At 35.5% G+C, this 256,922-nt stretch overlaps 15 protein-coding genes, 4 long non-coding RNA genes and 2 other non-coding genes across 23 annotated transcripts; 10 read left to right on the top strand and 11 right to left on the bottom strand.

The window, feature by feature from the left end:
- Nucleotides 1-19,029: 19,029 nt before the first annotated feature.
- On the bottom strand, nt 19,030-19,750 carry LOC6644278 (dynein axonemal light chain 1). Its single transcript, XM_002066954.4, has one exon. The coding sequence runs from the start codon at nt 19,642-19,644 to the stop codon at nt 19,093-19,095; it is 552 nt and encodes a 183-aa protein (XP_002066990.1). The 5' UTR covers nt 19,645-19,750; the 3' UTR covers nt 19,030-19,092.
- A 1,113-nt stretch (nt 19,751-20,863) lies between these two features.
- Nucleotides 20,864-21,328, bottom strand: LOC124460256. The gene is made up of 2 exons (XR_006954183.1): nt 21,091-21,328; nt 20,864-21,030 (listed from the first exon to the last, which is right to left on the bottom strand). It is a non-coding gene; the product is annotated as an uncharacterized LOC124460256 (long non-coding RNA).
- A 22,963-nt stretch (nt 21,329-44,291) lies between these two features.
- LOC6644273 (cell adhesion molecule 3) lies at nt 44,292-122,647 on the top strand. The gene is made up of 7 exons (XM_023176704.2): nt 44,292-44,932; nt 68,616-69,169; nt 118,712-118,923; nt 120,807-120,942; nt 121,009-121,265; nt 121,333-121,504; nt 122,135-122,647. Exons 2-7 carry the CDS (start codon nt 69,100-69,102, stop codon nt 122,200-122,202), a joined length of 915 nt encoding a protein of 304 aa, XP_023032472.2. The 5' UTR covers nt 44,292-44,932; nt 68,616-69,099; the 3' UTR covers nt 122,203-122,647.
- On the bottom strand, nt 54,825-55,826 carry LOC124460316. Its single transcript, XR_006954249.1, has 3 exons — nt 55,515-55,826; nt 55,050-55,316; nt 54,825-54,949 (listed from the first exon to the last, which is right to left on the bottom strand). It is a non-coding gene; the product is annotated as an uncharacterized LOC124460316 (long non-coding RNA).
- On the bottom strand, nt 65,721-67,560 carry LOC26529793. Its single transcript, XM_015178106.3, has 5 exons — nt 67,378-67,560; nt 66,917-67,315; nt 66,557-66,858; nt 66,063-66,499; nt 65,721-66,005 (listed from the first exon to the last, which is right to left on the bottom strand). The coding sequence occupies exons 1-4, from the start codon at nt 67,455-67,457 to the stop codon at nt 66,261-66,263; spliced, it is 1,020 nt and encodes a 339-aa protein (XP_015033592.2). The 5' UTR covers nt 67,458-67,560; the 3' UTR covers nt 65,721-66,005; nt 66,063-66,260.
- On the bottom strand, nt 74,866-83,889 carry LOC124460315. The gene is made up of 2 exons (XM_047010853.1): nt 83,663-83,889; nt 74,866-75,839 (listed from the first exon to the last, which is right to left on the bottom strand). The coding sequence occupies exon 2, from the start codon at nt 75,803-75,805 to the stop codon at nt 74,939-74,941; it is 867 nt and encodes a 288-aa protein (XP_046866809.1). The 5' UTR covers nt 75,806-75,839; nt 83,663-83,889; the 3' UTR covers nt 74,866-74,938.
- Nucleotides 106,993-108,054, top strand: LOC111518831 (serine protease 55-like). Its single transcript, XM_023176735.2, has 2 exons — nt 106,993-107,153; nt 107,211-108,054. The coding sequence occupies exons 1-2, from the start codon at nt 107,070-107,072 to the stop codon at nt 108,003-108,005; spliced, it is 879 nt and encodes a 292-aa protein (XP_023032503.1). The 5' UTR covers nt 106,993-107,069; the 3' UTR covers nt 108,006-108,054.
- On the bottom strand, nt 108,597-109,955 carry LOC111518832. 2 transcript variants are annotated; one of them, XR_002724104.2, is made up of 4 exons: nt 109,735-109,955; nt 108,866-108,951; nt 108,724-108,798; nt 108,597-108,667 (listed from the first exon to the last, which is right to left on the bottom strand). It is a non-coding gene; the product is annotated as an uncharacterized LOC111518832 (long non-coding RNA). The 2 variants fall into 2 exon arrangements; XR_002724103.2 differs by lacking the exon at nt 109,735-109,955 and adding an exon at nt 109,013-109,227.
- Nucleotides 120,184-120,257, top strand: Trnai-aau. Its single transcript has one exon. It is a non-coding gene; the product is annotated as a tRNA-Ile (tRNA).
- Trnai-aau lies at nt 120,517-120,590 on the bottom strand. Its single transcript has one exon. It is a non-coding gene; the product is annotated as a tRNA-Ile (tRNA).
- Nucleotides 122,648-125,731: 3,084 nt separating the features above from the next.
- LOC26528952 (retinoid-inducible serine carboxypeptidase) lies at nt 125,732-127,137 on the top strand. Its single transcript, XM_015178066.2, has 2 exons — nt 125,732-126,674; nt 126,735-127,137. The coding sequence occupies exons 1-2, from the start codon at nt 125,732-125,734 to the stop codon at nt 127,031-127,033; spliced, it is 1,242 nt and encodes a 413-aa protein (XP_015033552.1). The 3' UTR covers nt 127,034-127,137.
- A 1,276-nt stretch (nt 127,138-128,413) lies between these two features.
- On the top strand, nt 128,414-129,802 carry LOC6644272 (retinoid-inducible serine carboxypeptidase). The gene is made up of 2 exons (XM_002066950.3): nt 128,414-129,383; nt 129,441-129,802. Exons 1-2 carry the CDS (start codon nt 128,414-128,416, stop codon nt 129,755-129,757), a joined length of 1,287 nt encoding a protein of 428 aa, XP_002066986.1. The 3' UTR covers nt 129,758-129,802.
- Nucleotides 129,803-130,584: 782 nt separating this feature from the next.
- Nucleotides 130,585-132,098, top strand: LOC6644271 (retinoid-inducible serine carboxypeptidase). The gene is made up of 3 exons (XM_002066949.4): nt 130,585-130,717; nt 130,769-131,689; nt 131,756-132,098. The coding sequence occupies exons 1-3, from the start codon at nt 130,654-130,656 to the stop codon at nt 132,049-132,051; spliced, it is 1,281 nt and encodes a 426-aa protein (XP_002066985.1). The 5' UTR covers nt 130,585-130,653; the 3' UTR covers nt 132,052-132,098.
- A 5,984-nt stretch (nt 132,099-138,082) lies between these two features.
- Nucleotides 138,083-139,912, bottom strand: LOC6644142. Its single transcript, XM_023176707.2, has 5 exons — nt 139,720-139,912; nt 139,590-139,646; nt 138,902-139,300; nt 138,537-138,844; nt 138,083-138,472 (listed from the first exon to the last, which is right to left on the bottom strand). The coding sequence occupies exons 1-5, from the start codon at nt 139,794-139,796 to the stop codon at nt 138,216-138,218; spliced, it is 1,098 nt and encodes a 365-aa protein (XP_023032475.1). The 5' UTR covers nt 139,797-139,912; the 3' UTR covers nt 138,083-138,215.
- Nucleotides 139,913-143,005: 3,093 nt separating this feature from the next.
- On the bottom strand, nt 143,006-144,214 carry LOC111518823 (phenoloxidase-activating factor 2-like). Its single transcript, XM_023176703.2, has 2 exons — nt 143,945-144,214; nt 143,006-143,889 (listed from the first exon to the last, which is right to left on the bottom strand). Exons 1-2 carry the CDS (start codon nt 144,212-144,214, stop codon nt 143,032-143,034), a joined length of 1,128 nt encoding a protein of 375 aa, XP_023032471.1. The 3' UTR covers nt 143,006-143,031.
- A 390-nt stretch (nt 144,215-144,604) lies between these two features.
- On the top strand, nt 144,605-147,762 carry LOC6644140 (phenoloxidase-activating factor 2). Its single transcript, XM_002066946.4, has 5 exons — nt 144,605-144,820; nt 144,887-144,934; nt 146,463-146,549; nt 146,637-146,738; nt 146,864-147,762. Exons 1-5 carry the CDS (start codon nt 144,617-144,619, stop codon nt 147,704-147,706), a joined length of 1,284 nt encoding a protein of 427 aa, XP_002066982.4. The 5' UTR covers nt 144,605-144,616; the 3' UTR covers nt 147,707-147,762.
- Nucleotides 147,763-155,482: 7,720 nt separating this feature from the next.
- LOC124460212 lies at nt 155,483-155,803 on the bottom strand. The gene is made up of 2 exons (XR_006954148.1): nt 155,742-155,803; nt 155,483-155,664 (listed from the first exon to the last, which is right to left on the bottom strand). It is a non-coding gene; the product is annotated as an uncharacterized LOC124460212 (long non-coding RNA).
- On the top strand, nt 155,574-158,467 carry LOC6644139 (aminopeptidase Q). 2 transcript variants are annotated; one of them, XM_023176641.2, is made up of 4 exons: nt 155,574-156,076; nt 156,130-156,285; nt 156,340-157,711; nt 157,783-158,467. In XM_023176641.2, the coding sequence occupies exons 1-4, from the start codon at nt 155,574-155,576 to the stop codon at nt 157,885-157,887; spliced, it is 2,136 nt and encodes a 711-aa protein (XP_023032409.1). In that variant the 3' UTR covers nt 157,888-158,467. The 2 variants fall into 2 exon arrangements, with proteins under 2 accessions (XP_023032409.1, XP_023032408.1); XM_023176640.2 differs by having other exon boundaries at nt 156,337-157,711.
- A 12,750-nt stretch (nt 158,468-171,217) lies between these two features.
- Nucleotides 171,218-173,777, top strand: LOC6644138 (aminopeptidase N). The gene is made up of 4 exons (XM_023176678.2): nt 171,218-171,701; nt 171,757-171,912; nt 171,974-173,318; nt 173,380-173,777. The coding sequence occupies exons 1-4, from the start codon at nt 171,235-171,237 to the stop codon at nt 173,707-173,709; spliced, it is 2,298 nt and encodes a 765-aa protein (XP_023032446.2). The 5' UTR covers nt 171,218-171,234; the 3' UTR covers nt 173,710-173,777.
- A 19,083-nt stretch (nt 173,778-192,860) lies between these two features.
- On the top strand, nt 192,861-194,963 carry LOC6644137 (tektin-4). Its single transcript, XM_002066943.4, has 3 exons — nt 192,861-193,301; nt 193,364-193,638; nt 193,699-194,963. The coding sequence occupies exons 1-3, from the start codon at nt 192,951-192,953 to the stop codon at nt 194,819-194,821; spliced, it is 1,749 nt and encodes a 582-aa protein (XP_002066979.1). The 5' UTR covers nt 192,861-192,950; the 3' UTR covers nt 194,822-194,963.
- A 913-nt stretch (nt 194,964-195,876) lies between these two features.
- Nucleotides 195,877-197,312, bottom strand: LOC6644136 (ciliogenesis-associated TTC17-interacting protein). Its single transcript, XM_002066942.4, has 2 exons — nt 197,227-197,312; nt 195,877-197,167 (listed from the first exon to the last, which is right to left on the bottom strand). The coding sequence occupies exons 1-2, from the start codon at nt 197,228-197,230 to the stop codon at nt 195,930-195,932; spliced, it is 1,242 nt and encodes a 413-aa protein (XP_002066978.1). The 5' UTR covers nt 197,231-197,312; the 3' UTR covers nt 195,877-195,929.
- Nucleotides 197,313-256,922: the final 59,610 nt, after the last annotated feature.

The following is a 256,922-nucleotide window of genomic DNA, read 5'->3' as shown; positions in this document are numbered from 1 at the left end:
GCTTCAATATCCCAGGAGAGTCTTGCACACAGATAGCGGAGAATGAATATTAGTTAGAAGAAACATTGCGGACTCTAAAGTCAAGTTGACGTTGTGACAGAGCTAGTGAATATTGAGCGTTTTTTTCTTACTCTCAAAATCAGAGTGGAATCGACAAAAGTAAAAATATGTGATCTTACTCTGAACAGCAGATTAATTTCTTACTTTGTCTAAATTTTTACTTGAAATTTTTACTCAAACAACAAATCTTTAAAGACGTTGAGTCGAGTCGTTGAATCTGACTATATGAAAGGTAAGTAAGTGGGTGAGTGACTGAAAAAGTTAATTCAAAATGTCTTGTAAACACTCCTCACATTAATTTGCCATGTTGACAAAAGAAAAGAAGCAAATTTTCTACGAGATTCTTCAGTAGATGAGTAATAAAGCCAAACGGACAACGAGGATCTGGCGTCGACTCCCAGGTCAGTGTCTGATTATGCTTCCAATCTAGACCTCGAAGAGCAAAGATTGCTTTAATTTTAAAAATTCAAGTTCGAATTTGAATGTCAACCAAATTTTTACTAAAGTATTCACTATAAAATTTTAAAATTTTCAAATCAATTTTGGAATACTACCTTTTGCCAGTTGCATTTAGTCCAGTCATTTTAAGACAATCAACCAAAATTTTTAACTTGTAATAAACCATTTGACTGTTTTGCTTATATAGAAAGCAGATTCTTTGTTGTTTTTCGAATAATTTTGCATAATTTTTTTCAGTGCATCATTTGCTATGATATATTCCCTAAACCACCGCCAAAAAGTCAGCAACACGTTGCCTCTAATGATATGACTAACGTTGACAGCCTCCTTCATAGAGTGAACAGTTTGAGTCTGTGATGAGAGTGCGTGTGTGTGTGGGATTGTGTGGGTGTGCATTCTATTTGGGGAATAAATTGTTAATTATTATTTGAAAAGAGTTACAGCAGCGCAAAGCGATAATGATGATGTTAATGATGTTGATGATGATGATTATAATGCCTGCTAGCTTGGTCGAGAGGCTTTACTGGGAAAGCCGCCTGCTTCCTCGTCTAACCAAGCGGCACCGGCGTCAGGGCTTTTGTGTGATAACCCGAGCCGAATTGCCGACCTCTTCTACCGTGCAGTCAACGCATCATTCTGCATAGTTTTGCGGTTGGTTTGGTTAGGACAACTCACTATCTCTCTCTCTCTCGCTCTCTATCTATCCCCAGGCTCTCAGACCCCTTCTGGTCTCTCTTGCATGCACATTTGAATCTGCATTTCTGTTTTTGGAGGAGGCATCTAAATTAACATTCGCGCTTGGAATTCGTTCTGTCAATGTATGTATGTGAGTGCCTTTGTATGGGTGTGTGTGTGTGTGTGTGTGTATTAATGTGGCCTCAATTCTTATGCGTGTGCTCATTTCGAATGCGCATTACAACAACGACAAGGCAAAAGACTTTTTTTCCCTGCCGTTTGCCATGTCAATTGAAATGCAGCCCAACCCAAAGTCTAGTTTAGTAGTTGTTCTCTCATCTGTTTGCCGCGTTGAAATTAAAATAAAAAATAAAAATGTGTAACATGGCGTATGTGTAATATTTTTATTTCACTTGCCTTCTAATTAGGCAAGTCAGCTGTCAGTTTGTCATTGCTCAATCCCTCCTTCCCCCCTTTCTCTCTCTCTCTTTCCATTTCTCTGTCGCCCACATGTTTTCTATCCCTTTCTCTCTAGTTTAACTAATTTCTTCTCTGCTGATTAATGCGCTGTGCATTTGGGCCATATGCCAGCCTTGATGACAAATATTAACAAGAAAATTTTACTTAAATATGGCAAATATTAACAAGGGAATGTGGTCGAAATAAACTAGGCTGAAGAAGATAAATTGGGGTTAGTCAATGTGGAACACAAATGCGAGTAAATCTTAACAAATAATTAGGGCATGGTTTGTTAGCAAGAAGGTTATTTACTCATAGTTAGTCACTTTCGCCTTATACCTCCATGGGGATTGAGCAAAAACTAAGGCAATAATGTGAAAATATGCAAATGCAAAGATTTATAAGCTTGAAAGAATAATAGAAAAGTGCTAACCTCACCTTTAGATAGTTGCCAAACCAAGAATATAATACATTAAATTAATTCAGTATAACAACATTGATATTTTAAGTTATCAGCTTCTTAATCCATATATTTGTATGAAACTGAATTAAAAGTACATCAGATTAAAGGTCGTTGTGAAATACCTATATAGGGGAAGAGAAGAGAAAACTTATTGTTGTGAAAATGTAAAGCTTCTCAGTCTTGACAGATAAAGTCATTGGAGTCAATTCATTCCAGTTTTAATTGTTACCAATTATTTTCTCAGTATTATTTACCAAATATTTGTATTTTAGTTTTCAATATATTAAGAATATTTTAAGCCATTGGTAGATAACAGAGTTATTGTTAGGAGCAAATCATAAATGTAATCGAAATGGAGGTGACCTGTTCTTGTTTTTGAACTTAACCGAAATGCTTATGCCACTTCTTATTGTGGCCAATAAAATTCATAAATAAATTAATATGCTAAATTTATTGAAATTAATTGATTAATTTATTTTATGAGTAAATGTTAAATTTATTTGTCAGGACTACAATAAAACTAGTTTAAAAAGCATTAACAAATTAAATACGGGTTCTTATTATTAGGATTTGCACCGAAAAGAAAATTATATCTAATTATAAAGCTCGACAACCCAAGACCAAAAATGGGTTGAAAATTTCTTTAAATTGAGAACAGCTGTGAAATTGCTGTCGGTTCACGATTAAACACGACTTCGAAACGAGACTAGACGATTAGTAGAATCAAAAAGAAATCGCAATTATTAAAATAGCAATATAGTCACCTGTATAACTTTTTCTAAGCACTCGAATAGTGTATCTCACTTTTCGATATGTATGTGCTTCCTCTTTCTTCTGCGTTTCGTCTTTATCTTTGATAAAAATCAAAAAACCATTAAACTGTTTCTCAAAAGAACTTAACGTTATTGTAAATTGCGCTTAATTCGTAAGTTGGCTCTAACCGTAAAGCTTTAAACTAGTTTATTACAGATTAGTAAACTTATAGTTATATTTTCAGGCTAGGATATGGATATAAGTAAGTGGGATTGCTGATTTTGCAAGCCTGTACGGTTAATACCCTACCCCAACCCTTTGTATATGGTAAATAAACTATATTGTCTGTTTATCTTAATAGCAACGCAGTAATGGCCAAATATCCAGAAATATGATATTCAACAAGCAGGAATCAACAAAATACGTGACACGTGACGTTGTATATCAGGAAACGAATGCATTGTTTGTGCTTAGCATTATGTGAAAAAACCTTGGCACTTGTCAATTTTTTGTATTGTAAAATATACGACACACTAAAAAAATGCTGTAACTGATGTAATTTATTCATAATGACAGCTGAAATGGTGGTGACGAACATTGTTGATGCACTGGTGCAAGTTTATGTAATACAATCACCCTTTGCAATGACAAAGCAATGTAAGCATCATCTAATAATTCTACCCCAAAGTAATATAACCCTTTTTTTCTCTCTATATAAAAACTGAAAAATATGGAGCTTAAAGTAACAAATTTGAAAAACTAAATTTAAAGCTTGAGCTGGGTAACAGTTGTTGAATTACGAGAATTATTTGTTTAACAACCTTTTTATGTTCATAAAACTGAATATTTGTATCATTTCAATTATTTTTGACTCACCGAATTAGGAATACTTTTGTAAGAAACATATCATTATCAACATGTACCCACAAATCAGCTAATTTCTGTTTGCCGTGTGTTAAACATTAGTGAATTGCCACATTTTCATCCTTTAGTTAGATTGGTGGCTGAGCATAGTAAATAAAGTTGGATTTTCTTATACAACTGAATGCTGGTAATGCAATTTGGTGGAATTTTCTTACCCCCTTACAACCATTACCATTTAACTTAAGTTAAACATTCTCGCCGAAAATCGATCTCAATTCAATTTGTTTGATTGCTGTGGTATTTTAGATCAAACGAACTAAATGCCAACCACGTTCCAAACATACCAAAACATACACTAATACAGACACACTGAAACACACACAAACACACTTATACAATCAAACAAAATGGTCGAGCAATAATTGCGCGTGTCGTTTGCTTCAAATCGGGAAAGACTCCACCTCACCTTTTGCAGTTTTGACTCCTCTATGTGTTCTACCTGGCTACCTGTTTCACATGCGAAATTAGCTTAAAATGGTTAACGCTAATGTGCAAACAGGCCCCTGACACGACTCCACGACTCCCCCCTTCACCTAACCCTTAACCAATGTGTAATGGTGCCCCCTCCCGAAACCCATCAAAGGCCATGCATTAATGCCTTTTGATCTGCCATGGCAAAAGTTTTCAGCATGTACGTGATGTGGCATTGCTTTAAATTAAAGCTTCACATGAAGCAAAATGGGCGACAATAGCTGTTCCCCTAGCAGTGTAAGTGTATGTGTGTGTCTCCTTAAATCGCATGTTTTTTTTTTTACTTCTCAAAGGTTCGAAAGTTTCAATTTGGCGCCGCACGCACAACAAGTGAATTTTTAGCCAGTAAAGTCCTGTAAAGGCTCCATCCAACTAGAGGAGGTGCAAACAAGAACTGAAATCAATCGAAAAACTTCGTTTTGGATACTCTTACCAAGCAAGTTATGTTCCTTAGACAATGTTTTAGTTAGAAGTTCGAAATTCTTCTTTGGGAATTTGCAATAAAATTATTGTTTATTATCAAAAAAATTTAAAAGAATGTCGAGTAGTTTTTTCTTTTGGGAACCATAACATTAAGGAAAATAAAATTAACTATACAAAACTCAAAATTGTACAAAAGAATGTTGATTTAAATGCTAAAATAAATCCTTATGATAGTAATGGACACAGAAAACAAAGGCGGATACATTTTTAGTATAGTTTTAAAATTTAAACTATTTTCTTTTTGCCCAAATTGATTTAAGAAAAGAAAGAAGTGACAAAGAATTGCTATCCGATTATCGAAAAGAAATTCCATTTAAGGTTAAACTTAAATTTCTCATATGATCTTACAGTTTAAAAATGTTCTTTTGGTGAGTTTTGTTCATATTAAGCAGGAAACAAAGTTCTCGCAATATCTCTCCTTTGTTTTTCCTAAAAAGAGTATATTGATTGGTCGAATATGAAAAAAATATTGACCTAGCAGACGAAAATATCTTTTGCTATCTCCGTGAGTTTTTATTGCGAAGCGCCAGCTTTATTATTGCCGTTTAGCGATTTTTTATGGCCAGGACTTTGGCTCATGTAGGCATCGTTGGCCAATGGTATGTCCCGTTTTTTTTTTTTATTGCATTGCATATCGTGTGAATAGGTTAGACCGAGAGAGGGGGTATTCTAGCAGTGCCATCATACAGGGTCATTTGTTGGGGTCTGTTGGCTTTTTGAAAGCCATAAAAATCGAATGGTGCGGCATTGGCGAGGCAAAACAAATCGATTTGCTAAATTGCAGTGCAAAGTACAAAAGCGTTCACACACATACATACACACTCACACACACGCATGCACTGATACAGTTGGTAAGGTGGGTAGGAGAATATGCAGCCACACATGTCCTGTCATTTATTTGAATGTCCTGCTGTTGCACCGTGCTGTGGTCCGTTTGCTTTGCAGCGGTTGCACTTAGCGGTCGCATGGCCCAACAATTGCTAAATGCTTTTCAAGAACAAAACTAAAAATAACCGTAGAATATTTATATATGGATATTTAAATATTTGCATTTTTGGCCATTAATTAACTAAAAGCAGAGAACGAGACAAAAAGTGGGACAGGACAGGGCAGACTTATTTTGGGGTTTTATCTAAGAATTTTTACGCACTTGTAGTTTGCTTTAAAAAACTTTTAATTGCACTTTGTTTTCTATGTTGGCGAAATTTATCATTAAAATAGTTTCGGCTTGTTTAGAAGTTGCTGCTGAAAGGAAAGTGTTCTGCATACTTTTTGGTGGATAAATTGATGTCGAATTAGTGAATAGCAGCCAGGAAACTGAGAAGAAACGTTGCAGGCAACAAAATTTTATGGTAATTAAGGTGAAGGTTTTTGTTTTCTTTTTCAAAAAGAAAATTTTAATGAAATGCTCTTTAAATATTATGGTTGTAGTGTAAAATGTGATACAACTTTTTATTTGAATCTGCACATAGCGCAAGAAAAATTATTTACAGGATACCATAACTATTATTATGTAGTTAATCGATTTATAATAATAATAAATAAATAAAGAAATATAACCCTCAAAAGTCGAAGTAAGAGGATTTTTGTTCAAGGATCAAAATCCAAAAGAATGAAACATTGCTTGCGCCGAAGTTTATGTACCTTTGTAATGTGAACTATTTTAATATCTTTAATTAATTCAACAAATTTCCCTTAAAAAGTTCAGTTTTCCAAAATATTTGTAATTTTCATATAATTTTTGTATATTATAAGATACTTTGAACAAGCATACTCTAAAGATATCTTGCTATATTTCTAAAATTAAATTATTACTATTAAATTTTATTATATATTAAGATATTTATCTATATAGAAGCTTTTCGCTCGATTGTTTCTATGGCAGCTTTACATTACGTTGGTCTGATCTAATGAATAGTCATTCTTAATCTCAATTGAGGAAAGTTTCATTCAAATTGGTGTCGTAAAGTTCATTCGCCCAGTCTATACATTTTATAAAGAAGGAAATGTCTCCTTGGCGTTACAAACATCTGATTTGTTTTAAATGGAAAAAGGAAATATCTAACTTTGTGCATAAGAAGGGATATTTTTTGTTTTGTCTTTCAGAAACCAAAATTTTGTATATGAAGAGCAAAGAAAGTAAATTAAACCCGCGAGACGAGTCGGATCAAATAATATAATAAAAGAAGTTTCTATAACTATTGAGACTTTTAGCGACTAAGCCAAAAATGATTGTCGTTTTCACGTTATGTAAATCAACGATCAAGTTTACTTGATTACTAGGGATAACCCTTCGCGAAAAAAAGGTTTGTCTACAGATACAATCAACTGGGTTTATTTCTGAACTTCTAGTTAACGTATTATCAGTAAAAAATAAAATTGTCCATGAAAATCCGTACCCATTTATTGTTACTTGTCTTAAAACTTTCAAAAATCCATACTTAGATCATCTCAATTTTCAGTTTATCTCAATGGATAAACTGAGACAAATACAAATTGTCTGTATACTTCTCTGATCTTATAAAATTTAAGAGTTTAACCACAAAATAAAATCTCAAACCCAACTAAATACCTTTACAATTTTCACTTTTCATCTTCAGATTTTGTTCTTTTGTTGCCCTTCGGTTTCTCTGACATTCCACTTTAGCCAGAATTCAACAAACAGCTGTCAGATTCAAGTTATCAGCCCCGCTGGGTCGTCTCTCCTTGAAATCAGCATATTTCCTTCAATCCAACCAACCACAAAAACCATCTCATTTAGCCATGGAAATCTTAGCAGAAGCAGAAGCAGAACAGAAAAAAATACAACAAACTGAGAGATGAAGAAGAGACGAAAGCAAAAAACGAGTGAAAAAAATAAGGACGAAACTGAGCCGTATCCTTTTCATTTTCAACCGACCACAAAACACATTTCACTTTCATTTCATTTTGAGAAAATGCAACTAATTCCTGACGGCTTATGGTTTATTATATGCTGTGACCCGTCTTTGTAATCTCTCTGTCTCCCTCCATCTAACCTGGCGGATGCTCTGGTTTCTTTCTTCTTCTTCATAATTTTGATTTTGATTTTAACCTTCAACGTCATTTAATTTTTGTGGTTAAGCTCTTGGCATAAATCTGAGGAAAGGATAAAAAGGTGAACAGAGACAGGTAAACGTAAGTTTGAAATGCTGAAAGGAGCTTAGAAGCATTTAAGTTTAAAGGTTTAGGTTAAATGTGGTGTTTAATTAGTTGTAGAAGCAACAAGTTAGACTAGAACTGTTCACCCTAACACACCTTTATACACACACACAAACAAATACACACTCATTTAACCCGACAAAAGACTTTCTAAACCAAAAATGTTGTATGTCAGGCAAAGCAAATGCCATTCAAACTGCATAAATCAGCATCCAAATTAGAAATTAGTCCAACACTCCAGAGACAGAGATAGAAATAGAGATATATAGACAGTGCTGGGCAAGCACTTGAGAACGATTGCCGAACTACCTTGCTCCTCTTTTAGCTGTCTCGTCCTCAAACCTTATGATGGTAGCTAAAACACTCATCTATCCACTCAGAGCACTCGTCAGCACACTCATTATTAGGCTCAAGTGCAAATTAGTGTGTTTGTTAGTGGGTTATTAAGTTGGCCTGCCCACTTTTGCACACCCTTCTGGCCATGGCCATCAGAATAGAATAGAACCAGACTCCGTTTTGCTCCTTTTGTTATGCTAACTAACTAAATGAGAGTTTGTTATGGCCTAGCAAAATTTTATTCGTTCTGCAGTAAAACTTGAGCATACAAATTTCATTTCATTGTTTTTCGAGTGCCCAAAACACTTTTGCGTGTGTGTGTGTATTAGTGTGAATGTATGTGGTTGTGTATGTGTGTGTGGGCAAGTGGGTATATTTTGGGTGGGTGTTGTTTTACGCCCACTTCCTGAATAGTTTTTGTGTTGCCCCACAAAGAACAAAAAAAAAAAAAAAATCACAAAAAAAGTTTCGCAATTACCGAAACAACTTAATAGGCGGCTGCTGCTCAACAAAAATTTACGCCTCAGGCCAAGACCAAAACACAACAAAAAAAATAAACAAAGACAACAACAACAAAACGAAAAAACAAACCAAAATCATAAAAAATTAATTAAAAACAATTAATGCAGAACGAAAAGAACGAACAAAAACAGAAAAAATACGCATAAAATCACCAAATTATGTTTTACATCCGCTAAACAAAACGCAAAAACGAAAAAAAAAAATTTCAAAAACCAAAGCAAAAGCATCATAAAAATTCAATCAGGCCGCAAAGGAAGCTTCGAACAAACCAAGCAAAAAAACAAAAGGGAAAATTAAAAAAAAAAAAGATTGTAGGATAAAAAAGACAGAAAAAGGAAACAGCAAAAAAGAAAGGAAAATCTCGCGCCCGAAATGACATTAATTTACACATCAACGAAGCGCGAAAGAAAGAAGAGGCAAAAGCCGAATGGACGGGGGCTGAGCGGAGCGGAGGGCAGCAGCGGAAACAGGAAGATGCACAACATGGTGGCAACAAGCGAACGGGCCAAAAGGATACCAAATCTTTGACCAGATGACAAAAGACCATAATAAAAAACAATCAAACGAGAGAAAGCGACAGAAAAAAAACCGAAAGGGGAACAGACCAAGGAAAAATAATTTGTTAAGTGCCTGGAAAACGGAAGAAACAGAGGAAGAGAAGAGAAAGCTACAGATTGGGAAGAAATATATCATTGAAGTACTACTGAAATGGGGAAACTCTTTGAGTAAAATTCATTCAATCCTCTATGATCTATTTGCATGTATTGTCAATAACTGTCTAATGTCTTTCTTAAGATCTAGAAACGACTAGCCAAGCTAAGATATATTGGGTCTCAATATTTCTTATAAGCATTTATTTAAAAAATTTAAGTTTGTCCAAGTATAAAGTTGGGAAGAGTCACCGGTGGTGGGTTGGGGTCAAGACGGGTGTCGCCCAATTTATTGGGATATACTTCTCAATTTTTTTAGACTGAAAGTTGGCATTCAAGAAAACATTTATTGCAATACATTCAAATAAAGTTTATATTTTATCGCCAAAAGTTCTTTGAATTTTTCAGAGATTGTGTGACTTTTGACTGATTCTCAGGCACCTTTTGTTTTGATTTTAAGAACAAAAAATTTATTTTTTGGTATATTGCATAACAATCCAAACGTTAACGAAATGCTGTGAAAGATAAATGACAATTTAGACAAAAAAGCAGCTTTGACAAAGCCAAAATGTAGAAAAATGTACAAATTATTTTCTTGTGACTTTAAGGTGGTTAATTATTTTAAAATTCATAATTTTATTTTTGAGGAAAAGGCTTATAAAGGATGACAACTTTTATAACTTCATTTGTGACGTATTGTTTCAGATAATACTTTTTTATTTTGCAAAAAGGATCTTAACAAAGTGCGACATATAATATCATCAGATTAATATTGATTGCTTGATTTGTAAACAAGTCGTATAATGAAACTAAATAACACAAGGCAATGATGGAGTTTTATTGGCAACTGATAATTGTAAAGTCTTAACAGAACCTGGCCCACAAGCAACCATTCTCCCCTCATATATTGATTACACAACTTCTATTTCTTGAAATCAAAACCGATTTGTTATTTTTGAAGTATTTCTAAGACACTTCTACTCTACTGGAAGCACAGAAAATGTTGATAAATATTGAATAAACATAAAGAATCAATTGGATTAGACAATTTGAAAATTGCATAATTAATGTATTTTCATCTTTATCAAACTGCTTATGGCTTAAAGTCTACTTACTGCTACTTACTGTGTATCAATCATGTAAATTCCATTAAATAACATTTGAAACATTTGCCAAGCTAAGAAAACTAATACCATCTTTTGGCCAACAGCAAAGCATAGGATAAGAATATAGCTAAGCAGGACTCATGAGTCTCGGTGGGTAAGCAAATCAAACTACATTTGCCCACTAATCACAAAGGCTAGCCGCAAGGCAAAAACAAGAACAAAAGCAAACAAAATTCTATCCCATATGGGTATCACGTGTTCTGGGCTATATGCATAATTGAATTTTATAACCCAAAAGATTGTTATTGCTAGAGATTTGTGTGTGGTAAGTAGTTGCAGCAAATTCTGAATTCTCAAGCAGATGCTTCACTTTCATCTCTGTTTTTGGACCGATATACTTGTCTACGTCTCGTTTCCTTTGCATCTTTAAGCTTTATTTATTTTAATGCCAACAAAAATAATAATAACAACAACAGCAGCAGCAGCAGCACCAGAAACTTAAGAAAAGAAAGCCAAACACAAATATTGCCTAAGTCTTTTCCGGAATATCAAAATTGACACAGGCTAAAGGATATTCACTCCTTCCATTTACCATTCGTCTCTCCACCACGTTTATTTGGGTGTGTGTGTGTGTGTCTCCCCCTCTCTATCAGCTCGATGACAGTTTGTTGTCAGTGGAAATAAATTGTCTTTTCTTGGACTTAAAATTATCCACATCACACAATTAATCATATGGCATTAATAATAATGGGTTGTGGGTGAAATCTTTTAGCAAATTAATGTGCAAATTTTTGAGAAATTATTTGAAGCTACTAGGCGTATACGCAGTGCCGGAAATTAAACATACGCTATGGCAAAGGGCATGAAGGGTAAACTTCAACTTAAAGCGGAAGTTAATTGTTATGCAGAAAATGTGCAAAATATATATAGAGTCAGCAAAAGGAGTGGAAGTGAGTTGGGCAAGCAGTATATAACCAAAACGATGAAGACGAAGAAGAAGAAGTAAAAGTCTGCTACGAGACGAGGAAAAACATTTTTGCGTGCATACAAAATTTTTTGTATAATGTTTAAATATGAAAACCCATTTCTGTAAAGAGAAACACACACAACTTACATAAGTTCTTGGCTCAGCATAAAACTAAGCAAACAAGAAACGAATTGAAGAGAGCAAAAATTATATGATATTGGGATAAGTTACCTTGTGGAATACTCTAACAAAGCTATAAATTAAAATCCTTCAAATTATAGGAGCAACTAAAATATTTAATCCTTTTTTGATATCAACTTTTACCATTTACTTATAAGTCTTGAGTGATTTGCTTGATTCACTTAATACAATTCAGAATAAAATTGATTACAATAATCTTTTTAATATTTTGTATTTGATTAGTTTTTACTGATTGTTTTTATTGTTATGTTTAATACATATTTTCATATATACAATATGTATATTTAATACTTCACAGAGCAACCTAATTCCAAGTGAAGTCTCAGTCTAGTTAATATTACTTCCATTCATTCTGCTGGCCCTTTAATTGGTTGAATTATGTCTTCACTTCTGCTTTAAACAAAAGTTTCTTAAATTATACATATGTGGGAAATATTTTTAAGCTGAGTTTTAGAATTAAGTACGGAGATTAAGCTAAAACTATGAGCATTCATAGGCACGATGTGCCTAGGATGATTAACGATAAAAGTTTAAAATAGTCATGATTTAATTATGCATGTTTTATTTTAAATATATATGAAGATATATATATATATGTATAATACATGTATCTCAGATTTTAAACTAAAAACAGAATATTACTCAAATTTGTTGGATTAATTATAATAATAAGTTTTTGATCGCTCATTTATTTTCATTTGTTGTTGAGTAACCTCTTCTCTATTGCTTAAATTATCTCAATAGAATCTATTTATCGTTTTAAGACTTTAAATAGGTTTAAGGATAATATAATTTAATACTCTTTCCTCCAGCTTTATGCCAACTTCATTTTGCATGTTGCGCTGCACTTACTTTTTGCGTTCGTCAACACTTAAAGCTTTCCCGTTTCTGTTTTGCTTTCTTTTTTTTTTGTTGTGTTTGTTGTATTTTGTTCGCGTTGTGTAAATTTTAATTTATACATTTTGCAGCTGGTTGTGTGTGTGTATGAGTTTGACTGTGTGCGTGTGACTTCCTGTTGCAAAATGGAGTTTTATGTGTAGAAGTTTGCACAACTTGTTTATGATTTCGCATGTCAAATACGTGGGCACAGTCAGTCAGTCAGGGAGCTAGCCAGCTAGCCAGTCTATGGGCATGAGGGGGCGTAGCCGGCAGATGCAGTGCAAAATTGTTAGAAGTATTACAACAAGTTCAGAAGAGCGGCCCAGCCTCTATTTGGCACTCGAAAACTTTTTGATTTACTATCTATCTATGTGTGTGTGCGTGTGTGTTTGTGTACATGTTGTTTGCCATGTGCCATCTTGTATTGCATGCTTTAAGGCGCCGGAAGTAAAGTTTATGTTGGCATTTTCAACTTAAGAAATAAGAGAAAGCTTGTATCTTTATATGCCTAAACTATAACTTTTTAGGTATTTGTGTAAAAAAAAATAATACGACCACACAGCTGAAAGTAAAATCGATTCTCTGAATTTAAAGGCCATAAATTTTCATATTTTGCAAATTTCCATAAATAAATTGAATTCGCCTTTTTAAAAGTCTAGACATTTTTGCAATAATACTTTGAATATATATTGAATATATATATTTCATTAATATATTATTTAAAGAGTTGTTTGCCCTATTGGCAGTTGCAGACAGACCGACGCCACCACATAATAACTTCAACTGGAAAAAAGAAAACTTTTTTTCTGCATAAAATGCATTTAATGAAAATAAAATGTATACACGAGAAGAGAAAAAAAAGTAATACAGAGAAATCTTTTTATGCGCCTGAAAGCACGCTTCACTATAATTTGCGGTTATGTTCATTGATCTCCTGGGAAGCATTAAAATTTAATGATTTATATTTTAAGAGAGACAGAGTGAGAGAGAGAGGGAAAAAAGAAGGGGTAAACTGCGAAGATGCGCTGTTGAAATGAATTTATGTGATGTCTAGCCGGGTTAAAAGGTCGCCATTTGAATATTCGTGAAATTAACAACAATTTGAGGCAGGAATGGCCGTGGTAAATGCCACAAAAACGAGACAAAAAGTATGCTAAACAGCCAAGCAGAAGTCATAACTCAGCCGGGGTTGGCAAGTACCAGGGCATGAGAGAGGCAAAAGTAACTTGGCGAAAGGTAGCCAAGAAATGTGTGTGGGCTGCAACTATTAATCAGGCTTTAATTGTTTTTGTGTGTGTTTGTATGTGTGTGATTGTGTATGTGTGTGTTGGTTACTTTTGCGGCAGATAGACACACTCGCTTGCTCTCATTCTCTCTCGCTGTCTCTCATTGTCTGGGTTTTTCTCTCAGTTGAGGCCCATGCATCATGTGGCCGAAATCTTTTTGTAATCTCTGGCATTTGTCTGGATTTTTCGTAAAGACTTTGAATAGATTTATGCTCCTTTGACAGGCACAAGATGTGAATGTGAATTCTGAATGCGATGTATGTGAAAGCCCATATACATATGTTATACCACTGTGTGTGCCTGTATGTGTGTGTGTGTGTGAGCTTAAAGTATCTTAAAGATATAACACTGCCAAAAACAAAAGTAGTTAGCTAGCTAAAATGTCTAAAAGTTACGAAAGAGCAAAGTTCAAAGGGATAGAGAATCTTACAAATATCTTACTTTAAAGAAAACTTTAACTTGGAAACGTTTATCTTAAAAAATGAAGGGCACGAGTTTAAGGAGACTACATTGATTTCGGGAAATTTTACTATCCAATTAAAATGCAGTTTCATCAAGAATTTTCAAGCACAATTAAATGCATTTCGCTAAAAATACTATTAAATATTTCGTTTTAGTGAATTTTACTTCATTTAAACATTTTTTATTTTTATACCCTTGCAAAAAGGGTATATTAATTTTGGTCAGAAGTGTGCAACGCATAGAAGGAAGCATCTCCGACCATATAAAGTATATATATTCTTGATCAGCACGACGAGACGAGTTCGAATAGCCATGTCCGTCCGTCCGTCCGTCCGTCCGTCCGTCCGTCCGTCCGTCCGTCCGTCCGTCCGTCCGTCCGTCCGTCCGTCCGTCCGTCCGTCCGTCCGTCTGGATCAACGCAAACTCCTCCTAGACCGTTAGCACTACAGAGCTGAAATTTTGCATGTAGGCTTGTATATACTGCAGGCGTTGTATATCTCGGATTCAGCCGGATCGGATCACTATATCACATAGCTCCCATACAAATGCCAAAGTCACGAACAGTGACTTTTCTTAATAACTTCGTTATTTTCTGAGCTATTGTCATGAAATTTAATATTGGTGAGTTAATTACACATATAAACGACTATGCCAAATTTGATCAAAATCGGGTGACTATATCATATAGCTCCTATAGGAACGATCTTTCAAAAACAGTGACTTTTGTCAATAACTTCGTTACTTTTGCGGCGATTGCTTTCAAATTAAACATTTGTTGGTTTAATATATCTATTAATGACTGTGCCGAATTTGATAAATATCGGGTGACTATATCATATAGCTCCCATAGGAACGATCAGTAGAAAACAGTGACTTTGATCAATATCTTCGTTATTTCCTATGCTAAGTTTGTAGGCCGTTCTTTCGGACACATTAGCCCTTTCAGCTTAAACATTTTTGGCTATAGGTAAGGAAAAAGTTACCAAAAAAGTTGCAAGGGTATACAAACTTTGACGCGGTCGAAGTTAGCCCCGGCCCTCTGGTTTATATTGCTACCTGTGAATATCTCTTTTTCACTTTGCTGCTTTTGGGTTTTCATTTTTATTTTTCCCTTTTTGGCTACGCTTATCATCGTTGAGGCATAAATCACGCGTTTAGTTTGCCAAGTGGTTTTGGTTTTATTTTTTCTTGCACTTTTTTGTTTTTAGAACGTTTTGCGTTTAACTGTCCTTTTGGCCACTTCTAACTGTGCGGATATCTTCTTCCACCCACCTAGCAGTTCAGCCTGCCAGCTGACCAACATATTTAGAATATATGGCAACACTTTGGCTATACCAAACACAACCCCTTGACCACAGCATGGTCAGACATAGAAAAGGAGTACAACAACAGCAACAACGATTGCGATATCAAGAGAAATGGAAGTGGAACCAAAGTACAAACACAGACGATTGCGCAACCACAGTGCAAAAACCACTTCAACTTGCACCAACACACAAACACATAGAGGGAACACATACATAGATATTTAGAGAAGTGTTGTCAGGAGCAGAGTTGCCAACAACAAGAACAACAAGAAACTTGTAACGTAAATTTTCTATAAGCTTTTTCACCCACACACACACGAAATTCATTTTGGCATTTGGCATTTGGATTTGTGCAATAATTTTGAAAAACCAACAGATATAAAGGCAAGTACCAATAATCAAGGGCATTTTCAAACTAGAAAACTAAGCAAAGATCTCTTTTTTTTCAAACCTCTTCTATTTCAACACAAAAAAAACAAAAGACATGATCTTAAAATATTTTCTTGAGAACCATTGGTATGCTTCTTTTTCCACATTTTTGTGCTTCTAATATCGCAGATTGATCACAAAGGACCCCATGGTCGAGAGAAAATACCCTAGTCATAACTTCTCCTAATGAGTTAAATATTATCCTTTTGCTTAAATTAATATTGACTGTTCTTAGATCACCATTCTACTATTTGTTATTATACTTAATAGCAATCAGATTTTAAGGATATGAAGGAGTCATTTTTTTGTGTTTTTTGATCAAGTATGAAAATAAACATTTCCTAGTCGTTGGTATTTAACTGAAAGGTCGAAACATCTTTGCGATTTCGGATTTTCATATGTTGTGTGTGTTGCTTTTGGAATAAAATTTTTTACATATTCGCCACACTGCTGCTAAGACCTTTAACTATTTAATATTTTTATAAAGTTTATAATAGAATTGCACAATTTCAGAATGGTTAATAATAATTATAATTATACATAACACATTATTATTATTATAACACAGGTCGACAAATCGAAGTCAAAAATTTGTTTGACCAAGTAAAATTTCTTAACCAACCTCTGTCTATACAACTGGGAGTTTTGGGGGGGAAATTTACCCTTTTTCACCTCCCGTAGATCCGCTACTGCTTACCAATTGTTTATTAGTTATATATGGAAACAAGAGCTTACACAGGATATTTTGAAATCTGCTAAAAAATACTTTTTAAACTTTCTATAGCATACTTTTGGGTGCTTATTTTCCGTGATGGTCGAAAACCAAGTGTGCAGTCAAAATCAGGGTACCCGAGTTAGTTAAGAACACCTCTCAAGTTAACGTCACCAAAAATCATGTCGGCCTTATATTATTTATCATTAAATTAACAATTGAATAACTAATATTGTTTTTTGCTTCACTGAATTTCGGAAAACAATTATCAAACAAATCCTTAAAAACAAAATCTTTATATTGTTCTCTTAATCATCTCATATTTTTAATTTAACTAATTTGTTCGTATAAGTGCGGTGTTCAATAGTAAATCTATATATGAAAATAGCATTTTCAGTAACAGATTAAGATTTAACTATCCCAAAGTTTGTGTTAATATTTTTTTAGATGACCTTTATTTAGCCTTTTACTGACGGTTTAAGTAAAACAAATTATAGTTAGTTTAATACAAAACTGTGATTTATCCAAAGCTAAACTTAATGGCACAATAATTCATTCTTTTACCTCTATTCATGCATACGATTTTGGTTGCGAGTCGCATATTTATTTGTTTTCTGTGCATTGAATTGTAACTACTGTTGACTCGTTTTTCGTTTCTTTGTGTTTGCCAAAAAGTGTCAAACTATTTCTATGGCCATGTTTACATTAATATTATTATTGATTAAATAACAACAATAACACCAACAACAACAGTAGCAGGAGCGGGAGCAGCAGTAATGGCAATGACATCTCCAGAGATTTTGTGAATTTGCAGTTAAATCGAAAATACATAAAAAGTATCATTAAACTTTGGTGTCTGGCAATTTTTCTGTTCTCTCTCTTTTTATGATTTTATTTAACGTTTTTATCTACGGCCTTTTTCTGTTCATAGTATGTTATGAATATATATGTACATATAAACAAATATATATATACTATGTATATTTTTTGTATATTTGTTTGCCAAGTTTTCTCCCTTCACGTTTTTTCCCTTTTTTTGCCTTTAGCTTTTCGATTATTTATGCCCAACCAAAACAAATAAGAAACGAATTTTTGTATTTGGTCATAACTAGGCAGACGACTTATCAGTTTTTATGGCACTCTCATTCTGTTTGCCAGTTTTCTGATTCTGATTTTGACTCTGACTCATTGCCAATGTCTTTCAATTGTTTTTCACTTTTCCTGTTATGTGTTTGGCTATCAAATTTAAGCAAGCACTTCTGACAACAGAAATTTTCTGTCTTCTATATACATTGAAGATGAAAAAGAAAATTACTGAGGAAGCTACAGCAAAATAGGCTTAGATTTAAACAATTTTATTTTCCTATCTTTTGTCAACTTTATAGTCAATTTCTAATTCGTTTTCTTTAGCTCAAACTACTTGTCGTTCATTATTTGGTAATGCATTGTCACAAGATTTATTAGTCCTTCTTCATTTTAATCAAATATTATTCCAATCGCATCTTTATTAAATCTATTATTTTAGAAAAATTATTAGTTGAAATTGAAACTTTATTCAAAGAAAATTTGTTGTCAAACTTTGTTTATATCATTGTATTGACGCTATTTAGTAAAATGTTCTAGCCTTTGCTAATAATGTTCCATTCATTCAGTTGTTTAACCACAATTTTCCAATTAGGAATACCTCCTAGAAAGAGGACGAATAGCCTTTGCAGTCTTTTCACCTTTGGGGTTTTAATCAAAATTTCACACAAAATAGGCCTTACCCTGATCATGCCACGCCCACTTTTAAGTGCAGGCTCATTACTTGTTCAACTGGAGTTGAAGACACAAAAAATATGCAAACAATGCCAGAGACATGAAAATTCAAACTGGTGCTGGGACTTTGTCGTCGTTTTGGTCCCAAGAACAGAATAAAAACTGGGCGAAAGAAAAAGCACATGGAAAGGAAACCTTTCACCTGCAAGTGCTTCTGCTGATTGAGAGAAAGATATGAGGGCGGAAAAGGCGAGAGAGGAATTGTGGCAGAAACAGGGAGACAGAGATCCAGTGGGTATGGAAAACAATAGCACTCATCAGCAGAAAGGCAATGAAAATTGGAAAATTCATTTCCAATGCAAAAATAGAAATAATGGAAAATATGTTTGCACATCAAGAATTAGGTAGATAGGCAAAGGGAGCAAGTGAGAGGATGTTATGGGCGTGCTATGGGCGTGACAAAGCCTTTGAGAACTTACGACACATATACAGGACACCCATTCCTTTTATTCTTTATTTCAATTACACAGCATGTTCAACATTTTCTGTTTTAACGTATAATAGGTTCCCCATCGAGTTTCTTAAGATTGGGCAGACGACGCATGACCTCCGAAAGAAAAGCTGGGGGCTCCATATTCTCCGAAAGTATGTTGCCCGTAAAGGTAATTTCCACCAAATTTGGCGGCACTGCCATGCGATTAAATTCAGCCCAATCTTTAATCATATTCTGTGATACATAGAATACCTTTAATACCTTCATCGATTCCAGTGGTTTGATCTTCTCAATGTTATTATAGCTAACCCAGAGTTCTTCTAATGTATCAGCGAGGGATTCAATGCCACTGATATTTTTGAGATTATTTCTAGCCAAACTCAGAACTCTGAGATTCTTCATGGCCGCTATTCCACTTATCTTCTCAATCATGTTTGAAGATAGGCTGAGTTTTTGACACTCCACCAGAGTGCCAAGTGTGGAATCCATTTTCTCAATTGGCGGATATTGGAATTGTAAACCAATTTCCGTGGCCTTAATAGCTTCAGTTGGCTTGTTCTTCTCCTCCCAGCGAGCTAGAGCATCTTTAATGGTTGTTGGCTTGGCCATTCTGGAAAGAAGAAAAGTTGTAATAGAACCCAACGAATTAAGTGTGGGATATGTTTTAGGATCGTCAGCAATATAGCCATAAAAGCATGGCCTGCTTAAATATATTTTCCAATGAAATTTTTAATTAAAAGTTTTTCAGCCAACGGCTACTCTATGATTGGATGATCCACAAGGAAAAAATTTTTCCAAAATTTTTGCAAAAGAAAATTCTACCCACTGAAGTTCTCAATCGGTTTAGTTTTTAATTTGAGATTTTTCTAAGAAAAAATTTGACACTTTGAAAAATTTCATCGCTTTAGGTCACAACTTAAAGTTCTTTTTTTATTCATATATTAAACTTTCTATAATTCTGCTATTTTTCTGTATTAATGTAAAACACTAAAACCCCATCTCATATGATTGTCTAGATAAATATCCCAAACCCCATTCCTGAATAATTTATGCATATCTGTATTGTTTACACAATTTCTGGCTATTCCCAATGCTCTGTGTCTGTCATGATAACTTCATTGGCATTGGTTTTTTTTTGTCTGCTGGTATTGGATGGGGTAGGAGGAGTCTGGAACATGCGACTTGTGTCTGCTCGGTTTTTTTTTGTTCCGCACACGGTTCACGACCTCACGGGACTTTATTACACACATATTTGAGGTGATAATACAGTTTCATTTTGCCCTACGGCAACTCCCTATGTCAAATAAGTACATTTCCTTTTTTTTGCGTTTTAAAAAAATTTATTTGCCCTTTAAATTTTTCAGCGTTTTGTTTAAATATTTGCTGCAGCTGTTATCGCAAAGCATGTGCACAAATATTTTATGGTACTAGTAATAAATTACGGCAGGAAAAAAAAATGAAAGTAGGGTAGCAATTCTTGATAATCGTCCAGAAATTGGTCAAAACATATTTGATTTTTTGTAATTCGAATAATCAAAAAAAAAATGTATTTTTTTCTGCTTTTCCCTCATAAATTGTGTGCTCAATGCGGCAGAACACACTTACAGACCGATTCTGATGGAGGAGAAGAAGGTTCCGAATGCACGCAAAGTCTAATTTATGAATGGCGAATGTGGAGACGCCAACGGAAATGGTGGCGAATAGAAGATGCCAGTTGGTAGAGGGCACAGCCAGATGTCAAAATACTGAAATTTGGGTCAAACTTTTGTAGAGCACTTTGCAGAGGTTTTTAAATTTGGTTTTGGACTTTTAGTGAAAGACAGTAATATTAGTTGTTTAGTATCAAAATATATATTTTTTTCTAGTATCAAAATATAAGTACTATTTCTAGCTCTTCTACTTCGCTTCGCTCTATGTGAACGTTTTTGATTTCCATTGTTTGTGTATAATGCAGTCTCTACCTGGATAAAGAAGTCTCTGGAACTGGATAAAGAACTGGATAAAGAAATATCATGGTTATAAGGTTATTAATACAAATGGCAATAATTAACAAACCTGCCAATTTCGATGATGGATGATTTCTCCGGCTAAAGGTGTCGTCCTCCCGATTGCCTCAGTGTGAGATTTTTTTATTTTTCTATAAAAGTACAAAAAATTACTTTTTACTTAGCCTAAGAATAACGGAACAAAAATTAAGCCTAGGAATAACGGAACAAAAATTAAGCCAAATTGTTTAAGGAATTTAGAATTCAGTTTTTTTTTTGTTTTTTGCTTTTAAAATTTTTTTTTTGGTTTTTTGCTTTTAAAAATTTTTTTTTTGGTTTTTGGCTTTTACAAATTTTTTTTTGGTTTTTTGCTTTTGAAAATTTTTTTTTGGTTTTTTGCTTTTAAAAATTTTTTTTGGGTTTTTTAATTTTATACTTTTTTTGTTTTTTTTTTTTATTTTTATAATTTTTTTAGGTTTTTCTGAATTTTTATTTTTTTTTTATTTTTATTTTTTTTTTGTGGTGCTCGTACGGTGTCTTCAATAAACTGATGATTTTCAGCTCTGAGTTTTGGGTACTTGAATTTTGAAATGACATTTAGAGTAACCCGGCTACTATGTTTATTTCAAGAAAACGCTTTTCTTTCCTATTTATTTGATAACTTTGAAGTTTTTCTTATACACATGTGATTAGAATTATGAGATCGTCTTTTGAACAGTGAGTAATTTTTTATTGTCAGTGAAATTTTATATAATAGCCCACAAAAAACTTCTTCGAAAATCAGAAAACAAATGTAAACAATTTAATATTTATTTATTAAAATATTTAAAACATAAAAATAATTTTAAATAGGCAAAATGAAAGAACTAGAACTATGCATATGGAAGGCATAAGGAAATTCTTGTTCTTTTTAGAATAGTTTGTCATAGATAGGTACAGGTATAAATTATTTAGTGTTAAATTATAAATACAATCACATTATAAATTTAAATATGAAAAGAGCATGTATAGCGATAGCTTGAGAACTTCCACTACTATTGTAGTTTTCTTTAATACTAAAACTAGTTGGGAATTGTAACTAAACAAAGCAAAAGAAGCAAAGCATTGTAAAGAATTTAAATATGCATTTCATTTATAAGTATATCGGTTTATCTTTATTACATTCTTTCCGAATAATTAAAGCAAACACTCGGTTCGGGTTGAACAGAACTTTTTGGAAAGCTATCCTAATATTATATGTGATACTGATTTTCTGATCAAGACATCAAGATTCCAAGCGTTCATGCTACTTGGTAGATACTTCAAATGACTGGAATTCTGGATTCATGCAACGGGACTCACCTGTAAAATGCATTGGAACAATTAAGCGAACCGTGCCATGTATTCAACAAAGAGCAGAACAAAGTGTGCTCGTCCAGCGTCTGACCATATGGACGTACGCATTATCACTCACATGGAACAAACATACGAGACCAAGCACACACACGCAAACAGCCAGGGACAGAGGGGGACAGAGGGAATGGGTGTGCATGGGTGTGTGGTATTCCGAGTAGCCACAACATGTCCTGTCATGCAGCGCTGGAGCAGGACGACATGCGGTAAATGTTACAGTTGTTGACAGCCCTGTTTGTACTGTTTAGTTTCAGTTAACAAGCGGGACCAAAAGACCAAAAGGAAGTCTGCACACCAGACCAGGACCCAACTGTCATTTAATTTTTTCTCCCATGTATGTACATACATACATATATACTTATTTATATCGCTTGTTTTAAACATTTGAAGCTAGAAGAAATTAAAGTTTTAGTGTTGCATAATGCAAAATGCAGCAAATATTTACCATTAACACGCGTTGCACTTTCTCCCTTTCAGCATCCATAAAGTTGGCAACATTGCGTACACATTTCCCCTTTTAAGTAACTCCCCTGCATAAGTCACAAAAAATACTTCGAAGGACACACACACACACATACATAGTTGTTGTTGCAGTTGTCGTAAAACTTTTATGTATAAAAATATTTTGCTACATAAAACACCTGGAACGATGAAGAAGTTGTGCCAGTTGAAGAAAAAAAAAAAGTGGCGCAACCATAACGTTTGCATATTGAAAACTTTCACATTGGACAAACAACATGAAAGTGAATTGTCTGATAACAAGAAAGACAGCCAAAAGAATAGAAAAATACACAGATCATGTGACGATGCGCGATTTAAAGTTCAAAACACTTTTCGGGCATAAAGGAAGAAATGTTTTGTAGCTTTTTAATTTGTTAAATAAAATATTCAACATTAACATTTAATGGATGGCCAGTCCTATGGTTAGCTATTGAATACATCATTAATTAATTTAATTTTAGTATTAATTATCAATAGGAATTCGAACTTGCTTAAGTGTTTATCGGAAGTCAAAAAATTGCACGACTTAATTCATTTTATTGATGTTGTGACGAAATTTCTATCATCTGTTATTTTATGAAAGAACTTACATAGCGACCATGTTTTTCACCATTCAACCGGATATTCCCAAATTCTGGAAAAAATTCTGTTTATTTATAAGCGAAAAGAACTGTTGGAAACAAAAGCCAAAAAAGGTATTAATTTCCTCTACATTTTTATCGGAATGGAAAAAGAAAAACGACCTGAATGCTTTAAATTTTAAAGAATTTTTGGTTCATTAGGATTGGTAAATTCCATCACAATATTTTTTAAAATAATAGGTAACAACTATGAAAAACAGTTTTGATCAAAGGGGTATGATATAATGCCCTTAGGGTAGATTGGAACTCGAGTAACAGAACTTCTTAGTAAACAATAAACATTACCTTGACAAACTATTAAATTATATTGAGTAAGTATACTCTGTTGTCCTAATATTCATATACCCATTATTGGATAAGCATAGAAGATTGCTTAGCTTTTATACAAAATTTCTTTTTTAGAGATGGCTAGAATATATACATAGCAGGATCAAAAGTCAAGCCGTGTATGAAGATGAATTTGGTCTCATTTATATAACTTTAATTTCATTTACTTTAACTAAGTGTCAAGAAAATGTAACTAATAAAACACTTCTCTGATCAAGTTGCAAAAAACCTATTAACCTTAATATTTTTCTTAATCATTCATCATTTGCTTGTTAATATAAACATATTGAATTAAATTATTTTCACTAATATTTATATTAATTTCCTTTCCATTAACTCCACATTTAATATATATTTTAAATTTCTAAAATGTTTGTGTAAATTAGTAAAATAATTAAAGCTTAATTATAAACCATGAGTAAATTATTGTGGAAGTACAGGTTCAAAGCATTCGATATATCGAGAATTCCAAATAATGTAGAACAACACAATTCAAAAATTGTTGCAATAATTTAATGGGATTCAGTAAGACAGTGCAAAATTTAGCCAACTCTGTTTCTGGGAATGTTTGTGTGCAATAGGACAATAGACAAATATTGCACATCGTAATTATCAATTTCAAGTGCAGTCGTCGTAGCTTTTGTTTGAAGCAATCATAAACGTCAGACAATTCTCAGACAAGGAGAAGGAGAATGTTTGTCCATTGGTTTTCCCCTAACATGAGAATTTCTGCTCCTGGCCCACAATCGCCCATCCTCGACTCATATGTTGCTTGGTTGCCTGTCTGCCTGTTTTGCGGTTGTGTAACTAAAACTCCATTGCACTGAAATTGGGCTTCTCTTGCCCTCTTGCACATTATATCGATTTGATGTGGGAAGGAAGTGAAAATTTGAGCTTGAGAATTGACTACCAACAGACAGTAAATATGAAAAAGACAGACAGAGGAATGAGAGGCGGAGGGATGGTGGCAGTCAGTGGTTGAGCGAATGGAGGCGAAAGCGTTATGCATGCAGATTTGTGCCTTTAATTAGAAGTGGAATCTTGTTTACCATTGCTGCATTTCATATATGCACATATGTTTGTCCTTGCATGCTTACATCTAATTGAAGACAAATTGCATCTTCAAAGGACTTAGCTAGATGGACTATCGTAGACGGTAACAGTGGTTACGAAATGAAGCAGAGAATTGCAATTGCAACAACAAAACGCTATAGACTAAGGACCTCAAAACATGAAATATTTGACAACATTACATTCAATTAAACAATCAATCTAATCAATGATGTAGAAAAAAATATTAAGAAAGCTATCAATATAAATGGGGTGTCAGAGAGTTTTGATAAATGCCATCAAAAGTCTAGGGAAGAGATTTTAAAAGTTGATGTTTATATACTAAATTTTCGTATATTGATCACTTTTCGAAGGGAAAGGAATTTTTCTTTTGCATGAAGAAAAGGACAGGTGAGGTAGAAAATTGGTTTGGAAACCGTGGGAGGTTTTGAAAACTGATTTAGATAATTGCCAAACGTATTGGTCTAACTATTGGTATGAAATAGTGAGTCCAGTTTTATTAGGCATGCCTTACTTTATATGAACTTGTTATATATTTTAACGCAAAAGAGATTCAACAAGCAGTTTATCTTGATGGGTGACCTTAAACCTTTCATTTTCTTCGCTTTTTTATAATATTTCGTCGTTAGTATTCAAAACTAAATGTATCAATTTTGATTTGTTTTTATACAGTAGTATGCCAAAGATAGAGGTATACACTATACGTGTATTTGTTGAGCATGTGACAAACTGGACTAAAAAACAAGTCAAGTTTATGTTATTTTCTGGATTATAGTTTTATCTCAAAATGCTTTGAGCGCAATATTTTTGGAGTCTAGTCCAAACAAAATGTTTAGAAAAAGTCGAGGATAAATAATGTCTAAAAAATTTTCACAAAGTTTATTTATCGAGCGATGACAGTCACAACAATTTAAAGTTAATATATTCTCGTAGATTCCCGTGTCTAATGAATGGCCCCCTTAACCAAAACCTTTCTTACCACTTGAGCACATCTTAAAAGATCTTTACGCAAATCGCTTGATAATTACTTAAAATAATCTACAGACAAGTTAACCGCAAGCGAAATGCACTCGAGAAGACCACGCCCTCACAGATAAAATCAGGGTAACAAGTACAACACCAACCGAAATGAAGGCAGAATGTAAAACAGAAAAACCAGAATCAAGATGAGGCTAAAATCCCTTTTCAATTTGAGAAGTGGGGGGATATATCCCAACTCTTGCTGCTTTTTTTACTTTTGTGTCTTTGTGTGCGTGTAGGAACTCGAAAAACAATTAAGCGACAAGTGTCTCAATTTCAACGTCACTTACAAACATTTTATGCACCGCTCTCTGAACTGATGATAGAGTGTAAAGGCGGGGTGGCAGAGGGTATCGGGTGGAGGCCATAAAATGCAAAAAGTTTTTACCCATTCGAAAGTTACGTGTCGAGTAGCAGAGACATCCAGTTCCAACTCCACCCAAAACAAAAAAAAAAATAAAAAAAAGTTAGAGAAAAAACTTAATTATTTGTGTGCTCTGTCCTTCTCTTTCGTCCTTCTATAGTTGTGGCAAAGGGAGAAAACCCTTGATGGAAATGTGTATATCTGTGTGTAAATGTGAATGTGCGCATAAAAGTATGCAACGCATTTTAATCGAAAAGTGTCTACATAAAATGTGGCAACATCATGACAAAAAGAAGTGAGAAGTATATTTTTACTTGATGAAAGGACCAAGGGAGATAGAGAAATATAAATGAAATGTTTTTGCTCTGTCTATCTAATGGCAATTTGAATAAATCTCTAAGAATTCGCCCTATCCTAAATACTTTTTATAGCAAAATATCTGTGTGTTATCTGTCCCCCACCAATACGTTTATTTTAGAATGTTCTTGTCATATAATTTAGACATATATTCGGCAAAATTCAGTTATTCCGGACAAAGACAACGAACTTAAAATTCCACGTAATGGATTATCTTTGACCATCGTAGCCAGTCTGAGCTAGAACTGGTCCACTCAACAAAAGTTGCAACCGCAAGGTTCTGCTTAAAATTTGCCCTTTTAGATCTGTTCTGGTAAACAAGGGCCAATTGGACTACAGGGTAGTCTATATGAGATGCAGCAGTAGCCCAGCAGTTTACCCATTTTATAGGGTCCAAAAAGGAATGACAGCAAAAACGTTGTGAAAAAGAGAAAGTTACAAACAATTAGAGGGTAATGTTGGCAAAACTAACGATCTATGGACAGTTAAGCTCACCTAAACACACAACGACACATCTAATAGAAAACGTGTTTGTTGGTTTTGTCTTGCAGAGTGACTGGAATCTATTTCATTTGTAGACAGCTGTTCGTTGCCTACGATATGCCTACTAGCTCTGCACTTTTGGCCTATGTTGTATAACTTATTACAACCATAATTAACACAAAATTCCCCTGCGAAATGGCAAACGAAACGGACAAGTGTCATCTGCAATATCATTTGTGCGGTGCGGTAAGACGTAAGACCAAGCTTGAGAGGAAAGTCACTTGCAGAATGACAGCTGCTCCCTGTCATGTTGCCCAGACTTGCTTGCACATAGGAGAACGGGACAATTTCGCATTCCCTTACCTCCCTCCCTCCCTCCCTCCCTCACTGACCCAACTGCAGCTGACTTATGGTCGACCATTATAAAATGTTGGCCCTGCAAAAGTTATCCTGCAGGCGCCTAAAGTCTAATGCATGTGTGTGTCCTTATTGCATTGCGACAAACAGTCATCAGGTCCATCATCCACATTGTCCTGGACCATGTGCTGTGTGCATTAGTTTTCTACGCCATTCTCCTAATCAAATTAGCAATGGCTAAAAGTCTAAAAATTATACCCCTAAAGAATTGAGGTCACATTACTGCAGATGTTATCAGAAGAGCAGTCATACGTTAAGAATGTATATTTGAATCACACATAAGTCAAAATCTAAAAGTTTGTTTATTTACGAGGGTTATAACTAAACTTTTTTTGAAAATTCTGATTATCCTGATCGTCTGTCAATCAAATGAGTTGCTTAAGTTACACTTTAAATACCCTGAGCCTTTAGTTGCAAAAATTTCTTTTATAATTTTGTTAAAAATAACATATTAACAATTAGTGGAAAAGTGTCCTCAGTTTGATCTATTCTTCTTTTTTTGAGGAATAGAAATTCGTGAATCATTTTAACCAGATAATTTAGAATGAAGAAATAGTCCACTTCCATTCCATATTACAATTAACACCGATCAGTAGGAGTAACATTTTAAATGCCCCTCGCTAGCTCATCAAAGAAAAAGGAAACTTAGCACTGCTTTATACTCATTAACCGAAGCAATTCCCAGAAATTTATTGCTGACCACAGTAGACATAAATAAATATAAGTTTTGCCAATTTTTATTTTAATCCCCCGCCCCGAAAAACGAAACTTTTGACAACAAGAAAAGTTATTCGTATTCTCTTCTACGTAGAACCGCTGTCAATAATAAAACGATACTTTGATAAATGTTTAGAAAATTTACGCAAAAATATATATATATATATTCATACGGTATACGGTGTGTGTGTGTGTGTGTGTGTGTGTGAATAAGAAAAGTATATTTGTTATATGTATTTTATATGCGAATTAATGCAATAAATTTTGATGTCCAGCACAACATTTGTGATTTATTTGCTTGAACATTTAACAAATTGCCCACGAAATATATATATATATGTATATTTATACTTTATATATATTTATTTTATGCGACTGGCCAAAGACTTTTCATTCCATCGCATCTCCTCTAGCGCATTCTCTCTGAGCCTCCGAGTCCGCCTCTGTTTTCGTTTTTGTTGTGTAAATAACTTGATTAAAAAACCGCAAAAACCTATTCGAAGGTCCCAAATGACCACAGCAGCAACTGGAACAGGAAGCCTGCTTTTCCCTTCACCGATTCACTTCCTCCTGCTTTAGCATCGTTTGCGTTTCCTCCTCTTCATCTTTCTGTTGGCCACAATGTTATGGCCGCCGCAATCCGATTCAATGTGTAATTTAACACGAAATGGAAAACGATTGGCAGGGACTATGATGCTGGGCGTGTGCCTGTGTGTGTGTGTTCGTTGGTTGACCAGGTGGACCGCACACCTTGGATTGGGCCAAGGGAACGTGGGTTCAGGGCTTTGTGGGCTTTCATGTATTCTGGGTGTGGCCCGAAACATTTCTAGGTCAGTTTATTGATGTAGTTGGGATTTATGGGCCAAAATGCTATAATCCTTTGGGATTTGACTTAGACCAAGAGGAGAAGGAGCGAGAATTTTGTGTGTGTTTGAGTCGGCATTAAGATGTAAGCGAAGGCAAGTCATGTTTCCAAAACGACAAAAATTAGTTCTAACAAATTAATTCTATAAATAGAAGTCAAAAATATTAAAAAAGAAACATAATTGAAATGGAATTGTTATTTTTGCACGGTCACAGTAAAACTTTTCCTATAAATAAGGAGATTAAGCTATAAACTGACTAAGACTAGAAAAGAGATATCGTCTACCAAGACTAAAAATACATCCATACATATTTCTACTCAATGGTATATTTAGTCCAAAATTTTATAAGAAATCAATATGTCACAGTCTTCTAAATTAAATATTTGATATTAAATATTTAATTAGTTTACCACAACTGTTTAAACTATTTGTTATTTATTTATAGTTTTCACTTGTTCTCTTTATTCTATTTATGGAATATTTGAAATTTCATATTTGATTTGTTTCAACCCACAAAATTTCTGAAAAACTATCAATTTCATAAACACAAACTGCAAGACCATAAAAATTCAAACGCAGTGGCATACACTCTCTTCTTTTCCTGGTCCTTTCACTCAATAAATTCTTGTTGGGGTACAAAAATGTTGCTGAACAAATTGAAAATTCCAAAAATCGCTGAAGCATACGAGTAGAAAATGATAGAATCTACAATGAAATGCACAAAAAAGAGGATACTCTAACCCGCTCGCTTGCACACACATACACACAGAGACACACATCAACTGCATAAAGGTCATGCGTATGGTGGGCAAGAGCAGAAGGAGGTGAAGGCAGTGAGGGCATCAGCAGGCAATAGGACTTAAAGGAGGATGAGTACATGACACATTTGGCGTGGCTTTGGCATCAAAGCCAAGTGATGGAGCCAGTACGAGAGGCGAACAAAAGTCACTTGGGAAAATATTTTGTCATGTCATCAGCGGCATCAGGCTACGACTTCGGGTTTAGCTGCTGGTACTGCCCCTCTTGCTCCTCCTACTGCTGCTATTGCTCTTGGATTCTCGGCCTCTCGTAACTGTTGCAGCCAGTAGGAGCAGAGGTCGTTCTCTCTGATGTCGCCGCCAAATGTGGTTACAATAATTTATGCACTTGTAATGACAGACAACAAAAACCCGTTAAAGAACACAGTCAAGAGTCGGGAGCCAAAAACCAGCCAACTCAAATTCCGAACTCCAAACTCCCCACTACCCAGAACGCTCTCTTTTTAACCCTTCCCTTCGGAACTCAACCCTTTTGTTCCCTTGTCAGTTGCGGCGACTGACGCGAGCAATAAAATGCGTGTCATGTATGCGAGTGAGTATGCACACCGACATCATCTCTTCTCTCAACCATCCTCCCTCATGTCACACGGTCGCCATATTCGGTTGGGAGCATTTCTGCCTGCACTTCAAAATTAATTTAAAATTTATAGTTGGCGCTATTGCGTTAAATGACTCTGCGGGTAGGACGAACATTTGTCCTTATGTCCTTCCATCAACACGGCAGACACAGGCACAGGCCCAGGCCCAGGCCCGGGCACACATCTATCATGCCGTTGAGTGATTTGCGAGCATCAAAGGAGTTGCATTTCGAGTTAAAGTCGGTGTCTGTAGTCTTCACGTCGACGGCGGTGTGCTTTGCGTCACATTCGATTTATGTTAATACGCATTCCAAACGGCTACCACAAAGCATTGCGGTTCGAGTACTTAACCCACTGTCTGTATAACGAGAGCAACTGGTGATGGCGACAAAAAACGTGTTTCACTGACAGTTCAATCATGTCGGTTTTGAGATCAAACATTTGTACGGAAATTCCACCAAACATTTTTGGTTTGACATTAACCAGATGATATATAATTTGTTTTATCAGTTAGTCGGAAGGTTGTCTCTATACATTAAGTGATTGCGTACATAATAGAATTTGTTGATTTTTTTCGTCAATGAATATTTAACTCTTTTCAATATGGTTTATTTTCCATTTTCAAAAACCTTTTCTTGGTTTTAATAAAGCAGAAATATTGTAAACTAGATGAAAGCTAGAAAAATTGACAAATTTTAAATAAAGAGATTTTTTTTTGATAGAGCACTATGTAATTGATTTATTGATCGATTCGAAAAATTTGCTTAAACAACTAAAGTTTTACGAAAAATTAAGAGATCAAATAAGAGTTATTATTTTTTATATTATATGTGCATCTAGAGCTGTGGTAATGGGGTCCCCAAAAAGTACACAAAAATCTGAAAAAGTTCTCATTGTTTTCAATAATCCTTTTCGTATGCTTTGTAAATAAAAAATGTTTTAAGAATAATATTTGCTTGAAGGATTTTTTGTTTTAACCACCAACATGCATTTTTTTTGGTTTTTCAAAAGCCAATTTTTAAACATATTTTTGCTTTGCTTGGAACAAATTTCGCCCTATTTACAGCCCTATTCATTATATATTATACATATACATGTTTGGGTCCTGTGGTTGACCTTTTTCTGGAGATGCCTATATTTATCTTAAAGGTTAGTATTTAATTGTAAACAAATAAAAAATTTCTACATTTGCTTTTGGGTTGGTTTTAGATTGATATCGCTTTCTGTGACACCCCTGTATGAATAATTTTGTTCTCAACAAAGATGAGATAGATGTATATAGAAGTCTACATGCGAATTTCAGCTCTTTAGCTCTTATGGTCTAGGAGGAGTTTGCGCTGATCCAAACGGACGGACGGACGGATAGACGAAAGTACAGACAGACGGACGGACATGGCTATTTGAACTCTTCTCGTCGTGCTGATCAAGAAAGAACCCTTTTTATACCATACACCTATAGGGTGAAATGGTATATTAAAGTCGCCAAAATGTATGTAACAGGCAGAAGGAAGCATCTCCGACCCCACAAAGTATATATATTATTGATCAGGATCAACAACCGAGTCGATCTAGCCATGTCCGTCTGTCCGTCCGTCTGTCCGTCCGTCCGTCTGTCCGTCTGTCCGTATGAACACCTAGATCTCGGAGACTGTAAGAGCTAGAGCCACCAAATTTGGTATGTAGACTCGTGTAGTATGTAGAGTGATCAAGTTTATTTCAAATTTTTGCCACGCCCCTTTCCGCCCCCGCAATTTCAAAAAAGCGTTTATCTCAAAAACTATTCCAGCTAGAGACACCATATTTGGTATGTATATTCGCTTAGTAAATGCACACATTTTGTTTATATAAAAATTTTGCCACGCCCTTTTCCGCCCCCGTAATTTTAAACACTTGATTATCTCCCGTATTTTTTAACCTTATGCAATCAAATTTGGCACACGTAAATATAATACTAATATCTAGCAAAATACCAAATTTGATCAAAATCGGACAGAAAACAGTCGAGTTATGCATATAAACGTTTTTCCATAAGGCCGGAGTTGGCCGTTGGTTGGTGGGGGCGCTAGGGTGCTCGTATGATTGAGTGAGCGAGATACTAAGATATGCTTGTAAAAAGCATGTGAAAATGCATTTGTTTAATAAAGTTGAAATATTTGCTTTACTGGTGTATGGTATACCTAAGTCGGCGAGACGACTTACTTACTTCATTTCAAGAGTATAGTTACTTTCTTGACATTACTGCTGCAAAAGACTACGTAATGGTCTGTTGAATTTGATGCTTGTGCAAAAAATATTCAAAATGGCCTTCTTATATTATTTTATGTATTTCTTTCGTTAATTCGCTTACTCATGCTAAGTAAATTATTAATTAGCACTAGTTACATATTGTTGCATCCGGCTTTTATCCTTGACACTGTTTATCGCCTTAAAGACGTCAGTGTAAACATATACTTGAAGGTAGTCGCATCATCAGCTCGTTTCGTCAACACAGTAAGTGGGGTAATTCTTAATGTAAACGCCAACACGCCTACAGCAGCTGCTTTGAATTTCTCTGCACCGACGGAACCCTTTCTCTTTCTACTTTGTGTATTCTATTGCCAAGTTCTAGGCAACTGAAGAAACTTTGTGTAGGCGAAGACGCCGATAGGCCTCTCGGGTGTGGCTCACTCATTTGCATTGTGTGTGTGTCGCGCTCGGCAATTGCATTTTAAATGGAAGCGCCAAGTTACGCCCCTTTGCTTGCTACAGTGTTAAGTGGGCGCTATGCAGCATGTTTGTCGTTGTCTTGTAAAATTGAGCAACGTTTTTACAGTGCCAACAAACAGTCTGCTCTCCTCTCTCTCTGCCTCTCTTTCTATCTCTTTCTCTTTGTCCCTGTGTTTCTCTTCGAGTCTTGGCTCTTCTCATATCTCCTGCTAATATGCAAAAATTCAGTTTGTCCCCCTGTAGGTCGCTTAGAGTTTATTTCTTTTCATTTTTCATTTAGTTTTTTTTTCTGTTTGTTTTTTTGTGCCCTCAAACTTCAAACTAAGCATAAAGTGTTGCCTAATGGGTTTTGAGTGTTTTCGACGACTCCGACTGCAGCCCTGCAATGTATGCTATGCATTTTTTCCTTGTTGTTTGGCAAAAGTTGGTCATTAGCGTTGTTTTCTGCCATGTTGCTACTACTACAGCCCGGGAGGCAGAGCAAGAAAAAAAGAAAACGCAGAAAAATAAATAACAATTAAAACAATTTTTGTACAATGCAAACATCTCCTAATGACTCAAGTTGGTTTATTTCTGCACTGAGGTCAAGGATAAGAGTTTAGTAACTGACTATCTTATGGCCAAATTGTTGCATATTTGTGAATATTGAAAAGAGATTAATGAATCAAACTGCGGTCATTAGTAAGCGGAAACTCTAAAGTTTTATATTAAAAGTGCTTCAAATTAAAAAGTTCGAAATGGAATAATGAATTCAAATCTGTTGCAGTTCTTTATGGAAATGTAAAATATTGATTTGTAGGAATATTAATAATAAGGAACACATTCATCTTGGCACTGTTCACATAAAAGAGTTCTAAAATGTAACCTTGTTTTAAATTTATAAAATTATATATTTTGATTATTTTTATCTAAGTGAAAATTACCTTAGTATTTTATCTTTTATTTAATTAGTATTTCGTCATGAGTTAAAAAGTCACATATTTGCTTGGATCTAAAAATAGACTACAACAAAGTTTTAATAGCCCTAAAAGATTTTGAGCCGATGGACATATTTAATAGTTTGTATATATATCTCAAGATTCTACAACTAAGTAATTATTTGAATATTAAAACTGCCAGACCGTTACACATTATTTATAGGCTCCTAGTTATTTTACTCCCTCTTAATCATAATTTAACAAAACCAAGTTCTCTCATTTGAATGGGCAAATCCCAAGAAACCTTGGCTCGCACCCGTACCCAAATATAAATTTTGGAATTTCACCTTTTTTTTTGGGCCAAGATATGCATATACATAAATCTATTATAATCACTTCAACGCCACAACAAATTATGATTGAGAATGTCCCCCGCAAACAGAAATATAAATCTCCGGAGACTGACAAAAAAGGACCAAGCGTCAGAGGGAAAGATCTAAAGGATATGGACAAAAATCAAGCAAAATAAATCATTTAAATGATTACAGCTTAACTTTTGACGCTTTTTAAGCGAAATTAAATGAAGGATATGCGAAAGCGACAGACAGTCATACCACAGAGGAGCAGCACATGGAGCTGGGCGAGGCAGGGATCATAAAAAAATTATTTATTTGCTTTGAAGAAATACCAAAAATAGAAGAAGAAAAAAAAATACGAAGAGAAAATATTTCAGAAAAGGCAAAGGAGAAATGTAACCCAAATCTATGTAAGTGAATCAAGAGAAATCACTTAAGTATATTTTTATGCTGGACATGCTGCCAGGAATTACAAATACAGGGCGGCACGCACGCACGCACACAGGACATAGGACAAAGATGATGAGGGGGCATTCAAGTAGGAGAACTTGGAAAGGGACGATGGTCGCTTGGCGGTTTGTGCCACTCATTTTGCCCGGGAGGCTTTTGGGGTACTGAAAAAAAATAAGAATACGAGGCAGTAGGAGAGTGATACTGCTATAGAGATAGAGAGAGGGAGAGAGAGAGAGAGAGAAGTGCCATCAAAAGGACATCAACACGTAGCAAATAAAGGACATGCCACAAGGATATGCGAGGCGGCTGAAGCTTCTTCTGATGCTCTTTTGCCATTGCTACATTGCAAAATTATTATGATTTATATAGCCTTTGGGAATGCGCACTAGAACAGATACACATACACAAGCATTCAGACACACAAACACACAACACACAAAGGACATGGACATGATACTTGGAGAGTTGTCCCCGTCGTCGTTGTCGCATTGGCCACAAAACTTTTGCCCGCTGCGACAAAATAGAAAACTTTCTTGGCATAATTCTTTCTATTTTCCTTCTCTATATATATTATCTATATACACACGCATACATACATACGCACACACACACACTCACTCACATACAAATACATACATGTATATGTTCTTTTTTTCTACTTACTTTTGTGTTCTATCCTGTCGACGTCTAAGTTTTTTCTTTTTTGCCTCGACTACGTATCCGAAATTAGGTTAACACTGACGAATTAAGGACATTAGCGTCATAAAGAAATAAGTAATAAGAAACGGGCAGCAAGTTGAGCACTGAGTGCGTAATGCAGACAGTTATACAGGACGAACACTGAAGTTTTCCATCTTTTGTAAAATATATCATCACAACCCCAATTCAGTCCTTTCAATTCTTTTCTTTATGCTGGAAACTTGTTAACAAACTATCTCCTTATAGTGATAACTAAGCAATATTATAATATTTTTTCATAAGCAGTAATTGAAGAGCGAAGCTCAGAAGAATGATCCAACTTTTTATAAGTATTAAATAAATAACAAACGAAAGCAAAACAATTTTAATAAAAAAGGAACCTTCTCGAATCTACGAACTAGAGAAATTTGTTTACTAATAATTTAGCTAGATTTTAATAACTGTTGTATTAGTAACATTCTTTTTAGTTCAATATCAGATGAAAACTATTAAACAACTTTGCGTTTAAGCTGGCTCGAGGTCAATCTTCTGAAGAAGATTCAGGAGCGGATCTAGAGGGAGATTTTTGTCATCTGTATTTTTGCGCCTTTCTTATAAATTTATCGTTGAAATCTCTTTAGTTTAAAAATTGTATTTCCAGTCGAATCAAAGTGGAAAATCCTGAGTTTTCTTTAATTTGTTCTGATTTCATGCTATATACATTCATATTATATATCAGTTCTATATATTTTATTGTTTGAATAAGTGGTAAGTGGATAATTTATATTTAATATATAGATCAAAATGTTTGCAATTGAATAATGTGTAGATATTGTAATTCACCAAAATGGTTTGTAGATATTTAACATATTTAAAAATTATGGCAAATCGAAAGGCAAACATGTTTTTCTGTGCAGTTTTGATCGTTAAATTCAAATCTGTTGCCCGTTTCCCATCAGGTCAGGTTTCTGAGTTCTTTGATGTGAAACAAAGTGACACCTAGAGGCAAATCATCGTCATTATTAATTATTGCTTCACTATTGACTTCAAAATATTGACCTAATCAGAAAAAACGGATTGCTGATTCGTGTTCAGCACGATAAATAATTCACATGGTCATAAGGAAAAAAATAAGTTTTTGACAGTTTTCAATTATTTCTAGCATCGGTCGACAGATATAAATATGCTGGATTTTCAAATATTTTTTAATCAATATTATAGAATAATTAAAGGTTATATAAAATTTTAATTGATAAATTATTATTTGCTGACAATTGTTGCCATGGTATGAAGCACTAGCAAACGATATTTTCGTCTGTTCATTATGTACCATCAACTTTTCACATGGCATGTCAATATTTTGCCAATTTTTTACTTTACTTATTTCAGGCATAAGTTCTGGCCATTTCCACATTTCATTCTCTTTGCTTTCGACCCCGTCTGTCCTTTGGTAAAGTGCTTTTTAAAATCTCGCCTTAAGCATTTTGTTTGTCTGTTTGGTTGCTGGCCTCCGATTTGGGTTTCCTGGGTCCAGAAGCGTGAAATGTATGGAGTGTCATGGAGGGGGCCAAATCGGAGAGGGGTTAAGTAACCGCACAACTTTAAATTTGTTTGCCAGCCCTTCGACAAGAAACTACCAAGAGAGGGCACTGGTGTTAGTGTGGTAGCCATGGAAAGCTTTGTTTGTTTCACTCAATAAAGCATCTTTGACGTATGTTTTATGCCCTCTACCCAAACCGATTCCAGACACTCGATAAAAATATGAACGAGCAAACCAGCAGCAACCAGGCCAAAAGGACGTAACTGGTGCTAGAGATGACAGCTTGTCACTAAACAGAATCACGAGAAAAGATTAAGCGACTGTCATTTAAGCGACTTTTCAGAGTTTCTTTGTATAATACGATTATTACATAAAACTACTTGATTGACAAGTTTTGGTCAACAAAAATATGCTACATACGTTCGAATGTAGTAAACCAGACTGGTTCGAATAGAACTATATATTTTTAGAATATAAACAAATAAAAGGCTTCGGTATAGCTTCTAATATTAGTTAATGCAAGAAAATAACTTTAAATTAGTTTCCACACTCACATCTCTAAAGTGTCATATCATATTGGGATTCATCGCACTCTCTTTCTCGTTCTTCGTCTTTATCTTCAGGGCAACTGTCTTTTACACTGTTTATTGATGCCTTTGTTGGTCCTTGTTCTTGTTTTTTTTTTGTTGTCCTTTCTTACTGCTGTAGTAGACATTTGCTGACGTCTTTTATGCCTTTTTATAGAATTTTCTTGGGTTTTCAACAACTCGATTGAAAGAGAGGGAACGATAGTGTATTGTGGGTGTGGAAAGAGTTCAAGTTTGGCAGCGGGTGTGGGTGCTGGTTGTGGGTTGGTTTTAGTTTACAACATTGTCTTGCTGCGGTTTGTGCTGCATGCAAAATGGTTTTATGCAAAATTTTACCAACAAAGAGTTTTTCCTTATTTTTGTTGGCATTTCTGGATTTTTTTTTTTTGTTTTGGTCTGGAGGAGGTTAATATTTCTCAAAAGGGTTAGAACTTTTGGACGCCATTTTTGGAACAATTGTTTGGTTGTTGAACTTGAATTCCAAGATGTTGGAAAATTATGAGCAATTCATATTTAATAAGTAAACCAGACTGGTCGAAGTTCTACACCGCCAAATACGCTCATTTTTGGCAATCAGACCAATTGAAGTTACTTTTTTTTCTTAAAGTCCATAGTCTGTTTTGTAATCAAAGTTTTACCACAGTTTTTTTTGATTTTTATACGAATGGAATGTTTTTTAGTTTCTCGTTCATTGGAATTATCTAAGCAGATTGGAAAAAAAGACTACTAAAAAGTTTATGTAGATCTTGCAAAACAAACGACGCTCCTCATGCTGATCGTGAAATGGACGGAAGTGTTTTGGTCCCCAGCCATTAGAGAAACTAATAGGATTCATTTCCATCTCTTTTTATCTGCTTTACTTTCGATTCATCTATTAATTTGACACTGAAAAAGAAAGAAGCACAACGGCAAACTGCTTCACTGGAAAGAAAGTTTTGAAAACACAAAGGCAATGCATCATTTTTATGCCGAAAACTTTACAACTGCCTAGTCGTAGCAGTTTACTGCTTGTGCTTAATGTGCCCAGAGCTCACAAAAACTCACTCGCATTGGCACTCGCACACGCAGAGTTGCCAGGCTTCTCTCTCACAGCACCCCAAAGGATATTAACAATAATCTAACCAAATTAACCCAAAGCACTAAAGTGTAAGTGACATTAAGTTAATTTTCGTGTGCGAAGCACAGAAGGGAGAAGAGCTGCTAACAAAAAAAAAAACAAAAAAAAGCAACAATACCAAAGACAAAAGCGTACAAGAAGAAACAGCTGAAGAAGTAACAACAAGGACAGCAAAAGCAAAGAATCCAAAAAAAAAAAAGAGCACAAAGTTGCTTTTTATTTTGTTGTTATTGTTGTTGTTGTTGGTTGGTTCGTTGGTTGGTTGCAACAACTGTGCAAAATTTCCCACGAGATCAATCAGCCACAGGCAAGGAATAGCAGAAGGGAAAACTGCGACTCCTAGTCCTTGTTGCTGCTGTTGCCTGTTATTACTACTTTTTGCAACTTTTTTTGTTTTGTTTTTTTTTTTTTCTTCTGCTTTTTGTCTTCTCTTTTGTGTAACTTTGACCTGCTCTTCCTTATATTTTTTTCACTCTTCTTCTTCCTTCGCATCTTTATATTGTTATATTGTCTATGAGTAGCAGGAGCAGCTTCTCATATTTTTTCTTCCAACTTTTCTTCTTGTTTCATTTTTTTCCTTGTGTTCCTTTTGTTTTGCACCTTTTGGCATTGGCCTTTGGAGAAGTGTGTGGCTAATGAACCGAGAGTTGATGATGAGACCGAAAAACAGGGGCGCCTTCAATGTATTTTCTGTTTACATAAAAGGATGAGCATAAACTATTAAGTGAGACTAACGAAAAGTCAAAACAAAATGGCAATATTTTCTATCAAACGCACTTTTCAAGCTGTAGAGCTCTAAAAAATGAATTCAATTAAGAACATTTTGCTTGCAGTCTTGTCTAAAATAAATCTTCTGACCTTAAATACTTACATTTTTAACAATTTCCAACTATTTGATAAGAAAACAAAAAGAATTCAAGTTTTGAATTCCTTAGAGATTACATTAAGAAATTAAATTATTTAACACACTCAGATTTCTATATTTTTATGTAAGCAAATTAATAATATTTCCCTATCAAACGAGTTTCTCTTAATACTTGACTAGACTGCCTAAAAAAATTTGCTTATTGAAGGTTTACAAGAAGTTTATTGACCTTTTTTAATAATTTAATTTGGCCGAACCAAATATCTAATGCATCCCTTAAAATCGTTTTCTTTGCAGGGTGTCACTGCTTTTAATCTGTACATGCCTTCAATTTCTTCCTAATAATTTGTTTCGCCTAAAAAAGTGCCAGCAAGTGATGAGCGAAACCAATCTCGATGCCTCGTCTTGTTCTCCATGGGCCCTCATCTCATTAAACGGAGGGGGGAAAAAAAAATACTTCAAAGCTACGCATATGCCATTGAACTGAGTGCTAATTGTCTTAGTCTAAGCCCAAAACGCTGGCAATCGCTCTGCATTGCCCCATGGAAACGACGCCTTACACACACACACACACACACATACACACAAACACACACTTGATTGATTAATGGCTGTCAAGTAGCAACGCCAGCATCAGCGAAGGTGACAAGTGGGCAAGTCAAGTTGTACAGGGATTTGTGCCGTAGGCTTTTGGCTTTCGCTTTGGCAAAGGCAGAGGCTACTACTAAATGGTGTGCCAAATTACAACCAAAAGTGGTATGGGCTGGTGGTCAGGGAGGAACTGCTTAGTGCCAAGAAGTATGCAATAAAATGTCAAAATGGCGCCCGGCAAATGACAAGAATATTGTTTGAAGTTTTGTATTTCTTTTGTGTTTTTGTTTTCCGGTTTTTTCCTTTTTCGGTTTTATTTTATGTATACGGAAATATTTAATATCAAGCCTCGAAATTGAGAAAAAAAAGCAAGTTCTTTTTTGCCCAACTTGCAGTTCCGTCTACTTTTGCATTTCCGTTTGCTTCCTTCACAGGAGTTTCAGGGTCCATTGCGGATGTCCGCGTGGCAATTTTAATGCAATTTTTATGCGCCCGCTTTTTGGCTTCCTATTATATATTCGGTTTTCTTTTTTATTGTTTTGTATGTTTTTCTACCATTTGCTTTTTATCGTGTGCTATAATAGTAGTTGGTTTCTTCCTATCTCACCCCCTTTCTCTTTGGTTCTTGTATTTTCGGACAGGAAAAGCGGGGTGGTGGTTCTTATAAAAGGAAATGTGTGTGTCTGTGCTTGGGTATAAAGAACTGTTGAACGGATGTGCAGGTAGAGTTCGAATTGCTACACTTTTACTATATTTGCTAAAAAGAGTAGTTTGTATCATAAAAAATTTGAAAAGATTTTTAAGGTATTTGAATTAAATGTACTCAATGAATGTTTTATCTAATACAAATTCTGTCAGATTTCCTAAAGGGTTTTGGCTTTTACTTTTATAGTTTTAGTTATTAATTAAATAATAGGTTCTATTCAGAAAAAATTGTTTAGAAATACATTTTTAAGAAAAGATTTGTTTCTTTGAGACTTCAATACTTAAAATAAATTATAACTTACCCCAATAACAGACTCTTATGTCTTTTTGACATTTTTCAACTCTCTTTACGTTTAACCAGTTGAGCCTTTGTAGTTGTCAGTTATTTATGATAAATACCTACGACTATAAATCAATTTTTTTTTGTGGTGAGATCTTGAAGTTTTCTTCTCCTTCCAAAAATATGGTCAATATCTTTCCAAGTTTTTGAGCAACTAACTTTATAAGTCGAAACTAATTAATTATTTACCGATATATCGGCTTATCGGTTTATTTAACTATATATTTGACTATACATTTTTATGCAAGTCGAATTAAATGTGCTTAGATAAAAAAATTACTTTGAAGCTCCCGAAAACTAACTTGGGCGGATGAATTTGTATTTTTTTAATTGGTCAACTTAACTATTTTAACGTGTCTATGAAATGGAACATTGAACCCTCTAAATATTTATGTTACTTGTTTAAATGTTTGTTGCATTTCCATTAAAAAAAATCTTCAATTCAGAAACTGAAGCTCCAAGGCAGTAAAAGATAATAGGACTTAAGTATGGCTATATTACAAAGACGATGAAAACATTTTTTAATGGAAATAAACCAGGATCATGGGGAACTTTGAAAAGATATATTCACACGGGAAACTCGCCAAATTAGCTAAAATTGTTTAAAGCCTCAAATTTATTTGAAATTAAAGTATATATTTATACATTTCAGCATTATATTGAAGTTTTAAATCTGCATCACCGACTCACACATTCAAACTATCTTTAAAAGGTTTAAAAAATCTAGTTGTTAATAATTATATCCCTCTCAATTAAAGTCTTAAGTAAATCTTTAATTAATTGCCATTAATTGGATATTATCCATTTAGAGTGTTGAGCGAAGAAATTATTATAATAAGCCAATGTTTAACCATATGAAAGATTTTCTCTGAGCCAACATACAGACAAAATCACCCACACAGACGCATACTTAAAATGCTAAAAATCTTTTATGACACGTTATTAGTTGGCAATATGTGTGTATGGTGTCTGCGTGTGTGTGTGTGGGTTAACAAGGGCAAGATGGAGAAGAAGGATAACAGCGACAACGAGCTTTAATATGCTTAATGTAATTATGGTTCGCCTGCCACACACCCTGACATTGCGCCTCTTTTTGCTTCCTGGTGTCATCTGCATACAAATGAAATTATAATTCAGCAACGAAGATTTTGTTGTTACTCCTGTTTTCGTTTTGGTTTTTTTTTTCGTTTCGTGTGCTACCTGTCATAAAAATGCTTCCTTTTTATTGTTCCCGAAATATGCATTTTGAATTGCTCAATGGAGGATTTTCAAGTTGCTCACTAAAAATTAATAATTTCAAAATTTTAACATTTTCTATGCCTACTTTTCGGCTTATGTGCGCACGTGTGCGTTTGGCTCCAGTCCCTATTCATAAGTCAATTGAAATTTATTACTGCAAACTTAACACATGCCGTAGATGCTTTCCAGCCAACAGGTCCACCGCAGAGTTTGTTTATTCAGAATATATTTTTACATACATATATTTGTGTCTATAATGCTTACCGTCCCACCACGTCTCCAAATCTAATGCCGAGCCAAAGTCTCCTGCATCACCCATCGCCCATATTTGTGTTGTGTCTTGGCCATAATAATTTACAAAGTATTTTACGCTTCGCTTCGCCCGCCATCTGCATTAGCCGCAAAGTCACTTTCACAGCGACTTTTTTTCGAAAACAATATACAAAAACAAGAACCACAACAAAAAGAGAAAAACAAAATAAAGAAAAAATAATGTTCGCATAATATAAATATAAAATAAGCGCCCTTGATCTATGGTCTATGATGCAGGCGTGTCCTTCCGGAGATAATAATGTTCAGGTATTTAGTATTTGCTGAGGGGAAAAATGGTGTCAGTTATTTTATGAAATTGGTGGCTCATTGTTTGACAAATGGCCCATTATGATGGACATATTCCTCTTGTTGGCATTTGGATGACTTCTTGGGTAAATGTTTGCCAATCCAATAGAATTTTTAAAATATAAAACTTACGAGTTCTATGCCACATAAGGGAATGCCGAAAAACAGTTGTGTATAAGTAATAATGATATTTAAGATATGAATGTAATTCCAGTTTACAATTTCGAACCGATTCTGGACTATTTTGTTCTTCCTAAATAATGTGGTTTGATTCCTTACTGTTGAGAATTAAGATCTTTTGAAAACTTGAAGAGGTCTTACTATACTCTTAATGAACTTAATCTAAATCGAACCTTGTAGACCAAGAAAGCTAATTTGTTAATAACTTTTCAACCTCTGTCTTTAAATCCACTCCTTCTTATGTATAAAATTTTTTATTAATTCAAATAACATTCTCATTCTAAATATTTCGAACATTCAAGTGTAGTTATAAATTATGTTGAAGAAAATAAAATTCCCATTATTTTTACATTTTTGGGACAGCAGAAAATATAAACCTAAAGTTAGTACTTTGGGATACCAAGCTAGTAAAAAATGTCAAGACTGTATTTATATTTATGCAATTAGGGAACAGAGAAAATTTGAATAAAATAAATTTAATTTATATAATATAGTTTTGTATAAAATAGACTTAACATATCTTTTTGAAATTTTATGACCGTTAAAAGTCCTTTAGACAAATTTTGGAATTGCAAAATGTCCTTTTATGTTTCGTTAAGTAGAGAGTGAACTCTCTCTCTCAGTTTCTCTCTGTCTCTCTTGCTTTTGCTCTCTCGTTTGGTAGTCTCTTGGTGGCCAAAACGAATGCGCACGAGAGAGTTTCGGCTACCAGGCCCAAAAAACAAAAAACGATGCAAAGACGAAACTGTGAGCAGTGAAAATTCCTTTCTGGGGCGATGCTTACGACGATGACGAGAAAAATCAGCAGTTTCATTGATAACGCGCAACGAATTGGGTCTCAAGGTAGAACGAACGAACATTTCTCGGCATTTCAATTCAGTTGCCGTGAAAAATACAAAAATACCAACAAGAAAAACAACACAAAAAGTAAAGAACAAACTGAAGCTCTAGCTGTGCGGCATATGCGGCGTATGAGTGATGCTCCAGTTCATGAATTTTTCATAAAATTCGGTTACCACCTCTCGTTTCAACTCGCTTCTCGTCTCAATTCATCTTAATCTCATCCCAATTCATCTCATACCATCGCATCTGACGTTCGTTGGCACTCGGAACGCGTGTGCTTAATTATATAGCCCGCATCCTATAAGGAGGAAAGAAAAACACAAAAACAAACTGCAAATTAAATTAAACTGGTTTATTTCTGTTATATTTTTTGTGGGTCTGGTGGCCCCCTGCAATTTGCATTCATCTGCATCCATTTGGCCATCGGGTAGAGTCAACAATCTGTTTCGTTTGCCTCCTTTCAGCTACATCTGTCTCTAATTAGCTTGATGGCAAAATTGTGTGTACGGGATAATTGAAAAATTGTTTTTCCAGTGAATCTGCTTAATTCTAATACTACGAAATAAAATGTTCAGACTTTGAAATAAAATATAACCAAAGAAATGAAATCCAGTACTGAAATAAGGTAAGCGTGATTGTTTCATAATCTTACACAAGTAACACACGTTTCCTAGAAACATTTGAATGTGTTTTTTCAGCTAGAAAACAATTAAATGTAAAAGTAATTTCATTGCCAAGAAGAAAGATTTATTTCTATTCAGCGAATTCCTTGAACAATCTTGGGTTTAATACTCGACAGTCGGCACAACAGTTTTGTTAAAAATAACTTTTCCTGGCTGCCATACCTAAATAAGGATAGCTAAGTAGCCACCCACGGCACAATGGAACTTTTAAAGTAACTAAACAATTGTTTAAAAAAAAAAAAAAAACCAGAGTCGTTTAAATGAACCGTTTGACACTTAATTATATCTGAACCTAAGCTGAAGAATAGTAGGGCGTTTTGCCAGGTCTTGGCACATATAACTTTGTACACAAAGAAGAAACAAAGACATCTGCAATTTAATAAAACCGTCAACAAGTTTAATGGAAAAGTCTTAAAATCGATTTAAACCTTATATTGCTTAGGTTGCGGTTAGTTATTAAGTTAACAACAATACTTGTCTTTATTAATGCAAAATTCCTGATACCTCTGTAAGGCTTAACATTATATATTTCCATTGTTAGCATATACAACAAACACTTGATAGTTTAGATACATGTGAGTCCTTATTTATTAGAATGTATGCTTTTCTACTTAGTTCTTAAACTACTTAGCCATTGTTGTCAATTACTTACTTTGGCCATCTTCATAATTAATATTTATTAATAATAAATTCTGTATACTCTCCTAGTAGCATGCGAGAATTCCTTTGCTTTCGCATGTATTTCAATTAAATTCATATTAAAATTTCATTAAACAAAAACGCCCACAAAATGGCCACTAATTAGTTTCACCCCCTGCACTTGGCCCACCACAAGTCCATGACCTTTGGGTTCAGAATAAAAATGAAAATGTTTGCAGACAATTTCTTATATAGGCCAGAGAAAAAAAAAAAATGAAAAAAACAGGCACTCATAAAGAGAAAATACCAGACGACCTAATTAAACTTGAGGCCAAACAGGGAGAAGGTCCTGATTTTTGTTTTCATTTTCATTTTTTTTTTTATTTTGATAAAAACCTTTTTCAACAAATATTTCTTGTTTAGCTACACCCCAAATCATAATTTACATGGGGCCAAATATTTTATTTCAGTTTTGTTTTCGCAAAAGGGAGAACTTTGAGACCTCTCTCTCTGTGTTTGTGTGTGTGTGTTGTAGTCCAGTTGGCGTCACATAAATTTTTATACATTTTCCGCTAGCTTTTTGTCCATTTCATCTTTCGTCCTCTTCTCTCTCTCTGACAGTGACTTAATGAGCTGCGGAAGTTAATGTGCAAGTTTTTTTCTTCGCTTGGTAGAAAATTTATTTGCATATTTGGGTTAATTTTATTTTTCTTTCTGCCTTCATCCCATGACTGGCATTTTATTTTTAACGCCCGCTTGTTTTTCTTATTTTGTATTTTGCGTTGTTTTTTATTCTTGTTGTTGTTTTTTTTTTTTTGCTGACCTACTTTAGGCTTAATTAACATGTTCTATCATTTGTCATTTTCGAGATTGAATTTAAGGTTGAGAAGACTAGATTTAAGTTACCACAACCAATGGCTTTAAAGAGCAAACCAAACTGAGGTTTTAGCATTACTTCGTTTAAGCTAAAACGACAGCTGTTTGTATGAAGATTGGAACATTTTTGGTTTAGTTCAACATAAAGATGGCTAGGCAGGTTACAGGGCTTTATTCCCGATCTATTCTGAGAGTAAATATATGGAAAAGGGGGTTGTTGCTTTCTTTGTTTTACCTTTTTAGAGCTACTGGGATAATATGTACCATCAAATTTCGAACTTCTTCATTTTTATCATAACTATCCCAAACGGACTGGACATATTTGCTGGGTTCATAAATGTATACCAATTATATGGAGTCGATATCGGTATTTTGAAGCATGCAATAAAATATTGTTTACTGAATGGTAAATAGATACTCTGAAGAGAATATCTAGAATAATTTCTTCGATGTCACTTGAACGACTTCACATTTGTCTCTTCGCTTAACAGCCATTTGATCTATGAAAATGTTATTTAAAAGGAAAAATGTTTCTAAACTATTAGATTCTTTGTTTATTGCAAAGTTACGCTTTGAAACTAAGTTAGGTATAGGGCAATAGACTTTGGAGTTGTAAGCTATGCTTGCCTTTTTTCGCTTCGTACAGTTACAATTCCCAAGTGGTTCTAGTGTTAAAAGAGTGGCGTTGCAATTTTAGAGTGGTTAGAAAACTAAAAATTTTTTCTCTGTTGCTGAGAAAACGTTGGTAATTCTTGAAATATCGCTGTAGAGACAACCTACTCATTTTCTGTTTTCTCGAAAGTGAACTCTGCTTATTCCAAAGATTGATATAATATCGGTCTCCCAAGTAAACGTCATAGAGAAATAATTTAAAGCTTTTTTGAAGTTTAGAATTTCGTTAATAACTTTCAACTTCAAAAATTTCAATGCTATGAACTAATGAAATATCGGGGAACTTTAGTTTTCAGAACTTATCAAAAAGAATTTCAATGATGTTGACTTATTAACTCATGAGAAAAATATCCATATCACTGATTGAATGTAGATATAACTCATCCTTGGCCATGAGAAGGCAACCTCGTAGCATTTACCTCGTCATTTTTTGGAATCTTTCACTAAAGTCCCCACTTTCCTTCTCTAACTCAAACTGATTCATAGACAAACATAGTCGTTGAATATATAAAAAAAGAATTGGGAAAACTGTGGAAATATCAAACGAACTGTTGACTTTTGTGGCCATACAATAGGGCAGCCCACACATCCACACACACACACTCAAACACACACACACACACATGTCATGTGTAAATACTTTTACACACACAATCAATAGCATGAAATTTTTTGTGTAAACACGTTCGGTACTTTTTGCCCCCTGTGGTCGTCCCATCATCCGCCACATGCAACTATTCACTCTGCCAATTTTCGTTTAGTTCGTGGAAACTCTTTAATCAAAGCCAACGACAACGATTCTTTTGGGAAAATTATTTTGCGTTCTTTTTTGCTTCGACGTTTTGTTCTTGGCCATTTTTGTATGCTCAAGTTCATTAGCGTCAGTTGGTAAATATTTACCAATTTTGCCTTGCTCTTGTTTCTTTGTTCTTATTTTGTTTTATGTTTTCTTTTTTTTTTCTGGCTACTTTGTTTTGGCTGTAAGCAACAAACATCATTAAATTTAATTTGTTGCCAATATTGAATTTATTTATTGGAAGAGAGAAAGAGAGCATGTCTGGGGAGATACTGAGCTGCATGTGAATGGAAAATTTTCAGTGCATTGACCGTTCTCGAGTGGATGAATTTGGCAAAAAAAAAATCTATAAACAAGTTCTTGTTACAGTATAAGTATATAATAATACATGTGAGTATGTTTATGCTTGTTCAAACGGTAAAGGAAACTGTAAGGATATAAAGTTTAGAAAAATAATTGACCTAAAACTCCATTTGAAATAAATATCTCTGTGGAAACTATAAGATCCAATTTATATAGCACAGGTATATGTTACAGAATTTCTAAGAAGAATATCGTACTAAAAATTGAAATAGAAGTTAGAGGTATTTGTAGGGAAATATCTATGACAGTGTGTAAGTGTTGTCATGTGTAACAACATAATTTATATTTCACTTGAAGCATCCTTAAAGTTTTTATCTCACGGTTGGACATTTGCTTCTTTTAACGAACAACTGTGTTAAGTCACTTGAGCAGTCGAATGTATTTGTCAGGTGTAAATTAAATTGCGTGCATTTCGAATAAAATCCTTGCCTTACCTGCTTGTGTCTTAACGCCACACCACGTCCCCTTTTGACTCTTTGGGAGTTGTGAGTTTAATTCATTTTTAATGCCCGGCCCGAGACTCGTCGAATCCTTCGAAGGCGCAACTTTTTGCTACTCGATGGCAGCATTATGCAATTGCAGTGAATGCTCAAAGGGGTTTTGGTGACACGGCGTCGGTGCGGGGGTCCGAGGAGTCGGAAATCAAAAGTTAAAATAAACTACGTAGTCGTTGGCGGCGTCTGTTGTCCTTTGTTGGTCCTCCGCCTTGGTTCGTTCGACTCTGTTGCTACTGTTGCTTATAAAGTTTCCGGATATCCGGTTCTTGTCTTCGACGCTCATTTTTCGTCCTTATGCACGCTCTCTCACTCGGTCTCCCTCTTTGTTTCTTCGTCTCTTTTCTTGCCTCTACTTTTTGGTGTTTAATGTTTCATTTTGTTTGTATTTGTGCCTGGTCGAAGGCACGAACGTACTCTGAGAGGACTTTCCTGTATTGCATTGTACTTGGCTGTTCGCTGTTTTTACTATTTGACGCTTGTTTACTCATTTCCGGTTGCAACTTTTCCAACAGGACAAAGGACATCGCTTTGCATTGCGTAATGTTCTCGAAGACAGCTGGGTGCCTGCTCTGTCTGGCACTTAATATAGCACACTTTAGTTCTACAATGAAATGTTTAAGTTAGATGAAAAAATTCAACTGGAGAAGTTCAGTGCAATTGAACAATTGATTTTCAAGTTTTTCGTAGAAAAGAAAACATTTTAATTTCTGTATTGTATCTTATATTTGTTTTAAATACAATTTTTGAGAATTACCCTAATATAGGAAAGAACTAAATTAAAGTTTTCTATTACTCTTATTCTCATATGCTCTAAATTCAATCCCAATTTCAAAGTATTTCCATTTTGATGACCTCATTAGGACCATGAGCTTTTTGGGCAGAATAGGCGAGGGATTGAGGAGAAATATACACACAAAACTAAATCTCAACTCAAGGCTAAACTTTCTCTGCTCTTTCTCTTGCCATTCCACTCCGACAATAACAGAAACTTTTTTGTGATGCGGTTTGAGTTTCTAATTTGGCTTCAAGGCAAAAGCAATCAATCAATATTCATCAAAATGCTATTTAATTTGAATGCAAACGTTTCCAGGCACCTTAACACTGTCACGCCTTCGCAACATCGTATCCTGCCCCCAAGACTCGGCCCCCCCAAATGCCTTGCAGAAAGCACGCAACTTTCATTACTCACAAAACTTGGCGACAACGCGAACTTTGAAGTGTGGCAGACGACGAAGACGAAAAGTGCCACAGTAAACTAACGAACGTACGATCGAACGTGCGACAGTTTCAAGTGCCCTGAACCCGCCTCCCAACCAAACCCCCCTACCAACCCATCCACTATCTCAGGCCATAGCTCAATTTTCAATTTATCAAACTGCAAAACTTTCCCATCTCAGTCCTCCGCACCGCATCGTCTACCTCATCACTGCTCTGTGTAGTTATTTTCATTCTTTTGCTCCGACAGACAAAACCGTTTGTGTTAGTCGAGATGCAGTATTCATTTTTGATTCGTATCCATTCTCTGCATGCTTGATGTATGCTAATTGTATGAATACTAAAAAAAATGTTTCCCATCTTTTGATATTCCGTTTGCTTTCTCCCCCAATTTCCATTTCTGACACCATTCACAAGCAGTTCAATTGCTTCTCTCGTTAACCTGATTTTTAAGATTAAACAATATGTGAAACAATGAGAGACAAATGATGAGTCGGTGTTTACAGAGAGAATATAAACCATTGCGAAAATCTTTTGGCTTTTAAAGGGCATAAATTTGTGGGGTCATTGATTATCAAACGAACTAAAATGCAAATTTTCACAAATTAGTTTATAAATTTGCGATACATTTGAAAACGCGATACGTAGAAAGGAATAAGTATTTTTGATGTAAAATAGGTATTTTCACTCTTGTTCGAAAGGCAGAAAATATATCAAATAACTCACAAAATTTGAATGGGAAGCCACAACAATTGGTCTTGAAAACTTTTTCCTATTTATGTACATTTTTTTATCTAATCATTTTGGCGAATCAAGCTGATTTTGCCAATATTCAAGTAGTTTAAATGAAGTAGTTTAAATTTTGTTGTTAAAACCAGTTCTGAAGAATCCAAAATTGAAAGAAACCCTTGGCAATGACAATGAAATTTTTAAATCGGATTGGTTACATTTTCATTGTCAATCCTGAATTTATAAAGTTCTGCACTCGATGGCACTCCTTTCTCACACATTGTGAACTATCAGAACTTTGGTCAATTTCCAAAATGTTTTAATACATGCAAAATGTACTTACCCATCTTACAGATTTCACATTACTTCCGGCGATTTTATTGCAAAATTTGTTTATTTAAAATTGTGTACCTACTAAATGGAAGCCACAGGAGACTTCAGCTGCAGGGTAAGCTTTGTGTGGCTAGTTTTTTGCCTGAAACCAGACAATTGAAAGCACAACAAAACTGATGTTGCTGCTTCTTCAAATACTTGGCATAATAGTGGGTACCATGTACTTTTGTCTCGCTGTCTGGCAAGCTGTCTTTAACACACATCAAAAGCATTATTAACACCATATCCTGTACACAAACAGCATTCGCTTACTAAATGATGCCTTCAAGCAGGCTCAGTGGCCCCCGAAAGCCCACAAAACATGTGTCGCTCGGTGTGTGTGTGTGTATGTGTATTTGTGTGAGAGTATGAGTTTCGAGTGAATGTATGTACATACATATTTATGAATCTTACTATATTCCCATATACATACATATGTATGTGTATGTACGCATTCGTATATAAACTGCTTTTGGCGTGCATTAAGTGGTCTTAACTTGCCACACAAGGACATGCTTTTTGTGGTCTTTAAATTTTCCCTCCCGAATCAAGGAGATGGACGGAATTGTGAGGCGTGTGGAGTAAGTGCTGACTGTGCCATCTATAAAATTTATATTAGTCTGGCAGGCACAATGATAATAAAAACAATTTCGGAAACTTTTAAACTTAAACCTGCCAAAAGCGACAAACACGAAAATCGTTACTTAAATTCTGCAAAAAAATTTCCTGTTACTCTAAGCAGCTTATGAAAAATATTGAGTCCTTTACATCCTTAAGTTAAACTACATAGAAAGTTAATACACCTATATTTAATTTTGTTGCTGTTAAATGTCAAATAGTCAGATCCGAAGAAAAGACTAGCATTTTATTTAAAATGCATTACCGCAGAAAATCGTTTAGATTTTTCTATTTTGAAAAGTTAGTTTTTCAGTATTAATTTTTTGAGGTTGTGAGCTTCAAATATGACATTTATTTTTTTCTTCCATTTTTTAAACTTTTTCTCTTTAAATAATATCGCTTAATAGGCATTTCACAAATGTAACATACAAAATCAATATCAAACATCTTTATTTTATAACGCTAAATTCGAAATGTTAAACTGAAAAACATGTTTTCGTTGTGTCCACATTATTGTCGTTACATTGAAAAATGAAATCAGTTTTTAATTCAATCTCTTAGACACTCTAAAATAAAATACATTGGAAACCATTTTGATTAATTTGTGATGCGCCTCTTGAGATATATGCTTATTTTAATCTGTTGATAGTAATGTGAAAGGCGCAAACTTTGTCCGAAAATAGAAATACATTAGCCGAAAATACAAAGCTATTTGTCCCACAGAAATATTAAATATATCGAAGCATTAAATATATTAAAATACCGTTCATGGCCGTTCCCTAATGACAAATTGCTTAGCGTGCAAAATGGTTCATCGCTTTAAAAGATATAACTATCCCTTTACATATTTAGATATTTTTAATACCAACTGAGGTTAATACCTACACTGAATCTTTTATTTGAAGTTCGACGCAGTCGTGAATTCTATTTTCATATGGTATTTGTCCATAAAAAAATCATAAAAAATCTTTAAACTAAAATACTAAAACCTGCCTTATATAAGACAAAAGCAATACTTTTCAATCTTTTTACTCTAAATTAGTAATTATAGAATGCTATTAACAGACTTTTCGTGTCAACTACTAAACCCCCTTCTTGTGAAATGAACCTCATGAATTTGCAGTGCATTTTTGTTTATTTCTATTCTAGTAAATGTGTTAATTAATATTATTTTAACTATTTTTTTGTTTGTTGGTTGAGTTCCAATAAAACGTAAAATGACTTCACTATAAGTTTTGGTTCTGACAGATGAGAAATTGTGTTGTGGTGATTAACCATCATCCATTAAGGTGAAAAATGTAAAGTTTAACAAACATCCAAAACATAGTTTGTTAACCAATTTCCATTTATATTAGACTTTTTGCATTGACATCGAATTGGAAAATATGAATGAACTATGAATTTTTTTATTTTTGTTAAGATTCTTCCAGATTTATTAAAAAATTAGATTTAGATGTACAAAATTATCATAGTTAGAACTAAACTGTGACCTTTGCAATTTGCTCTCGTTCCTGACCTGCAGCACACAACCTATCTGAGCCCACTTATATCTAATCTATCAACCTTTTATCCATCATCCTTTCATAATTTTCTCCCCCCACACTTCAAGATATAACACTTGAGTGAACTTATCCAGAGCAGTCACACTCTCATTTTCACAGAAAGGGGCGCTGTCATTTCCCCTCCCACACACACACACTCTGACACACACCAACACCAGTAGCGACGCCCACACTCACAATCATCATCAGGAGCTTCCCTCTTTGGCGGCTTTAACCAGTTAACCCACTTGGCTTAAGTGTTTGCTCACTTTGCGGGTTTGCTTTTCTCGTTGCCATACCCTGGGTTACCGTTTTTTGGTTTGTGGCTTCTTCCACTTGCCCTTCTTTCCCATCGTTGTCTTTTTTTGTGCCTCCTTTTTTTTGCATATGTTTTGACACGCCTTTTTTGTCCTTATGTTTTTGTTTTCTGCTGTTGTTTTCTTGCGCTCGCCTTCTTCTCGTTTTTATCTATTGTCTGTTGTCTTTCACTCACTTTATTTGTACTCATGCATCATAAGGGTTTAATGGATTTGCTGGAGCAGTGAGATCTTAGACCTTTCCCAAGTGTGCGTGGGGAAGGTCGAGAGCCCCTTCTGTTTTGCACAATTTCTCATACGCCAGCGGGGGCACACCCACTTTTCACACGCCCCACTCTGTCTCTCTCTGACTTGTGTGTGCGTTTGTGTGCCCTCGCAATGATTATCATATTACGGCCATTGTGTCTTCCTCCCATCCATTCTGCCTTGACTCCTCTTTATGACTTTATTTTCGCCTTCTCTGCTTTGCCAGTCGACAGTTAATACATTTTTATAGACTTACTAAACTACTTTACCTTCCGCAAGATCTCCCCATTCCCTTCACCTCCAACTAAGTGTTCTTCTTGTGGCTTCAAGGTCTATTTTCTCTATTAGCTTTTCGCGTGCTTTGTCATTGCTGTTAATAGACTTACATTTTCCCTCTTATTGTTGTTGTTGCCGTAAAGGCCATTAAGACCACAGACTGTCCACCTGCCCAGGCGAAGGCAATGAAAGAAACAGTGTCTCAAGTGAATGTGGATGGTCATAAAACCAAAAAAAAAAAACAAAAAGAGCAACGTTGCGTATGCGTAATATGATGAAATAAAAATTAATTTATGTATGCGTTTGACTACCTTGAAATCTATCAAAAGTTTTTCCAAGTTTCTTAAAGTTTGTCGTTTAAGAATGTCAGAATTTCTATTGATTTCTTTAATAAAAATCCTTTTTAAAGACTTTGTGCAATTCGCAGTAGACTTTATACGCGACAATTATTAATTTTTATTATTTTTTGACTGAGGTGGACAAATTTGTGTCTTGAGTATATTAACTTTAATAAGCAAACTACGATAATAAATAATGTACCCTAAACGCTGTCATCTGATCTAATTAGAAGAAGATATCACGAACATTTTCTTAGTTTTACAAAATTCGATAGACAACAAAATAGATTATGTAATCTGCAAAAAAAAGCAAAGTTTAGTTAAAGAAAGAAGCAAAAGTTTACATAGTCAAATTCTTTAATCATCATTTCAATAGGGGAGATTATAATTATTATAAGAGGATTTCAGCCTTTGGATTATATAGCTCTTCGTCTTTTACTGAACACTTAACATTTCATGAACAGCTACGAGGCAAAAATGATAAAGAGTCATTTAAAACATTTTTAAAGAAATTTCTACAATTTTTTCATAGAGATTTCGCTATTGTTTTTTCTTGTTTCTTACCTGATGAAAACTTTTCTTTAAACATTTGAACTGGTGACATTATTTTTTTTTTTTCTCATCATCTTCAACTCCCCGCTGAGCGGCTGCTGCTGCTTCTGTTGCCGCTGTTGTTGTTATTATTATTCAGTTACGCTGTTTATACTCGGCGAGATATTCATACATTCATGAATATATATAAAGCACGTATCTTTCCCTTTTTGGCGGTGGCCCAACACGAATGTGTGGGACCCAACAGCCCACTGGGGCGAGAATTTGCATAAACACCAACTACAACAATAATAACAACAAAAAAAAAAAAATATAAGGAAGATGATGATTCAGGCAAAGTGTGGTGGTGGGGAATAACCATACGCAGATAGCGCGATGCGACTTGGTTTACTTTTAAATTTGTATTATATGCATATAGTATACATGTACAATATAGCTACTATATATGTATGTACATGTACACACACACATACTTACGTTCGTATCGTACCTCCTTCTTCTCCTGGGTCCTTATGTGCATGTTTATAAAATTGTCTAAATTCCCACAAGTTGATTTAAACTTTCTTTGCTTACCCAAAAACCTCACAAAAAAAAAGAAAAACAGAAATAAGAAAAAACAAGTTGCGCCTGGCTGAAGCTTTTGTTAGTTGCGCCAGGACTCTCGTGTAAGTCGCCATGTAAAACTCAACTCTCGTTGGTCTTCTGCCTTCTTTTGTATCCTTTTAAGTGGGTATATTGGCTTGAGAATCTATAAAAATGTTCATAATATTTAGAATACACATACATATGTATATCGCCTACTTGTTTAGTCTTATATAAAATGATCTGATATATATCTGATCAATTAGATCTGATAATAAGAATTTAGCACAGTTAATAACGAACTCTATTCATACATCACGCATCAAGTAGTTTTTTGTTTTTGAATTCGAAAAATAAAATATATAGCCATTATATAAATCTTTACTTTGGGCTGAATTAAAATGGTTGGAGTCTTGTGTTATTTATTTTAAATCGAACTGATCAGCTTGATAGACTTAGAAATGGCCTTAGATCGAAACCAAAAACTATTCTATTTTATGTTATTATTTACACATTTGACCAATTATTTGATTTGTTCAGATATTAACTTATGTATAGACACATTTGCAAGAGTATTGGAAAGTCGTTTTAAAAAGTTCAAGCCCCATTGTCTGGTATTATGTGCTGTTGATATTTTCTTTAGTTTTGTTTTTTTTTTCGGATGCCACATCGCGTATACGTTATGCTTTTTACACAATTCTTGTTGTTTTGTACTGAAAAATTCCTGTTTTCTCTTGCACACGAGTATCATATTATATTGTTTTGGTGCTATATGCACGATATACTTACCTTTTGGGCGTGGCAGGAAATGCTAAAAATGCACTCAGGTATTGAAATCTGAAACGTGGCCCAGCTTTTCCATTCCAGCATCTTTTTTCTTGTTTTTTTTCTTCCTTTCTTTACTTTTTTTCAGGTATAGGATGTTGCTGTGGCCACGGGGTTTGTTGTGGTCTCTCTTCTTGTGGTTTATTTATGCGATTCAGGCTAAAGAGGGCGCAGGTGGATAGTGCCATGATGGGATGTAGGATGATAACACGGCAAACTGAAAGCGAAGATACAATATTTTTTCGTATTTTCATTCTTTCTTCTCTCTCTCTTTCTCTCTTTTTCTCTATCTGTTGTTATCAAATTGAATGCAGGTGGCATTGAAAGGGAAAATGTCCTTTGTTGGTTATAAAATAAAATGAACTACCAAAAAAGAAAACGAAATATTAACGTTAGCCAAAAATGTGTCAAATCTATGTAAAAACATGTAGGTCAGGCAAAAGTGAAAAGAACGTGGAAAAATTATACAAATTTGCTGTTTTTAAAATTTATGTATGCAGGACGAAAGTCTCTCCAAAAATATTCTTAATTAATACTAATAGTATAACTATTTTACCATCTAGCCAATGGTTGGATGCAAATGATTGCAGTGTATTAGATGTGGTGTATATATTAAATGCACTTTAAATGCAGTTTGAAGAAAAGTTATGAAAACCAATTGCAAATAATATTGGATTCAAATTGGTTTAAAATTATGCTTTAATAGGCAGATTTATAACTTAACCGAATACAATTTAATGAAAGAGTACATAACAAATTTTAAATGGAGAGAGTTGAATGTTTCTACTTCTTCCAGAATTCTGTCTGAATAAAATCAAAGTTCTTAGAAAGAACGTTCTTCGAACTATGTCGGAAACATAGATAGTTCTTAGAAAGTACGTTTTTCGAACTTTGATTTTATTCAGACAAATTTCTGGAAGAAGTGGAAACATTCAACTCTCTCCATTTATTACTTATTTGTGTTATAGTTATAAATTAAAGAAGACTAAGCACAAGTTTAGTTGTTAAATAAAGTTGTGTAAAAACTTCAATGACTCTAGTTTGTTTTTCCATTCCTCAGAGTTTTTTAATGTCGCCAGAGCATATTGAACTTTTAATTTTCTAATTCATTTGATCAAATCTAACTAACAGGTCGGATGCCTTATGTACATACATCTGTTTGTATATATACACAGAAATATGGTTCGCCATTTTTCGCACAACTAACTGCACTGCCATTCTGTTGCACATTGAAGCGTGAAACTTGGTGCACTTGTCACAAAAAATGCTTCCTGTCAGATTTCGTTTTGTTCGTTTCGAGGAAATGGAGGAAGAGAGTTGACCACATAAATTACAAAAAGCAACGAATCGAGTTACACAACAACAAACCGATTGCATGCCACCTCTTACTTGGTTTCCTCCATGCACTCTAGAGGGGCAGACCTTTCATTTAAAGTTTCCCATCTTGGCATCTCCCTCACTGACTCCATTTCTCTATCACTCGATCTCTTTCTTTCTGCATATCTTGCATTAGCATTTTCTCCACTTCGCCAGCGGAATCTGTTGCCACTTGTCTCATTTTGGATGTTGTCAACCTGAGCAGAGCAAAAGTAAATGCACAACGTTGTCGCCATCTTGTGGCTGCTCTCCTTCCTGCTTCCCCATGACCCAAGCAGCAGTTCTCACATCTAACTGATGACGGCATCCTTTGGGTAAACGGAACCGAGTCCAAAGACCAAGTTGCCACTTGGATGATATTGCTCTATTTTCTTCTTTAAAAGTGATTTCTGTTTTGCCAGTTGCTTTTGTTTTCTAATTAATTATGCGTAGCACAGTGGAGCGAAATAATTAAAATAGTTACAGTAAGAGGTTTAAAGAATATAAGACCAAAAATAAATATTTCATAAATAATTTGAAAATACATAAGGCTCTGTGAATTTTTTTCAGTTTCCCTTGTTTTTTTTTAAACGATTTTTCAAATTTGGTATTTTTTTTTGTATATGTTGGCATGAAAGTTTAAGCTACAAAATTTTGCATTTTTTTTCTAATTAGGTAACTTAGACTGGTCTAATGACCCATTGAGGGAATTGGTCTTATAGATTAGTTTATTTAAAAAGAATTAATGCTTTAATATTCAGCTCGCAGATTTAGTACATAGAATACAATTTAATACGTTTTTGCAATAGTTTTTAACCACTGCAGTCTCCCAACTACTGCTGCTGGCTATTGTTTTCCTTATTTTGTTTTGTCTGTTTGTCCTTTGCTATTTTCATAGTTCATTAGTGCAGCTTTTCTACCACTCTTCGCCTCTTTTGCTGCGCTTATCCAGCCTCCTCTATCTCTTTTCGGTCCTTCTCGGGATTTTTTTGCAAGCATTTAACAGCTGCTGTCAGACATTAGAAAAATATTTGCACTTTGTTTTTATTTTTATAATTTCTTCACATTGTCTGGGAGAGGCTTTCAACTTGACAGCATTGCATTTTGTTAGCTTTAGTTTGTATTCAGTTCTCCCTTCGCTCAAGTTTCTCTTTTCATCTCTTCGCTTTTGTTTTTTAAGTTTTTCTACCAACACACTGTTGGGCAACGCTGTGAACTTTGTGCCAGAGTTTGACATTGATTTTTTTTAAAGGCGGCCAACTTTAGTTTAGACGATGAGGCTAATGACTTTAAATGTATATAAAGATAAGCAGCAGGACATGCAAAAAGGGAGTAGCAGCAGCAACAGAAGCCACTTGACTGCCTGACTGCCTGCCACAACGACAAGTGAAATTTGTTTTTGCGCATGGAGTTCTCTTTGAAGCAGCTGGGGGTCTTGCTTCTGGTTCCCAAGTTGCTTGCAGTTTGTTTTTGCCTCCTCTGGCACCGGCGACGGCTGCATGTGTAAAATAAACGACAGCTAATAATGCGCACAACAAGCCATGAGTAAGGTGCGGGATGGGGAATGGGAATGGGAATCCGAATGGAGCTGGGACATAAGCTGGGGCTGCGGCCGACGACCAAGTGGCAAAGAAGAAAGCTACTTGGTCATGCTCTTTTGCTGGCAAAGGATATCAAGGAATTGCCATTTAGTTGGTCATGGCTAGGTAAGAAAAATGTAATACTTCACAGATCAATTGACAACCTGTCGCTGAACTAGAAAATTCCCAAGGGCAATCGTGTGCCATTTAATATGAGTAGTAAGTTAAACTTTAACAAAATAGGAATTTACTTACTTTGTGCAGTTTCTTTCGATTTTGCTTATATGACAAAGTAGTTAGTATTTCTATTTAGCAATGTGGAGCCACACTTTATGTTGGCTACTTCTAAAAACTTAATGCGTGAGGATAATTTAAGGCAGTGTATTTCAAAAGTCAGCTAGTTGTAATTATTAAAAATTTCCATCCCCCCCTTTGAAGTGTATAAGTACTTTCGGGTGTTTGGCATGGGCGTGTCTTCGACTTTAATTGGCACACATGACACAAATGCGCGCGTGACACACTTGCCACTATTCGAAGGGAAGGGAAGGGGGCGAAGATGTAAGGGAGACAGCCCTACCATAGCCCAAACGGAGGATAAAGTTTCTCTCTCATATGCATAGACACATTTCGCATGTCGCGGGTCTTGTTTGGGAGGAAGAAAATGGCTCCCCCGTTGATCTTTTGCCTGGCCTAACGTCCTCCTTATGCAAATTACTTGAATGTGCGACAAAAGATGTGTGTAACAGAGAGAGAGAGAGAGAGATAGAAGGCATGAAACCAAAAGCAACAATAGCTAAAGCTCAAGTGTTAAGGGTCGCAGCTTAAGTTTAATTAGACGCTGGTCTAGTGATTTATTTGATTGTCACAAGGTCCCGGACCCGTGCAATAGTTGAGAATGGTTTTTGTTTTACGGGGCCTACATAACTTTGCGAATTGTCAAAAGTTTCAAATCAATAAATTTAAAGACTTGTGAGTGTATACCCTTAGAAAGTATGACATAATTAGTTGAAGGCTTAATAAAATATACAAACCCATAAATTAAATGAAGCATATCGATTGAGATAGACTTTAAGAACTAGCTTTCCTTTCGTTGCGCTGAACTTTTTTAAAAATCTTCTTGACTCATTACTTTTCTATACACTCAATTGCTGTTATTTCTTTTAAGAAAAATGTTCATAATTACATTGAACTTTCAACTGTACACAATACATTTGCCTTTTATGCGTTATCAAACCCCAGTGGTAGATGAACCTAACCCACCTAGAAGCATTCTATAGTCTCGATTCTCATTCACATGGCAAGAAAATTCACTGAACTTTTATTTCCCTATGGTAACCGCAGACTCTGTTGAAATTATGCGCATATCGTTGATATGTTTCTCTTTTGTCTCTCTCTCTCTTTCTCCATTCCTTACTTATTCTTTTCCTTCTCATATATTTTGCACGATTTTCAATTCAAATGTGTTTTTTCGATTTTAAGCTTAAGGATGTGGGATTTGTGGGGCGTTTTTTTCGGGTGTCTGTGGCATGGCAACGAAAACTTTTCGCATAAAATAAGGGCAAGACAGATAAATTGTTAATGGGTCTGTGGGGAAGCGATTAGCGGTTTATGTTCTTCGAACTGGCTAAATGTGAATTTGGAAAATTTTAAAGCATAAAACCGGAAATACTATATGTAAATGTTAACAAAAACTTATCTTCAATTCATATATGTAAGTAGTTTTTCATCATCAATTGCCAATGTCTGACTGGCGGGTGGTAACAAACTAAAAGTGAAGCATACATGGGAAGTAGAAGAGGGAAAAAAACTGAATGTCTGAGTTGAAGTTATCCTTTCGCATGGCAATGGCAATTTATTTGCTGTTTGCCAAGGATTCTGGTCTCTCTAGCTCAAGGTATTGGTACTCGAGAAAGCATTCAGGTGTGCAATTGGCAAATGCAACTCGGCATTTGCTGTGTAGTTCATGATAAATCGTTATTTATAATTTGTATTGTAAACGAGGGAAATTTATATTTTATTTAGTTATTTTTTTCTTCCATACGAGTGGCAATAGTTGAGTGGCAATCAATTGGCAAATATACGTTCTGTATGAGATTGCTGCAGACTTTTCGAGTGGAATTTAAGTTGAATAAGAAAATATATGAAACTATAGAAAAGCATGCCAAGAGTCGCAGCTCTATTTCATCTTGAGACTTATGTGTGTGTGTGTGTGTGAATTCCTTATTGACATTATGCTGAAGAATGCCTAATGAGAGAATTACTTATTCTAACTAATTTATGTTAGTTAGTCCAGTGCATTACGTAATGAAAAATGTTAGGTAACGGCGCATAAATAATAATATCTGTCAGCCAAGTTGGTACAGACATTCTTTCCTTTCATCTGGCAACTTTTTGTGCTTGATTCGTTACGCACAAGCTACTGAGGCGGTTGCAAGTGCGGCTTAGCTTAGGTAATTTCTCAGTTGGGAGTCAGTCGAGTGCAGCAAAGTATGCAACAGTTTCTGCCAGCCACTGAGGACCTAAATAAAATGGTACACTCACTCACACACACACACACACACAAACACTCTCACAATGCTGAAGGTTGAGTTGACCTCCATCTTTGTCCTTTTCGGTCTTTCCATTTCCCTTTACTCCTGCTGCTGCTGCTGCTTCTGTCACTTGCAATGCAGTCGCTGACAGTTGGCGTGTAGCTTTCAAGCTTTCAGTTCAGCTCCTTTTTGCTCTTTTTCCTTCTTCTGGTGGCTGCTGCTTCTTCCTTTCCTAACTAGTTACTGCCACTGACAGTTGCATTTATTTATGCCAGGACATAGAGTCCTGCTTTACTGCCAGTTTAACTTTCTAGCTGCCAAAACAAAAAAAAAAAAGTGAAAAACTTTAACAAACATTTTTCATTAATATCAAATATGTTTATGTTTATATGAAAATATTTCTCTTTTCATTTTAAATACCTTTCTCTCTATCTGTTTCGTGTGTGTGTGTTTGTTAGCCCAAATATGTAATTATCCATAAATTAAATTTTGCTTTTAAATTAGCTTGCTGGACATGTTCTATCCCTTCACACACCTCCGACTTTAACCAACATCTCGACCCTTTGGCAAGTTAACAAATTTGTACATATTTGGCCAAAATTTACGTTGGTAATAATTATTTTCTGCTTTTCATTATATGAGCTTGTATGTATGCTTTTGGAAAGTTATATCCACAAAAGCAAGAGAAGAGAATTTGGTTTTTTGCTTGTATAATTTTTAATTCTTTGATTAAATTTTTGTAAAATTTCTCAACTTTTATTCCTATTTAGGATGAAAGATAGAGTTTTCGAAATAATTGACATAACCCTAGCAATTTTAACATTTAAAATTGTTGCAAATTTATGTTGAAACTCAAAACATTTCTTTTCAATTTATAGTCCAATCATACTTAATATTTAGAATATAGAAAATTTGTGTAAGTCTATCGAATATCATAAAATCGAATTGTTGAATTAATATCATGAATGGGCCTTTTAACTAAACTAATCACATGACCTTTTCCTTACAAAGACTCTTCTAATTTGATTCACTTAACTAGCAATTTCGAAACTGACCCCTTCACATAATCACCATCCATTTCAATTAAAGGTCAACCCGTAAGCCTAAACGCTTCAAAACTTCAACACCCGCCCATTTCCTCTTGTATGCTGCTTAACCCTATGCTTAATTATGCACAAGAAAGCAAGCCATGTGATGAAAATGACGAAAATTAAACCCAAAACTGACCAGAACTTGAAGATGAACCCCGAAAGAACTTAACAATAAACTAAACACAAAATGCTTGGGTCATCAAAATGAAAAAGGCAGCTGCTGGCCCCATGCAAATTTCAAACTTAATCATGCCAAATTATATTACCCTTTCTACAGCAGTTTCTCCAATGCCATCCTATGGATTGTCAAAGCCATTGCCTCACCGCCGCCCGCAGAACAATGTTCATTTATCAAATTGAAGGCGCAGCATTAGCTACAACAGCTGTTCAGTGAAAATAGTTTTCAGTTTGGTCCATTCATTCCGTTCGTTTCGGTTCTGTTCATGGCTGTCAAATGAGATTAAAATAAGCTTTTTCGTCAATCGACTTCGAATGCGCTTCAGCTTCAGAGTTCTGGGCATGGTTATCCCTTCTAACTCCCACACACACACACACACACACGTACACAACAGGCACACACACGACATGACAATAGAGGGGCCCGGGTCTTGTTGGGCACCCTTTCCCAGGCGAATTTATAGCAATTGTGCACTAAAAGGGTTTTATCCACGCACAACAGCTTGACCAATAAAGCAACTAAGCGCATTTGTGCGCCACTTCAAAGAAGAGGGTGGACAGAGGGGGGTCTCCTAAATAAAGGGAGCCCATGCCTGAGGTCCCGGCTTTCAGTTCAGGATCGTGCCTCATCTCCTCTCTCCTTATAGAGTAGCAGTAGATAGAATATGGCATGAGCTTTTTATTGCCAAATTGAGTTCTGAGTTCTGCAAAAGAGTGACAAAGGGAGACATCGAGGGATGCAGAAGATGACTGCTTTGTGTGTCTCCCAGTGTGTTTGTGTGTGTCAACAACAGCTGCACAATTGAGATAAACTTCAATTTTCGTAAATTGTTTAGTTTATTGAAAAATCTGCGACATGTGAAGATGGCGCAAGGGTGCCTAAGCAGTAAAGGGAGGAGAGCGAGAGAGAGAGAGGGAGGGGTCAGTCACATTAAGCGCTCTGAATTTTAATTCAATTTAACTTTCGTTTTTTTTTTTTCTCGCATGTGAGAAGAGACAGCAATTTATTGGCACATTCTATTCGTACGAATTTATGGGATTTGATTTCAAAGTTTTCCTGCAAATGGCAGATGTGGTAAATTGAATCAACAACGTCAATTTTATATGGATTCAGTTTGAAATGGCCAACTAAAAGCTCCAGTGTGAATGATTTGTATTTTGCGGCTTAAACAATATCCCCTTAAATAACTAAAGTGATTAAGAGAAACTAAGAGTTCCGTCTAAGAGTCTTCGTCTATGGTTTAACTCTAAAATAAAATTATAATTATATTCAAATACTATGAACATCATTTGAATTAGTTTACTACTTAAGCGATTATACTTCCTTAAATTGTACTCCATTTTCTAATAATATTCTTTTTACAATCACCATAAGTCAGCATCCTTGATCATATCATATCATTTGGCACATAAGTTAAGGTTCCAAACAAATGGGATTGGCATTTAAATGCAAAGGTAAATGTGTTTTAGTATTGGCTTATCTCGTCCTCCTATAGCCCTAAGCGCTCTTGTTCAATCCGTAATAAACCACATTTCATTCCTTTGACCAATCAACATTCACTCCCCGTCCATCCATCAGAAAATTGTACGAGTTTCCCCCACACATAAAACATATTTTGTGTCCGCACAAAAAACAAAAAAAGCGCTTAAACTTTCTTAATGCCAGAAAGTAGAAAGATTTCTTGCTGTTTTCTCTTTTTTTTACAATTTATTTGCAAACATTTATTATAGTTACTTTTGTTTTATTCGCTTAAAGTACTTTTGCTTGTTATATGCGAATTGTGAAGGGCGAATTGAGCGGTGTGGTGAAGAGGGAAGGGGAACTTTTAATGCTGCATTGTTTTATGGACGCATCTCGTGGTTGGTAATGAAAATGCCCCAAATAAAACACAAGCTTGATAAAAAAATACACAAAAAAAAAACAGCAAGAGAAATTTATATATAAGACAAAACAAAGACTTTTGTTTTTGGGGCAACTGGCTGTGGAATCTAGGGAAACAAATTAGTTTAAAGATAAGTAGGTTACACAATTTGATGTGGGTCTTGATTAGCCTTGACTGAGACTGAGAGGACACCATCTGAGAGAAAGAGAGAGAAGGAAGAAAACGAAGAAAAGCAGATAGAAATGATGCAAACACAATCAGGCAACTGAGACGGAGAGTAGACTTCACGTGAAAATCCTTAAACAGCTGCCGATTGAATGGAGAGTTTCAAGGCAAATACTCAATACTCCATCTCTCTGGGGGTAAGGATTGTAAGCAGCCATAGCCTAGGTGGTCTGTAATGCGCCTTTGGACGAGTGCACTGTAAATACCAAAGCAATTTCCACTGGAAAATTAACAAGCGCCAAACCGCACAAGTGGCCAGAGTGGCATCTTCAGGAGCTGGATGGGATATGTGTGTGTATGTGTGTGTGCTTGTATGTTAGTAACATTGAGAGTAGCTTCAAGCCCCTTGCAGAGGCGTAAAAGACATAATGAATTTTCCCAGCCTTTCCACATGTTTCTCTCTCTTTGTTTATTTGCCTTAAAAAAATTTCTTTTGGCCCCCTCACAGACGAATGCAATTAAGGTTCGACTGCCTTAAACTGTTTTCCCAAAAAAGGAAAACAAGACAAAGAGCACAACAAAAACCAATGTTGCATGAGTGGAGAGCAAAATGAAATTCACAGAGTTCCTTTTCTCTAGTCGATTGCATATCATCAATGGCCATTTTGCAGACATTTGATATACCCTTTCCAAGGGAATCTTGCAAATATGAGTTTAAATCTGTAAATTTTTTGGATAAACCGAAATGTCTTATAATAAATCTACAAATTTTTGTTGTCTGAAAGGTTATTGGATCAGTAACTATTGACTGTTATGAAAATAAAATTATACTTACAGCCCTCAGAAAGGTCATACAAAGGATCAACATTGGAAAGAGCCTGCAATGATAAACCTTTGTACGTAGATGCAAATTTTAAATTGATTTTTCTTTCCTTTTCTTTTATTGTCAAGTGCATTTGGTGAAAATTTGTTGTTTGTTGCAAATTTCGTTTCTATCTAAGCCAATGCCTGCTAAGCAACTTTGAAAAATTATCTAATTACATAAATTGTTCTCTGACAATTGGGGTTTACAATAACAATTGGGCGAACTATCCATTGAGGCCTCATCTAATGCCTCCAAGAGGTTTGTAATGGTCCGCGGTTTTGTTTCCCAGATATCCTCAGGAAGGATATCATTTAGTTTATTCCAACGTAATAATCTCTTAAAAATATCATTGCAAAATTTTTGTTGCCTACGTATTTCCATGTCTCGTCCTAATTGAAGTTTTCGTTCTATGGAGTAAACCAAAAGAATTAATAAGAGTTATATTGCTATATATATTAGCTTACTGAGCGTTGCTGCTCTACGGTTTTTCTGTATTGTCAAATCTCGACGCGCTTCCTCAAACAAGGTGACGACACGTGCCATATACACATCCATCTCTTTGTTACTCTGTGAGGCAACAAAATCGGTGCCATCGTGGTCACATAGTAGGCCACGGAATGGAACAAAGGTCCAGTATATCGAGTTCCTAAATTCCTTGCGAGCATTTAAGAGATTATCACGACGCTCTGCATTTTTGCCATGCGCTCGACCATTCAGAAAGCGAAGTAATAAAGTACCTAAAAGCTCCTCCACTTTTATTTGGCAGCTACAAAGAAGAAACCAAAAATTTGGTTACAACTAATTTATATACGTTCTGATCTTACTCTGTTGCTCGTAACGAATATACTCCAGGTAATTTCTGCTCTCGCAGTAAGGTATGCAACTGATAGGCAATGCAGTTAATAACATCTTGGGCGGCATTCAATTGCATCCTGGTCAGAGCACGAACATCGTGTATAAAGAGACGATTGCGCCAACCTCTATAGAATGCCTGAATTTTGATAGCATAGTGATTATAGTATGCCAAAACAGTTGCTTGTAAATCTTCTTGTGTGGCAAAAAAGCGCTTTTTGCTACAAATATATCCACGAAACCATCGGGAAATAGTTGTGACTGCAGCTCTTTGCTTAAGGAATCTCTTACGACAAAGCCAACCTCGAAAATGCAGTTGCAAAACTCTGGCAGCCTTGAATTGCTGATAATCTAATAAGACATCTCTTATGCTACACGCAAATGAGGAAAATCAACCCTCAGCTCTGATTTTTAAGTTAGAAGATATACAAACCTTATACTTGGAAGACGTAGCGGAGAATCGTCATAGTAGTAGTCAATCTGTGAATCACTTTCCTTCTGCCAGGTGTCCATTATCCTGTGTACGAAATATGTTTACCTATTCGAGTGTGAATTGTTTATGTTTTCATCAGTTTTGATATTAATTCTTGGCCGATGTGTTAGCTAATGTTAAATACAAGGTTCACTTTGTTACAGTTTTACAGTTGCCTTTTGTCAATCGAATTGCTTTCATCATCAAATTCCCAGATTTACAGCCTATAAAGTTGAAGCCCACCGAGACACATTTTTGGTTCTCAAACTAAATCATTGACGGCATGCTTTAAGCTGCATTGGATTTACATTTTTCACGGCGCACACACACACACACACACAAAAATATATACTCACCATGCCCCATGCATTTTCCAACTGATTTGAAAATCCAAATGTTGCCCCATTAGCAAACCAAATACACGCACAACTCACAGCATCCCAAAGACGGAGTATCTAAAGCTTCAACTCCAGTCACGCACAGCGAATGCCACCAAAGCCTTTGCCCTGAGCTGACTTTACATTGAAAATTGGCAAAAGCCAAGCCATGAAATTGTACAACACGATTTTCACATTTCCTACATGACACCATTTTTGGCAATGGATGGTTGGTCTTGGCGTTGGTATCGATGTCTGGCGCCTACTTTACATGCCTGTATGCTATAAAGAGAGTGCCAGATTCTCTGCATCTCCTCCCCCTCTTAGTGTGAATGTGTGTGTGTGTTTTTCTGTGCATGCATCTGGGAAATTCACTTATGGAAATCGAAGAATTTCTCTGTATTTTTTTTGGTTTGGTTTCCCCTTTTCGTGGAGCAACGCGAACTAAACTGATATGAAGTATCAACATACAGTATTCAATGTAAATCCTTTAAGCTGAAAATGCGCTAGAGAGAAACTCTTGGAGAGTGACACGTTGAGTCAGTGGCTTTGATTTGGCAAGCGACTCAGTGTCTTCCATTTGCTCTAAGTTTTCACTTGCAAAAAAGTGAAAAGTGGCAGCAAGATAAAGATGGTATCTAACTAAGTATGTCAAATATGTATGAGAGTTTTTAATATCAATTCAGGGATGATTAAAATCGATAAAAACATTTTACAAAATGGTAATTTTTCTTTTTGTATGTATTTGGAGTTTATCTGTCCGTCAATCTGCTTTGAAAATTAATAATAGCTTTTATCCTTTCACCTTTCATTTCCTTGCAGCTAACCAATACATTGTCGAGGAAACGTGGGGGAATGAGAGATGAGCAGAAACTGAAAACGGCAGAAAAAACTAAAGTGAAATCATCTAACAACAAAAGTGGAAAAATAGTGCAATGCCGGAAATGAATATGCAAAAAAGCCAAAAGGGATATGAAAAATGCAAATAACCCAGCAAAATCGAATGTTAACCCTACGGCACATACATATGTGAGTCACTGTGACTACTAATTGTACGAAAGCAACAACGACAACAACGACAGAAAACAGAAAACCATAAAAAAAGACAAACAATACAACTGAAAAATGCATTAAATCTAACCACAAAACACATAGAGAAGAGAGAGAAATAAGGAAATTGTCCAACCAACCAAATTGGCTAAATGCGAAAAACAGAAAAATTGATTTCTGTGGTTTCAGTGCTAACGAAATCGACATTGTCCATTCAACTCATAAATAATTGAACGTCAACGTTAACGTGTTGCAAATGCCACTGGAAATGTTTAATATTTGGCGAATTTTCATCTTTGTTCTTGTCTATCTAACAGCTTTGCCAGGTAAGTGTTAATTTTTTAATTTGCCCAAATCATTCCTTATTAATTTAATTCGTTTCTTCATGTTAAATTTGTGTTTAAGCTGGCAGCTTAAATTCTACTACTGAGGCAATTATAATTAACTATTAAAGTTAAATTTATGTTGCACATAAATGTGACAGATAGAATTGTTACACACACACACATTTAACTCCCTACATCATTTGTGGTTCAATTATGATGCGGTTAAAGAAGTGGAAAGGTTAAGGGTTTGCATTTCACTCAATACTACAGAAATTGCAATCAGATACATATATTGTATGTATATAGAAACTGAAAACCGCAAAATAGTATTATTAAGGAAAAAACAATAACAGAAGCAAAAATGATTGTGGTAACGAGACAAAAGTGCAAGATTAAGCCAACAAATTGACAAAAACAAGTACACAAACTAAAAAATGAACGAAGAAAGCAAATTATGGTTAACTTTTAAAATGATTGTAAGTAATCTTATAAATACACAAACAAGATGTGAATGTACTTGGTTTGATTTCACTCAAATAGAACAACAGCTTAACGTGCCAAAAATATAAAAATTCTTTAAGTGATTTTCTTAAAATGAGCATTTAAATAAACTTGTTTAGTTAGCTTTTCTTTGGAAATGACAAGATATACATAGCTTTGATTTAACTGCTTAAAAAATATGTTCGTGTATTTCTCATAATAAAATATCCATTATCAAATCTTCCATCTCCTTAACCTGACAACCTGTGAATCTTAGTGAAAGATTGTATCATATATGTATAGTTAGGTTATCTCAAAAACCTTGTTGTTCCAACTAGGATTTCAGTACAAAATTTGTGTATAATGAGATTATATTATTAAATGCTTTAATACGATGGAACAAATCTTTGGTACTGGGTACCATTTCATAGCTGGTAAGGTTGCTACTTACTAGGAAATCATCTTTATATTCATTGACCACCCCACACAATGCATTTCATAATTTAGCTTTCTGTTTGAATAAATAACTTCTTTGTTAACTTTAAACTAGTACAAATGGTCCCCATAAAACTTACATACTTAACCAACGATACTGAGGGTGATTTGATTACCAATTCCATTAGATTTCGTCATCCTGTTTGAACTTTCCTTAAAGTGAAATAATAGGTACAGTTTTTTGTAATAATATTGAAAAGTATAAATAAATAGTTAATTTTTGTATTCTTCACTTAAATAATAAAGTTTCTGTGAAATTTTTATCAGCATTTTAACCTCACATTTTAAATCAATTACGGAATTGCTTCTCCTCCTTTGGGTTGTTCCACTCAATTTTCCATATTTCAATCAATCAATTGGCCTTTTTTTTGGTGTTCTTTTTTTTTTACTTTGGTTCTGTTCGGTATCTGGTGCTCTCTTAATATTGAATACCATCAATAACAATAATTTTCATAAATATGATAAGACATAAATCACAAAGTAGCAGGCGCCGCAAAGTGTCTGGCTAGGATAGAAGAGGCTGGAGTCCTGGCTTCCTGGATATCCATCCCAATGTCACTTGGTCATGCAAGGCACGCGCGCGACAATACATGTGGAGGGGGATGGGGGGGCTGATGGGGTAAGGAAGATTGTGGTATGCCAGGAGCCAGGCGGCTAGAGCTAAAGAGTGTGAGTGAGTGGCTAAGCAGGACATGGGACAGGACACAGGACTCAATGTCGTCGTCGGGGCGACGGCGTCACGCGGCGTTGTCATGGCGCAATAAAAATAAAAATCTAATTAGTATGCCGTTGACAGTTTAATCGTGATTACGCTGGCAAAAATGTCAGCAGAGCGGGTGGATGGGTAAGTGGCAAGAACCGTTGGTGAGCGGTTCGAGTTTAGGAGCATCAACATCAACATGCCAACAGTTGATTCCTGTTCTGGCTGTTGCTGTTGCTGTTGCTCCTCTCTCCATGTTGGACGTTTGTGCTTGGTATTTCCGGCAGCCGCCGCATGCAATGTGTGCGTGCCCCAACAACAAGTGAGGCTACTGTGCATCTGTGTGCGGTGTGTGTGTATGTGTGTCTTGGTGTCTAAAGCTTTGCGCTGAAAAATCTTGGCTCTCCCCAGTCACGGGTCATGGACTCGGTTCTCTTTGGTTGTGCCAAAAAAAATACAAGGAGGCTAAATAAAAATGTACAAAATATAATAAGCCACAGCCGGCGAGACAAGAGTCGCACCAAAATGTTAGAAAAATGAAAGAAAACCACGAGATGAGTTCAAAGAGTGTCATAAAAAAGCCATTAGACATAATGTACCTACAAAAATAGATCTGCTGTGTGATTTATAGAAAAATAGCGAAACCAATTTCAGATTTTCTTACTTTCAGAGTGGCTCTCCTTAAAGAAAATAGTTTCTTATCTAGAAAAGAGTTTCAAGGACTTTTTCATTTTTAAATTCTTTTTTATGCTGGAAAGATTTAACATTTTTCTACTACTTATGATAGAAAATTCTTAATATTTTTATGTATAATTCATACTAATGATACATACATATGTATTTCTGTTTTGTAACTTTTGAATTTTTAACAAATTGTAAATATGTAACTCCCACTGAAATCTTCAAAAATATCAAGCGTCAAGGTCAAAGAAGTTTAAAATTATATAACCAAATAACATTTAAAAAAATTCTTGTTCCTTTGAACTATAAAGAGAATCAGGTTTTCAATAGTTTTCTATTGAACCTCGTCTTTATTCTAGACTCAATGTGTTTACATTCAGCTCGTATGTGGGTTGTCACGCGAATGTCACACTCACACATACTCATATGGACACACTCCCACACACACACACACCCATTTACAGCTAAAAAGCTTGCCTCAGAGTTGGCCATTGAAATGCGTGTCTAGTGAAGGATATGCGGGACGTGATTGAAATTTTTAAACAGGCCCAACTAAGGGACTTTTGTTTAACGTGTATGACTAACTTGCTCACGTCACTTGGTTGTGTGCCAATACCAGTAGCTGTAAGAGCAGCAGCAGCAGTCAAAAATCAAAAATCAAGCTAGCTGAGACCGGAAACGGAAGTCGCCCGTATGAATTGCCCCGGCATTGCCACCCACGCACCGTATTCCCCATTACGTTTTGCCCAATTGCTCTTTTCACGATGTTAAAATTATAGTGCAACTTAAAATGAAGGCACAGAACAAATGAGGGGAGCATTTTCAAGTTCAGCACTCAAAAGTATGCAATGACTTATTTTTTAATAAAAAAGTCCTGCGAGTCAGCACATAAAGCCGGGGATTTATGAGCATCTCTTTTACAACTTTATAATACCAAAGCGAACACTGACAATGAGTAAAAGCGAAATATAAAATGAAATTAAAGCTGCCGGAAATGCAGACAAAGCGTACTCGTAGGACAAGTCATTGCAGGCAGCCATTTTGCCTAAAGTGTCAGACGGAAAGAGGCGACAAAATCATAATAAAAATGAAAAAAAAAAAACCAAAGAGAAAATATGAAACCGTCGAGAATTGAAATGAAATCTGAATCATATTGCAAAAGGGGAACTGTCTGAGGATGAGAAGTGACAAACAAACATACCACCGTACGTTCATAGCATCCAATTGCATTCAACAGGGAAATATTAAAAAAAAAAAAAAGGAAAATTCGTTGAAATATAATAATGAAAAATATTCTATAGAAGCAAAGTATGAGATGAAATGTAGAGAAAACAATGAGAAATGGTGAAAAAATGTAGCCCAATGCGATATGCCAACTGAAAGCTGGCAACGAAAAAAAAAGACTTGTAAAAATGTGTTCAATGACGGACAAAGAATATTAAATCCAATAAAAAAAGTTCCAAATGAAAGCCAAATGACACAACCAAGACAACTGTAGTTCAATGGAGTTAGAGGAAATTACCTGAGGTATTACATTCGGACAACCAGGAATTAAGGTGTTGATGCGGAGAAATCGAATGACATTTGCCTTAACAAAGCAAATTTTCTATATGCAAAGTAAAAAATGATAACATAGCATGATAATGATGAGGTGAACTAAACTTAAAAATCAACTAAAGTACTGTATTTTTTACCTATTTCGTTATGATATGGTACAGTAAGATTTCTATTATGGCATCTTTTTCTAAGCTCATTAAAAATAAAATATTACTTTGGCCAAGATTTGTTCATCAAGCATCATGGCATTATCCATTTCATGTTTGTTCCAAACAATTCTCAACTTCTTTTCCTATTAACTCTTGTTAAAGTCGCATATCTTACGCTCCAGGTGATCCATAGTTAACCTAGCTTGAAAAAGAAGTGTTCCATAGAAACTCACTTTGCTTAGTTCTCTCAGTTAACAATTTCCAGACTTGAGTTTTCCGTTTTTCTTTCTTCACTTGTTTTTTTTTTTTGTTGTGTTAGAAGGGGACGAGGTGGGCTTTTTTGTTTGGTTTGTTTGTTAGGGTCTATTACTTCCAAGCTGTTAAATGCGTCATCAAGAAATCCCCCAAGTTTAAGCTCTACACCTGCGACCAACCCACATCCTACCCCTCACTATAAGCCCTTGTCTGCAAAAAAATTTTCTCGTCGCCTTTTCTTTTGTTAATATTTTTTGTATTTGTGTTTTTTTTTTGCCTTACTTTCATTAAGTTCCGTGTACAGGAAGTAAAAAATTTGTTGTTTTTGTTTTTGCTGGGTTCACTGGTCCAAGTGCTAATGCGGCCAGACAATGGAGGCGTGGCATGGGGGCAGAAAAATAACAACAACAACCGAATGGAAAATAAAAATTGTAGGAAAATGGCAAACAGAAGGAAAAGTAGGCGTGGGGTGGGTGGGGCGGTCGAAATTAAATGAAAATGTGCTGCCACTGGACTGCCAATTACGAATGCGTAAATATTTTTGCTTGCAATTTAAAATAATTATTGCGTTCTCCAACAAAACAAGAGGCGCTTTTTCTCCCATATTCTCTCTCTGTGTCAGTCTATCTTTCTCTCTCTCTCTCGCTCTCTATCTCTCCCTCTCTTTCTCACAATAGTTGTGTTTGTGGCCTATTATTTGCAGTATATGTATGTTTATTTTTTCCCAGCCCTCCATCACTGCCCATTCATGTGTTTTTGGGGGCGTAAAGTTCAGGTTGTTTACCAACATTTTGCGGTTTGCTTTTCAATTTTCCATGTCCATAGGGATATAGCAGCAATATTATTATAAACAATTTGAAAATTTTGATAGACTAAAAACCAGAGAGATATCTAAAAATATATACATACATACATATGTAGAATATTTATGGACTAGAATTTGCAGGAACATAGAAATGATAGAAAGGTCCAAATAAGCCGATTTCAAAGTTTTTTGCTTCAATACTTAATATATTGAAATGTATTCAGTTTTCTCATAGTTTTTCTTTACATTTTTGATGCAGATGTAATGGTTAACAAAACATTTTTCAATTGCGATGCATTCACAATTTTAAAAAGTATGTATTCGTAGGGGGGTTGAATTTCCTAAGTAGGCAGCTAAATGAATTTTTTCCTTAAAATGTCTTCCTTCAAGAAATTGGGCACTGCAGCAATCTCACTTCAATGTTCTTTTTTATTCACTTGTAAGTTTGACACTAAAACTAGCTTAATTAAGAGCAGGGCACCAAGCCCCGCTTGGAGCGAAGTGTGGGGAGTTCTTTCGTGGGGAGAGCGATGGGCACCATCGGGAGAGCGGCGCGAGGTGAAAGCTTCCGCCTCCTTTAACCCTTGTGTTGCCCGGTTGGGCATAAACATGCTCCCCCCCTTGCAGGAGTGCAAGACCCAGGCAGTTTAATGGCACGCTCCGGACAGGGTCCAGCCAAAAACTGTGCGCATCGCAATCGGCCGCCCGCCAACCCCAGGTAGACTCCCTTCTAGCATGACCTCCGTGATCACATCCGCGCCCAGGACCAGAGACACTGACGACGGTCGGTAGAACGTCTCATCCGCCAGGACGATGCCCTCAAACTTTTTGGCGATCTGTGGGTCCACCGGAGCGCTTGGAGTGCGGCAGCACAAGCCATCGACCACCTTCAGGATCGCCTCCAATCGCCATCCTTCACTGATTGGGGACCGGATCACTGCTGCCACCGCTTTCTCTGCCCCTATATTGACGGCTGTCAACTTGAAGGCCGTGGCCAATGACGTCGCCATCGACGATACCGCAGAACAAGGGTCCACCAGGGCCTTCACGTCGAAGGTTTTTCCCTCCGTCTCAATGCGCACCATCGCCGTGGGCATCAGATGCGGATTGCGGTGCTGCAGCAGTGTGGTCAAGGTCAGTTTCGGATCGGAGGCTGGCGTTGGCGCGACCCTTCGTCTGGAGGACTCGGGGGTGACTCGGCGTACGACGGAGCTTGGAGTGCGTCGACGTGGCTGTTCATGGAAGTGAAGCAGCGTGTGGTGATCCTCCTCACAGATTCGGCACTTATCACCGCTTAAGCAGCTTCCTCCGGAATGTTGGTGGGCCAGGCAATTGGCGCAGTACTTATTCGCCAGCACTGCCCTCATCCTCTTCTCCACGTTCAGCCGCAGGAAGCGACGGCATCGCTTCAGAGGATGGATTCCGCGACAGACTCGGCAACGGAAGGACTCAGTTCCTCGCGAACATCTGCGCTCCTCTTTCGATGCCTGTACTGAACGCGGTCTCGGAGCCATGGAAACGGGATCTAGGTTGACGAATATCAGGAAGCTGCCGGGACAAATAATGAAGAAAGCGGATTAATGTAGGACGATAAAACACATATTACTACTGGCAGCTCGGCCCTTCTTCCTTGGGAGGAAGGACCAAGTGCTGGACGCTACTGTAGTTTTACGTAATGGGTTTGAATTCTTTCTTCTGGAGGAAGAAAGATCAACTTTGCGACGGGACGCTTCACAATACCGCGAGCGGTAAGCAGTTCGACGACGCGGACATTGCCGTCACTGCCAGGGTGTGTCTGGTGGATTCGCCCGAGACGCCATTCATTAAATGGAAGATTGTCGTCTTTGAGTACCACCAGATCGCCCACTTCAAGATTTTTAGAAGGGAATCGCCACTTATTGCGCTTATGTAGCTCCTTCAGATACTCGTCTTTCCATCGGGTGCAGAAATGCTGACTCACGGCCTTCAGACGCTGCCACCGGTTAATGATAGACGGTACCTGATCCTTGATTTCAGGTTCCGTCACGGATAGCAATGGACCGCCAACTAGGAAATGGCCTGGGGTCAAAGCTAAAGAGTCGGTGGGGTCTTCAGACATAGGAGAAATCGGCCGCGAGTTCAAACACGCCTCTACCTTAGCCAGCAGCGTAGAGAACTCTTCAAAAGTATACCTTTGGTTGGAAGTGGCCTTGTAGAACAGAGTTTTAAAACTCTTAACTCCAGCCTCCCACAACCCTCCCATGTGTGGTGCCCCGGGAGGGATGAAATGCCAGGACAGATTCTGATGGCTGTAGTGGGATAATATTTTCTGCTGGGTAGCATTTAGGAAATCTTTTTCAAGCACTCTGGATGCACCTACGAAGTTTTTCCCGTTGTCGGACTGCACTTGCTGGGGACACCCTCGCCTCGATACAAAGCGAGCGAATGCTGCCAGAAATGCTTCGGTACTCAAATCCGAAGTTGCCTCAAGGTGAATGGCTTTGGTGGAAAAGCAAACAAAGACACACACATATCCCTTTGATATGCGGCAAGCGCGGCCGGTGAAACTCTTGATGTCGAAAGGACCTGCAAAATCTATACCGGTGGTCGTGAAAGGACGTGCGAAAGTAGTTCGCTGGGCCGGAAGGGTGCCCATTAGCTGTGATTGCAGCCTTCTTTTATAAATCACACAGACTTTGCATGAATTGACCACCGATTTTACTAGATTCCGCAGTCTTGGAATCCAGTATCTCTGTCGGATGAGACGGACTACCAGTTGGCTGCCCCCATGGAGAGAGATCTGATGCGTGAAAAGCACCAACAGCCGGGACAACGGACTTACTACTGGCAACAGAATGGGGTTACGCTCATCGTAACTAAGGGCCGCTGCTTGTTGCACGCGCCCACATGCTCGGATCACACCTGATGCGTCAATGAAAGGATTCAAATTGAGAATGGTGCTAGACGTGGGCAGAGATTTCTTCTGCTGTAGACACCGATGTTCCGTCGGAAAGTAATCACGCTGAGTGACTCGGATCAACGCCTGGAGTACTTGATTGATCTCGCTAGAGGTCACCTCCCCGGAGTAATCGTTTGGCAGTTTACGACACCTTCTGCCGAAACGGATCACATATGCTATCACTCGTAAGGCACGTGCCAGATTGGAAAAACGAGATAATATCTCGTTGGCTGGCTTAGCGATCGCGACGTGGACCTTCACTACCCGCTTCTCCAAGGCAGTGTCTAGTGGGAGTGGTGTCGCTCGCTGCCAGGACTCTTGTGGTTCCCGTAGCCATGGTGGGCCGTGCCACCACAAATCCTTGTGTACCAATTCCTGCGCACTCAGGCCGCGGCTAGGGAGATCTGCTGGGTTGTCCTCTGAACGAACGTGATTCCATGGGGCGTCATTTGTTGCCGTCACAATCTTTGCTACCCGATTTGCGACAAACGTTGTCCATGTGCAGGGTGGCTTATTTAACCACGACAGTACGACGGTGGAATCTGACCAATAAAAAGCCTCCGCATTATCAACTGGAAGTTGCGGAAGAACTGCAGCTGCCAGTTCCGCTAAAAGTGTAGCTCCGCATAATTCAAGGCGGGGCAATGAAACCGTTTTAACCGGGGCGACTCTAGATTTCGCTGCAAGAAGGCAGCATGATATGCCTTGGTCATTGCTAACGCGCACGTAAATTGCGGCACCATAAGCCCGCTGTGACGCATCGCAAAAACAATGGAATTGGATGTCGGAATTTGGGTCATGAAGAACCCATCGTGGAATTCGGATCTGGTCAAGGAAGGAGTAGCTCTTTGTAAAATCCTGCCACCTGTGATGGAGTTCACTGGGCAATTGATCATCCCACCCTAGCTCTTGTAACCAGAGCTCTTGCATAAACACCTTGGCTTGAATCACAAAGGGAGCCAGCCAGCCAGCGGGATCGAATAGCTTGGCGATCTGCCCGAGGACTTCTCGCTTAGTATAAGCTGACTTGACATCTTGGGGTGAGATGACAAAATAAAACTCATCCGTAGTCGCTTTCCATCGGATTCCCAGTGTTTTCGCTGTGCTGGCCTCTTCGATGTCGAGGAAATCAGCATTCAGTAAATGACTCTTTGGAATACAACTGAGCACGCTCTTCACATTCGATGTCCACTTGCGCAAGGGAAAGCCAGCTGAACCAAGAGCGTCTTGAAGTTCATTGACCATTGCGATTGCCGTTGTTTCATTATGAGCCCCTGCCAGGACATCATCGACATACATATAGGACTTGATAATATCGCTAGCCAAAGGAAATTTGGATTGTACATCACTTGCGAGTTGCTGAAGTACTCGGATGGCTAAGAACGGAGCACAGTTAATGCCAAACGTGACGGTATTCAGCTCGTAATCACCAAGTTGCCCCTCTTTATTTCGGAACAGGATCCTCTGAAATGGCGTGTGGATTTGATCGACCATAATTTGGCGGTACATTTTTGTGATGTCGGCATTGAAAACTACTCGGAAAAAACGCCACTTGAGAATCTGAGTAGTGAGATCGGACTGAAGTACCGGACCAGGGTAAAGTATGTCGTTGAGACTTACTCCGTTGGTGGACTTGCTAGAGGCGTTAAAAACTACCCGTACCTTTGTTGTGGTGCTGTCGGGCTTGAAAACCGCATGGTGTGGCAAATAAAAATTGTTATTAGTGCCGTCAAATGGAACCTGACGCATGTGGCCCAAGTCCAAATATTCTTGGATGACGGCGTCATACTCAGTTTTTGCCGGAATATTTTTAAGGAGTCGGCTTTCGTTTTTTAGGAACTGAGCCAATGCCCCTGGTCTGGAATGACCAAGGTTGATGTTGGTTGGATCTCGAAACGGAAGTGAGACCGTATATCTCCCCGCAACATCTCTTCTTGTGGTCTTCTGGAAATTGACCTCGCAAACAGAGTCAGAATCTTCTACCGGTTTGCCCGGTAGATCCTCCACCTCCCAAAACCTTGTGAGAAGAGTTTCAAGTCCCTCCTCTCTGCTAACTGCGACCCTCGTGGTGAACGCGGCACATGAACTGACGGGGACCCCTTGCAACGGGCCTGAAATGACCCAACCGAATCTCGTCTCTTGAGCCATTAAAGATCCGCACACTTCGGTCTGGATGCCGGAAAGAGTCACCGCTGGTATTACATCAATGCCAAGGAGTAGATCGATCTTTGCCTTTAATCTGAAGGAGGGGTCGGCTAGAGGAATATTGGGCATTCCTTCCAGTGTGGCTTGGGCTATCGTACATGACGGCAAATCATCAGCAACTTGGGACAAGACAAACGCTTCTATCTCGATCTGGACTGGAGGTCCATGCGATGACCGAATGCTTATGTGACAGACCTTCAAGGTTCTATTGACCTTTCCGTTAATGCCTGTCACTTCGGCCCTGACAGTTTGGAATGGTAACTTCATGAGTCGGAACATTCTTTCGGATATGAAATTGGCTTCAGAAGCCGGGTCTAATAGCGCCCGTGAAGCATAAGTAGTGCCCTTGTGCCAAAAGTCCACGATCGCTGTACCTAGCAACTTATCTCGTGAGGACCTTGCCTCAGAGGTAAAGTAAGTCCGGACAATATTGTGCGAACTGGGCTGAGCTGGGACCGACGTTGGATTATTCTCCGGTCGGGCGTCCTTGTGCAAGAGCGTATTGTGACGCCCCTTGCACGTGAAGCAATTGTGCTGACTCGGACAATCTTTTACTTGATGTCCTCTTGCGAAACAGTTCAGACAAAGGGACTTTTTCTTTATGTATGCCACCCTCTCTGGCACCGTCATCTGAAGGAAGCGGGGACATCGACGCACCGGGTGATTCTCCTTCATACAGAGATCACAGGATTTTGGTTTGGTGGTCACCTTGGCTTCAAATGTATTAGCCTTTCGGGTGGCTGGAATCGGATTTCGTGGAGGTTTCGATGTGGGAACCGAAATAGCCATTGCAGTTGTATTTTCCACCGCTTCGAGCGTACGGAACCGCTCAGTGAGGAAATCGTCCATCATTTGCCACTCTGGAATGGCAGTCTTGTCTCCCAGAGATTGCTCCCATAATGAAAGGGTATTCTTTGGCAATTTGATGGAACAGAAAAATACGAACATGCCTCCCCAAGTGGTTACTGGCAGGCCACAGTGCTCAAAAGCGCGAATGGATGCCTGCAGAGCATTCTGATGATCCTGTAATGCTTTTCCGGACTCATGGGAAATTTGAGGCAGGTCAAGAAGTGCTCGGAATTGGCTGTTCACGATAAGTCGCTTATTTTCGAAACGCTGTTTAAGTGCATTCCATGCCGTTTCAAAACCATCATTTGTAAGCGGGAATTTTGCTACAATGAGGTTGGCTTCACCCCTCGTTTTCGCTAGGAGATGGTACAGCTTTTCAACAGGGGAAATTCGCGAATCGCTTATGTAGATGGCTGTAAACAAGTCACGGAACGTGGGCCATTTTAAATAATCTCCCGTAAAGACTTCTGTGTCAATGGGTGGCAATCGACAGCCTCGTTCTGCTGGTGCAGAGGTAGGCGCATGACGGTTCGGAGGAGTCGGAGCAGACCTTTCATGGATAAGCTCGTTTAATCGAGCCGTGCATCGCTCGTAAACTTGATAGCATTTGTCATATTTAGCTTGGATGGCTAAATCTTCAGAGTTATCGTCTTTACCATCTATGAGTGCCTCGCATTTCTCATATTCCTGCTCGACCTTCTCCCACAACGCTTGAACTCGATCACGACGGACTTGGAGCGTAAATACGCTGACCTCGGACAGTGACGTGACGTGGTTGTCGACTTCAAACTGACTTAGTTTATCGCAAATGGAACCAAACTTCTTCAAAGCCATGGTGGAAGCAGCTAAAACCCTTTTGGTCTCGGACCGAGTGACTCTTGGGGCGGTTACCAAAATCTGTGGAAGTGGTACCAATGATTTGACCTCTTTTTGGCTTGCTCGTCGTGGCTCTGACGTGGCTTGCTGAAAGGTCGTGCTCGATGGTGCGGACTTGAGAGTTAGTGGACTAGAGAGGGTCTGAAATGCTCGGGAAGGAGGAGTAGTAGGGCTGGTACTCCTCTGGCGCTGACCTGGAGCAGCAATTGAGGATTTGCTCGGGGCTGCAGTGTTCTCAGCTGCTTTCTCGTCTTTTGACGGGCTCGTGCTCATAACCCCAGAGAGTGGCGGTTATAAAGTGGTGAGCTGGCTTGGCACGGCTTGAAAATTAGCCAAAAAGACGAACTGGAACGTTTGGGAAAAACTGGAACACTACCAAACCACTTGAAGAACGGCTTTGAAACGCCTTGAAATAGATTGAAAAAAAAACCAGAAAACGAGCTGGTACGTTTGGAATGACTTGGAACACTGCCAAAAAACCCTAGGAACGGCTTGGAACACCTTGGAATTCAAATATAACTACAAAGATGCGACTTGGAGCGGGTGGAAACACTTTGGAATTGAAATCGAACCAAAGATAAGACTTGAAACGCTTGGAAACACTTTGTAATTGGAATCTAACTCCAAAGATACGACTTGGAACGTGTGGGAATACTTTGGAATTGCAATATAACTCCAAAGATGCGACTTGGAACGTGTGGGAATACTTTGGAATTGCAATAGAACCAAAGATACGACTTGAAACGCTTGGAAACACTTTGGAATTGGAATCTAACTCCAAAGATACGACTTGGAACACGTGGGAATACTTTGGAATTGAAATATAACTCCAAAAAAATACGACTTGGAACACGTGGGAATATTTTGGACTTGAAATGTAACTCCAAAAATACGACTTGGAATACGTGGGAATACTTTGGAATTGAAATATAACTCCAAAAATACGACTTGGAACACGTGGGAATATTTTGGACTTGAAATGTAACTCCAAAAATACGACTTGGAATACGTGGGAATATTTTGGACTTGAAATGTAACTCCAAAAATACGACTTGGAGCACGTGGGAATATTTTGGAATTGAAATATAACTCCAAAAAATACGACTTGGAACGCGTGGGAATAGAATAAACAAAAACGCGGAACACAAATTTTTACCAATTAAATATTATTCGATTTTTTCCTCAACGTGACCCTTCAACCTATATACCCCACAAAGTGCCTGCCAACCTAGGGTATACAGCACAGCTACTTTTGGTCGTTTGCTTTGTGCCGGTCTTTGGCACATGAGCTTGCAGCTGTGCTGGTATACTGCAGTTAAGCGGTACTTATGTATGCTCGTATGTATGTATGTATATAGGCTGCAAGGGATAGCGGGATTTGTTCGCGGTGGTGGAAAAATATATTTGTGTGCGAAAAAATTAGAAATTTTGTGGAATGTATGTATGTATGGATATGTATATGGGAATCAATATGTAAAATTTTATGTATGGAAAAAATATGTATATGTATATGGATATGAATATATATATGTAAAATTTTATGTATGGAAAAATATGTATATATATGTATGTGTATGGATATGTATATATATATGTAAAATTTTATGTATGGAAAAATATGTATATATATGTATGTGTATGGATATGTAAAATGTTGGAGTATATATATATGTATTTAAAAATTTCTTTTTCTCTTTTTTCTTTTTTTTTAAATATGAAAATATGGAATGGCGATATGCAGAGGTGTGAATGGATCGGATTTCTTTATATAAATTAATGTTTTTTTTTTTTTTTTTTTTTTTAATATGATTTCTTTTGCTGTGTCTAACCGATATGCCCCCAACTTTATAGGGTGTCTGGTCACCAGAAATGTCTAAGTGTGGCTTTTATATGTGAGAGGGTGGTTCACTTTCGTTTTTTTTTTTTAAAAATCTTTATTATTTGTATTGAAAATTTTCTTCTCTTCGTTGAAAACCACCTTTCACTGCGCGCACACTTTTCCCAGGAGTGGACTGTATTTGCACAAAACCTTTATTTTTGGATTTAATGTAGCACTGGATATGTTTGTAATTTTTGTCACATTCACACACTCTGCTTGCATATACATATATATCTTATATGTAGGAGATCACTTTTTTCGTAGGTTTGATTCACTGCATACATACATATGTGTTAATATTTTTTTGAAATTGCGAAAAAATATATATTGGAAATAGGCAAATAAAATATGGCGCCTTATATACTTGGCCTATATATGCCAAAGTGCGAGGAAAAAACTTGAAGTGGGCGAACCAATATGGCGCCTTATGTACTGGACACATATATATGTATGAAAATTTGGGGACCAAAATTTTCTCTCCTTTGAGGAGGAAAAATTTGCGCGAAAGTAATTTTTACTTGGATTAGGAGAATCAATGGCAACAATTATATGTATGTGAGTATGGGTACGGATGCTGGAGGCATGTACATGTACTCATATACCTATAATTTGCAAAAAAATTACTTAGCTTGAAATATGGATGAAATTCCACCGATGCTAGTGGTTCGAGAGGATCTTAGTATCCGGCTCGAAGGACCAAATGTATTCGTAGGGGGGTTGAATTTCCTAAGTAGGCAGCTAAATGAATTTTTTCCTTAAAATGTCTTCCTTCAAGAAATTGGGCACTGCAGCAATCTCACTTCAATGTTCTTTTTTATTCACTTGTAAGTTTGACACTAAAACTAGCTTAATTAAGAGCAGGGCACCAAGCCCCGCTTGGAGCGAAGTGTGGGGAGTTCTTTCGTGGGGAGAGCGATGGGCACCATCGGGAGAGCGGCGCGAGGTGAAAGCTTCCGCCTCCTTTAACCCTTGTGTTGCCCGGTTGGGCATAAACAAAGTAAAAGTAACAAGTTTTCATTCAGATTTATGCTTAAAGCCTTAGTCTTATAAAAACTTTATTTATAACGATTTCATTTAACCACATTGTTAGAGCTTAGCTTTATAACATCTTGTCTCTTTTTAAAAATAATCAAATTAACCTGTTTTTTTTGCTAGTTCTTTGTTAAAGGCCATAAAATCTTTAGCATTATTAACTCTGGTCTCCTGGGACTTTATCAATGTTAGTCTTAAGTCCACCGCAGGAATCGTGCTTGATTTTCATCAAATTATCTGACTGATTGTTTGATTGCTTTGGCTGAGCAAAAAAGAAAAAAAAAAACACAAAACCCCAAAAACAAAAATGAAACATCCTGTGTATATATATACATATCATATTAAATTAGCATTATTCACAACATTTCAACAGCTATGAATATGCAATAGGTCGGCACACGTTGTCTCATCCTGCGAGCTCCTCTCTCTTACACGTCACTCTTCACGTTTCGTCAGCTCATACATCAATATATACATATATGTATGTGTCTGTATATGTATATAGTAAATACATGTACATATACTTTATGCATATATGTATTAATTTTCATGCGTCACGTCGGCGTCACGTTCTGATCATGATGATGAAGATGATGATGCCGCCGCCGCCGCCGCCTCGAATGAGGATGCTGCTGCTGCTGCTGCTCCTGATGATGATGATGATGATGATGATGGTGATGGAGACGAGCATTCCGTAACAGACGCCAATTCCGTGGGGTACGTTTACTTTCGTCAGTTAAAAGTTGTATTTTTTCCTGCAAAAATTTTCTGCATATTCATCAAAAGTTCTTTATTCAGCTTTCATATAGATGGATTGGTGGTTTGTTTGTTCATACACTAGTATGGGTATGTGTGTATGTGTGTATATTATTTGTGTGTGAGTGTGGCCATATTTATATTTATATTTTATTTTTATTGCTTTATTTTTGTATTATGCTGAAATCAAGAGGTTATGAGTATTCAAGGATTTTGATTGGTTTTCCCATTTAACGATGGGCCAATCTCCACTTAAAACTTTCGACTCAGATATTTGCCCTATCTGATAAAATTTGCTATGGAAAAGTATTTAATCATTTTCGACAAAGGTAAATAAAAGAGCTATACTCTTTATTACACTGTCTTTTTTTCTCCATATCCCTCTCTCCTTCTCGCTCACTATCAATATAAGTCAAAATTGTACAAAAATAATTTATAAAAAAAAAAATTTGCAACCATTTCTCATGACCATGCCTTGAAAAAGCACTTCAAAGTTTTTCAATAATTCAACCCGAGCAGAAATAAAAGTACTATATAGGACAAGAAACAAAATAAAACCCAAATGGTTCAATTTAGCTATGATGAAGTTTTTATACCCTTACCAATTGTAATTTATATGAAGTTATAGCACAAAGGTAAATAAAAGTGCCAAAATTTTAGACATGTCATGAAAGAACTAGAACTTTTTTGCTCATATCAATGCTTATTTATGCATTCTAAACATGGTTAATATCTAAATAGAACTTATAACCAAATTTCTGCTTTTTTGACACGAGATCTACATACATACATATACAACTTGAACGGTTTTTAGTAATATTTCATTAACCTGCTAAAAAGTTCACTAAGTACTCTAAAAACAGCAGATCAAATAAAAAATATTTGCCATTATATGTTTATACAAAATGTACTACTAAGCCCATAGCTCATATTTTCTTGCAGGGTATTTAAAAAGAAGCAAAGCCCAAAAATAAAGCTTTACCGCATTAAAATCACTTAAAAAATCGACGCCACATTTTTGTGTAGAGGAAAAACTTTCTGTGTGGACTTTTTACTAACGTATAGAGAGGAGTGAGAAGGGGAGACAGAGAGGAGGAAAAATATAAAGAAAATGAGAACGAGGCCTTCTTTCGCTTTGCTTCTTCCATTTTACCATTTTTATGATTTCCACACAATGAACGCACTTGGCGTACATTAAATGAAACCTCCAAAGAAGCATTTATCAAATTTTTACTCACCTCACCACATTTCTTTCTGTTTCCTCCCCCTGTCTGGGCAAGTATAGCAGGATGACTACACGGCTAGGTGTGAGTTGTAGTGCTCTGTCGTTTTTGTCGGGTTGTGTATTATTTTTGATACATTTATAAAACGGAAGGTGGGCGAACATAATGTGCGCTTAATGACAGCAATGAAGATGCCAAAATGATAAACAGCAAGAGCAAAAACAACAACGACCATAGATAGATAGAAGGAAAAAGAAATGAAAAACAAACAGTAAAATGGAAAATGTGTTTAGTCATTTTGTGGAAGAATGACCAATAAGCAAAACAAACAAAAGAGGATTATTTTAAAAAGGGTTTTTTTTAGAGGATTCTTTTTTTTTACAATGTTGCTCTAGAATCGACAACTCTCGAAATCAATTGTTTTAGATAAAATGTCTTTGATTTTCGTTGTAAAGTTACACAAAATGTTGCAGTTAAATGCTATCCTCTTGTTTTGCAACATTCTATAGAATTTATGTTTTCCATTCTTTTAAGAATTTTCTTGTTTCTATTAGTCATTATGATTATAATTATTACCATCATTCTCTCCTTAATGAATTGACTTTTGTTTGAAGCAAGAATGGAAGGAAGGAATTTTACTTTTGGTAACAAAACATTTCATTCAAATGATTCATCCATTGTCTGACCAACTCATTTTCTACTCATCATTTGTATCTTTTCCTTCTCTGTTGCTCTCTAGACAAACTTTAAATGTCAATTAGTTGTCATAACGACGACGAAGGAGATGGCAGAGAAGAAGAAAAAGGCGAGAAAAGAAAGGGGAAATTGTTGTTTTTTTCGTGTTGTGCCGTCTTCTGCATTTTATTTCGATTGCAAGAAGCAAAAATGTCGAAATAATAATAATTTATAACTATCAATGTCATAAGTTCATGACATGCTCATCAATCAATGCATTAGACAGCTCAGACATGCGCGGAGAAAAAGTGAGCTAAAGTGGGCGTGCCAAAACGTCGGCTGTCCAAGAGCTTTCCATTTTCCCTTCATGCTGTTGTGTGGTTGTTGCTGTTGCTGTTCTGTGGTAGTGCGAAAAGCAAAAGTTTTCGTGGCATTGCTCATAATTTTATGTTGCATACTTTGCTGCGCCCAAGTAATATCCACGCTACAATTGACAGCAATTGCGTTTCGGTTTGGCTCCCCCCCACCATTTCTTCCTGACATCTTCACCCGTGGGTAGTATTTGCCAAACTTGTCGAAATATTGCTAAAACTTGTGTATTTTCGAGTTCAACATTGAAACTTTTCGTTTTGATGGCAATGCGAAGAAGTTTTTCGAGCTCTGATACTGACAGTTGATTGAGTTTTATATTAATTCTCTTGATTTGTATTTTATTTAGCCAGAGTTTTAAACGTATTTAAGGAGTCTGTAATGAATTATTATAAAAAATTCTATTTTTTGCCATAAATGGTGAAAACTTCAGAAACGTTGTGCTTTTATATATTAATCAGATATTAAAAATAGTGAAATAAGAATGAAAAGAAAGCTTTGCATTAATTTCAAATGATTTAATTGCTCATGCCTTTTCAACGGATTTCCTTCAACTTGATTGTTTGGACTTTTGTGGTTACATTGCTTCGTCGGTAAACCACAAAGGTCTCCACACACAGACTCCTCAGACTCCCCCACACACACAAACACATACATACATACAATCACATAAATCGCTTTCGAAAAAGTGAAGCCCCAACTTTAGCTGGAGGCCAAAAATTCTCAGGTGTTGTTGCAGTAAATTTCTTTTTCACTTTAAGTTTCAGTCATCTTTTACCTTTGGGATATTTTTCTTCGTTTCGTTTTTTTACATTTCCTTGTTTGCATTTCTTTCTTTTTCCATTGTTGTTTATATCCGTCTGTTGTGTTACTGTTGCCTCATCCTCTTCTGCTTTTCCTTTACCCGCATTGGCTTATTCAAATTGAGTCAATTTTTGTTAAATTTCCGTTGGCTTCCATCTATATATGTATGTATGTATGTATAAGTATTTATAGGGCAAAATGGATCGGATGCTGTTTGCCTAAAGGTTAACGTGGTACTCTTACTCCAGCTTTTGCTACTGTTGTTGGCGATGTTTCTGTTGCTGTTGCATTCCTTGGACCGTCTATAATCCTGGCCAGCGTTGAATGTGTTGGCACAAAAAGCCAATTTAAAAGTGCCAACAATGATTTATGTTTTATGTCTTTCAGCCCAGACTTTACTTTGTCTCGTTTTTCTGCTTCCTTGTTTTGCTTTTCTTTCTCTCGCTTTCTACATTTAATAATAATTTAAATACGAAATAACTTGGCATAACTTTAATTTAAACAATTAACCCAAACATGGCACAATGTTTGTAACTAATAAAACTAAATGACTTAATGTCCTGCACATCAAGATTCCCCGAGAAGATCCTTTGACTGGGGATTGCGTGCCACAACCAAAAGTGGCAAAAGGCGCATAATTAAAACAACAACGAACACCATGTAAAGCCACTAAAACTAGTGCTAACGTCTCCATTTATACCCGTACACATACATATACACATACAATATATAAACCGCTTTCAGTGGCAAAAAGTCATTGGACTTCCTGCATATGAGTGTGTGTGTGGGTTGGTGTATGGAAACTACTGTGTATATGAGGGTGTGTGTGTACCAAGAACATTTGCTGCAAAAGGCGCAATTAAAGTACACGAGACACGGACACGACAACGAACAACAAACAACAACATAAACGACAATAACAAGGAAGAGCGACAACACAAAAAAATATGAGGTAAATGCATAAAGGATTTCAGTTACTCTTTCCATAAAGTGTTTTCTCGATACATCGAAATTTTTTGTTAAAAACATACCCTAATGCTGAATTTTAAAACTTCATTAAAATAACAATTCAATTTGTATTGAAGCCAAAAATGGAAAACCTTTTGTTTTCTTTCATTTTTATTAAGGTAGTGGAGACACTAAATGAATAATTAAGAAATCATAACAAAATCTATCTACCTTTAGTTCAGTAAAAAGGTAAAAATTTGAAATAATTTACTATTAGAGGTAAAAAATCACAAAAATGATTCAATAGTCGCTGTAAAACTCCAGCCTGTAGGTTACTTAGTTTAGAAATAATCCACTTAAATAAATCAAGAGATTTACAATGCGACTTATAGGTTTATTTTAAATTATTTTAAAACTCGTTTTACTCGATTTTCGTTTCTTAAATTGGTAATGTTCCTAGAAAACTTTTCTTTCTTTCTTTTGCCAAAAATCTAGTTTAACTTATAAGGCTGTAGTTGTTTCTTAATGAGAAATGTTTTATTTGTAGTTTTGGACATGACATTTGCACTTAACTTAATGACAAACTCTTTGACATCACTGATTAACTCTGAGTGTGGCATACAAAGAGCAACAATGCCAATGACAAGGACAACAACAGCAGCAGCATCGGGAACCACTACTTACTCCTGACCCGACAACGTCCTTTCTGCATAGCCTGGCAGTTACAAAAGCCATTATAACCATATGTTCCTGGCAAGCAGCACGAAAGCATCATCACAGTCCTGCTCGTCCTTTACCGTTGAAGTGCTTCCGCATATTGTAAGCATGTGTGTGTATGTGTGTGAGCATTACAAAGTGTCCTGAGTTAAGCAAATGTATGTAATAATACAGCTGGTAATAGTTGGCTTCCAATGCTGATAAGCTAGCAAATTGCTAGAAAAAAAAAAAAAACGAGCAAATGTCGAATGCGAGTACAAAAGCTAAATATAATTGAATTATTAAGGATAAATAGAACTTGTCTTAGTTTCTGTTTAATCTAAATTTGTAATTTTCTGTTAATTAGAACTGGTCCAAAAAATAGTTTTTAATTTCGTAAAACATATACCTACTTGCCAATAGTAAGGGACTAGTCTCCGACTTGATTATACACATATTATTTGAGTGCAATGTATTCTGGGGGAAATTTAATCCTCCCTTTTGCTACACTCTAGCCTCAATTTGCCAGCCAATTAATTACACATAATTAATATATTTGAAGCTTAACAAATAAATCACTTAACTCTCTAGTGCAATTATACCTTCCCATCCGCCGGCAAGCTAATCATCAAATTTCAAACTCCATTCAGCAAATGAGACGAGAAAAGGGGGACTTAAAGTAGTCGTAAATTTTTGCCATAAATTTATCCAAGTAGAAGACATCATCCTTTCAGCCTGTCTGGCTGCCTGCCTGCAGTTGATGGGTGAAATTATAACTCACACCAGACGTGATAAATCAATAAAAGTGTCCCAAACAGGAGGAGGAGTCTCCCCATCTCAAGGTGTTTACTCGTCTGATGACTTTCCTGTCAATGTAAATAATGGCAAGCGACATAAATGCGAAATATAAAGTGACATAAAGTCTGGCTAAAAGATTAATACGGCTAAAAGGCAACGTTGCCATGTGCAACAAACTAAAGTGTTTCTCTGCACAAAGTGTTTTGAGAAAAGTAAAATATTTATATTTTTCCCAAGCAAACCAATATAGATTAGAATTAGAATTTTTAATCTTGCATTTAACATTGTCATGAAGAAATTGTTTAGCCCTTGCGCGAGTTCTTTAAAATTAAATTCACTTACTAATGTAGAACATGATTATAACTAGTTTTGAAAGTACATCAGTTTGATAATGAAATTACTTATTAAAGGAATGTTCTTTGAACTAATCACTTTAACTTTAACTAGAAAAAACCTTTAACTGATCAAAAGTTTGTGGATTATGGTTTAGCAGATGCATCTAGGATAAAGTTCTCTAATTTATTGTCCCCTAATTGTCTATGCTAGAGACTTAGTATATACTTCTTATGTTCCAATCTACAATCGCGTATCCCAATTCGTAATGGTTTCATTGGAAATGAGTTTTTAAAGATTTTAGAATTTAGTTTTTTAGGTCTGTCATTTACACAGTAGACAAATATTTCTTGTATGATTCATTTATATGTATAAAATGAAGTAAGTAAGTCGTCTCGCCGACTTGGGTATACCATACACCAGGTGAAACAAATATTTAAAATTTCGAAAACCAAATGTATGTCAATTAAATTGTTTTAACATGCCTCATAACCATATGCTATCTCGCTCACTCTACAAACACACGAGCACTCTAGCGCCGCCACTAGCCTACGGCCAATTCTGCTCTTATGGATCGCGTAGCAAAATACGTTCATACGTATATTTTGTATGTTTCTAGTTCGATTTCAATCAAATTTGGTAGTTTGATAGAAATAGATAAGATTAATTAGTCTTGATCGCGATGGTCAAAAAATTGCAAGAGCCAATCGGTTTTTTCTAAATTATGGAGGCGGAAGTGGGAGTGGCAACATATTAAAATATATGTATTCTGCGCGCATACTAAGCCAATATACATACTAAATTTGGTGACTTTAGCTTTGTTAGTTTTCGAGAAAATCAGTTTTGTTTAATTTGCGGGGGAGGAAATGGGCGTGGCAAAATTTTTAAATAGTCAATATCTGCGCGTCTATTAAGCTAGCTTACATACCAAATGTAATGTCGGTAGCTTTCATAGTTTTTAAGAAAATCAGAGTTATGTAAATTCCGGGGGCGGAAGGGGGCGTGACAAAAATTTGAAACAAACTCGATAAGCGTACATACTACATGAGACTACATACCAAATTTGGTGGCTCTAGCTCTTATAGTCTCCGAGATCTAGGTGTTCATACGGACAGACGGACAGACGGACGGACGGACAGACGGACAGACGGACATGGCTAGATCGACTAGGTTGTTGATCCTGATCAAGAATATATATACTTTGTGGGGTCGGAGATGCTTCCTTCTGCCTGTTACATACATTTTGGCGACTTTAATATACCATTTCACCCTATGGGTGTATGGTATAATGATAAAGTTTTTCAAATCGTAAACTAAATCCAGATGCCAAGTAACTTTAACTAAACCATTTTTTGATCAACTATCATTCATATTGCTTTTTTCGTATTTTGTTGCTTTTGACATTACAAATTTCTCTCTTTTGTTCTTTCTCTCGTTTTAGGTAATTGATTGCAGACTGAAATTAATTTCAAAGTGTCTCTCTTTCTATGTGTGTCTGTGTCTATGTCTGTGTTTTGACTTGGTTGAGTAAGTGCGGGTCATATATCACAAAATTTGACGACGACGAAAAAACAACTACTAAATAATTGTTAATGTATTACGAATAATTTATGGCACTATTTCATAAAAAGCAATAATTTTTCAATATCAAACCAAGCGAAGGAGTCTCGTTACTCTACTTTCCTACCGACCAAACACCCAACCACCATCCCAAGTGGTTGAGGGGGTTATTACCCCCAAAAAATTGTTGCACAGTTGCAGTTGAAGGTTCTCTCCACATTCTCTTCACTCTATGGTCTTCTTTGTGCTTTCGTAATAAGCTTGATAAATAATAAAAGAGAGCACCCAAGTAAAGTACGGATGAAGGCAAGAACCAAAAAGAGGTGAAGGCAGGATGGCCAGCATGCAGAAGGGGCGCGGCGCAACAAAGTGAAATTTATCATTTTTCATAGCTGCAAGCTGCACTTTCTGAAACATTTCACTCAGTCGAGAATGAAGAGAGAGTGAGCGAGAGAGAGAGAGAGAGAGAGAGGTTGGTGGATGTGGATGGAGTGCCTAGCGGATAGGGGGGCGTCATATTTTTGGGCTGCTTAGATGTCAGCATCTCATGTTTGTTGTTACAAGAGAGGGGATACGATGGGAGCTGGTAAGGATTTGGGAGGAAACTCTGGCAAATGTTTACGGAAAAAGATTAATTGATTCCACTTGGCTGCATCCAGAGTGTCCCCGTTGGGTGTCCTTACTCCAGAGTTTGAAGAAGCAGCAGAATGGAAAAGAAGACGGTGGTCGAGAGGTGGGGTGGAAGGTTTACCAGAGTAGGAAATTGTTGAATTGGTTTGGTTTTGGTATCTGGTGTCCATTTTGGCTTTGCATTGGCTAAGAATTCTGAGGTTTGAATATCTTAATTTTGTTTCTTAAGAATTTCATCAAAAGTTGTTGCCACTTGGTTTTTTTTTTAGTTACGTTTCAAACGAATGATTTATGGTCGAATGAAATTTAAAAAAAAAAAGGAGAAATAAATGAAAATCTTTTTTAATTTTGAATTAATCTTTAACACACAACAGCAAGATGGTGTTGGTCCGTTAAGAATTACTTTATATCTACTGAAAAGTTTCAATACAAACCTTACTTAGATCCTAAATTTAAGAGGTGAATATGAATATCGAATACAAAATGTTACACCAAGACAAGACTTTGAAGGCGGCATCCATATCGATGATTTGGCATTATAATGGCTGCTCATTAGAATCCATACCTTATTTTCTTTTCCTACTACTTATCAGTAAAATACTTAACTTCATCATTCTGATGAAACTTTACAAATTTTGAGAAATGCCTTGCATATTGCCTCTTTTCCTGCTTATTGCAGTAGCCAAACAGTGAGAAGAAAAAAAAAAAACTTACTTGGAAAACTTTGGTCACGGTTGCCATGTCGTGAGGTTGAAGGTTTCTTTGCATTCGCCAAGAAAATGCGAGACGAAGAGACAAAAAGAAAGAAATCAAACGGGAGAAAGGGCCAAAAGTCTGACGAGGGAGCCAAACACAGTTTAATGTTTGACAGGGCAAAACAAGTGACAACTGCTGCCAACCAGCCCAACCAATCCCCAATTTTGGTCCACATCCTTTTGCGGTTTTGGGTTAACTTTAGCTTGTCAGCCATTTTGAAGTGACAAATATATTTAATTGCTTGCAAAAGTTTGTGCAAGCGAAAAGTTTGTCATTTTTTATTTGTTTTTTTGCAATTTAGTTTATTTTGATTTTGGTTTTTCTGTTACCAATTCTCCTACTGCATGTGTGAAATAGACGTTTTTATAATTGCTTGTAATTACTTTTTCATTTGTGGCCTTAATGAAATTTTCTGCATTTTATTTTTGGTTCGTTTTTTTTTTTTTCTCTCTTGCCAGTGGACGACTGGCGGGGATAACGCCAGTCCTTTGTTATTCAATATGACTGTGGCTGGGCTTGATTCTTAAAAATGCAACAGCCTGCAACATAATTTCATGCTGAATTAACATTTTAATAGCCAAAGCAAGGCATGGCGACTGAAGCTAAAGAGGACAATGACTTTACAAATGGGGAATGCAAAATGAGAACTGTATATATGTAGTTGAATGATTAAAATTTCATACCATTTGCAAGAAAATTAAAAAGTAGAAAGAATGGAATGCAGACTAAAGATGAAGTGAAAAACACTTATTGCTAGTACAATATGATAGACGTTTTCTCCGTCGACGAAAGTAACTTACTATGTTTTCAATACGATATATGTACGTACCTCAAAAAATATGAGATTTCACAGTATAAATCAAGAGGTCTTTTCTATAGAAGGATACAAAAAGGTCAGGAGATTGTCTGTTTAGCAATAGTTTTATAGCTATGTATATCTTGAAATACAATAATTTCGCACCAAGTTCCATCATCGACAGATTTTGCTAATGTACTTCTAACTTGCAATAGTCAATAGTGGATCGGTAAAACTATTTAGGAATTAAAACTAAATGTAGCCAACAAAAATTTGTTAAGCTTTCAGGAGCAGAGTCCAACTTTTTGAGGTAGTATAATAGCTTCTTCATTGTGTCCTTAAAAATAATCTTTTTTAGAAGAAACTCTTAGATGAAACTCTTAAATGGGAGTATTTCGAAATATTTTTGAGCCTTGTATGCATAAGTGTAACCTAAAGATAGTTATAGATTAATCGATTAGTTCATTTTGTTGTTGTTTATTATATTATATCGTTTAATATAATTGATATTTGCATTTCGATTAACATCTAAATAATTTCGCAACTATAATTTAAATTCAAATGCCACATACGAACAAAAAGTGAATGGAAATCTCTAGTTTTGTATTTCAAACAATTAATTATAGACAATGGCATTAATCATGTTTTACATAAGTTGCCATCAATTGTACATATTAAATAATGACATTTAGGTAAATCACATAAAAAAATGTAATTATAAAAGAAATGAATGTTTTTGTTGTGTTTTTCTTTGTTTTATAAAAAATACTAAACGTCATTTAATGTCTGATTCTGAAATAAAATCACTTGACTGAAAATCAAAGTCATGGAAAAGGGACTAATCTCTGCAATGTCGAGACTTCAATGCCCTTGCTTTTTTATCACGTCTGTTTTAATGGCATAGCAACTGAAGAAAATAAAAAGTTTACATAATATTGTTAATCTTGGAGAGATTTTAGGATTACTTTAAAGGTGTAATTGTGTAATAATAGGTGATTTAATTATTGTTGATTATGATAAACTCTCTTTATCTCTCGTATAGGGTATCAGAAGGTCCATATTCACTCTCAAAATAAACAATATTTATGGGTAAATTCGAGAATTATGACTCTTACACAACATTAACGAACCAAACACAAACATAAATTCCAGACTAACACATTTTTTATGCAAAATACTTAAAAAAATAATAACGATAGCGGATGAAAAAACTTTTAGCATGAGGGTAAAATCTCTCAATAATAGTGAATAGGGGCGGAAATCGTGCTTTTGGAAGTTTTAACCCAAAATCACTCGGGAATATTGGTATTGGTTTGGTAGGTGTTTATGAGATTACCTTGGACCTGTTTTTTTTTTTTTTTTGTGGATTTTGTTCTTCTCTTTTTTGTTGGCCTGTTTGTCAACACTAATCTGGTGTTCAGAGAGGAAATCGAACTCCTGCTGCGACAATACAATCAATCTCCACCTATGACCTCCACTCCTGGGCTCCACCCCGCCGCCTACCTCTTCTTACTGAACCGGAAATCAAAATAAACAACAGCAAATCAGTCAAACAAACAAACAAACAACAAGAGCCGAGCAAAGGAGATATATGTAGATGGACGGGGGGAAAGAACTTTTCTAAGGGAGCGTGTTGGATGGGAGTTTTCTGGCTAAAAGCAATAAGATCGAAAATGTGTATGGGCTGGGTGCCATGTGGGATGAAGTGGAATGATGCTGGGGTTGGCTCCATCCACATTCATTCAAGTAGCCTAAGTAAGACCAAAGGCAATTTTTGTACGCTACTAAATTGGGTGCGGTAAGTCTGGGCAGGGCGGCGGATGGCTTTCGCATATAGGCTGGAATGGGAAGGAATGAGTAGATGTGGATGCCAATAAAAGCTGATGGAAAATCAGATGAGTGTGACTCTGTGTGGGTTGACACAATTAGCTGGAAATTTGTGTGCCAGTTGCCATTGGTGTTGGCGTTTGGTAAAATCAATAAGGGGACCAACTGAAGTGCGTTGTCAGGAGTTGGGATTTTGGGGATTGGATTGCGTATCAATTAATATTTAAGCAAACAAATTACTTGCATTAAGATGATACGAGACTTATCTAATGTAATGTAACCTAAGCTTGGACAAATTAATTGTGAATGATTAGAAAGGGGTATGCCATTAAATTAATCTAAATTAATTTCAATGCAGGTTAGAATAGGCATTAAGAAGCATTACTTCGGAGACAAATTTTGTCATGTTATCAATATTTTATGCATAGAAATTTAAGCTTCAATACATGTTCTTTTATTAAAGGATATAAATGAAATCAAAATGTTGTTAAGTACTTTTCCGTTGATATTCAAATTTGAAAACATTCGTTCTGTGAATTAAAAGAGATATTTTTAAATATATACTTAGAATAAAAAAAAATCTACAATTAATTTACTTTAAAGCAGAAAAGCTAAGACGACTTTTATGACCATAACAGATTCTTTAATACTTTTACAATACATTTACAACTTAAATAAAGTCATTCAATATGTTTTTTTTTCAATATTCAGTAATTAAATTTGTGATATTTGTAAAGTTAACAATAGTTTACGTCTAGTAAGCCCCTGGTTCTATATTTGAAACCCTTTCAGATTCTAATCCCCCTCCATTCTCTCACAACATTGTTCAGTATCGTGTAATCTCCACTCTAGCCATATCTTTACACAAAAACCTACCATAAACAACACTTTCACTTTGGCGTTCTGCTTAAATTTTTAGCTTTCTCTCCTTCCCCTTAGCACAAAGTGCCCATTTCCACTTAAGAAACCTTTTTCATAGGGCTTTTAAGGGGAAGTAGAAATGCCGTTAGCCAAGCCCACTTGATGATAAAGACATTTCTCCACCTAAAAAAAGAAAAAAAGGAACAATTTTTCTCATTTTTTTTGTATTCACAACATTATGTTGGGTGGCTTAAAGTGAGGACGAAAAGGTGTGGGCCATTCAAAGTGCCGCCACTCAAGTGGCTCAAGTTTGCTTATAGTGTACGCAGAAATTTATGCCATTTTATGGCCAACTTTTAGTGGTCAATGCTGATGCAGTAGTAGCAGCAGCAGCAGCAGTAACAACAACAAAAGCCACATTAACAAGAACTCCAATCTACAAGTAGTCCCATAAAGAAATGACTGACTGGTTGACTGACTGACGAACTAGCAGAGTGGCAGACTAACTGACGTTTAGCTGCCATTTTTCGCCCTTTTCCTCTTTCCTGTTGCCATCTTGTTAAATTATGTAAAAATGCCATTCGATGGTTGGGTGAGGAAGTGGAAATTGTATTACACGTAGTCAGAAGTGTTTGCCCTCTGACTGACAGGCTGCTTGAATGGCTGCCAGCCTGACTGTCTGACTGCCTGCCTGTCATTTGATGTCGTTTGCGAAAATTGAATAAAAATAAAATTGTAATGCGTTTGCAGAAATTGTCAGAGTCGAAGTGAGTTGAAGTGATGGCATGACAAGAGACGATAGGGAGAAGTTGATTGAGGCAAGTGTTTTACATTTGCGGTAAAGGCAGAAAATCATCAGGTGTTTGATTAAAGAGTCCGAATAACCTTGAGTTGCTTTAAGCAATCAAGTGTATTAACTCTGCACCTTCAATAATTCACTTAAATTTAATGACTTCTCTGTGCAACCGCAAGTAAAGATGAAACTTAAAGATTATCAATGTCTTCAAGCAATTGACCAAAATCCCAGTAGAAATCCTTGCGGCCATATTTAAACTTAAATGCGGCATAATAAGCCAAGCCAAGCCAAGCCATGGCTTTTTACTATGCAGACCAATGGACTGGGCAAGGGGCAGCCACAAGCTGAAACTGAATCCTCTCACTGAATCCTCTCTTTCGTACTGCCTTCAACGAAAAATCATTACCAGAAATGTCCTGCAGCGTCAATTTGTAAGCGCCGTTGGCATTCTGCCCTTTGTCACTGAATCCTGCTATAGAAACTAAGAATGGGAAGCTGGCCAGCAGCAGACACTTAAGTCTAATGGTTTTGTCAGGCCTCGCCCTTCCAATTCCAACAATAAAAAATACGAAAAAAAAAAATCCAACTGCACGCATACAAATTGACAATTTTATTAGCACATAAATTAGTAAAAATAATCAATAAGCAATGTGCCAAAAAGCAGTCGAATAAAGAGAGAAAAAGACAGAGAAAGTGAGAGAGAGTGCCAAGCCAAGCCAAGCTTTTAATGTAAATAGTAGGAGACTATTGTATACCCTTTTACAGCTAAGCTCAAAAAACAAACCACTTTTTTTTCAATATTTTTGTGAACATCATCAATTTTAGGTACCAGAAATGAAGTTTTTTTTTGTTCAAATCCACCTTAAAATATTTTAATGCAAAGATTAGTTTCTATTACTCATTAACACCCCTAAAGTATGCAAGGAAATAATATATAGTGTCTGTGTTAACATATCTGAGGTGCATTTATAATGGTAAGAAATAAAGGTAAAATAATTTGGTTAACAAATGGGACTTAGTCTATAATGTCTTTCGTTTGAAACTACTTTGTATTTTAGTTTCAGCAATTTTTTGAAGTCTTCATATAGAGAAAGGGCATTCGCCATTTGTCATCGACATTATTTAAATATTCTTTTACCGTCGTTTGGACGTCGTGATGGGGCGGGAATTTGGGTATTGAGAAACACAAAATATATTGGAGGGAGAAATGCCTGAAATAAATTCAATTTATTGGCTGTATTTATGTTTCGTCCTTGGTCGTTTCGTTGATTCCTTTCGTCTCGTTTCATTTTGTTCGGTTCAATTGATTCGACGATTCGTTGGTATGCCAGCAATTGCAATTATCATGCCAAAATCCAAATACAAATCCGAGAAGCAAATACAATGTCGAGAAGAATATTCACGTCAATTAGTCGTTTTCGATGGCATTACGCAAATGTCGTTTTCTCATGGTGTCTAATCCAATAATCATCATCATCATCACCATCATATTCATCATTATCATCGTTGTCATTCGCTTTATAATCGTCAAGTGCAATACCAGATTCCTGTTAATTTCAATTCCAATTCGAATTTCGTTGTCGTTTTGGTTCTCGTTGTCGTTTTTTGTTTCAAACTTTGAGTTGCCTAATTGCTTAATTCACGAACATTTTCGTGTTGCACACTTTTGCTGTAGGTAACTGTCAGAAAGTGGGCGTGTCTGTGCCTCTACTCAAGTTTGCAACTATTCTGCACTGAAAAAAGTTTTCAGTTTTCATGACGCTGGCGCTGATGATGCTAATAATGAAGATGCTGCTGATGATGATGGTGTTTCTCTTTTAGTTCAATTCAGTTGATGATGTTGTTGTTGTTATCGTTGCTACTGCTGAACGCTAATTAACTCAATTTTTTGAAGGAGAAACAAAACAAAAATATGCAAGGTAGAGTTTGCTAATTTGAAAATGGAATAGTTTTCTCAACCTCTGGGGTAAGCAAAATTTTTGTATACCATGAGACTTGCAATGAGACAAGCCCCTCAGGGATTTGACATAAGATGATCCTGGCTGAGAGCCTCTTAGCTCGCAAAACTTCTCTCATCAAAGTGGACACAACTACAGCTAGGAGATTCACTTGAGAAAGTATAGGCTCTGGAAGTTCATATCTTCTCTTGACCTTACTCATAGCTTAGGCATTTCAATAAGTAACATTTCTGTTTTCTTCCTTTCATCATCTTGAACTAAATCAAAAGACCAACTCGACACACAGATACACAGGCAAGCACACACACACAGATACACACAAAGACACCCGCATACCGACACACACACACAAACACACCCACAGACTCATCACATCCCAATCGTCAATCGTCTGACTCAAAGGCAATTTGTTTTGGCTTGTCGCCTGCCTTGCTGGTTTTCAACCTTGACATGTTTTTTCCCCCCGTTTATTCTCTGCCACTTGAAGTTGTAGTTGTTTTTGTTGCTGTTATTTTGGCATTCTAGCAGTTGACACAATTTGACTTTTGGCATTCGACAGCACGGCATGAACTTTGAACTAATCTATTTGTGTTTGTTTAGCTTTTTCTCTCTGTATGTGTGTATGTGTTTGTGTGCAAGTGTTTACCCTTTAGACAGGTGATGAGGGTACAGTAGGTTAAAAAAGTCTTGGTCCAAAATGATTTTCCCAATTTGGCATATAAATAAAATTGAATTTCTGTGATTTTTCAGCAATTTTTGATTTGCTTTGAGTACATTTTCCAAATGATAGCATTAAATCTTCAAATACTTTATTATTACTTTAACTTTTGAGATTCCATAGTCCATATGTAATAGCCTCTGCTTTACATATAAAGCATATGAGGTACATATAACTGTATATAAACAAGTTATAGCTAGATCCCTAGGGACATAAAGAACAATTGCTTTCAACCTTTGACTCTCTTATCAAACAGCTTTTCTCAAATTTTCGATAGAATATTTTAAAGCAGAGCTTTATGTTCCCCCTTCCTATGACGAATCCTTACTTTTTTCATAAATGAACTTTCTGCTTACTGTATATTTAAATGTTAAATAATTTATGTTTGTTAGATATCGCAGAGATTCATGAGAATAAATTTCAATTTGTCAACTATGCAGAGAGGGAAAAGTGCGAAAGATGCTAACTTTAAGGCCGGAACTGAAATACTACAAGAGATCAAAAACGATTTTGTGTAAATGGACAACTGTTCACACAATTTGCTGTCATACTTAGTAGAAATTAGAACGTGATTAGATTCCATTTCAGCATTAAGCACAACTGACAGCCAGCATGACAGGCATTTGAAAGAGAAATAGAAAGAGATAGGTGGTCAGTTCTGGTAGTTGAAAATGATATTTTGAGCTGGCAAATTTATTGACAATTAGCCAAGCAAAGAGAAAACGGATGGGGAGGGGAAATAAATGAACGGAGATGAAGCATTAATTATTGCTCGCATAATTAACAAATCTTGGCAATCAGTTGTGCAGGCGGCTTTAACTCTATGGGATTTGTAGCCACAATCCGCAGTCCACTATATATGGGCCATGCAAAACCAACCTGACCCAGTAGACGGCTTACTACATGTAATAAGCGTTTAATCAGCATCAAGGCCAAATCGGACTTGGGTTTCGTTTGGTTACGGGTCATTCAGGCAGCGCTAATGAAAGCACAGCCTGGAGAAATTGGATTGGTTTACTGTTTATGTGGATTGCAAGGGGGACGGGGTGGCTTGTTCAGGCAACTAGAAGTTATTAGTTGAGCCACAAGGTACAACGACGATATCCAAAGCCACGACATTGCTGGCTAATTTGCGGTATTAATGACAGTTAAGGCGAATGAACATGAGGACTCAATCATAATTGGCAAAGACTTGAGAAACCAATTTCAACAAGCCCTCTCTAATCTACTGAAAGAAATAAGAAAAGTGTTGAGAAACCACTAGATAAGCAGAGTGCTAGCACAATTAGGTAGAAATGCATTAGTAGATTTGTTAAACAGTATACGCTTAATTCAAGTTCCATTCCTAAATGTGACATTCATTTGAGTATTTTGCTTATCAAGCGTAAACTGAACGTCCTAGCTAGAGTTTTGGCTCATCATCATTTAAGGAACTATCTATGTCCTTGTACAAAGAGTTATCTGTGATAGTGCTTCATTGCGATGGCTTTGCATAAAATGCGAAGCCTACAACAACTCTAATTAGCTTACAGACATTGGCTACATTTCATTAAACAAATGGTCCCAAGAGTATAATTTTAATACACAATTACAAGCCATTTCAACGATACTCAATTGGCTGATAGCACACCTCAAATTCCTCCACCCTATAAGCCAGTAAAATGCCTGCCTCTTGACTTCCTTTTTACCTCCTATGCCAATCTTGCCTGCCTACTACAATTTGCAATAAATTTCATTGAGCCTGTCGAGGGTTTCGGTTACCTTGACTCAGGCTCTAAATTATTTGATAATTTATGGGAGAATTATGTGACAATTGAGCAACAAGAATCAGCTACCATCACCAACGGTCGCCTGGGTAACAAAGCGACTAAAAATTCTATTTATTTTCTCACCATTCCCATCATCATCATCAATCAATTTTGTTTGCAGGTGCCAAAAAGCATTAGATTTCAAACCAAATTTCTTTTTCGGGATCTATGTGAATTGGTTCCATCTCGTCTAGTTCACTAAAGATTCGCATTGGGCAAACGAATTTGTAAAATTGCCAGAGCACAAAGTAGACGGATTCAAGCATATTGAGCAGAGATTGCAGCCCGTACAATGAACCAAACCCAGATAATAAAAGCCTGGATAAACGCCACTGAGTAGACAAGCCTGATGATAGGGGCACAAAGTTGGTGTACCCAAATAGAAGAATGCCTTTAGTAGACCTAGAAACAAACAAAAAAAGGGGAAAATAAAAGCTATGCAAAACAAAAGCTAGTGATTTCATAGCATTTTCTAACTTACCAGTTGCCACGTGTCTCAGTGCTCGTTTAATTGATTTTAATTGTTTGTGTTTCTTTTGATACTTAAATTTCATTTTTTGGAGTACAATTTCAAAGCTACCTAAAATGGGATGAGAATGAGGAAGGCTGTCAGTAATTGTGTATTTATAATACAACGCCTACCACTGCTCCCTTGTCTAGTTTAAATTTCTAATTAACACAAATCGCCGAACTTTGATTGGGAATTTGTTTTCAGTGAGTCAAGTGGTGGGCGATGGGAGAAAGTCTTTGGCTTAATACTTGAACATTGTTATTACTGCATTATTAATATCTTTTAATTTGTGCGTAATTATTAGATTATTGCCTGTACATGGATAATGAAGTGTTGCGATGGAATTTTCAGCAATTGAGAAAAATTTTTGCAGCATAATTTTGAGCGCTCATGCATTAAAAATTTATACTTTTCGGTTGACAAATGGATTTTTCATTGAAGGCCAGGTTAATAAAAAATTTAATTGTTTACACTACCTTCAAACAAAATAATATTAAACGGGTTGCACAGTTGATAATATATTAAGTCGATACACCTGTATATGATTAAATTTAAATAAAATGAAGTAGTGGACTAATTAATATTGTCTTAATTAATAAACGCTTCTTTCTCTTTACAGGTAAATCTATTTTCTTCACCTATCTTTCTATACTGGGTAAGCTAAGCAAAACAATTGTTCATAAATATACCAATACAAGTTTCAATTTCCTTAATAATTACTTAAAATAACCATTATTATTATTATTACAAAGTTCTATCATTATAACTTTCTGAAATAAGTTTTTTCCATTAAATTGACTTTGTTGCCTAAGAGACCTTCAAAACAAAAGAGCAGAAGACGACCTCACTTCCATTTTCATCGTTATTAAAAGTAGACAAGTTTATGAACTTGTTACAATTCTGACAATTCAAAGAACCCGCCAACTTAAACAACATTTTCAGTTAAAGATATTTAAGCATTATTTAAAGGCAACAAAAGGCAAATTAATATTGAATTAAAATTAAAATTTAACTGTCATTAATTCAGAGCAAATAAGTACATATATGCATAGCCAACGCGCTGCAAGTTATGCTAATAAAAAAGTGTTTTTCAATGAGGAAAATAAATAAATTGAAAAAAAAAAACGCAAAATAAACCAGCTAGAAAAAATATTGAAAATGCATAATGATTAATTTGGATTCTCAATTTCGCTTGATTGATTGCGTTTTAAATGTGTGTATGTTTGTGTGTGTATGGTAGGGAAAAGGAGTTATTTTCTGTGGTTATGTTTTGTTTTTTCCCTTTTACAACAGCCTAAAAACCTGTAAACAAGTTAAAATTGTATATATATAGGTAAAAAGCTATATATATACATACCTACGGAGGCTTATGTACGCAGGTGTGGCCTTGGATAATTACCATTAAAAAGCATATATATTTTTAATTTTCAGAGTCGGAGAAAAGTGCTCGTCGAAGGGCTTAGTCCCCGATATTGTGTGGAGAGAACCAAATGGTTATTTAATGTTTATTCTTGCATATTTATACATATATAAAATCTGTAAGAGGATTTTTCCGGCAGATCTTCCCAATGAATTCAAAATATAAAAAAAAAGTTAAATTATCCCTGATAACTAAATAAAATTTTTTTTAATGGGATACCAGAATCGATTTGCAGTTGCTTAAATTTGAATTTTATGTTATATAATTAAAAGAAAAGAAGTTATAATGCAGATTTGAGTTAATAAAATGAATTTTGTCTGACGAAGATTATTGCAGGTGATGGTCTTGCTTTGTTAATCCTTAATCTTCCTCAATCTTTGTTCGAAATATACTTAATGTACATCAAATTCTCTTAAATGCTATCACGTGTATACATCGTCTATCACTTCATGATTCGCAATGTTCCCAGCCAACCAGACACTTTAACAATTATTGCCAACCACATGGACATGGTCATGGCTATGACTATGCACAGGGCTTGTAATGTGTTCAATTTTTCGCATTTTGCACAACCATTGCAGAAGGAGAACAAAGTCGAACGAAGCAGACCAGCTCAGACCAGACCAGACCAGACCAGAGCAGACCGGACCTGGCAAAACAGACTAGGGCCACCTGCCAGCCATAATAATATTAAACAATATATATAAATCACTCAGTTGTCGGGTGGAAACTGTGAAACTGGAAGAGGAAATGCCTCTGACAGGAGCACCGAAGGAAGGTTTCATAAAAATTTACCGCCATAATGCTTATTTTAAAAGTCAATATGTTCGGTGCCAGTTATTTTAACACCCATCGTGTTCAGGTGCCACCGGTCGACGTCGACATCATTCTGGACGGGTCATATCCGTTGTGAAAAGTACAAGACACCTAGAGCCCAGTCCCAGCCACAGGAGAAGGGGAAGGAGGCGATGGCGTTGGTAGCATCAGCAAAAGCACAAAATGTCAGTTTGCCCAACACACAACATAAACATAAAGTGAAAAGTTGGAAAACGAAACAGAAAAATGTTACATATAAAGTACAGTCCCCATTCCCATCTCTGTTCCCACAGCCAACTCAACCCCAACCACAGACCAGAACCAAGCACTACCATCTAAAGTCAAGCGTCACATGTCGCCCAAAGGATGTGGATGTGTATGGAATGGGTTGGTGCTGTAGGTTGTAGGGGGGAGGAGAACGAAGTCTGGCACCTTCTTGCTCATATCCTTGGCCTGTCGTCCTTTTTATATGACATGATTATGTGTTAAAAAAGTGCAACAGGCAGTACCTGACCAGCCGGCAACGGAGCGAGACCTAAAGTGGCCCTCAAGCCAGCTTGATGGAAGATGAGAATGGCAGCAGCTGTGACGTCTCTCACCTTTGTTGACAGCCTGCCATTCTGTTGAGTTTATACGTGATTTTCTCAACAAACAATAACAATAAATGAAAACCCTTTCTCTTGATATGGTGAGAATAAGAAATGAATCCACTTTGGGATAACTCTTACCATGTAGCATGTTCTTAAAGTGAATTTTGTAAAAAGTTAAGCATCATAGAAAATCTTTGTATGCGGAAAAAACTTGTCTCCAATTGAGGTTTAATAAACATTATTTTCGGTTACTTATTTATTACCTATTTAAATAAAAAGCAAAGAATTTTTATCTTGATCCAGATCCGGATTTTATGTAATTGGTTTTTTTGTTCACCGCAAGGCAATTAAATTGACTTAATTAAGGCCGTGTTAATAAATTAACAGACTAAAATCAAGTAAACAGATATTTTAAAATACTTGGTTTAAGAAAAACAGAAGATTCGGAATAAATATACCAATATCCATTCCTTAACAAAGAAATCAGAGTCATGAATTATTATTCCGAAATCATTAACTATTAAATATCAAATCGATAGTTGGTTATTATAAATTGCATTAATAGGAATTAGTTTTGTGAAGTAAAGTAATTTCTGTTGAATATCTCGGTAATTGTTTCCAATTTCTTTAGAGATTTACTTATAGTACATATTATTTTGGTCCTTCATCTTATTATATATAAAAATTATTCAAATAATTTATACATGAAATTACAGTTATGAATTATTGTTCCGAAATCCTTAACAATTAAATATCAAATTGTTACTTTATTATCAATTGCATTAATAGGATTTATTTATGTAAAGTAATTTCCATTTTATTTAAAGATTTACTCATATATCATCTTTGTGCTTCAACTTATTATATATAAGACTTTGTTCAAACAACTTATACAATGAATAAGTGTTTAGTAATTCCTTTTTTCATAATATTTATTTTCAACGACAATTTGTCATTAGTATTTTGTTGTTGTACAATTGCTGAGGTTAGGGCAATCAGCTGATAAATATATATTTTATAAAAATAAATACGTAGATGATTTAATGTATGAAATCAAATGATTAAACCGCATTCGTAGATTAAAGTAATAATTTCGTCTCAGTTCTTTGTGATCATTTAAAGAGAGCGGATCATTGAAAACTGTATAAGAAATATACATATTTTAAGGTTTACATCGCCGACTTGAGTTTCAAATTCTTTTTTAACATCAGACTAGATGTGTTTTTGAAATTTGTTTGAAAAGTTACTCGATTTCATAAATTTAATAAAAATAATAACGCAAAGACTATTCAATGTTCCTTATCAGCATTTGAGCTCTTAAAATACTTATAGAAATATATATGTATCATCATGTTGCTGATTAATATTGTCATATTATTAACACTGGTGATTTCCAGTGCTTGGACTGACGAAGTTAATGAGAAACCCTTGCAGGTAAATATGTTTATAATGTGTAGACTAAAAATTTAAATGTTTCGTGTATAACAATAGGATTTGGTTGATTTCACTAACGGAGAAGTACATTATTGCGGTTATCAGGCGCATGAAATTGTTCGCTCGTGTTTGAATACTTATGACACTAAATATGCCAGAGTTGGAGAATTCCCCTGGACGGTACGGATCAATGATAAGAATGGTTATCTTGCAGCAGGCACTTTGCTAAATAGGGCACTCGTCTTAACGGCCAGCCAGTTTATTAAAAATAAACAAGTGGAGGACTTACAAATTGTTGCTGGAGATTGGGATATATTAAATAATTTCGAAGAAGTTCCAGAACTATATCGAACAGCTGTGAGAATTGAAAGGAATGAGGACATTGCTCTTATTTTCTTGAGTATGCCCTTCAGTCCTCAGGAATATATATCTGGCCTGTGCCTGCCCACATTGCAGGCAAACTTTGTGGAAAGAGCTGCAGCAACAACAGCTTGGATTGGAAACTTTAGTAATACAGATAAACTGACGAAGAAAAATTTTAAAATACAGACTCCATCGGATTGCTTTTCCGAATTAAACAATGACACTAGAGTGTACGCCGAATCTGGGAAATTTACGGATGCAAAGCACATATGCGCCTTTGATGAGTCCTATGAGAATCCTTGTGGACTCAACAATGGAGCTGCACTTTTTTATGACATCAATAACAGTATCGACCATCTACCGCGTTATCTTATGGCTGGTATTGCACTGGAAAAAGAAAACTGTAAACCAGGTTTGCAGGAACCGGCTTTATTTATAAATATTTTACCTTACATTTCATGGATTGAAGAAACGTTCAACAAATCCTGATTTTATGAGAATGTTATATACTTTTTCAATAAAGATGACAGATAACCGATGAGAAAGCCGATGAGAAAGCCGATGAGAGACCCTATCTCCACCGCTTGCTAAGATCCAAACATATTCCACGGAATAACTGAGTAATACGGAGTAAATAGATTTTCATTTATATTTCTCTGCAAATTTCCTCTACTCTAGCTAGAAAAAATGACCAAGAATCCAAGTCCTTTTCAGCAAAAGCAATTTTTTTTAGCACTGCACCCAAAACAAGCTTGACATTATCTAATTGTACCTATATTAAAAACCGATAAGGAGTTAATAATGTAAAATTATATCACAAGCCATGATTTTATGCTCTATTCATTTGTACAGAGATACAATTAATTTTTGTGACGCTTCGATAGTCTTCGATAGTCCAATTTATGATTTTTTACTACTTTGCAAAATTCAATTTATTCCAGGTTGTCCCTTACTATCAATGAATCCGAACTTTACTTAATAAGAAATAATCGTATGCTTCTAATATATGCCAAAAATCCTTTTGAAGTTACCTTTGAAATAAAAATCAAGAATATTAAGTGTCTTTTTGTTTATTAATATTATAATAAATGTGTTCCTTATTATTTCAAGTTTATTTTTGTTGAGTGAGAAAAGCGTCTAAGAAACCAAGTCTGAAAGAACAATACATATTAGATCTCTTATATTCCACTTTGGCTTCTATACTCACCGAATGGTGTGTGTATTGTATGTGTATACATATAGATATCTCCCATGTGCACTTTGTGTTTGCCAGTTGTGTAAACTATGAGAGTAAAAAATAGTTAAACACATTAAAATTACCTTCCAGAAATACTCCGTTTTACACTTACCCAAACGAAATGTGCGTGTATGTGTATAGAAATGCTTCAGATTCCCAAGTTCTGCACTTTGTGTTTGCCAGTTGTGTAACCTAAGACTAGAAAATAGTTATACACATAAGTATTACCTTTAAAAAGATAGCTGAATTTGTTTTATACCCTTATGACTATTCGAAAGAGGGAAGGGTGGAGTAAGACACAGCGCCGTAAACTGCTTTTGTGTTAATGCATGTGTGCAATAAAAAACAATCACTTTTATACTTAAAACTAGCCGAAATAATAAATTAATGTGTTTTTACACTGAGAATTTTCACTTTTCTAAGAGAGAACTTAACACTATGAGTTTCGGTTGTGGAATGTGATTATATGATGTTGTGATTAGGTATATTACATTTTGAGGTTGAAAGGAAAAAGTCAAGGCACATTTGATTCAAATTTATAAAAAATCAATGCCTACTTGTATTGCTTATAGAAAACTTTGTATCCACTGAGCAGAATAATGTATTAGCTAGAATCAATAATAAAATTGACATAGTAATACAGGTTTAGATGATTGAAATTAAGAATTTAAGTCCATTGATTGGGCGACTTAGGTGCCTTTTATATTTTATCAAAAGATCCAAAAAGATATTGCAGACCAAACTTAATGCGTATTTATTCTTATTATTTATCGGATATCGATAAATTTATTTAAATCACTTTTTCATCTTGTAGGCCCGAAAAAGTGCACTTTTGTTAAGAATTTTCCTTAAGAAAACGGTTAAAACGTGGACGTATTTGAAAACGTATTTCTTCAACGAGTACAATTTTTGAAAATGACGGAATCCAAAAAAGGTAGAGGGGACATTCATCAATGGCGGCATGTCGGCGATGAAACTTACGATTTTTCACTAATTGTAGTTCATTTGTCAATGACAACGGTAGGAAACATTGTGAAAAATTTTGGTGACGATTTGTTAAGTACAGCGCCTTCAATCATGTCCCTAAGGTCCAAAAAAAACGCTCGGCCGGTGCTTGACACTGCTCTACGTAACGGCCTGTAAATTTTGTAATATTTGAGATTTCGATTTGAAATATCTGGAGTACATTTTTGAAACATTTATCTAAACGTTAAAGCAAAAAAAAAATCTATTTTTTTTTTTTCTCCACAAGGAGAGTGCCTTAAAGGTTTTCCGATTGATTTTGAAATCCCTTTCATATTGATCGGTTAACAGAGATTCTTTATTATAGAAAATTAAACGCTGTAATTGGACACAGTTAGTTGTAGTTAGACGCATTCAAAGTCAACTCAGTAGGTAGATCTTTCAAAGATCCCTTTTAACGCATTTCTGCTTACGCACCTGCACCCATTTATTTACTTTGTTTTTTGGATATATGCAGAGCATATTCACACACACACACACACACTTTATGTACATATAAGTATATAAACTTTTGTATCTTTTGCTGTCTCTGACTGTGACCCACTTTCATTCGTCATCGACTCAATGTTGCTGAGGTTGTCGAAAAAAGCTAGAGTGGGAACGGAGATCCAACGATCGGCTCACTCGCTCCCGCTTATCATGTGAGCACCGAACGAAGAGCCGCCAAAAAATGAAAACCAATTTGTTGGCCAGGTTTTGTTTTTTTTTTTTGTGAATGAGAACGATGGCTGTTCTTTGCTGGTCGCCTGTTCAATTAGCAAACTATTTAAAATGTTTTAAACTTTTTTACTGCTTGTGTTGTTAAATTTTATAAACAAAATAAAAATATTTATAAGTGGGCACACGAAGCAAACAAAACAATTTGCCTTAGGACTTATACAGAAGAGGGCTGAATGGCAACAAATGTGTACTAAAAATCCATTCTCTTGCTCTCCCACATTGTCTCCATCTCACTTTCTCTCTGTGTAGCTACGCCGTAACGGTAAATCCGTAAAACTCTAGGAAATACGGTATTATTTTGTACTAATTCGAATAGGCGTACAGCTTTTAAAAGCAAAGCGAAGTATTGTAGGCGACCGTCCGCTGAGAGTCAGATACGTCGACATTGATAAGTCCCCACCCAACGCAGTGTTTGTATATAAGAGTATATACATATATGTATGTATATATGTATATCTATATGTATATATGTATATATGTATGTGTATGTGTGTGTATGGCTGTGTACATTACCGAGTGTTTGCTTTGTATATCTGTTTTGACTGCTGCTTGGGTTAATTTGTTTATGCTTGGGAATTGAAATTCTCCGCTGAGCTTTGTACTCATTTGTTTAAACAATAAATGTACTGAGAGAAATGAAAGCATTTTAACCTAGAATTTAAATATTTAAAAACGGTTAAGCTGCTTGATTTTAAAATGATATTTTGCCTATTAATATATAAATGGGAATGGAAAATTAAAATAGAAATAAATACAGATCCATAATTCATACGTCTAAAGTTATTTATTTTTTACAGTATTATAAAAATACAAAAATATTTGTTATTTTCGTTATTTAAGAATTTATATCTATAATCCAAGAAAAATAGTTTTATATTTGTCTATGCTTAACCCACTAGTCTCGTGAGTCTTTAATCAATTGTCATAAAATATAACAAACAATGAACAATAATACTATTTTGAAAATTTATCTAAATTCGGAATAAACATATTAAACTTTTTTAACATTAAATAATTTCCCAAATGATTTAAAAAGTGGTCAGAATAAATGATTTTGTTAAGTATCGACATGTGCCTTGAGGCACTCTTAAGTCTTGGAGGGTTAAAATACAAATAGTTCTGATGGTTAAGAATAAATAAAATATAAATATTTTCCAATTTTCCAAATATATATATTTTTTCATCTAACCAAATATTAGAACTTTTGTAACGAAATCTATACAGCTTGGCTTTATCACTCATATTTTTCTAGATTTATATTTTTATTCTTCTTAATTGTAGAGATTTTTCTGCGAGTGCATGCCATAGAGAAATCGCGTTTTATCCAAATTAAAAAAGACTGAGAGTTTAAGAGATAAACTTATACACAATATACATATATGTATATATCTGTACACTTCCACTTGAGAACTGAACGCCTGTGATATTGGATAAAATGGTCAACGTTGAAAGGCCAAAATAGAAATTGAAAGTGTTCCATTGAAGATCGTTCCAGTTGTGGAGGCTCTTCGAATTGTTTTTGTAGCCCTCCACGAAACATCTCTATCGCATTGTATTCCAATTGTAGTGTGCATGTGTCATAGACATGCTTATCGACAAGGTCTACCCAACACACAAACCACCCCACCCTGCCCCGCCCCACCGCAGCACACCACAAGGCGAACACAAAACGAAACGAAATCAACCCACACCCGCCTATCCAAACAGTATTGCGGACGCGTGTAAAAATGCATTTAACAAACGACTTTCAAACGCTTTCTGAGAGCTTGTTACAAAAAGTTTATAATTTCGTATTTAAACAAAAAAATTAATGTTTTATAACCGCAGACGCAGTGAGAACGAGAGAGAAATTGTTTATAACAATGTTGCAGATATACCCTCCAAATGTAGGAACTCTTAAAAAACTATAACAATTTGATTAAACAACTCAGCAAATACAAAAAGAAAAGTAAAATATTTATTAATATTTTTAACATAATAACTAATAATATTAAACAGCTTTTAGTTACTATATTTAACTATTGAAATGGTGATGTCATCAATTGAGTTTACTGCAATTGTTTAGACGAATAATACTCGCAGTACTCATACTCATACCCAGATAATCGTAACACTCGCAGTTGACGTCAGTTGTTGCTGGTGGATCTTGTTCTCTTTTGTGATTCTCTCCCCCCACCACGTTTTTTGGGTTCCCGTCGAGCGTGTGTGTAGGTCAATGATCTTTTTAAATTTCGAAACGCAAAGTTCGTTGAACTGCCGAAAAATGAGAAACCGTAACCACTTTTTGGTTGAATTTTGAGTCGACACACTACCAATTTTTCTGTTCGCCTGATACCAGCAAGAGGCGTCTGATTTTTCTTTCAATCGTCGCCATGATCGTTTTCACTTAGCGATCTTGAGTTTCAGTGCCATCCATCGCTTTTTACTACTCTCTTGGTGGGTCAGGGGCGGTCCCTGAACGTGACACTGTTGGCGGCCATTTACCTTGTGTTGCCCATGAGGGGCTCAATGAACCTTCGTTAGGGTCAATGTAAAGTTTCGATGGTCAAAACGAAAACTGGGTCAAGCAAATATGTATGTACATACACCAGGGCCTCAACCTTGTAAACACCAAGTAGTCCCTGCCTTTGAGTTTCCCCTCCTCCCAAACGCCAAACCCTCAAGACCCGTTCGCAGTCAACGAATGTGAATTCACTTTCGTTTTTTATGTAGAAATCGATAGCTGGCTTTGTTTGTGGAGCAGGCGAACAGAATGCGTGCCATAACCACAATCGACGACCACTATATGGAAATAATAAATTTTTGTTGTCTCTTGTCTGAGGGCCAGCAATGGTGCGTACCCAGCAACAGCAACAACATGAAATGACTGTATGCATCTGTATCTACAAGCGTGTAGGTAGATAGATGTCGTCGTCAGAGTCAGAGACAGAGTCAGAGTCAGTGTGAGGCGTCACTGATGTGTTGCTACCCCGATGAGTTGCTGTTGTCGTAGCTGCTGTTGTCGTTGCTGCTGTTGCCGTTGATGTTGCTGTTGCTGCTGACGCCTTCACTTTCGCTTTCAAAACATGATCGATAATATACAGGCACAAAGTAACAGGTCAACATAATGTTGAGTTGCCTGCATTTCTTACTTCAGTTTAGTTTTTGTCGTTGCTTTTGTTGTTGCTTTTGTTGTTTCTGACCTCGTTTAGTGTTTTGGGTGTTTTCTTTTTTTTTGTGGTTGTTGAATGGACAAAGAAGCAGCAAAGAAGAAAGATACAAAAAGGCAACCAAGCGCAATAAGGGATTTCTTTATATAGTTTTGAATTTTTTGTGGTTTTGTGGTAAATAACAAACTTATAAAAAGAACATATAAATGAAGAGAAATAAAATTAATTATTAAGAGATTTAAAACTATTGAAAAATATGCACATGTGCAAGGAACTTGTGCAAGATGTTGGTGGAGTACTTTGACACATCCTTATATAGAAATTCTTAGGCACTGACTCGCTATGATGTATCAACCTCCAGAATATACTATACAGACGTCAGACATTACTAATTATTAAATATCTAGACAAATATTGAATACCATTGCTTATTTTATAAATAAACAATTTTATAAATAAACATTATACCGAAAAGTATTGGATCACACATATTTTAACTAGTATACATATGTCTTTTGAGTATTACACATTTAGTATACTCTTTCTCATAATATATTTATGAACATATGTATGTAAAGAGGGCATACACATTTTTCCTCATTTTGTATAAGTGTGTTATAATACGACTTTCTTCTGATCAACCCCCGTTTATCCAGTTTAAATATTTCAATTGCGTTTATTCATTTTGCTGTGCTCCCTTTTCAAATCATATTATGTAATAAAAGATGAAGATATAGACTCGATTAGCTCTCTTTTTGGATAACCCACTTTATCCAATATTTTAGTAACTGTAAACATGACATAATATGTTGATTGTACACCTTTGAACCTTAAGAGAATGTTTTAGGTCTAGTACAACGAAGGACAAACTGTATACCACAAATTTTCAATTGGTCCTAGCATCCGGTTTGGATGCAATTGACAAACTCATTTTTGTATGAAAAACTCATTTTACGACATTAATTGTTTACGCATAACTATACTTCAACTAAGAAAGAAAAAGAAATGAATTTCCCCTCGAATGAGATATTATTCATAAAAACTGGATAAATTGATAGACTCAATAGATTATAAAATTATTATATATGTATATTATTTATCAATTCAATTATCACTTATACGATTCATGAAATGTGGTCTATTTATAAAAGTTCAAAAATCGAATAGAAAATTTGACTAGTAAAAATATATTCTTTCAATGCTTTAATTTGGTAAAACCCGCTTTATGTAATCTAGTCGATATAATCTTAATCTTTTATACGAACAATAAGTAATGAGCGCTATGATGAATAAATGTAGTGTGTTTTCTTGATTAGCACATGGTTCTGACTCAATATCACTCTTCTTAACCTTAGTCAGAGCTTATTAAAAACTTTATATGTGTAATTTACGTAACTTTTTCCCATGAGTAAGAACAATTTTGTTCGTAAGCATCAAAGACAATAATTTTATATCTTCTTTTGGTAGACTAATGTAGTCTATAATGGAAAACATGTTTTGAGTATGACGATTTTGTTATCCTTGCTGCAACTTCTGAACTCCTTGCGCCGGAGAATTGTAGTTCAGTTTCGTTTCACGCTTTTTGTTTATTTCCTTGCATACCTTTGTTTGTTTTCGTACCTATACTAAAAGCAACCACAGCTGGTTTTCCTCAAGGTTTTCCAGTTCGATCGCGTCTCAAGGTTTCCTTGAGCAACAAAAATTTAAAAGAAGCAACAAAACAATTGACTGCCAACTTGTATTTAGTCGTCGCGTCGTTCACTCTCGGTCTGGGCCCTCTTCTGTTGGCCTGGCCAAAATAGAACAGCAACGGTTTCTAAATAACTAGCCAAATCTCTCAATCGCACACCAAACCACTCGCCACCCGCTCGGCCCAATGTGTTTTGCTTACGCAAATTTCATAGAGCTAACCCAGCCGGGCTAAGTATTTGTGGTTGCCGGCTGGCCGGCTCTGTCTGCTGCCCGGCTAGACAACCGGCATGGCGTATGTGATTAGTTTTTTCGTACTATTTTGATCGGGCGCTCAGCGCAATGGTGGAGCTATCCAACGCATCGTATTGAGGTGGTTGGGGGCCAACATTAATGTTTTTTTTTTTTTTGTTTTTTATGCTGATACCGAGAGTGTAGTCTATGTGCTTGTGTATATACATATGTCTCTGCGACTGTGTGTTTGTGTGTACAGAGAGCAGAGCGCGTGCGAGCGCCATAAAAATCAACGTGAAACAACAATTAGCATTCAAGGTTAACCAGAAACCGAAATGAACTGAGGCCCCAACAACCACAACAACCGGCAACGAGCTTCACAGTAGCTGTAGCCAGTTGTTGCCAGTTGCCAGTTGGAGACAATCCACGAAGATAGCCACTGACCAGCCCCCACCTCAGACATTTGGCAATAAAACAATAACCGGTTAAATTGTATATTCAATTCATTTGTTTAAATATATTCTTAATGTCTTGATATTATAAACAATAAAATTGTTCTTATTTCAAAAAATCTGGGCTTGTTCTGCTAGTTTCTCTGACTTAACCTATGCAAAAAAAAAGTGATACTCACAAAACTGATCACCGAAGTGGGTATACCCTAAAATATTTTCTCTCAAAACCAATTTGTTTTCTCATGAAATTAGATCCATATTGATTTCAGTCTCTACATGAGGAAAGTCTCTTACATATTACATTCAATTATTTGTTTTTAGCTTTTATGTATTTAAGTTTATTCAAATAAGTCTTCTTGTTAGACTAACCAACTTCATAAAGGATAACAAGATTGTTGATCACTTAAACAATAATATAAAAACACAAAATTTAATTGAAATCCAACAAAGTTTATAAATAACATTATAAATTTTATATTTTATTTTATAAATATTATATAAATTTTAACTCGCAATATTTTTATAAACTAATTTATATTTACTTTGTGTTAACACAACTACTTGAAATCGTTTTAAGGATATTTACACTATTCTAGTGCAAACTTCCCAAAAAAAATTACTTAAAATAAAAATGATCAAAATTTAAATTTAGCTATATTTTGGTTAGCAAAAATCGATCTTTGATCCAATCCTTTCCTTAAGTTTTAAATGCATATTATATTATTTTTTTAAATGTTAAGCAATTGATAAATACTTTCAAAAGTAGAAACTATAATTTGTTTTTTAAAAACCTTAACCACCTAAAAAATGTTGTACACAATGCTAGTTCAAGTAGCTCTTACTAGTTCATTGACCCAACTGAAATTAAATTACCACTATTCTGAGCATAATCGTTTTGTCTTCTTTTGTTATTATTATATGCCTACTCAGCACACACAAGTTCATTGAACTTTCCATTCGGTTTAGTGATTGGGCTCCAACTATATAAAGAAGAATTTATAACCCTTTGCCTTCAACATTTCCTGTGCCCCTGATCGCTTGCCCCAACACAATTTCCTAGATAGTTTCAGCTTCAGCTTTTTTTCGGTTGAATCTTTTATGATTTATGAGAGAAGTTGGCCACGAGCAACGAAAGCCAAAAAGAGACTCACTTTCGATTTTCAATTTTGTAGGAAGCTTTTTATAATTCGGAACAGGCGAACAGCGGAGGGCCACAAGGGCCGAAACCAAACCAAAAATGTTGACCATACACATGTACATATATATTTTTGGTTTTGGGTAGTGCGATGAGATCAGTGAATGTTCAGATCGTTGATAGCTCTATCCCTCTTACACTCAAGACGTTTTGGTCTGTTGATATGGGAATTTGTTTGTTTTGTTGGTTTCTTTTTTTTTGGGTTGCCGCTTGTTTTGCTTTTGGTTTTTCATGGTCGCTGACCCAGTTTTGTTTTCTTTTTTTTTCATGAAACTTTCATAATAATCTGATATATGTACGTACATACTTTTGTATATAAGAACTAACGAGCCATGATATCTTGCTTTATGTAGTTGAGTGCTCTAAATTAAGGTACTTAAAATCGAGGGGCAGAAAATCATTCAGCTAAGTCGAAATTGGAATACCCTCACGAGAGTCCGCATTATGCTAAACAAAATAAGATATTGAAAGTAAGAACTTGGAAGGATAAGTTCATTATTCAAAATTTATTTCTATAAGTGGAAATATGAAACAAAATTATTGGTGTATTAAATTTAAAATAAATTTGCAAAGCTCCTTTCAAAGTCAATATGCCTTCATATACCTACATAATGAAATAAAAGTATCTGGCAATAGTCCATACAGTGCAGTGAATAAATATTCGCATATGCACAAGTCTCTTGAAAATTTCCAAGATAAAAACAGATAATCAATATAAAATTAAGATTGAAAGGATATAATTAAACTATTATTGTAAAGAAATGGTAACATTATGCAAAGAAAAACACTTTTTTATGAAAGTACATTTATTATTTTAGCATAGGAGGTTGAAAATTATACACATAAGTCGATTGAAAATCTCGAGATCAGCCTTCAAAAATATTTAAAAGTACTCAGAAGAGAAAAGGAAACCTTTTAAAGGGGTCATACTAAAAATGATTTCTTGTTTTTAAAAACAACAAAAAACAAATGAAAGCATTTTTAAAAAAGGAAAATTACATTATAACAAATAAAGGTATTAAATAAATTTAAAAAAAGTTCTCAAACCAAACTAGACATGTTTTTATAAAGTCAAAAGCACGATGACATCATTTTTAGATTTATCATAAATTTGGATGAATTTAATATGTAAATAATTACAGTTCCGACTAAAAGTAAATGCACATTCTTTGCCAATATAAATGTGTGTGAATGTGTGTGTGTGTTGTGAAAGCAAACTTTAAATGCCGCTACAAAGCTCCTGGTAAGCTGGTTTCTCAACATCACAAGCAAAAATCCATTTGTAATCCTTGGGGGATCATAATTAAGCCACAATAACTTGTCATATTTAAGCTTCTTCCCTGTCATCTACCCACATCTCCCCCTATCTTCTCCATTGCGGCTTTTACCTAACTTTACATTGCTGAACAACAATAACAACAGCAGTAATAACAACTCATTTATGTATACCCCTCCCACTCACTTTCTCTCAAACTCTCACTCTTACCGTTCAACAGGATTCAGTGTGGGACTGCGCAATGTCAATGTTCGCATTCCAGCGGCTGTTAAACGCGGCGATAATGCGCTCTTAATCTGCAATTATGACATCGAGAACGAAACGCTATATACGGTGAAATGGTATCGAGGACGACGTGAGTTTTATCGGTATACGCCAAAGGAGAATCCGGCATGGAAGATATTTACGAAAACCAACGAAATCGATGTTGAGGTAAGTACTAAAGAAAGCCGGCCAAGCAGATAAAAGAGTTCAATGTAAATTGCTTTAAATAACTGTAGGCATAAAGTGTAAACACTTTTCCCCGACCCTATCCACCACCCACTGACCCCAGCCAAATAGCCTCTGAATCGATGTTTGTTTTCAGCATGTTAAAAAGTTTTTAATTAACAATTTTGACTTTTCACTTTTACTGCATTTATTGTTGACTTTTGCTGATATTACGATAATAAAAAAAAAAAAAACATATACAATGCAGAATGACAACAGACGAGAGAAAAAGACAGAGTACAGGCAACGCAGGTGGGGGAGAGGTCAGTATGGTCGGGCCGAGTGGCATATCTTATATAAGCGAATAACATGGATGCATTATGCAACTACGCCAGCGGCTTGGTAATGGGCAATTTTTGTTTACCTGCAGCAAATTAATTGCGCAGAATTGTGACGAACAATTGCGGAAAATGATTGGAAATTGCTGACAGATATCTACATACATGAATAGCATTGTGGTCTCTTGAATTTATCTGGTCTTTAATTGAATGTGGTCTTGCAAACTGTTTCAATTCTATCTTAAAATGAAATATGCCTAAAATATGAAAGTTCAATTATACTAAAACTCAATGATTTCAAAAGCTAAACCTATGAAACTTCTTATCATATCTGCAGACAATAAATAACTTTAATCAAAATTTAATCATATGATATGGCGAGAATGATAGTCCAACAAATAAGAAATATCAAAGAAATTCGCAAAATTTACCTAACAAAATAGAATTTTAACTGTTATCGAACTTCTTTTAATAAAATCTATCGATTTAGACTCAAAACTAGGAGCAAAAACCTTATTTTGTAAGGTTTTTTTTAATTGCATTTGATCATGTGTAGGAGTTTGGTTACTTAAGCATATAACGCAATCTTTAAATAGCTAGTCTTATTTTTATTTTCATAGTTCTTTGTTCAGGAAAGATACATCAAAGTATCTTTTAGATATAATGATCATCCTAGAAGTATGCATTTTATTTTTATACTTTTTATAGCATACTTTTAGAATGAAATATTTATTAAATGGATACCAAAAGTATATCATTAAATATTATAAACCTTTACTAGTTGTTTAAAAACACTTGCACTGTTTTGGCATAAGATTTAAGTTAAACGCTTCTAATGCCAAACTGAATGGATTTAGTTCTATTAATGATCAATAGATCAATACTAGTCGTGGAAAACGCCCTCTATGCCGGCCCGTGTCAACAAGGCCCATTAGCTCAGTTGGTTAGAGCGTCGTGCTAATAACGCGAAGGTCGCGGGTTCGATCCCCTCATGGGCCAAACATGATTTTTTTTGTTTTTTTTTTCAAAACTATTAAAAATTGTTTTTTTGTTGTAAAATATGGAAAATAAATTTTCGTTTACGCTAATCTATAGGGTAATGAATTCTGAAAATACAAAAATGACTCGCAGTCTAAACCGACCTTCTAACATGCATAATAATTAACATGAATACGTCCCACATACATATATTAAGAGATATTCCAGAAACCCTCATATGAAAAAATTAAAAAAAAGGGTCGTAAAAAGAATTTACTCATGGCCCATGAGGGGATCGAACCCGCGACCTTCGCGTTATTAGCACGACGCTCTAACCAACTGAGCTAATGGGCCTTCGTGACGTGAGGGAACACAGAAAATTCCTTGAATTCCAAATGTGAATATTTTGATTTAAAAAGTGCTATATTTATTTGGAATAGTTCTATGATAATTATTAGATTAATAATGATTAGATTAAATATAAATCAGTTTTTTCTCCGCCAAATAAATGACTTAATATAATGAAAATGTTAATACTTGTATTCAAAACTTATCATTATTTTTGAACAGACTACAAAATCGAATGCAAGTCATGTATTATTACGCAATGTGCCCACTTCAATATCTGGAAAATTTGCATGTGAAGTTTCTGCCGATGCTCCTACCTTTGACACTTCTATTGTTACTGCCGATATGGAAGTTGTGGGTAGGTAACCCACTCTTAATTCAATAGACTTTTATATTACAAAGATATATATTAAAATTTTAACAGAACTGCCCACCCAACGACCCATCATAACTGGCATACACTCCAGATATCGATTGGGCGACATTGTCAATGGGAATTGTTCATCGGATTATTCAAAGCCGGCGGCAAATCTCACCTGGTGGATTAATGATATACAAGTTCCACCCAACTATTTACGCATCTATGATATACAACGACATCTCGCAGAGAATCTTGAGAGTGCGGTTCTGGAACTGAATTTTGTGGTCACAGTACACCATTTCATCAAAGGACGATTGAAGGTAAAGTTTTCATTAAAATGACAATATAAAGAAAATGAAAATATTTTTTATTTGTTATTCCGTGCAGCTTAAATGTTCAGCTCGCATTCATGACATCTATGCACAGGAGAGTGAAAAAATGATTGAAGAGGATCGACCTAGAATATTGGCATCTGGACGCTCGCCCGACATGAATATGTATCCATTTGATCAACCGGGCGATGTGGATGAGCACAATGAATTATTCTTGACGCGCAAAAGTGAGTAGCTGGCTTCAATGTTAAGGCAATGTTTATTTTTGGAAATTATCTTTAATTATTTGCTTCCTTGTGAAGCCTTTAATTAATTTCTCAATCAATAAAACATTGGATTAACTCTTACGCATTACCGGTAGTTGGTTTAAAAATTAGGCAAAAAAGATAAGGAATGGGAAATGGCCTAATGACCCACACAGACACAAATCGACAGAACGACAGAACCACACACCGGACACTTGGACCATAAAAATCGTTTGCATGATTGTTTTTGTAACTAAAACAAATTACGAATTCGGCTAGAGCAAAGAAACACAGGGGATACATTTACACGCACGCCATTAGGAATGATAAACTGGAGGGCATTAAATCAAAGTTAGCATAGAATAGGAGCAACAAAAACAAAAAGAAACGTAATCAAAGAATGGTAAGGTTAGACCAGGACAAAGGATGCAGCATCACCTTATTAGAATAGCTGGTGTGTGTGTGTGTGTTGTGTTTTGGGATGGCAACACACAATTTATTAATGCTCTGTGCTGAGCTACAAGCAATTAATCCAAAGATTAATTTGACCAGCGGGTGCCCTTTGCTAATCTGATCTCAATCTTCTCTCTCTTTTGTTTTGTATATTTACAGATGCTGCCTCATCGGCTTCGAGAATGAATTGGAATCTTATGCATACCTTGGTCAACTGGCTACGGTGATGCGTTTATCCCTTTTGCAGGAGAGATTTCAGTGGACTTTAAAGCAGGGCATTCAATATGCATCTAACATCACATGGAACTAACATTTCCAAATAACAATGAAACCCTTAAATAAACAATTATACAACACAAACGCAAATCATATAATTATAGCAAATTAAATAGCAAATTCAACTTGATAAAGCCCTCAGAAATAAACCCAAAAAGAAAGCATAGTCTATACATAAATATATAAACACCCCACATCTACCTATGTATACCTACATACATACCTACAACCTATACCTATACTAAGTATGTAACTGTAAAAATCCAAAAAAAAAAACAAACATTTTTGAAATGTTGCATCCTCTCAATTGAACAAACCGAACGAAATCGCGCTAAATCCTATCCTTAAGTCAAATGTAAATACACATGCATACACAGACACACACAAACACTTACACCTACCCATATATATATATATATAAATTATATATGTACCTACATACAAAAATATACATGTATGCTATCTAAGCCAACAAACAGAAAAAAACAAACAAAAAGAAAACAAAAATAATAATAAATAAATCAATTTCATTTGATTTTGTTCAAGTTTTAAACGTTGTGGTTTCTAGGCAAATGCATTTTGTTTCCTTATCAAAAGATTGTTAGTTTGAAAAACTGTACAACTGTATTTAGTAATAGAGTTAATTTTTAGTATCTCAACTTAAGTTGAAAGTGTGTGGAAAAAAAACCGAAATTACAAAAAAAAAGCCAAATAAAAATTTGTTTTATTTGATCGTAAACTTTAATTTTATATGACAGATGGGAGTGGAAACTGATACTCAAATATTAAACAAGTTTTCGACTTGAGCTCATCAGTTTATTATGGGTAGAAAACGCTCTCTCTAAAAATGTGCTGAAATAAATATTAGTTGTTCACTTAAAGTCACGACATTTTCATCTAAATCGTCAAACAAGTCGGTAGTGTGTTAGCGGATTTTAATAAATGAAGTAAGTACCTACTCATAATACATTATATCTCATTTGTAACATGATAAAAATATATCATTAAATATTGTTGTATAACAATTAACATAAAACATAGAGCCAGTTTTAATTTCATATACAGATAAATCTCTGATCTATGTGGATATGGAGGCTCAGATGATTTCTATAAATGATTTCAATCATTTAGTAGTAAGGGCAAATCAAAAATGAAAGAAAGAAACGAATTTGCAGTGTTTTTTTGGAAGAGCTTTTTTTTTCTTTGTTGCCCCTAATGCATTTGCTATTTGACCCTTTTTCCCTTAGCTAAGTGTAAAATATGATGGCGTCAATGGCAAAATAAATGGAAAAGGACACATGGTTGAGAAAAGGAAAGAAACAACCACAAATGAAAAACTTGTAATTTACGTGACAAAAACAACAAAATGCCAGGGACAGACATCGACCCAAAGACAAAGAGTGGGTGGAATAGAGATGGTAAGAGCAAACGAGAGAGAGAGAGAGAGAGAGAGGGAGAAAACACGAAAAACAGCGTCAAATGGTTAAGCGAGTCTGTTTGTGTTTCGTTGAGTCAAAAAACCGTTTGGCTACACCCACACACAAAAACCAGGACAATTCTTTGTGGGTGTATATATGTATGTCTGAGTGAACGCTCGTGTGCGTGTGCGTGTGTGTGTATGGAAGCATACTTTTCAGCGCTTTTTGTTGTTGCTGTTTGCAATTTCGCACTCGACTGCATCCTAGAGTTTCAGCTAGCCTGCATTTCTCTTTCTAAACCCCTCCTGCTCTTTACCCGTTTAGCTCTTTGTGTGTGTGTGTGTGTGTGTGTTTGTGTGTCTGGACTAAGCATCTGCATGTTGCAAAAAGTAGGCGTGGTCATTGCCCCTATTGCACTGTTGCAAATTTATTGTGCAAGTGTGCGTGTCCCACTCTCTGTAGCAGTGTGTGTGTGGATTGCCAGCCAAGCCAATTGCTTGAAAATGACTTTTGGCACTGCAAAAACCAAAGCAAAAGAAGGCGGAAAAGGCAGGAGCAGACACAGAAGCAGAAGCAACAACGACAGCAAGAGGATCTGCTTAATGGACAATCGAAAACGCATTCAACTGGCAATTTCGGTTTTTGCAGCTTCGACCGCCTCCAGCCTCCAGGCGGCATATCGCCAGCCACGTTCGGCAAATTGATTTCCGTTTGCGGTCTCCACTTGTCATCGTGGCAAGGTGGCAGCTCTCATTAAAAGACATGCTGTTCCTCTTTCCTCCACCCCTTCGACCAAACACAATCATCGTTCTTCGCCGAGGACTCTTAGGCGATTGTCGAGCAGGACAAAAGCTCGACCCATTATGGCATCATGCATTTGACAGAAATGATAAAAGATACAGAAAAATTTGTTAATTACTTTTACAAAATTTCTTTTTGGTGGGAGTTTTTCAATTGTTCTAGGTGCAAGCAATTTAACTTTAATAATTATAAAATCAGACAGAACGAAAGAAAACTTTTCCTTTTACATCTTTAGCAATTGTTTGTTAATAATTTGGAATGTATACATGTGTAGGTTTAGACAAATATGGACTTGAAATTGAACAAATCCAAAAACACATAGCCAGGCTACAATGCAATTTCTATACTCTTCGGGGTATGGGCGAGGAATTCTCAAGTAATAAATTAATGGAAAGTAAAAAAGTTGAGCCCATTTAAAATTCGTATATACAAGTTAGCATACGAGTTTCTCCACGATACGCCGACTCCTACAGAACAAGTAGAGCCATGCCCTGCACCCCGACCAACTATGTATGATGCAGCAAGACGAGACGCAATACCAGAAACTGCTGAATGAGTTCCGTGTAGTATACCCGTTCTCATTAAAAGTCACGTTGACAACACACACATACTCTCAACATCGGCCACAGTATGATCAATAGACCTTGATCAGCCCTCTTGACTAATATTTAAGTCCCCGATCTTTGGGTTAGTCTTAGTCTGGTCTCGGAACCAGAAGTACATTCAAGTGACTAATAAATAAATTATAACTTTAAATCGAAGTTTCTGTGTAATTAGTTTCATGATAAACTAGTGGTTAAAGAAAGAGTCTTGTGTGTCATCTTCCATGTGTATCCGAAGGATCATGGTAATGCCACACCCCGACATATCGACGTATGATAGACTCGTAGCTGGCCCCCGAGTAGGGACCAGACTCGCCTCCATGGGCCAGGTTCGTACTTAAGAGTCGTAACTTACATATGTACATTACCGACCTTCGAAATCGTCGATGAACATTTTTTAAGTAGTTATGAAAATGCCCAAATAAAATATTCCAAGAAGTTAACCAATATGTATACTCCATGCACAAGCAACTTTTAAATTGCAATAAACAAACGCCAAAATATAAAATGGAATGTTGATAAAATGAAAAACAACTATAAATGGCATCAAAAAGCATTTTGTTTAAAATGTTAAAATGTTTATAGTAAGAACTTCTGTATATAAATAGAAGTATACAGCTAACATTTTAAATCAGTTTCCTAGTGTATTAAGAAAGAAAATGTTCTATTGGAAGTGCATTTTAATTTCCAGTATTTTTTCCATGGCTCAAGGACGAGGGCAGGGATTCGGGACGGGAGAACAGCATTGGGACTATGTGGAGGTACGTGAAGGTGCCCACATGTTCTATTGGCTCTATTACACCACGGCCAATGTCAGCAACTATACGGAACGTCCTCTAATTATTTGGTTACAAGGTGGTCCAGGGGGACCATCCACAGGACTTGGAAACTTCTACGAGCTAGGACCAGTGGATATACATGGAAATATCCGAGAGGGCAATTTCGTACAGCATGTAAATGTGTTGTTCATCGATAGTCCTGTGGGAGCAGGATACAGCTATGTCGATAATACTAGTCTTCTAGTCACCAATAACAATGAACTGACGAATGATCTAGTGTCCTTCATGGAACATTTTTATAAAAACCACAATGAATTTAAGACAGTTCCACTGCATATTTTTTCGGAGAGCTATGGAGGTGTTATGGTTCCAGAGTTTGCTCGTAAATTTGATTTGGCTTTGAAGAATGGCACAATGGCGCAGCCTTATCTATTAAAGTCAATATCCATCGGTAATCCATGGATATCCCCCATGCATACTATTAAAGAACATTCTCGATATCTATTCGTAAATGGTTTAATAGATGAAGATGGAGTGGCCTTGCTTGATGCTCAGCTAAAAAAAATCAAGGAATTTGATAAAGATACTGAGTCGGAATGGTTTGAACTTATTGACAATCTTACCAGTAGTACAAGTTTATATAATACACATTTTAGCGTGGATTTTACAGAAGCGTATGCGTATGGGTACTCAAAAAATTTGGTGAAATTCATGGCGAGAAACATTAGCGAGCAATTGAAAATAAATGGCAGTGTCTACGGTTCACAAATAAATGACCTAATTAATAAGTTTGATTTTAAAATAACGAGATATATAAATACGAGTAAGTTTTTCTAATTTCAATCCTTACTTTAAATGATAACTTTTCGTCGATTGGTTTCAGTTCCTCGTCTTTTGAACGAGACGGCGATTAAGGTGAACATATTTTCCGGTGAATTGGATATAATGTGTAACACGGAAGGCACCTTGGCACTCATTAACGACTGGGAATGGCGAAATAAGAAAGAATATCTTCAAGCTTCAAGAAAACCAATTAATATTAATGGAAGCTTACAGGGTTACGAAAAAATTGGCAGCAATTTTGCAATGTACTGGATCAATCATGCTGGACATATGGTCGCAAGTGAAAGTCCCACAGCCATGCAATATATTTTAAAAGCTGTTACCCAGTACGATGATTAAAGATTAATCTGAAAACAAATATTCTAATTTCCTTAATCGTTAAATGTTTTTTAAATATTTCTACTCTATTTCTGAAGTACACTAATAAATTGGCATTAAAATTATTATTATTGAATTATTTGGTCAATTTATAGGTATATATATATGAAATGGATATTGATATCGGGTACAAGTCTAAATAATGAAAAGATGATAGAAACTGTTTCGATAGAGACCACAAGGTCTTTTACCCAAAAACCTTTTTACCTCCTTTTTTCAAAGGTGTATTTATATATTTACGACGCTTTGCTACAATCTTAAATATTACAGATAAAAGAAATATTTTTTTGAAGAAGTTGTAGATCTAACAATAAGATAAACTGCATACCACATATTTCTAATTTAGCCCCAACTTTTGATTTGAAGCCAATTGAAAATCAGAATTTTGTAGGAAATTTTTGGCCTTTTGGTCGAGACCATTTTGTGACCATAATTTGTACTAAAGTACTTTTTTTCTTGACCTACGAAAGAAAGTGAATTGAATTTCCCGTCGAATAACATATTTTTCATTTAAATCGGATACAAAGTAGATCGTTTTTTTGCCTATTAATAAGGGACATTTTATACAAAACTGCTTTTCTATTCTCCATCTCTTTTTTTTTATGGGTATGGCCCTTCCGAAGGCCGCGTCATAAATGTGGCCGCCACTGTATGTATGTTAACCCGCATTTAAATTATTTTCTCATATAAACATTAAATATTATTTTTCCCACAGTTATCAGCCATTATTTTGTAGACGACCCTCGTGAACTTTGTTAAAATTCAGAAGCATTTACTCTAAAAGAACTTTGATAGTCACCATTGAAACATGCATAGCAATTATCTTGGCAAATTGTACAAACATACATATGTATATAACTTTTTCTAATTATAAACAAATGTATTCAAACATACCCACAAAATAAATAAAATTAAAGCTTTCACCCATCTGTAAATGTGTGATAAATAAATCCACAAATAAAGAAAATGTTTACAATTTTCTGATGATCGATTAGTATAAACAAGATGAAGATTATTAGAGTTCACAAATTGCTTAAGCATGCCAATTGGACAATTCACATGTGAAATCGGAATAGTTTCTTCAAAAAAATTTAGTAAAGTACCTATAAACAATATGATACTTAATATATTTTTTACCTAATTACGTCATCAATATGCAAGGGTGCAAGAATGAAGATAAACAAGAAATATATTTGCCGCAAATTTCACGAAGCGCCAAGTAAATGGGTTCAAGGTCAGCGCTCACATTAAAATGGAAATGTTTTCATGAACATTTTTAGCAATAAATAGCGGAATAGCGTGGAGCTCTATGTTCAGTTTTTTAGTGAATTTACTGTGAGAATGTTCTATCAGCGCTGCTTTCTACTTTTTGGCATTTTTGCCATGGCCCAAGGTCGAGGTCAGGGATTCGGACCGGGCGAACAGCATTGGGACTACGTGGATGTGCGCGAAGGTGCCCATATGTTCTATTGGCTCTATTACACCACGGCCAATGTCAGCAACTATACGGAACGTCCTCTGGTTATTTGGTTACAAGGCGGTCCAGGAGGATCGTCCACATTGCTAGGAAACTTTTTTGAAATCGGACCAGTGGATATGCATGGAGATCCGCGAGAGGGCAATTGGGTGCAGCACGTGAATGTGTTGTTCATCGATAGTCCCGTGGGAGCAGGCTTTAGCTACGCCGATAATATCACACTTCTGACAACTAACAACGACGAGCTGACCAATGATCTAGTGACCTTTATGCAATACTTTTACAAGAAACACCAGGAATTCAAGAAAGTTCCCCTTCACATATTTACGGAGAGTTATGGAGGTCGAATGGTTCCAGAATTTGCTTTGAAATTGGATTTGGCGTTCAAAAATGGAGATTTGGCGGAACCAAACCTCCTTAAGTCCATTTCACTTGGTAATCCATGGATTTCCACTCGTCACATTTGCCGAGAGCATTCTCGTTACCTTTTTGTAAATGGATTAATTGATGAGGATGGTGTGGATTTGATTAACAGACAAGAGGAAAAGATTTTGAGTGCTGTGAAAAATCATACATTCTCAGAAGCAACCGATGAGTATCTGGTGTGGTTTGATCTTTTACAGAATCTGACAGGTGAAATATATATATATAACACTCAAAATCATGTGGATCCCGACGAGGATCGGACATATGGATTCGCAGATGAGTTAACACAGTTCATGAAAAACAATATCAGCGAGGCCTTGAAAATCAATGGTAGTGTCTACCGTGAACAAATTTTGGACGTTTTGGAAGCCCTGCATGCAGATCGTTTAAGATCCGACATTTTTGCCAGTAAGTAAATGCATTAATTTGGTATCTGAGATTTTAATACCTTTGTGTTTCCTCCAGTTCCACGACTCTTAAACGAAACGTTAGTTAAGGTTAATATATTTTCTGGTCAATTGGACATTTTGATACCGACAACAGCACACCTGGGTTTCATCAAAGATATTACTTGGGCTGATAAATCAAAATACCTTGAGGCTAAGCGTCAGCCAATTGTTGTTAATAACAGACTTCAGGGCTATGAAAAAGTTGGCGGAAATTTTGGAATGTATTGGATAAACCGAGCGGGGCACATGGCCCTAGCTGATAATCCTACCGCCATGCATCATGTTTTAAAAGCGGTAACCCACTATGATGACTTGGAATCAAATGATTTATGAGAAAAGCACTGAAACTTCTATGTTAAACATTATAACAATGATATATGACTACGAATTTTGAATAAACAATTCTATAAGATTGTTGGACATATATAATTGCAGTGGATTACATTTTGTTTAGTTTTTGAGGTCGTTCTCCTTGGTTTAATGTTTTGTGTGTTTATTAATATTGCAATGAGTTTTCAGATATAGGGGAACTCTTTCTGATTTTTGGTCTGTGTGAGCTTAGGCAAGTGCAAAGATAAATAGCAGAGTCCTTATGAGATCTTGAAAGGACTTGGCCGTTCCATCTCTTATATGTATGTTTGGATGTAAGTTATATGCTAAAACTGCTCTTACAAAAATTATTGCAATAAAAACTTTTATATTAACTTGTGGCTTGAATCGTAATTATTTTAATATTTAATGGTTGTTTAACTATCTATAAGTTGTCATTGAATAGTTTTTCTGTTGTTAGGAGTTTAAAGTGTCCAGAACAATTTACAATTTATTGCAAAAGGATGTTATCAGTATAGCATGATAGTATTATAACATAGCGATTTGTAGTTCATCGTAAGAATATTGTTTTTGAACCACTGTGCACTTGAATGGTATCTGCAATTGTTCATTGCTGACGTCATAATGCAGAAGATAGTGAAAAATAGAGAGAGGGAGAGTACTTATCTCTTAATATCGATCATCGACATAAACAAAGATCTGTTGGCCATTTATTTTTAATTTTCCATGAAAATCTCGCAGTTTTCCAGAAAGTTTTATTTGTTTATTCCATGATATAAATAGCAAATTGAGGAAAAAAGCTTCCCTTAGTCGTTCAGTGCGCATTTGTGAATAGAACTTAGTGGACGCAATCGAATCTTTGAGTGCTCTCACTAAAAGTGGGCGTGGTGGCCGACGCAATGCAAGTTAATTTTCAGATCTTGGGAATAGTGTTGTTACAGTGGCTTGTCGGCAGTGGACAAGGTAACTTTTGTCTCGAATCAATACTCAATAAACTAATTGATTTAATATTAGCGCGTCGTGGATTCGGACCCGGTGAACAAGATTGGGATTATGTCCAGGTACGCGATGGTGCCCACTTATTTTATTGGCTCTACTATACCACAGCCAATGTTACTCACTATACAGAGCGGCCGCTGGTCATTTGGCTGCAAGGCGGCCCTGGTGTAGCATCTACCGGGGGCGGCTGCTTTGAACAATTGGGACCTATTGATATTGAGGGGCGACCGCGAGAGAGTAACTGGGTAAAACACGTGAATGTGCTCTTTATCGATAGTCCGGTTGGCACTGGCTTCAGTTATGTGGAGTCACATGGTCGTTATGCGGAAAATAATCAGCAAATCGCCCAAGATTTGGTCACACTAATGAAAAGCTTTTTAGCTAAGCATAAGGAATTTCAGACAGTACCTCTGCATATATTCTCTGAAAGCTATGGAGGCAAAATGGCGCCTGAATTCGCATTGGAATTATATCTGTCCACGCGTCAGCCCAATGGCATAGTGTGTGACCCCAAGTCAGTGGTGGTCGGTAACCCTTGGACCTCACCTCTGGACAGCACCTTAGCCTATGCTCCCTTTCTTCTGCAATTGGGTATTGTGGATCAAACGGGCTATGTGAATATTTCCAGTGTGGCTGCCGATATCGCTCAATTGGTCTACCAAGGACGATGGTTGAGTGCTCTGGAGGAGAGTTCCAAAATTCAGGCAGTTATAGCTGATTATACCGACGGTGTTTTCCTGTACAACACCCAGAAAAGAGTTCGTCTCGGCGTTGACTATCACGATGACTATGGCGAAGATCCAAAACTATGTGAATTTATGCGTCACAATGTCACCGAAGCACTTCAGCTCACCAATATGTCCGAGTGGATGGTGCAGAATGCATCCGTATTTCTTAACCTAGGCGATGACATCTTCAAGCCTGCTGTCAATATTGGTAAAGTTTTTGACATAACACCTTGAATTAGATAAATCTTAAAAGATTTAAACCAAACTTTTCTAGTGACTCGCTTGCTGAATGAGACGCCGCTACGCGTGGGCGTGTACTCTGGAATTTTGGACCTTCTATGCGCTACGCCAGGAACTGTCAATTGGATCAATCGCATGAAATGGCAGCGTAAGGATCAGTATGCGAGCTCCAAACGCAAAGGATTTCGTATAAATGGTGTTCTCGAGGGTTATGAGAAGCATGGTGGTGGATTTAGTATGTTCTGGATCTACAGAGCTGGCCATATGGTGCAACAGGATAATCCAACGGCTATGGGATATATTTTAAAGAAGTTTACCAACTATGGATAATATGTATTATTAGATTGTTGTCAATAAAAGCAATGAAAGTGCCTTAATTAATAATAATTTTTATACTATACACCCATAGGGTGATACTACGAATTCGACTATTTAAAAATTTTGCCCATTTCCGCCCCCGAAAATTCAACAAAACTGATTTTCTCGAGAACTAACAAAGCTAAAGTCACCAAATTTAGTATGTATACTGGATTAGTATGCGCGCAGAATATATATGTTTAAATATGTTGGCACGCCCACTTACGTCTCCATAATTTAGAAAAAACCGACTGGCTCTTGCAATTTTTTGACCATCGCAATCAAATTTGGCAGACTAATTTTTCTTTTTATATATTATTTTGTTTTAAGTGAGCTAGTTCTGTTCTTAGTTAAATGCATACACATACCAAATATTAATGTGGCACGAATGTAGTCGTTTTTTTTTGTTTTCAAATAAATATTGTGATGCTGTGCCTCAATGATGAGGTGATAAATTCGCGCATAATTTGCCATTTTTACTTTTTTATTTCGTCTAATTTTAATGTAGTTACTTTGGTTAAAAGTTGAAAAAAGAGTATGGGGAAGTAAGTTTTTTGTAGTAATAATCCGGACTTTTGGTTTATGGAAGTCCGGATAACCGGTGTTAAACTCTATGAATGCAATCAATTAAAGCTGAAATAAACTTTGATTATTTTAGAAAAATGTTTGTTATTCAATTTTAGATTTTTGGTTTTTACCAAAAAAGCCTCAGCACCAACCTGTTGGAACTACATAGCAAGTTTCTATCGAAAACATTCACCAAGTTGGCAACTTTGCACTGATATCGGCCGCAGCAGCTGTTTTTGTCAACTCCAACGACTATATTGCCCGGAATTGGTATTTTAAAATATTTGGTGAAATGTCGGAAATTTACATGACACCAAAATTTTACTTGGCAGATTTCAAAAACAGGCTGACTCAAATTTTTATGAGGTTTCACGCGAAACAGTTGTTATATTTGGAGACTTTCGAGGCATTATCGATGGTTTTGAGAAATCTATCGATGACGACGGCCATCGCTAGTTTGTCACCTCTAATAGAGCTGCCAATCGATGAGACTATCGACATGCTTTCATTCTGTCGATATATCGTGTTTGTTTTCTGTATGAATTTCTGTAAGTCACAATGTCATAAAAACTCTTTGGTGCTAAGGAAATTTCTATAATTTTCCGAAGACCCGAAATATAAAGGAATTTGTGGTTTCACAATTTTCGCAATTATCTAATAATATATATGCATATTATTTATTTGATATACAAACATCACATAAATAACCGATTGCTTTTTTATTGCAATTTTACACAAAAGCCTACGAATAATTTTTGTGCTGAATGAATAATTAAATTTAATAAAAAATTATATTTTTTATAAAAAAATTCAACTTATCGAAGTCCTTATCGATACTATGGATAGTTTGATTCATCGGTGGCGAAAACTATCGAGTGGAGCCACTATCGATGTCTTTGCATCTCTAACAACATCTAGTCAGCCTGTTAGAAAGTGCTAGAGCGACACGGTATAAATACAGGAACATAAAGGGTTAGAGCTCATTCTATTTCGTTAAGTCGTTGAGATAGAATCAAATATTTTCCTTAATATTTGTCCTCACTTATAACTTTAAATCATTTTATTCCTTATTCATCCACATTAAAGTTTTAAAGTGCTTATTATTATCTGAGGTCCACATTCCAACAGCGCCATAGGCCTTTTAGGAGATGTGATTGACACCGACGTTAAGCGTCTATCGTTTAAAGCATTTTCCTTATTCATCTTAATTCTGTACTTTCAAAAATGTATCCAATAACCATAGCCATGCATAGTAAAAATTGTGGTTACTTTAGCTTTTCACAATTTCTTGTTTGCACGATTGCCAATTACTTCGTTTGTTTAACTTAAACTTCTCCATATTAGTCAGAGAAAAAAAATTCATTGATAACAATTGAGCTGCCAGTCCTATCAACATGTCAGCCACAATTACATTTCCAAATGTAACTCTGCAAACCGTTTGGCGCAGTATTGCTCTACTTCCGTTTCGGTCACTTCTTGGTGGTAACTCAAGTTCTGTTTCCTGATGTTCTGTTTCCTGATGTTCTGTTTCCAATGTTGCGACTAGTTTGTTGCTACTGCTACTAGTTAAAGCCTTCGGCTTTTATCAATTTCATTCAGTTAAATGCGTGCGACTTAGTTGTCTTTTTTCGTCTTTCAATCTTTCCCTCATTGGTCATTGGAAAGAATATATCGATCACCGTCGAGGTACCAGTCTTATCAACATATCTTTGCAAAACTTTTGGCGCAGTGTTGTCATTGTTTGGAGTTTACTTTCTTGAGTATTTTCGGCTTTGACATGTGCAGGCCCGGACTGGGACCCTAAGGACCCAGCACAAGTTGAAGGGCCCCCTATACCATATGCTTGAAAAATTTTTTCCGAGGAAAATGAAAGGTACACATTTTTATGTTTTACTTCGTTTATGTGAATAAAACGAAACAAACAAACATTTTAATTTGCCTATCTTTTTACAACAATGCGCTTCTATGTACAAAAATGATTCTTAGTGCTGCTACTCTACTACATGAAATTTCGTCAAAAGGGGCCCCCTACCCTGAGGGCCCACCGGGACTGGACATATGTCACATAGAAACGGATAAATAAACACGAAGGGCTAGATTAGATTTTATTGGCCCATTTTTTCTTGGTTTCTTCTTCCAATTCATTAATATAAATTTAAATTATTTTCTTTTATTTTATTTAAGTTTTGAAGTCCTTTATTTTCCTCTTAAGTCCACATTCCAATAGCGCCATCAGTCTTTTGCATTATTGACGATTGTGACTTTCAGATCTCTTAGGAGATGTCATTGACACCGGCGCTTAAAGCATTTTCCTTATTCATCTTACTTCCGCACTTTCAAAAATGTATCCAATAACCATAGCCATGCATAGTAAAGTATTTTTACTTGAGGGCCGACCCACTTGATGGTTACTAAGCATCTGCTCGATGTTATTGTACTTCTTCAAGTAAAGACCACCAATAATCCAATTTGGTGGCCCTTAAATGGTATTTCTTTTCCTTTTTCTATGATTGCAAGACAGTGGAAGGAAATGTTTGCTCATTCCATTATGGCGAATAGTACTGAGAGATGAACTTTTAAATGGTGTTATTTGAAAATTCTGAACATATCGGTGAGTTGTAGATGACTCAAAATTTGCCTGAATACATTTTCTTGACAGGTGCTTTGTCTTTTTTAAAGAAAAGCACGTGAGATTACAGCCTGATTGTAAAGTTTTCATTGTCTGTCAATTGACCTTTAGGCGATCTCTTTATCCGACGTTTTTTTGACTGAGTTTCAATTTCATTAACCAATATTTGTTTTTTTTATCAACTCATTCCCACAATTATAGCTGTTTACATAAAACGAAAATGTTCCCATTTTTTAAAACAGTTTTAAAACGGTTAAATAACTTACTTGGTGACATCAATAAATCAAGGTTTTTTCGGTTATAAAAACTTATTCAAATTTTATTGAAATCGGACTAGAAACATACAAAATATACGTATGAACGTATTTTGCTACGCGATCCATTAGGGCAGAATTGGCCGTTGGCTAGTGGCGGCGCTAGAGTGCTCGTGTGTTTGTAGAGTGAGCAAGATAGCATATGGTTATGAGCCATGTTAAAACAATTTAATCGACATAAATTTGGTTCTCGAAATTTTAAATATTTGTTTCACCTGGTGTATGGTATACCCAAGTCGGCGAGACGACTTACTTACTTCATTTATCTTGTAATAACCAACGTGAAGGTAAATGTCAGTGGCTTTTTAAAGGTTTCTCCATGTTGTGGATAATTATTGGACAAAGTACAAATTCTACTACTAAGCATTCTAAAGATAATCATTTTAAGTTAGTGGCATGTTTGTGATATGGGATGAAAAAAAAGAACTCTCAAATATCATACTCAACTCCATTTCTGTACCATTATTCCCATTAGGGCCACACAATTTTCTAACAATTTACTTAAAATTAACTCGCAATTCGGTTTGCCTCCATTTTTTCTGGTTACAATGCGGTTAGCCCACCGAACTCGCTTGTTCTGCCGCCCACTTGCCTCATTGTTAAAGGCATTTTACAGGTGCACCGCATCAATTTATTTTCCACACAAAAGCCTATTAAAACTCTCACACACTTGGGCATTGATGAGTGGCTGACTGGGTGGTTACTTGTGGGTTGGCTGGGGAGACGTAGGTCTGGGTAAATGTTTGCCAAATGAAACCACTTAACCGTTTTTTCTTTCTTTTTTTTTTTACTTTTGGTACGTCTTCTTCTTTGCGGCTGCTCAGTGAAAAAAATACAAAACGGAGAAAGAGGTTTTATAAAAGAGGTCAACTTTAAGTTACCCTATTCCAGGTACAAATCGATCATGAGCTGAATCTGAAAACAAGTCTTTATTTCGTGTCTTTAATGCATAGTAGATATGTATATGATGCCCTTTATCTTTTTTTCGATTAGGACAATTTCTTTTCAATTAAAATATACCCTTTTAAGCAATTGCTTACAGGGTATAATAAACAGAAGGCGGAGGGCGAAAAAGATGCGGCAGCAAAACAAATTAATTAAAAACTTAAAAGTTTGTCTATGGCAACCCCAAAAAAAAAAGGCAGGAAACCCACAACAAGGGCAACAAAAGCAACAACCAGAAATGTGCTGTCTCAGAGTTTTTTGTCAAGGTTCTGGCTGGGTCGTCGACAGCAAATTGATTTGGGTATATGTGTTTCTTATTTTTGGGGAAAAAGAATGAAATTGGTATTTGGGTTAGGTCAGGGTAGAATATTGGTGATTGGAATGAGTTGTTTTCAAGTCTTTCCAGGCCATCCCAAGAAGCAAATGCCTAACAAATTCGCATGGATATTAATAACTGGAAACATCATTGTTTAAATTATATTTTCAATTGGTTATAAGCTATACATTTCCTCAAACATTAATTTTTAAAGAACTTTTAATTTCTATATCTATCTTTAGAAAGAAACGTTTTTATTATTTGAAAACCATAAATAAGTATGAAAATGGAAGATAGTATTTAGAATTTAACTGCCTCCAAGGCTTTATTTCTTTGCATATTTTAAGAGTTCTTACACTTTATATAATAATTCGAAAATACTCTTCGATATCGTAATCGATTAAGAATTACACTTAGTCTGCCGATTTTATCAGATAATCGTGTTCCACACGAATCTTTTGTAGACCTTCAGACCCAAAACCACGTCACGTCATCCGCACAAGTAATTTTCACACAACTTAGCGCCACATATCGTGCATATTAATTATAGGCAAATCTAATTTGGTAAGACCACCTCAAGCCAACCCAATCAAAACCCGCCAGACTCCAGTCACGTAGCACATGGATCGGGGTGGCTCCTTTTCGTACACATTAAATGTCATCATTGCCGGCTCCTTACAAACTACACACTGCTCACACCTTGCCCCACGGCACGTAGATACTTACTTACAACAGCTATTGTAGCCATGTCAAATATTTATGGGTGTTCATGCCAAGATTTACCACGCAAGAGACCAAAACAATTCTCTCAAAAAATAAAAAAAAAATAACAACAACATAACATAAAAACAAAGAAAACCAAAAAGGGGGAAAAATAAATGAAATGCCTTTTGCAAAAGAAAATTTTTGTTAGAAAAAGAAAAATTGTTGCCAGGTGAGGGAAAGCAGAAATATTTAAGAAAACAAAGGCAAATAAATGAGTGCTAATTAGTAAACAGTCAGTTGCACATGTTACTCCACCCTAGAAGCTTTTTGGTTTAGATTCAACCTGGATTCCAGTGGATCTCACTCTCTTACATCACATTGTGCCATCTCGTGAGGCAATCAACATAAATCACCAAACGGAAATTAATTAGATCACCTCTTACGTCTAGAAGGATGACAGGAATATTAGGAACATTGGAAATATAAAAGTTATAGTACAGTAAATACGATTTAGTTTAAGACAGAGGGTCTCTAGCAGTAATCATGTTTGAAGTTTATTTATGTCTTGTTAACTAATAAAATATCCAAAACAATCTTAATCTAGAATATACTAGAAATTTAGATTTTCGTCTACGAGTATCAATCTAAAACGTTGGGCAAATCAATGACAGAGAAGCTCATCAGGCTTGGGTACTTTGCAATGACAGCTGGCTTGTTCAAGTTCATCCCATAAATCGCCCATTTCAATGATAAAGTTTTCCAAATTATCCGGATGGCGAAAAAGATCTTTGTCGATTTGTAGTTGTTGACCATCCCAGAGTTTCCATTTGCGCATGCTCTCGATGACATCACCGCAAAAACTCTTTTTGTGCTTATTTTGACGGGCGAGTATCCTTTCGAGAAATTTCCGTTGATTGCCTTAAAGCGAGCAGAACAAAAAGTGAATTTAGCTAATTAATAATATTTCAACGATTCTACTTACGTTCCTTTAATTTATGTTTTAATTTCACGACTGGTTCTTCTACCAGAGTCTTTTCATATTCTGCAATAATTTTGTACATACGTCGATCTATATCTTTATCCATTTTCAAAAAGTCCTCACATGGCCGTGAACAGTTCCTATTAAAATTGGGTCCAGCATATGGAACTGAGGTATTATATTTTGACATTTGAAATTCGCGACGCCGATGCTCTTTCTGTGTTAGACTCTTATTGAGTCGACCTCGCACTCGATCATTGAGAAAACGAAAAGTCATGGTTGCCAGCAGTTTCTCTACTCGTGATAGGCAGCTAGAAACGGAAGAATGTTTCATCTGGAATTTGTAAATTGAATTAAATTTCACTCACTTGGAATTGCGCAAAGAATAGACACCGGGAATGGCAAAGGTTCGCAGCAGATGATGCAGCTTAAAGGCCACACAATTAATCAGCTCTTCAGCTGCACATATTTGCATTCGTTTTAGACTATGCATATCATGAACTGTCTGCCTTATCCACCAGCCTCTAAACAATGCCTGAATCTTGGTAGCCGCCCGACCATAATGCTCTATGACGGTCCTTTGAAGACGCTGCTCGATTTTACTAAACATGGCATTACGCACTTGAAAACCTCGCCACCAGCGTTGAATCGTTATAGCCGCTTGCCAATGCGATTTTCTCATTTGCCGAAAATGATAGCCTCGCCATAATGCTTGAATTCGACGAGCCGCTATAAATTGCTTATAGTCGTTTATGAGTAACGATGTGCTAAGGGGACCACAAAATGGTTAAGATCGGTATCTAAAAATGTGTTTGAGGCAACTATGAATAGTCCAAGCCATTTCTAAACAAACTTCTGTATGTCTGTTTGCACTTGGGAGTGATGCCCAGTGCCTTAGCCCAAGATAATTTCTTTAAATAAAATGTACCTTAGTTGATCTCTTTTAGTAATATTTAGCTTTTTCTTAATCTCTTGTCAACAGTTTTAAGGCTTATTGCTATGGACCATAAAAACTGAATGTGCCTCGTGTGATGTAATATATAATTTTACACATACCGCGAAAACTTAGTTGACAGCGACGACTCGATTTCGCCTTCTTCGCTATAGTTTAGTCTTAAATTGAATGAAATGTAAATTTGATTGTTTTTTTTAAATTTGTTTTTTCAATTTATATATTGAGACTTACGAGCGATAATTGGATGACTCTGTGCTACTGCGCTCCTTCGAGGCCTTCCCCTTACATTGCATATGACCAACAAACATTGTAAAAGAAATATGTGTGCGTGTGTGTGTTTTTTTTGTGTGTGTGTAACTTGTATTGTTTATTGTAACGTGAACAATAATTCAATAAATTATCAATCAACATTTCAGAGAATTGATAAGAAGAATGATTAAAAAGTCAAGGAATTGTTATCACCAGAAGTTAACAGTCTTAAACTCTTAAGATGTTCTTTTGCTCTTGAACTGAAACAGTTGAAAAACGCTAAGATAATCACCTAACCTAAATTGAAGTCTTAAGATGATGTGCTTGAACTCCAACAAATTTGCTGTGAACTGGAAAAACGGTTTTGAATTTAATTCTGCAACTTATTTACATATATACTAGAGCATCTTTTCCACGTTTTTTTTTTTGTAGCCCTTGACAGAAAGCAGGTAAACAGGTATAGAAAAAAAAATAGATTAAATTGCATGTCAACATTGAAGGAGCAGAATATTTCTTTTTCGACTCGAGAGAGGAAAACAATAATAAGAAAAGGAAAAGCAAGTCAAAATTGTTTAAAGGTGAAAAATTATATGATAAAGTGAAAATAAAAATACGCGACGACGGGGAGAAGTCAAGAAAATGCCAATGTCGATGCGGATGCCAATGCCGATGCCGGTGGCAATGGCTCATGGTGGATGCCTCAAGGTGGATGCCATCCGTATGACAAGCGTTAACTTTTCAATGTTGTCTTCGCTCTGCTGTTTCTTGCGCTCAATCAATTTTGTCAATTTTCGACGTGTTTTTTTTTCCTTCTTTATTTCGCGTTGTCCTTCTATATACTTGAGTACAAGCTCACGTTTGGCTTTATTTATTCTTTTTTTTCCCAGTTACGCTGTCGCAGTTGAAGCTCTTTGGTGGCCATTACGAGCTCTCAGCTTCTTCCACACACAGTCGCTTGGAGCATGGGGCATGGAGATGCTGCTGATGATGATGATGATGCCCTGATGTGTGTTGATATTTGACACTTTATTATGTGCACATCATCAATTTTCAAATTATTGTCAATGTACTTTTCCTATGTATGAGAAGCCATCCATGGCATATACATCATGATTGTTGGTTAAAAATTAGACCAAAGTAATATTCTTCAAACTGGATGTCAGCTATTTATTGTTTCAATTCGGAAAAGGGATAAGGTTTAAGAAAATTCTAATGCCCAAAAGGCAACTTCTTTAACCCAAGGCAGTCGTCTATATATATATATGTATGTATCTATAGATACATATGCTCTGTATGAGTGTGCATAAACTAACTTTCATATACACACTCAAAGCACACTCGGCGCGCCACAAAGTATGCAATCAATTTTTATGGCCCACATGCAGCGCTCCTGAATCGAGCCGTTTCCACCGAAACTCCACAGGAGTCTACCATCACTGCAATGTTTCACTAATAATTTTCAATATAATCAGCACCTGTGACGACAACGAAGACGAAGACGACGCAACATTCGCACAAATGTGGCTAATGTATAAACATTTGTGCGCCGCCAAAGTAAAAAGGGGCCAATGAAAAATAAGAAAAAATGGAAAATGAAAATGCCTTAGTCGGCGGGAGGAACATATGTACATATGTATGTGTGAGTGGGTGGGTATATAATGGAGGTCACGATGCGGGTTGGTAACGCGTTTCCTTGGCGTTAATTTTACCACATGTGGGGTAAAAGAATTGAAATAAGGCAACCAAATGAAATCAAGAGAAATTTTCTAAAATGAATAAAACAAATAATACTGCGTTGACGCATTACGCTAAAGTTTTATTTTAAGTGCTGACATTAATGTTTTTATTTTTAAGTTCTTCGATTATCCATGGTGTGAATTTGGTCACATTTAGAAAGTATGTTGGCTTATTGACCTTACCAGCCTCAGAAATCCACAAGCCCCTAATGCTATAACGATTCTCACTGTTCACCCATGGACAGACCAACGATGATCCTAGAGCCCATTCAACACCTTCCTCTTGGCTTGAAGCACAAAATATATTTGAATTTGGTTTACTAGAACATAATTCGTTTGATATATTCATAAGATTCTTCTGCAAAAACACTCGTCGCCCTCTTGAATATTTTTCCCATCCGGTAGTTAGACAATCCGATTCCACAACTTTCGTATGTTCAATGGGTAAACAGACAGTCTGAATATGCGGTAGGGCGGTAAATTCCTTATTCAAAATGAGTAAACCAATATTATATTCCTCGGAGTATTTATCGAATTTGCTGTGATAAATTTTTGTGTATTCAGAAATCTCTTCATTGGGTAAAATTTCTTCAATAGTATTCATATCCCATTCACCGGCTCTCGCAATTAGCTTAGTTTTAACTGGACCCAGACAAAAGCCTGTGGTTAGAACCACTTGGAAGTGTATTAAGGCGCCGGCACAACGATATTCATATTCCGTATCAAATATAGCCACAGTCCACGGATATGCACCAAAATTAACTGCTCCTTGGTTGTCGCCTTTAATTGTCATCAACACTCCACTAGGATTCGCATATCCACATTCCACTTTTTTAGCTGTTGGTCTTGTATAATTCTTAACAATATATTCTTTGCCACAACATATCTCGAGGTAGTCACAATTGTGTTTTGGTGCTAAATTAATCATATATTTGGATGTATGGGCACTTGGATATGTACAATTCCACTGATTCACACACAATCCTTTGCTGAAGTAGCATTGTGTTAAGTTTTTAGTTGAAGTATCTTCTGTATCGAAATCAAATAATTCTTCGGTGCTTTCGCCACTAGCAATAACTGTTGAGCTCAAAGCAATTAAAATATAAAATACTCCTAATATATACATTATGTCGAAGGAAAAAAACTTTTTATGGAAAATTTATGGAAACGCGTGATGTGCACCCAAATGCTTGAACCGAACAAATCAGACTAATAATATATACGCCTGATAACGCTCATTACGTATCTGTATGTATTTATGTATTTATATAGCAAAATCGGCGAAATCGTATTTATGTTGATTGAAGATTATCAGCACAGTGCGAATTGAGCGTAAAAATCCAAACTTATAGTATAGAAATTAATCAAAATCAGCGTTCTCTGCAAAAGTATTTAACTAGGAATTAAAAATTATTTCAACAGACCTTGAACTCAAAAAGCATTCGCAAAAAACACTGGCAGAAGTTCTTAAGAATCAACATAATTAAATGCAAACGGATTTGAGTAGATAGTTTAATATTTGTTTACATATGTAGATATAAATGTAAATTTATTAATTTTAAGAAGTAGTACTTGCATAGTACTTTCTATTGATACCCAAAGCATTTAGTTTTTCATTTAACCATGGAAGAAGATATACCACATTCACGTAAGCTCCAGGAACATCAGGTGAACCACAACCAATACCCCAAGCAACCATGCCAACTTGAAAATAGCGATTTTTGGAACCTGATAGAGGACAGATTAAGGGACTGCCACCATCGCCTAGGCAAGCATCAACTTTCCTCTGACCGCCAGCGCACAATAAACTTTCATCCAGCTGATAGCGGGGACCCAGACGAGTTTTTTGAAACTTAGCGTTACATTCACTTTGCAAGAGAACGGGCATAACAAGTTTTTTCAATCTCATCTGATAGTCAAATTGTCTAAATGTGACTGATCCCCATCCTGTAACAATGCACTGCGATTTATCGAGCAACTCAAACTCATTGAAAATGGGCAAACAGATGGGTCTAATATGAACTTCACCACTAAATGGAGTGTCAAGGATTAAAAGCGCAGTGCCATTTGCCAAAGAATCAGTATCATAATGCTCATGTGTGATAATCTGTTTGACTCTCCTTTCTTGGTATGGATGCTGAATCTGTCTGTTTGTGTGATCGTATTCGCCAGCACGGACAAAGAGAACATCAGTCGTTTTGTTTTCCGCAATACGGGCAGTTGTTAGGACAACAGTGGGCGCTATTAAAGAACCGCCGCCAACGTAATTGGTGAAAACATCAACAGGATTAAAATCGCGCTCCAAAATTGCTATCATCCAGGGAAATTCTCCAAAAGTAGACAGTTTACTAGACGCGTTACCAGGAGTGCCAAATCCACAAGGCTCCATATCATTTATATGGATGGGTTGATTTTGCTGTCCAAAAATTAAACAAATGAAACTTGGAATATCTATAAAATAAGAGACATACCTCCAAGGATGTGTCGCAGCAGACGTGTGGAGCAATACAAGCTGAATAGGAGGAACTGTGGTGAGTTCTTCCATGTAGGCAATCTGCTCGTTTGACACAAATGTGTCTTGGACCACAGGAAATATTCTTTGGCTTTGAAGTTGTTGTAGAGTCTGGTGTATCAAGAAATGAATAGTCGATTTCCATGGAACTGTCGTCGTCATCTTTATCATCTGCATGGCAAATCAAATGAAGAATAAAGAACAGGAGAACAAATAAAACTCGCCTCATCTTTTCGATTAAAAATAACTAACTAAAAGCAATGCTATGACAATTTAAATAACACAAATAGTTCGTACACTGCATTTTATTATACCCTTATACCCGAAAGAAGTATATTCATTGAGCAGCTCGTAAAATAAAACATTTCCGACCATATAAAGAATATATTACAATTCATTATTAATCCGTGTCCATACTAACATGGGATAAAACCGTATGCTAGGATATTCTTTCAACACTTTAGTTACTAGTAAGATAACAAATTTTAAGGGTATACAAACTTTGGCAAGGCTTAGGTTTTTGGTTATTTTTCGAGCTTATCAGCTAGAATATTGATAACGAATATAAAAAGACAGCGTCCACATATTCAGACATCAGTTTGCTTGCAAAATACAACCCATCGCATTAACGATGTGGAGCTCATTGTGTTTTTATTTCTTAGCTCTACTTTCACTTAACACTCTTCGATTTTCTTCATCTTGCACAGAGCCCAACAAGTGTGTAGCTCGAATTGTGTGTCCTCATGGATCAATCGTTAATGACGGCAGTGGCATAGTGGTTTTTCGACATAAAGTTTGTGATTCGTATACTGTCTGTTGTGCTCCCGTAATTCAAGTAAGATATCATATTAATTGTGTTACAGGCCGATTCAAATTCTTATTGCATTATATTTTATTTTAGGAATCTAGTACTTATCAAAATGATCTGTATGAGGCGTTTTTAACATCGGTGAGTTAACTAGAATGGAAATTGTATATTGTCGCTTAAATGTATAATACATATTTAGAGAGTATTTTCATGATCAGCAAGACAATCTTTTAACCTTTCGTCTGGACACAGACAGACACAGACACCCTAGAAAACTTATATAATTTATGTAGCTCTCAGCCCATCTACTGAACTCGCTTCCGCATGGCCGCATGGCCAAATTAACAATCTACCAACTGACACATAAGGTCTATGTAAAACTTCGGATTGGCGTCCACCGGCTGCCCCTAACCTAGCCTATGTATGTACATAGCACCCAATATGAAAAAAAAAAACAGAGGGCCGGGGCTAACTTCGACCGCGTCAAAGTTTGTATACCCTTGCAACTTTTTTGTTAACTCTTTAGGTAAGGCCATCAAAGTGGAAAAACGTTTAAGCCAAAAAGGCTAATGTTTGCGAAAGAACGGCCTACAATCTTAGCATAGGAAATAACGAAGATATTGATCAAAGTCACTGTTTTCCACCGATCGTTCCTATGGGAGCTATATGATATAGTAACCCGATATTTATCAAATTCGGCACAGTCATTAACAGATACACTAAACTAACAAATGTTTAATTTGAAAGCAATCGCGTCAAAAGTAACGAAGTTATTGAAGAAAGTCACTGTTTACGACCGATCGTTCCTATGGGAGCTATATGATATAGTCAGCCGATCTTGATGAAATTTGGCACAGTCGTTTATATGTATAATAAACTCACCAATATTGAATTTCACGACAATAGCTCAGAAAATAACGAAGTTATTGAGTTCGTAACTTTGCGGTTTGTATGGGAGCTATATGATATAGTGGACCGATCCGGCTGAATCCGAGATATACAACGCCTGCAGTATATACAAGCCTACATGCAAAATTTCAGCTCTGTAGCTCCAACGGTCTAGGAGGAGTTTGCGTTGATCCAGACGGACGGACAGACGGTCAGACGGTCAGACGGACAGACGGACAGACGGACGGACGGACGGACATGGCTATATGAACTCGTCTCGTCATGCTGATCAAGAATATATATACTTTATATGGTCGAAGATGCTTCCTTCTATGCGTTGCACACTTCTGACCCAAATTAATATACCCTTTTTGCAAGGGTATAAAAAATTATGTTTGAAAAATAAATATTTGTCATTATAATCGGGCGGCTATATCAAATTCATAGCTCCAATAGAAGCTATCGCCTTGAAAAATAAAATTAATGATAACGAGAATCCGGGTTTGAATCCCAGACTAGTGAACGGATGTAGTTTTTCGTCTAAGCCGAAGGCCGAAGGACGTCTAAAATGTTATGTTGATGGTTAACAACCACAAATATCCTATACTGATCATATTGCTAATCAGTTTATTTTTTTTGTTTCTTTGTTATAGGGAAAATGTAATACAAAAACTTAAAACTAAATGTGAAATTCACATTCTTCTCATAGTTGTTAAATATTTTTTGTTTTAGTGTCTATAGTTTTCTTATTAATCATAATCATTTCCAAATTTTATTTTAGGTGCCGAGTGTTACAAGTATTACATCAGAAAAACCTTCAACTCATATGGTCAACCAAGTAAATGAGATTTTCAATCCTTCAACTAAGGTAATTGACATACAATAACAAATTGATCTAAGATCGTTGAGAGTTATGAAAGGCTTTATCATTTTCAATTTTTTTATTTAACTTTAGCTGCCTTTTGTTAAAAAAATATCTAAAGAGCCTACGATTTCTTTGAAAGACTTGATGGAAACAGTTTTTAATACTGAAACCAGAAAAGATTCCGAAGCTCAGGTATGATACACACTTTCCTTCAAACGTTTCGTTACAATACATTATCAATACATTTTTTTTATGCTTGCGTATATTTAAAATTAAGGAATTGATAATTTTTTTAAAATTTTATTATTTACTTAAAGGAGCCCAGTTTTTATTTCAAACCTAAAGGTTGCGGATACAGCAACCAAAATGGACTCGAAGCGACTCAGGCAAGTGCAGATAATGAGGCGGACATCAATGAATTTCCCTGGGTAGTAATTGTATATAATCGTATTATTGAAAATATTTTGGGAGGTGGCTCTCTAATAGCACCCAATGTAGTGCTAACGAAAGCTAAACACATTGCAAATATGTCGCCACGAGATATCATAATCAGAGCTGGTGAATGGCACACAAAAAGTAAAATTGAGTCCTATCCATCTGAGGACAAGGAAGTGACCACAATCGAGACTCACAGCCGATTCAATGACGCAAACGGAGATTATAATGCGGCGTTACTTATTTTAAAAAGTTCATTCAAAATCCGTCCTAATATAAGTCCGATTTGCTTGGCCCCAGAGAGGACATCATATGATTCTTCACGCTGCTTCGTTGCTGGATGGGGCAAGAAGAGCCATGAAGATGATGATAATTCATTTGCCCTAATTCAAAAGAAGATTGATCTCCCAATTGTTGGTAGATATCGCTGTGAATCGTTATTGCGACAAACAATTTTGGGCGTCGACTTTCAGCTTAGGCGGAGTTTTATTTGTGCTGGCGGTGAGAAGGATAAGGATTCCTGCTTTGGTGATGGCGGTGCACCACTTTTTTGTCCTATTCCACGGCAAAAAAATCGCTATGTCCAGGTGGGCATTGTCAATTGGGGTATTCTGTGTGGTCATGAAAATGTGCCCGCTGCTTATACGTCCGTTTCGTACATAAGATCATGGATCGATCAGAAGATGATGGAACATTCGGTTAATTCAAGTTATTACACAGCTTAATATATATGATAAGAATTAAGTCCACATTTATAATTTAATAAAATAGTTGAACATTATTGGGAAAAGGCTTAAAGGACAACTATAGAACGATGATGAAAGAAACTTTCCCTTAATTCAGATACCCCTGGGCACTGTTTACGTAAATTCAAGTTGACTTGCGCTTTACATTTAATGGAAGGGAAAAAATTGTTATTAAAAATGTGCTACGAGTCTGGCTGGGCCATCCGTTGGCTGATAAATATGCAACACTGTAAACGACGGGTGGTAGATGTTTGAGGAGGGAGGTGGACTCCGAGGGTTGTGTCTGTGCGGCGACTGCCCTCTGCAATTTGAGCAGACGTTTTCTAATAAACATTAAGTTGACATGAAATACACGCCAAACAAATGAAGCAAATGCATTTCATGCTCTGACCAACAGCAAAAAGCAGCTATCTGGCCAGGGGTAGTGGGTTGTGTGGGCGTGGCTGCAACTGCTTACTAATGCTGGCTTTCAGCGTTTGCACCGCAGGATATGTTTACAAATTGAAAAATATAGCTTTGAGACCGTCAGAACGTGCTACAAAAAAATATATTAGAGAGAAGAATTTTTTAGCCATGACGAATGATTATTACCCTGCTAAACGAGTTTTTATATTTTTGTCAACTGAATAAAAATGTTTTAAGATTTTAATTAACATAATTGCTCTGAAATTTTCCATATTGTTTGGAAGTGTTCATCAATTTCAACAGTTTGGTTAATAGTAATTGAACTGTATAGTGTGCATGGTTATGTCTCTTGTAGCGTAACAAACCCATGAAGAAAAATGATATACCCTAATATGGGGACAGCAAAATTTTTTCAATGAGCAACTAACTACGGTGTGTCAAGGTCAGAGAATTAAGAGATGAAATTTTTGATTACAAAGTCGACTTTATATCTCAACGTAGGTCTCAAGGTAGCTTATTAGTAACCATTATCTTTGAAAAAAAATATAATATAATATAGTTGATGTTAATATTGTCTTTATTATTGATTTTAAGGATAAGATTGTAGCAACAAGTTGACATTTTCAAAATATATATTCAAATTCTGTTTGGGAATCAATCACAATTCATACTAAGTGTGAACCACTATATCGCTTGGTCTATGATCCAGACTTTCGGTTTGGGAGTCCTCTCTCAGTAAAAATGAGTTGTTACGTGGGTCAGTTGGTGGGCAGGCAGGAACTTCCTGGGAGAGTGGTCTACTTTGCCGACGTGCCACGCGGTTTTTCAAGAACATTTGTAAGTGTGTGGGTATATACAGCTGCACATTTATATACTTCTGTATGTATGTACACATATTTCCTGGACAAAGTAGCTAGAGAAGCAGCTTAAATCTGACATGAAACATTTGCGTGACAAGCAAAACGTTGGTCCACCCTTTGGGAGAGGAAGAGATCCCGTGGTATAGGCAATGCAGAAGGTAGGCAGCCACGTCCACTGCATAGCACAAGGGAGACCCAGTGAAAATAATTATGGCGCAAATCACAATAATGCAGCTAAAAGGAAAATATGAACAGCGCCGACTACAAAAAGAAGTCACAAATTAAAAGTGAACACAAAACGCGGGAACAGGATGTCAGAGGCAGAATCAAGACCTCGCAGGGACTGGCTGGAAGCAAAAGCAGTATATCCTTTATATACCCGATGACATTGACATCAGAGAAAGCAGAGACGATGAAATTAACTCGTGGATAACCATAAGAATGATGAAAACAAAAGCGAATAGCAGCGATTCCTAATTTCGAAAAATGTCATGTTGACTACAATTAAATTTTGCCTTCTGTCAGGTAAGCAACATTTTGACAGAATTCAAATCATTGCTTCAAGGGAAATCCAATACGATGGCGAGACAATGTGAATGTGACTGATTGCAATCATGATGATGATGATGAAGATGCTGATGCTCAAGATGATTAGAATGATGGCAATGTCTGCGTCATAAATGTCACTTTCAATTTCGATTCGACAGTTGTAGGTAATGGTTCGATTTGATGCGTGATCTGAATGGAAAATTAACCAAAATCCGAATTTTGACAAACAATATTTTTTCCGTTTAGATCACATTTTGACAAATATAATTATGTCACAATGTCATATGAATAATGTGACTTGAAAATAAAAGTTCTAAGAAATGCCATCAAATCAGGCTACCATATACTTATACTTTATATCAATTCGAATTCCACTTCCAAGCGAAACGACCTTTCTATGGTTTTATTTAAGTAGATTAGATTAGATCAGACTAGATTAGTAGCTTCCTTTTTCGGTTAGAAACGTCTGAAATCCTCTCTAAGGGTATACAAATCAATACTTAATAACTAAGTCAAATTGAAAATGCTATAAGCTATAATACTAAGAACATTGTGTTCAAATCATCAATATAGTTGAGAGAGCACCATACAAAATTTCCGTTTATAAGTCTATAGGTCAAGTCATTTTTTGGTGATTAAGAATTAAAGGAAATTTATCAGTCTACACAGTGGGGGATGCTTTCTTCAATGCATTGGAAAATAAATTATGAAGTGCATCATGAATTGAAAATTATGTAAGTAAAAGGTTTGTAGTGCAAAATCCTTTACTACTTTTTATTTTGAATTTCTTTTGTTTTGTACTTTTTTGCAAACACCCTTAATGATTCTCAAATTAGTTTCTCTATTTATTGGCGATGCAAACAAGCACTTGAACTTTACACTGAATTGCACTTAAAAATCAAAAGGAACACACCAAGAGAATGGGCAAAAACAGTGAAAAGCAACCGCATCAAGTATTATTATCACTCAATGCAATAAATTTTTTGCATTGAACGAGCCAAAGACGAAAGTCAAGTGTCGAACATTTCGTATCGTTTCGTTTCGGTTTGGTTTTGGTTTTGGTTTCTCATTGGCGCCAGCCAAGCCATCCATTGCCCCTCATTCCATTCCGTTGTCTGGACCGACAATAAGTGCTTCCTGTTTCCGGCATCTCGACTCTTGTCTCTAGACAACTCTTCTCCAAGCAACTAACTATAACTGTCGGCAAGTTGGCTTTATTATTTCCACACTGTTGAATATGCATATAAAAACTATACAAGACTCAAAAAACAAAAAAAAAAAAAAAAGGCAAGTAAAGAACCAAAGGATATTTTTGAAAAAATGAAAAATCAAGTAAAAGAGTAGACTTTGTTTTGCTTTGACGACCAAAATCTGGATAGGCGGCAACGTGGGCGGGGGTGTGGCAGCTGCATTATCACTTGCCAGCCAAGCAAAATATTTTGTGGGTGCATTAAACATTTTCCCTCTTTGGCCGCAAGACAAAAGAAAAACGCTGGCCCGGCTTGGGCAAAAATATACGGGCATGAGATGAGCGAAGGGCTCTTACCAAGCTCCAATCTTCAACCCTCACCCCACCGGAGTCCTCTTACTATCTCAGGGCTTTGTCTGCATTTTATATTAAACTATTTATGATGCTGGTTGGTAGCTGGAACAGAGGATCTGCTCCGCTGAAGGAGTCTCGCTTCGTTGGCTGCCAAGAGTCGCAAAATTTACCTACAGCAGCTTTCAAACTACAAGACTCTGTTGCATTTTTTTCATGCTACATTTTGTGGGGGAATTTATGAAAAATTGTTAACAATTATGTGGCTGAAAATTGTGGCGAAGGCTGAGTAGAGTGGCACATGAAGCCTTTGTTTGGTCAGCAGAATACAATTTTTTAAATACATTTGGGCTTTCAAAAAAACTAAAAATGGGATGGCAAGAAAGTGATAAATTTTATATTAAAAATTCTTACTTAAGAGATGGAGATAAAAAATAAATAAATTATATTTGTATTACAAGTCGTCTTACACTTTGTTGAATTACACATTATATTACAGTCAAATCATATCAATTGAAAGGCAAAGGAAAAGATAAGGACTTTGTCTTAAAAAAAAACATAGAAAATAAAATCTAGTAACAATTAGAAAAATAAAAACTAAGCAATCTGAATTTAATATTTCATGTTTAAATTGGCATCGACGTGACAAAAATAAAACAATTATTACTCAGAAACAATTTAAAAGGTAGCCTTAGGTTCAGACTCAAATTATTTTATGATGGGTTTTTTTATTTGGAATTTTTAGAACACATTAATCATCTAAGATTTTTCCCAACTTATTATAATCTTAATTAAATTATTTATTTATTTTATACCATAATGATTACGAGATTTGTTTCTTTGCCCCCGTTAACTGATAAGTTTCGATTCGATTATCAAACAGAATAAAGAATTTAAGGAAACCAAAAAGTTTCAGTTTATTTATAATTGGAAATAGCATTTTAATTTTCCAATGTAAAACATCATTGCCATTAGAGGATTGCCAGGGAGGATTATTAGGCGATTTTATTTGGAAAAGTCTGGCATTTAATAGTAAGTTAATATTGTTGATTAAAAAATGAAATACTTAATAAACAAGTTTGAGAATCTTTTTTTCTTCTACGAAAGATTGTCATCATTTTATGGACTTCCACGTTTTTTTTTTTACTAAAAATCTTGTAATCCGGGAGATAGGTTCTATCAGGACAAGATAGGTTCTATCAAGGAAGATGAGATACCAGAATAAAAACCGTTTACTGCTGGAGTTTGAAGAGGGTCTTGTTGGCGAAAGCTCACAAAGAAAAGGCAACAAGACGCAGTTTTCAAGGAAAAATGGAAAGATCTCTGTTCAAAACAACAGAAAGTTTAAACTATATGAATCCAATATCGTTTTTTGTTAAAATTAACTGAACCATCTTTGTAATTTGCTAGTAAAATATGGACAATAAAAATTTTAATTTAAAAAAAAACTAAACACCTTTTGAATAGTATAGGACACTTATTAAACTTAAAACACATTTTCATGAATGACATTCAAAAATGTCGGCCTGTGTTGTTGTTAACACTGACTATAAATTGTATACACAAAGTACTATGATATTTAGTTACTGAATTTAAATTTGCTTAAATTGAATACTTCAGTATCTTTTCCCTTTTACCAGATTTTCCAGTCGATTGGAAAATAACGCGATACTAGCTCTCAAATGGGGTTTCCATTCGAATGGGGATTCCCGGGCCGGAAATGGAGAGCAAATGTTGCGGCATTTGCAATTTTTGGTCCTAAATGAAAACTTAATTAGTTTGCTGCTAACCAAAATCATATTGGCATGACGATTGCAACAGTTTTGCTTGAATTGTCTTTGATGTAAAATCAATGGCATAAGCTGTAAATGGCATTTATTGCCCATCCCCTTGCCCGGCCCTTTACCGGCAAGCTCGGTTGCCAGTATTTGCTTGCCCAACAATATTGGTGTACAGAGATTAGTTGCTTATTTTGACAGAAGCTGTCAGTGTTGCATTTAGTCGGGCCAACTCTGTAAACAAACAAAAATATTTGTGCTGTAAGGAGTTGCAGATGATGATGCTTTTCTCTCTCTTTCACTCGCTCTCTTTCTTTCTTTCTATATATGTTGTTTTGCCTCTCGCTATATCATTTTTGACTCTGACTCAAACATGGAGGATGGCTGCTTCTACTTGAGTGCCCTGCCACATCCTTATGCGCATCCACATTCGCATAGTTTTTCTTTGCCGCTTTTCTCATTTTTCATCCGCTGCAGCTTTGCCACGTTGCCAGGGCTAAGCTTTTAATTAAATGCAAGAAAATTCAATTTTAATTAAAATTTCTGAAAAGTCTGAGTGAGAGATGTGGTTGGATCTCTCTTTGGCCTGCTGATGCTGATGCTGCTGCTGCTCCTGCTGCTCAAGTGTTTGCCAAACGTGTAAAATTGAAAATTAGGAAATCGAATTGTAACGCCCAGATAGAGAATCATCATCATCATCGTCATCAGCAGGCTGCAAACACAAAGGCAAAATCAAAATTGTAAAGTAATTGGAAATGAAAATTCATTTTGTGGCTCCCCCCCCCCCCCCCCCACACACACACACACATATACACGCATATGTGGGATTTCCTCTTGCACTATTGTCTAAGCCCTGGGATCGGATTTTGTATAACAACAAAGGCCACAGAAACAATAACAAAAGCACAAATAGTTAAAAGTTTTTCTATTGTATATTTGAAAATGAAAAAGATTTAAATTTTCCTGTCAGTTATCAGGACGAGAATTCCAAAGCCTTTGTCTCTCAATAATTATAATTTACATGCAACTGGATCAGACGTTCATAGCCTTTCGGCAGAGGAGAATTTCACGAATCCATGTAATCTCTTAATATGCCCCAATCAAACGTGACTTTCAATATTTGGGCATGCCAGCGAATGTAAAGATGGCAGCCTAAAGCCTTTCTTAGGCCAGTTTTATATTCTTTCTTGATTCTTTTGCTTAGGCCAAAATGTTTTTAGTGAAAAAAGTTGCTCAGCTCGGGCATTCTACACATAATTTAAACACACACATCCTGTCAGTCATAAATTACACATATTACATGCACGTATAAATCCGGAATCGCAAAAAAAGATACGAGTGAGCCAAAAGTGCGCCAGCAAAACTGTTAAGCAAAGTGCTTAACATACTTTTTGGCGCAGGGCCCGAAGAAGCATTTACACACAAGTATAAGCACAGACGCACACACACACACACACATACTCACATACTCATATCGCGAGGGTCATAGGCAAATCGGTAAACGCACGTAGCGTAAAAAGTTGAACAACTCTTACGCCTTAACCGGCACGAAGTGAAAGTTGAAAGTAAGTCAAGACGATGCCAAGGCAAGTTTTTTGCTTTTCCAAACCACCAAAACCAGAAAACCAATTGCCAACCTTTAATATTTAATACATTGTATCGAATGATGTGACTTTAAAATGTATCTACAATATATGTTGTCAGTTAATTGAATTCAACCAACCAATGGACCAATGGATTTTTGAGTCTACATACTGCTCTATAATACCTACAAAATCTTCTCTGATCTTCGATCGGATATCCAGCACACTGAAGTGGTTGTGAGCATCATGTTAACGTCAAGAATGTCTCGACCATCAGTGACTTTAACGGACAAAAGTTTTCTAACGATATAGGAATAGAACATTTAACACAATTTGAGTCTTAATTTCTTTATTAGAAACTGAGTTTAGGTTATGATAATCATTGTTGGAGACAAACAAACTATAAAGATTAAAAGCATCGTTCTGTGCAATTTTTGTCTATATATACTGACTCTCCTCACTTCTTAGAGCTGGTCTCTGCCTCGATTAGCATTCAGGTCGATACATACTAAATCTAAAGGGAAAACGATAAGGACTACCCAAATTTAGGGCAGCGATGGTATATTAACTTTCCCAAATGTTATGGAAATGAAACTGGGACAAACCGGGAGCCACACGTTCATACAACTATATTTTTTCATTTCCATATCTCTTCTTTGAACTTTGTGGTCAGTGCCGTCTGAATGACAAAAACACATGCGATTGTTATCTGAAGATTTTTAGAAGTCACAAGATCACAAGAGTCTTTTCACAGACATTTCCTCATGACAATCAACCATATCACATAAAACCACATTTGACGTAGAAAGTATTCATATTACCCGATGTTGATTCATTTTAATGACAGTATAGCACTTCTATATTGGTTAAAATCCACTTTTCCTTTTTAAAAGTAAACGTAACATGTTTTTATTTCGGGGCATTTATATATACAAATTTTTTGAAAGTATATGTACTTATTTGAACTCGATCTGTTAAATTGTGTTTGAAAAAATTTCTCGTGTTTTCTGATTTATAGTACATTAAAAAATAACTGAAAATTGTCTTGTATGTTTAGCATCGAATTGCGGCCACATTTAAAGTATTTATTACGACAAATTTGACATAATATGCTGAGAGAACTCGTACACAATGAGACTAACGAAAATTCTGTCTGAAGTGTTAAATGGATTTAATGGTGTTTTCTTCTGTTTAATCGTAATCCTTGGAAATACTGTGGGTGCTGTGAAATTGTACGATGAGCCACGTTTACCTCTAACGTTGTTACCATATCATTATGATCTGAAATTGCTGACTTACCTTGAAGATAGTCCAGATATGTTTCGATATATAGGCAGTGTTAACATTTCTGTACATGCACAAACATCTACCAATCTTGTGGTCTTACATGTGAGAGATGCCATAATAGAAGAGCAGAAAATTCAAATTTGGGATAAAAAAAAGGGAGAACTTTTTAATATAAGTCGAACGGAATACAATAGAGAAAAGGACTACTTTATAATTGAAGTTCACATGCCGTTCGTGAGAGGTCGATCATATGTATTGACTCTACCATTTCAAAATAAACTAACGGAGGACTTTAAAAGTGGTTACTTTGTGGGATATAATGAAGGGAAGAATGAAATGGATCGAAGGTAAGTTAGAGTTTGCTATATATTCTACTGTCTTAATTGTTTCTCCATTCCAGCTGGTTCTCACTTACCCAATTTGAGCGTAACTATATCAGAAATGTATTTCCCAGTTTCGATGAGCCCGCCCTGAGGGCCACTTTCAATGTGACTTTGGGTCATCACAGGCGTTTTCAAAGCTTCAGCAATATGCCTTTGTTAAGAAGATTTAATAGGTAAGTTGCCAAATTATTAATTAACTAACTCTATTTATATCAAATATTTAGTAGTGATCTTAAGGATTATGTATGGTCTATGCATGAGGTCTCTCCCCTTATGCCCACATATCTTCTTGCCTTTTCCATTAATAATTTCACTTGCATGTTCTCTACAACTTTTGGACGGGAACCTGTGGAATTCCGCACCTGTTCACATGTAACCCAGGTGCAGGCATTATCGCTTGCTTCTCTGTCTGCGCCGAAACTTTTTCAGTATTTCGAGAATCTCTTTCAAGTACCATGTCCCTTGCGAGAAATACAACAACTAGCCATACCACATTTGCCCATTGCGGCCATGGAAAATTGGGGTCTTGTTGTCTATTCCGATGAAATGATCATGCAAAAAAATCAAAAAAATTTGACAAATCTGACACAAGGACAAACAAAGACCCTGCAATTAGTATCCCACGAAATGGTGCACATGTGGTTCGGAAATCTCGTAACCATATCATGGTGGGATAGCCTGTGGTTGAACGAAGGTCTGGCTGGTTATTTTGAAGCAGCGGGAGTGGAGTATCTGCAGATGAACTCGGGGCGAAAAATATTGTTTAAATATCGCGAAGGCTCACTAATGAACGAATTGATGGATAAACCCGTAGCAATAAATGCATCGTCTGACAAAGGTCTTATAGAAAATAGTTCCGTTGCCTATGTCTATCAGAAAGTGACAACAATTGTACGAATGCTCAATGCGATGCTAGGTGATGAAGTATTTTATGAAGGATTATACTTTTATTTGAGCCAATATTCGTATTCCAATACGACACCCGATCAATTTTGGGGTAAAATGCAAATGGCAAGTCTCCGTAGCGGTGTATTACCCGATGACCATAAAGTGAATACAATTATGGACTCGTGGACCAATCAGGCGGGTTATCCTGTTTTGGATGTTATACGAAATTATAATAATAATACAATTTCCTTTGTACAAAATCACTTTTCATCCAATGAGAGTCACAGTGAAGTTTGGTGGATTCCCCTCACCTACACCACCCAAAGTGAACGAAACTTTTCGAGTACACGAACCAAAGCGTGGCTAATTCAACCATCAATGCATCTAAATATGCCTCTATTGACTGAAGAGTGGGTTATGTTCAATATACAAGCGGTGGGCTATTATCGCGTTAATTATGATGAGCATAATTGGCGCTTGATAGCCTCTGATCTTTATGAAAATCACAAACGTATCCACGTCCTAAATCGTGCACAAATTGTTAGCGATTGTCTATATTTATGGCAGCAGGGCCGCATCCGTTGGCTCACGGCTGTGGATGTCCTTAAGTACATTATAGAGGAAGATGAATATGAGCCCTTGGTTGCTTTCGTTCTTGGTGTTACCAATGGCTTTTGGGGCATGTCGCCAGATAGTTCACTTATTATAGCGGTAAGTTTATTAGAAGGTTATTCGATTTTTTAGAAAATGATTGTAAATTGGAATTATTATCATTATTATAGAAATGGCTGGGCAGTGCCGGTAAATGGTATGCGGAGTTCATTAATTATACGTTCAATTGGTTTGTCCTCATTAAAAGCAAGCACTTCAGGCAGCTGCAAATGTAGAAACGCAGAAGTCGAAGTAAAGGACGCGGTAGTAGAAGGACAAGTAACCTCAAACAAGCAACTGAATCCTGGGGGGGGGGAAACCACAAAATAATGGCAGACAAGGAAACCGCCATCAATGAACCGCAATTGTATTTGTTTGCAAATAACTGAAACGTTATCTCTGACTATTTATCTTTATCTACAATAACGGTTGTTGCAAGGGAAAACAAGCCAAGCCAGCCCAGCCCAGACCAAAGCAGAGGCACGAGCATGCCCAAGCAATACAATGCCAAAGGAAAAGGACACCGTCTTCTTGTGCCAAGGCGCCAACTGGAATAATGATGCAGGCAAAATAACCATAAAACTGTAGAGACAGAGAGGCAAACGGACAGAGGTAAACACAGAGTGCGAAAGAGCAAGAGATACAATTTGAAGTCCTTTCTAATGTTGCAGTTAGAATCGTCGTATAGGAAAAATGCTGCAAATGGCTATGCAATGAAGTTCCATTTTAAAGTCACTTTCTGAGTTCAGTCCTTAAGTCTGTCAATACGCAAATTTTTTTGTTCAAACCTGATCTGGTTTATTTGAAAATTTAATAAAAAGCAAAACATCGTTATTCACTCACTCTTCCCCTCCTCCAAGTTTTGTCCATTACCTTACCCCAAAACATACTTTACGCATAATGAAATTTAACCCACAGCGTTCTGCTCTTTAGCGGCGGCTGATTGCGCCTAAAACCATGCAAATTAAATTTAATGGAAAATTTATTTTTCATTTCTTCTTGTTTCTCTTTTGTTTTCTAAATTTTCTGTTTTCGCCCCTGAAGGTGTATAAACGAGGGGCAGATTTAGAAATCTAATTTTCTGGTGAACCTCCTTAAAATGTTATATTTTGACTAACCAAGTATATGCATTGTATATCACTTTTGACGTTGGTCCCATGCAATTGCTTGCAGGAAGCAACTACAACAAGCTCTCATATATCTAATATACATATGTATCGGAAATGTATGTAGGTAGAATTAGGATTAAAGAACCAAGAAAACAAATACTTATTCTCATTGGTTACTGTTAAGCAGATTACGGGTATTATAAAATAATTCTTATATGATTTCCCCATGCATTGAAAACTTTTTGAATCCACGTGTTTCATACAAATAGAATGCTAAGATTTTTGTCTGGCTCACGTCCGGATTAAAATTCATTTAGCTTTCAAGCTATATTTATTGATTATTCATAAGATATAAGATTACTTTATAGGACGTTTTCAATATTACTTAGGCCAACATTAAGATACTTTTGTTAGGTTTTCTGGGGTTGTCTTAGATAAAAGTTTAAAACAAGTTTTGAAACTTATGCTCTTTGTTCTTATAAGTGTTTCGATAGCAGAAATAGCTATGATTAAGGTTATTTGGAAAGAAATAAAGTATTCGTTATTCACAATCATTTTACATTATCCCCGACCGAGATACCTTTCAGTATTGTTTCATTGGAGAGGAAATGGCACCAACTTCATTGTTGGATCTCGAGAACAACAGCTTTATACATTAAGTGGGTCTCCACTGATCCACCGATTAGGTATTTTGGAAGGAATTTGTATTTGTTATACCCTTGCAAAAAGGGTATATTAATTTTGGTCAAAAGTGTGCAACGCATAGAAGGAAGCATCTCCGACCATATAAAGTATATATATTCTTGATCAGCACGACGAGACGAGTTCAAATCGCCATGTCCGTCCGTCCGTCCGTCCGTCCGTCCGTCCGTCTGGATCAACGCAAACTCCTCCTAGACCGTAAGAGCTACAGAGCTGAAATTTTGCATGTAGGCTTGTATATACTGCAGGCGTTGTATATCTCGGATTCAGCCGAATCGGATCACTATATCATATAGCTCCCATACAAATGGCAAAGTCACGAACAGTGACTTTTCTTAATAACTTCGTTATTTTCTAAGCTATGATCATGAAATTTAATATTGTTGAGTTTATTACACATATAAACGACATTGCCAAATTTGATCAAGATCGGGTGACTATATCATATAGCTCCCATAGGAACTATCATTCGAAAACAGTGACTTTCCTCAATAACTTCGTTACTTTTGACGCGATTGCTTTCAAATTAAACATTTGTTAGTTTAATATATCTGTCAATGACTGTGCAAAATTTGATAAGGATCGGGTAACTATATCATATAGCTCCCATAGGAACGATCGGTGGAAAACAGTGACTTTGATCAATATCTTCGTTATTTCCTATGCTAAGATTGTAGGCCGTTCTTTCGGACACATTAGCCCTTTTAGCTTAAGCGTTTTTCCACTTTGATGGCTATAGGTAAGGAAAAAGTTACCAAAAATGTTGCAAGGGTATACAAACTTTGACGCGGTCGAAGTTAGCCCCGGCTCTCTGGTTGTGTATTAGTTTTAGTCAAGTTTTTTGTGTATTTTACATATTTCTAGCTTTTTAAGAAAGTTATCCACAGTACATTCGTTGTGATTGTTTATCGCTGGATACCAAGCTGATGTCCGTATTATTAATAAACTTGCCAAATGCATATACATTTCGTTTAATTCGTCAACAATTCGAAGTGGAACTTTTCAAACTTTTCTTAAAACTTATAAGAATTTCATGGAGGAGATTAACTTTAATTAAAAATAATATGAAATCTACTTGATGTTGCTTTAAAGAAGTTGTCTTAATTGGTATTTTATAAAACATTTGTATGTGAATTAATTTATGGCTGCTTTTGGTAGCTGTTTAATAAAAAGTAAAAGTTTTTAACTGTTAGTTTATATATGTATGTATGGAGAATATTTTCATTGGTATTTTATCGAATCCTGGATTTCAATGGCCTAAAATCAAGCTTGACACGCTTTCACTGGTTGAATTAACTTTAAATGGTGCACAAAAAATATTATTTAAATACATATATCAGGTTTCTTCCATCGTTATACTTGTGCTTTATGAATATTCAAGGAGTTTTCAAAGTGTTCAACATTTCTTACTTGTTCTACATCTTGTTTCAGCATCTTTCGATTTGTTTAACATTACATTCATATGACACAAGCCATATCTAACTCACAATATCAATACACTTAAAGCACATGTCGATTTCCAACATCATCAGGCACACACCGCACATATCACACACACACTCTCACACACACACACAAAGAGAAAAAGAGAGAAATAACAACAACTTATAGGAGTCGATTCACTGCCGAGTCGAGTTTGGAATTTTTTGCATGAATTATGCAAAAGAGTTTTGTGTTCCAGTACAAAGTTTTCTGCTCCTTATACTCTTTCCCCACAAAGGGAATACTTAAATGGGATTTGGGAAATCATCACAAACGAAGAAAAAGGGCAAGACAGAGATAGCGTGAAAGAAAGAGAGACAGAGAAGGAGAAAGGAAATTAAAAGGAGATGGCAGAAAAGAAATCGTTGGCCAAATGATTTTTCTTTACCGCTTTGATGGCATTTCAAATTGCATTGAGGTTAAATAATGTAATCTAAAATATATATATATATGTGTATGTATGTATATACATACATACATTTATGTAGGTACAATTGTATTACATATATTATACTATCTGAATTATATATTTCATGTGCATAAACTCATTAAACGCTGTATGCCATGTTGGACCAATAAATTTAACAGAGCGTTAACTGTGTGAAATCCCATCGCCCATTTACTCGAGGTGACTGTACCACATACTCCTCGTCCATCTTTACCCAAATGCATATACAGCCGCCATTCACCATCTCCGCATCTACACTGAAATAGCCGCCGAATGCCACCTGCAAAATTGCAACTTAACAATGCTTCAGAGAGTCCATGGATGTTGCCCGGGTACCCCATGTGGCAAGTAACGCATGCGGCGTATAAATCAATATTGGCAATTTAAAATTGGCTCGCAGTGTATGAAGCCAATATCCGGGCAGAGTTCGGGTAAAGAAAGAACCAGAAACCCTCCCACCCTCCGGCTCAACAAAAAAAAAAAAACCAAACCTGCCAAAGTGGCAGTAGCAAAGCAGAGGGCAGAGGAGCAGCAGCAGCAGCAGCAGCTGAAGGAGGCGAAGTTGTTGTACCAGTAGATGGAGCTGGTACAGCAGTTTTGTCCTGCCGAAGGGCAAACGTGAATCTTAGACAAACATTATATGGCACCCGAAACGATTCGTTCGATTTGCGATTGTGTGTGCGTATACATATGTGTGTGTATATATGGGCATGTGTGTATGTTTGCCGATGCGGAGAGGCCACACTCTCTGAAGCGGCACAGCGCTAGGGCAACATTTGGGTAGATTCGCGAAGTCTATTAAAAATGCGCATATGTACATACATTTTGTGGTCCTCTTTTACCGTTGTGGCCAACGGGTAAATACAATATAAAAACATCGAGCACAAAAAAAAACAACAACAAAGCGAAAGAACCGAATCGAAATCGAATCCCTGATTTTAAAAAGGATAACGAGTGTCCCGACAATTTGTTTTAGTACTTTAAAGTCATTTATCAACACTAATTTTAAAACACTTTAAATCAGATAGAATAATTAATGTTTACTTAAGCTATAACCATGAATTCTATTTTGCTAGAATTGGAAAAAAGTGCAATAATCATCAATTAGCTCGTGGCAACTAAACTTGGCTTTGTTTTTGTTAACTTTTTTGTTTGAAATAGACACCGATAAATCAAGCCTATAACTGCAAACCTTTCTTAAGGATCAGCAAATGTAATTGATAAAGTAAATAACACTAGTTTACAAAAATAAATGACATTTAGTGAAAATCTAAATTAAGGACGTGTCTACAATAACCTGAAGTCCAGGAACTCACTGATAAAAATCCATTTCCTTTTCTTAAGCACCGCTTTCGAGAAAATCGCCGAAAGCTAGTTATTAGGAAATAAAAAAAAAGCACCTTAAATTTTTCGTAGGCATTGAAATGAAAGATATGACTAATTGTATTATAGATCATCAATACCGAATAAAAGGTGTAGATTTTATGGGCAAAAAAATAAAAAAATGGAATAGACTTACACATTTTTTTAAAAAGTTAAAGTGCACCATAATTGTTACTTTTGGTTAAAAAAGCATTGTTTAAATTCTACTTTTATCCTACATTGACACATTTGGTCTTAAATAATATTTATATACATATATTTCACGTTTTTTTACATGATTTGGTGTAAAATATATACATGTTACTCTTACATCACCATGTATCAAATGAAGTAAGTAAGTCGACTCGCCGACTTGGGTATACCATACACCAGGTGAAACAAATATTTAAAATTTCGAGAACCAAATTTATGTCGATTAAATTGTTTTAACATGGCTCATAACCATATGCTATCTCGCTCACTCTACAAACACACGAGCACTCTAGCGCCGCCACTAGCCAACGGCCAATTCTGCCCTAATGGATCGCGTAGCAAAATACGTTCATACGTATATTTTGTATGTTTCTAGTCCGATTTCAATAAAATTTGAATAAGTTTTTATAACCGAAAAAACCTTGATTTATTGATGTCACCAAGTAAGTTATTTAACCGTTTTAAAACTGTTTTAAAAAATGGAAACATTTTCATTTTATGTAAACAGCTATAATTGTGGGAATGAGTTGATAAAAAAAACAAATATTGGTTAATGAAATTGAAACTCGGTCAAAAAAACGTCGGATAAAGAGATCGCCTAAAGGTCAATTGACAGACAATGAAAACTTAACAATCAGGCTGTAATCTCACGTGCTTTTCTTTAAAAGAGACAAAGCACCCCTCAAGAAAATGTATTCAGGCAAATTTTGAGTCATCTACAACTAGAATTTTCGAATAACACCATTTAAAAGTTAATCTCTCAGTCCTATTCGCCATAATGAAATGAGCAAACATTTCCTTCCACTGTCTTGCAATCATAGAAAAAGGAAAAGAAATACCATTTAAACGCCACCAAATTGGATTATTGGTGGTCTTTACTTGAAGAAGTACAATAACATCGAGCAGATGCTTAGTAACCATCAAGTGGGTCGGCCCTTAAGTAAAAATACTCTGCTATGCATGGCTATGGTTATTGGATACTTTTTTGAAAGTGCGGAAGTAAGGTGAATAAGGAAAATGCTTTAAGCGCCGGTGTCAATCACATCTCCTAAGAGATCTGAAAGTCACAATCGTCAATTATGCAAAAGACTGATGGCGCTATTGGAATGTGGACTTAAGAGGAAAATAAAGGACTTCAAAACTTAAATAAAATAAAAGAAAATAATTTAAATTTATATTGATTTTATTTTTTATTCACATAAACGAAGTAAAACCTAAAAATGTGTACCTTTCATTTTCCTCGGAAAAAATTTTTGAAGCATATGGTGTAGGGCGCTCTTCAACTTGTATGCCCGGTGGGCCCTTAGGGTCCCAGTCCGGGCCTGCACATGTCAAAGCCGAAAATTGTGAAGAAAGTAAACTCCAAACAATGACAACACTGCGCCAAAAGTTTTGCAAAGATATGTTGATAAGACTGTCATCTCGACGGTGATCGATATTTTTTTTCCAATGACCAATGAGGGAAAGATTGAAAGACGAAAAAGACAACTAAGTCGCACGCATTCAAGTGAATGAAATTGATAAAACCCGAAGGCTTTAACTAGTAGCAGTAGCAACAAACTAGTCCCCACATTGGCATGCATGCAAATAAAAATTAAAATGAATCAACACTTATCTATAGTTCAGGAAACAGAACTTGAGTTACCACCAAATTTAAAGAAGTGACCGAAACGGAAGTAGAGCAATACTGCGCCAAACGGTTTGCAGAGTTACATTTGGAAATGTAATTGTGGCTGACATGTTGATAGGACTGGCAGCTCAATTGTTATCAATGAATTTTTTTTCTCTGACTAATATGGAGAAGTTTAAGTTAAACAAACGAAGTAATTGGCAATCGTGCAAACAAGAAATTGTAAAAAGCTAAAGTTACCACAATTTGTACTATGCATGGCTATGGTTATTGGATACATTTTTGAAAGTATGGAAGTAAGATGAATAAGGAAAATGCTTTAAACGATAGACGCTTAACGTCGGTGTCAATCACATCTCCTAAAAGGCCTATGGCGCTGTTGGAATGTGGACCTCAGATAATAATAAGCACTTTAAAACTTTAATGTGGATGAATAAGGAATAAAATGATTTAAAGTTATAAGTGAGGACAAATATTAAGGAAAATATTTGATTCTATCTCAACGACTTAACGAAATAGAATGAGCTCTAACCCTTTATGTTCCTGTATTTATACCGTGTCGCTCTAGCACTTTCTAACAGGCTGACTAGATGTGAGTTAGAGATGTAAAGACATCGATAGTGGCTCCAGTCGATAGTTTTCGCCACCGAGGAATCAAAGTATCGATAGTATCGATAAGGACTTCGATAATTTGAATTTTTTTTATAAAAAATATAACATTTCATTAAATTTAATTATTCATTCAGCACAAAAATGATTCGTAGACTTTTGTGTAAAATCGCAATGCAAAAGCAATCGGTTATTTATGTGATGTTTGTATATCAAATAAATTATATGCATATATATTATTAGATAATTGCGAAAATTGTGAAACCTCAAATTCCTTTATATTTCGGGCCTTCGGAAAATTATCGAAATTTCCTTAGCACCGAAGAGTTGTTATGACATTGTGACTTACAAAAATTCATACATAAAAAAAAACCATCGATATATCGCCAGAATGAAATCACGTCGATAGTATCGATAGTCTCTATCGATTGCTAACTCTATTAGAGGTGACAAACCAGCGATGGCCGTCGTCATCGATAGATTTTTCAAAATCATCGATAACGCCTCGAAAGTCTCCAAATATAACAACTGTTTCGCGTGAAACCTCATAAAAATTTGAGTCAGCCTGTTTTTGAAATCTGCCAAGTACAATTTTGGTGTCATGTAAATTTCCGACATTTCACCAAATATTTTAAAATACCAATTCCGGGCAATATAGTCGTTGGAGTTGACAAAAACAGCTGCTGCGGCCGATATCAGTGCAAAGTTGCCAACTTGGTGAATGTTTTCGATATAAACTTACTTTGCGCAAAGGCTTTTTTGGTAAAAAAAAAATCTAAAATTGAGTAACAAACATTTTTCTAAAATAATCAAAGTTTATTTCAGCTTAACTTGATTGCATTCATAGAGTTTCACCCCGGTTATCCGGACTTCCATAAACAAGAAGTCCGGATTATTACTACAAAAAACTTACTTTCCATACTCTTTTTTCAACCTTTAACCAAAGTAACTGCATTAAAATTAGACGAAATAAAAAAGTAAAAATGGCAAATTATGGGCGAATTTATCACCTCTTCATTGAGGTACAGCATCACAATATTTATTTGAAAACAAAAAAAAGGACAAAATTCGTCCCACATTAACATTTGGTATGTGTATGCATTTAACTTAGAACAGAACTAGCTCACTTAAATCAAAATAATATATAAAAAGAAAAATTAGTCTGCCAAATTTGATTGCGATGGTCAAAAAATTGCAAGAGCCAATCGGTTTTTTCTAAATTATGGAGACGTAAGTGGGCGTGGCAAAATATTTAAATATATATTCTACTAAGCCAGTATACATACTAAATAAGGTGACTTTAGCTTTGTTAGTTTTCGAGAAAATCGGATTTGTTTAATTTGCGCGGGCGGAATTGGGCGTGGCAAAATTTTTAAATAGTCAATATCTGCGCGTCTATTAAGCTAGCTTACATACCAAATTTAATGTCGGTAGCTTCATAGTTTTTAAGAAAATCTGTCTTATGTAAATTTCGTGGGCGGAAGGGGGCGTGGCAAAAATTTGGACAAATTATTTTCTGCGCGCTAACTAAACGAGTATATAAACCAAATTTGATGTCTCTATCTGTTATACTTTTTAACAAAAACAGTTTTATGGAAATTCTTTGGGCGTCAGGGGGCGTGGCCAAAATTCCAATTAACTCTATACATTTACATACCACACGAGTCTACATACCAAATTTGGTGGCTCTAGCTCTTATAGTCTCCGAGATCTGCGTGTTCATACAGACGGACGGACAGACGGACGGACAGACGGAGATGGCTAGATCGACACGGTTGTTGATTCTGATCAAGAATATATATACTTTATGGGGTCGGAGGAGCTTCCTTCTGCCTGTTACATACATTTTGGCGACTTTAATATACCATTTCACTCTATGGGTGTATGGTATAATGACACACTGGTGACTGATATATTTATCATTACTAACAAGCAACAAAGTTTTCTCACTCAAATTATTTTTCGACCGATCGGTTATATATGATGTAATGGTTGGACCCAGCACGACGAGACGAGTTCGAGTAGCCATGTCCGTCCGCCCTTCCGTCCGTCTGGATCAACGCAAACTTCTCCTAGACCGTTGGAGCTATAGAGCTGAAATTTTACAAGGTTACTACAAAAAAGTAAGATAAACAGGAAACACAGGTATTTGCGATTATTTTAAAAGAATTATGTTTAAAGAAATTAGTTAATTGATGTTTATGTAAATTATAAAATTCATTTGTTTATCTATTTGATCTATCAGAATATAATATAGTTATCCTAACCAATTAAAAGACAATTATAAAAATAAATGCATTATGAGAGATTCTTAATTTCATTAATAGTTTCTTAAAATTATTTTCACGTTAAGCCTTAAAGCAATTCTGTTGTTCAATTTTTTCCATTTCCATTTTTTGTTTGTTATTGAATTTTTAATATTTATATTTTTTTGTATTTTTATTTTTGTGTTCGGGGCAAAAATCAGCAAATAGACAAACAACAAAAAGCCTCTCGCCCAATGGAAATCACCTAATTATATGCCAATAAGTATGCAAAATTAAAATATTATGCAAATTATTCCGAAAAGCGTGGAAATTTAAACGCTTTTTGTTTTGATTTTTTGGCGAAAATAAAATTATGACATCATCATCATCATCATCATTACCATTATCAGCATCATCGACATCAACAGCAACCACATGGGGTGAAATGCGTCAAAAACAAATTACCTCAGAGGACCTCTTGTACTGTCTCTCCATATTATCAAAGAGCGTCCAAAATATTATGCCGCATCAAAAATTTTTGTTTACTACCACAAGAGAGAACATTGCAAAATTGGGTGAAAATATAAATATAAAAGTAAACTAAATGCGTCGACGTAGTGATACCGTATATTAATACAAAAGTCGTTGCTTTCCCTCAAACAAAATTATGAAAACTTATACTTTAGCTTACCAAATATAATTAAATACGAATTCAAGTTCTCTGTTTGTTGTTTTTAGTGTGCAAGACTGATAATTTAAGAAATCGGCTCTAAAAGCAATGAACTTAGTGGCTTACATTTTTAAGATAATTTAATTTAATTTTGTTAGTTTTGTATAGATGACTTTAATTGGTCCATAATAAACTGTTTATCCAGGAGTTACACGGTACCAAAATGTATATATATATAGAAATTTTCCTTATAGATAGTTCTGTTATTGTTAAAGGTTGTTATTGTTGTCCCGGACATAAAGAAACAAACACAACAACAATTCCAAGAAAAATAGGAAATGAAAAATCATTGAAGCATAAAAAATAAAAAAAATGAGATAAAATACCAGAAATTGATTTTTGGGGCACAAGTTTTTATTGCGAGATAAGAAAACTATTTATTTATTAATAAAATATGTCGTTAAATATTTAGATGGTTTTTGCATTTTATGAATAGCTCTTAAAGGAGAACAATAACAATGGATAACAATTTTATTATAATTATTTTAACCGGAATTTTAAATGGCATTTCGTTTGGTCAACCGAGAAAATATTGGAAAATTAATCAGCTATGAATTTATTATCAAATTTCCCATTTACTCAACAATTTATATATATATATAAAAATAATGCGTCATGCCTTAATGGGCCGCGCCATCACAGAGTATCGAAAATTATTATTCAACATTTTTGTGTTTCTTTTTTTCTTTGTTTTTTTTGTTTTTCTTTTTGTGTTATAATTTATATTTACGTATGTATTTCATTTGTGGTGGTCGAAATGACGAAAACAAAAGTGTAAAACTTTTATGGAATTATGCATACAATAAATATCATATATTTATTTCTTTTTGTTTTTTCTGTTTTTTTTATTTTTGAGGTTATTGAATGTTATTGAATAGAAGCATTTTTGTGTGTGCTGTTTTGTGGGCATTTCATTTAATTTCAAGCAAGTAATCGCTACTTATTATCAATGAATATTTAATGACAATTATTGATTTTTAATGGCATATCAATTGTGGTTAACAGTTGCATTTTGCAAAAATGAATTCATTAACTTCAGTCAGAGTGACGATTTCAAGGTACTTACATAAATACACATATTTATATGTCGACTTTATTTTAACAAAAATGTAAAAACCTTTCAGGTTTTTATAATGAATTTTCTTGTTAATTGTCTTTCAAGAGTTAATTTCTATAATTTTGCTAGATCTAGATAAGAATGGAATTAGTATGACCTTTCTTCGGCATTAAAATCAGGATGTTTCTTAACATAACAAATTAACTAAGTTATGCTTTAACACTTAAGTACATATGTTTGTGTCTTAAGACTAGCAAGACACATTATTAGTTGGAATCGATGACATTTTCCTTAACTGTGAGCTTTACCTATCACTTAATGTCTGGTATCAACTCAGCATTTCACATTCAATCTCTTATAGGGCTTACCATAATATTATTGGAGTATAAAACACTTTTGCTAATTAAAACCAATCTCCACTTCCACCTTTACCTTGGTTGCACAATTCTTCTTTCGTTTTTTTCCCGTCGCTTTACCAGCCAAATGCTCAACAATCCTTTGGGCCGTGCCAAGAGCTTAACATTAATTGCCGTCTTCCATTTCTTTTCGCTTCACCTTTCCTTTTCTGTCCACCATCTCCTCGTCCACTATTCACTTTGTTCACTCATTCGCTTAACTCCAGTGCAGAAGAAAAAAAAAAACCAAAAACGTAAAAACTGAATGAATGGCAAAATGAATGTAAAGTTAAGTACGAGAACTGTAAAAAGTCTGATAAAAAAGTTAAGGCAAATGAAATGCAGAAAATGCAAAGCTAATAAAATACAACACAAAAAAAAAAAGAATGAAAAATTCCAAAAACAAACTTTTTCCTTACTTCGAATCAAGTGAACAATTTTTGTAGCCAAATTTTTTTTTTGGCTTAATTACCGGCTTGGGCTTTTAAGCATATCGGCAAATAGTTGTAAAATATCAAAATGTTGGCCAGGAGCAATGGACAGCAAATATTTAAATTTATTGATTAATTATACCCAAAGTGACCATAGAATGCAATTAATTTCAATTAGACAAACATTATTGCCAAGCCCAATCGACTAAAATCGAGTGAAATCAAAAATGGAATTTAATTAAACATTTAATTATAAACTTTAAATTTGTTCATTTTTAGCTAAATAATTGTTAGATAAAGTGGCTTAAAACATATTTGTAATGAATCTATTGTGTATCTAGTATGTGAAGCAAATGTTCTGAAGAAATATTTTGTTCAAATGCAGAGTAATTTATGCATTTACTTTAAATAATCTGATTATTTTTGGTTACTGCTTTGACCGCCTTTGGGCTCGACATCTTTTATATTAGTTTTCATTGATAATTTTGAGTGCACAACTTTTTTTTTCGTGTAAAGTGTAATTTGCTAAGCCATTAACACTCACTTCAATAATTTTATTTTATTATTATTAAATCATGGAAATATAAATTCATTTACTTAAGTAACCAATGTCCATTATAAAGGTTCTAACAATTATTATAATAATAAATACTTTAACCAATTGATTGTGAGTATAAGTATTACCATTTAAATAAGAATTATTTCCACAGCTTAAGTTTATATTTTTGAATTTGAATTGGGTATATAACGTTTAAAAAGAAAATTACACATTTCAATATATTAAAGGCAATTGCTTTGAAAGGCTTAAAGTGTTAATTGACTTAATAATTCGTTTAAGGCAAACAGAAAGAGAAATCGTGAAAGAAAGACAAAACTATTTAATACAATTTAATATTTATTGTTGCTGTCACACTTGAATGTTAGAGACAATAGAAATTGTAATTCAATCAATGAAAATTAACTAAATTTAGTTACACACGTGAACAAAAGTTTTGCTAGATGTACTCTTTAAATATTCTTTCAAAATGAGAGAGTGTTATGGTATATAGTAAATCAATTTGATATACACATCATCAGCTCATTAAAGCGATCTATACTTTTCCGAAAAGTTGGTTAAGTAACTATTGAAAGATAGTTGTGTTAACTATATGGTTAACAACTAGCTTAAAATGGAAAGTCTTACGCTTGGTTTTTGTACATTCATTTTATTTAGTATCAGTAACACTCATTCCCAGCTCTATAATAGTCAACGTTTACCCCTCTCGTTGGTGCCATATCATTACGATGTTAGTGTTCTCACTCACTTGGAGGAGGTTGACAATATGCGTTTTGAAGGAATTGTAGAGATTTCGTTGCGTGTCCTAGAATCAACTAATTTGGTGGTGTTTCATGTGGTTAATTTGACAGTTCCAATCGATCAAATTAAATTAAGTGAATCCGCGAGGAAAAGAGAAATAAATATCATTAAAACAGAAATAAATGAACGTTTTGAGTATATGATATTACAAGTAGAAAATCAATTGGAAGTGGATAAATCCTATTACTTAAGAGTACCATTTGGTCGTCGTTTTATACATGGCCAAATTAATTCTTATTTCGTTGCCAGTCGCAAAAATCTGGATACCAACAAACCAAGGTAAATATTCGTCAACTAATCAGAACAATATTTAACAAACGTGTTTTATATTTAGTTGGTATGCTGTCACACATTTTGAGAGAAATTTCATAAGAGGTGCCATGCCGTGCTTTGATGAGCCAGCTCTGAGGGCCACATTCAACGTGACTTTGGGTCATCACAAACGTTACCAGAGTTTTAGTAATATGCCCATGCTCAGAATGCGTCCAAAGTGAGTAAAATATCGCTATGTGTAATAAGATCCAAGACATAATCGATATTTTACTTAATAGTTATGATCTGAGAGATTATGTTTGGTGTAACTATGAGATCACGCCACCAATGCCAACTTACCTTTTGGCGTATTCTGTCAACGAATTCAAGTGCACTAGGAGTAGAACAACTAAGGGAAAACTGGTCACTTTTAGGACATGTCAAATGGGTGGTCCACCTAATTCCACCTTATATGTGAGCAATTTATCGCCGAAACTGTTAGAATATTTCAGCAATCTCTTTGATTCTCCATTTCCACTTGAGAAGATTGATCAACTTGTGATGAGAGATCAAACTAGCGGCATGGAAAATTGGGGTCTTGTGTTGTATGGTTTTTCAACTTTAACCACACACAAACCCATTGAATATGATTACTACAATAGAATAGCCCACATTGTGGGACACGAGTTGGCTCACATGTGGTTTGGAAATCTTGTCACAGTCGCTTGGTGGAGTGACTTTTGGTTGAAAGAGGGTTTCGCCTCATACTTTTCCATATTGGGAGTAGATTATTTACATCCTGACTGGAATCATAATAATCGAGAATTTGGACTATTGAAACAAATCGCCTATTACTTAGACGGTCAGCATAATGTGTCGCTTTCGCATAAAGTGGGCAAGACTTCTCTAGAGCAACTTATGGAAAATAATGAACTTGTTTACTTTAAATCCATTTTTATTATTCGCAAGATGCACGCCATGCTGGGTGATAAAGCATTCTATCAAGGACTTCGCAGTTATCTAACTCAGTATGGCTATGGAAGCACTCACAAAGATGAACTTTGGATTCAATTACAGCGGGCAAATGATCATTGGGGCTCTTTGCCAAAGGGATTTAAAGTGAAAACCATTATGGATAGCTGGACCTTACAGCACGGTTATCCCATTTTAACTGTTTTCCGAAGCATGGATGGTAAATGTGTTACGGTTACACAAAAACATTTCTTTGTGAATTCAAACCGAAGTGAAGCATGGTGGATTCCATTGTCCTATACCACGGAATTGGAGCAAAACTTTAATGATACACGACCATCAATTTGGATCAAGGGGGAACCTTCTATCAATATCCACTTTAATGAGCTAAAAGACAAATGGATCATCTTCGATATACAATCATATGGATACTTTAGAATCAATTATGATAACCAAAATTGGCACTTGTTGGCCAAGGCTCTGAGACAGAATCATCACATCTTCCACGAACTGAATAGAGTGCAACTGGTCAGCGATGCTTTATTTCTCCATCATCAAAATCTACTTGATCAGGATGTATTACATCACTTACTTAGCTATCTGGTTCAGGAACGTTCCTATGCAGTTTGGAGGCCGTATATTGCAGAGTTGGAAACACATCGTAAGGAACTGGTAAGTTTAAACTTGGAAAAAAAATTCAGCATCACTCACTATTTATTCTATTCTATTTAAGGAATTTCATCATTGGTTAATCAAAAAAGTCTACAATATTTACAATGGCTTCCATGAGGGCCTGAATAAACTCACTAACTGGAATGAGATTAATATTGTTAAGTTTATCATGCAATATTTGTGTGCCATGAACATTGAAGACTGTGTGGTAAAAGCATTTATTTACTTAAAGAATCAATATTCTCTTGGATTAACATTGGGCAATCATCTCAAGCCAGCCATATTTTGCGCTACTAAATGTCATGGAGAGAATATTGATGACAGTATTAAAAATTGGCTAAAAACAGATCCAGATTATGAGAGATTTTGTCCTTGCAAAATACTAAACTAAAGAAAATTTTCCATCAACATTATGTATTAAAAAGTCTTTCAATTAAACTCCAGAATCGTAGTCACAAATTCCTTAATTGTTAATGGACTTAGGTAATTGAGGCAAAGACTTTGATGTAGATCTGGTCTCCATTAATAGCATCGATCAAAATCAGTTAATTAAACTAATTTTGCTGAATGAAAAGATAATTTGGCTTGAACAGTATATGCCGTTTATCGATTTGCACGAAAATTTCCTGTTGCCTACAAATATATATAAAGGGGAACTTCTGCACAGCTTGACGTCTAAAGTTGTGCTATTAATTAATTAAATTTTCAGTGACTATCCTACTACAACAACAACGACAACTACTTCTTACTACCCCTAAAACGTCTGCACTGGTGCATTTACCCCTCTTCTTGGTTGTCTCTTTAGGTTGTCGCCGGTTTGGTGGCTGCACAACTTCTGCTGGTGCACAATTAATCCTTATTAATTATATGTTGCCTGTGGATTTATGGCATGTTTTGTGTGTTGGCATGTGCCCAAGATATATACACACACACACACACATACACACACCCAAAGATAGACATACATACATTCAAAGAGAGGCAAATGTCACACACGAGTGCATTCTGGTAGCTCTTACCCCACGATTGCTGCCTTCGGTTGCCATTGATATGCCAATGGCTTAAGTTTATATGCCTTACACAGCAGGACATTACGTGTAACTGCCCTCACCATGCAAACACTGCCTTTGAGCCTATCTGCACTTGACAGCTGAGCCAGCGACAACAACAACTTCTCAATAGTTGTCTCAATTGCCCCCTCTGGAACTCTAAACACTTGACTCTCTATTCTAATCACAAACAAAAGGCTTTTAATTCATCAATACAATGAATGTTCCCCAAATTGAACAGCTTGATAATAACAATTTTTTGCTTTCCATATGCAAATCCTAAAAACTTTGCCACATTTTTCTGCCCCCATTTGGTGGCATTCATTTTATTACTTCTTCAATTCCTTGGTGGCACAATAGGCCCATAAATATGCTGGTGAAATGTTTCTTTTGCATTTTATTTTTTTTTTTTTGGTTGGCAACTTTCTCTCACCGTAGGGACTGTCATTAAGTTAATGCTCATAGAGAGTTCATAAAAAATAGAAATATTGCGTATATACAAATATTTTTGTCTATTATCTGTAAATACTCGCCAAGGGAATACATTGTCGTGTATGCTCGAAAAAATAACTTGGCTTAAAGTTGAATCTCATTGCTCGACAAACATTGCGGGGAAACATTGAAAAACTTTGTGGGGACTGAAAAATTGGCATTCAATTTGCCCGAAGCAGGTAAAGCGTAATAATTAAGTGTAAATTACAGTGAATGCAAATGCGAATGCAAACTGTGAATCAATTAAACGATAGCAAATGCAGCATCCAGGCAAAAGAAGTGGCAGAAAAGGGTTTGAAAATTATTGATCCCACTTAAGGTCATCAACTCAGCTTATGTAAAAGAAATACTTACTTATTGAGACTTACAGAAAACTATTTATTCCAATCAAATTAAATGATTACGTTCAATCTCGAATACCTTTAAAGAAATATCGGAAAGTTGACTTATTTTCATAGTTCTTTTCAAAAAGTAATGTTCAAGACAAAATAAGATGCTTGTTGATTCCGGAAGTTTAGTTCCTAATGTTGAAAGTCTGTAACACTAGTTGTTTAAATCAAGTTATGCGATAAACAATTGCTGCAGATTCATTTCAGACTATTCACCCAATAGACAATATTGATCCCCATTTCTGATAGGGCTAACTAAGCCTCTGTCTTAAAATCAGAGCACAACTTCAACTGTGTACAAATATTTAGGTTAGTTTACACTATTTCTCTCTTTTTATCTCTTCTCTTTATAATTCCTCCTCTTTCTAAGGTGCGAAAAGGGAAAAAAATTGTTTGTGACTCTTTTCCGTTTTCATTAAGTTTTTTTTGTTTGCCACGTTGTCTATTTGCATTTCATTTAAAATCAATTTAGTAATCAACCAGGCGTATTTTGTTAAACAGTAATTAACATAAATCAATTTTAAACGATGCTTCAAAAAGGGGGAGAAAAAAATCTGTTTACTCAATAGATTGATGGCATTAATTAAGGGAACTGAAAAAAAAAACTCTTTTCGACTCCTTTAACAGATGGATGCAGATAAACAGCGATTCACTATTTCTATATAGAATAAGCCGATTATTGTATTTCAAAATTTTCCATCATGCCTATATAAAGAGCACTTTTAATATTGTTTATGAATTTTCCATTTGCTTTATCGATGCATATTTAATGGCTTAGTCAAGTCAAAAAATTTTACAAACAAAAGCATGAAAATTAATTAAACGGTTTTATAAAAACGCAATTTTCGCATATGTATATATATTTTTTGTTTGCTCTAAAACTTTTACCATAATTAGTTATTTATTATTAACAAATTGTACATTTTCACTTTTGAACTTTTCTATTGATTTGTTTGCAAAAACTGTCACAATAACCCAGCAACATTTATAAAAAAAAAACAATTTTCTCCTTCATAATTAATAGACACAAAGCAAAGGTAAAAAATAGTTGAAAAAAAATTGCCTAATAAATTTTTGTGGTTTGTGGAAATAAATAAAAAGTGATATAGATAAACTATTGATTACTACACTCAAAAAAGTGTTGAGATTGCAAATGTGTTAATTATGTAAATTATTTGTAAGCAATGAGTAGATTCTGAGCTCAGAATCTATGAGAAGGCTATTTAAAATTATCAGCAAACATATGATGATCGAAGTTAATCAAGTCTATGAAATCGATTTAAAAATTTAAAATAGAAAAATAATTATTTAACGGTTGTACTTATGGACATTGGCAATGGTAGCTTTCTGTTTATACCCTGTAGATAATGATGACTTGGTATATCCTAATATACCAAGTTCCAAGGGTTCTAACCCTAGTGCCAAAGCGAAATCAAAGAATGACAATGAGACTGAGAATACAGTGATCAGGGTAGAAGATCGTTGTATAACATGCAAGTCAGTCGGAGAGAAATTGTCGAAGGATTGTCATCAAATTATTAAAATACTTAAAATTTATTATTTAACTGGTCAATTGATTTGATGGTAACCAGCCGTCCAGCAGTGGGAGGAAATCTCAAAGAATAAGTAGCGGGCGCAGAGACAGTAATTTGCAACCCACCGATTGGATAGATAAGATCTCTGTCGAGAATTTCCTAATGCGAAGTAGCAGTGAATATTGCCCCATCCATGCTATGCCACATACGATTTGATGTCAAACTTGCCAGATTATTATATGTCGAGCTTGTGGCATCGTCTTACTCGTCAATTGGACTTTGATAAACTATTGCGGCAACTTTTCTCCAATGAGTTGGCCAGAATTGATGAAATCTTTTACCACCCGTGAGATAAGTATCCGGTTTCAACTTTGCGATACTTGCTCCCTGGTGCAGTTCAAAAAGTAACCGATCGTCAAATTATCACTTCATATATATTATCAAACTATCTCAACTATAAAAGTATAAAATGGAGTCCGATTAGCTAGTAGAGTCAAATGTCCCTAAATAGTGTAGAGAGACTGCTAAACGAAAAGCTTATTGTCACTTTGATGTACTATGTATGATATGATATGTATTAGATAATGACGAGAAGTGCCGAGTGTCTCAAAATCCTCTCTGTTTATAAGTAATAACTACTAAATCCTAAAGGCTTTTTACAATTTTAAACTTAGAAATTTCATATATTTTTTTAATTGCATTAATATTGTCAAAGGTTATCATAAAATGGGGGTGGAATCACCAGTCCGTCTCTGGTTATATGGCAGGTCAAGTGGGTGACTTGTTTTCAGACGTCAAATTTGTAAATCTCCGTTGTCCAGCAGTTTGAGTGCCAGTGCATTATCATGGGTTTCTAACCTGGAGAGGTACCGAGAGAAATACCTACGGATCTCGCACTTAACTGACGGGATGTTAAGGTCTCTCTGGATGACTCAGTTACGCACGAAAGAAGGCGCTTCAACAATTCTGCGTAGAAGCTTGTTCTAGAATCGCTGCAAAATTTTAATGTTTGAGTTAGACGCTATGAAAAAATTTGAGTAAATATTTTAGTTGCAAAACTTTTCCCTATTCAAATTCGTATATTAATGATTGAATCGCTGTATTCAAAGTAACCAAAGCATTCAATAAAGTCCAAGAAAAAACCAAATATCTATCATAACGGAATGAAGAATAAAAAAACACCAATTAATTAATTTTTAACTTATTAAAAAAGTTTATCCCATGTCTTATTACAAAGTCGTGTTCATCATGTTTACTTGCAAAGATTTTTAATTTAAACATTTAACTGGTAATATGAAGTTTCTTGGCAAATGCAATTAAGGAAATTTATAACGCAACACTCTGCCATTCACTTACCTTCTGGTTTCTGTTAATGCAACAACTGCGGGCCAGTTTTTAACTCATTTAATTAAACAAGGGCTGCTTCGCCATGGCATGTTTTATTTCAATTAGTTGGCTCCCTCTCTCAACAGGCGAAAAGCCTCAAAGCGAAAATCCTCGTGGCCAAAAATTGGTGGAGCAGGTCAGGTCAGGTTGGGTCGGATCGGATCGGATCTGGCTGAAAGCCTGAACAGAAAACCTGTGCAAAATAATTAACTGCATGCAACAATTTGCATGGCCACGCCTAACACAACTGACTCAACGGAATGGGAATGGGCGAGACGTGGTGGGTGGAGGCGTTACAGAGGCGTAGGCTATGATATTGAACTCAATCGCGTGAGATTCTCTGACTGTCTCTCTATCAGTGTGTGTGTGTGTGTGTGCACAACGAAAATGGAAATCTGCATTTAATTTATTGATGCAACAACGAAACGAAATGGAATGCAACTGGCACTGAGGATTTTCACTTTGCATCGCCTAAATGTATGCAGCGTAAAATTGTTAAATGTGAGCTTAATCTGCATATATGTATGTATGTGTGTAGGCATGTGCAGAGGTAAATGGGCATGGCCATGGTTTATGGGCGTGGTCGTGGAACTGCGAAACTTGTTACCAAAAATTTGTTTCATTTCGCCCATTAAAATGTACGAGTGAACATTTTTAAACACTTTATTGGTATTTACGCCTGAACCAGTGAATGGGTGAATGGTGTGTGTGTGTGTGTGTGTGTGTGTGTGTGTGTGTGTGTGGTTGAAAGATGGGCGTGGCTATAGTTGTCTACCTCGGCAATTGTTGTGGCTATTTGCCACGTTAACGCACATCTGTTTTCCGTGTTCGCAAATGCTAATCTGTCAGACAGCTGTCTGAGCATGAAAGTTGACCATGGTTTTAGATTCGTTTCCTGTATTGATAGCCAGTTAAGTGATAAAAAGGATTACTTTTTAGCCATTATTGATAAAGAAACGTTTCAAATGAAATTATCATCTCATTCGCATTTAATAAATAATCTATTTAGATCTTTACGTTCATTTGAAGGGAGACAGTAAAAAGGAAACAAGCTCTTTTTGAAGCTTATAAAGCCATCCACACTTGACCATATCGATGGAGATATACCAAGGATTCCCTTTTTGGCTTCTTCCTGGCACAAGAGGGAGGACCAACCGCAGTGCTTTGGGCCTAAGCGCTTCATGATGAATGCGAATTGAAATGTCTTGCTTAACCCTAAAAGCGCATTTTAAGTAATTTTAGAGCCCTTTCTTTCGTCTCCTACTTCGGTTCTTTGGCGCTTCTTTCAGTTTCAATGGTTTAAAAGCTTTAACAAAAATTTATTGCGAGGGCCCAGCAGAACAACAACAACAACGAAACGATGAAGAAAAAACATAAAAAGAAAAACGAAACACACTTTAAGTGTTTTTCTAGTAGAAAAATTATGCGCCTGGGTGTAAAGTGAAGGCAACAAGAACAACAATCACAATGGGCCGCAGTTCTGGCCATTAAGCGAAGGACGCGGAGAGAGATGTTGTGCGTAGGTGTGCGTGTATAGAACATTATTTACAAAAGGAATTTCATAGTGCAAGCCATCCTGCCATGGCATCTATGGCAATAACTTCAGTTTGTGGCAACTCTGGCCATTAGACAGTTGCCAAGTTTCACTTCTTTTTTTCCATATTGTCTCTTGCTCTCTACAGTTTTACTTCTTGTTTTATAGACGTGAAAGAAGGAAAGCTTTCAATATTTTCACACTTTTGCTTTTATGGCTGTGTAATGTTGGTTTCTAGTTGCAGTAAAGGACATATGCGATGAGAGTTTTGTCTCAAAAAATGCAATACAATTGCACTTAATGGCTCCACACACAAACACACTAGGCAACTCTCTCTTTCTCTCTCACTCTCTATCTATCTCTCGGTGTGTGTGTGTGTGCTCTGAAAGTAAATTGCCTTCGAGCAACGCAATAAGAAAAATTGCAGAACTGCATCCAAGGAGTTGGAAGTTGCAAGGACATACACAAACAGTATCCGGACTACAATATATTTGTTGTTGTTCTCTGGCACAAACATTACATACATATGCCCACCTAAACATATATATACATTCGGTTAGTTGTGGTTGCTATTTGCCCAGGAATTTATGTGTCCTCTGGGATTTGGTCTGAAGATGAAGCTGAAGCTGGGAATAGGCGATCGTAGAGTAAAAAACAAAACAAGACTTCCCCTTGTGGTCGGCATATTGTTTTAAATGCAATTGCTGAAAGTTATGCCAAATGAAAAATGTTCTCAAATTGTTTCTTTCCTTTTTGCAAAACAGAATTGTTTATGCATGTTGGTCTACAGTTTTGAGATCTTAAATAAAGTCGAACAAATTTTAAATGCAAAATCGATGCAAAGGCAAAATTGATTTTGAATAATAACTTACGAAATGTTGTACAAAGTATGCTGAAATAAAGATAAAGAAAAGTGTGAATTTTCGTGACCACTCAAGTACTTTCTTTTTTATATAAATCGTAAACTAAAATGTTAGTGTTTGGAATGGTCAGTTTTATTCTAGGACATTATTAATTTATATTTCTACAAGATCACATTCACTTGGTTTAAGAACTGCGATCCAAAAGCCAAACTGACCAATTGGGCTAAAAACAGGAGAAATAGTCAGAACCAATTTCTTAAAAAATTTTAGAAAGAGATTTGTGATGACAAAGAGCATACGATTTCTAAATTTAAATTATAAAGATTATAGTATTTTTTTAAACTAATTTTGGTATTGCTTTTTATAAGAGGCAACAATTTTGAAAAAGTTATTCTGTATCAGAAATACTAGTGAATTAAAAAGATTCTTTGAGCTCCGCTTTTCCCATTTTTAGTCTTCATGAGAATTCTTTCTATTGGTTGCCAAAATTCTTGATAAGTTTGGAATGTTAAAATCCAATTGAGATTTAATGAGCTGTGTAATATTTGCATTTTGTTCACACCCCAGGACTTGGTAGAGAGCGCCAAAAAAAAGGCAACGTTTTATTTGAGTTGGCAAAGTGCCTGGCAAAGCCTGGCAATCAGAGTAGAGTGAATGCGAGAAGTAAAACGAAAAATGCTTGGAAAACTTCGTTAGTTTTTCTATTCCATCTAATGGCCACCTAAATCCATTACAGATTCTATAGTCAAATGAAAGAAAAATGAAAAACGAAGTGAAATCAGAAACCATAATTCAATATTAAATCACCCATACGCCAGGTAAAACCAAGGAAAATGGAAAACAAGCAGAGCAATTAGTGTGTCAGTCCAAGCAAGTTGAAACAGATAAGATATGTATGTGAAAGAGAAGAGAAGGGCAGGGTAAAAGGGATTTGCACTGCTTTTAGCCAAATGAAAACCTCAAATGTGAAACCAGAAAATCTTCTTCTTTGGCCAAAATCAACAAAATATTTCAAAATAACAAATGTGTCCCTTTGTAGCTGAGCAGCAGCAAAAACAAAACAGATCAGAATTGGATAGAAGAAAATGGAATAGAGCAGGACGAGAGCATTTCGAATGACAAAGTGCTTGCAAACGCACAATATTTGTCTAGGTCATGCATATCACAATCGTATGCCATATCAACTCAATTCACTTCCACAACACCCTAGACATTTATACAAACATGAATAACAACAGAATCTCAATACTAGACCCAATCACCTTGCAGCAAACCATACCAAGCGCCAAGTCGTTTACCAGTTAAATGTAAATACCAAAACACAAAACCCAAGACATATTAATCAGTATACGAGTGAGATAGAGATATCAACATACAACATACATATGTATATGTACATAAACACATACATTTACATACATATGTAGGTAGCAAAGCCATATGAGTAAACTTTATCCTTACCTTCTCGTCCTCAACGTCAGCAGGCAAAACAAATAAATTGCAATTTGTGTAATCTTAACACCTCGAGGCGAAAATCAATGGGACAAAGTCTATCCCCCTGTTCCCACAACCTCATCACCTGTATGTGTGTGTGTGTGTGTGTGCAGTGTCAGGTGTGGGAAAATATTTACAATTAAACACAAAGACCCGAAAATGCATTGAAATTTCACATTGTTTGGCTTCAGCAGGAGATTGAGTCTGAACTCCAATCGTTTGCTCCATCCATTGAAATTCAAAAGTTGACATTTTCTTTGGGGGCATACTTCAAAACCGATTATTTGTTTATGAACCATTTTTTGGCAACACGTCGGAATTATATTTGATTTTAATTACTTGACATCAGAGTTAAATCTAATATGATTCGTTTTAATAAATGTCTCATTTTCAATTTAATTTTAGTTATCATATCTAAAGACATCGCATTTTGATCATCAATAACAAAACGAAGGCATTTATAAGCAATTTCCAAGTTGCTATATTTATCATTTTCTAATGAATGGAATGAATACCATTGTACAATACAATTATGCATAAAATTGAATTCAATTGATAATGAAATTGAATATGCATTCTAAGCATTCAAGCTGTAATATTTGATCTGAACAATCTCTCTGAAATGATTTCACCCTTTAATCTTTGCAGTAATGGATTTCAATGATAAAATATATGATTCAATATTCGGTCGGCTATATACAATATAACATATAGCATTGTTTATAGACAATTAAAAAGCTATAAGTTTTTGAATGAAGTTATAAATTAATTAAAAACGGTAAATACTTTTCCAGGTTATTGCATCCTATAAGGACCAAGTTTTACTCCATTACACATTCCTAGGTTCGCCAAATGTTATTCGTCCTAATATGTGGTTCTTTATAAGCATTTTCTTATATTTTGAATCCTTTTTAAGAGACTGAAAAGGAGAAATGTAATGGATTCTAGTGTTGTAAGCACAGTCAAATACTTATATTTAGCATCCTTTGGACAAGATTTCATCAACAGTGTAATGGAACGACCTTTTGTTCCCTTGTAGAAAATATATATAAATATTAATTAGCTGTGAGAAAGTTGTAGAAGATTTTAATTGTGAATGACTATCACAGCAGTCATGAAAAAAAGGAGTAGGTAAAATAAAAGACAACAGTTTAGTTAATTCTTAAATCAATGTTATTTTTTAGTGGTTTTCCAAGATCAGGTCACTACCTGATGAACATGAATTTTTGTTTTATTTATAAAAGACTCCAACAATACAAAAAAGTGTTTTTAATACGTTAAACATCTTAGAATGATAGAGTCTTTTATAAATAAAACAAAAATTAATGTTCATTGCTAACAACACTAGATTAAAGATATTACAGCTTCAAAAGGTGTAAATATGTTATTTGATTGCAAATCGGGCACATTTTCTATTTAAATGGTACATTTCATGTTTCTGGCTCTTTAGTTAATTTATAATGCTGTGCCATTTCAATGTTAATTTACGTTTAATGAATTTTAATTGGGAACAATAAGAAAACAATCGCTCACGTAGACCACAAAACTCGTCGTGCCTTCACCTCCCGCCGACCCCATGTCACGAGGCCGCAAAAAAAGGGAGAGACAAATTACATTAGCTGGCCAATTCGGTCAGAGTCCTGAGCCAACAACAAGAACTGTAACTGTGCCCCATGTTTTGGGGCCTACAAAATATATTTTGTTGCTAAATACACATTTCTCTGGACTCAATGGAATGACAAGAGGCGATGCTGGAGTTGGGGGGATAGGACAGAGTCCTTTGGCATTTTTAGTACATTTTGTCGCCATTGCCTATTTTTTGAGGGCCTTTTTTTTTTGAGTGGGAGTGAAATTTTTGGTTGGTCTGGGATCGCGGGGTTTTTAGCTGTATATTCCTAATCAAAAATTTCAAACACGTTTTATATTGGCAACGGCAAAAGTCATTTATTCAATTTGCAAACCAGTTTTACGTTGCGTAATCTAATCAAAAAGGTTGCAAGTCGAGTGGGGAGAGCCTACAAAATGTATATGGCTCTATATAGAAGAGGATCAAGGGAATGGGAATTTTGACTTTTTGGCTGCTAGCCAAAATGACGAAAAACAACAACAAAACTTGTAGGTGGTGGCGGATTGCCGGATAGGCGGGGCAGCTTGAAGTGTGTGTTTGTGTTGTGTGTCTAAGCGAAAACAAACAAAACTTTATAGAAAAGTTCAAAAGTTGAAACTAAAAATAGTAAATGGCTGATGTCAGCAAAAGAATATTAGAGTTAGATGGGGACAGAGAGGGGGAAGACTATGACAGGATTATGTGTGGAAATCATTATGATATTAGCCAGAGGAGATGACATCAAATCGGCATCAATTGAATTTAATATATACATTTTTTTCTCATTTACTGAAAAATCTGTTTTACAATACAGTTAAATGTTTATATATATAAAATACAAGTACAAAATATCTACTAATTCTGAAATACTGATATTTGTTTTTCGACGTTAGTTACATAGAAAAAATATAACTATATAACTAGTAGGGCGACCATTTATTAACTCAGAAATGGTCCATAAAAGTTAATAAAAGTTCATGTAAATTTCAAACAACAAATATTATTATTAATAGAAACATGCATATTTTAGCATTAATAAATTGATTTAGCAACATAATCTTAATTCGATATATTCGTTGGAAAATGTTCTACAATTCTCTTTATCAAATTGATTTAGCCGATTTACTCTAATATTGAATATTGCTAATAAACTACCAGTAACTGTATTCCAATTTTATTAGTTTATTTGTCTACTTCTTCATATATGCATACATGCTAAATATTCTGTGCATTCTTTTAGAAAAAAATGCCAAAAAAAAGGTGACAATCAGAGATAGCAGACACAGACAGGCAGAGTGGGTGGGAGTGAAAAAGTCAGACATCTGCAATCAAATGCATTGGCAATTGACTTATCTGTGCGGTCATTCTATCAGCGTTTGCTCTTCGTCTAACTTTGCAATAACAAAATGTTTGTCATGACAAACACACAGGAATCTCGAAAACCAAACAAAAAAAAAAAAAAATACGAAAAACCTCTTCATCCCATTCAATCCAATCCGATCCAAACCAAACCAATCCTCAGACCTGAAACGCTTCGGTAAATTGATACACACATCAAAGTTGCGTTGCAATAGCCGCAAATCTTTGCGTAAATCAAGCAAAATGCAAATTTTACTAAAAGCAAAACTGGAAAAAAAAAAATAGAAAACCAACTGCAAAAGAAGAAACCACAAAGCAGACATAGAGAAGGAGTAGAACAGAGAAAATTGTTGACCAGTTTCACATGCGAAAGTTCGAAAGTTGAGGACGACAACGAAGAACCTTATTTATCACACAGGTAACGTTATATCTGACCAGGTGGATATGGGCAGGTGGGTTTACCACCCATCCATCGAACTCTATTTTCACCCTTCCATTACTGTAGAATTTGGTTTTTGAAATCGCATACGAATGCTGGCCAATTGGATTTGGTTTTGGCTTGCAATTCAGCACCTGGACCACCTACAGCTCAGGACCAGGACCAGGTCAGCACTAGGACGAGTTTCAGTTTGCAACAGTAAGATAGATTCAGGATGTTGTTGTTATTTCTGTTGTGGCCGTGCCAAAGAGGTGCTCAAAAAGGTAGCGGCCAAAAACATTTCGCACCTTCTTGCAATTGGATAAATTTTCCGCTGGTGAGCTGAACTCTTTTCAGGACTATGGCGAAATCTGAGAATGAGACTGCAAAAGGCATGAAATGTGACACCTTTTTTTTCTCTTCTATGGCGCATTTTTCTGTGGTCACTTCGATTTTGGCTAAAGCTCTTAGCTGTTTTTAGTGCCAATTAGTGAATGAAATTGGTTAAAGGGCTTTGTCGACAACAACTTGAGAAATAAAAACCTGTTTGCCTGCATTTTCGGCTTCTTCCTTTACTTTTTTTCACTTCGTGGCTATAATTTGCCTGAACACCATTCCTGAAAAACTTTCGCTACAAAAGTCATAACCTACAAAGCAGACAACCAGGGAAACAAACAAACAAACAACAAACGACTTAAGTGCAAACAATTAAAAGACAAACAGCTCAATGTCACTTCTTTCACTCTCATCCACAAAAGCACACACACACTTAACCGCCCACCCATTTCCAAACACACACACACACACCCATACTTCCACACACTCACACACAAATACAAAGTAGCAAACAAAGAATTTGTTGAGGTGCTGTCGGAGGAGATGAAGGCGTGGCAAACATATTTCAGGACGCGACAGAAGTAAAAGTTTTACGGGTAACTCAAAAGTCAAGTGACATCTGAGATGTGGAATTTTTTCTCATTTCCCAGTACTCAAATATGTTTTTCAAGTTTCTACGAAAAAGCTCACATTAAAAAAATTACTAAGAGGTTGAGGTAGAATAATCACAGGATGAATCAGCAAATGAACTTCACGTATTATTTAATGCAGATCCACACGAATATTGTCATTGAAATTTTTTTTAAGATCATTAATTTAATTTTATTAAAACTATTTTTAGGATTTTGTTAGCAAAGTGCTTATAGTTATTTAAAAACTTTTTTAATTAAAGGTATGAGGAGCCGATTAGGCCCTTAGGTCAGTCTCCTAATATGTAACCAAAACTTCCTCGAGTGTGATCAAGTCTAAATCATAACCAAAATGCTTAACACTTTTAAAATCTTTTTAATAAAACTAACAATATAAAAATACAAGTTTCTAGCTTTGAAATTATATATATTATCTATATATTCAAATAGAGAAACTTAACTAAATATTAATTAATAAAATTACCAATAAGTAATCTTTCCTTGAAATTTCTTACTTCAACAAGAACATGTAAAGCTGAAATCAAATACATGTAGGAATATAATAAATTCCAGTTAAATCTATTTTCAAATTAACTTATTTTTGACTTCTTAATTTTATTATTTTATTATTATTTTTGGTTAGCCTCTAGTTATGGCTAATTAAACTTTCTATGCCACCTGCCTTTATATTTTTTTCGACGAAAAAGCAGAAAGTTTACGCGTGTCAACATTCGAGTTGATTATTTTTCGGACACGTCCCTTTCGTTTGTGCCTTAGAGTCTTACTCTTTTTTTTGTAAGCGGGGGAATGAAAACTCCCAGTCATTTTTACACCTTTACAGTCATTTTGAGAATTTTCTGTGGAAAATATGTTTTGCATTTAAATGGCATTTTCTTTTTCGTGTTTTTTTGTTTCTCCCTGTTACCCACTTTTAACCTTTGTGCCCACTGCATATTTTAAGAGTGTAAAACGTGTCTCCAGCTTCAGGTTTAGCTTCAGCTTCGGCTTTGTCTCGTCTTTGCCATCTTGTTCCACATCCAATTTCTCTTCAATGGGGTCATGTCATTCAATCATTTCTACAGTATGGGCGGCATCAACATTCCTGGTAATAAAATGCCAGACAATCTGTGCGTGTTGGAATTTTGATTTTTGCGCAGGTAAAACGTCAACAGGAAAAAAGAAAATCAAACGAGGGAGATAGTAGACGATAGTAGGCGGAGGAAGCCTAAGCTAATCTGCCGACGACCGCCAAACCGCACATTAGCACAACAGGGAATTCCGACGAGCGGGAGCTGCAGATGGAGTTCGGTTGGGGAAAGCAGGACAAACATTTGGGCCTGGTAGCGGCACAGAAATCGTGCATTGATGATGATAACGTGGTGAATGCCACCTCATGCTACATCCCTGCACTTCCCCATGTTCTGCATATTCACGCCGCATTAGTGCTCCTGGTCAGAGCAACGTTTCCAGGTCCACAGTTTGAAGCGAATTTTGGTTTTGGAGCTTGCGGTGTGATGCATTGTCGACGTTCGTCGGTTGATGCTTTTGACACGATCTACTGATTTCCACTATTGTCCAGGGATTGCTAAGGGATTGGGGACGTTGAAAGCACGAGCACTAAGCGGGCAGCACTGGGGTTTTGGTGGCTTGCGAGCTAGTGAGCTAAACGTATGCTAATCGGCTTGTTTGAGGAAGGCAGACAAGAACCATTGTATACGGGGAATACTGTGGCCCCGATTAGAGAGCTGTGAAATGCATCAAATGTCTGTGGCATTGAAGTTATTATCGGGATGCCCAGTTAGCGAATTTTTGTTCTCATTTCTAGTTTTCAGAAATGATCTTGACTTGAAAATGAAAATGACGCGGCCAGTAAATAAACACATTTTATGAACTCACATAGAAATTGACGAGAATCATACAACGATTCATTCAATTGGTGTGAACTCATTATGACTCAATCAAAAATGCTGTTCAGTAGTTACATTTACCTTTAGATCGAATTGATAGTAAACTTTAATCAACTAACTTTTTTCATATACTCTGGCCACATTCTCTCACATTTGTACGTGAGTCCTTATCGTGTATGTGGCGACAATCAGAAATGGGGGACAAAAAAAAAATTGCATGAGCAAAAGTTTCCCCTGCATCCACACAATAAAAATGATATCTTTTATTAGCATAATGAAGTCATAAACATTTCAACAGTTAACCCAGCAAAAAGTCAACAAGTCAGCAACCCAAAAGATAAAATCAACAGTCAACCGCATTAACTTCCCATTCCATTTTGCCTGTGCACACACACACACACACACACCCACACACACTACTCCCTCTTTTTGCTTGATAAGCGATCAAAAAACTACATTTACATGCAACACTGCAACTTGGGGGAGCCAAAACGGAAACGGAAGTGCCAAGGCAGCACAGAAATAATATCAAAAATGGCTGCCGGAGGTGACTACAGCGAGCAAAAAAAAAAGTTACATCTGGTCACAAATCATCTTAGGAGGCAACGTGATGCAACCGCTGCCAGTGTTGTAAAATGCTAACGAGCCCAGGCAACCGAATGGCAAAGCAACCTTTGTTGTCCTTCCTCCATCTTCCTCACCATCACCAAACCAGTCCTTGTCCTTGTCGTCGTCATCGTTCTAGCGTTTGAGTGACTTTGTCTGGATGGCGGAAGGTGGCCTCCAACTAATTTAGCTGCCATTGCGCAAAAGGCGGCATCTTCATTTGCTTTCAAATGAAAGAAATGTTGACGTTCTGAAAAACAAATTCTCTTGAATTTCTGCTTAAGTAAATTTCGCAATGTTTTGATGTTAATCGAATGAGCTGTTCATTTTAAGCATTCAGAGATACAAATGCACTAACCTTTTTGTGTTGTCTTGAATAATATATTTTGAATCTTTAAGGCCTTTAAAACTATATACTTTACTTTATATTTGTAATGTAATGTAATCTAAATAAAAAAAAAAATTTTAAAGAGATCTGACAATATCTGTTACTCAAAGATGATTACTAAAAATATTTACAAAACTGTTTTAAAGTAGTCATGATTATACAAAATCAACTACATAAGCATTAATCCTCTAAAGTCAATGATATTAAAAAGTACTTTACAGCATTTGCCTTGGCTAACTATGATGTTCTGGAAAACATAGTTGTAGATTTCAAATGATGGCCATTTCCAGAACGTCATAGAGATAAGCCAACGCCATCCATAGTGTCTCAGTTTCAGCTGGCTGCTTGCACCTTTTGCCAGAGAGCTTTTGCTTCAGAAGTTGCAACTATAAAATTCCAATTTACTCTGCATGCGGCAGTTACTTTCTTGGCAGATCCAGACACGCCCACTTTTTGCCAAGCAAAGACCTGACTCTGACTCGCTTTTATATTATTTTTTTTTTTTCCTACTTCATTTTTTTTCTTTTACTTTTCTATTACTGTTGTTCTTGCATTTTTGTGATTTCTTTTTTTGTTTTCTTGTAGTTGGCGCAATTTTATGTATTTTTATGGTAGGTTGCTGTTGCCATTGCCGGCTTGGCTTGGCCCGGAAAACGGAAACCGAAAATTGCTACTTATTATGTTACTAACTTTGTGTTGCAATCTACCCTCCATAGCTCACTTCCATCCTCTCTACCCACAGTGTTACCCGCCAATGCAATACATACACACACACATACAGATGTATTCATGTATGTAGAGATATGTATGTGGATATGTATGCTGTGGAGCCTGTTGTTGTCTGGTGTGATAATGTCAGGTTTTGTTAAAATTAAATTGCATGTCTTGGCTGTGTTGAAGTTAAATTATTGCCTCTAGGGTCAGATGGCGGCGTCGGCGGCGTCGACATTGTCGGTGGCGTTAGATGCGTTAGTCGTTAGTTTGTGTTGGTAGGCGCATCCTATACCTTTAGGGGGATCTCCCATGGTGAATAGTTTACCAGTTTGCCTATTCAAATAGCTTTTAAACAGAAACACGGCCATTTTAAAGAGTCAACATTTATATGAGTTGACTCAGCAGGCTATTTTTAAAAAAATATATCTATGAAAAATTTCATATCCCCCGTAAAACTATGCAACAGATTTTTTCTTAGGTCACCGCATGGTGCCAACAAAAAGTGTATTCTTTTGCGTGCTCGCCTGTGTGTGTGTGTTTGTGTGTGTGTGTGTGTGTGTGTGTATACGAGGAATGGGTAGAATAGAACACGGAAGCGCCGGCAATTTTTGCATGGCTTTTGTGCAGTATACAGAGCAACCACACGCTGTGATTTTTACCGGCATTACGAAAATAACATAAAAATACACGAGCAAAAACGTCGACGACCCCCAAGCAACATAGAGAAGAAAAAAAAAAGAAGAGAAAATGTTAATGTAAAGACCATTTGGCGGTACCCGTTACCGGGGTATAGAAATGTTTGCTTAAAATTTACATGAGTACGTTGTCAGGAGAATGAATACAAGTGGATGCATTTAGATGCAGTTTAAGAATTTACAAACTATTGTTATTTATAGTTAGCTAAATTACAACAATATTAGGTAATTTCTTAATTTCAGATAAGTAAATGTACATATAAGACAAATTTCTTTACCAAATATTCATTTTTAGATATGTTTAAAAATGAATTGAATTAAATTTGAAATACAATTACGTGAAGATGAAAATGAAATTAATATAGAAAATTGAAAACCATAGAGATATATACATATGTATGTAGTTTATAACTAATATATGTACAAATAAAAGTGCTATAAGGTGCAGTTTTTCGATTTTTCTTTTCCTTCTATATTTTAGTTATATTGTTCTTCAGCGATGACCAAAAATTTATAAAAAAGTTTCACAGGGTTATCCAAATACATTAATTTTAAGAAGTTAATGTTGAGTTTTGCGAACGAAATAAGTAAATGGGACAGATTGCTTTGCTGTCATTTGTGGTTAGATACGCACATGAAATTAGTACTTTGAATAACAAATTTTTTTAAATCTTTTAAAATTAACAAAAAAAAAGTGATTTTCAGGTTTTATTATATTTGTTGCTATTCGTAACTCTTTTTTTTAATGAAAAAACGCCAAGTTTCGCATTCTTATCCGATGAAGAGCGTGGAAGATTTGGCACTGTGTAATGTGGAGATCTCAATTAGCAAAATTGCAGAACATGTTGGCGAAAATAAAAACACAATGAAGAATGACTTAAAGACCGCGAAAATTATGAAAGAAATCCCCGTTCTGATAGCCCAATATTGAGTGACAACTGAATATGAAATATAGCGATCAAATAAAATATCAGCGCATCCCAAATAGGAAGTAATTTTTCTCTATTGATATCCACGAGATGCGTGCATGAATCCTGCAGTGATCATATAGTGCTTTATATAGAAAAAAAACTTATGAAACCGTTGCTCCTGCGTGGGCATAAAGCTGCTCGTTTACAGTTTGCCAACAAATACAAAGTTTGTACTCTCAGTTTGAACTGTGTGAAAATATATTGTTTTTAGTAACCAAAAATGTTGAATTTAAATAAGCCCGAGGGGTAGCGCTATTAAATTCGCTATTTGCGCGCCCCAAAACAAGTCCATGTGTCCAGAAATTTGTATATGATTATATAGACGGAATTCCCGTATGTTGAAAGGACTCTAATGTCTTTTATATCGCATAAAATATAAATGCACAAAACTATGTTGAGTTTTCCGAGATCGTTTTTGTGCAATTTGGACAGGATATATACATTTTCTAGCGTGATAATGCACCCAATCATAAAACAAAACTCTCAAAACTAACAAGCAGACTAGACTCAAATCCGATAAACAATCTTTAAGGCATCTTGATTTAACGGCTTTATACCCACAGAAAGTAATTTCCAAATATAAAGGGCTTATAAGAAGCCATTTTTCAAGAATCGGACAAATTGAACATCCAAATGCTCCCAAAAACGCGCTTAATTAAATGGCAGTTCGTATACTGCAATTGGTAAGAAACAGAGGAGAGTGCTATTCAATCGTTTAAAGTTGTTTCAGTTACTTATTTCGTTTGAAAATATTTTGTTTGATTTTTTTCTAATTTTGCCAGAATGGAAAAACCATTTAATTGGCTGAAATATATTTATAAATTTAAAAAGTTCAAAGATAAATTTATTTCATTTTAATATCTTTATCGGTTTAGTTGGTGTAGATATTAATGTAGTGTCCTACTTACTTATTTCGCGCACCTTATTTGGACTAATTATTTGGCTGAAATAAAATATTATATAAAGTCCATGCTAAACCAGGAAATGAATACCAAATATCTAAAAAATATAAAAATCATTGGAATGGTAAAAAATTTTTATTAATGTTTAAAAATATTAACAAAAAAATAAACTGCCTTCTATTTGCGTAAAAAACAAAACATGTTTCTAATCTAGTAACCGTTGCTCGCTCTTCAATAATAAAAGCCGGGCAACCAAGCAACCCAATTCACAATGTTTACACATTTCAAACAAACAATTAAAGGAAAATTTCAGTTTGATTTCAACGCCAACAAACTATACAATTTTTATACGAGAAAATATGCACTGCGGAAAAGAAGAGGAAAAAGTGGAGACTGGCGGAGGAGATTGTGGGCTTAATCTTATTAATTTGAACGACGCACGAGGATGCCCAGCTCCGGTATTATGTCCATTGTTGCCGGAGCAGCCCTTGTTAAAGGGTCGCAGAGGAATGCAGCCTACCCCAGTGACCATGGGCCCCCGACATGAGCTTGCCACAGAGTATTTACATCAGAACGCTCTGGCGCCTGTGGGAGACTATCAGAAATTGCACGCCGCCGTTGATCAGCAACAGGATCAATTGGGTAACATTAGACAACAGCAATTTCAAAGTTCTCATATGCCACAAAATCAGACGGAATTGCAATTTGCTGTAAGATTGACGAATAATTTTTGGCAATTATTTTTTAATTAGTTGAATACTTTTTGTTACAGCGACAAATGGATCCCAATGCGGATAATCTTCAAAATCCGCCATGCTATTTGCCTCAACAAGGTGACGATATGCCTCATAAGGATCATCTAACACCCATGGGTCCAGTTGGTCCTTGGGCATCCGGGAAATTAGATTGGAGTCCCATGGCCGGATTGACGGGCACACGACCAGTAGTTGATCGCTATTCGATAACGCGTTATAGTCCCAATGAGTGGAGGGCAAGGAATCAGGAGACAATTACATATGTTAATCAAGTTTTGGATAAGGCGGATAAGTAAGAAAATTTGAGAAATTCATTACAGTCCTCCCTTTAATTTTTCTATGTGCTTTATAGAAATCGGTTCAGTGGTAGTACAGAGTATCAGCGTCTATCCGCTCTCGTGATCAAAACTCAAAATGAAACCACCGAAAAGTTAAGGAACCGAAGTCAGTTAATTGGCAAATGGAAGGGTACTCTAGAGAACGCCATCAAAGCGATGGCCGATGAGATAAGCACCATGGAAGAGGAGCGCATTAGATTACGCAAATCTCTTGTCGTATTGGGTGTTCCGGAATCCATAGCCAAAGAGTGCATATCGAAGCGTGCCGGACGACCCGATACTGAACTGGTGCGTGATCAAACCGAAGAAGAGCTGGTAAATGAGCTGGCTCTCATTGCGGAGATCCGCCGCCTGCTTAAGAAAACCCTAGAAGACTTTGAAACCCAGCAAGTGGAGAATCGCACAGCCCGGCAACGTTTGGAATACGATTGGAGTGACAAGAAGGAAGCCTATGAAATAGATACACTCAATGTGGGACTGAATAATAATTCGCGTGTCATTATGTTCCGTCCAGGTGCAGTGCGTCAACCACCTGAGCAGGCATCGGAGAAATATTGGGAGCACTTCAGTCAAGAGACTCTTGAAGAGTGTGAGAAGTGTCGTCAAAAGTCAGTGGCACTGAGAAATACCCTAAACTCAATCCTTATGAATGCTGCACGAGATATCCGCACGCAGGCTGATGTCGTAGAGAAGACTCTGACTGCTCGTATCAATTGCACCCAGGAGGCAGTACAGCGTTTTGAGAATGACTTGCGCCAAATTCTGCAAGATCTGGCTGACACGGAGACACGTATTCTTCAGCTACATCGTCGTGTACGTAGCTTCGATGCTGCCATGAAGGTGGCCCAGACACGCATGGATAATCGCAGCTTCCGTCCGAATGTTGAGAATTGTCGTGATGTTGCTCAACAGGATCTTATCGATGAGGTGCACACCGTTCAGAGTAGTGTATCTGCCCTGTTGCATGAGCTGGAGGTATCAGAACAGGTCAAAGGCGATCTAGTGAAAGCTCGTGCTAAACTGGAACGTGAGATAATGCTGAAGCGACGCACCTTGTTCACAGATAGAGAACGTTGCATGCTGTTACGTTCGCACTATCCATCGGCCAATGCTTTAAGTGGCACAGCACAGTTTTAGAACGAACTGATGGAACTCAGTTAGTAGTCAGTAAGCTAAATTTGTAGTGCGAAATTTTTTTGTTTTGAATGTTTCAAATGATAGCATAAAATTTTGATGCTTGTTTAAATTATTATTAATAAATCCAATCAAATGAAATCAACTAAACCGCCATTAAAGGACACAATCAGGCACGTTTGGAAATACATAAAACTGAAAGAAATATGTTGCCAACTTTATTTCTCTCCCATACAGACACACGTGTGTGCTTTACCATTTACCAAAACACGTTCAACAGCTAGAACAACACGTACTCAATTTAGAGATACACATGAGAGGAGTCACAGAATCAGCGCAGAGAGTCTGAGAAGGGAGTAAAGAGCTCAATATCGATATGGACAACATTTGTTAATGTTTGCCTTTCGCAGGAGCAACAAATATTGGGACAGTTGGCTCTTTCCCTCTGCTGCCCCTCTATATCTATTTGTCTATTTGTTGTCCTCCTGTCCTGTTCAAGGCTAATAAATTATCCAGCCAAAAGCAAAAAGACTAACTTGAAGAATTTAAAACCATTTTATAGTTATTTCTACCATTTAAGTTAAGTAATATTTGTCTATAGTTTCTCACATAGCAAAGGTCATCATGGTGACAGTGACACGTGCTGTGGCCTTACTCCAAAATCCAAAACAGAAACAGTCCGTATGTAACATGTCTCCTGTCGGTCTCTTCGTCTGAAACTTGTTCGCTTTTTTTTTTTTTTTCTTTTTTCTGTTTGTTCCTTCTACTAGAGTTCTTCCGCATACGTGCAAAACATTGGCCGACCAAGATTTATTACCCGGGAACGTGTTGTTTTTCATGTTCAGGATAGGTGGAAAGGGCAAGGGTTAAGAGACAAAATGTTGGGCGAAAATATTTTTGATGGATTTGGTATGTAGTTTTTTTTGTTCTTTTTGGGAGCAAGGTCAAGGAATTTTGGTGTAGGCGGCCGGAATGTGAAAGACTGACAGCTTGATAAGGGACTGTTGAGAGGACGAGAAGTGAATAGGTCTTTAAATTAATTTAAAGGTATGCAAAAATTGAACTACATTGACTTTAATTTAACTTCACTTTATCTACATACAAATTTGTCTTATTCCTTTTTACCTTTGGGAGCCATATTCTGAAAGAACATGATGGAGAACTCGAGTACATTGTTTGGCTTGTAGCGCAGTAAATTTAAAACATAATCCTGCATATAATCGGCCAGTTCCGGATGAGCGCTTAAGTAGCTAGTGGCATTATCATAGTTCAAGGCTTTCGTTTCTTTAAATTTTCTGCTTAAAACATTATCCTGTCGCCACATTAACTCAAGTTTGGGTACAATAGTTTCTTGTCGCTTTGGTGGAGCACAGGCAGCATGCAGAATATAATTATAACCCCGCCAAAAGTGTAGAACAATTCGGCCCTCAGGAGTCATATACGTTTCGGCCACATCCTGGAGCTCATCATTGAAGCACTGTTGGGTCACAATGTGCACTGTGTTTTTGTAGGTGCGATAGAAAATGCGCACAACCTTGCGCTCCTTGTGGACCAACAGGTTACATCGCAGTACTCTGCCATAGAGGTTCATGGTGTAGTATTCAAAGTTTCCGACGAAACTGTTGCATATCAAATGGCGCATAAGCAGCATGATGCCGCCATCGAGCACGAATATATGATCCCGATCCTTGATATCGATGGTGGCCTTAAATTTCTGCGTTTCCTCATTAATTTTGGTTTCGCGAATTGCCGTTAACAGAAGATCGGCATGATTTCGCAGCTCCAATGTTTTCTCGATCTTAGCATGATCGATGCGATCGAATTCCGTACGCTTCTCGCAAATCAATAGGAATTTATCATCATATTTACCCTTTAATTGGTGTCCACACTCAATAATACCCTTTCCCTTCTTCATCTTACTGCTGCTATAGACCACATAGCCATCATAGGCTTCCTCCACATTTAGACAGAATTTGCCAATTGTTTCTAATTCTCTTTCGAAAAATACTTTTACATTTTCGCTCAGTTTGCAATTGGTATTCCTCAATTTGGATATGAACAGGGATTCCTTGAATATAATTGCCTGTTTGACAGGCATAAACTCCTTGGGATCGATTTCCCAATCGCAAACACGATACTGATCATCAGAAGATTCAATGGGTCGTAAAAGTGCCGATATAATACTCGACACACTGATTTCATCTTCAGCACTCAGTTTGTCCACCTCTTCGCAGGCTTTGTTATGTGCTCGTTTCTTTCCCGGCTCACGAAATTTTTCCAAATCACAGGGTACAAATAGCGGCGGATCTAGTTTAAGGTGAGCAGTTCCAACATCTTCTGCTAGGAATGCTTAAAATTGGCTATTAATTTCAATCAATATTAAATGGATTAGAATTTTACGCTCTTACCCATTCTTTAAATTTTTATTTCTAATTTTTTGTATTACACAAACTAATACGATTTTCAGTAGAACAATACTTGTTATTGATCAAAATTTTGACATTAAAGGGGAAATAGTCAAGAGCATAAAAATTGTTTCTCCTTAATATTAGCCATAAGAGTTAGCAGCTAGGTGGAATATATATATTGCATCTTGTTAAAAGGCAAATTAGGACTTCTCAAAATCAGTTTGTTTTATTTTTACTTTCACCTTCGTTTTCTTCAATGTCATCTTAAAGATCTTTGCAGGGAGCAAACTGTAAGGCAATTAGTCACTTGTCACTTTTAACACTCTCTTTTTTCACGTCGTCAAGTTGTTCTAAGTTTTAGTAATTCTCAAGAGTTTCATTCTTTTTTCCGCGAGGCACAGCAAGTTGCTCTCAAAATTTTGCTATGCAAACGCATTCAAATAAATAAACGGACAAATAGAAGAAGGAAACTTGACATGCTCAACTAATTGCAAGGCCAATAGTCCTTCAGACGAATGAACTTAAAGGGCGACAAACAACATGTTAAGGGAAGCCAAACTGGAAACATAAGCGGAAGGAGGCGAAAGGACAAGTAGGCGAAAGGACAAGTGTAAATAAGGGTAAGAGTGCGAATACGAGAGAGAGTGTGCGTGTGCGTGTGCATGTGGGTGTGCGTGTTTTAATGACACTGACTGTAAAGCGGAATGGACAGCAAATACAAAAAGGGTCAGACAAAGAAACAAACTCAAAATGAATGTCGATATGCCTCTGTCCCATCTCTGTCTCGTTTTCTGCCCACTTTTTCTGCTCTTTGTCTCATTGTTAACAGGCGAAATGGTCTCATTAAAAACTCGGTAAACGTATGAGAAGAAAATCAACAGTTGAAAGGAGAAGCTCAAAGGGTAAACAATAATAAATAAAATGACCTCTCCCGAACAATATTAAATTTGTTATTAAGCTTGTAATTATTTGTTCAGGCGGAACTGTAGGCATCTTCCTTCCTATTAAATGCGCGAATTACTGGCCCAAAAATGAAAACGAAAAATAAAAGGGAACCAAATGAAAATGGAGAAAAATATAAATAAATTATGCAACAAGACAAAGGCAATGCGCTTTCTTTCTTTCGTCTTTACATTCGCTTTTTCTGCTTATTTCACAGTCAAGTTAACTTTAAAAAGACGACCCCAAGGGCAGGAGCTGAAATTTTCTTTTCATTTTGTTATCCAGTATAGTTTGTGTATAACAGGGTATATTAAAGTCGCAAAAAAAACTATCTACCCAAAGCACGCGAACTCAATATGCTAACATATTGAACTTCGAGATCTTGGTTACCAAAGAAAAAACGGGGATTCTTTTCAAATTACACTACCATTACTTTAAAGACCTTTTTTTTGGCGCTGTCCTGTTATCCTTGAACTTTTCCGACCATGAAAAAGTGGAATAGTCTATAAACACAGAGTAATTGCACAGGATGATTGCACCCTTAGAAAAGCTATTTTGAAGCTAGCTGTTTAGTTGATCGAATGTATTTTTGGATCAAAACTTTATTAGGTTTTCAGACTGGACAAGAAGTACATCACAGTCGATGCCAGATTTCCGGCTAGTGTTTTTGTTAATGTGGTATGCACTTTTTTCCTCTTATTCGCTGACTGTCTGTTCTTGTATTCTCTGTCTCAATGTTTTTTTATTTTTCTCAGTGACGTTGCCTATGGCGTAAATTAACTACAATTGTTTCTGTGTGCCCGTCGTCCACTTACATTTAATCTTCATCTTCATCTCCACACACTTTTCATTCATTCATTCGTTCATTCATTCGAATTCATTTCAGGCTTCGTTCATTTCCTTGGCATTTGTTTGCTCCTCCTTTCCTGCCCATCGCTTTGCTTTTGCTCTCCTTATTGTTTCGCCCACATTGAGTGCAAAAATAAATCAAAATGTGAAAAGGAAAAACTGCAAAACGAAAAACAAATCTTAAATGAAAATTGTAACCGCTGCGGCGGAGCGGCACTGCTCGGCGGGGTGGGGCGCGGCATCAAGGCGGTGGCATACTAGCGACTTTGGCATGGGAAAAACCATTGGGGAAAACTGTTGGGTAATCTACATGCCCACATGGAGTAGGGGTAGGGCCCCTTCGGTGCTTTTGGAATGGGCGGGGGCTTATGGGTCAGTAATAAATGTCATGATATGAAATTTATTTACGCGCCCAACGAAAAACCAAAGCACCAAGGAATGCAATAACAACAACAACAACAACGAGAACAACAGAGGGAGGTTGGGACAAACATAACAAAGGGGCGATAACGAAGGAGGTGTAGATGGAAAAAACACAATGCCATACACAAGCCGCCTTAACCAAAAGACAATTAAAGAAAAATGTGTGCAAGAAATGCCAAAAGGCAAAGCAAACTAAATGTTGTCTGATATCCAGAAAATTGCCCACGAACTGAAAAACGGATAAAAACAATGAATAAGAGTCCAAAAAGCAATTCAAACTGAGATCAATATTCAGATACGTTAGGTTCTATTAGCAAATGTTATGAAAAAGAAAACTGTTAAGGTCTCACTCAAGTTAACAATAAGTCAACATTAAATTAAATAAATTACACACGTTGCTCTTGGTTTGCCTCGTGCTGACACACCAAAAAAATTTATATACCTATCATTTTATTTGACAATTTTTCAGTACTCGTTAGATAGAAAACTTTTTTTTTTCTAGACCCAGCAAAATATAGGTAAGTTGCTCAGTCTCAAAAGAGATAGAAATTCTGAAACTTCTAAAATATAACCTTAGCTCAAGATATACATAAGTACATGTAAAGTTTATTATAATGATTATGTTTATTGACAATAGTATTATGAATGAATCTGAGTGGTTAGGTTACAGTACATTGGTTATATAAAAGACAACTGAGAACAACTTTGATTAAGCTTCGCGACGACTTTCGACTGACAACTGACGACTACGACTATCGACTTTCAACTCTCAACTGACTACTGACTACTGACGACACTTGCTCCAATTCGCTCTCTCAATGTTCTTGGAGAAGCGCTCTCAATTGCCAGAGGCATAACCATTCAGATCTGTACAACACCTCTTCACATACATAGTTGTCATTTTCATTAATATTGCTACAAAATGAAGATTACAAGTTTATAAGCTCTAACTGAAGGCCGAAAATACAAACCTTTGAAACAAGTGAAAAGTGCACACAATGATCATAATAAAAATTATTAGAGCAATGTTAAGCTCAGGATTCTGATCAGAGACTCTAGATTCAGATGTTAAGATACTGGTTAGTACTACTTCACAGAAGATTCCTTACAATTGAGCACTTATAAAGGAACTGTGCTCTATTACAAAGAAATGTAGTTGTTGTGTTGGACAACCAAGATGAAAGCATAATTAAATTTTCAATTCTGACGAAACTGTCTTTGTCAAGATGAATATATATGTAATTCTAATATTCAGAAACATGCCATTCTGGCATCACAAAAATTCCCTAAAATCCTTTTTATTTATTATAGCTAAAAGACAGAAAGTCCAATATAATTCGTATTAACTTAACTTGTTTTTAAACTTCAACTCCATTATCTCTTTAAATGTTCTCATATAAAGAATTCTCTGTTATGAACGTACATAATTGTCAATTCATTCACTTTGGTTAGCACAAATCCCTACAGAAGCCTTTAGGGCAGTTTCGCTTCTCACTCTTCTATAAAGCAAACAGAGAATACAAAAGCTAACCTTCAAACCAAACAACTAAATGGAAAGGAGCTGTGCTTGAATTCTAAGCATCCTTACACATCCTATACACAGGGCATATATGTACATATATGTGTATATATACAGAGACATGCAATTACAAGCTCAATCTTGATAACAAAGTAAATAATACAAATTCTCGCAATTTTTCTGTAATTAACACATCCACAACAAAGGGACACACGAACACAATGCATACATCTCATATAAACTCTCTCGTTTTGAGTGAGTGTTGACTGAAAGCCTGACAGGATTGCGTGTTAGATGTTCCTTCATGGGGGAGGAGAGTATAGGAGCAAAGACACATAGACAAACACACATCCATACACATGTGTAGTAGTGGGTGAACTGAGGAGGCATGAAAATGAAACCAGGTGCACTGGAGAAGTATGAGATTGAAGCATATAAAAGTGCTAGTGCTAATGCTGTTGTTTTTGTTTTTGCTAATGTCAGGAGTCTAGTCATTTTTATGAGCTGTTCATGTGAAAGGATATGCATCCTTTCTGCCAGTCCTCTGAATGTAATTCCGTTTGCCGTCTTGTTGTTGTTGTTGTTGTTCTTGATGTTGATGAGGGCTAATGTCACGTTTCACTAACATTTCAGCACTATCATTATGATTGCACAGTGTTTTGTAATTAAGAGGAACCTGTTTTTCTTCCATCATCCTTGTCTGCAGGCGCATCCGCCTGTCCGCATGTCACCCCAGTCAGTCTACCATAATAATATCATTAAATAAATTGAATATTGATTGATGAATGTTTTATGCATTTGTGACATTTATTCATGTTCGCATTCATGCGTGTACAAACCATAAATTAATTGCAATAAAAATGACAACGGGAATTTATCTACCAGCAAGTGAAACAGAGTGGGGCATGGTCAAATACTTTGAGTCCAGGAATCAATATTATTGAAGCCAGATGACAGAAAGTACAACATTTGTTCATGCTTCAATAATTGTTTGGGATATCCTTTGAGGGAGTTTTTTTTACCATTTACCTAAAATGTTTTCAAAGCAAAAATATTGAAAAATAATTCTCTAAAACTACGACCTAGACCTTATTTATATGTTTGGCTTAACGTTAACTGTCCAGTATTAATCCTTTTGGATTCGCATGAAAAGTTAAAGCAAAGTTTAAAAACAACGAAAAAGAACGAACTTACGTAAAAAACTGGCATGAAGTTCGAAATTCAAAATTTTCAAATTCAAATTCAAAGTTTTTAAAAATCATAATATTCAACAACTATTCAGATGAACTCTTAAAACCTATTTGTATTTCTATTTGAAACATTATGAAACTTAAAATATTTTTATCTCAGATTTCAGCAACTCTAAAAGCTTCTCAAATGAATAGCAAAAACTAAAAATCATTTTAAATACTTTGAGATACAAAAAGTATTAACCTAGAGTGTTTTAGGTTTAGGTTTAGGAAGTATGGATAACATTCAAACAAATATTAACAGTATCTAAGGTACTCTGTGTATCCTATTTGCCAGAGTACTTGCTTCACTTAAAATACGATTATACTTTTGCGAACTTGCCACAGAAAGTTGGAAATTAACATTCAATTCAGTAAACTTTTATGATTATACGAAATGCAAATTATTTTCCAATTTGATTTCATTATGCAATCTCAGTGAGTATTATCAGCAACAATTCACACACTTCCATTCTGTTTTGCTCTCTTCTGTTGTGTTGCTCCATCTGTGTACAGATTTTCTTTTTATTTTTAATTTTTCTTTTTTTTTCATTTATTATTATATTTCTATAGTTACGTATATATTTTTTGGCTTTCTGCATTGACAAACAAACAAACAAAACTCAAAACTCTGTGATGGGGGTATGGCGCTTGGTGGAAATGAGAATAATAAAACTGCAGCCAAACAAAAAACTTGAGCCAAGGTGTTGTTGTATCTGTGTATTGTTTGAGCTGTAGTTGTTGTTGTTGTTGTCGTTGTGGCAGGTGCTGCCCAGGTGCGGTCTCTGGATAGAAGTTGATTGTTTTTTCAGTAATTTCTGTTTTGTTATAAATTATTCCATTCGGAGGATTTTTAGTGTAGTTTACATTGCATAATAATATTTTAGACAAAACATGCATAAATTTCACCCGATTCACAATCTCGCATTGTTGTTTATTGATTTTAAAAACAAAAACTTTTCAAAAAACAAAGAGTACCCCACCGGTTTTTTTTTTTTTTGTTTTATAGGCAAATCAAATAGACGACTTTGAAATACCTAATGTTACGTAAGTATTTGCCAATTTTATTTATCCAAATGTCGATTACTCAATTGTTTTTCTTATATCTGCTCTTTAACTACTCAAGTAACTTTAAATGATACACTATATGTTTTAATGACTTTAAAATCAACACCAATTGCTAATAAATATAGGTATTTCTTTTATTATATTTTGGTCATTATCTTTTACTTTATACATACAATTTTTGATAATACAATGAACTCAATCCTTAAAGTTAGGTAAACGTACTAAAATGACGTTCGAATATTTTTAATAACTACTAAATTTTGTTAATCATTTAAGTATTAGAATGCAAGACGTTTATTTAGAACCAGAGGGCCGGGGCTAACTTCGACCGCGTCAAAGTTTGTATACCCTTGCAACTTTTTTGGTAACTCTTTCCTTACCTATAGCTATCAAAGTGGAAAAACGTTTTATCTAAACAGTCGTAGCATAGGAAATAACGAAGTTATTGGACAAAGTCACAGTTTTCCACCGATCGTTCCTATGGGAGCTATATGATATAGTTACCCGATCCTTATCAAATTTGGCACAGCCATTAACAGATATATTAAACTAACAAATGTTTAATTTGAAAGCAATCGTGTCAAAAGTAACGAAGTTATTGACAAAAGTCACTGTTTTCGAAAGATCGTTCCTATGGGAGCTATATGATATAGTCACCCGATCTTGATCAAATTTGGCATAGTCGTTTATATGTGTAATTAACTCACCAATATTAAATTTCACGACAATAGCTCAGAAAATAACTTAGTTATTAAGAAAAGTCACTGTTCGTGACTTTGCTGTTTGTATGGGAGCTATATGATATAGTGGTCCGATCCGGCTGAATCCGAGATATACAACGCCTGCAGTATATACAAGCCTACAAGCAAAATTTCAGCTCTGTAGCTCTTACGGTCTAGGAGGAGTTTGCGTTGATCCAGACGGACGGACGGACGGACGGACGGACGGACGGACGGACGGACGGACGGACGGACATGGCTATTTGAACTCGTCTCGTCGTGCTGATCAAGAATATATATACTTTATATGGTCGGAGATGCTTCCTTCGATGCATTGCACACTTTTGACCAAAATTAATATACCCTTTTTGCAAGGGTATAAAAATGCAAGATGATAAAATTTTATTAGATGGTCAAAAACTCAAGAATTAATAAAACAATATTAATGCTTTATTTAATCTTGTCGTAAGTATCCAATTGATTGGTTTATACTGGATACAAACGAATATAATATATATATTTTTGGATATAAAAAGTTAAAATAAAATTATGATGATGTGTTTAAATAAAAAATTTTAATGTTAAATATTTTTTCCATCTTTATTTTTCTCTTCACTTACCAAGCTTATTAGTTGGTTAACTATTTTAAATGTGCTTATGCGAGGAAAGCAACATAAAGTTATTATAAAACAAAACTTGGCTAATTATTTAGAGCGAAGCTGTCTGAACGCTTTTCACTTTGTGGCAATATAATTAAGAAAAACCACTACCGCCAGCTATCATAAACCTCTACCACAAAAAAGGCTAAAATTCAATCGACCTACTGACCGAGCTTGGCTCATTTACTTCCTGTTTTCTTATTTTTTTCTTTTCAGTTTCAGCTTAATTAGCTGATGCCTGCCAGGTGGCAGAATTTATTAAAGGACATGGATGTATACGCCATGTACAAAAAATAAAAACAGAAATAATTTTTGTTTAAATATACATAAAGCATAATTCTGCAAAAATTGTACTGCAGTAAATAATTCAATGCCAAAATGTATTATATATTTAAAGAGTAGGCAGGTATACTAATTAGTGTAGATTGCAAAAACATGTCAAAGAACTCGAGGAAAAGCTGCCAATGCAAGTAAAGATGAATAAACCAGGGACAGGCAGCTTATCCTGCGACTAAATAAGTGAAGATACTGTATCGTTATTTTTATAATCGACTATAAGAGCAACGATTGGAATTTTCGCTACTAACCAATTAGAGTGACAACTAGTTTAAATTGCCATCTTTGTTGCCATTTTTGTCAATTTTATTTTGCAAAAAGAAGCTGTCTCTATGGAAAATTTTAATTTTTCCTCCGACTACTAAAAATTCATACTTAGTGTACACTCGTTAAATGATGAATGAGGCGTTGGAGAAGAACCGTGAACCACAGAAACCGAGCCACTCATATATGTTTACCCATTTCATTCACTCATCTCACACATATTGCTTAAAAAACTGTTTACAAAAGTGTAAAGTAAAAATAAATAAAAACCAGAGGGCCGGGGCTAACTTTGACCGCGTCAAAGTTTGTATACCCTTGCAAGTTTTTTGTGTAAAAGGTCTAATATTTGCGAAAAAACGGCTTAGAAAATAACGAAGATATTGATCAAAGTCACTGTTCACCACCGATTGTTTCTATGGAAGCTATATGATATAGTCGCCCGATCTTAATCAAATTTGGCACAGTCATTAACAGATATATTAAACTAACAAATGTTTAATTTGAAAGCAATCGCGTCAAAAGTAACGAAGTTATTGACAAAAGTCACTGTTTTCGAAAGATCGTTCCTATGGGAGCTATATGATATAGTCACCCGATCTTTATCAAATTCAAAACAGTCATTAACAGATATATTAAACTAACAAATGTTTAATTTGAAAGCAATCGCGTCAAAAGTAACGAAGTTATTGACAAAAGTCACTGTTTTCGAAAGATCGTTCCTATGGGAGCTATATGATATAGTCACCCGATCTTAATCAAATTTGGCATAGTCGTTTATATGTGTAATTAACTCAACAGTATTAAATTTCATGATCATAGCTCAGAAAATAACGAAGTTATTAAGAAAAGTCACTGTTCGTGACTTTGCCATTTGTATGGGAGCTATATGATATAGTGATCCGATCCGGCTGAATCCGAGATATACAACGCCTGCAGTATATACAAGCCTACATGCAAAATTTCAACTCTGTAGCTCTTACGGTCTAGGAGGAGTTTGCGTTGATCCAGACGGACGGACAGACGGACGGACGGACGGACGGACGGACGGACGGACGGACGGACGGACATGGCGATTTGAACTCGTCTCGTCGTGCTGATCAAGAATATATATACTTTATATGGTCGGAAATGCTTCCTTCTATGCGTTGCACACTTCTGACCAAAATTAATATACCCTTTTTGCAAGGGTATAAAAAAGGAAAAAAACACAAAGGGAGACAAAATGACTCTAAGAGCGAGAGAGAAGAAGGGATATAGAGATAGCTGAGAGGCAGCTGGGCGTAAACCACTCAAAGGCGTAAATAAATACGCCGCCGCCTGCATAGGTAGGCTATACTTTTTGTTTGCCCATGACTGTGTATATGTTTGTGTAGGCTCACACATACATGTATGCAAGACTGAATGAGCGTGCGTTTGTGTATGTGTGTGTGTGTTAATTTGCCAACAAAGACACGTACAAACATGCAAACAGCATTTAAGAGATTTACCTGAAAGACATCCTCAACGAATGCATGTGTATGTGTATGAAAGACTGTGCAAACCTGTGACCGTATAAGTGTGTGAGTGTTTACCTTGCCATTGCTATTAATTTGTACGCGCTACATAATAGCACTGTCAATATTTTCCTAACATTTTACCCAAAAAGTATCTAAAAAAAGCAAATGAAAAGTGTTGTCAATGCCAAAGCACGGCCATGAAGGTCGCCTGAAGGCACACAGCCTTGGGTTACTGCTGCAGTCGTAAATGTTGAATGCTGATTAGGCTCCCGTTTATGCACATGGGTTTTAAGAGCTTCTTACGCATAAAGAAACATAAAGAAGTTTGCCCATTATCTGGTTAAATAGGCTTAGAAGGCTTTAGTTATACTTTACAGCGAGTTTGCCGGCATGAAATTTTGAAGAACATCGATCACTTAACACAAAAACTTATTTAAATTAGAGAAAAATGTGTTCTTTTATTTCTATGTTGAATTTATCAATTTTCTACGGGAAAGACCGAGGTTCTCCGATTCGTATATCATAAATAGTTGATGGTGATTAAATTTAAGTCAAGTTAAATCAAAAATTTAAGTTGGAGCCAGGCTTAAGTATATTTATTTCTTTTTTTTTACTAGATAGTTTTCCTGTATTCCAATTTGGTTTAAATAGATTTAACCAATATCACGTAGCAATGTTGGGTCTAAACAGAAAATAGACAAGAAATAAAGACGAACTGCAGTTTGTCTAAACTAACCTTCAAGCAACGTGACTTCAATCTGGGAGACCTTTAACCCTTGACTCCTTGAAGTCATTCGACGACAACATGGCATATCAATCAACGTTGTGAAAAGAGCTCTATTGTGCGTTAACAAGTGGCATGTTGCCGGATTGATGCACATGGCTCAAAAACGTAGATAAAACCCAATTCCAAGTCAAACCTAAAGCAAAAACCATGATGTATCTATAACTGCGCCTTGGCATTGCCCAACAACAACAACCCGTCCCGTCCTTTGCTATGTGTAACACACTCTCTGTATCCCTCTAACCCTGGCGTTTCCTCTGCCAACCTCTATAGCCTTTTGTTCCGGGTCCAATGTCAGTTGCAACTTAACATCAACAGTTGCTGCTCCCGTCGTAGTAGTATGTCAATGACAACACATAGAGAGTCGCACACACACGAGGTTTTGCGTTGAAGACAAAAGATTGAAAGCAAGCTGCAGCATACAAGTCATCAGCCATGTTACAGGAAGTTAGTTAGGCGGGGTCCAACTTGAAGTCCATGCCAAAATGTCACCAGCGACAAGTTGTTGCAACAGCAAATTACATGTACATACAGCCAAGTCCAGCTAAAGCAGCAGCAACAGCAGCAGCAGCACCAGCAGGTTGAATCCTTAACTTGACTTTAAAATGAGTTCTCCAAATTTTTTTATGTTCAATTCCCCAAACGTGCCTGCATTTTGAATATGTTTTTTTTTTTTCTTCTTCCATTCTCGTTTTTGTATTCTTGTTGTTGTTTAGTTTTTGCTCTTCTAGTTTCTATTGTTGATAATACCCTGAGACCTCGAGCTGACTCGAGTGTTACTTTTGGGCTTGTCGAGGCACAAAAGTGCACTCGGCTATTGAAATCCTACAACAACAGCAACTGATAGTGGCAGCTGCATACAAAATAGTCTGGGGAAAATGACAAAGCAGAGAATGAAGGAAATTTTTCACTAGTCAGAGAGGCACAATATGAATACTCTTTCAAAATTCAATACAAATCAATGTCGGATATTTTCGACTAAAAAAATATCAAAATGCTTCTAATAAAAGCGAACTTTTGAGTTTTTTAATGTTATAAAAATGTTGTAGAAATGGTTTTTAAAAAGTTTAAAGGAAATGTTAGTTTTCATTGTTTTTTGTACATATTAAGTTAAAGTATAGTAAAAAAAAAACTGTATTAATTTTAGAACTTTAGACACGTTTATCTTAATACTTATATACATATATATCTCTTAATCACACATAAATTGAAAAAGCGCTTTACATGAAATAAAATTATTATTATTATAGTTAATTAAAAAGATATTTAAAAATTAATTCCAACCTGTATGTTGGTATTTTGTATTTACGTCTTTGTATTTTAATTTGCATTTTAAGAAAAGTTTTAGCGATACAAAAGCAGTTGGCGATATTCCCCAATACAACAAAAGATTCTGGCCTTAGGTGTTTTCTGTAAGTATTCATTTCTTTAGAGATTTTTGGTAAAGGCAATTTACAATTTTTATTCATGACTTTGACCTTATTAAATCGTTAAGTAAGTTTGCTTCATGTAGTAGAAAACATACACTTTTCAATGGTATTTCTGTGAAAACTTTAAGCTTTAAAATAAAGGCTATATGTAGCAAAATTTTATTACGACAATTGAGTCAAAAATCTCTGATAAATATCGGAGACAACGTTAAAAAAAACAACGAGAAATAAAATATAACAACAAATTGTGTACAAATTTTTGACAGGCAATTTGCCTACACACACACATATACAAGCAGTGAACATTTTTGAAATGAGCAATTTTCACATATTTAGATGGCAACATTTCCAACACATGAAAACATATACAGTCACACTCGCACACATACACACACAACTGTAGCTATACATTAAGTCATAAAAATAAATAGTTGGACGGAGGATACGAGGCAGTTATAGTCGAAACATAGCCATGGCAACGCCCCAACAAAACTGGCAAATTTACACACCACCCACACACACACAAACACACACACATACAAAAACCATACCCACACACTCACACACGCATCTGAATTTCCTTTCACCAAACAAACTCATAATGATGATGATGCTGCTCCCATTGCTGCTGATGCTGACCCCCGTGTCCCTTCATCTGTTCGTATTTTGCATAGAGAATGTACCTACATTCATACATACATACATTCATTGGACGACACTTCAGAGGTGGCAAAGGAAACTCATAGAAAAAAGAAGAGGAAAAACAAGATTTTTCATTATGACTAATAAAGAGCAGGAAAAGCTACACATGTTTCATATAGAAAATTGCCATGGCAAATGATTTCGAAGGCCGAAAATCTTTCTTTTTCCTTTTTTGTATTACTTTATTTCATATGTTACTTTATTTTCAATGCAAGAATTTCCCAAGATATATTTGTATTTGTATTTAATATTTGTTCAATACCAATAAATTTCCCAGAAATCTATGAGGGAAAGCTTTTGACTATGTTTAATAAAAATCAGCAATGTCATAAATTGGCAAATAAAATAAACAACTCCAGTAATAGGATTCAATTTCTAACAATTTCTTGTGTAAAATGTTTGGAATTTTTATACTTTAATGTAAATGGCTGCTGTTAAATATAAAATTGTTTTGGCAGAAGATAAATATAATTATTTCTTTAATTCTGTGATGATCACTTTAAAGGTTAGTCAAAAAAGTAAAATATAAATAAAAATAATTGCTGAATACGCATAAAACTTGTTCGTATAAAGCAACGGTTTCAGCATTGTCTTTAAAGCTTGTACACTATATGTAGTTTATTGACTCAATTCATAATTCACAAATTTGTAATCTTAGCATCTTTAAGCTACAAATATATTTCAATCGCTTAATTCGCATAACCAAGTATCTGCTTAATAAAACCAATTGCATTATTTTTCCTCGTTTAATCTGTGAGCATTCATCGTTTTCCGCATAGTTCTTCAGCCAACCATTCATTAATCAGGAAACAAGAATTCCGTAAAAATGGAAAACTTTTTGCTTAAACAAGCATAACTATAAAAATCTTTCGAACTCTGTTTTTCTGCTGCTTCATCAATTCATTCGTTCATAATAATCAAAAACGAAGAAGAAAAAAAATAAAACAAAAACAAGAGTATAAAAAAAACAAAATCTGATAACAAACTTTAGATATTTCAGACCAATTAAAAGTAAAGTACAACAAAAGTTGAGCAGCAACAAAAACTGAAGAAACAAAGAGATAGACAGACTTTGGTCTATCCGTATATTTTTGTATATATGTTTTATATATAATCTCGTTAAGAGAGAAAGAAGACAATTAATAATGCTGCGACTTTCTAACTGGAAATTGCGAAAATATTTGCACTAAAATACTTATAAGCAAACGGACAGGCCATGTCAAAGTGAAACTTTATTTTTTCTTAATCCCTTGCCAGAGCAATGCAACTGCAACGGATGCTTTGGCCAAGGTATTAGGCTAGACGATGGAATAGGGGGTTAAAGGGTTGGATGAAGGGTGCCAGCCATGTCAGCAGCATAACAGGATAACTGTCGAATGAATTGATATTGTTTACTTTTAATTAAAAACAATTTGCTTCGCTGGCTTTCTTGCCACAGGACACCGTCAATGCGGATTCGGGTGCGGATGTTACTTCTGCCTGCCTGCCTGCCTGCCTTCCAGGCTGCTCGATGATGATGAACTTCGAACTTGCTTCTGTATCGGTTCTGTTCTGGCCTCTGCACTTTTGGCCAGTTCAGTCAAGTCAAGTCAAGTGTGTGCCGACGAGAACTTGCAGTGGAATATCCCCGTATCGCATCAAGGGGATTTTGCCTTGTTGTCGATGTTGATGTTCGTGTCCTTTTTTTTTTTTTTGGTAATGAAAATCAAACGTAGGAGACCAGAGTTGCCTGGTTAGCGTTTCTATCTTGCTGCCGGCCAAAAAAGCAGCAATTTTAGGTAGTTACCAATGCTTATAATAGATATCGAAGATTGACAAGAGAAACACATGATTGGCATTATTGGGAGTGTTAAATTGGCAAAGAATAAATCAATTTTGTTTCTGAACTTGCTTGTCGATTTAAAGGTCCCATTGCAGGACATTTCATTTTCTGGAAAATTGTAAAGCTTTTCCTATCTCTCTTAATGTATTAAACATTTTTGTATTTAAGGCGCAAGCTAACTGTTTCTGGGAAAAAAATCGTATTAGACCTTACCAACATGCATATTTTATGCCTTAAATTCCAAGTGTCTAATTAAAATCCCTTAGAAGGCAAGCAAAACGTTGAAAAAGTGTTTAAATGGCTTTCAAGTTTACAGCCTATCCAAAGGAAAAGGTGTTTAGTTGTGAAAAAAACATCCCAACTTTCGAATGGCAACAAAACTTTCTAGGCTCAAGGTAAATGAAAATGTAAAAGAGAAAATGGTGGAGGGGGAGGGGAGTGGGAAAATACTTTGGTTAGTTGGTCTATCTTTTAAAGTTTTAGCCAGCCTGCTAAGATAAGACATTTGAAACTTTTGCATTCATTTCAAAATTAATTAAACGTTTCGTGAGCTCTAACTGGAAACTTTTACCATCGATTTCGACTGGAATTCGTGAGGATGAAGACGACAAAAGGTGACATTTAATTGCAGACCTCCAATAATAATTGGCCAAAGCGGCTTACAAAAGGGCAAGTTTGTACGTGAGCGGGGAGTAGATACCTTAAGCCGAATGTGTATGACATTTTGAAGGTATCTGTCGACGTGGTCCTCGTTCTGGTTCTGGCCTTTTTGTCTACACAAGTTTTCTTATTGTGGTTAGAGTCGCTACTACCAAATATAAGTACATTTGGCTCAATGCCGTTTCGCTTTCAGGATTTCAGTTTAAGCCGCTTACAAAAAGGTCTGTCTGGGTCTGAGTTGATGGAAATTCATATGAAACGACATGTAAGCCAATAAACTGCAAGGAAAGCTTCTATTAAAAGGAAAAAGAATCCTACAATGGCAGTATGCATTTGGTTTGCTTTTGCATTTTCTATTACTCGAAACAACTAATTAGCTGAACTCATTCAATATTTAACTCACACATCTACAGCCTACAGCTCTTTATTATTGTATACTCAGTACATATATAAGTATGTACTATATTTTATGCTAGCATTATGAGAGGGCCTAATCAAACCATAAAATTCAACAATGAACCTAACAAAATATTCATGCACAATGCATTTTGAGTGATTGATTGACTTGCCTCAATAATGAAGTTGAAACTGACCGGCCAACAAACCAATCGACAAAACTCTCGATGCAATTTGCAGCAAATCAAACTAAACTTCAGTGCCTCCCTTCCCACCAATCGTCTCTCCTATGTGCTCATTCAATGCGTATATTTGCGCAGATTTTAGCAACAAAATAAATTGCAATAATTATGCTGGAAATGGGCGAACTTGCCCCTTCTAGGCAAACTATCGGAAAACTGGTCAAATAAATAGAATGTTATTATTGAGCCATACAATGAACTAAACACACACACACACACGCACACACACACAACTACATAACAGGAACACACGCATATGCATTCTGTAATTGTATTTGGGGGAAACTGTTAATCACAAAATGCGCGGCCTATGCAAATAAATACATGTATCCCAGCAAGGTAAACTACCGGAGTTAGTCGCTCTTTCCTCTCTCACCGCAACAAACAATCCACATCCTGAATAGTTAATACACTTTATTATGTGAGCAAGTAGCATCAACTATTTAAGAGAGAATGCATTTACAATTAATGCAGTTGCTATGCAGATAACTTAATAATAACTTTACGTGCAAGTTATTTATCTCAATTTTCATAGCACTTAAACTATTTTTCTAAATTGCTTGAATAGATCAGTGAAAAAAGGAAATGTGATAAAAACTATTTACAAATTATTCTATAAACTTTTTTATGGCGAAACTGAGATTACTGAGATCCAGACAGGATTTGAATCAAAAGACTTATGAAAGTTAAAGCTTAGTTTCCAAGCTTATTTCTCAATCTGCTCATAAAATATTCCCAGGACTAGGTGTATTCTCAATTTATAAGACTTCAAACCTAAACTAAGATGATCCTTAGAGTGAATAATTCTAAATGTCATAACAAAGTAATTCAAAGGAAGAACGATTTCTAATTTATACTCAATACTCAATTTTGAAACCTTTTGTGTTTTTGTAGAATATAATCTTCTATAGACTTTAAAATCTTCTTTATAGAGTAACATTGAGTTGTTAAACACATTGACAAATTTTACCTTATGTTTGCATAAATATTTTATCACTTTATTAAACAAAATCATTGCAAACTCCGGCACTTTTGCCACGACAATTTGCATATGTCGCATGGCAATAGCCTGCCGGGGTATCTAGGTCTATTTAGAAATTAACCAAATATGCCGCTGATTTGTTGCAAAATTCTGTTAATTTATTTGTTTATCGAATTTGCAAACAGGAACTTGCCGAAATGCCATATTGTTGTTCAGTGAATACACACACCTAGACACATACCTGGAATGTATGCAAATTTTACGCTTTTACAAAATATTACCATTATATTTGTTCATTCGCTGTCAACATCATAACGTGGACATATATGAAAATTTATGGCGAAAAATTTTAATTAGAAAATCACAAAATGGCAATACCAATGAAACACACAACAACAAAAAATTATGTAAAAAGAAAAACTAAAACTAAAAATTGGCGGAAACATTTTTCACTATTTACAGATGTTTTACGAACAAAAGTTGTCAAATTGTTTGTTGATTTTTAGCCAAATGTCAAATGTCATGTCATAAATGTTGACAGGGTTGAGTTGGTGTTTTTTCGTTTTTAAATATTATTATTATATTATTTTTTTGGCTGACAGACAAAATGAATTAAAACTAGAAAAAGGTGTATAATAGAATGTTTTAAAATATATTGGGCTTTCTTGATAAATTTAAATACCGCATAGTAGATTTGTTATAAACCTCAAAATAATTGTATCATTCTGAATTATCCTGAATAATATACATACATATACCAAAAGATCAGTTGAAGTTTATCCTTTTATAGTCCAGATATATTCATTAGTATGCTTTTGAGTTCAATAAATATTGAAATCGTGAAAGATCTTTTTTGGAAAAGTGATTTTCAATGCATTGCAAAGAATTCCTCGCAACCAAAAGTTGCCAGCTAATAGCAAATTAAATGTAACGTATACGCAGAGTGGGCCGACTAGACTAATTGTACTCATAATAAGTTTACAATTAAGCTGTGAATATGAGTTTTTTAATTTTCCATACAAACACTATAATAAAACAAAGCTTGATAAACGAAATTAAATGATTTCAAAATTAATTTGTCAAACGAACCATGACTTCCCAGTCCCTCCTATTTTGTAGAGAATCATCAAAAATATATAATTTACATAATTATGTAACCTTTTTATTAGCCGTTCACAATAGTATTTTTAATTTTTTTGTTTTTTCTTTGTAATTTGGTTTTTTATTTCACATTCTAATTATTTGTTGACTTTTATTTAATTCATATTTATTAAATGCTGACAGCCACAAAAATTTAACTAATTGGATATTTTAATTGGGCATGGAACGTGAACTGTAAATTTACAAAATTGGCTATTACGATCAACTATATTATTTGGTAGTTTAAAATTGGTTTTTAATTGTATTTATCAATGTAAAAACTAGCACGACAACTACAACATACGACGGCCGGAAAACTTTTGAAAAAAAAAAAATGATTGAATGTATTTTCAAAGTCACAGCTGTGGCTACAACTTCACTTTTACGTCTATGAAAAAAGTTCTCTATGAAAACATACAACAAACTATGCGTATGTGTGTCTGCGTGGATGTGCGTATGTGTAAGGAGCACTTGAAGGTGCCCCCCAAGGATAAACATGAGAGCAACATTGTTGTAGTTGTAGTTGATAGTTGGTTGGTTGGTTTGGTGGCTTCATGGGTTGGTCGGTTTCTACCACGTAAGTTTTTAGAGGCTTAATTAAGTGCATAAACTTCTAAGCATAAATACAGGAATACACCCACACACATACACATATATACTTGCCATACATACGCACCTGTCTAAGTTTATGTCCTTGTCGTCCTCGTCATCAGTTGTGTGTGCTGACTCCTTTGGGGCAACTTTTTGTAGGGTTGGACGTATAAATTTGAAACGCTTTACATTGTTTACGTACTTTGTCATAGTTACAGTTAACATATGTGCGAGTGTGCGTAGGTGTGTGTGGGTGTGCGAGTGCGTGTGTTGATGTGGCTTTGTATATCTTTGGCAAAAGTTCTTAACTAAAGTGTTGCAATTATATTGATTGAATTCTGTGGCCAGCAACAACATCAAGAGAATTTAAGCACTCAAAACTGGAATTTGCCAAGACAATTACTAATTATTTTAAAACACAAATGACAAATTTAATATTAGATATTTTAATATTAATTATAACTTCAATAAAAAGTATGTAAGCAATACATTTTAAGCATCAGGAAAGTTAGTTTTTTCCATCTACATTCCAAGCTTGCAATCGTTGAAGTTATTTTCCTGTTTAAAGACTACATACAAAATTATTTATTATATATGGGAAAGTTTTAAAGTTTTTGAAAATGAAGAGTATGCCAAAAGCCGCCGCTGACATAGAGGCTTACCTTTGTGGAAGCTATCTCATCTCTTAACTTCTTAAGCTAATTGGCCTTGAATGAACGGAACAGATAAAAAGTTAATGGTAGCTTGTAAGACATAAAACTTACTTATGTACATAACATTACGTACATAACATTTAACAGTTATATACATAGATACTGTTAATTTTCAGTGAGCAGAGTTCGAGTAGGAAAACATAAACATGTCATTGAGAATATTATTCAAAAAACTTAATTTCTTTTAAAAAAAAGTCTATTTAAGCTTAAAGGTGTCTTAATAAAAGTTTGCTTAAATAACGTAGAACAAAATCTTAGAAATTAAAATTCAACCAAAGTAACCCAAAAACTCTCTTAGCAACTATATATCTAGCAAACACGCCCAAACATAGATGGTCGATCTTCATCCGCCTCCGAATCGGACACATCGCAATGGCTCACGAACATCTGCTTACCAACGAACCTCTTGCGGTGACAGACTCACCATCAGACTCATCTTAGACCAATGCCCCAACTGGCAAGAATTAGAAGAATGATATTTAATCAACAACAACCAACAGACTTCCTAAAAACAGTCCACGAAAGCAACATTAATATCATTTACAAATTTGTAAATCAAGCTAGAATTATAAAGCAAATTTAAAATAGGCTAGCAAACAGAAACAAACAGAAACTAACAAAATAGGCGTCGAAGGCCATAGCAGGTAGTACGCTCTAAACTATATTAGACATAATATTTCACATTGTATCTAATTGTAATAAAAAAAAATTTAAAAAGAACTGTGTGAAATATTATAAAATTAAAGATGTAAATTTGATGTTAGCTTTAAGTTGACATCAAAACAAGATACTTAATGAAACTGTTTTCATTTGACCAACTAATCATAACAACTTTGAAAACAACATAAGACAATGATTTGGAAATTTGATTATGAAGTGTTTTTTTTTAAATGCAGATTAAGTGCATTAAGTCAACTTACCATTATGTCATGTTCTAGTAATTCTTATTTTTATAATTTTAACTTTACTTCTTTGTTGTTGTTGTTGTTTTTTATAAATCCATTTGAAATGCAAGTTTATGCGCTAACGCATAAATCTCCAATACAAATGGCAAACAGCAGAAGGAGCAGCAAACCAACCAGAAGAAGGATACGGATGGGGAGAAATGAGAAGGCAAAACGGAGATAGGCAACCCAGACAATGGTAACAAAGCGTAGCTGAGAAGCATATGTTGTATGTTTCTTCATGTCGCACAACTTATAGCTCTCTTTTTCTCCATCTTTCTATATATTTCTGTTTATTTATATATATTATGTATATACATATCTATATATGTATGTATGTATGTACATGTGTACATACCTATATATATTGTCGCAACATCAGTCAGGATTAGTTGTAGAAGTTTACTACATAGTACGACTAGTTCCAGTAGTCTCGTTCTCATCTTGTTTGCCACGCTGCTAACCGTCACGCAGGGCGCTTTAACATGGTGCCAGTTGCTCCAAGAAGCCGCCTCCCCACACAGAGACACCAAGCCCTCACTACACTACAATTGTTGTTAGCCTTGTCCTTGTTGTCTTGTCTTGCTTGGAAAGTTTTCTGCCTCATGTTGTTGCTATTGTTGCCACTGTGGCTGTTGCTGCTGGTGTTGGTGTTGCAGTTGTTACTTGGTTTTTCTGTTTGTCTATTTTGTTGAAAAGTTCCAGGCATTCTGTTTGTTCAACTCATGTCCCAACTCATCCATACGCTTCTATAAAGTACATACATATAAATACGCGATATATGTATGTTTTTGTAGAGCCCAATCAATTGAACCGAAACTTGTCTAAAATACAAAATTTATATGTAGATACATTAAATTAATTAGTCTATTTTAAGCGCAATTATTTTCGTCGTCTTTATTACCAAATTCTAAACAATTTTACACATGAATGCAATAAGTCAATGAAAGAAGAAAGTCTTTGCGTCAACTTTGCTATTTTAGCATGAATCAAAAGAAACAACTTATTTAAATTCATATGACCAAAATCATATGCATATTAAATATTTTCCAGGCTAAGTTGCCCAAAAAATTACAAAGAATTATAACGTCGTAAATGACAGTATCATAAGAGCAATAACCAAATTGTATAAAACCAATTTAATACTATAGATTACCTTTGATAATTAAATTTTATAAGTTTTGTGTCTTTCGGATTAGATATTTCATATATCGGCGAGTTGGGGTTTTCAGGAATTCCTGAATCGTTGTTTCCATTATTGGCTTCCATTTTTGTCACTAAAATTGTGCAGCTAGTCTCGAAGTGCTTTCTGGTTGAATTTCATCAGTAAAAGTGACTGAACTTGAGACGCTCATCTACCTCTATTAGTGATTTTTATAGTTATCTCTCTCTCTCTCTCTCTCTCTCTCTATCTCTCTCTCTCTCTCTCTCTCTCTCTCTCTCTCTCTCTCTCTCTCTCAACTGCACACTAATTGTAAGCCACACTCAAGGACAGCATATACCGTCGTCGCACATTTATAGTGTTATACAGTGTTATACATCGATCATGTTATTCATTACTCAACACTGATCAATTCGTAGGCACACAATTCAAATTCTTAGAAATGCCTAATTTAATCTCCGACACATATATATTTTTGAAGGTTGAAAAACACATTAAATTTTGTAGATTTCTCATACGTTTGAAAAAATTGCCGCCTAAGGCATTTGCCGCTAACTCATAAGTTTTGTTATTGTCTAATGCTTTTTCCTCACTATTTCAATATTTAATAAACACTTGACTTTTTAGAAATGTAGGTAGAAGGTGGGCTCTTTGTATTGTTACATGGCATGCATGTGGGCAGCGTTGTTTTGAAAAATGTTTTTATATTCAACAAAAAATACGAAAATTCTGAAGATGACAATAAATACTTGTATAAGCAAAATAAGAAAGTTAAATCACCTCTAGCTCCCTTTATAAATTGTATAAAAAGAAATGCCACAGTTTATAAAAACAAAGATTTAATAAGTAATGTGACACATTTTTCAACACAATGATCCGTTAACTAGAAATGTGGAGATTCATTACTAAAAAATATCGCATTACTGAACTAATGTATTTTATGTACTGAAGGATTTAATGATGGTAGTTTTTATTTTTCATACAAATATGTGATTGATAAAACTCAAATTTTAATTCAAATAAAAAAAAAGCAAACAAAAATATAAAACTCCAAGTTAGGCGATAACACAGAAAAAGCCATTGCTTGATTCTGACGAAGAATTCAATAGAGATGGTGTTATCTGGAACTGGAATTCACCGCTCAATGACATGTTACCAACTCCAGTCGTGGTTTCCGGAACCGAATCCCCTTCAGTTGCACATGCAGGAGTCCGTATACTCTCGTTTTGAGAATGATCAGGCATAACGGTACTTTCTGTTACTTCAGAACTCAACTCGATCGTAGAGACATTTTGTTTTACAATGAGCACCGACTGTTCATCTTCCTTGTTTGGAGCGTCAACCACTTGAGCTGGCGTAGCGTCTTCTTGATTTATGATCCCGTTTTCTGGAATTTGATCCAAAGGTATTTGATTTTTATCACCTTGTTCCAGTGTAGCATTGACTGCAAGTCCATCACCAGCACCCAACTGAATTACAGATTGCTCCACATCCCGATCGAAAAGAAAACGTGTTACATTACGCCTACGCAGCAAGGTAAGAGGTGAACTCAAGTCCATACTGTAAACCGCAATACGTCGGCGTTTTGGTGTTGCTGCTTCATTTACGGTATTGACGGCATTATCTTGTTCTTCCTCCCTTTCAGCTATACCCTCCGAACGAGGTCGCTTCCGGCCACTGAAACGCACAGTATTTGTTTGAGATGTACCATTATTTCTGGAAGACCCTGTCCCCAATGGAGACATTGGCGAACTGGTAGCTATTGGCGTACTAGTTATCCTAGCGGTTGAAGTCTTTGATGCCTGAGGCGTCTTTGATGTCCTGCGACTGTTAACTGTCTTAGATCCCTTTGGCGTGTTTGGTGTCTTTGGCGTCTTCGGGGTCTTTGGTGTTTTCCTATATATTGGTCCCCTCCCTTTAATAGCAGCATACGTTAGTGGCCTTCTAATTAATGGCTCTTGTGTTCCTGATGTGCTCTCGGTCTCCTGTTTCACAGAGATTGGTCTGGCAGAATTTTCCATTGAAGTTGAAGCGGCTATTGATAGAATACTAGGAATAAATTGCCCTTGCTCTTCATGTGATTCCACTGCTGTTTCTTGTTTTATTTCCCGCTTTACGGAGCTACGTAGGCAATAACGTCTTGATGGTGAAGGGTCCTCCGATAAATTAAGACTTCGGGATGTATTTAAATGCTCCTCTATTTCCTGCAGTTTTTCAATTTTGATTTTAGGTAGCATTTTAATCTTTTTGTGAAGCTTGTTAATATTGAGTAAAGTCGATCAAAGTGTGAAGTAGTCCACTTCAAATGGTTTTTCAATGCCAACTGCGATTGTTATGACCATGACACAAAAGTATAACTTGCTCCGTTTTCCAACCTTATTGTCAGTGCTCGCTTGACTGTCAAAGTGACACAAAATGAGTAATTGAGCAGTAAAATAAAGAAATGTCAAGCTTAACTACGAATTCAAAATAAAAAAAACTTTACTTTTTTGTTGTCAAATAAAGCCTATTACTATTTAGTACTATTTAATGTTTGACTTTCATTAACCTCATATTATACAAATATGGATGTTGACTTACAAATTTTAACATGTATAGTTAATAACTTGGACAATAGTTGCAGCTGTTATTATAAAACAAAATCGGTGCTCTTCACTTAAAGTTAATTATCTCTCAACTACTCAGCAACTCTTGAAGTATTAAAATTATATATTCTCATAAACACACACTGACTGACACACACCATAAAAATTAATTATCCCCCAGGCTAGTTCCATAGAATTTGAACCTTTTTCCAAAGACAGTGGAATTGAGAGCATTTCGGAATGAGGTAGCAGCTAATTGTAGACTTGTGTTAGTCGTTTCATTGATTTATGGCTGCTAATTTCAACGCATGACGTTAAAAGTATTAAATAATAAACTCTAACTCTCCATTCCATGGCGGGACACCCGTTGAGCTAGAGCCGAAGCTGCAGTGTTTTGTTGGCCGGCGCCATGGAACATGAGCTTTGCTCTGATCCAACATTTTTGGTCTCTCACTGCCGGGTCTGACTTTTCAAGTGCCTTCTTCTATATTTTATGGTCCGCGCCTCGGCTCGTTCTCGTGCTCGTCCTTGTTGTGGGAGCCTGCTTGTGTAATGAAATTAAAGGCGTAATGTAATACAGCTGGCAAAGTTTTCACAGCGGTTATTTCCATGGCTTGGTATTCACCGCCACCCAGAGCTCGTTACTCTAACAGGCAGAGGCAAAGTCAGCAGCGACCGTCAGACATCGTTGTTGTCGCTCTAGACAGGCATTAAATCTAATTAATAACCATTTTTTCGTCCTCTTTATTGAGGGGAGGGTAAAGGGAAAGTAAAAGAAGTTCAAATTTGGATCCTGGCCTTTTAACAAAAATTTTGTTTAGCCCTTTTCTTTGTGGTGTTTATTGTTATATAATTATTGTAAAATTTTCAGTTAGCTAATTTTAAATTTCTTTAATTAAAATGCTGTCAGTTAAATGTGAAAGAATTAAACTTACCTGTTTACAAATTTAATGCATAAATACATTAAATGCGACCCTTTAATTACCGAAGAATCAAAGTCGAAAATAGTTTTATAATTAACAAGTTTCAAATCAGTTTAAAAATGATCTGGAGATAATGATGTCGAAAATTAGGGTAAATAAATTTTATTGCAAATTTAAAAACTAAAAAAAAAATATTAAAGAGAATATTGTGAAAAGTTTTTATCACCAAGACCAAAATGTATACAAATATACAAGTAAATTATAAAGTTTTTAATTCTTTTTTAAAAATAGATACACTTAGGTTGACATATGGGATGAAGTTTTATTATAACGTGTTTTTTTTTCAAAATTGTTGGACTTGTGAAAATATATTGACACTAATGTCATCTCTAACAGAAAGTTCTCTGGCATTGTTTGCCATAATTTTAAGATAATGAAGGTATAAAATATTATATCTCACATACAAAAAAAGATTTATGTGCACTTTAGTAAATCGATAATGTTACCTCAGAATGAAATTCCAATCCATTAGCAATTATTTTGTGAGTTTTATTTTTTGTAGTTTGTGTTGAATTGTTAAGCATTTTTTTAGAACCACTTAAAATCTACAAAAAAGAGTACATTGCTGCACAACTCAACTTGTTAATAATCCTTCATAATATTCAATATATTTTAATGCCAATAAAAATATATAGAAACCACTTAATTGGTAAGCCCCGAGCTTAAAGCCTTTAAAACTATTAAAATATAATCAACAATCGCAATAATTTTGGCAGAGTAAAAAGTTAAATAAATAAAATAAAAAATCAACAGCGAGTGGAAAAAAAGAAAACAATAAAAAAGAAAACTAGTCCCATGGCAATGCCCATGGCTTTAGCATCATCGTCAGCACCATCATTGCGGCAACTAATAAAACGTGCGCTAAATATTTATGAATTTTCATTTTACGACACCTTCGAAAGAAACAGAAAAGGAAAATCTGTAAAATGTTTTGAACGACCTTTCATACACCCTTTAACAAAAAAGACTAAAACTCAATAGAGTACAAAATCTATAATATTGGAAATTTGTCTGCGTTCCCAAATTTTTTTCCGTTTCGAACTCACCAATTTCATTCGAAGAAGAATACACTATATATTTTTTGTAATTTTGTGAATATTATTAGATCCTTCATATTTGCATCGAGATTACTATGAACCTATTTTGATTATATTCAAAAATAATCATGTACTTTAAACAAATATTTAGAAATTAGAAAACCACACGCTCTTGTTCTTTTTGGTTACAGGGTATGTTAATAACAATAACTGCCAACAGTTTTCATATAATTTAAACTGAGGACAACAGAATAAAAAATAACTAATAAAAAAGAAAAATAAAATTAACATAAATCGTAAAAATGTTTTGTGGCAACGAAAAGCAAAAATCACGTTTCACAATTACACAAAAGAGACTAAGGTCAGGGCAACCTGGGGAAGGGAATTTACAGGAAGAGAATAAGAGGGAACACGGCTCGGTGTTGAAATAAGGACATGTCATAGTTGTTTTTGAAAATAAACTGACTTGTTTATTTAGGCGGCCAGGAAAATGCAACAAAATAATTTAAAAATCGTGTGCACCACTGTAGTCTCTTCTCCTTGCCATCCCATTCCACTCTCAGACCATTCTCTTTCGGGCAAATGTAGAACTTAGTATTCTTCAAAATGTTTGACCGCTTTTGTGTTTCTTTCTTTTCCTCCTTTTTTTGCTTATGAATTGTAAACAGAGTGGGGCGAAGCATTGTCCAGAAAGGAGGACAGGTCGCTGGCCCTGTTGGCTGTTTGTGTTACGTGTGAAATATAGCATACTTTTGTGCGCGTGTACAAAATTAATTTTCAAATGGCCATCTAAACAAGCTAAAAGTCGCTTGAAATTTTGTTTGTAGGTCCAGTAAATTAAACTTTTGTTGAGTAGCATCTTAAGAAATATTTATCTAGTATTTAAGAATAATTTTACATTACAATTTTAAACAAAAATATTGCACTAATTTTGGTAGACTTTTAGCGTATCAATTAAAGTTATAAAGAAATAATTAATTTTTTAAATTTTAATTTAACTGTTTTATTTGCCATGAGGTTACAAATATATTTCGTGGTGGTATTCGTAAAATGTTTTATTCTTTAATCAACCGAAATATAGTATTACTTGTTTTCATTCCAAAGTTCCTTCGTTTTGGCATTTAAGCCTACTTACCAACTGTACGCAGAGCGAAACCGCAACAAAAGCATCAACAAAATAAAGAAATATAAAAGTTTTCTGTTAAAATAGTTTGCCCTAGCTAAATCCGCAACAACAACAAAAACAAGAACAGCCAACAAATTTGCAGATCCCCTAGCCTAAGTCTCACACAAAAACAAGTCACGTTTCGAAACACACAAAAACATGCAGAGCCACCCAGAGAGACATACAAAGTGCAGGCTTGTTCGCATAATTGTATTGCATAATTTTAGCACACACTGTGTCTCCCTCGGCCACTTGCCGCTCCCCCAATACGCCACCATTTCGCATATACCTCGTCTCTTTTGCTTGCTCTCACTGTCGCTGGATCTTTCGCTTTCAGCCAGCCATAAATACGCCTAGAAATATGCAGCAATATTTTCTAGGCGCACAATTCGCACTACTTTTCTCATTACAAATTGGATTTTGCAGTCACATTTTTGCTTATTACGTTTAAAAATCTATGGAAATTTTCTTTATACATACGTTAGCTGCATTTTGCTACCGCCCGCCCTTCTCATTCTCACTCTATATCTCTGTCTATTCACTAGTCTTTTATGGCACACGTACCGTGCACGTACTGCAGCAAAAGAGACGAGAAGGAGCAACAAAAAAAGGAAAAGAAAGAGCAGCAGCATTTTATTTGCATCTTATTATTATTACCCACAGTGCGATGGGCAGAGAATGAGGAGAAAGTAGTGGCAATGGGTATAGTGAGAGTTGCAGATACAAATATAAAAATAGAGAACAGCGTCTGCCAAGTTTATTGTGAAAATATAATTCAGTGGAGTTTTCTTCCGTTTTTAGCCCCACCAACCACCTCCACCCACCATCAGCTTCTGCCTCATTCCCCCTTGTTTCTTTGTCTCTTCGAATGACTCCCTCTTGCAAATTAGCTGTGTGCAAACGTGATAATAAAATTCTCTGTAAATTTCTCAGGCTTACTAAAGTGTAAGCTAAAAAATATATAAGAAAGAATGCTAAAGAAAGAAAGGCAAAGAGAAGTTTATTGTCTGCAAATGTGCAGATTATATAATCATAGTTGAAGTGGAAATTGTGGCAGAGGTTGTCAGAGGTCTAACTAAATAACTATAATTTTTGGGTCCAGAGAAAATTTGTAAAAGCAACATAAAATGAAAAACAAACAAAACGAAAGTGGGGACAGCAACTTAGAAATATCTAAACGACTGAAAAGTGCATAAAGCTAAAAATGTAATAATTGAGAATTTTAGCCTTTAGAAAATGTGAGAAAGTTATGAAAATGGAAAGTTGTCTTATGCAAAAACAAAGAACAAGAACAGGCACAAAGAAGATTATAATTTTTAAGAAAAACATCGTTTGAGACGATTTTTAATTAAAATTAAAATTAAGATACAATAAATCTTTATTTGAGTAAGCATAAAGCAAATAAAACAATGATGTGAAAACTTTAACATGAATGTCCCATTTTCCATTTTTGAATGTATCCATGTACCTTAAGAATTTCATATCAAGAATTCAAAATCATAATAAAGATACAAGTATTATTGTTGTTAGCTATTCCTTTCAATTATAATTGTCTGTATAAATTTCATTAGACTCATTTATGCAATTCGAAATATGTAAACACACATAAAGATGAACATTTGAAGGTTAATTTTCATAAATGCTTTTTCAAGTTCATTGAAATTTCCGGATTCACACATGATTGATTTGACGTCCTTAATTGAGCTTTGTGCACATGCTCTTTGAAACATGTGGAGACCAAAAACTGCTGACTTTAGCTCAGACATGGAAAAGTGCATCAAATTTCAATTAAATCAGACACACATCAACACTTCATAAACATGAGAAGGGTGAAACCAATAGAGCAGACAGACCCAACCCGACGACCAGGTCAGCAGCAGCAGCAGCAGCAGCAAACGATGCACATTCAGTCAAGTTAAATGAACCGCATCTATTGACTATCTATCTGAATGCTCCTGTTTCAGCTATAGCAACGGCTCCAGGTTTTGATTCTGTTTCTCGCATTCGACCCCGACCCCTGGCCTTAAACCAAGCAGCCAACGGATGGCGATGGCAAATTTTGCTTTTGAAGGCAACATAAATTTTTCAAACGATTGACTCAGCAAAATGACCATGAATGTGTGACATCAGCAGTGGCTACAAGCTATCCTGGCTGGCCTCAGTCAACGGCTCCTCCGACCTCATCATCATCATCAGCATCATAGTAATCATCGACAGTGGACATCATACGAGAGACAGAGACGAAGAACGTTTTCCTATATCCAAAGGTAAACACGTGCATTGCCTGCTTCCGTTATCAGTCAAGTTTGTTTGCCAGACAGGCCCCCGGAACGGCCCATTGGGCACGCCTCTCCCCGCATTTCGTGTCCCACCAGCAACTCCGTCACTGCCACGCCCAACTGTCTATATTTGTCTGCTTATTGACGCTTTGAAGTCTGTGTTGAATTTGTACAATTTTGTCGCCCTATCACTGGGTAGAAAGTAAGTATTCCTCCTTCCCCCCATAACCCTACCTTTCATTTACCTAAGTCCTCTGTTTGTTCGTGTGTTGAAAATTAACTTTGAAAGATTTCCGCCAGCATCAAATTGCTTGACATTGCATTTGCGGTTCAATGAGTTGAGAGTCGATGGGAAGTAAGAGAGAGTAGGGCAAGCAACGGTATTTTGATATGTTAAATGCAAACTAATGATGGTCCTGGACCGAAGACCTGTAACTGTCAGTTGTGTTTTGACTAGACGGTCATGCGGGGCGTATGATTAATTTGATTTGCTGCAGGACAAACGGAAGACTTGATTTGACACGCACACGGAAATAAAATTCTAAAAATGAAAGAAAATTTAAAAATATTTGGTTTTTGTTAATTGATTACAAGTTAAGATAGGCAAATTCAAAACAAAATCACATAAATAAAATAAAATTTAAAATAATTACACACAAATTGTGAACTCAACTCTTTTAAAACTTTATACCAACTGATTCACTAACAGTCAGCTGTAAAATACGAGAATAATTGTCGAGTTTTGTTTACCAAATAGACTAATGTTTCAATTAACATCTTGTGAAAGCAAAATCCACTAGATCTACATCTATTTAATAATGTAAACTGTGAAAAATTTGAACTGCCTTTGCAAAACAGAGTTTTTGAATGACAATAAGAAACATAATCTGAAAAACTTAAGTCTTTGCTTATCAATCTTATTGCTAACGAACAAAAAATAAAAAATGATTGTGTTTAAGATACTTTATCAGATCTGAAATTTGTAAGCAATCGCGTTAAGTTTGCAGCTGAAAGTAATACTTTATTACCTAAATGTAAAAATCAAAAACCTTTCATAACTAAAAAGAAGGAGTAAACGAACTAATATTCATATTCTTAATCTTTCTAGTGCTAGTTAAAGTTAACCTTTTGGTCGAGTGTAATTATATTTCTAAGGATCGCTTGCACTTGGCAGCATTTTGATTTCCATTTACAGACCACGTCCTAGTTATCCTACTCCATGGGCAAGAGTTGCTTTTTAATGCGCTTAAAGCTGACCAAAAACAAAAAAAAAGGAAGAAATGGAATAGAAACGGGTACCAAAGTGTCAACGCCAGCCGCAGGGTAGACCACCATCGCCCCAGCATCACCAACGCAGTCATAATAAAAGGCGGCGACAAATGACAACAACAAAAGAGCAGCAAAAAAAAAAACAAGAAGAGCAAAAGCAAAACTTAACAAGTTCACTTAGCAGAAATTAAGTTTTCAGCGTTTATGTAACGAAAACTATAAAGAAAAACTTTCTTAATGAACCGACGGCGAGGACAATGTGGTGAGGCAATGGAGAAATCTAGGAAAAAAGTTCCTATCCTAGCAGTTGTCAACGACCTCATGATACCTCTTAATCATATAAGCTTTGGGTGGAACATTAAGTTGTTCATAATTATTAAATTATGTTTTCAATTTGACTGAGGATACCGGAAGTTTCATTATATTCAATTTGTTTTTTAGCCAAACCAGTAAAACATAAATTCCAATTACAGCCCTGAAAACCTCTTTTTACCCTTTTACTATTGAGAAGACTTTTAAAGAGTTTTATATACCTCGTTACCATTTAATATTACAGGGTATGGAAATTGTGTAAAAGGAAAGGAACATAAGTGCGAATGTTGGCAATGAAAGCATATTAAATGCCCTACTCTAAGTAAGAGAACCAAATGGCATGTGAGTGGGAGTGACTTTAAAGCGAATTGCCAAAGAAGTAAAATGAACATTTCATGGAAAACTAAATGAAGCAAATGTGTGGAAATAAACTTGCTGATGGAACTTGTCTTGAACAGTTTTCCGACTATTGAAAATTAGAAAATAAATTTTTCCGTCGACACTTTAAACTTAATGAATAAATATTTTCTATTGCTTTTCTGACATAAGAAACCATGATGACATTGAAACTAAAAACTTTCTCAATGCATTAATTAATGTGTTAAATAAGTTGCTAATTTTCATTTGGTTTAAACTCTTTAACATTTTCTTTGGCCAATTTATTTTGATTTCAAATTGACCCACTCAGTCTTTCATTTGGGTAACGAAAATTTTTATTAATTATTTGCCAAGTGCTTTTGGATGGTCCGCCATCAATCCATAGCAAAGCAAAATTAACCTAATTTTTTACATTGCCGCAACCGAAATCGCACACACACACACACACACATACATGGACTCCAACAAACAAATGCTCACACACATACAAAGCGCCATTTTTTACCTTTGCACAAACACACACAACCACACACTCCTCTCGCCTCCCCAGAGTATTTTTGTAAGTAGAACCAAAGTGAGGCAAGTTTGAAAACTTTGGTCGAAAAATTTTCATTCAGAACAACGAACAACCGAACCCCAAATGCTTTTTCAGCTTTTTCCCTGTCTTCTTCATTCTTTTGGTTTTCTTTTTTTTTTTTGAAAATTTACTTTCTTGAAGATAAATTATATGAGCATTTCCCAAAGGTTAACGTGATAAATTTCCGGCAGCGTAAGCAAAATACCAAATAAGACTACAAAAAAATGCAAGTCTGGCTTCGATCTTTTGCGGCAGAAAAGGACCTCACATATGTGTATATGTAATAGGTACATGCATGAGTGTATTTATGTGTGTATGTGTGTGTGTATGTGTCAGATAAATTGTTTATGTGTCTGTGGGGAAGCGATTAGTGTTAATGGGTTTCTTCTTTCTCTGTGTAAAAATGTGTGATTTTTTCTATTTTTTTCGGTTTTTGATTCAAGTTTCTCACATATTTTTCTCCAAACACTTTTGTTCGCGTCTGAGCAATCGATAAGTGCAGCCAGACAGAGGGGCAATGGCTGGCTGAAGCTGACGAAGATGGTGATAGTAACGACTGGGAGGGAAAAGTCACTTAGATAGACAGTCATATGGGAAAATTCCTCAAAACACACACCCAAACACATAAGCATTGGGGATAGATTTTCAATTTCTTTTTCCAAACAAAATGCATATAAAGTTTGCTCGGCAATGCTGAGATTGCAAGTCTTGGCTGGACAACAAGTGCAAAAGTGTTTCTCTAGGATTTTCGAATGTACGAATAAGCAATGGAACTAAAAATATGGAACCCAAGGAGGGGGGGCTGGGGCGTACGTCTCCCAGAAGTGGCCTCGACCATTGTCAATAGCAACTTGGATAGTTGGTTCGGGAATTTCATGTTTAAATGACAATTTCTCAACCAGTAAAAAGTGACCAACGGATGCCGGAATTGTCCTTTTTTTTTGTTTCCAGATACATTTCGTTTTGCCATGTGCTTGCTCTCTAAGTATATATATTTTCAATTACTCCATTGTTAGAACAGGAACGAGCAAAAAGAAGTTAAAGCAAACTGAGCTGAGGTTTCTGTAGGTGTTGTGATTTGTTATAGAGAAATGCTTGGTTGGACAAATGTTTGGTCAATAAATAAAATGGAGCCAAGTTAATCCGTTTCAAATGCCTTAAAGCTCGATTAAGTCAATATGCAGCAAGACTTTTTACTTCTTTATATTTGTGAACCATTTGGTTTGTTTTAGTAGCACTTTTCTATTTCCTATTCAACGTTTATACGTTAACAAATGATTCCTGTTTACACACTCATTTCTCAGCATGTTACCTATTTAAACTTCTGTGGACAGGAAAATTTAATTAAAACCAAAACACAGCTGCTCCATCCACTTAAGGCGCATGTGAGTGGGAAAGAGAGCAAAATAGATTGAGAACCCCAAAACAACTACAACAATTCCACAACAATATTTTCAATTATAACTCAAGTTTAGAAACGAAAGAAAACTTGTGCGAGCTGAAGAAAGAGGAAAGCTTTAAGGCGCTTTTGGGTTGGCACAATAGAAAATGATGAACATAAAACAAAACACCAAATAAAAAATTTCCTGTCCATTAAAATTGAGAGTGGCGATTCAAACATACCCTGCAAAGAGTAAGCGGTTTCATTTGAAAAGGACTTAGGTCAATTTGGGTTTTCATTCATAAATTTCCTTCCATTTAGGCTCTAGTAAAAATTATCAGCAATCATAACGACATTACTTTTCAGTATTTGAGAAAACGATATATTTTTAACTATAGGGACAACAAATTATCTATATTATCCATAAAATGTATCTATGAATCCCACTTGTCGAGTTTAGTCTGTTATTTTGAACAATATAAAATTTATTCATTTATTATTAACAATTTTGGAAACTGTTGATTCTGCTAAAATATATCAAGCGAATTTAATCGTTATATCAAGAAATTATGCCAATTATGACGTTTAAACTCATCTCAAAATAAATATAAATCTTTTTTAGGCAGTCCACTACATAACAGATAAAATCAAAAAACTAATCTAAAAAATTTCGACAGCAAAAAGAAACCTAGTAGAGACTTTCACAACCAAACATCGTATGTTACATGTGTGTCACTTCTAATATACCCTTTTCAGTATAGGGTGAAAATATAGGAAACAGAATACCAAAAACAATAAACTGAAAAATTAAGAAAATTGTATGTGAGAGAGAGAGAAAGAGAAAAAAAAAGAAGAGACAGAATGAAATGCGAAGTGAACTTCAGTTTTGAGTTAATTCAAAGTGGGGGAAGAATTTCCAATTGTGAAAATAAATTCACTAAACAAATCAAAAAACTTTTCGCATAACTTTTGCATCAATTTTTCCCCACAAGTAAATCAAAACAAATTGTAGGATTGTGTGGATTTATAATAGGTTGCCCCAACTACACCCATTACTCCTCTCTTCCTCTCTTTTTCCACCATTCACATATGTATGTATGGCAGTCAATTTTCAAGCTCAAGTTTAACCAACAACAAATATTTTGTCCTTGTCTATTGTCCTTTTTTTGGTTATTTATCATGTGACTTGCTGCTTCAAGCTTTACATTTTCTATTTTCCAAGAGGTGGTTTTTGGTCGGAGCCCACGAAGTTGAGACAACTCTCCTCTTTTGTGCTGATGACGTGTCAACTCTGGAACTGAAAACTTTGCTCAAAATGAAGCGACAAAGCGAAACCTTGACAGAAAGAAAAACCATAGAGAAAGCAGAAAGAAAAAAACTTATAAAGAGGAAGAACAGAAAAAAAACTGCAAGATAAAGTTTTCTTTTTTCTTTAAATTGAATTAACTTGAGAACAGGTCGTTGATAAAGAGTGGGGGGGGGAGCGGCTGAAAGTAGATGGCTGACTTTGGGTCAGAGAACTGCCCGGCTGAAAACTTACGATGATTTATTTGCTTCACATGACAAAGTGGAGTGTCATTTTTTGCCATGAGGCAAGAACTTTTCCAAAGGGAAGTACGGGTAAGGTGATACAAGAAATGGATAAATTAAAAATTTAATCTATATATCTATATAATATTCTTAATTTTCTTCTGTTAACTAAATGAAAACTTGAAATTTGTAGTCCAAAAATAAAAAACAGATCATAAATGGTCATTAGTCAGGAAACCAGAGAAAATGACCAGAAACTATCGCAATAATTAATCAATAAATCATAATGTAAATATTTATTTATATATTGCTGAAATCTAAGCCAAATACATGCGAGCATAAATACATTCAAGAACCCAAACGATTTATTCAGTTTTTGAAAGGTCTTACAAGTGACTTTAAATCACTTCAAAAATCAAATGATTTGCTGTTTTGAAAAACGAATAGAGTTCGAATTGAATTTGTGCGCTGGAAGTCACTGGGCTCTTACATCTGAAAGAACATGGGTATGCACAAAAAGGTGGTCTTTGGTATTGTAGGCTTTACAAACTTTTCATTTAGTTGCAGTTCCCAACTAGTTTTAGCGTTGAAGACATGGTATGGCTATTGCAATTCTGGAGTTCTTTAGCAAAGTCTGCTGATGATAGAACTTGGTGGTTCTTGAAATAGCTATACAGACAACCTGCTCACCTTTTTGTGTGTTGCCTTTGAAGTTATCTTCTTTTGTAAGATTGACCTTGAGCCGGTCAATCGAAACTTCTCGACGTTTTTGGAGTTTATGGTACATAATACATCAAACATCTGAGAACATGATCCTGGTAACTTTATGCATGGGACTAAATTATATTAGTAAATACATACTTACATATGGATTCAATAAGTATTGCCTTTTTATTAAGGTGTATTTTTCAGATTCTTATGTTATAGAACTTAAGCCCCTAATAATCTAATTGTAACAACTGTTATGAATAACTCACATAAAGCATTTTCAACTACCAATAGTTTCCTGAGTTATAGCAAGTTTACTGAATTTGGTCCCAATCATCGGATTTAAGTAATTTCTATTTAATAATCCTGTTTAAGATTAAACATCGTGTTCATCTGAAATGGCTTTACCAAATCAGATGCACTAAAGAAAATATAATACAACTGTACTCTTCTCTTGTACTAAAATTACAATCAGCCATACACTTTGTGGAAAAACTTTTGTAATTCTAAAACTAACCCAAAAGATCACAACTGCAGGATGTCAAGCCGTACCCAAAATAGTAATCATTTTTCAACCCGAATTCGTGGTCTTGAGTCATACTAGAATAAGATCTTCTAAGAACAATTGTTACCTCCAAGAGCCTAAGATCAGCCTAAATCAGTTCATATTTTGAATTCAACGAATGAAGATTGCGTTATTTTCCATCTCCATGGAATCCCTATTCAGTTCCTACAACTAGTTCTTGTAAATAATATCATAATTTTTTCAACTTTAACCTTCTACGTTACCTACTTCTTAAGCAGTGGCGGATCTACGGGGGGTGAAATAGGGGAAATTTCCCCCCCCAAAACTCCGAGTCGGATAGAATATCAGATTTTGGTTGACAAGTTCAACTACTTGTTTGTGCGTGGATTGCGAGACTTTTTGTGAATATATTAAGTTCATATGATATATGTATGTATTGACTTATTTTTACAATATACAGTTAAAAAACAGACCAAAACATTCTAGATAGCCAGTTGAGAGCTTGATGGGTGCTAAATTGCTATCACGCGTGTTAATCACGCGTGATGTCACTGAAGCACATGGCAAAATCGATAGTCGTATGCGCGCTAATGTATTGATTAATCGATCATCGTTTTAACTCAGCTGTGCGTACACTGCCAGATTTCTCCACAAGTTAGATCACATCAAAGTAAAGGAGCTTTTGTTTTTCGAGTTCATTTCAATTTATATTTAAACTAATTGTAAGTACTGTGCAATCGATTTATGCAATAGTATAGCTATTGTTTGTCGCTACTGAGTGCTGAAGCGTTTAATGTATGGAATGCCCTTCTTGGCACATGAAACGTTCTAGAAAATGGTGAGTATAAACATATGCGTTTTTCTGGGATGGCCATAGTGGCTCTGAAAAATTATCCCTAATGAGTGATTAGAAAAAATGTTCATAGAGTTGATTAATTTCAGTCTCGCCAGCAGCCTTCGATTGCCACTTTTTTTCAACCTCTCAAAAAAAAAAAGTTAGAAGACGTCGCTTCAGATGAAACGTATCATGTTGACGAAGATCAAGTTTCGGATACTACTTCCGAAAATAATACTACATTGACACAAGGAACTCAGAATTTGTCGAGAATTAGTTCACTAGGCGCTTGTTCATCGTTTATGACAGACACAAATGATAACCTAGCTTCTATGGTTATGCCAGAATTCTCCAGCGACATAGGTCATTTTATCGGCAAGAAGATAAGCGATAGGGTTAAAGGAGAACTTTTGGAAAACCCTTGGATACCATCGAAGAATTATAAATTTCCTTTCTCCAGCAGAAATGTTTGCGGAAAAGAGATTAGGCATTATGTATCACATAAACATTTAGTTGATCACAACGAATGGTTGGTTTTTTCTGATGTCAAAAAAGGCCTCTATTGCAAATACTGTCCATGGTTCACAACAAACAATTTAGGAGGTTACCAAAAAAATACTCCTTTAGGTATACTAGTCACGCAACCGTTGGTTAACTTCAAGAATCTAGCCGGCAAGTTAGGAGATCTAGAAAGCCATTCTCAACACCTTTACCACAAGAATGCAGTTGTTGCAGGCAAAGATTTTCTGAAGAATTACCACAATCCACAATTCGACGTCCACAATATCATAAATGAAGAACATCTGTCTCAAAGCCAAGAAAATAGAAAATTTCTAAGGTCTATTGTAAGAGCAGTTATTTTCCTCGGACGACAAAACATGCCATTTCGTGGGCATAGAGATGATGGTGAAGTTTCAACAGAATCAGTTCCTGCACGAAATGAAGGAAATTTTCGGGCACTGCTGAAATATCAAATGGAGTCAGGAGATATAACACTAGAAGACCGTCTGAAAAAAGCTTCAACAGTCGCAACTTACATCAGTAAGACAAGTCAAAATAAACTTATCGACTGCTGCAGAGTTGACATTCAAGAAAAAATCATACGACGTGTAGCTGACGCTGAATTCTACTCTATAGAATTCGACGAAACTTCCGATTTATCGGGAAAAGCACAGGTAACTAATTTTTTATATATTGCTGACTTTAAATGACGTGTCTAGTACACTGAGGAAAAGGATTTTTCATAGTTAGAACTGTCTTCATTTATAGTCAATAACTATTTGTTATCCATATTTCAATTTCAATTAAAAAGAACTTAGTATGTTATCAACAAATCGAGTTGAAGTCCAATTAAGAGGTATTTAATTATATCCAAAACAAGCAATTTGTTAACATTTAACAAATTTTGATTAATTTGTATAAAAACAGCACATATCGAGTGTAAATGATGTATTTTACGCAAAGTTTCGGCTCAAATCATCGTGATCGTCAATCCAAATCGTGAGCGAAAACGTTGCGAATCATTTACACTGGACATTTGCTGTTCTTATACAAATTAATTCAAACGTGTCATTTTAACCCAAATTTTTAATAAAATACAAATGAACCATCCTTTACGTTCACTGAAACAGCGACATTGGAAACAAATTAGTAATTTTATAGTTATCAATTTCTTTTTTGTCTAGATAAGTATCATACTTCGGTACATGGATTTTTCTTCTGGTAAACCACATATCAGAGAAGACATCGTGGATTTCATAGACGCTTTTGGCGAACTTTGTAAAGAAGAGGGAAATTATGTTTATGAGGGGACTAAAGACGATGAAGATAACGATGAAAATGATGAAGATTCGGAAAACGACGTAGAATTATCACTGACCGGAGTTTCTCTAGGCAGGATCGTTTTAAAAGCAATGAAGAAACTAAATTTGAATTTAGAAAACTGTATCTCCATTGGGGCTGATGCGTGTGCTGTTAACATTTCAGAAAAATGTGGAGCTGTGAATGAAATCAGAAAAGAAGCGAATAACGCTACTATGGTTCCATGCTTCTCTCACAAACTTAACAGCAGTCTCATGAAATCTTCTAATATTCAGTCAATTCAAAAAGTTTCCGACGTCATACGAGAGGTGACAAAATTCTTCCAGAATGCACATCCAAAACGTTGTACAGCATTATCAAAATTACTTGGACACAAGCTGAAAAGTTTATGCGATACAAGATGGGTCGAACGACATGATTCTGTTCTCCAGTTTGTAGTGGATTTGCCGAAAATTTTTAAGGCGTTGACCAAAGTGAGTAAATGGAACAACAGAGAAACAGCGGGTAAAGCAACATTACTTATTGCTGCTCTTAGCTCTTTCGACTTCATCATTGCGCTGTTTTCTTTGAGTGATGTTTTATCCTTGACACGACCCCTCAGTGTAATTCTTCAAAAAGAAGACATGGATTTGGCGAAAGCTTCCCAAAAAATTAAATGTCTAGTTGAAGTTTTAGCGAATCAAAGGCAAGAGTGTAGTGCCCAGTTTCTGCCGTTAGTTTTATTTTTAAATTTTAAGGCGTTAGTTTGTATTTCAGTAAGTGATGGGTAATTGTGTCGATGGAAATAATCAGCTGAGCTTAGAAGTTCGATAGTTTTATTAGTGCAACCCTAGCGAAGTGGCATCGTGCGCGATCACATGCATTGGTCACACTCTTTTCTGACGAACTTCCGCCCTGGCTAGACGCATAAACCACGCTGCTCCTCCAGAAAAAAAATATAAAATTTAAATCTGAAATTTTCTTGGCCATCAAGCCAAATTATTAATTAAATATTAATCTGGAGCATATAGGACAACAATTATTGTGGAGTTTTGTGAATCTTATTATCGTAAGTTAATTTTTGTGGATATTTGAATCGTTGGAAGTTTCTAATAAGTTCTTTTGAAAACTTAGACATAATTAAATTGAATGCTGAAAGCCTAAGCAAGGAATTTCATATTCGAATTCCGAGAATTTGCCAGAAATAATTTTTTGAGACACCGTGGGCTTAAAAGCTGCACACCGTGAAGGGCACAGAGACATTTCGACAAAGTCGACCAGCTAGGAATAGCCGCCCGAATCGGATACGGGCAGAGAAAGTTTCTTCGTTGCGGATTGAGAGTCCGTTAGACCGAAATTGTTGCATAGGAATGCCAGACGCTTGATTTAACCTAACATTTTATTCCTAAGCATCATCCAGCGGACGACGAAGGCCTTCGACGGACCGGACGGATGGGTAAGTCCTAAGTTCTTGACATAAATCATGATCGTTCTGGTATTTCCCTGTCTGTATGCAAAAAGAAAACGAGTTTAGTGGCGAATACTCTGCAAATAAGAAACAACTCTCTCAAGTACAGTAAAGCTAAGAAGAAAAGATCAAAGAAAAAGAAAATTGCCAATCAGTGTTGAGAAATTAAAACGATATTAAGAATCGCCCTTGACTGTGTGAGCGAGCCTACAGTTATTTATAATTAATCTCGTAATTGAAGTTGGAGACTTGCAAATTCCAATTGACATTTTCATTTTTGAATATCTATAAGTTTATATATATCCACCTTACAATTAAGATTCACACAAAACAAAACATAGTATCCCTAATTTGGCTTTTGGATGCCTGAAATGATCCAATTATGTAATTTGATTACCATATATTATAAGAATCATCATTTTAGTTTAGTCAACTCGGATTATGTTTCCGACTTATTGAAGTATTTTGGTATTCCGTAACCCTCGTGAATAAATATCATTTGTAATGTTTGAGTAAAAGTTATGTGATCTTCCTTGTAGCGAAATGTGAGCGGTGAGCTGAATTATTTTGGGATTTTCCAGAATCTTGCGAAAGGAAAACCATTGGTTGGGAGGGTTTAGACGCGAAGCTATAATAACATCCTCATAGCTTCCCTATTCGTGCGATACTAATATACTCTTTTTCTCATCCTTCTAGTTTATCTCTTTTGGTTAAATAATTGTGTAATATTCGTGCTCTAGGGACTTTGTTTTATTTTATGTACTACGGGTGTATTGAGTAATGCTGGTCCAAAGAACCCCCCCAAAGACTGTTTGCTAGCCGACAGCCAGAAGTCCCACCCGGACCAAACTTCTCGATACACGAAGCCCGTAGATGAGTTGGCTTTGGCCTAATTTGTGGTACTCTTGCCCATCATAACATCTGATGATTAGGGACTGCGAGAGAGACTACCTATATAGGCTGAACCTGACCTCTTCTTGGATCAAAGAAGATTCTTTGACTAAGAGGGGATGTACATGATCTGGATTCATTCCGGGTTGTGTACATTACAAGAGGCCGACGAGAAGTTCAAACAAATATACACAGATGCAGAAAAATTGGCTGAGGAATTGAATATAGAAGTAAAGAAACCAAGAACAGCAGGTAGACAAACGAAATGTGAAAATCACGACACGTCTAACTGTGAAGATTACTTCCGAGTCTCCATGTATATTCCACTTCTGGAAAATATTATTGAAGATTTAAAAATTCGATTTTCTCAAGAAGTTCTAGATGGCTTCAAATTATGTTCATTGCTTCCAACAAATGTTAAGGATATGACATCAAACGAAAATACAGATTTAATCAACTGTTTAATTCAACGATTCGGCATTCTGCTTAAGGAACCAGAAAAACTTTTGCACCTGAGACTCAAAGGAGAAATGACCCACTGGCAGTACTTTTGGAAAAATAAAATAACCCAGATTTCTCCGAAAAACTCTGCGATACCAGTTAGTGCTTTGGAAACATTGGAACTTTGCGACAAAGATGTCTATCCTACAATTCACGCTTTGCTCAGAATTTTATGTACACTGTGCGTCACAAATGCAAGCGCCGAACGGTCCTTTTCAACCTTGCGACGTATGAAAACATGGCTAAGAACAACCATGCTACAGAATAGATTGGTAGGCCTAGCACTGCTGAATATTCATTATGACATTGAAGTAAGACCAGAAGATATCATTCAACGGTTTGCAAATCTAGGAGCACACCGAATGGTTTTGTAATTTATGTTTGAGACAGCAACTTATTTGTGTTATTAATCTCATTAACGTATATTCTTTGATGAATTGTAGATTTGTCATCTACGCGTAATATAATATACCAAAAATCCAGTTTGAAAACACTTCTATGTATGTATGTATATATTATTTTTGACTTAGTGTAATAAAATGAAATTTTTTCCATACTTGGTCTACAAAAATTTTTGTCTTCGATTTCCCCCCCCAAAATCGAATGCACGGTCCGCCACTGTTCTTAAGTAAATTAATTATGCTCTGAAGTAAAAAAATTAAACTAAAATTTAAGAACAATATTCTTTAAAAATCTACCACCTATCTTAATATTGCTGAATTGATAGTTGAGTTCCTTCTATTGATTCTGTATTTACTACGCAAAAAAAATGAAATTTTCATTTAAAAATATCTCCTATGTTCATGTATGTCAAACAGAACAACTTTGGGAATAGATAAGTGTCTTGAATCTTTCGATAGATATCAACTGTCAGCATATAATTCGAAATAATTAGTCAACATCAACTGATTTTAAGCTGATGCATTGATATTTTGCCAATTGACATTCGACTGATGTGAGTCGTGTTTCAATTCCGCCAATTTGTTTGTTTGTTTGCAAATATAATAAAATGGAAAAAAATATTGTGTATTTTTGATATTTAATGTCAATTGAGCAATTTTTTTTCTCCCTCACTCTCTTATTTCTTTTTTATCAGTTTATGGCAAATTGATTAATTCGATTGCACACGCACGATTTGCTCATGCATAAATTAATATAATTTTTGCTTTCTGCCTGTTTGTTTTCCATTTTTTTTTTTCTTTTGTGATCAAACGAATACGAAAAACAAAAAACGTGCTAATACTCATTCCCGAAATTGGCAAACAAACAGCAATAACAAAAAGGAAAAAAATTAAAATCAAATTGGTATAGAGAACGGGGAAAGAAAAATGAACGGGAATGCATGATTTTGACACTGTGTGAGTTACACAATTAGTTATTAATTAACAAACCGCATTTGTTTCAATTAATTTGTTATGGCATAAACTATTTAATATTCTGATTGCACAACTAGAAAAATGGTTTGCCAGAATATGCTTTACAAATTTATTTTTGTTATCCTTGTGATATTTATATGCTGGTAAGGACATTTTAATTAATTAATGAATTGTATTAAAGTTCATGCCATTTTTTTTTTTTTTTTTGTTTTGCACTATTATTTATTAAACCCACAATAAAAACTAGTGAACTTTATTAGGTTCTGATGAATAGCAATATTTATGATTCAATAAACTACATGTGTGTAATGTACTATTATGTTTCCGTTTTACCTAACACCAAAATCTTTTTGCAATTAGTTTATGAAGTCTTGAAGCTTAGCCAAATACCACAATCTACCGATCATTCGATTGTTTCCCTCAAAAAGGGTTTTACTTAACCCTTTCCAGACTGATACACCGAAAATGTATTCTTTTTAAGTCATAAAAAGTATTGTTAAATGATTATTTTTGAAGCCCTGCAATGTACACCCATGATGAAAATAATAGGTACACCCCTTAAAATTTACCTTTATTGATTTTAGATTAGCACAAATTTTTTCCTAATATCTTAATCACGAAAATTTAAATGCACCTTTCATTATTGAACATTGTTTTATAAAAATACCCTCAATTTGGAAAAGAAAAAACATTTTTTTTTCAAAGTTACAACAAAAAAAATAAAATTTCAGAATTTTGTGCTTGATGAAATAGGTACACTTCAACGTACTAAGTTATATTTAATTTTTTTGGTTTTCAAAGCACTGAAAATCTATTTTTGTTTTATTATGTGATTAATATCCAATGTATCCCCCTATATTTTATAATTACTTTTCCCATCCAGTTGGGCATATTCTTAATCAAAGCTTGGCAGGGCTCTATCGAAATCTTCTTCGACGCACTCCCACAATATTGATTGTTGGCACTTTTTTCTGCTGCCGCCTGATTCTATAGCTCACTCTACTAGTTAACGATGAGATTCAGATTAAACTTCTATTTAGCTTTTATAGATATTGATCGAAAGAACTTCCTTCTGCATGTTACATACATTTTACTTTGGGCCACCTAAATTGTTAACAGTTCTAAATTTCAAAATCATTCCACTTACTCAGAAAAATGTTTCAAATAACTGACAATTAATCTAATCTGTTTGAAAATCAAAGAATACAAGTGTAGAATTTTTCTACTTTTCAAGTTTTAGCAAAAACCAAACGAAACCTCAACAGCTCAATAAATCAACTGTCTCTTCTGTGATTCAGTAAAAACAGCAAAAATCCAAATTGTCAAGCCCGTGTGAAAAACCCTTGACATGACACCATGGGTCAAAGGGTACAACTGACAGGGGAATTGGTGGGTGAAAATGGATGGTTTACAGAGCAATTAGTCCTTGAACCCAAACATTTTAGGCTTGCTTCTCTCGGTTGCTGCTAATTTTCAATTTTCATGACATTGACTATTGCAATTGATAGGCGGCAGCAGTTGATGTTGATCCCCCCTGACGGCATTTAAATTAAGCGAGTGATATAAGTCGGTATTTTAATTGAAAATGTTTCCAGTCATACTCGCTGGGGGCGAGAGCACGGACAGGGCCAGGGGAGCGGGGGAATATAAGCTAGCGGAAGTGACTATATTCGGAACAAATTAAATGGTCCGACGAAAATCTTTATTTATAACATCTGTGCGAGCATTGGACCTCCCGCTGTAAGAGCAGAAATATTAAATGAAACGCAGCCAAATCCCATTGTCACCCCCCAAAAACGAAATTGGCAAATAATTGACAAGCTATTTGGGGCGTGTTGATTGGCAAAAACTAATGCCAAAAGGACGAGATGCTGGATGAGGGAAATCGATATATATATATTGAATGTGCACACATTTGACTGATGGACAACGTGCTAGGCTAGCTATGGAACAATGGAACCCAGCATTCACACAAAGTAAGAGCATAAAAAAACGAGCAGACAGACGTGACAAGACCGCATGAAACAAAGTGACATTAAGCCATTTCAACGCAAAGGGGATTTACGGCGTTCTTTCTTTACTTTTTTATTCAGTGTTTGTATTTTTGTTTTTGCCATTTTTGGGTTTTGGAGCATATCAAAGCACATCTATAAAGCACAATATATCAATATACTATATACTTCATGTAGATAAAACAAAAATGCCTGACATATTGTATAAATTTACTCACCGCGCGCCACTCAACAAAATCATCTGTCTGAGCCAGGACTAGAGCCAGGGCCAGGAACAGGTCCTGGAACTACCAGTCCGTAGTCCATTGATGCGTTTTGTCTTGTTAAAATAATTGACAGGTGACCAGGCCACCCACCGAGGATGAGTAAAGCCTAAAGAGGGGAGAAAGGGCCCCAATCCCAGGTCCGTTGGAGGCATTAGTGCAATTTATGACAATGCCGGACAAATTGCGGGCATTGAAATTGATTGGCTAGATTGTGGGCGTCCATATGGGAGTATGTGGTTGTGTGTGTGTAAAGGAAGCTTAAGGTTCCACTAAGGGAGTGCTTGGGTAAAAAAATTTTTCATAGTTGGGAATATTTTAATGCAGTGAGTGGAGCTTAAATTGGCGGGCCAAGTATGGATGGATGCAGGATATATTGTAATTATGTAAATTGTGATTAAACTTAAACCTGCTAGTTTATGCACAGGTTGAGTAACTAATGTTCAGATAACTCCTGATAATGTAAGGAGAGGGTTACGTTTAGAAAAGCTCAGACAACACCAAATGTCAAGGCTTAAACAATAAAAAGAGGACATGAAAAATTAACCATACAAATACGAACTTTCTATGATACTTCTAAGAAGTCATATCATAGAGTAGGACTTTCGAAAATCGGACTGGAAACTGTCATAGCAAAGATGGTCAATTCTAATCTCCTAAACCTTTATCTTTATAAAGGTTTAGGAGTTTAGAATTGACTTGAAAACATTAAGAATAATTCAAGTAAGTTTCAAGTGGATTTGCTTTCTGTCATTTTCCATTAATATGTTATGTAACAGCGAGGCATCCACTCGAGCATAACAATTGTGTCACAAAGTTTTTCGATGAGTCCAAAATAAAAGATAAATATTTATCTAAATGAAATTAAAAGATCATGTCTCTGTGCAGCTTAATGAAACAAACGAGCCCAAGACTCGCAACGACACAACGACTCACAAATCCCAGTCCAAGAATAGCTCTAGAATTCGAATTGTAGTGGACTTTCTACACTCATTCTCGCCACAACATCCAATGGAAATCAAATGTTTTCATTAAATTTCATTCGAGACGTGTTCATGCAATTTTAATTAGTTAGCCGAAGCTATAAATTATTCAATGCCACGTTGTTCTACGGTCATTGTAATGGATTTTTTTTCCTTTTAGCTTTGTTGTGCTTGATGGCAAGTTGGCAAACGAATGCGATGGAAGATGGTGGTGAGTGATTGGCATGGGGCGCTCGGGATGATGGGTGATTTGTCATGACATGGTAGAATGAAAGTGGAATTGGAATTAGGATTTTGCGATAAATTAAATATTAAGTTCAAGCAAAGAAAACGAAAGGATTGCTCAATGTCCCAGATTTTAAAATATATATGAAATCAATTCGAATTTCAATTTCACTATCTAATAACATAATTCTAAAACTTGGCGCCCAAATCCCGTAAGCAAAGGAAAAGGCAACTTTTAATTGACTTGCCACACACTCACAACCATGCTGAAAGGTATGTATGTTTTATACCTTGTACTTTTGGAGTCCGCAATACCGGAAGACCAGCTAGACCAAGACCAAATGTCTTATCTTTCCATGACCAAGAGTGTAGGTGGAATCACCAGGGAGGGGAAAGGGAGTTTACATACCCTGCGGTCCTCACATGTGAGTAGTTGTGCGTGTTTTATGCTTTTGCGCCCTGCGCCAACTTAAATGCTAACTTATGTTTAGAGCCCCCCAAAAAAGTGTGTGTGTGTGTGTGTTGGGGGGGAAAGGGAGTTTAACAACTAAGCCGGGTCTGCACATTGTTTACTCTGCTCTCTCTTTCCCACTCCTTCTTCTCTGTGTGCGTGTGTGTCGAGGTTTTTGGCAACTGCTGCAGCACCAACAGCAGCAGTACCAGCAGTCAAATTGCAAAAGTTTCTTGTTTTAAGCATAAAATATTTATGTCTGCATTTAGTTTAGTTTTTCTGGCTTTGGGTTTTTAGTTACTTTTTGAGTTGGAAATTTCTTTCTCTCTCTTGTTCTTGTTCTTTGTTGCTGCAAGTTTGTCTAGCTGCAGTTTTATTAAAATGGCATTTACTTAAATCCAAAACAAAAAAAGAAAACCAAAAAAAAACAAAACCTAAACGAAAGCAAACCCTAAAACCGGATGTCATGGCCAAATTGCTGGTTGAACTAAAAGCAAAGAAGAAAAACATCATTCAGCAATAATTAAAAACTACTTAAATGCAACCAAAGTATCAGGACAAAAATTCGGAAATTGATTGAAATTTATCATTAATTTCAATTAAGATTTTCGACAAATATACAATGTTATAAGCAAAATTTTCTTAATTGCAATTGTAGGCTGATTTAAATTACTCTATTTTAATCTGTATTTCACTCGATGCAATTTAAGGCTATTGCTTACAGCTTATCACTAAGAGCATTACTCATACGCCATGTTGCACAGTAGCACGAAAGTGCATCATGGGTAATACTTTATGCTATTGTTTTGTTGCTTGCTAACTGTGATCTTAATCTTGACCTATATTTCATGATTTACTGAGTTAGTTCCACTTTTAAATTACAGAAAGAAAATTTAATTAAAATTTTGAAAGATTGTTTTGAAAGTTTTTTCTTAACAAATTTATGTTTGGGCTACTTTTTCGTGAAAAAATCAAATAAGAAATAATTTCGGATGTTTTTTTTTCGCTCTATTCAAGAGTATAGCACCTTTAATTTTTTGACAACTTATCTACAAAAAATTGTGTCTTAAAGTTGTTTATAAACAAAATACTAAATAAGAAACACCAAAGGTTACAATTAATAATCTATGGAGTTTAATAAAATGTTGAAAATATTTTTTTAAAATTCCTATCTATTTAATTTTTGCTTGTTGTGTTTACCCCATTTTATGTATATAAATTCAATATAAGCAAGCCACAATTAAAAGTCCTCAATTCGGGCACGCATCGTTACACTTAAAGCTCACCATGGGGCCACAGACCACAGAAATTGAGACAGAAATAGTAACTAACTGACAACGCCCAAACTAAATCATGGCAACACCTCATTGAGCTTCAACCACCATGACCTGACCTCGTGTGCAATGTACCACGAGCCATTAACATGCTTCCCGAATTGTCGATATGAATGAGAACTCCTCTTCCATTCATTGGATAGACCTAACAACCAATATACATAACAACAAAATATACCGAAAAGAAAAGAGAAAATGAAACGGTAAACTGGATATATAAGCCACTTAAAAATTTAATATGTAACGGGCCGATTCCTTTGCCATTAAAATGAAATGCGTTTTCTCCTTAACGAGCATACAAAGCATAAACAGGAGGAGAGAAGCCAACGATAAGGGCGAGAACATGACTGTAGATGCGGGGTAAGGGAAATAAAAATGTCAATGGTAGGGCCAAAGCAAAAAGCGCACAAAGCATTTTACTTGCAGTTTACTTGACTTGAAAGTCAAGTTGATATCCTGCCTCGTCCTTGGCTACATGCCGTTTACTTTTCCTCACAAAAATGTCATTGACTGAGGAGTGAGTGAAGGAGCAGCCAATGCAGACGCCAAAAGTCCTCGGAGTCGGCAGTCTCATGATGGATGCTTGAGATTTTCCTTCAACGACAACGGAGACAAATAAGCCAGGCAACATTTTAACAAATTAGTTTTCCCAGATAAGCCAAAAACTGACAGGAGAGAGTCGACTTCGACTTCGTTCAGGACCATCTCAGCTGGCTTGCTTTTGTGTATAAGCGATGTATAAGCAACATTCTCAATTCAACACAGCTTCAGCTTGACATTTTTGTATATATGTCATACTATATACCACATATAGGTCCTAAATATACGTATATACAGATTGTTTATTGTTTTTTGTTGTTGCTCGCTTTACAAGCTTTATCTTGTTTTTCCCGTTTTGCTGGAGAGCTCTCTCACACACACACACACACACATACACTCACAAATGTCAAGCAAATATTTCGTTTGACTTTTTATCGCCCCTTTTTTTTCTACCACACAAAATGCATTTTTGTGCTGTAAAAGTTTATCAAATATTCGAGATCAATTGCAGTTTAGTTGGCGTTTACTACGAATAGCTTTTTGATTCTAAAATGAAAAGAGAATAAAGAGAACATAAAAGCTGAAATGAATAACATATTTAGTTGATATCTAAATAATAAAAAGATAGAAAAACATTACAAAAAATGGATTAATAAACAGATTTAAATTGATGGATGCCATGAAGAACTAGTTTAGCTCGAAAATGTAATTTATTTTTACTAAACCCCGAATTTCAGGCTAAGAAACAAAAGATAATACAATTATTACTCTTAGGCAAGGAGTGTTAAGAAATTTCATATATTTCAAATCTGTTAGAAATTTTTGCTTAAATGTATTTTAACTTGGAAATAATATGAAAGGTAAACAAAAGGAAAAAGGCTTCGTGCCTTCAAGGTTATTTGGTGGTTTAAGGAGCTAAAAATAACCCGGCAAAGTAGATACAATATTATGGTAATTTGGCTCTTAATTTAATAAATTGACAATCGAAATTCGTAATAAATGAATACAAATGATTCATATCACAATCGAATTCATTAAAAAACAAAACGCGTTGACGTAAAGCTAATCAAACAAAAAGCATGTTAAGTATTAATATATACGAATCGTATAAATTTTGAAAAATGTAATAAAGTTTTCTTTTTTCTGTTCTATGCTTGAACAAATCTAAAACAGTAGCTCAAATTTTAACTACTTTGACCTTCGCAGGGTCCACTACCCTTAACCCATGCCATACCATGCCATCCTTCTCCTACCCTTCTCACACTTCTCGGGGTACGAGTTTGTCCATAATAAATTGTCCGTTTAGGGGAAAAAAGTTTACGCTTGTCAGCGAAGCTTACAAAATGTGTGCTACTGGAGAGTTTGAGTTTGAGTTAGAAAAAACAAAAACACAAAAAACAAAATGAAATAAAAATCACAACTTACATAGAACTGGAACAAACCAGAGAAAAAAGCAACCAACTTTTGCCATCCAGACATATCACTCTTCACTCTGAGTCTCTGTGTATGTGTGTGTGTGTAATATATTATGGTCAGTTCGGGATAGGGGTTGGGGGTGATGGCTAGGGGTCGCAACTACCCACAAAAGTTTTGCAAACAATGCCACATTAACACATTTGTTGAACGTATAATCAATTTGTAATTTGTAGCCGCAACAAATTCGTGGGATATAAGTCCACTATAAAAAGCAACTTTAGTTCTCCTTCTCTCACTCCACTCGAGACCGTCTTTTTTCTCTCCTCTCCGCCCCATAAAACCAGCAAAAAGGAAACTTTTATGTCAACAAGAAACTCACACAGAAACTACTGCAGAAGCATACAGGAACAGGAGGAATAGCGAAGCTAACCCTTTTGCACATATTGGATTCAAAGAAGGGGAAAGAACAACAACAGAAGAAAAAAAAAACTAGCTACCAAAAATTCACAACCAATGGCAAAGTTAAAACTTTACAATATAGTTTTATACTAAATGGAAAATGGGTGGAAAACAAATAGTGCGTAAATGGGAAGTAGAAGAAACCCACAGATTGACAGAAAGTTGGCAACAGTTTAAAGTTTAAATTAACTGGTTATCAAATGGTTAAGGTAGAAAAGAAGTTGATAAAAGCGAATCAAAAAAGCTCAGAATGAAATTGTGTAGAGGCTTAAATTTTCTAAATCTACAAAAACTTTGTATTTTTGAAGAAAACCAAAAAAAAATTTTGCCGTAAATAGATAATGACCCACATTCAGCAGTTGAATAGATTTTAGACCTTTCTGAAATTAGCCTTTTAAATCTGTTAGCCGTTTAAAAGCAATTGATCCTCATTTTAGAACTTAATCATTAATAAGCCTAGCAAACAAAATTTCCAAAAATGGAAATAATTAATTAAATATTAGTAAAACTTTTATTGGTTAACGAAAGAAACTAAAAGAAATAAAGTTAAAGGCGAAGCCCTTTCTGAAGGCGCCCAAGGGTATGCACATAAAAAAGGTATAATATCCAGTGGCAAGCTTTGCCGTTCTTTTTTTTGCTTCATGTAGTTTGAATTCCCAACTACTTTTATCCTTGAAGATATGGATTCCTTAGCTAATTCTGCTGATGATAGTACCTGCTCACCTTTTGCGCTATCTATGATTAAAAATCTTATAAATTAGTAAGGACAAGCTGGCTAAAAAACAATTTTAAGAGAAATAATTTGAATGATACGAAAACTTGGAATGATAGAAAAATAAAAAAGCTAAATTATTCCCCCTTAAAAATGGTATATCTTCGATTTGATGAACTCATCTTCACTTACATAGATACAACAACTTTCTTTTTTCCACTTACCCCCCTTAACTTGTGGCCTCTTTTCAAATTTTCAATTTCTTGCCAATATTTTCACAATATGCCAAAAAAAAAAAACGAAAGAAAAAAGTTGACATCTTTCATAAGGACAGAACACAGACACAATCTGTGGCAATTCACAAAGTAAACTTTCATAATTTATATTGCTTTGTATGCGGCAGGCTTCCCAACTCAACTTTTGAGTATATAAATTTTCTGAGGTTTTCACGATAACAAACAAACAAAAAAAAAAGAAAAGCTCGAAGGGGGAACGATGGGAAAAAGATGGAGAAATTTTCACTTTCACACATTTTCACACTCACGCGTGTGTTATGCAAATTGAGTGCAGCTGTTATCACGAAAAAGATACAACAAAGAGAAAGAAAGAGAGTGATAGAAAGAAGGGAGAAAGCGGGGATAGATGGTGGGGCTAACAGATAATGCTTGATAAATGTCGTTGTATGTGTATGCGTGTGTGTGTGTGTGTGTAGGGAACCCAATGGCCGACAGATGACACTGCCCAAAACCCCTTAAAAAGGGGGCAAAAAAAAATATCAACGCTTGGAACAATTTTTTACAACATAAAGCGACTTTTAACAGCCCTCACTCCATCCCCAACTCCCTTTACCCACTGTTATCGTATTGTATGTGTGTGTGTGTGTGTGCCTTTTTATATGCAAATTTTGCGAAAAAGGGTTAACATTTGGCTGAAGGTCAGTTGGCAGTTTGTTCAAGTTGTTTTGTATACTCGTATCATTCATTCATTCACTCATTTATGTTTGGTTTTTTTTCGGGATATTCTTTTTAACGACAAAATTGATTGACATTTTGCACCCTTGAGGCGGCAGTTTTCAATATTTTTATGCATGGAGATGAGATGAGAATTTATGTTGATAAAAATGAATAACGCTTTAAGCCATTTTCAGTTTATTGTTGCTAAAAGAAAATATACACGTTCATGTACTCCTATATAAACTCATAAGTATATAAACCACAACGCCGCCGTAATACCCTACTATGTATGTTATTTGGAGCAAATGCTCTTCGGCTTTAAATTAATTATTTGGAGTGAAAACTAGAAGATAAGCATTGACTACATACATTAAAGTGTTGACTCTGCCTATATAAAGAATATAGAGAAAAAGAGTTTTTTTGTATTACGATTTTGATAAGACTTTCGACAAATGACTTCGAGTTAATTTCTTCATATGAATTCCAATAGCTGTCATCAGCTTTTTATATACAAATATAAGTCTTTTAACTAAGAAACTCTCGAAAATTAATCACATAATAGTTTTAAATAAAGTTAAGTTAAAATAAAAGCTTTTGAAAATGTTTCTTAAAGTCGAAACAATTTTGTTAAGTTTTTTAACTACATAATGATCTTAACATCAGCCTTCAACAGTTTGTTTTGTCTGCCTATGAGTTTGTTTTTAATATAACTGAATAGAATAATCATCAAGGAGTCAAAATTATGCAAAATAAAACTAATAATTTTTTCTCTTATAATCTAAAATGACATTTAAATATACATATACCCTAAAAACTATGAACGCTATAAAATTAAATGTATCATATTTTCTGATTCTTTGAAATCAATTTTCATCAATAAAGTTGTTTAAAGGTCCACACACACTCAATTGTTTATTGTTTTGTTCAGTTCTTTACTTATACACAAATATCTATCTATCTATCTATTGGCTTCAACGCCCCCGCCATTCATTTAGTCATGGTCATTTATTGCTGCTTAAGCCCATAAACCAGGACGAGAAGGATACACAGTTGAAAGCGACCACCTGTAAGCCGCTTGCCAATCGCTGACAGGCATCGCTTAACGTGAAAATCCCGTAAATCGGTTCAGCTACAAACGAGTTTGGCCAACACACAGGCTTCCTTTCGAACAAATACCAGAGTCCAAGGCAACAGAAAAATGTTTTTCATAGAAATGAAAAATAGGTGAAAAGCACTTGGAGTACCTACTATTCACATTGTTTTTCTTTTAGTTCTCTCTTGGGTGTCATTAGTGCCTTTGATGCTGTAAATATTTACTTTTGTTCTTTGTTTCACCGCACCGAAAATGTGCGGCTTGGCACTTTTTCTTTTATTCTATTAGATGTGGGGTTAGTGGTCAATTAAAGGAATTGGAGAAAAAGATGCCAGATTTATGATTCATATACATTTGTACATGTATCTATGAAAATTCATTTATTAAGAATATCAAACTTCTTACAGTTTTTAATATAAATTAAACTTATTGATCTTCTTTCATAGATACGTATTACGTATCGATTAGACGTTTTTTTTGGAACTAAAATGAAAATCATTTGTTTTCCTTTTACAGTTTCATTACACAAAAGTAAAATTGGAAAACTAAAACTACAAAACGATATCATCAACAAATGCATAATTCAATTTTACGCAACGTTGAATATTCTAATGAATTATAACACAGACACACACACACAAACAGACAACAAGCATTCAGATGTTTCCCTCCATTTGCAATTCGCGAAATTTTCAATTTTTTCAGTGTGTATGTGTTGGTGTGTGTGTTTTTTTTTTCGTTTGTTATCCATGTTTTTATTGCATTTCCATTACATTTCATTGCATTTTTGGGATTTTGTGCTGCGCTCTGGAAATTTTTGCTATTCCGCTTGGTTCAATTAATGAGCAATTTGATTGCCAGACTGCAAAAATATTTTCCCAAAAATTCTAGCACAAAGTGTTTGGGTGCAAAATGTGAAAATGCGAAACAAAAAACAATTATACGCACCATATGCCAGTGCCATGTCTCATGTCCCAAAACTTTTTCTATTGACGCATATTTAAAAATGCACATAAATGAAAGAAGCCAAAGAAAAAAAAGGGAAATAAGAAAAAGGGAAAGAAAAGAAAAAGTTCTAAACAAGTAATTGAAGTTCAGACAGACTTCGAAACAAGTGCTCAGACTGACAGACTGGCTGATAAGCAGCTGGCAAATAAAAAGCTGAATATGAACAAAAACAGAAGGCGTAAAACATATGTGTTGATGTTGAAAGTTGAAAATAGGTATGAGAATGAAATTAAGAGAGGAGCAATAGCGCTCAAGAATTCTTGGAAATTCTATTTTTATAATGAATTCAATTAGATTATCTCGATGAATTGCATTGAATTCATCTACTGACTTATCAATGATTGTTTTTAAATGTAAAGAAATTAGTAAAAGGAATAGTAAGCAGCTGTTTCTCATTAAAAAAAAAATACAATATTTGGTTCACCACAGAAATTGAAATACTAATTACATGGTGTTTTAATGGAACACTATAACTTAAATGACAGTATTAAACTTTTATCTTGTTTATGGTTCAATGAATACTTAAAATGGCTTGACAGCAAATGTCACTTGAGATTCTATAGTACTTATAAGTACTTTCGATAGCTTCAAAACCTTTTAGGAACGTAAAAATTTTTCTTAGAATTTTCACACCAGTGCAAGATATTTCCCGACAAACTCTTTTCACTTCTTGACTATGTGGTTTTTCACCCCCATTTTAAAATGTTCTTAGCTTTTCAGTTAATAAACACATGCTAATCGAGAAAGCATGTTTACATTGCCATCATTCGTGTGTGTGTGTCTGTGTCTAAGGAAACAGCCCATCCACCTCCTATATGACTCTCCTTGTCACCTTCCTATTGAATTCTTATCAAAGGCAAGCAAATAAAACAAGGCAGAAAAACAAAAAGTTCTTCAAATTCGAATTGAGTTTCACAGAAAACAAAATATACCAGACAGAAGCATTTTGCAGTCGCGTCTATTATTTCAGCTGAAATTTGAGTTTATATGTAAATTTGACTATAGGTTAAAGCAAAAATGACACAAAAGAACTCCAGCTCTGTGACATAGCAATTAAATGCTGCTTAGACACTCAGAAAACATAAAAGGAAAAAAACGTACATCATTTGACTTAGACGTAAGCCAGTTCTATTGCTTATAAAAAGATTAAACTTTCACATGACTGAAAACACAGGACACATAAATTAAAGTAATGCAATTCTTTTTTTCCCCCTTTAAGTGAATGGAAAAAAAACACAAATGTACTTTAAATTCAATTTTTAGTTCCCGACTTGCGCAAACTACAACTATTTATGAAATCAACAACATTTCAAATGCAGTAAAGGGCAATCAATTTGCCAATTCAGCGACAGATGAAAATAGATGGAAAACGGAAGAAAAGCAAATATCTACATGGCTACGACTTTTAGATACCCAGGATAATGTAATACTTTATTTATTTTATGAATTCTAAAACTAAATATAACTATTGTACAATTGCCTTTTATTATTATTATTATTTATCTAACGGCTATTACATATTTTATTATTGCTCATATAAAAAATCTTTAGAAATGTTTCGAGAATGGTAGGAAAAAATATATGTTAAAACTATTTTTTAAAACTTTGCTTCCTGACCATTTGAAGAGAACTATTGAAAAACTTCCCGAATACGATTAAACAACTGGAAGAAATCGTTAATATAATAATATAACGATCTTGAGGATATACAGTTCAATATATGTCCATATGAATTGTCTAAAAACTCAGATCTTACCCCATGATAAATAACAAAAGTTTCTTATATAAAAATAAAAGTCAATTTGCTACCTCGATATACCTCCTTATCAACAGGATAACAGGGTATAAAAACAAAACGTTAACCGAAAATACAGGAAGAAAAAAATTATATTTCCTGTTCTTTACGGACAAAACAAAAAAATTCGAAGGACCGCAGTGACAGGCAAGAAACAAAGAAACACATGCAAACAAGTTGAGAAAAAGTACAACAACAAAAGAACAAAAAAACAACGATACAATAAAATAAACGAAAAAAGTTGAAAGATATAAAGAAATGGGTAAAAGGGAAACAGCTGGAAAACGCACTCTAAAAGACCTTCAGTAGTTGTTGTTTTATTTTTTTTTATTTTTATTTTTTTTTTTGCCCCTCTTATATTAAAATTGGATTCTTCTTTTGGGGGTGGACGAGGCAATACAATATATTTTAGTTGGCTGTTGGAAATCAAATTCCTCTCCTTGCGTCCTTTTTCTTATTTTGGGTGTTTTTTTTCTGATTTGGTTGCTTTTCTTTTTGTTGGATTGTCATTGCTGTGGTTTGGTGGCTGTCAGTTTCAGTTTCCGTTTTGGGATGCCAACTTTTCACTTCCTGTCGATGGGCAAGAGCTGTAGTGAGTTCTCCATATCTTTATACGCATATATGTATACTTATTTATATATATGGATATATTTTTTTTATGCAAAATTTATTCAATTTAAAGATTCTGTTTGTTTGCAACTTGATTAAACAAGGTCATAGGTCCAACCCCCTTAACCGACATGTGAACGCATTGAAACGCATTTCTAAGAAACCTTCGTTAACCTAGTTTAGTCTGCGTGTGTTTTTTTCTGCTTTTTGCCATGAAAAGGCACATTGAAAGCAAAAGTTTCAAGTGGCACATGCATGTTGGTCACAAAAGTGTAGCATACTTTTCAGAGGGCCTCGAAAAATTTTTGACTGCAATTCGCCGTTGCCTTTAGTTGTTGGAGCTAGAAATCTAACAATGCACACAAATATTCAGGTCTCAAAACTCTGACCACCTACCCTTCCATCCAATTCCTTTACCCGTTCTCAGTATCTGCCAGCCACAACTAAATTTAAATATATAAATTACTGGGGGAAAAAAATTACACTCATTCACATTGCATCAAAATATTTTTCACAGTCAACAGAAAAGTTTTATTTTTCACTTTTGGTAAACTTTTTTTGCATACCCCTCCCCTCCCATGTATTAACGCCCCATATTTACATACATATAGAGAGAGAAAAAACAAAAAATAGAGCCAAGTTTTGAAATTGTAATATTTATATGTTACATGGTCAATGCAAAAAGTTTTTACTGTTTTGTGTTTCTTGCTACATGTAATTTATATTCTAAATAAATACATACATGTATTAAATTTTAGTTTCGCTTGAAGGTTTCGTTAGCACGTTTTACCTTTCTTTTTTAAGGATTTAAATGTTAAAAATTTGTCAATTGGAGTTATATGACATACACAAATTCACATGGAACAGATAAAAACTATCCAGCTATGATGCGAGAAAAGGAAAAAAAATATATTTTATTTATTTATATATCTATACAAGTGATAGATGTTATACATATTTGAAATATTTTTAGTTTGCTTTGATTGATTGCTACAAGGTGGTTAAGTAATCGAAATGTCGCTACTGTTGAAAAGAATCCTTTCCAAATATATTTACACCCTTTAAACTAATTTTCTTTAGGCTTAACTTTGACCCATTGAATTATTTTTTTATTCCATGCATAATAACAACTATCTTTTCAACTAAAAACTTTTAAGTATCCATCCCAACATATCTCACTTATTAAAGACTGAAGAGAAATTGTTTAAAAATCACCTTAATTAATTATAGTTCCAACATTTTGCTTATACGTGCATACATTTTCCAACTCTCAAAACTATTCTACTCATAACTTTTTTCTACTTTGCTTTTAATCAACTTATATTGAGAAGTTTTAGTGAATCAGTTTTAACGAAATATGATTACAGTATATATGAGTACAAACAAAATGGAAAAGTGAAACAAACTAACAAACTAGCGAATTTGAAATTTCTCTTAAGAATATATAGAAATAATACATACATATACATATGTATAAACTGATACAAACGTACATGGTCAGATTTTTGTATTTTTGTTCTTCTATTTTCTTCGTGCTCATTCTGGCTCTATGGCAATTTGTTTACAAGTTTTTGCAGCGCAAAAATACAATTTCCGTGCTAAGTTGAAAAACAAACAAATGCTCCGACTGCCAATTTTTAACGTTCTGCCAGACTAAATCCAAAACCAGGGACTCTCTGTCTTTCCCTCTCTCTCTCTCTCTCTCTCTCTCATGTCCCTTTTTCTCAGTAAATTTCTACTTGCAGTCAATAATCAACTAAGCATAAAATAGTATTTGAGCTATTGAAGCAGCAAAAATTTTTGCTCTCTAAAGTTGCCTTGAAGGAGAAATTTGTACTAGAACTCAACCCAGCTCGACTCAACTTGAATCCGCTTACACATTCGGACCTCAAACTTGAAAATGTTGTGTAAGTTTTCTACATTTTTCCCCTTCTTTTTCTTTCATCTTCTCCACAGTTTTCTATCTAGAGGAGCCACAAAATTTATTTGGAATTCTGCACATGCTCGCACTCAATTTAAGTTAAATTATTTTTTTTTTTTACCAATTTTTAGCAAATTTTATTTTGCTACGCATTTAGAGGTGGAAGGTAAAAATAATCAAGGAGAAGCAGGCGAAATAAGCTGAAAAAAGGTAAATAGTATAAGTGGATGGAAAAGGGAGGAAAAGGGAAGGGATGCTAAAAGGAGGCCAAAAGATTTCTAGCTAATTTGCGGCAATAACATCAAAGCTCTTGGCCTTTTTTTCTCATCGTTGGGTACCTTTTTTCCCCCAATTGGCCTTTTGCAGGCTTTTTTCCTCTCTCCTTTTTTTTTTTTGGTAAGAAGGGGCAACGTGAGCGCGTCTGTTAAATGTTGCATTAAAAATCATTTTGTGCTAAATTTGGTCAGTTCTTTCTATGTCTGTAACTAAACTTTAATAATTTTACAAGTTTTTTCATTTTTGTGGGCCCTTTTTTTTCCTTTGCTAGACCTAGTACCTCGTTTAGTTGGTATTAAAGTTAGTATACATCTAGTTTTACTTCAGTGTAAAGATAATGAAATTAGCGATGATATACATTTCCTTGTCCATCAAGTCTTCATTGCAGTCATTACTTAATAATTGTAAACCAAGCTGGAAAGCCATGAAAAAAACTCAATTAAATAACAATTTGCGATTAATAAAAAGGCGAACAAATAATACTGTAAGCAGATAATTATTCAGGGCATAATCCTAAGTAGTCTGCTCTAACATATAGAGAGAACAAGGGAAAAACATTTACAAATTTATACCAGTCAAAATCATTTTTCTTCTTTCAAGGTCCAAGGTTTTTTCATATATTTTCTTCAGTATCAAAATGATTAAACGCTTTCGGATGGAAATGTTGGCTCATCGTTAAGTCATTGAACTTCCTGCCTATATATGTATATATGTGTATATATAAAGCCCGATGTATAATCGGCCAAGTCAAGCTCGCCTCGCCTCACACTCAATTAAATCAACTTATTTTTGGTCAAATAATTTTACATAACACCTTGAAAAGAAGATGTATACCAAGGCGAGGCGAGCTCATTAATTTAACTTAAAAATTCAAGGCAACAACAAAGATAGAAATAACGAAAGCAAAAGCCTTCTCGACCTATTACTTGGCACAACGGACAGGAAGTGTGCGGAAAGGTAAAAATACAGCAGA

Source organism: Drosophila willistoni (genome assembly GCF_018902025.1).
Source record: "Drosophila willistoni isolate 14030-0811.24 chromosome 2R unlocalized genomic scaffold, UCI_dwil_1.1 Seg167, whole genome shotgun sequence".
NCBI lineage: Eukaryota > Metazoa > Arthropoda > Insecta > Diptera > Drosophilidae > Drosophila > Drosophila willistoni.
Note: the sequence above shows the minus strand (reverse complement) of the source record. Positions and strands in the feature narration are given on the sequence as shown.

Bases quoted from the DNA above. Each gene is read 5' to 3' on its own strand.
- LOC6644138 (XM_023176678.2), top strand. From the start codon at position 171,235: ATGGAAAGTCTTACGCTTGGTTTTTGTACATTCATTTTATTTAGTATC. The intron at 171,702-171,756 runs GTAAATATTCGT...TTTTATATTTAG, and splicing joins CTGGATACCAACAAACCAAG to TTGGTATGCTGTCACACATT. The intron at 173,319-173,379 runs GTAAGTTTAAAC...ATTCTATTTAAG, and splicing joins AAACACATCGTAAGGAACTG to GAATTTCATCATTGGTTAAT.
- LOC6644272 (XM_002066950.3), top strand. From the start codon at position 128,414: ATGTTCTATCAGCGCTGCTTTCTACTTTTTGGCATTTTTGCCATGGCC. The intron at 129,384-129,440 runs GTAAGTAAATGC...TGTTTCCTCCAG, and splicing joins AAGATCCGACATTTTTGCCA to TTCCACGACTCTTAAACGAA.
- LOC6644278 (XM_002066954.4), bottom strand. From the start codon at position 19,644: ATGGCCAAGCCAACAACCATTAAAGATGCTCTAGCTCGCTGGGAGGAG.
- LOC111518831 (XM_023176735.2), top strand. From the start codon at position 107,070: ATGTTGCTGATTAATATTGTCATATTATTAACACTGGTGATTTCCAGT. The intron at 107,154-107,210 runs GTAAATATGTTT...GTATAACAATAG, and splicing joins TTAATGAGAAACCCTTGCAG to GATTTGGTTGATTTCACTAA.
- LOC111518823 (XM_023176703.2), bottom strand. From the start codon at position 144,214: ATGAGGCGAGTTTTATTTGTTCTCCTGTTCTTTATTCTTCATTTGATT. The intron at 143,890-143,944 runs GTATGTCTCTTA...ATTTTTGGACAG, and splicing joins GCTGCGACACATCCTTGGAG to CAAAATCAACCCATCCATAT.
- LOC6644139 (XM_023176640.2), top strand. From the start codon at position 155,574: ATGAGACTAACGAAAATTCTGTCTGAAGTGTTAAATGGATTTAATGGT. The intron at 156,077-156,129 runs GTAAGTTAGAGT...TCTCCATTCCAG, and splicing joins AAGAATGAAATGGATCGAAG to CTGGTTCTCACTTACCCAAT. The intron at 157,712-157,782 runs GTAAGTTTATTA...TCATTATTATAG, and splicing joins ATAGTTCACTTATTATAGCG to AAATGGCTGGGCAGTGCCGG.
- LOC26529793 (XM_015178106.3), bottom strand. From the start codon at position 67,457: ATGGACACCTGGCAGAAGGAAAGTGATTCACAGATTGACTACTACTAT. The intron at 66,859-66,916 runs GTAAGATCAGAA...TCTTCTTTGTAG, and splicing joins TATTCGTTACGAGCAACAGA to CTGCCAAATAAAAGTGGAGG. The intron at 66,500-66,556 runs GTAAGCTAATAT...TTTACTCCATAG, and splicing joins CCGTAGAGCAGCAACGCTCA to AACGAAAACTTCAATTAGGA.
- LOC6644137 (XM_002066943.4), top strand. From the start codon at position 192,951: ATGCACTGCGGAAAAGAAGAGGAAAAAGTGGAGACTGGCGGAGGAGAT. The intron at 193,302-193,363 runs GTAAGATTGACG...TTTTTGTTACAG, and splicing joins AGACGGAATTGCAATTTGCT to CGACAAATGGATCCCAATGC. The intron at 193,639-193,698 runs GTAAGAAAATTT...TGTGCTTTATAG, and splicing joins GTTTTGGATAAGGCGGATAA to AAATCGGTTCAGTGGTAGTA.
- LOC6644140 (XM_002066946.4), top strand. From the start codon at position 144,617: ATGTGGAGCTCATTGTGTTTTTATTTCTTAGCTCTACTTTCACTTAAC. The intron at 144,821-144,886 runs GTAAGATATCAT...ATTTTATTTTAG, and splicing joins GTTGTGCTCCCGTAATTCAA to GAATCTAGTACTTATCAAAA. The intron at 144,935-146,462 runs GTGAGTTAACTA...ATTTTATTTTAG, and splicing joins ATGAGGCGTTTTTAACATCG to GTGCCGAGTGTTACAAGTAT.
- LOC26528952 (XM_015178066.2), top strand. From the start codon at position 125,732: ATGTTCTATTGGAAGTGCATTTTAATTTCCAGTATTTTTTCCATGGCT. The intron at 126,675-126,734 runs GTAAGTTTTTCT...GATTGGTTTCAG, and splicing joins AACGAGATATATAAATACGA to TTCCTCGTCTTTTGAACGAG.
- LOC6644142 (XM_023176707.2), bottom strand. From the start codon at position 139,796: ATGTTTGTTGGTCATATGCAATGTAAGGGGAAGGCCTCGAAGGAGCGC. The intron at 138,845-138,901 runs GTGAGTGAAATT...TTCCGTTTCTAG, and splicing joins TATTCTTTGCGCAATTCCAA to CTGCCTATCACGAGTAGAGA. The intron at 138,473-138,536 runs GTAAGTAGAATC...GCTCGCTTTAAG, and splicing joins AAAACATAAATTAAAGGAAC to GCAATCAACGGAAATTTCTC.
- LOC124460315 (XM_047010853.1), bottom strand. From the start codon at position 75,805: ATGGCTCCGAGACCGCGTTCAGTACAGGCATCGAAAGAGGAGCGCAGA.
- LOC6644271 (XM_002066949.4), top strand. From the start codon at position 130,654: ATGCAAGTTAATTTTCAGATCTTGGGAATAGTGTTGTTACAGTGGCTT. The intron at 130,718-130,768 runs GTAACTTTTGTC...ATTTAATATTAG, and splicing joins GCTTGTCGGCAGTGGACAAG to CGCGTCGTGGATTCGGACCC. The intron at 131,690-131,755 runs GTAAAGTTTTTG...AAACTTTTCTAG, and splicing joins CAAGCCTGCTGTCAATATTG to TGACTCGCTTGCTGAATGAG.
- LOC6644273 (XM_023176704.2), top strand. From the start codon at position 69,100: ATGCCACTGGAAATGTTTAATATTTGGCGAATTTTCATCTTTGTTCTT. The intron at 69,170-118,711 runs GTAAGTGTTAAT...ACCGTTCAACAG, and splicing joins CTATCTAACAGCTTTGCCAG to GATTCAGTGTGGGACTGCGC. The intron at 121,266-121,332 runs GTAAAGTTTTCA...TATTCCGTGCAG, and splicing joins TCATCAAAGGACGATTGAAG to CTTAAATGTTCAGCTCGCAT.